This window comes from Hirundo rustica, chromosome 9 (genome assembly GCF_015227805.2).
Source record: "Hirundo rustica isolate bHirRus1 chromosome 9, bHirRus1.pri.v3, whole genome shotgun sequence".
Lineage (NCBI taxonomy): Eukaryota > Metazoa > Chordata > Aves > Passeriformes > Hirundinidae > Hirundo > Hirundo rustica.
In genome coordinates, this window is record NC_053458.1 from 8496100 (window position 1) to 8779744 (window position 283645).

Consider the following 283645-nt stretch of genomic DNA (forward strand, 5'->3'; position numbering starts at 1 on the left):
AGCTTCTGAATGTTTCCTGCTTTCTCTGAAGTGCCAGCAGCGCTGTCACACACATCCACAGTCCTCCATGCCCAGGTGGATGAAGCCAGAGAGGAGGGAGGAGGTGAGATGTAGGCAGGCTGGGGCTCTCTGTGCTGTCCTCAGAGAGTTCAGGTATAGAAGCCGTTCATCTGCCCACAGGAAGTGAGGAACACACAGGCCACCTCTTCTCCATGAGTGGGCTGCACGGATTCAGCCACCTCCATCTGGGAAAGCAGTGCTCTGTGTGGCTGCAGCACCACCCAGCTCTGCTGGGTCATGGCCTTGGAGAACATCCCTGGTAGGCACATCACTGAGTAGCATAACCTTCTCACACGCTTGGCCATCCTCTTGAAAATTAGTGTACCTTTCTATACTGAGCAAGCTGGGTCTGTGTGAAAGTTCAGGGGAGTGTTGAAGATTGATCTTTAGGAGGCAGAAGGCTGTAATCGAGAGAATGGGCACAACTCCAGCAGCACACAAGGGATGTGGCCCTGTTCCCCAAGGGCTCCTTCCACACACAAGCCAGGAGACAAAACTGCTGTCCAGAGGAATTACCATGGTCAGTAGATGAGACAAGGAGAGGAAAAGCTGCAGAGCAATGCACTGAGCTGCAGCAAGGTTGAGTGCACATGGTGGGGAGGTGGGATGGCATGGCCACGTTCCTTCTACAGGCCTGGTGAGCCCTCCTTCCTCTGTCCACGTGGCATCTCACCTTCTCCAAAAAGGCTCTGCATTTGCCTCTCTAATGCAGTGCTTGGTTGGAGCCCAGGTAGGACCCTGTGCAGATCCTGCTGCTTACCTGGGTTCACATCCCATAAGCCCAGAAACATGGCATGGCAGTGTGGAGCTGGTGGTGACCTGGGGCTGGAAGTCTGACATGTGTGAGTGACTCCCATGCACACTGGAAAAACAGGATCCCTAGACGGGCTGAAATAATGTCCCATTTGTGTCGTGGGATATTATGTGGATCAAATGGGTTATAAGCTGTGGGGGCTGATAGTCTGATAGGCTACAATACACGGGCTGCTGAACTTTGTGTGTGCTTCTTTTCAGTGTTAGACATCTCTGAGACAGAGGACTTCTGATGTTTGGGCACTTCCCTTTCGTTTTTCAGTCTAAAATATGCCATGTCCCACATTTTCTGCTTGTAGAGTCATTTTATTGAAAAAAAACCCGCTGTTTGTCTGATGTTCATCGCCATTGATTGTAAAACACCCCTGGCAGGCACGACACTGAGGAGCATTACCTTTTCACACACTTGGACATCCTCATGAAAATTAGTGTACATTGTTCCATTGAGCCAGCTGCGTGAAAGTTCAGAGGGGAGTTAAAGATTGATCTTTAGGAGGCTGTAATCAAGTTAGGCATTTCTTGGGGAGGGCTTTGGCTGCAGGCAGAACGTAAGGGACCCTGTTTGACATGACAAACTCTCATGTGAAGACCTGCAGAACATTCCTAAATATTATGATGCTGTGTAGTTGGGTCTCTCACAAGGTCTGCACAAGGAAAAGAGGGAGGTCTCATGGCTGAGCCTTTGTTCAGCGCCAATGGAGCTGTGTGGAATGCCCTGTGTTACCTACATCATTACCAGACTGACCAATCCAGACTGGGCTTTCAGCAATCCCCTACAAAATAACCCATAAGTACCCCAAACCCACAAGTGGAGGGGCCAGGCCAGGACAGAATTTCAGGTGCAGCCACAGAAGAAGCTTTTATAACAACACAGAAATTCTCGGTGGTGACAAAGTCCCTGGAGAGTGGGTTTGACCACGAACAGGGTCAATTTTTACCAAACTAGCTTCCTTATAGTTAGAAAATAACCAGTAACCACTGTTGAGCAGGAAGCCAAGGGATATGGGTTGCCTTGAAGGTCAAGTGAGATGTCAAGTGCTGAGCTGATATGGAGGGAACACAGAGGACAGAGTGGCTAAACCCACATTCATGGGGATTTGGAGCAAGAATCTGATCTTGGGTGATAGCAAAACAGGATGCTTAATCCAGCCTCCAACCTCTGTATTGTGTATTTCACTGGTGGAGGGGAAAAAAAACCCTTTCTCACGTATTTCGGAGGTTTCACAGCAAGAGAAGCCATGAGCACTCACAGTCTGGGGAAGAAAACTCAGAGGGGTTTGCAGAGGAAAGAAGAATGAAAAGTCCAAAAGGCAAAGTGAAGTTGCTGCAGAGCTGCAAATGGAGAAAAGTGAAAAGGAACAGTATTGGTTTGATCATGGTAAGGGCCTGGGACAAGGCCAGAACAATCTGTTAGCGCCAGGAGAATCTACAGCCCCGGTACTGGAGGACTCCAGAAGATCTCAGCATGAAAAAACAGGTGCAAGGATCTTCTGAGAGGCACAGCATAGTGGGGAGGCTGGCAGAGGGAACAGAGGCTTGGTTTGATTTTCTGGACGTTTGAGACCACCGAAACTGCAGCTGTGTGTTAATGGACTCTTGGACAGTTGTCAAACATTTGCAGAGAGCCTCTGGAGGGTTGGCTCAATGCTGTGGGTGTCCAGGTGATGGCAGTGGGGCCACAAGAGTTCAGGCCATCAACATAAAACAACCCACTTACACTGGAGAATTTCCATCCCATACCACAGCCATGGACACAGCAGGCTGTGGAATTTGCTTTCTGGGTCTTGGGAATTTCTCCACTCACTTTAGACATCTAAGCAGAAGAAAGAGAGGCTCTTCCTCACTGATTCAACTCATACTGCTGGAATTCTTTGCAGAAAAATGTGGTTTACTGAGCAGGTGAAATTTAGGTGGCAAATGGTTACTTTGCCCCAAGAGGGTGACCCTGCAGCAGCTGCTTTCCCTGGTTGTGCCTGTGTTTATTCAGAGAGGAAGAGAAGTCCAGGCCCATCTGTCCCTGTGTGTTCCTGCAGCACTTAGTGATGACAGATGAAATGTAGCACTAAAGCCAAAAGAAAAAAAAAAAAAACAACCAACATTTCAAGCTTCCAAACACATGATGGATGAGAAAATCATGGCAAGAACCCAGCAAGTGTTGCAGAGTAATGCAAGCTGCCTGGATCCCCTCTGACCACACGTGTCCTGAGGATGAATGTATATCTGGAAGCATTTAATACAGCTGTCTCACAAATCTGTTGCAATACTTATTTAATTTACAGGCTGCTTCCAGTGTAAAATCCCAGCGGAGTTCAGATGGAAGTTGCTGGTGCCATGTGACAGTGAATTTGCCTGGAGGGCGGGGTGGGTCCTGTGCAGGGACTGCATCCCCGCTGCTGCGAACCAGCTGCTCTCCCTGCTGGTCCTGCTGCTTCCAGCGCGCCTGGCAGCATCCAAAAAAGTGCCACCACCCAAGTGAGACAGACAGACATCCTTCACATGACCGGGATGTGGCTGTACAGCGCCGGGGACCATCCGCGGGGAAAGGAAAACCTGCAGGAGTAGGTGGCACCTTTGCCCTGCTTCTGTTGAAAAACCAATCAGCAATGAGGAAAATCCGAGGTGTTTTTAACTGAGAAAAAACTTCCCCTTGTTCCACCCCGTACAGCCACTCCCGTGAGCTGTCATTGAAAATGTTACCTGGAGGTCTGATTCACCCAGTTCAACGTCAGCCTACCCATCTTTGCAATCACCCTTTCTCCAGAAAGTCGGGAAAGGTTAAAGAAGAGGTAAACTCTCTGCAGCTGGTCCTTGACTGTCTTTATTGCAGCGAGAAATACACCCCACGTGACCAGGTCCTTTTATTAATACTGTATCTCTAATACCTAGTAGGGGAAAGGTAAATGCAGGGAATTGCTCTGGGGAATCACGTTCTGGAAAGATCTGCCTTTGCTCTCCAGTTCAGAAGCAGGGCAGCCCTGGGAGATCTGCAATGCAGGACATGAGATGATGCAGGATGCAGGATGTGAGATATGGGACGCAAGATGTGGGATGTGTGAGGATGCAGGATGCAGGATGTGGGATGCAGCCTGGCTGGCCTGGCATGGAGAGCTGGCCTGGCATGGAGAGCTGGCCTGGCATGGAGAGCTGGTCTGGCATGCAGTGCTGGCCCTTGTGGCTCAGGGAAATTGTGAGCTGAGCTGCCATGTGTGGTGTTATTTAGCAGAGTGTCTACCGTCCCTGGCTTTGTGGGGGTGCCAGCACCAAGGAGAGATTTGTAAGCAGATTTTATGCTGGTTTGGGTGGCTGCAGGGGAAACCAGGCTCTGCTCCCCTCCCGTGTCAAGAAGCTACAAGCACAACTCTGAGAGGACAGTGAGAACGCTGCAGTGTCTTCCCTTTTCCTCTTCAGATATGAAAAGGCAGCTTTTTTCGTGAATCCTAAAAGCCACAAGGGAGATAATGACTGGACAGGAGCGGTCAGGCTTTTCCATCCCAGGGCCAGGAACATTCCAGTGTTGGATGGTCCAGCTGGGACAGCAGCAATGCAGCTTTTCCTGTAGCCCCAATTCAGTCCACACACAAAAAACAAACAAAACCAAACCTCCCCCAGCTTTCTACCACACCCATTACCTCCTCTGGGCTTCTGGAGTATTCAGTAAAACCAGTTACCAACTTCTAAAACTTTTGCAAATTTCCCAAATAACCTGTGCCAGGGCTTGAGAAATCTTACAGAGCGCTTGATGTTGTGTAATCTGTATCTACCCAAACACAATTTAGCAGCTGTCATGTATTTACATGAGGACTGTTATGTCAAGTTCCTCTAGTGTGATCCCCTTTAACCTACTTTCTTTCAGCAGGTACACCGTGATTTCAGCTTTTGCTCTTGCTCATTAGATGCTTCTTCTTCAATCTTTCACACTGGAATGCCAAGGTTCATCCACTCCTCCTTGGATGGTATTTTTTTTTCAAATCTTGTCTTTGTGAGAAAATTGCATCCAATACGGAGATGTATGTAATTTACTTCTGGTAACTTCAGTTATTTTGATTAAAAATGTTTTCATTTTGCACTTTAGAGTTTGTAAGCCTGGAGTAGATGCAGTTGCTTTTATACTTAAGTCCCCAAAGAGGGTTGAAGGACACAGCCTCATTTCATCTGCTGAAAGAGACACAAGCGAAAAAAATTTTGAGAAATATTTGTGTTTATACATCCAAGTAAGATGTTTGCTGTGATTACAAACTGCAGGATATTATTGATTAATATTACCTTTTCAGTCTCTCTGTGTACAGAGCATCCACTGGAGATATTGCTGCCTGTCAGTTATTTTTTCTCTTGGTTTTGTGCAATGCCTGTGCCTGCTCTTGTGCTCATGGACTCGCATCCCATTCACTGCAGCAGTTTTTCAATTTATCAGGATAATTTTGCATCCTGCCATGGCCCTCCAAAGAGGTTGTGATGTCTCATAGTTTCATAACTTTTGACATTTTGATAAGCCCACTCTGTCTCTCTCCATTGCATAATTCCAATCTCAGCTCGAGAGCTGCACCTCGTGTCTGAAGAGGGGATGGGCAGCTGCAGCAAGAGGATTTTCTCCTGGGCTGTCCCAGCACATCCCTGTAAACCAGACTCTGCAGATGAAGGCTGTGTGAAGCCAGCTGCTGTCTAACTGCACAGCAGCCTCCTCACAATCCTGGAACTGCAGCTGACATCACTGCGATGATAACTGCAACAGCAGCTTTTGGGATTTCACAGCTGGATGTGTGATACTCTATCCCAATAATGATTCCTGCAGAGGCAGAGGACAGCTCACCAGTGTCCTCCAGTGTACCAACTCTCATAATTTTATCAGCTTAAGAATATGAAATAATACAATAAAAAAGAGGGACCCCTGCCCCCCCAGACACACTTTCTAACTATCAGAACTTTGATTGATGATTGATTATTGGACCCCTGTTAAAGAGTTGCCCATGGAAGGAGGTGCTGGGTTATCTGGAGACCCACAGGCAGTTTCCTGGCCTGTCCAGGGTGGTCTCTTGCTGCTCATGGGCTTCCTCTCCATCTTCCACTTCTAAAGGGGTTTTACACTGCATTTGGGATGAAGCAGGCAAGCACCAGCAATATAAACAACACAGCTTCTGTTGCAGGAAAAAAAATTATTGGTTTATTAAGACAAAAGTTACAGAATATTTTGCAGTTTGGGTACGATTTCAGAGCCCAAACTGGAATAATTGCTTTCAATAAAACAGAGACCCAGTGAGTGTGAGAAGTGAGACAGAGGTCTGCCACAGGCTGTCCCCACTGCAGGAGAGGAGGGCTGACCTCTAGGCACTGAGGAAGGTGCTGATGACGGAGCAGGGCCGGAAAGGGTCACGGATTTGGCCAGGGCACGAGTGTGAAGGCAGGATTTGGTAAGAAGGAAGCAGGCAGGACCTGCAGATGTTCCCAGACCAGGCCAGGCCAGCTCTTACGGCAGTGCAAGGGGACAGAGAGCGCGGCCATGCCTGGCTGCTCTCAGATCAGTGCCCTGGAGCAGAGGGCAGTGTGCAGTGTCATCCCAGCCGCCTGGGCCTAGCCTGAAAAGGGCTTTCAGCTGGTGGGCGAAGCACTGAAATCAGGAATCCTCATCCCCAAATCCTGCCCTGCACTTCTGCCCCGGAGAAACACTGTCCCGTCATCTGCTCGGTCCCTCCCTCTGGTGAAGGCAGGATGTTTTCCAGCATCAGCGGATTTTCTTCAAATACAGCTGGATCCCATTCTTGGAGCGAAGGATGATCCGAGTTATTTTGAGGGGAGGCGTGGCAGGGTCGGGCAGGAGCTGGAAGCGCAGCAGGGTCAGAGCCAGCGCCACCTTCATCTCGTTCATGGCAAACTGCTGCCCGATGCAATTCCTGCGGAGAAACGGAGCAGCTCAGCCAGCCCCATCCCAGGGCTGGGCACTGCAAACACGCACAGCCCCTGCCAGCCCTGCCACAGCAGCACACATCCTCCCCCTGTGCAGCTCAGGGGGCCCCGGGCAGGGCTTCGGGCAGCGAAACCAGGGCCGTGGGCTGAGCAGGGGGAATTGAGAGGAACACCGGGGTTCGGGATGTGTGCTCCGTGAGCCTGGAGAAGGAGGGAGATGGGGAAGCCAAAGGAAAGGCCAGCAGGGATGAGGTGGTGGGTCTCCAAGCAGACAAGGTCTGCAGGGTGTTTGCCTTGAAGGAGTCAGCAGAGGGCAAAGGGAAGGATTGGGAGGAGGAGGGAAAGAAAGAGGAGAAGGGGAGAGCGCAGTCTGGGCATCAAGGAGAGGAGAGCGCGTGAGCTCAGCATGCTGCAGGCTCCCTGCAGGATGCCAACGGGATGCTCCACAGCTTTGGGACCCAGCTCCCTGTCCCCAGAAGGGGCTTGGCAATGCTGCCTTCCCATTTTGCCTGCTGGTATCAGAACCCCTCTGTTGCACAAACGCTTCTATCCTCATTTAACTATTTAACAATGTAGTTCTGCAGGGCCAGGATTGCAGGTGGCAGTCTCTGCAATTCCCTTTACCTCGTTCCAGCAGAAAAAGGCAGAAAGGCGTGAGAGTGCCTGCCAGAGACGTTCTCCGGGGAAAAACGCAAAGGGTCAAACACCTGGAAATGAAGAATATGCAGCAAGAAAAAGCCATTCTTTAAAAAAACAGTACTGACTGGTATCTTGAGAAATGTGACGCTCCTTAATTTATGAAGAACCCCATAGCAGAGGGAGAATTCTTCTCTCCTGTTCATAGGGGAAGGGGACATGGGAAGAGCTACATCATAAAGGGAGAAAGTTATTAGGAGATCAAAAGAAAACTCACCAAAGGATCTTTCCATACTTCAGGGTTTCTGTGAATGAGGTAAATGCTTATTGCAGTGACGCTGCCTGGAAAACAATTGAGGAGGAGAAAAGGGCTCACCGACAAAGAAACAAGCCAACATCTGCACAGCCCTGCCTGGACATCTGTGCAGCGAGGATGCAGCTGGTGCCTGAGCGCAGGGTTTGGTGCAGCAGGAAGGGGATTCACAGACCTTCCGGCAAAGTGCGTCCATCGGGGAAGGTGATGGGTTTGCTGAGCTGCCGCGACACGCCGGGCACTGGGGGGTAAAGGCGCAGGCTCTCCTTGATGCACATGGTGCTGTAAGTCATCTTGCCCAGGTCCTCCCTGTCGGGACAGGCAGGCTGAGCCCCACACTCCCCCCCTGCCTGTGCTGCCAGGTCCCTTCACCCACAGCCATCCTGCCCCTGAGCAGATCCCCCTGCAACAGAGCAGAGGGACCCACCGTGCCCAGCCACAGGCTGCTGGAGGCTGGGGGTGCCAGGACACCTCTGAACAGCCACTGAACAAGCTCAAGTGCAAAGTGACAGTGAAAAGTGATAAGAACATCCATGATATCCTGTGGTGAGGAAACAGGAGAGAGCAAAGAGCAGTGCTGGTGGCCCAGATGGGGATGGCATCCATAATGTCCCTTCCAGGGTGGCAGACTTGGCTGAAGGATCTGCTCCATCTCGTGAAGTCACTGCGCATGCAGCAACCTTTAGCACCCCAGCTTTTGAACCGTGAAGACGTCACTCACTTAGAAACGGCAGTGATAGAAAAAGCTAGCAGCAGAGGAAATGGTGCAACCTTACCACTGGATTGTGTCCCGGTCCCCCAGGATGCCCTGGATCTCCTCCCTGCACCGCTGCTGGTGCTCAGGGTGCATTGCCAGGCAGTAGAAGAGCCAGGAGATGCCACTGGCTGTCGTGTCGTGGCCTTCAAACATGAACGTGTCCACCTCAGCACGCAGGTCCTCATCAGACAGTGCAGCTCCATTCTCATCCTAACAGTCCACAGAGACTCTCAGTGGGCCATATATAAAAAATTTATATATATGTATATTACAGTAACACACACACATATACATATAAATATGTAAATATCCAGGTAGGGGCCATTATATTCTTTCAGCTATTGCAAAAGGGGCATGGTGATGCCTGTGGGATACACGTAAACAAAATCAAGGTCTTTACACTGAATTCAGAGCCCCTTTCCCTTCATTTTTAAATCTCTTTATCCCCCCATATTAAACCACTAGGAGTACAAAATCCCTCTGTATGTCATATACCCAAAAAGATGTCTTCAGCTGGGAGAGACTGGGATAATTTTCTTTTTTAATGGCTTGTGCAGTCCTGAGGGTCTCTGGTGGTTTGTGGCACCCCTGCAAAGGCTTTTGCACTCTCTGCCCTGCTGTAAATACACTCCTTGCCACTCACTTTGGCACACAGCAGAATGTCCAAGAAGTCTAAATGTCTCTTCTTCTGGATCTTTTCAAACTCTCGTTCATCTTTAAGGGATTCCTTTCGCTCGTGGATCACCTTGTCTGGGGGAGAAAGGGTTAAAGGTTCAGCAGGGTCAGGAGATGCCAAGCTGCAAAACTGTCCTTCCTTTGGATGCAAACCTCACCCAAGGAGGGGAGCGCTGCTCAGTCCATGATGCATTTGACCTGTGCTTCTGCATCACAGGCACTCTGGCTTTTTTTAGCAGCATGGCAACAAATGCCATGGACATTGTCATCCTTTTCTGCAAGCTTCTTTGTTCACCACGGACTTCTCACCTATTTTACACACCCCTCATGCATTAAAAGCAAACCTGGCTTGGAAGGGAAAATCATTTCTTGCACTGGTGTTGCCTGCAGTGCCCATCCCTCGTCTCTCCAGCCTACAGGTGCATTTCCAGAGGGCAATCCCTCTGTTAGTCCAGCTTAATGACCCAGGAGCTGTGAGACCCCTTTGCTTCATGCCTAGATCAGATCACTACTGCAAGCTGATGCCCTGCTTGGAGCTCAGCTCTGAGCCTCTGGGCAGGATCACTGCACAGGCAGGGAGATGACCTGACTGCCTCTGTCCAAGGTTTTGGGAGGGAATACCCGTGTGGTCGTGAGCGATCCTGCAGGCCTTCCTGAACTGAAATCCATGGGGGCTGAGCCAGTAAATGATGTCATTGTGGTAGGGGAAGATGCGGAGGCGCTGGTGCACCATGTGGCAGAGGTCATAGACAGCCTGGATGTAGGTGTTTTTCCTGGAGAGAGGGGAATAGGAAGCTTGTAAATTTGGGAGCACGGTGACAAGCTATTTGCCCATTTCCCTTCTGAGCTCCAAACTTCCTGGCAGGGCTTGGGGCAGGCAGCACTGACCTGTTGGTCTGGCAATTGCTGTGACAGCTGAAGGCACATTTCATGATGCTATCAAGAGTCATCAAGCTGACATGCTCAAAGAGCTCCACTGGCTTCCCATCTGCTGTCAGCTCTTCCCACTTATCCTAGGGCACAAAGGAGACAGAAATGAGAAGACAAGGGTCAGCTCTACATGATCTGCAGTCACCCCCTGGTTAAATGAGTGCTCAGATAGAGATACATCCCAGAGAAACAGGGGAAAAAAAAAAAAAAAAAAAAAAGGGCAATCTCTTAGCTGCCAGCAAAATCCCAGAGAAGAGAAGCCAAGATGGTTAATACAGGATTTGCCTCAGGCAGATGCCACTCTTGGATCCTGATGGTGGTGAGCCCTGCTACAGCCTATCCTGAGGCAAGGACACCCTGGAGAAGCCCAGGACCGGTGCATTTCTGCAGCCTTTCTTAGGATGTAGTGCGTTTTTCTGTACAGAGAAGCATATGCTGGCATTGGGCTTCACTGGGTGTGTTCCTGAGCACTTCTGAGCTTGGTGCCCAAGATGCAAACTTTGGAGCAAGGTTTTTTTCTCTGTCACACGGTCTCTGTGCCAGTGTGCTCTGCCAGCAAGTAATACAGGAGCTCTTGCTCAACTCTGCATAGGGGATCCCTAGAGAAACTATAAATCCTGTCTGTATTACCCAGCAGACACGAAGCGATGATGAATCCTCCGTCCCCTCGCGGCTGTAAGGAACGAATGGACTTAAATGCTTCGAAAGGGAGGGGAGGGAGGAGCACGATCACACCCGAGCTCCAAAGCACCAAACCAGGCTTACGGGGACAGATTCGCGTTCGTAGCACATGCAACGATTGCCACCTCGTGGCACGGGCTCACACAACTGGCGTCGTGCACTAGGAATTTCAAACTCCCAGGCACTTCTGAGCCTTGCAAAAGCTCTCCCGGCTCTCCAGCTCCCGGCTCCTGGCTGCTCCCTGGGCCAGGAGGAGGAATCCAGCCAGGATCTGTCTGAAGCTGCTGGGGAGGTTGGGAGTGAGGGAGGTGATGGAGAAGGACTAGATCCAGCATCCAGACTCCTCCAGCTCACATGCACAAAGCCTGGTGCCCTTATCCTGTGATTCCTGCTGGTTTCCATCCTGCCCAGCACCAGTGGATTGAAGAACAATGCATTTTCACGGTTTATGAAGCATGGCAGGGATTGAAGTCCAGTCATGGGTATGCTGACAGGAAATAATACTTTTTAACCTTAGGTCACGGTATAGCTCTGCTCCAACCTTTTTGGGGGGGGGCAGGTTTATCATGAACATTTATTTACCTTAATTCTTTATTTAGACAAACACCTTATAAGAAGTGGCCGTTGGAACTGAGATCACGCACGGTTTGGGGATACCATTAATCCTGAAATCTCAGCCACAGGTCCCAAAGCAGTACTGGAACACTGTAATTGCAGTAAATGCTCATCCCTTCCAGCTCAAGGACAGGGATTTGGGGTGACTCAGAAAGACTGACCACCAGGACAGAGCACGTCCTTACAACTACCAGATAAAGAAAGCCCTGCTCCAGCATTTACCTCCTAACCAGACAGGATGGGAAAAAGAAAACAGGGCAGAGAGAGGAGCATCATGAGTCCTACCAGCATCACGTTTGTAGACTCTGCCATCAGGCCCACGTACGGCTTCAAGACGTCGTAATGAAACCCTGGAGTCAGGAGTTTTCGGTGTTGGTGCCATTTGGGGCCGTGTAAGATCAGCAGCCCGTTCCCTGGGGAAACACAGGCAAGGCATGTTTTACTGGGCACAAGCAGCCTGCTCTCAGCTGCCTGCAGACACAGCCTCAGCCTGCACAATTTAATCTGCTATCTGAGCTGCTGTTGGAGGGCATTTCCAAATGCTGCCATCAGCCCCAGGGTTCCCGGAGCTGAGCAAAGCCCTGCTCGTCAAAATGGCACGATGGCGTCTCTGAAAACAAACGCCAACACTGCTGGAAAAGAGAAGTTCAGAACAGCAGATATCTTTTTCACCAGTTCTCCAATGAATTTAAGCTTCTCTCATCACCAGCCTTTGCTATCGATGGACATGTGAGTATTTGTACATATGTTACGTCTGAACTTTCCTTACTTGAAAATAAATAGAACTACTTAGCACCTTTTTCAGTAAATGTAATAATTTCACGAAGCTTTTAGCTACAACTCCATTAAGGAACAGGTACAATGCTGTTTATTTATAGCGTGGTTTTGACTAACTTTAGAATCATTCCTCCCAGGCAAAGCCCTGGGAATACATACCAATCCATGGGACAAGGTGTTTATAGCTGATGTTATCCTTGGGATCTGTAAAAAAAAAAAAAAAAGAGAGAAAATAAAATGGTAAATGTTTTAATAGCCTGAATCCAGGTTTGCAGCTGAAAGCTCCCTCTGGGCTCTCACTTTTGGTTGGGTATGAAGCAAAATCAGTGGCATCCCCGCAGAAGTCCCAGTAATTCAACAGAAAATGAGCTAGTCTCTGCCAGCTGCAATAAACACATATAAAAGCACATGCTCACACTGGAAAAAACAAGAATATTGATAGTTCAAAGTCTGTACAGTGTGATAAATGATTAACCCTCTCAGACACCGCTGTTCAGCACCTTTTCTTCTCAATGCACTAAAGATACTTCTCTGCAGTAGGAGCCAGAACTCGGAACCTAGAAAAAAGCTCCCACGTGTCTTCTCCTTGCTGGGATCAGGCACTGAGCAGTTAAATTTTCAAGGAGCACCTGGGGAAGTCTGATTTTCCAGCGATGGATTTGGAGCCAGGTCAGTCCTGAAGCCCTGTGCCTGAAGCACCCAGGGCACAGCATGAAGGAGGGGTATATCTCCATGCCTTTACATGATTTGCGCAAGAAAACCTCTCTGTAAAACCCTGCCTTGCTGAAAATTTTGAGGCTGGCAGGGGAAGTCTGCAGGCTGGGGGTGATGCTCCCCAGCTGAAGCATAATCTCTCACCTGCTCTGCTCAACAGCACCTTGGCATAGTCGGGATCAGTGATAACCAGGAATGCTGAGAAATTCCCAAACCACATAGGGTGAGCATGTGGGTACTTCTGTGCCCAGACCTCTGCCTTGTCCAGCACCTCTTCCTCCTTGAGAAACTAGTTGAGGAGAAGAAAAAAGAGAAAGAATACACAGGTTTGGAGGGAAAAAAAAAAAAATCTCCTAATACGTTGTCTTAAAAGTTCAATGTCTTTCTGAGCACAAAACCAGGTAAGGACAAACAAGGTGTTTTTCCTCTGTTTGCAGAGCATGGGAAGTAGAGATGTTTGCTACTTTTAAAGCTCCTATAAAATAATCCTTCCTTATCACTTGACCTTAAGCTAGAGAACATCCTTAGGCACTGTGGTGGTGCCTATCAGCTCACGTGTTATCTGTTCTTTTTCCACAGCCACCCCACAGAAGACTCAGATTTGCCCCAGACAGCATCTGCATTTTGTGGCACACAGCTACATTCTCACTTGCACGTGGCTGAGCAATTGGCATCCTGCAGCTGGGAGAAGATACAGCAGCAACAGCATCACTGCTGGGTCTGCCCAGTACAGCTGTGGGAAACCACAGCCTCCTCCAGACATTTAGGTGGAGAAGGCCAGTGTCCAGGAAAAATTCAACAGAATTAGTCCAAATGGATTGCACAGAAAAGGGAACACTGGTTAATAACATTACATTAAGAATTCATTGATTTCTGGGAGTTGAATTTTACAGGCAATGAAGAGCTGGTGCTCCTAGAAAGATTTATCTCCTGTCCTTGGAAGCTGCAATCTGAGGAGCAGCATGAGCACCAGCTTTCATATCAGCAGCAGTGGCAGGTTCACTCCAAAGTAATCACTGCTTTACTGCTTTTACAGCCTGTGCTGTTATGTACAGGCAATAAACAAAGAACAAGTGGAAAGATCCACAAGCACATGCAGAGGGGAAAAAAACACAGAGACAAAACCATGTAAAATTCTTTTTTCTTTGAAGAGAAACTACTCTGGACTGTTATGCAGGGGGAAGGATTTTGGTAAGCTACATCTGACAGAGCTGCTGCTGCTTTGACTTGAAGCTTGAAAGTTAATTAAATCAGCAAACTGTTGCAGAAATCAACATCAAAGTCACCCTATTGACTGTATCAAGTGAATATTTGCCCAGTTGCTTTAGTGCTGAGTTATCTCAGCTTTCAGTCTGGCTGGTGTTTCTCAACCCATGACATGGTCTGTACTCAAATGATCACCCACATCAAATAGTCAGCCACGTGTGGCTTGTCTGGGACAGGATACTCATGAGCCATGGGGTGTCTGCCATGGGCATGTCCAAGTTCAGCTCCAAGACTCAGCTCCCCTTTCCTCACAAGCTGGGGCACATCCCACGTGACTCCCACATTCAGCAGAATTACCAACTACAACCAGTTATTAGTTATTATAGAAAGCTCAACTTCGTTTACTCAAGTTCAAGATTTTGAACTTAATAAATAGAACCACCAATTTCTCTGACTTCAGGGTTCAAGTTTTGGGGCAGCTCTTCAGCAAACACCAGCAGAAGCAGGGCCTGGCACAGTGCCTTTAGCTGAGTGACACCCCAACATGGTAAAGTCCCTTTGACACAGCTGCCTGCACTTCTCCTGTCCTGAATCCCAAAAAACATACTGGAAGTAACTGGGAGATGCTGAGCAGAAATCCCAATCCCAGAAGCCTTTGCATCCAGCCTTGTTTTGGAGCACCACCCTTGGCTTGTGCTATCAGCACATCCCTGTGCTGGCAGAGGGTTGAATGGGTTTATTTGAGAGGAGAGGTTACCCCCAAGGTTAGTAACCTGCTGCAACAAGCACTCCTGGAGCAGAGGATGCAAAATGTTCCTCCGTGAGCTGCAGAGGAATAGAAAGCTCTCATGCCTTAATCAGGGCTCCAGCTACCCAGCTCTGCATGAAAGACCATTACTTCTACTTCTTCCCTTGGGAGCTTGAAAAGCAAAGTATAAACCCCGCTTGGGTCTGAGAAAGAAAGGTAATTGCCTGATCTCCTGCTGAAATGCAAGTTTTGAAATGGATCCAACACTAAAAGCATCTGGGAAGAGGCTTAAGGGCACTTTTAATGACTACACACTGATAGCAAATGAAAGAGGAAACACAGGAGCTGAAATCTGAGCATGAGGGTGTGCTGCATGCAGCCAGAGCCGGGCTGGCCCCTCCCCACACAGGGCAGGAGTGGACACAGGGCTGCCGAGGGACAGACACCCTCCCTGGGCCAGCAGGGCAGTGACCCTGCCCTCCTCTGCTGCCCTCCAACCCCGGCCATGGGGAGTCAATTGGGTCAGCTCAGGGCGGGCACTCTGGGTTTTAACTAAGTCCTGCTGCCGCAGTGAGGCTGAACAGCTCTACACAACCTCCTCCTGATATTTTAATGTCATTTCTGCTGAGTGATTTGGATAAGCAGAGACTAATACCCAGAGAATGCTTTAAAACAAAGCGATGTATTCCCAGGAGATCTATCCAGAGCATGACAAATACGTTTGAGGTTCTAAACTGGCCTGGATCGAAGCTGGGAAACAATCAGTTAAATCAACAGAAATGTCAGTGCTCTCCCTCTGCTCAAAGGTCGTCCTCGAGGTGTGTGCAAACTTTGTGTTCAGTGTGTGCCCAGAGCATTGCCAGTTCCTCTGCTGGCTCAACGAACTGTTAGGCTTTGGGGAATTCAGCAGCATTAATCAGCAAATTATTCAATCTTCATAAAAGGAATTCTCAGGCAAACATTGTCCAAGGTAGAAGTTGAGGCACGAACAACCTAGGCATGATGACAGGAAGTATTTGGCATGAATGATCAAGCTTCCGCCACGGCAAATAGTCATAACTAACAAACAGGAACGTACTTTATTTAATTGCAGTTTTGAAGTCTAACTGGCAGTGTAACAAAGCCCTGAACTGGCCCATCTTCATGCTTACTTTGCCAAAAGACTCCTTGTCCCATCCATCACAGCAAAACTGGCGCTGCCACAGCACAGAGACAAACCCTGCGAGGTCTCCTGATTTCCCAGACCTTTTTCAGGGTGCCAGTTATTTAATGTGCCACAGAGGTGCCCACAGCAGGACATCAGCAGAGCCCAGCAGAAGGCAAGGAGATTTTAAGCAGCGTTTTTAGCACGTTTGGAAAAGCTGTTTGCATCAGGCAAGCTCAGTTACACCTCTCGAGGCTGCTGATGAGCTGTGAAAATCTGTTTGCCAAGGTAGCCCTGGTGATCTGTGTGGGCAAGTGTATGCACACAGGTATGCACACCAAGTGCAGTAGTCATCCCTGCCGCCAGTGACCAAAACAAGGCTCGCCTATGTACGTGGGTTTAGTTAGTCATGACCTTAATGCACCTGTAGAAGATTCACAGCCCCTGTGCCGGATGCAAAGCCTGCGATGCGTTTTGCGGCTGAAACGTGGCTCGGAACGATCAGTGGTCCGGCTCGCCTGGCCGTGAGGCCGATGTAAGCGGGCAGGGGAGACAAAGTGCCTTTGGATGCCGGGAGCAGCGAGCATCCGCTGAGCATCGCATCAGCTCAGCGTCGCAGGGAGAGCTACGGCGGGCCTGTCCTGGCTGTCGGAGGAGCAGAGGGGTGACACTGGAGCCTGCCCCGGGACAGAGCAGCGGCTGGGCTGCCTCCAGCGCCGATGCCGGCTCACACCCCGGGATGACCTTGCCTACGCCACACCGTGTTACCGCTCTCTTCGCTTGCGAGCCAGCCGCCACCCTTTTCCACCGCGCAGTCTGCAGCAGCCTGCCGGAGCTCTGCGTGAGCCGTGCTCTCGCTAAGCATCACAGGCAGGGAAAGCACATTGGTCTGGCTGGGAAAAAGGATGCCCCCCTCTCACCTACCCAGCAATTCTCCCGGGCCGCGGGGACAAGTCCCACCAGCACCATTCCCACACGGCCCTCGGGAAAGCTGCTCCCCGCACTCGCCCCCGCTCCCGGCCGCGCAGACCCGGCTCTCCCGCACCTCGTGGACGTGGCCGAAGAGCCAGTGGGTCGGGTACCCGGGGAAGTCGGCCAGCGCCCGGAGCAGCTCCCGCCGCCGGTGGAACAGCTGGATGGCTTTCAGCAGCACGCAGGTCAGGCAGAACACGGCGGCCAGGTGCACCACCCTGGAGACATCCACGCCCAGCCACAGGAGCTTCATCGTCCCCTTGAGAGCCGCCAGCCGCTGCCTCCGGCGTCCTCCGGCGCCCCGGCGGCACCGGCCGCGGTAGCCAATGCGGGGCGGAGAGGCAGGTCCAGAGCCCGAACGGCTGCCAAATCACGGCAGCGCTTGTTGGGAGGGAGGGGAAAGGAAGGGAAGGGGAGCATCCCGCGGGAACGCTTCGCTCGTCGCCGCACCGGCCGGGAGCTGCTTCCCGCCCCGAGTCCCCGCCGCCGGGACCTCAGGCTGAAGAGACAGGGAAAGACCGTACTCTGGGATTCCTCCTCCCGAGGTCTTCGTCACATATTCCTGCCTCACGAGATTTCACCCTCATCTCCACCCATTCCCATCTCGCATCCCGGCTGACAACTCCCGCTCTCCTTCCCTGTCTCCCTCCCGGCTGCCGGCACTGTGAGCCGCATCCCAGCGCCGACCGGGACAGCATCTCCCGGCAGCGAGCGCGGGGAATCCCGCACCGCGCCGCGCCGGGCCGGCCACGCCGTGCGTCAGCCGAGGGCCGGGCACCCCGGCGGCTATGGCGCGGCTTGGTGGCAGGTATAGTACGGGAAGCTGCCGGGCAACACCGCTTCCCTGCCACCACCACCTCAGCGAGCAGCAGCCCCCGCCGAGCCTGGTGGGCGAGGGCTCGGATCGCAGCCACCGCGGGCGGCACCAACCGCGCCGAGTCCCGCGGCGCTCCACCGCCCCCTTCCCCGCCCGTCCCACCCGCCGGGGGCGGGACTCGAACCCGCGGCCCTGCCCGCGCTGGGCGGCCCGCGCGGGGCGGTCCCGCGGCGGCCAGTGGCAGCGCGGCTTGCTGGCAGGCGGGCGCGGCGCGGCCCGAGCGGCCATGGCGCGGGCGGGGCGGGCGGCGGCCGCGGGGCCGGGCGAGCCGCCGCGGGGCCGGCGGGGGAGCAACAGCCGCGGCCCCGCGGAGCGCCTGTAGCCGCCGCCGGGCCGCAGGCTGGCGAGCCGGGGCGCGCTGGCGGCGGCGGCGGCCGAGGAGGAGGAGGAGGCAGGCGGGAGCCAGCCGCCGGCCGCGCCGCCGCCCCACAAGAGGATGAAGAAGCGGAAGGAGCTGAACGCCCTCATCGGCCTGGCCGCCGACGGCCGCAGGAAGAAGCCCGCCAAGAAGGGCTCGGGCCACCGGCTGCTGCGCACCGAGCCGCCCGCCTCCGACTCCGAGTCCAGCTCCGACGAGGACGAGTTCGCGGGGACGCGGGGCCGCTGCGGAAAGTGAGTCCCGGGCCCGGCTCGGACGGGTCCGGCTCGGACAGGTCCTGTCCCGGCTCCGCGGCGGGGCTGCGCTGCCTTCAGCGGGTCGGGTTCGTAGCTGGGCGTAAAAGGGGGTGCGCGAGGCTGGGCACTGCCAGGGGACACCCAGAGCCGCGCTGAGCGTGTCCGACCCCGCAGGTCGCCTGTCTGGGGATAGAGGTATCATCGAGTGGCAGAGTGGTTTGGGTTGGAAGGGACCTTAAAGATCATCTAATTCCAACCCCCTTCCATGTCCAGGGACAGCTCCCACTGGACCGTCCCCTGGCTTTTTTTTTTTTTTTTTTTTTTTTTTTTTTTCCCATTTTTTTTTTTTTTTTTTTTTTTTTTTCCTATTTTGTGCTCAACGCAGCACAAGTCCTTGTGGACTAAACTTGGGGGCAGCTCCTGGAGATGCTGGGCGCAGTTACATGCCGTGTGTGTGCTCAGCGTGGCACCGTCCTGCGAGCTGGCTTAGGGATGGTTTTCTCGGGGACGTGCTGTGCTTTCGCCAGTAAATGAGATTTTCAGTTAAGTAACAGCATTAATAATGGGCCTCTCTCCGTGCATACCTGAAAGTAGGCATGTCTCAGGGAAACTTGGGCTTTCACAATTTAGAATGCTCTAGAAGTACTTGTTGTAACATTATGCTAATACCTTGTCTTGAAGTGTGTTTTGCAAGCTGTCAGGCAGATGTACCTGACATAAGTTTATGTCAGCAGAGCAGGATATTTCAGTCAAGGAAACCTGACTGCTGCTTTTAAATATGCTAGATGTTGCCTACTGAGGATAAACTGAATAGGGAGTAGCAGCCCTGACCTGACTTTATAGCCTTATATATTCCTGAAAACACTCTTTGTTAGCCCTTGTCAGCCAAAATATGCGCTGTTACAACACTACCCCTTAGTTTGCTAGAACAGCATTTAAAATAACTCTTTTCTAGGCACCGCTGTATATTCACAAGCTGTTCCTTTGTTTTCTGCAGGGGAGATTACCTGCGATGCTGCAGGTTCTGTTACCCTTTGTGTGCGTTTGTCATTCTTGCTGCTTGTGTGGTCGCGTGTGTTGGCTTAGTGTGGATGCAGGTGGCCCTCAAGGAGGATTTGGATGCAATAAAGGAGAAGTTTCGAACTAGTAAGTATGAATGAAACTACTATTTGACGTTTCCCTTGGGCAGTATGAAGAGCTTTAATTGCTTGCCTGCTCAGTCAAAGTCTGAAAATACTGAGTAGACAAATAACATCTGAACTGAGGAGTGCTCTGAGCCAAGAATACAGAGACTAGGTAAATGTGAGGTAAATGTTATATATTCTTGCTTGCTCTGTATCTTCTGAGGAGCTGACACTAAGCTGGGTGGGCCTGTAGTTGCTTGTATATGCATTTCTAAAATTCCTGACTTTGGTCTTCAGAGTACTCTCTTCCAAAGAAAGACCGTATTTAAAAAGTTCTGATCAGACCTGTCAAAGCAGTCTAGGGAATTCTGAAAAAAAAAAAAAAAAAGAAAAAAAGAAAAATTATGCTCTTGTCTTGAACTCTTTTAAAACCTCTGATACTTGCTATGGAATTACTGCAATTTGAATGTTGCTTCAGTACAATATTTTCTCTCGGTATCCTCTGAATGTTTATCTTGCTTCACTGAGCTGCTCTTGTTCAACTTTTACGTCAGGTTACGTGTGGTGTGGAGTTAATATGTTTAACACTTTGAAGTGTGGAGTTAAGATGAAGTGTTTTGCTTGTAAAGCTCAGATTTTGTCCGTCCATGTCAAGATTCCCATGCCAAGATTTTCAATATAACTCTGTAGGCTGAGGTGTAACAAATGGTGATATGTGCATGTAAGGTATGGTCTTGGCTCTTTGAGCCTCACCTCTAGGCACAAGATGTGTTTTGGTGCCTTATGTTAGTAGTGTTTAAAATCCTGTGTAGGTTGAAAAAGGTAAGCAAAGGTGTTGTCTTGCTTGTGGTAAAAGAGGCATTGAGGAAGTGTGTGTAGAAATTCTTTGCCTTTGGTGTTTAGGTGTTCCTGTTCAGGTGTGTGAGCTGGGGAGTTGTCTGCCAAGGTGGAACAGGCTGGCTGGGTGTGAGAGAATTGCTGACAGATGTGCTTTTGTATTAACTGGTACTGAACTCTGAAAGGTAGCTGTAGCTGCTGTCCACTGGTTCTGGAGGATACCTTCAGTTCCAGGTGCTGCTTTGTGGCTGTGAGTGTTCCCAGCAGCTCTGCAGTGGCTGTTTCTGTGTTCTGGGTCATAAGTGCTGCCCTTTGTGGACTGCTCCCCTTTAAGGGTGTGCTGGTGGTAAAAGTTTTGCATGAGGACAGCATTTGTTGGCTTTGGTGTAGTTAAGTTTCATCATTCCTGTTCAACATAGACCTCTTTGTTAAAGCAGCTGTTCTCCCTGAGTGTTGTTCTCTCTGTCTGGCAATTACAGATGGGCTTGTTTTCTTCTTAACAGCTCTGATAGAAAAGCTGTGTATTTAATGCTTTGCCTGGTGATAAACGTGTCAGATTTCCTTGCCGTCATAATACCGTGCCTAGGAATTGGATGGGAGCTTTATAATGAGGCACAGCATTTAAATACAACAACAAAAAAGCAGGCAGCAAGAACAACCTGGTTCCCAGAAGTAACATTTTGCCTTGCTGTAATGCGTGGGTGAACAGAGAAACAAAGGCAGGTGACCCATCTGTCGTACAGCAAGTTTGGAAAAGGAACCATTCTCTGAATCTTTGCCCAGACTTTTTTTCCCAGTAAGAGCAGATGTTTGTGGCACTATTTGATACATTCTGCCATCCTTTGCACAAAGTGGGCGTGGGATGAGTGCTTTTTATAAACAAGGCATCTTTGCATCAAGTGTGTTTGGAATAGGAGGAAGTCAGGTAGTGTTTTCCCTTCAGTTGTCAGCAGTGATGCTAAGAACACATGTGGCATTTGACCTTTCTTGTGCTGCAACAAACTCTTCAAGTGGAGTCCCACTGTTCACAGTGAGAGTGGCAAAACAGAAAATAATTTGTTAACAAGAGCCTATGAAAACAGGAGATTTAGTGTGAGCTGCTTGTGTCAAATGCACAAATTAGTTCTCAGTCTGTTTTGGCTAAAATACACCTTTCAAGGTCTTACGTACCCAGCAGCGTTATTTGGACCTTGGGTGATCCGGTTCAGATTTTTTTGCGCCTAGAAAGTATTTTTAGGAGATGCTTAAAGTGAAGTGAGGTGGGTTTCTGAATATGCCCAGCTTTCCAGTTCTCTGTGTTTGGGCATCCACTCCACAGGCACCTCCTTTTGACTGGATGGGTCACACATGGAAATTTGTTCTGGGATCTGCCAGCTACACATCACACAGGTGCCACTGCTCTTGGCAGTCTGGTCTGAGCAGTGGCTGTTTGTTGTGGAGCTTTCCAGTGCTGCCTTACAGGCTGGACGTGCAGATTTTGAGGAACTCTGTCATCTTCATCTCAAAACCTTTGCTTATTTGTTTCTCAGTCCTAGGGATTTGGGATTGCCTCATAGCACAGCTAAACAGCTTAGTCACTGCAGATCTGGAAGAGCTGCATTTCTGAGACTCACTGGAATTGCTTTGAGATGCATGTTTCCCCCTTCCTGTAGTATTAATTGCAGTAATAACTGACTTAATTTCCAAAGACCTTGTTTACTGATTTGTTTACCAACAGGCATTAGTGTATAAGCGTATACATTATTTTTTCAGTTACCTGTCTATCACACAGAGCAGTTAATTACATTAATCTTGGAATTCACTTCATGGTCAGCAGCCCCTCTGCAGGCATGAAAAGGGCACTGAGGTTTATTTCACCTGCCTCCTTTGCCCTGGGACTGCTGGCAGCTCTTATTCACAGGCCCATTACTATTTCATGTTCCCCTGTGGAGGTAATGCAAAATAACTGCACTAAATAAAGGCCTGCTGAGGTTTGCCAGAATGACAGGACTGTGCAAAGTGTTAAATTTAGTACAGTCTCTCTGGGTTCTCTCTGCAGATATTGGTACTCTTAAAACAAAAAAGAGCTGTCATTCTGAGCAAGCATTGAATCCAGACTGGCAATAAACCTCTGTGTAGAAAGTGTTATTGCCTTCTTTCACTGTTGTAAATGTTGCTGTTTGTAATTTGTTTTATGCCTTTTAGTGTCGTTCACCTGCTTTTTTTTTTTGGCTTGCTTTTAATTTTTTTTTTTTTGTTCTTTTAGTGGAATCTAATCAAAAGACATCATTCCAAGAAATCCCTAAACTGAACGAAGATTTGGTGCAGAACCAAAAGCAACTGGAACAAATTGAGACTGGAGAACTGGGGCTGAGTAAAATTTGGATAAATATCACAGAGATCAATAAGCAGGTGAGAGGAGATCAGTCCTTGGTTTTGACAAATAATAAAGTATTCTATTCAATTTTTTTAAAATGGAAATTAATTTTATCTAAAGACTTCCATGACTAAATATGTAGCTTTTATTTTTAAAGTTCAGATAGGGTACAAGCCTCATTATAAACAAGCGAAAAACAGCTTGAGCATCCAGCTGGGCTGGAGACTGATCACAAGAGGAGAAATTGCATAACTGGTGGAGGGAGTTCAGGCAGAATTGAAAAGAACCCGAGAACTATGCAGTTCTTAATTTTCCTGCCAAATGGTTCTGATGTTTATGACGAGGGATTTGACATTTCAGATTTCTGAGAGCGTTTTGTAAGTGTGGGAAAGAGTTACTTGACTCAGAGCAAGCTCCTGTTGCTACAAACCTGGTGTCCTGGGAGTATAAAACCTGCTAACACACACTCAGCCTCTGAGCTGGTGTAAATCTTGACATTGTTGATGGGGCTAGGACTAAGCCACTTACCAGAGAGCTCTTTGCTCAGCTGCTCTATTAACTCACACTTCAGATGAAGCATCCAGCAAGGGTTTTACTGAAATTTCTGCCCTGGAGGGTAAAAGTTCAGAGCTGCTCACAGTGAATGGTATAGAGAGGTGTATGTGGAGGGCTCTTCTTGACCCAGATGCTCTGGTTTAATTTGTTAGAGTGCTGAGGTGCCTGCTTAGATTGATTTTTTTCTTCAGTCCCATGTGGTGGTGAAGTGCTTACTGGGGCACATCTGAAAATTTGATTTGCTTTCTTTAGCATTTGACTGTTTTAGCCACAGTTATTCAGGTTCTTCATGAGACTTTTAAAATGCTCTTATCTGCACCTGGCTGTTAAAGATACTTACACGTGGTTCTTGCAGGCCCTCAGGTTACTTCAGGGTCTGGTTACACTCTGAGCCAGATCTTCTGGGGAATCTAAATTTTCTTGCTGGTTTTTTTTATGTGTGAAGTGCTGGCATGTGCTGCTGGGAGTAATTTCAGCCAGTGTTCACAGCTGTGAGCTAGAGAGTCTGCATGCCAGCTGATTGACATTGACCTAATGTGAAATTAGGATCTTTTCCTCAACTTGCAAAGCAACTTTGTTTTTTAACCAGAAGAAAGTGAATTTTAGTCTCTGTTCCACTTGTGTAGCAGAGGGTTTGGATTAGATGCACAACATTTTTGCCCATCACTCAGCTGGAGAGGTTGCATGGCTTTGCTGGGTTTTGCCAGGCAGGTTTCATTGCTAAATACAAAAGTGGGTGATGGTTTCCTCCACGTGAAGACTTCCTGCACAATTTTTTAAGTGGTTCTTGGGCAACAGCCTCTCTCTAAGAGGATGAATGTAAAACTGGCAGAGGGTACCTTACTGAAAAGAAGGGTTCTCTGTGGCTTTCATTTGCTTTTAAAAAATAGTTAAATAAAAACTTGCTCTTTTGCAAGAGGCAGAATATTTTTAATGTAGCAGGACTTCTAACCTAGAGATAGGGGTGGTTTTGGTGTGTATATGTATAATTTTGTATTGCCTTACGTTTTATTATTACACATCAAGCCATCAGTATTGGGGGAGGTCAGAATCAGGATTATGTTGCCTAATTCTCAGTACTGCTTTTTGGTTTTAGATCTCACTCTTGACCTCAACAGTAAATCATCTCAAAAACAATATAAAATCTGCTGCTGACCTGATTTCTCTTCCCCTCACAGTAGAAAAACTTCAGAAGGTAAGAGTACTGTAAATGTGGCTATCACTAAATGTGTTCTGTGTGTTAAGCTGCAGCTGGGGTCTTGGGAACAGCACTGACAGCTGGAGCTACCTGAGTTGAAAGGAATATTTACTTCTTTTGTCTTTAGAAATTGACTTCATGAATTGTATGATCCTATGATCATGGGTGGCAGGTAGAAAATGTAGATGCCTTGTTTATCCCTTTTGGAGGTGTGTTTGTGTTATGCTGTCCCACGTGTACCTTGGACTTGATCTTTCTGGTTACTTTCCTTCAGGTTGCTAATCTTAATATCATGTGAGACACTTGGAAAAAGTCTGTCTGCAGTTTTATAACTGCAAATAGGTGGTTTGTGTAGCTTTTTTTAATTGGAAAAGGAAATGTATTGCTTTCTGTTAATATGATGTCTTACTGTGTGCCTTTACTGAGCATTCTTTACCAAAGAACTGTTCTGTTTGTTTTGGTTAAAAGAATGGCTTGTTGAGACTTGCCTGGCTCTTCCAGGGCAGTTCTGTTTATTTAGCAATCAACATTTATGTTGGGCTAACACCTAATGTTAGTCCAGTCTTTGTGGCATTATGAGTTTCCACATCTCATTTCCTATCCCTACAAAATTAATGTACAATCAACAAGCTAATGATATGCAAAGCAATGAGTGTGGTTTGGCTGGTGGGGCTGCCAGGATTTCTTTTTCTGGGAGGAGTACAAAGCTGTTTCCTAAGCTCCTTATTTGCTGCTGCAAGCAGGCTGGATTTTCTCTGTGTCCTGGTCAGAAGCAAGTCTGAAAGCATGTTGTTAGCAGGTGGACTGTGGCCAGCAGGACCTGGGCAGTGATTGTCCTCCTGTACTGGGCACTGGTGAGGCCACACCTCGAACCCTGTGTCAAGTTCTGGGCCCCTCAATTCAGGAAGGACATTGAGGGGCTGGAGAGTGTCCAGAGAAGGGCAGTGGAGCTGGGGAAGGCTCTGGAGCACAAGTCTGATGAGGAGCAGCTGGGGGTGTTTAGCCTGGAGAAAAGGAGGCTCAGGGGGGACCTTCTCACTTTCTACAACTCCCTGAAAGGTGGTTGCAGGCAGGCAGGGAGGTCAGGCTCTTCTCTCAAGTGACAAGTGATAGGAGAAGGGGAAATAATCTAAAGCCGTGTCAGTGGAGGTTTAGATTGGATAACAGGAAGAATTTCTTCGCTGCATGGGAAACATTGGAGCAGTGTCAAACAGTGGAGCAGGCTGCACAAGGAGCTGCTAGAGTTGCCATCTCTGGAGGTATTTAAAGGATGTAGATAGGAGCTTGGGGACATGGATTAATGGTGGACTTGGCATTGCTGAGTTAACAGCTGGACTCAGTCTTAGAGGTCCTTGCCAACCTAAGTGATCCTATGACAAGGCTGCATTTCTTACGTGGGATTTGGTTTTCTTGAGCCTTTTTCCTTATAGGTACTGTTCCTGGGAATAAGGATGCCTGCTGGTGTTAAAATCTTGAGGGATTACTGAGGGAATTCCTCTTGGGCAGTGGCTTTTGTTCATACTGGTGAAGGATGCTAGAGGTGTCCTGATGTCCTCCAGGGCAGAGGTTGCTTTGGGTATAATTTGCAGTTTTGAGTGGAAATAAAATTTCTAAATTCTTCAAACTTGAGTACGTGATTTTGTGGCTGTCTGCCTGCAGTTTCACTAACAAAACGTTGTGTTTAGCTGAGTATTACTTTGGGACAGTGCAGTTTGAGGAAGGCTGAGATTTGTCATCTCTTTTGTTGCAGACTGTAGCCAACATAGGTAGCACCCTTACCAGTGTGGCTCATGATGTTGAGAATATACAGACAGCTATTGAGGAATACAAGAAATCCATAGAGATTCTCCAGAATGATGTGGTAAGAAAAATGCACTGCTTTCACACTGCCTAATGTGCAGCAAGTTACAGAAATGCTTGGAGTTCTGCCTTCTACCTTTGAAATGCTTCTGAAGTTTCAGTAGATTGGTAAATTAATTAGTTAATCCTCTAATCCCTGTGTGACATCTGTATGGTACTTGTTTCTCTGGAGCCAGAATTGTTCCTTTCTACACTTCCTCTCCTGCATATTTTTGCTTCCTATTCCACGGATGTGGGGGCTTTGGAAATGCTCCTGTGTGATGCAGGATACTGCTTATGGTAACTGTGCACTTCTTTAGGTTTGGGCATGTCAGAAATTTGATACAGTTTTTGGTTGAATTACGAATCTGTATAAGGATGAAATTACTGACTGTCTTCAGCAGAAACTGCTCACTGTATTTATCCTGACCTCTCACTTGGGGTTAATAAACTGAGCCAATAATTATAGTTTTTCAGCTGAACTGCAATATGAGAATTCTTGCAGATAAAATCTAAATTAGACACATAATGAAGCTTGATTCAGTCAGTGGGTGCTCTAAAAACATTGCAGATAATGGCAGCATGTATGGTAGCAGTGAAATGTGTATCATAATACCTCATTAAATGGAGAAGAGTTAATTAGGAGAGTTTAATGAAAATAAATTTAGACCTGATGTGATTAAAAGAGGAAACTATTCGCCTAGTTAAAATACTGCATGCACAACAGACCTGAGTGACCGTAATTGTAGCAAAACATCCTTAGCTACAGTCTGCCAGTTGTTAGACACTTACTCACAGGGATTTTGTAACACAGTTTTCTATTTCTTTCCTTAGAAGGAATTAAAAGAGCTGCCTTCACTTCCCTCCACTGTTGTGCCGAGGACTGAGGGAAATCAGACAGAATACTGCAAAAAGGTATTTTTTTCTCCCTTGCATAAGGAATTTTGGTACAAGTGTCATGGATGTGTAATTTAGCTGCGTGTTTTGCAGTACTGTAGTGTGCAAAAAACATGGTTCTCATCGAGGCAATGCAGATAGCATGCTTTAAAGCAAATCATAAGGTAATTTTGCTGTAGTTTGTTCCTGTGCAAACAGGAAAGTGCCCTGGTCTGAAGGTGGGGTTTTTGTGTTCTGACTGGGTGAGGAGTAAAAAGAGTGAAACCAATATCTGACAAATTATAGGTGTGCTTTGCTAAAGTAAATGAAAATAAGTTAAAGGCTTTTAGTGGAGTGCATTTTATGGCAGGTACTTGCTAATCTGAGCAAACTTGGGAGTGGCATGTACTGAGTCACCCTCAGTGTAATGAGGTGTGGAAAGCAATAATTCAGCAACAACAACCAAAAAAAAGGTTAATGTGTAGGTGTTCAGCTGAATGGGTTGGAACAGAATGACTGCACTTAGTTATATTTAATATAGTCAATATCTTCCTCAAAAATGAATCCTGTATATGCCCAGTACATGCTTTCTTGGGAAAAATCATTGTGCTTACAAAGCTTGACCTGGAAAATGAGATGAATAGGCTTTCTGTGTTCACTGTGCAGCTGAAGTGATTATATTAACCACAAAGAGGTTAGCCCTGGGGAAGAGTCTCAGTTTCAAACTTCCAGGAAGTTGGACTAACTTTCTGGAAGCTTCCAGTTGGATGTTTTCAGTGGTGTCAGTGGGGAGCCAGCCTGAAGTCTGCCCGGTAAAACTGGGTCAGTCATGTTGTTAATAGCAGGACTTGCTGCAGAGGTTGGGCAAACTGACACATGCTCTGTTTATATTTCAGGAGAGCCAGGCACTGCATGCAGCTTTGGAACAGCTAAATAATACTGTAGTGGTGTACCAAAAGTTGAATGACATCAAGCTTCTAAATGTGGATTCAGCCATTGGCAACCTCAGCCAGAAAGTTACGCTGTTGGAAAACTCTGCTCTGGTCGTGAAAAATCTGGAGAAAAGAGAGAACTCCTCTGCCATCGAGGTAAGTGGTGGCTCAAGGTGTCTCCTCAGGCTACTACTTCCCTTTCACTGCAGATACAGCTTTTCAGACCTAACTGAAGAAAATGTCAGAGTGAAACTCGAGATGCTTAGGAGTTCATTTATAAAAGGCTGGAGAGTTTGATCCTGAAGAGATAACCAGCATTAAGAGTGTCTCAGAAGCAGTATTTCATTTTTTTCCTGCAGTATCTACAGGAAAGTGTCCAAACAACTGTGACATTTAAGAGCTGGGTGGGTGCTTTATGAGGCAGGATTCACAAACTGAGCTGTGTTTTAGGAATCACTCTGGCAGAGATCTGTTAAGACCCACTGAGGAGCTAAGTGGGACTCTGCATTTGTTCAACAGTGGTTAAACTCTAAAAAAACCCAATAATAAAAAACCCTCCTAAATAAGTTCATAAATTCTTCCAGGGTTTTCTGTTTGCCACACTGGGACCAGTCTGTGAGGACATGTTCTGTATGTTTAACAATAAAGGAACATGCTGACATTGCTGTGGTAAATTATATAACCCATTTATATGACTTCATGTTTATTTTGCAGTGTATCTGCCCTGGTTTATCTCTGCTTAATGTCTGCCAAATTTGAAGGAATGAAACTGTTGTAGAAAATAAAAAGCACATGAATAAACTGTTCTGGTTTTTTCTGTAGGGGAATGATGCAACTACCTCTCTACAAGTGGAAAATGAAGATCAACTAGATATCGAAACTCAGTCAAATAAAGAACTGAAGGTAAAGTAAGGAAATACAAATGACACTGGATTAGTAGAGCATGTAATTGTCTTTCTAAAGATGTTTTAAATAGGCCTTAATTGAGCAAAGGTCTGCAAAGAGGCACTAACAGAGTCAAGAACTTGCTGAAAGCCCCTCTCAGTAGTGGTGTATCACTGTCTGGGGATGAGTTTAACAGAATGGCCAAACTGTTGGCTGGGGATAGGAGGGGATGCTGCTGAATTTAGTTTCCATCTGCTGGAAAGAAAGTGGGTGAGTGAACAGACTGCACGGTCAGTTCTGGGCTTGTACTCACGTGAACTCATCTGGAATGTACCAAATAGAGTAAGGGAGCTGCAGATTCAAAAATATGGAGCTTTTACTTTAACAGTGATGCAGTGGCTCCTGCACAGAGGTTTTCACTACTGCACACAAACCTTTGAGACAATGAAGCAGTTTAATTAATGTATAAGGGTTCACTCCAAGGATGCTTGACTGTTTTATGTTACAGCTTTCCAGTCTCTTGCTCTTTTCTGTAGGAAATACAGAAAGTAAACATCAGGTTCTTTTGAAATGAGTGCATGCAAAATAATTGCCTGTTTTTCAAGTTGAGGTACTTATTCTGTTTTCCTGCAGACCATGTGAATTTATTCATTGTATCTTCCCAACGATTATTTGTTTATTTATTTATTTATTGGTTTTGACTCTTGTTTATAATTTTAAACTTGATCAGCCTGGATACCTCAAAGTCAGTCAAAAGTGCTGACATATTTTAAATTGCTACCTCTTCTGGTCTTCTACATCTACTGAAGGGGTGAATTTTAAGGTTTTTTTTTTTTTTTTTTCTGTACACATGCAGGAAGCAGGAACTAGAGATTCTCAGGTATCAAAACTAAAAGAGACTCTTCAGCTGATCAGTGCTATCACAGGCAAGTCAGAAAATGACAGACCCATTGAGGCATCAAAGAATGGTAAGAAAGCCTTGTGACAGCAATCCATAAACCTGGAGCTTCCCCTGGAGTAATTCAAAGAATAACTAATTAAAGTGGATAATTTAGACTCTTCCTTAAGATTTTGGTGAAGGTTTTTTAGTTAAAGTGGTAGGAAACTGATGTTGCTAAAACAAAAAACTCTGCATGACTCCAGAATTTGAAGGTGGCTTAAAATGTGTATGGCAGGATTCACGTGGATTGATGGCTGGTGTTTGAAGACATGCACTGATTAACTGTAGAACTTTACACCTGGTAACATCTTTTTCAAAATGTAAATGTAACCGAGGGGGAAAGGTGTCTGCTGACTTCAGTTCTGCACTTCTGCTGAACATCAGATTTTTAAATACTTCATTACAGTAGAACTCTGCTGCTTGTTCATTCCAAGCAGAAGCTGGGAAATTTAGACCTTGCTGTTGGGGAATATTGGTATTGATAAGGTGAAAGCAACCCAGGTTGGCAGATGTAATTTGCTTAACAAAGCTTCTTCAGCACCCTCAGAGTGGGGAGCAGAAAATATTCCCAAGTCATTCTTTGTATGGGAGTTTGTAAATACACACCTCCTAGTACAGATTGGAAGATTAAAGCTGTGTGACTCTCCCAAAACTGTTCTTTCAATTAGATGACACTGCTACATTCTGAAATATTGCAGCATTCTTATCCCATACAGCTACTGTGATTAAAAAAAAAAAAATCAGTTTATTGGATTTTAGTTTGGCTTTGCTAGCTGTAATTTTGTGGAATTAGTAAAACTAATAGAAACCGTTTTGTAACAGTTGAAAGTAGTCAGAGTACTACAGCAAAGCCCACAGACCTTTCCAGGGTGGCTTCAAGGTCAGCTGGTGACAACACAGAGAGAGAAACAGGCAGCTGAGCCATCTGTCCTTACCAGGAATTCCCAGCATTGAAGGTATGTCCTTTTTAGGCTGACCTTTTCTTCTGAGTATTTCATGTAAATATTTAGGAGAGGATAAGTATAAATATTCTGGGAGATGTGAGGTCAATTTTAAAAGCTTGAGGACTATGATTTTTTTTTTTAAAAAAAAAAGCATTTAAGAATAAAGCTGAAGGGAAAAAAATAGCATGTAAAAGAAAAGAAACTGAGATTTAAGCCGGAGTGTGCATTATTTAGTGAATTATAATTGTTTTGAGTACCCAGGTATTACATCGAGTGCCCCAGAGACTGAGAGCGAAGTCAAGGGCAGAATTAACATGCTAAAGGAAAAAGAAGTAGCTATGAGTGTGTATGTTCTTGGGCTTTTTTCTGTTCTGTATTTTTTTTTTTCCAAGAGAACACTGCCTGGTCAGATGAATGGTTTCTGGATCTTGCTGTTGAGTCTCTTCAGCTCCTGAAAGGGCAACTCTTTGCATCAGGAAGTGAATAGACACTTTTCCCTTTATATCATCTGTCCTGTTGGTATAGCAACAGTCATTCAGAGCTTGCTTTTGTGTGGGATAACTGCATCTGTATGCAGTTAGTGCTTGCAAAATGGGCTGTTAGTTGTGGCCAGAAATAGGGATTACTTTCTTCAGGTTTAGCTTGATTTAATCCAGAAATGTTCATGCTTCTTTCTATAAACTGTTACCAGCAGCTTGCGACAACATAGGAGGCAAACTCCTCACTCAGGGATGCTATATGTAATTACTGGCTACTAAAAGAGATTGCTGTAGGACTGGGAAAGCAGCTTATAGGATATTCCTGTGTATTTAAAGGAGCTCTTTCTCAATCCTTGTTCTCTTTGCAGATCTTCAAAAACTGTTTGAAAAAGCACCTGCGGATGCTGATGGAAAACTCTCATGCAAAGATCTTCAAAAGCTGCTTGGCTCCACAGCCCAAGAGTCACAGAGCTTTAAGGAGTTTGACACAGATGGAGATGAGAAATACACACTGAGAGAACTGAGATTAGCATTAGGTGTATAGGGTATATATTTAGAAATGTGATATTGGTGGGTGTTAACTGTAGCTAAAGGAAGCTACAGGACACAGAAAACTACAGCTGCACTTTCCCAGTGTTTTACTGATCTTTGGAGCTAAATTACTGTACACATTGCCACCTCTTTTTTCAGTTGCATTTATTGAAAAAAAAATTACAGATTTATATGTCGATAGGACATAATATTGGGACTTTGTTAAAATCCAGAAAATTCCCAAACTTGGAAACATTTTCCTCTCATTATTTCCTTTTCAAGGGAGTTATTGGTTATAAGTTAAAATGTGTACATACTAAAATAAAACTATGGTTTTGTATTTCACTGAAATTTGCCTTAAATTAGAGAGCTGCACTTTATGTAGAGCAGAAGGAAAATCTGTCTTGTGAAGATGGGCTGCTTCTGCTTGTAAATATTTGAGATAGAGTAAATTATGCATATTTAAGGAGAAGTTGTGTCAGGGGCTGTGTTGGTAGAAGCTGTTTATAATGAGAGACTGAGCCTAGAATGGGAGTTTTAAGAGCTTCAGCTAAATTTTTGATTTTTACTAAGTAGATCCATGAATAAATTTGGGCCCAGTTAGAGGAAAGTAGGAGGGGTAAGTCATGCCCATCTATAGCAGGAAGTATTTTTAAAGGGAAGAGTTGAAACTGTTTTTATATCATGAGCCTACAGGAGCAATTAACTTACCAAGTGCTTGGGTTTTCACTTCAGCATTCTTTAGGCTTTGCTGTGTTGCATTCAGATTATATTTTGTGAGATAAGCCTGTCTATTTATTTTTTTTTAAATGAACATATTAAATAGCTTTAATAGATGCTTAAGAGGTAAAAGCCTACAGTGCAGCCTGCTGAGCAGCACCTGAGCAGTTCATGCCTCAGTGGTGCTCTGACACGCCCCAGGAGTGTGAGCGGGTGGGAAGGCCCAGAGAAGACTTGGGAGCTCTTTCCTGGCTGTTGTGACAGTGATCCCTTCTTGGTATCTTTATTTTTTTTTGTCTTTCTGCCAGCAGAAGGATGTATAAAGCTGTGTAGGCATGTGCAATGGCATCATCATTCTGTACTGACACATGGTTTGTAAGTGAGGTTTCCTTGCTAGAGGAACTTAAAGATCTGCTAATACTAGTGGATCTAAACACAGAGTGTATTTATTACCTTCTGGAACATAGGAAAATGGCTTTAGCAGAGGGGATTCTCTCTTGCAGGCTGGATCAGGGCCAAGTCGGGTGCTTTTGCTCACAAATATCACTGAACTTGTTAAGAGTTTTTTGCATGATTAGTGAGTTGAAGCTGTCCACCTCACTGAAACTTCTGAGGAAGTCAGTTCGTAATTGTTGACTTTTATATAACTTTAGACTGGATGTTTTATCAATAGTTGTATTTTGGAAGTATGAATCAGCAAAGGAATGTTCAAAATGGAGCCCTGTTACCCATTTCCTAAGCTTCTTTCACTGTTGCTCTTCTATCCTGTTTGGGTAATGCAGATGCCGCCCGGTACCAAAATGCTTTTGATGTGACATTTGAAAATGCTGTATCTAAAAACCAACTAACCTTGGCTTTTAGAGAGGACAAGAAGCCAACACTTGCTTCTTGCCATTTCCCATTTTATACACTACTGTATAATTCCTTAACCAAATAAAGGAAAAAAAGCAATAAAATGTAACCATTCTGATATTTTATTTGTACATACTGTATCATAAACACATGCCAGAGTTTGCAAACTATTTTTGGAAGTTTATTTGTATGAAATTTAACTTTACCTAAAATTTAAAAGATGATGGTGTACCGCCTTGTGAATCTTTTAGTGTTTTGTTTTGTTGCAGTTTGCTTTACTTTTAGAAGGCTCCTCAGCAGCAGTAGTGAAAATGACAGCTTGACCTGCTGTGTGCTGTTCCACTGCCCGTGTCCTCTTGCCTGTGCCCAGGGAGCTCAGCTGGGACACGGCTGCCTAGAGCTGCTTTTTAACTTGCATGGCAAGGGCACAGTCGATGGCTAATTGATGTGGTCGCTTGTAGGATGGGCTTGTGCTGTCAAGGAGACAAAATCTGAGCATCCCTAAGTACAGTGGTCTCTTCTGTGCTGCAGGCTGGGAGCACTGGTCCCGTCCCTGTGCAATATCTGCTTCCCCACCGCTCTCCATCCCGCTTCCCAAAGCCCTGACGCCGGCTGTGGGCAGCGTTCCTCTCCCGCGTTTATTCACAGTGCAGATAAAAAGCCGTGAGGGTAATAAATACACTCGTCCGGATCACCTCCCTGCTCTCACTCTTGCAGCTGCTGGTGGGACCGGAGCGGGGAGCGGGATGCTCTGGGCAGCGAGTCCTGGCGAAAAAGGCGGTATCTGAGCGAAATCAAAAGCAATGAAGTTGTGAGAGCAAACTGTAACAGGAAAAGAGCTATGCTCTGCCCAGACTTGCTGTTGTGCCGTGATTCCCGGGTTCGCTTTCGGGCGGTCTCTGTGGGTTTGGGTGACCACCGTGTACCTCCCCCTGCGCTTACCGACCTGCGCCGGCAGCGGGGCCGTGCCCGCCGCGCTTGCTCGCTCCGCGGCGCTCCATCCTGTAACGCGACTTTTGTCTCAATAAATGCTCCTTTCCAGCGTGCGGCTCCCGCCGGTTCTTGGCAGGGGAGGTGGAACGAGGTTGGCCGGGCTGGGGGGAGCGGAGGGCGGATCGCGGGGCGGGCTGAGGGGAGCGGAGCCATGGCGGGGCGGGCTGAGGGGAGCGGAGCCATGGCGGGGCGGGCTGAGGGGAGCGGAGGGCGGATCGCGGATCGTGGGGCGGGCTGAGGGGAGCGGAGGGCGGATCGCGGATCGTGGGCTGAGGGGAGCGCAGCCATGGCGGGGCCGCTGTGCCAGGGCTGGGGCCTGGGGGCGGCCCTGCGGAGCCGCGCCGCGCTCCGGCCGCTCGGGCTGCTGGCACCGCCGGCACGGGGGGTGCTGGGGCCGGGAACGGGAACGGCAGCAGGATCGGGAGAGGCGGCGCTGGAGGAGAACCCTTTCTACGGGAAGTACCGGCACAAGATCCAGGAGCTGCGGAGGTGGGCCCTGAGGGAGGCGGCAGGGACGGGGGTGGGCGGGCTGTGTTTTGCGAAGAGGGCATGCCTGCGGAGCTCTTTCTTGAAGGAGAGATGTTCTATTTTAGCTTTTCGCTCTCAGGAGAAACTCGATTAGTTTAGGCCGATTGCCTTGAAAGTCACACGTCAGTGAGAGTCGTCTCCCAAAGCGGTCAGCCTGATAAGAGATTTCATTTTGCGAAAATGAAATTAAAATTTTAAGTTAAGAACATGAATCAGTATCATAGTACACATTTTCAAAGGCCAAATGATGGTAATCACCCAGCTCTGCTCTCCACCTTTGGAAACCACTGGAGCAGGTAAAGAGTATTCCAGCTTTGGAAATCATTGGAGCAAGCAAAGAGTATTCCAACTTACAGTCTTCCGTCATGTTAAAAAGGAGGATTTGAACAGAAAATGAGTATGCAAAAGTTGGTCTTATTTTAGGTGTAAGTCCATCTGCTGTCCAGGCCACAAATCAAAACAGCCCATGGAAGAATCATGGTTTTGAATTTTCCTGATGAAGATGGATTGCCTTACTTAGCAAAATAAATCAATGAAGGAAAAGACTTCACTGACTCACATGGAACGGCTTGGGTTGGAAAGCGCTTTAGAGATCAACCACTTCAACCCTCCTGCCATGGGCAGAAGCAACTTCCACTAGGACAGGTTGCTCTGACCCCCATCCAGCCTGGTCTTGTTGGAATCCAGAGCCAAAAACAAATCCAAAGTCTTGGGTCCTAGGAGATACTGTGCAGCAGCTTTCACTGTTTCTTAACTGTGCATTGGTTTTTCCTGATTATTGTCATGATTAAAAACTTAAGATTATTTAACAGCAAGCTGGAGTGTTTTAGTTACAAGAATTTATGTCCAGTTGGACAAGGAGCAGGGAGTTGGAAGTGGGTGATCTCTATGGGTCCTTTCCAACTGGAGCTGTTCTGTTGTTCTGTTGTATTGTTAACAATCCCTGTCCCAATTCAGGTCCAATCCAGATGTGTTTGAATCCCGGATGGAAAAAAGAAGTGAAGTGAAAAGGCAGCCTGTGGGACATTCCAAACAAGGAGAGTTTATCAGATGCATGGAGGAAAAGGCAAGGCAAACTTCCTTTGTAAATCACATACATCAAACCTATAATGTTATTTTTATGGGATCAGTGTAATGTTACAAACTTGAAGCATCCCTGTTATTAGGAGCCCAGGAATTTCACTGTGTGATGGCTAAAAGCATTGTTCTGTATTCCTGTGTATTGTTTTTTAGACTGCAAATTCCCTGCTTGAAAGCTTAAGTTTAATTCATTCCAGACTAGTTTGGCCAGAGGATTGACACAATCCTGCATTTATCATTTTTTAGCGAATGCAGGGAAACTGTTCAAGAATATTGGATCCAAAATGCATAATAGTTTCCTTTTGACTAATCCTTTCTGGCCTTGAAATTCATAATTCACATTAAGTTTCTAATCTTACTTACTTCACCTAATCAAGCACGTACTTTATTAAAAACACACTGCAGCAATCTCCGAGTATCTTGAGCTCCCAGGCAGGAGTTTTTGTCAGCAGGCAGGTTATGTTGGGCAGGGAGTGCAAATCAGTGGTAGTAAAGCATTAGCTGTGAAACTAAAGAAGAATGTTTTCTTGCAGGCAGAGGGCTTGGGCAGCAAGACATCAAAGGGAGGATTCACAAAGGATAAGGTAAGGGAAATGAGCCCAAGTGGTAGGAGGGGACACGGTGGCAAGGCAAGGGTGTGCATTAACTTGTATTGCTGCAGCCAGTGTTTCAGTGAAGAACACTAATACAGACCTGGTGTTGATTATGCTGCATTTGAGTGTAAGATCTTGGTTTACTGTTGGGATCCCGTTCAACCTTAAAACTCCTGGCACTCTGGGTTTTTATTACTCTGTCCTGTTTCTTTGACACCCTGGAAATTCCTGCCAGTTGGGGCATCTGTTCTGAACATTAAATGGAAAGGGTTAAGCTCCTTTTACAGCATGGAAATACATTTGGAGTGATCAGCCAGCCCAGGGACAAGAGAATTCTCTTTCACATTCTTTTATTTTGGTAAATATTCAGTGTAAATCTGCCAAAGAGCACATCTTCGAGATGGCTGAAGGCAAAAGGCTGCAGCTCCTCTTGCAGCTTCAACAGAGATCTGCACAACTGGAGCCAAGCATGTGCTGTGTCCTGAAAGAATCTATTCAGCCTCAGTGTGTGACTCCACTTCTCAGTGTGTTGCTGCTGTATTTTATTTGGCAATTAAGGGGACTAAGTAACACTATAAATTGAATCAAGTCCCTCTAGGTTGATTTTGTTCTCTGTAATTACATCCATTCATTCTTACAAGGTCAGAGAACTGCCATCATGCCAGATTCTTTATGCTTTCTCTTGCAGACACTTGATTCAATTCTTAATGTTGAGATGGTGAAAGAAAAATCAGCAGAGGAGATAACACAGGTGATGGATTTAAATGGAATAAACTTTGCTTCACATCTGTGCTTAATAGTAATCTAGGTATAAGGATGGAAATTTTACTTAGACTGAAAAATAAAACACAGCTGGGGACGTATATTTGCAAAAAGCATATTCACATGGGTATGCATAGGAGAAGATAGTTTTCTCCATCTAGGTAAGTCCTCCTAGGATGTTCTAGGAGGTACAGGTACACTGGGTATTGCCATCCTGCTGTGGTGAAAAAGACAACAGAGGAGCATCGTGCAAAGACTTGTCTCCTGTTGGAAATGTTTTGTGTGTTCTTTATTAAAAAAAAAAACACCACCACCAAAAAAGCCAACCAAAAGTCATTAGTGTGACTGTTGGGGAAAATGTGAGAAGCACTTCTGATGGTTAATACTGAGCCACCTCTGAGCCCACTGCTGATTTCTGTTACCTGCTTGGAATCTGTCCTTTGGTACATCTGGAACCTTTGGAGAAGTATGTTGCATTAGCAGGAAAGTCAGTCAGGCTTGATTGAAAAATGACTTCCCGAAGTGCTTGCAAAGGTTAGTTGACATTTTAAAGCATTTAACATTACTGCTAAATGCTGGACTTTAACTGCATCTCATCTTCGTTTCCTGCAGATTTGGAATCAGTATTTTTCTGCAAAAGACACCGTTTATGCTGTTATTCCTGTAAGTAGTTCCTCTACAGTTCTGCACTTGAAAAGCCAGCATGCAAAGCTTTCCCTTCCAGCTGAGATTCTGCTGCTTTTAAAAGCAGTCATTAAAGGAAAGTGAGGTTTAAAGAACAAACTTATTTTCTGGGCTGAGTGATTTTATTGCCCCTGACAAAGGCTTTTGTTTTCAGAAATGCCTACCCCTTTTTTTCCTCACTCAGAGGAGTCAATAAATCGAGGACCTTTTTCTGCACACCTGGCTGGAATTTCCAGGCTTATTTCTAATACAAGCATTCAGTACTCTTTCCAAGGCCCTAGTGTTTATTAAGTAGCATTTTTTCTCAGAGTTGCTTTGTTTCTTTGCCTTCTTCCCTGCAGCACACGCAGCTGCCTCAAGGTTAGTGTGGCAGTCCTAGAGCACTTGGCTGGTAACTTGCATGTGGCTAATCACTTAGGACTTACTTTCATACATTTACAATTATTGGCAGCACTGTCTTGAGATTGCGGGGTGTTTCCTGAGATAAGATCATACTTCTTACTCCTGATAACTTTTCCAGATGTTAATTGTTCTTAGTTTGCATTAGGCTGAAGGAGGCTTTTTTCATGTTGGGGATTTCTCTTTTTTCTTCGGGGTCATTCCATGATTGCGATCTCTTAAATCTGTCTTTTCACAAGTGTGTGTTCCTTGAGTTCTTGAAACCTCATTTAGATCTGGGGTCTGATTTGTCATTGTATTTGACCCTTTGAGCTGAATTCAGTGGGAGGCAGTGTTCTAAATGTGTGATGTGCTGTATGCTCTGAAAGGGGAAGTGTGGGATTTTGAAGTCAAGCAGCCTCGTGTTTTGGTTTTCCCAACATATGGATGTTGTGAAAATAGTTTTGACTTGCACTTTTACTGTAGCAGAGGGCCAAAGCCAGAGACTCCAGTTAAAATGATGTAAGTCTTTCATTAGTGGGGCTGGCACTGTGCTTTGTGCACTGTTTTAGGAGGAGTGTTGGAAGCTTTTTAAGACTTCAATGCAAGCCAGATCCCAGGCACATTAGGAAGCAGTTCTTGGTGTCATCGAGGGGAAAAATACCCTTTGTCTTTTGCCAGAAGCTTTTTGTTGGCTGGAAGAAAGGCCTTTTATAATGCTCCCATGCTCAAAAGTACACACAAAGGAATTTCTTGTTGATGAATGGCATATGTTTTCTTTCCTGAACACCTAAGAGTAGATATTAATATAGTGCTGGGAAGCAAAAAAAAAAAAAAAAAAAAAAAAAAAAAAATTAGGCAAAAGATTCAGGGAAACACAGAGAACATGTGGATGAGATTGCCAGGTTTCATCAGGGCTGACCAAGTAGGGTTGTGGTTTTAATTCAAACCTAAGCAGTAAGTATGTTAGTGAGTGTATCTATGGGCTGCATTTTTATACTGAAGAACAGATGACAATGATGTGAATCCACAATTTGGAGCCAGGGATGTGTTGTCTCGCTCAGCTGTTGACGCTACATGATGCAGTGGAGCAATTACTGAAAGAGGATGTAATGTAAGCCTCAGGCTCGGGGCCCCCACAGCCAAGGAATAAAGCTCTGAATCCAAAGATTTTGCTGCTGCATTTTAGAGACAGCCTCATTAAAACAGGTTGCTGATGACTTTAGGTAAATAAGAACTAAATGCAGCTTTCCACACACTCAGTGCCATCTGTCGCCACAGCGGGGCCTTCTCCAGATGGAGGCTGTACCCTCTAAAGGTTAATGAGGTGATTGTGAACAGCTCTGCATCCACCTTTGTGTTATTAAAAATGAACTTCTCTTTCTCCTTCCCCAAAGGCAGACAAGTTTGATTTGATGTGGAAGAGAGCCCAGAACTGTCCATCGGTATGTACAGCAGTACATGGTTGTAGAGCTGTAATGCTTCTCTTCAAAGCCTGATCCATTAACTTCTGACCCTCATGTGTTCATAGCCATTTTATCAGCCTGATTAGTAAAATCCAGGTGTTCAAACACTTGTCCTGGTGCTCAGATAAAGCAGTGCCTATTCATATGTATGAAACAGTTTGATCTAGATAGAAGAAATGGAGGGTTGAGAGAACAGCAGCACAGAATCTCCCAGGGAATGGAGACTTTACTGGGTTGATGGATTAGTCTTACCTACTTCACTTGCCCAGAGCAAGATCAAATGTATCTGTCTTCCCAAGCTACTTGGAGATTGAGAAGTTATTTATAGCCTGAAGTGCATTTCTGTATGGTGCACTGGCATTCAGCCAGGTATCCTGCAAGATTTTCTGCTCCCATGTTGTCCTTCCCTTGGTGTGGGAAATCAAGCAAGTCTGTACCCTGGAGCAGGATAGGCTGTAAATGTCTAGAGAGAAGATGCTTGCAGCCTGTCCTGGAGCAGCTGATAAAATGACAGGATTCTGCTCCTTACCTTGTATTTGACCATTTCTGCTGTTTTCTAGGTGAGAACAAAAAAGTCAGAGTCTGAATGTTCTCCATTCTCCTTTGCTTTTTATATCTCAAAATACTGATAAAAGTATTTGTCAATATATTTGTTAATGAATTAATACTGAGAGGTTCATTCTACTTTATTATGTGCTTTGAAGTCTGGTTCTTGCTGTCACTTGTGGTGGGGCAAAGAAACTTTTTTCTGTTGTGGTTCTGTCACTAAAGCACTACTGCTGGAGGCCAGTGTGACATAGACATCATTTTGTTCTGTGTAAGGGAAAATTGGTTGGTTTGTTTGTTTTTATCATTTCTCTGCAGTTTCTGTATGCTTTGCCAAGAAAAGAAGGCTATGAGTTCTTCGTGGGGCAGTGGTCTGGAACAGAATTACACTTCACTTCCCTGATAAATGTTCAGGTGACTGTTTGAGATAAAAAGTTAAAAATTGACTTAGGATCTCAAAATCGATAATAACAACATATTGCAATATATGATATTTACTAAATACATATTGCAATATATGGTATTTACTAAATAGTTTAGCCAACAGGTTGTCTAGCTTAACTTGAAAGGAATTATCATGACAAAAGCTGTTATTAATTAAGGTTTAATTGTACATTAGTTACAGGTAAATTAGTTGGGTATTGTGTCTCTCTAGTGTAGAGGAGAATGAGGTAGAAGTTCAGTAGTCTGAAAACATGAGCAAGAGCCAAGCTTTTTAGAACTATTTGTGCAAGCTACTTAAAATAGCACTAGATGCTGTAAGATGAACTATCTTCCTAAAAATTGTGAGTTTTTTAAGTGCAAAATGGTCTTTAGTCAAGGAAAAAAACCCAACCTAACTCTGCAAGCCCTTGTTTTCTGTAAATACCAAGAATAATGAACTTCTAATTAGAACTGACCCTTAAGCCCTGGGAAGTAACTGCCTCTGTGGCAGTTAATGCTCAAAGTTTTCTTATCAAGCACCCAAATCTGCAGAGGAGTGAAGGTTTTTGTGGGATACTGACAGGTTTCTTTCTCTCCTTCAGACCCAAGGTGAAACTGCTCCAAGCCAGTTGGTCTTGTACCATTATCCTGATCTGCAAAAGGAGAAAGGGATAGTACTAATGACAGCAGAAATGGACTCCAAGTTCTTGGTGAGAGAAGTCTGCTCATTGGCTTCCTTCATTTTATGCTGCAACTCCTCTTACAGTTTTGAAGTAAAATCAAATTACAGTGAAGCCTTTCAAAGACCCTTTGCCAAAGAATGGTCTCACTGTCTTTCTTTAACCTGATGTACTTAAGGCCAGGGAAAGCCGGAAGGGAATCATCAATCTTTGGTGATACAAGTTTATGCATTCTTTTTTTTTTTTTTTTTTTTTTTTTTTTTTTTTTTTTTTTTTTTAATTTGGGTATTACAGTTGATCGTTGAAAAAGGACAGATCTTCTGTTTTTCTTACTTACAGAAGCAAATGTAAATGAAATCTGTTACCACCTGCAAACAAGTTAAAACAATGTTTTGAAGCTTAATCCTGTTTGTCAAAGCAGGAGACTCCAGAATTGTGTGTTCAGTTTGTGCACACCTGGTCTCTTTCCCTCTCTGTGGGCACACCGTTATTGGCATAACTGTACCAGTGCCTGGACTGGTGGAACAGACGATTAAAATATCCCTCCTCTCGTCGACCTCCTGACACCCCTTCTGAAACAATGAGTGGAGTAATTGGTAATGCTTTTCTTTTTCCCTGTTGGATCTCAGAGCAAACAGTCAATCTTTGCAAGTAGGTCAGCTGTAAGAATGGAACAATGAGGATTTGGTGCCTCTTGGAGTGGGCAGGGATCACAAAAGACACCCTTGACCTCTGAGGCAGATGCACAGCAGGAGGGTTGCTAAAACACGCGGTGTTGAAGGGTTTAAGTAGGTCAGGAGCCACAGGGAGCTGGTTTGTTAAGAGATTTTCTGAACTCAGGTGACTTGGAGTTGAGCCACGTGGTGAGGAGGACCGTGGCACTTCTCCAGTGGGACGCTGGCACAGGCCGATGCTAACAGCTCTGTTCTCACTCCCAGGTGGTCCATGATGCCCAGTGCTTGGCCAACCAGGTGCAGCTGTTCTATGCCACAGAGCACTCCCAGACCTACGAATTAGTGGAGACCTTCAACCACAGATCCAGTGAATTTAAATACATGTCAGTTATAGCAGAGCTTGAGCAGAGTGGGCTTGGAAGAGAACTGAGACCCGGGCAGGCTTCTGACAAGTCATAGAGCCTGGCCTGTACTGAAAGGAGCCAGCAGCAGGCAGGGGAGCAGGCACGCACCCCTCACAGGAGGGGTGGTCCAGTGTTTTCCGTTTTACAACTTGGATTTGGCCACAGAAAGAGTCTGCAGACTTCCTGGGAGAGCGACTGTCAAGTCTGTCTGGCACTGATGCAAGATTAGGACTTGGGCCATTTGAACAACAGTAACTAATTGCCAAACAATGGAGCCCAGTACTTCAGTGTAACTTCATCAGAAAGAGCCATTTTCCCTGTCCTGTAACTTCCTGCTGCCTGCTGGATTGTGGAAACCTGAAATAAACTGACAGAAGGGGAACTATGTAATGGGCTGTACTGACATCAGGAAAGAGGTGACAACCAGTGTTTCTTCTCAGTAAATGCATTTTAAATGCCCTCCACCATTACAATTGCACGGTTCAGTGCTTTTTAATCTGTGTGGAATTCATACAGGCTTGTCCATCAAGAAGAAAGAATAGGAGCAGTGGTCTAAGACAGACAGACAGCTCTTTGTTTCTTTGTGAGGTTTCTTGCATAGATGCATATTGTGGTCTGAGCTTTTCTCAGGATTAAAAAAACAAGAGTCACTAGATTTGATCTGTGTGTTTTCTGCTTCTTTATTGATATATTAATTGTATTCTGTTGTGATATTTCTGTCTTTGAGATGTTTTTGAGCAGTATGAACATGCTGGGGTTTTTTTTTTAGTGTATTTTTAATAGTGTAGGGGAATTACTGCCTGTTTTACAGGATTATTCTTTTAGGCTGGCATCTAGTCAGCCAGCGCATAAATGGCATTTGAAGGAACAAAAAATAACTCTTGTTCCCACTTCAGGAAAGGCACTATCCATAATAAAGATGGACTGGCATAATGACAGAGAGAGTCACCAGCCAGCTTCTTGTTTGTCAGATGAAAAAAATGTCTTGGTATGAGCATGCAGAGCTGCTTCAACACAGCAGTGTTGGTAAGAGCCTGGCTTTACAGTCTGCAGCAGACTGGGGCTTTTAAACCTGCCCCCAGGAAAAGAATCCCAAAACTGGTGCTTTGAGCTTCTCTTGTGTTCCTTCCCAGCAGAGGCAGGCAGCACATCCATGGACAAGGACACTGCACAGTGTGATGTGCAGCCTGTGGGGGTTACCAGCACTGCCACCAGGGCACAGGGACACAGGACAGCCAGGAGCTTCCAGGAGCAACACGGAAATACTTGTCATACACCCCCAGCACTAACTCATCCTTAGCACTAATCATCCCTGTCAGCCTGCTGGAGCTGGCAAGCACTCATTCCCTCCTTTGCCAGAGAAGGGGGGACAGAAGGATCTGCAGTTTGTTCTCTGTTGGAGGGCAAGGCTGGTATCATTGTCTTCGTTAACCACACCCTGACAGGAAGCTGTGATGAGTTAGGAAGGTTTCTTGCAGCACCTTTTTGCCATGCAGTTGTAGGATCCCGTTGCTGTAATGCCCACGGTCACTCTGTACCTCCTCAGCCCATTCTTTGCACTCCATGGCCTTTGAAAGGTCCCTTCCAACCCAGCCCATTCTCTGGTTTTATGCTGAGCACTAAAGCTACGCAGGGCAGTTTTATGTTGAGGTCTATTTTATCACCAGCTCTTAGGTGTTACGTGTGAACTCTTGTCCCTTCAGGAAATTGCAGGATGTTTCTAGAAGAGGCAGAACTTCTCTTGGGGCCTTGCTGAAAGGAGATGGTCTCGCTCCCTGGCAATGTCTTTTGGTTTCTGTTCACTGAGTGTGTACAGAGCAGGGGAATAATCAATCAGAGGAGGCGTGGATAGGGCTGTGATAATCTGAACAGCAAATCACCTTTATTAAAAGGCCTTTCTACTTCTGGTTTATGGTGTTTGTGCTGCATTTATCATTTTTCCTTAGCTGATAGGAGGGCTGCTTTGAGTAATTATTCACTACCTGCTTTGAAGAAGTCGAAGTTCCTGCATTCATTTTTAATACAGCTATAATGTAACATCCTTGAGAGTGAAATCTAAGGTTTCCAAATCTACACCACAGCCTCTTTCTGAGCATAAAAGATCAAATTCTCAGGTATAACGCTGTAGCTATCACTACCTGTAATTTGGAGAAGTATTTTTTTCAACCCATCATACTGTACTAAGGTAGCAGAGACTCCACTTTCTTAATACAGGACAAGCCAATTCTTTATTCACATAGCTTTATACAGCTTTCACAGACTGTTGTTTCGTGTGCAACACCTGTTGGCTGCTAGTTTTCTTATTACTTCATTTTTTGGTCAGAGGATGATTTGTGTGTACGTGCTAAGATTCAGGTCGCTTACATCTTTCCTTTACGGGTTCTCAAGGAACAGATCTTACTGTTTACACAGATGCACTTATTTTTCAACCCAAGAACAGGTGGTTGTGTGGCTCGGCCCGGCACAGCCCTCCCGGGGCTGCTGCATCCCCGTCTCCCCCAAACACCCGCGGTAGAAAAGCAGAGGGGGAAAAGCATCACAAAAAACCCCCCACCTCTAAAGACCGCATGTAGCGAGAGGGGGAAAAACACCGAAAACATACAGAAAAGGTTCAAAAGGCCTTTTCGCTACTTTGTGTAGTCGCTGCTTGAATTTCCTTTCGCTGCGGGCTGCTCGTTCCCGGCTTTGTGCATTCCGTCTCTCCAGTCCCGGCTCGGCTTAGCCCGTCTCCTTTTTCGCCGCAGGCTCGGCCCTCGCCCCCCGCTATCGCCTCGGGTCATATCATCAGATATTTATTGGTAGAAGTCAGCCGAGACTCCATTTTCTTCACGCAGAAAAAGCCAATTCTTTATTCACATCACTTCTTTTATACGGTTTTCGCAGACCTCGTGTGCTACACCTCTTAGCTGGTAGTTTTCTTAGGATTTCATTTTTTTCGTCAGAAGGTGATTTGTGTGTATGATTCGGGTTGTTTACATTTTCCCTTTATGGGTTCTCAAGGAACAAATCTTATTTTTTACACAGATGCACTTATTTTTCAACCCAAGAATAGGTTGTTTTAACGAACCTTTCATACCAAGATTGTTTTTGCAGGGGAACTTGCAAATTGCTTAACTACACTTAGGAGATGACAGGCTAGCTATTCATTTAATAGACCAGGCCTGATTTTATGAGGCCTTTCTTTTATAATTCTTCTGTCACACCACCGTCATGTGATTTCTTTCCCTACAATAAGAACTTCTCTGGGCCTTTAAAAAAGGCAGAAATGGCCAGTGATGAGCCTGAAGCTGGGATGAAGACCCATAATAAAAAGGTCTAATAGAATCTCTAAGTCTAATCCTCTGCCCCACTGAATGACTGTGAGGAGGAGTAACTCATCTGAAGAACCGACCCTACAAACCGCCCTTACTGCAGAAACCAGCGGGGATTTGTGGCTGTGCGGCTTCTCCAGTGCCTGGGATGCGCTTGTGCGTGAGCTGTGCTGCCTGGCACAGCCATGGCACAGGCTGAGCGTGGGCACTGCGAGCTGCAGAGTGGACACAGACCCCCGGGGCTGGCTGGCTTTGTGCAAATGAGCAGCTGCGCTGGTTTTAAGCCACTAAAAACTCGCATAGAATTTGTAGGATTTGATGCCCTTAGGATCTGTGCTGAGCCTTAGGGCTGGTGAAAAATAACATGGGGGAGAGAGGTAACAGAGGGAGAAGGTGGCTGTGGGATTCATGTGCCATCCAGCCACTAGAGGGAAGGTTTGTCTCCTGATTCTGAGCTCTGGGCGCACACACAGCTTGCCTGAGCCTGTCTGCTCAGCTTTGTGAACTTTGTGAGTTGTGTGCTGAGAACCATAGAGATGCTCAGGCTGCTCCTGTATAGTCCATAACGAGCTGGGCTGCGCTGAGTTCAGCTCATGGTTCCACCAGCTTCGTGTCCCAGATCCCACCTGAGCTGCCTTGGGGAGAGACAAACACCCTGCAGTAGTTTCCCAGCATGTTTTACTGATTGCCAGTCCTCTTTGGGCCAGGATCTTCCCAAGATGGATGTGTCTGGTTTTAGTAGCTGTCAAATGGGCACACTCAGGGAGAATTCAGGCCACATTCGGTGGCTCCATGTAAACTTCAGCCCCTGCAGCATCCTGCAGCAAGGACTTGCTGGCTGAAGCAGGAGCTGTAGGAGCCCCCTCAGTGCTGGCTGTGGTCTGCCTCCAGCTGGAGGAGAGCCCAGGACCGGGATGTGGCAGGAATTGCCGCTAGGAGTGGTGGAGCAAGTTTTGCAGGCAGAAGCTCTTTGTTACCAACATCTCAAACCTCTGGCTTGCCCACCCACCCCTGTCACCCTGGGGAGATAAACCCAGAGCCCGTCCTGCTCCCAGGGAGGAAGGTGGCAGTCAAAGCAATCAAGGAAGTGCAGATTGATGGACAATGTTCTCACCCTCCCTTAAAATGATGACTCCGGTGCTTTTTCATCTGTGCCTGGCTTTTTTCCCTGTGCCTTAGAAAATGGCTTGGCTCCAGTGCCCTCTGATCCACGGCTGAAGTTCTCACTCCCTGTCTCTGAGTTTGCGCAGGACGTGGTGGAGCAGAGCAGGGGAACTGACTGTTCCCGATGCTGCATAGCTGAGGCAAACTTTTCTGGACACGTCCTACTCTCCTCTGGGAATAACCAGAGCAAACCCACTGCTCCCTTTGCTTTGTTTTCTGGTCTGCACGGGCACTCACAGCCTTCCAGCCCTGCCTGGGAACAAGCATCTCCCCGGCTGCTGAAGCGGCTGTGCCCGTGAGGTGCCGTGCAGGGCTTTGTGTGAGAGCCCAGCGCAGCGGTGGGGGCTGCCAGGGGGCTCCCCCCGGTGCAGCCACGTCCTGGCAAGCCTTGAGAAGCTGCTTCGCTGTCCTGGGCCTCTTCCCGTGGCTGCTCATGAGCTCCGATGGAGCCGCCCCGTGCTCCGGGCTCGCTTCCGTCCCTGCTTCCTTCCCCCGATAAATTCAGCCATGCACCTGCCTCCAGGAGCGAGGCCAGCATTCCCCTCTTCCTTCCTCCAGGGCAGACAGATGCCCTCTCCACAATAACATATCCCTCCTTCCCCAAACCCGTCCCTCGGACCTTTTCCTCTCTCCCAAGTGACTCCTGCTTCCCCTCCCCACAGGTGGGATACCGGGTGGCCCTGGGACCGCGGGCTCTCCGCTCTGTGAGGTTTCCAAAACCTCACAAGAGGGGGTCAGTCCCTGAGCAGGAGGTGCTGCTCACGCCTGTGGACTTGTGGGGCTGCAGATGATGTAACTCCAACTCTCCTGCTGTTCTCCTGGCCCCTCTCCTTTGGCTCCAGACTGCCGAGGGTGGGAGGACCCCATCTCGCCTCCAAGTATTTTGGCTTCATCTTGCCTGGATGTAAATCCTGGCTATGAGTTGCCTTTGGGATCTTTACTATTTGGCCAAGCCCCCTCACTTTTGGATTTCTGCCCATTTTCTGCAGGGATTTCAGTTGAAAGTTTCCTCCTGGCTTGGCATTTGCTGTTGGGAGTTACATCTGCTCCACAGACCTCCACCTCCTGCTCACAAGATCTTTTCTTGTTTCCTGCATCCCAGGTCCCCAGGATGGAGGACAGCAGCATTGCTCAGCCCTTGCTGGGACTTGGGGTGGCTGTAATGAGCATCCAGCATTGGGGATGAGAAAAGACTTTGCCTGAACCTGCTGCAGTCAGGAATGTGGCTGATTTGCCAGTGACCACGAAGAGTCTGCTGGATTACTTGAGCTTGATCCTGATTTTAGGGGTGTTCCTTTGACCTAAGACTACCTGCAATGACTGTGAGAGATTCACTCATGAGCAGGGCAAGGCTGACGGGGAAGAGGCTCAGCTTGCGGGTCTGGGGAGGATGCACACACAGAGGTGATGTTATGGCTGTTGTACTGGGTTGGGTGGTGATGGTGGTGGTGGAAGCAACTGGACAGATGAATTTGACAGCTTGTGCTTCCCTCCTGCCTCAAGAGCTATGGAGAGCACTACAGCTCAGGGTTTTACTTTTTCTGCAGATGTGAGACACCTCAGCCATCTCATGCTGTAGGGGATGCAGAGCACAGATGAATCCTGCATGTCCTTGGTGTGTCCTTCTCCTGTCACTTGGTTCAGGACCTGCCCTTTAGCCATGTCCCAAATGGGGACAGGCAGAAAAGCAAGGGGCTTCTGAGGTGTGCAGGCTCCGGTCAAAAGTGATCCAGCAGTGGCTGCCCTATGAAATGGGCCCTACAGTGTCTTCTTCACTTCTAATAACATGCTGCTGCAGGTGCCAAAAGATTTCCATAGCACCTGCACCAAACCAGCCTCACAGAGAGAGGGAGGAAAGGAGAGTAAATGCCTCGCAGGGCTGGGCTGAGCTCCTCATGGCTGGCTGGTCTGGGAGGCTGCTGGATGAATGTATTTTTAAAGACTCCCTCTGAACATTGTGCCTCAAGAGCAAACCCTGGCATCACCTGCAGCTGAGAAGCCTTGTTGTGGGGAAAGGAGTCTGGATCCTGCAGAGACGCATCCTGCTGGATGCACAAGCTGCGTGGGGTTGGGAGATAGATAAACCCACAGCTGCAGCACCAGGGGATGCCAGGCAGCCTTCAGGGAATCAAAGCCTCGTCCTAGACCCTCCAGCTTTATGCAAACGTGCCCATTAGCCACATCCCCCTCGCCCTGTGCCCCACTCCCCAGCCCGCCCCATCACTTGTAAACACATGTAAGAAAGGCTCGAAACGTTTCCCTCACTAGAACCGTCCCGGTGCCAGGCGATCTGCAGACGTTTCAGTAAGGCCAGAGCGTCACACATGTCATCCCCTGGGAGCGACACGTCACCCCTGGGCGCCAGGAAGGGAACCGTGAGTGTCAGGGCCGTGCAGCATCACCCGTGGGGTGCCCCACGCGGGGCTCTGACCCCAGAGCCATCCCGGCTCCTGCCAAGCCGTCCCACGCTGGCTGGCCGCTCCTGCCGGCGCCGAGCGTACTGGCTCAGGCTTGCCTTTGCTGAGCAGGATTTAAATACCGCAGCGCGCTTCACAACTCACCCCACCTCCGACAAGAGACGGAAAGTAAGTGCCCCGTGCGGAGAAAGTTTTTACTTTCTTTTCCCCTCTCCGGCATTTCTGTTTTGGATGGCATCCAGCTTGGCCTGGCATGGAAACCCCCGGCTGTTTTTTTGCGTGTGTGCGGAGCGGGGAAGGATAAAGGGAGAGGGACGGTGAAAAGATGGGGGGAGGCGGAGAGGAAAACACTCCGGGATTTCATCTCCTTTCCGCAGCTCCCCGCTGTCCTGGAAAGCCGGAGCCAGCCGGCGGCACGGCAGCGCACGCCAAGAGGGATCTCAGCACCCCGGAATGGTGCGTGGGGTGGGTGCGAGTGAGTGCCCACCCCTGAGCCTGCGAGCCCACGGCGGCCGACGGTGGCGGCTGGCAGACCCGCTCCCAGGCGGGTTTTCCAGGGACAGCTGGAGCTGCCGGCGGGGTCAGGATGTGACATCACTGACCGGAGAAAATCCCTCGGCCCCGGTTTCTCTAGCGAAACCCCCGTGAGCTCTGGAGCGAGGCAGTTCTCCCTGCCGCTGTTGCTGCTGCGATCCCCAAACTGCCAATCGTCCCGAAAGAGAGCCTGGACTTCGTATCTTTTTAATTTTTTTTTTTTTTTCCCCTTTTTTCCTGAATAAGAGCAGAAAGCGCAGCGGAGGGATTTGAGACTGGAAGCCGCCGTGCCGGGGGATGAGGTGAGTCCTGGGCGGCAGAAAGTCAGCGCCGCAGCCCCGGGGATGCTCCCGGGGTGCTTCTCAGCACGAGATGGCCGAGACGGGTTGGCATTAGCCTAGGAAAGAACAATTCTTCACCCAGCCGGGCCACGGACGCCTGCAGAAGGCTCTTCCCCTTCCTCGGGGGTGTCCCAGCTCAGCAGCCAGCGTGAGCCTGTTTCGGGGATGCTGGGCAGGGGTCCGTGCCCCTGAGAGGCGGTGCGCGGGGCAGGGGGGTCCCTGGGGGCAGGGGGGTCCCTGGGGGCAGGGGACAGGCAGGGGACAGGCAGCACACGCCTTTCCCGGACGGGACAGCCCCGGCAGCGGCTTTGCCGGTGTCGGAGCGAGGGCGGAAAGTTGTGGGCGGAGGAACCGGGTGAGAGCGAGCGGTGGGGATGGGTTTTCCGCAGCTGCCTTATCTCCTCTCGTCTTCCTCCCTGAGCTCGCAGGCCTGGAGCTCCCGGTGTTTGGAATTACGGCTCTGACAACAGAGTAACCACCCGTGGGACTGAACCAGAGCTGTTGGACGCCACTGAGGCCATTGGACGCTTCAGGGCTTGCAGCAAGTTACTGGTAGCAGCAGTGAGATCTCAGCTCCCAGGAATGAGGTACCCCCAAAAAAGCCCCCAGCCCCACTGGGTATCGCATAAAATGAGCGGGACATGTTCCCTCTAACCTGGAGAGACGCTGCTTTGCTTTTCTGCTTGGAGGTGTCTTGTGCGATCCGGGAAAAGCTTCATTGGTGCTTCTGGCCGAGAGCTGCTGCTCTGCTGGCGGTGTGGCAGGGAGGCAGGGCACGGGCAGGACAGCAGGGGGACAGCAGGGGACATCTGTAGGGCGGGTGTAAGCTGTCCCGTTCCTGGAAGCCATCCAGGTCCGTCTCTCACGAGCTGGGGATTTCCAAGCACCATGTGAGTTGGGGGAAGCACCAGCACAGCTTCCCGCTGGCAGCTGTCCCCAGCTGGAGCGTGGGGGTCTGAGTCCTGCTCTGCCTCTGCTCCAGGGATTTCTGCTCGTGGATGCTCTCATGGGTCTCTGCAGCACGAGGAAGGTTTGGCAGCAGGGAGATGCTGCTGAGAGCCCAGGGCTTCTCTGAAGCTCCCCCAGCCCATGTGCTGGGCCTTGATCCCCCGCCCGGCATTTTGCCTTGGCTCGTTTCCTGGAATTTTCTATCGTTTAGGTTATATTTGGGAGCAGCAGCCAATAACCCCGTTTCTCACGGACAGCCCAGCTGGGGCTTGGCTCCAGACGAAGCACAGAGGGAGTGGGGCCGGTGCCCCAGGACTCTGCTCCCCAGCACCCTCCTTCTGCAGCCCCCCTTCCTTAGACGATTACAAGGCTGGAAAGGCTTGTGAAAAGAGGGAATACGCTCCCTTCTCTGGAAGCATCATTTGCCCACCGTCCCTCCCTGGGTCAGGGCTGCAGTGTCTGCACTTCAGGGTTGCCTGGGAGAAGTCTTTGGGGTCCCAAGAAGCAGCCCTGGTTGCAGAGATGCTCTAGGGGAGTCTGATGCTCTGGACTTCTCTGGGGCTTGAAGGGAAGCTCAGGACAGGGCTGCTGACTCCTCAGCCAGGCAGTGAGGCTTCCTAGAGCAGTGAAAAGCCAGCTGGGGCCAGCAGGTTTCTGGGCAGACTGTCCATCTGGAGGCTGTCTGTCTGTCTGTCTGTCTGTCTGTCTCAGGGCTCTGGCACATGGTGGCTGAGCTGACGCTGTCCTCCTGTATCTGGGATGGGGCTGGGTGGGACTTTTACACTGCCTGTGGTGGGGAAAAGGGAATCCCCTAAAGCAGAGAAGCATTAGATATTTGGGTGCCCCAAAGGCAAGATCCCCTGGGGAAGCCCGAGGGGGATGTGCAGAGCTGGTGGTAATTAACCTGCACTTTGCTCTAAGGTGCCTGGAGCTGGACAGGTCTTGCTCTGCCTCCCTGGCCTTTTCCCAAAGCAGTGGCAGCTGGGGTCTCCCTGCAGGCTGCCCACAGTGCTGGACCCCTCGTTGTGGCAGTTTCCAGGCAGGTGCTTGTGCCAGTGTGTCACTGTCTCGGGATGGATCCAGGGAGGATGCACTTGGCACTGGAGCCGTGGGAGGTGCTGGTGTCAGGGCTTTCCTCTCTCCTTACCCTTCACGGTTGTTAGTGCTTCCCAGAGACACTTGCAAAGCACTTTTCCCCCTGAAGCCTTTGCTGTTGCAGCCCTTTAATATAGGGGGAGCCAGGGGAGGGAGATCAGTTTTGAAACTGGGGACACTGAGGCAGGGAGCCGGGAACAGCACCGTGACCATCATCCTGGAGTCTGGCAGTGCATCTGTCTGATCCTTCCTGCTGGGTTTCTGACTAAAGCTTATTTGGGGTCAAAGCCCAAAAAGGTTTTCTTTGGTTACCTTGCCCCCACGCCTGCAGGACTGTGAGGACGAAGCCACTCTCCCACAGCTCTGCCTGCTCTGCCCTTTTGTTTTGTCGTCTCTGAACAGATCTTTCAGAGTTGTTTTTAATTTACAACAAAGCCTTCGCCTTATTGTGTTCCTCTGTGGTTTTCAAACGATAAGAAGAAAAGAAAGTAAGAAAGAGAGCTAGTTTAGATAAAAACCAAAACCAACCCTCAAACCTGAAATTAGCAGCTAAGTCTGACCCTGAACTTGCATCTCTCCGATCCAGTTCATTTCCTTTTGTCTCTGGACTTGCCAGCAGTCTGGGACATCAGTTTTTCACATGTCTGTGCCTGCTACCTCCCCAGCAGCGGTTCTGTCTTGTCCTTGCACAGCTTAACCCTGTGTGCTTTTCTGGTTCTTGCTAAACCCCACTGAGTTTTGCTTCTGCTGCTGCTTTTCAAACCAGCAGCGGGACTGAAGCCAGCAGCAAAAACAAGGGCAGGACTGAAGCCCAGCAGCCTTCATGGACAGGGATGGGATTTGTGGCCACTCAGCTGGGTTTGTAGCCAAGCTCCTCAAAGCCAAGGCTATTTTGGGAGCGTGGATGGGGGGGTGAGCGCTAAGGATGCCATGGGTGGATGTCCCATGGGCAATGTCAGTCTCTTTCCTTGCAGAAATTTGCTCATCCTCTTCCAACCATCCTCTTCCAACCATCCTCTCTGGGGACACAGGATGACAGCTGGGCAAGTCTCCAGCTCCACCTGCTTCACTCCCTGTCCACTCCCAAGCATAGGATGAGGTTTGATTTGGGGGTTTGCAGATGCTTCAGAAAGGGATTTGTGACCCCCCGGAGTGCCAGCACCACCCTGTGATGGGAACTGCGGCGTGGGGAAGAGGGTTTGCAGCCTCTGCCAAGGTTCCTCTTGGAGAAGCTTTGATTTTGCATGTGGGAACTGAAGGCAGGGAGCTGCAGGCTGCTGCCACGGCGCTGCCCGCGCCGGCTGGGGCGGGACCTGCACGGTCATGTTGTAGGAAGTTGCTGTCTAAGCTTGCTGGATGGCCCTGCGCCCTTAGGATTTCCCAAGACAGGCAGTGTGAGCGGTGATTAGGACTTGGACGGCTCTCCTGCCCCACCCCAAGCCCCAGTGGACCACGGCAGGATTTCTAGGAACACGATAGCCCTGAACATCAGACTCAGCTGAACTTTGCACCACAGACCTTGGAAGATCTCCCATTTTCCGTTTCTTTACGTGGATCTGCCCCAAATACTTGGTCAATGATGGAAGAGCACCGGGCCGGACGCATAAAGGTGGAAACTGGGAAAATCTGATTCTGCATTGGCTGAGGCCCTTTTCTGCAAGTTAGACTCTGGATGTGCCTGGGTGCATTCACAAAGGGTTTTGCTTTTCTTCCCAGAAAATGGGTGGGTGCTGAGTCTCTGCCTGAGGGGAATCTGAGGCATTGGTGACTTTGCAAAGTGTGTTTGCTCCAAGCTCATGCATCCCATCTCAGTGCCCCACCTGCAAGGACCAGAGCTGGGATCTCATGTCCTGCTCCTGGGCACCACTGCTCCCGTATTTCCCTCTACATCCATCTCTCTGGGCAGTGAAAGCTCTGAAGCAAGGTGGGGAACAATTATGTGTTCTTTGGCTCCGTGCCTCTCTCTGCTTCTTCAGGTCGTAAATCCCAGGATGTATTTTTGGCTTCATGTTAAATGTAATTTCTGGAGAACGTTTTTCTCCGGCAAAGATGAGCAAGGTCTTTTAACGACTTGTTGATTTGGTAGTGTTGATGATGAGGATCCTGGGCAGAAAACCACTGCCTGGGGAGCAGAGAGGCTGCGGTGCCGCGCTGGCATCCTGCAGGATCAGGGGCAGATCGGCTCCTGGCACTTGGGCAGCAAAGGGTTTTACTCTCCATTCCCACTCAAACAGATGCGTGGTAGGAAGACACCTGGCAGATGTTCAGCAGTTTTGTTGCTCTTTTTTTTTTTTTTTTTTTAACTGGTGTTTTATTCAGCTGGTGCTGGACCACAAAGCACATTCCCACCTGCCTGATGAGTGAGAGCAGCTTGCAGGGTAACAGAGATCCAGCTGTGGATGATGCAGGGACGTTGATTCAGTTGCAGATGAGTTACAGGTCTGGCTTCAGCAGATGACACGTTTATTTCCCAGTCAGTGGAGGACTCGCAGTGTGAGGCACTAAAAGAGAACTGATTTCACTGCTGTCAGCCCCTGCAAGTGACACGTTTGATGGGATGTCATCTGCCAGGGTGGCTGCTCATCACCATGGAACAACCCAGTCTCTGCATGGAAGAATCTGCAAACAGCAACAGCTCCTGATGGAAGATGGAGCCAAGGCCAGCAGAAATGGTGACATAGAGAAATGTCTGTTGGCATGACTTCCCTTGCCGAAATTCCAGGGAAACCTGGCTGCAGGGCCAGGCACTGCTCAGCCCCATTATTCCTGCTGAGTGCCTCATCCTGAGGGTATCCCAGCACTTCCTACGTTACTAAATTAGGATCCCTGTTGCAGTGGTTATATATAAATAGATATGTATGTATGCATACATATTTTTGAAAGTGTTAAGTGTTTGCAAACTCCCCAGAAGGCTTTTTTTAGAGGTGTTATCAACAGGATGTGCTTGAATATGTGGAATCCAGGAAGCCCTCGACAAGAGCTTTCCTTTAGAGCCTCACTGTGCCCAGAGTCCCCTGGCCTCCCACGGGATCCAAAAGGACTGCTGTAGCACAGGCCATTCCACAGGGACAGAGAGGAGTCATGACATCATGCTGGCTTCATCAGCTGGCATTTTGGAGAGATCCTGCTCTTCTTTTGAAGTGGGAAACAAGCTCTTTGCCATGGTTGGAGCCAGTTGCTGGGAGCAGGGGAAGGAAAAGCAGCCAAGAAACATCCCTCAGTCATTGCCCTGAGGCAGTAAATGAGAGTGACAGGGATGTGGCCACTGAAATCCCACCCAGCCACAAGAGATGGGGAAGGCCTGCAGATCCCCTGGTGTTGAAGTCATACTGCAAATGTTGTGTGTTGGCCATGACCCCCTCTGTAGGGCAGAAGGCACCTAAAAACACACGGGTTTTTGTACCTGGCTACAGCAGAACGTGGTGGGGTTTGGTACCACTGTGAGCTGTGTGAGGGTGGCAAAGCTAAGCTCTGGCTCCAGCCTGTGGGAAAGGCAGTGGTTGTGCGCTGATGGCATTCATGCTGGGCTTGCCACCCACACCAGGGTGTGCATCCATGACAGGGTTTTACACGTGCTGGCTGCAGAAATCCCTGCCAGGCAGATCCTGCAGGCATTGGCATGATCACTAGGTCCTACTGCCTCCCAGTGATGACCCCGGGGTGAGCCTTAAGGGGAACAGAAGGTTTCACCTGGGAGATGTTTAGCTGATCACAAAATAGGACCTGCCTCGGGCTCAGGACTGAGTTTAGAAAACAGAATTTAAATAGCAAGCTTTTGGCTATAGTTGTCTTTTTAATGATGAATGTTCATCTAAGGTTCGCACTATTCCCTCCTGCTTGTAACTTCGGGTCAGTCACTTCCCTTTTCCATAAATATTTTCCTTCCTTTTTCTTAACTGCTTCTTCATCTCTCCCCATCAGGGGGAGGCTGTTGGAGGACTTTCTCTTCCTTAAGCCTCAGCAAGGCATTATGCACCAGCAGGCCTTGGTCTCACATTAACACCGCTGGTGATTAATGCAGGTAACAAAATGCACAATTTCAGCCTGTCCAGGATGACAGCCTTGGGCGGATGGGATTTCCACTGGATTTCAGGGAGGAAAAGGAAAATATAGCCCTCATCTGTGCTGCTAATCTTGGGCAGGAAGGGGTGAGCTCAGCACTTAGCTGAGCCCCGGAGTCACCCGGAGCATCAGCTCCAGCACACCGAGGGCTGGGTGTGCATTGTGTGCATGCCGGGAGAGCCGGCGGTATCCTGGCAATGTTGTTCTGCTGTGCTGGGCTGCGTTTCCCTTCTTCGGATGTGGGTTTTGTTTTCTTGGACAAACACAGCAGGCAGAACAACAAAAACAATCCCCCCTTTTCCCACTGATCCTGGCGCTGGGGCTGTGTGAACCAGCGGCCAGCTGCGGTCGCAGCGTGGTCCCTGGGGCCTCTCTTGCCAGCCGCTGCTGCAGGGTCAGGGGTTATTTGTACTGACAAGTCCCTGGGAAAGAGATGCTTCCCCTTTGCCAGGAGAGGAAAAGGCCACCAGAGCGGGGCTGCCCGAACTGGTGAGCTCTGCTGGTAGCACGGCTCGCACTTTATTGCGCACTTTATTGTTGGTAAAAGCCTGCAGGGAAGAGGTTGGCTGGAGCCTGGCGAGCTCCTGGGGTGCTCAGGAGGGAGGAAGGGCTCTGTCTGCCATCAAGCCTTGCATGGGGCACGTGTGGCAGGGCTTCCCCTCTCCGGTGCCAGGAGCTGCTGCGTGAGGTGGCAGCAGATGCCCCAGGTCACCGTGGTGGGTGTGAAGGGGCCAGAAGCTCGCTCCAAATCTGTGTCCCCATGTGCTGTCAGAGCAGCGGGGTCGGACAGCGTTCTGGTGCCAACCCCTGCAAGCGTGTCCACACGTGCAGCTGCCTTCACGTGTGACTGAAATGCGTCTCTCTCTCCTCCCAGAAACCTCCATCCCTGAAGACCCCAGCCCTGGGTTTCATGTCGCTCTGAGCCTCTGCCCTCACCCTGGCTGGCCCTGCCCGCAATGGCCCTGTGTCTCAAGCAAGTCTTCAACAAAGACAAAACGTTCCGCCCCCGAAAGAAGTTTGAGCCGGGCACGCAACGCTTTGAGCTGTACAAGAAGGCCCAGGCCTCGCTCAAGTCCGGGCTGGACCTGAAGGCAGTGGTGCAGCTGCCTCCCGGCGAGAGCATCAACGACTGGATCGCCGTGCACGTGGTGGACTTCTTCAACCGCATCAACCTCATCTACGGCACCATGTCGGAATACTGCACGGAGAGGAGCTGCCCCATCATGTCCGGGGGGCTCAAGTACGAGTACAGGTGGCAGGACGACAGCAAGTACAAGAAGCCGACCAAGCTGTCGGCCCCGCAGTACATGTGCATGCTGATGGACTGGATCGAGATGCTCATTAACAACGAGGACGTCTTCCCCACCAGGATAGGTGAGTGTGCTCTGGTTCCCTGCAGGAGAGCTGGGGCTGTGCCTGGTGCGGGTTCCCAAGCTGCTGGTGCACCTCAGGGTTGGTTTGGACGAACTTTGCGATTCGGAGTATCGTGGCGTTTCCTGTTCCGGGTGTTTCTCAGTGCCTGTCCCACACCCTATAGCTCCAAACTGAGTTTGGGATTTCTCATCCTACTGCTAGGGGATGCGGAACACAATGTTGTCCTTTCCTGTGCTTGCACTTATCCCGTGCTTGTGAGAAATGAAGGCTGGTAGGTCGTTAGCTTCCTTGCCTTTCCTCAAGAGGTTGAGCTGCAGGGCTGGTTAGAGATGATCACCACGTCCCTGCGTTTCTCTCACATCCTGCTATGTAGCTGAGGCACTGCTTGAGCAGAGATGCCCGTCCCCAGGAGGGGGCCTTGCCACTGCCAAGGCCCAGGGTGTATAATGCACATCTACAAAAAGTGTGGCCTTAGGAGCAGCAGCTGCCAAAGGCCACACAGCTTTCAAACTGACCCCTCTGCTGCTGCCCTGCAATGCTCAGCAGCTGCCAAGGCTGATTTTAGCTGCTACTTAGCTGATTTTTGGCCATTGGAGAGATGAGTTCAAGGGTTGGAGTTAATGGGGCTTCCAGAGTCTTAGGTCATGCCTTGGAGAGGTTGTTTTTCAGATGGAACATGAAGCTACTTGAATGTAAAAAAAGATTTAAGGAGTTTTTGGGGGAAGGACATAGCTTTGCAAGTTTGCTTGACCTTTTTTTGTTTGCCAAGCACACAGAGCCATATGAAATCAGTGCAGCTTATTATCAAGATTTTCATTAATGTGCTGGGAAGCACTGAAGAAAATGGTCTGTGTGGGATTACTGGCATTACTCACTGTTGTAGTCCCGTTTGGCTGTGCTGTGCATGTGGTTGTGTGTCTTTTTAAGGAAAGTCTCTGGCCCTTGGAGTCTGAGAGAGGTTGTGGGTCTCTGCAAGCAAGAGGGGAGGCAGTGCCTGCAGCCTGGTTGTGCCAAACTATTTTGGCTTTGGGATGGGGTGACTCCCCCAGACCCCTGATCTGATCTGATCTGATCTGAGCTGACCTGACTGCTCTGGCTTTGCCAGGAGTTAGGGTGGGAACCTAACTTGAAACCAAGACCAGCAGGCGCTCATTGCCTTCTTCCCCTCACTCTGGGGCAGGCAGGGTGGCACAGTGCCAGCTCCTCACGCTGGAGGACAGGCAGGATGCCTTTGGGCTGTGTGGGAGATTCCCAGGAGATTCCTGGGATACACTGGGGGCCCTCACTGTGCTATGGAGGGATCTTTCCCTCATGGGCACGGTGGTGTCCGTGCACTCCAGTGAAGGGAGGGGGCTGAAGTGTGGCTGGCTGACAGTGTCCGTGCAGGATGCTCTGGAGCCCAGCTGTGCTGGGGACAGCAGAGTCCTGTTCATTCTGGCTGCACAGACTTGCTGCTGCTGAGGGCTGAGACAGCAGCCACGGGAGCAGGGTAGGTGTTCTTCTTCCTGAGGTGGCTTGTCCTCAAGGAGAAGATCTGCATGCCATTAAAAGCAGAGGCACAGATGTGGATTTGCTCTGTTTTCCCTCCAGGCAGAAAGGAGTGTCTTGATCCCATTTCATGCCTTTCAGGTGGGACTTGGGACGTGATGCTGCTTGATCTGGGGAGTAAAGATGTACAGGGAGTATTGACACCTCAAAAAGCAGGCAGCCGTGGGAGGGAACTGCAGCACCCTCTGCTCTCCCACATCTCTCTCTCTGAGGTGCAAAAGCCTAACACAGTCACGGTCCTGGTGGCTTTTGTCTCATTTCTGGCACTTCTCCCTCGGAGCTGTAGCACATCCTGATGTAGGGAGGGATGGCTGGTACCTCTGGTTTCCGCTTCTCCTTTCGTTTCAGTTTGGGGGCAGTTCTCAGTGAGATCCAGGATGACTGTAGGTGAACATGGGTCAAATCCACTTTTTTCTCTTCAAAGGCTGTTCCTGGGGCCCCTTTTCCAAGCCCTTTTGTTGTGGGGACTCTTGTGTCCCCTGACTGACTTCAGGCTCTGTGTCAGCATGTCTTGATGGTTTCAGCCTCACACAAGTGAAAGGGAACTCGGGCTGAGGTTGCACTCTAAAACACAGGAAAGGCTGTAGGGGGAGGCAGGGGGAGGAGGGAGCTGGTGGCACTTTGTCATCAGCGTGTCCCCAATTATCTGCCTTTCACTGTCCTGCCTTGTTCACTGGGTAATTGCTTGGCAGCTCTGGCATTTCAGAAGATGGAGTGTTTGTCTGAAGGGAAATGCATTGGAGGACAGAGGAGGCTGGCCAGGATGTGGGGCTCAGGGACAGCGGCCAGGGTGACCAAACAGAGGGGCTTAATCTCTCTCCTAAAGAGCAAGCCCTTGGGAAAAGACCCAGGATGAGGGGAATAAGGCACTGAGAGGACACAGAGGAGAGGTGAGCTGTTTTAGGAGGGGAAAGGAGCTTGATGAGGTGATGAGGGGAAATTACAATTGTTATGCTTTGGAGTTGTGGTGAGACTCTTGGATGTTTGAAGCAGAGATGGGATTTAGCATGAAGATTTGTTTCACTCCTGTTTGTGCTGGAGAGGTCCCTGGGCACAGCTGCCCGCTGTCTCAGCTGGTGTTTCATGAGCTTTGTGCATCTCAGCTTTCCTTCCTGGCCCCTCTTGGTGGCAGTAAAGCTGCCCCAGCACAAAGATTTCCCTGGCTAAGGCCACCTGACTGCAGACAAAACAGACTTTTCTCTTTTTTGAATTTGTTTTTCTTAGAAACAGCAAGCGTTCCCCAAACTCACAGACATTGTGGGAGGCTATCAGCACCCTCCTCCATCCAAGAGCCACAGAACCTAAAGCAGCACATGATTCAGCAGGGCTTGCTGGTGGGCTCCTGACAGCTGAGAGGTGTCTCATGGGTCAGAGGGGAAAATCTTTCACCCTGGGGTGAGAGGCTCAGCTAGAAATGAGCAGAGATGGTTCACTGACTTGTAGGTATCACAGGGGAGACCTTGGCTGGGGTAAATGGACCCAGCTCCAGTGACCAGAGCAGAGCTGGGCTGGTTTGCACATCAAAGCATCTGCTCCTTCACACATGTCTGAGGTGGGAGGGGAGCAGAGTGGCAAACACTTTTGGTTTGGCCTAGCTGCGTGATGCAGAGCTCTTGCCAGCTCTGCGGTGAGGCCAGAGGGACAGCTGGCATCGGACACGGCAGGAAGGGAGCCCGACACCAGCAGACACTTTGTGACCTGGCAGAGTTAACCAGCAGCCCTTGGATGGCACCAGTACAAAATCCCTATGGTGGAGATTATTAGCAGGTCCTGGGGGAGCTGCCCAGCCTCCTGCATACCACAGCAAGGGTTTGGGAGATACTGTGTCTTCCCCATGCCCAGGGAAATCTACCTGCAGGGCTCTATCCCACTGTCTAATCCTTTCTCTGGAGTGGAAACCTGTTTGTCAGCCAGTTAAGATGAGACAAATCCTTGCATAGTGTGAGCTATGCCAGCCTGATGGCTACAAACCTACAGAAGCAGCAGCTTTCCCAGACAACCCGTATCGTCTGGTGTGCACTACTGCTTTGTTTCCATTCTTCCAGCCAATGCAGCTGTCCTGAAAAATACATTTAAATAGAGAGTAAGCATTTTTCCCATGCAGGGAGAAGAATAAATGATTCTGCAGGTGTACTTTCACCAGCTGGTAAAACGATATCAGTAGATTTATTCAGTGAGTGGCCACACGAACAAATTATCACCTGGAAAATACCCTCTCCTCCCAGTAATCGTTCTGCCCTGCGTGCCTGGTCTCGGGGAGCTGCTGGATGGTTGGATGGGGTTTCCAGGGTCCTTGCTGTGTCTGCACTGGCCAGCCCAGCATCAGGCTGCTGGTTGCACAAGGCCAGGTGTCCTCCATCAGCACCATCGTGGCTGCTGAATCCTCCCCGGCGCTAAGCGAGTGCAGAGGCAGCGTTTGGAGCAGCCCCGGGGCTGGAAACACCTCGCGCTCTCTGCCAGATCTGCCTGCGGCTCCACGGAGCACCAGCCGCAGGAGGTTTGGGAACAGTTCTTGGAAAGCTTTCCAAAGCTCAAGGCTGTCATTCAAGCATAGTCCCAAAACTATTATAAAACCAGAGGAAACCTGGTGCGAAATTACCCGATGCTTTCTTGCCGTAACAACAGGAGAAAAATGTTCAGAATTCAGCTGATTGTTGGTGTTCTCTCAGCTGGTTCTTTTTTACATAGTTTTGGGGGTTTTTTTTCCCTGCTTTTTTTCTTCCAAAATTAATACCACACCAGCTTGCAGCTGCCATCATGCCATTAGTTTTAAACAGGGCTTTAAAGACTTATTTTTAGAAAAAATGAATCACTGAATGCCACGGTGGCCAAAGTGAAATTGAGAAAAAACAACAACAATTCATCATGAAGTTCACTGAATTACTGCATTTGCAGAGGAAAAAAAAAAAAATACAATTGCCAAGAAGCAAAATAGCTTCCCAGTACTGATTCATCATGAAAAAATTAAATTGGCTGGTGCACAAGTGTTGGGGATAGGAGATGGCAGGAAAGATCCAGGACCCTTTGGCAGTCCCTTACCCTAAGCACAGGCACTTCGTTACCTCTTATTTTCATTTCCTTTTACACATGGTTTCCTTATGTTTTGAAACAATCAGCACAGAGTGGAGAAAACAGATTCCTTGGAGCTTTAAATCATATCTTGGGATTTTCAAGCAAAAACATCCAAGACAAACTAAAGGTGCCAATTCATTTCAGGGCTGTGAGTCACTCTGCTTGGAGTGAAATTGCACCCGCTGCACCTACAGCTTTTGCCTTGGCTTGGAGCAGAAATTCTTCCTAATATCTAAACTAAACATCATGCAAGAAGAATCAGAGGGTGGCTGCTGCCTGCCAGACTGTGGGCTTGCTGCTGCTTTCTCCAAGGTTGCTGGATGGTGAGCACCAGGGAATTAAATGTAAAGGTAATTTCAGCGCTCTTAAATCAGGCCAGGTGAGCTTTGTGATGTTCTGCTGTCCCCCTGGGGCAGTTAGACCACCGTCAGTGGGATGAACTTGGATGGTGGTTTTTGGTCCCTGCAGGTGTGCAGGGTGGAGCAAACCCAAGCGGCGTCACCTCGGTGGGGTGGTTTGTCAAACCTGGAGGTCCATCCTGACTTTCCCCTGGCCTGCTGCATTTCTGCTAAGAGCACATCTCAGCCACGCAGGGCCTGTCCCACCAGGCTCATCCCCCTGTCTCATCCGTCTGCTCCTGTCCCTGGTTTGTGCCACCATGTGCCACCTTCGAGATGGAGCGAATCCCCTAAGCAAGGGCCACCGCTGCCCCGCTCCCAAATGCCATTTTTGGGTGCACTGGCCACCGATGGGGTCTGTCTGTGCTGGCTGTGGGGCTGATGTGCTGGCCCAGCCTGGCAGGGAGGTGGGAGCCCTGCGGGAGCAGCAGCTGCGGGAGCAGCCGCAAGGGCAGGAGAGGCGCGTGTGGCCGGAGATCCCGTCCCGTGCCTTCCCCGGGCTGGGACGTGCTGGCCGCAGGGAGGAGGCACAGCCTGCCCTGGCCGTGTCCCCTCTCGTGCTGGAGAGGATGTCACACGTGTTGTCTGCTGGACATCCGCTGCGCCGGCGGCGCTGAGCGGGGCGAGCCGGATTGATGCCGGATCCTTGTGCCGCTCTCAGATGCAGCCTTCACTGCAGAGCCCTTTGCTTTCGGCTCTGGGGAAGGGGATGGGGTGTTTCTCCAGCTCCCCACCAGCACGGCCAGTGCCTGCTGCGGCTGCTGTGGTTTCTCTCCGGGGCACTGGAGATCAGCGAGGCGCTGCTGGCAGAGGCAATCTGCATATCAGATATCCGCCCCGCTTCCTTCCCGGGGGGAAGCGCTTTGATGAGCTGGCACAGAGCCCTGTGCCAGATGCAGGGTCCAGTCAAGCATCCCTAGCCTGTATCGAGGGTCCTGGCACAGGACACAGACGCGGCTGCAGCACGGGGAGAGGAAGGGCAGCAGGACCCTGCTGTGCCTCTCTGGGCAGCTGTGCAAGCCAGAGGGGTGTTGCAGGGAGAAAGCGTCAGAGCCGGACCCGAGTGATGCCAGAGGACCATAGTGAGGGTGTGTCCTGACATGGGACCTGTAGAAATCCATTAGTGAGGGGCAGCCACCGCTCCAGCCTGGAGGGGACAGCCACGCACTGACACCTGGTGATGGACACAAAGAAGGGCAGCTCAGCGTCAGCCTCCCATGCTCCTGGTTCGTGTGAAACACAGGGGTTGAGAAGTCCAGGAGTGAGCTTGGAGGTCCTGGCAGCCTGATGATATCTTTCCATACATCATTAGGTTTAGGAGTTCAACAACTCTCATAGTTGCTGATGACTGAGATTTTAATTAGCTAACCTTTAAAGATTCTTTGTAACTCAAAATATTTTTGATTCTGTGATTTAAGCTAAATCTTTGTCCCCTGATGCAAAAGCTGCTTTTGCAGAACCCAGAATGTAGCTGGAGGTGTCTCTTCTCTAAGTCTCTCAGCTCCCAGCGTGTCCATGAGGACTTGCTGGTGACAGATGTATAAGACAAGACAATTCCTGGCTAACCTCAGGACAAAAGCTGTGGAAAGCCACTTGTCACCATCTGCCATGTCTGGAGGTGGCCGATCTGACAGCGGCATCTGCACCATAGATGCTGCTGGCCCTGGGAGCCTGAGATCTGTTTGATCTGCTGTTCACTCTCCGAGCTTATTTCCTTCTCAGCTCAGGACTGGGCTGAGGGTTGCTGCTTCCCTTCACTATCACTCTTTGCAGTTTGGTAATAAATCCCCAGTGATGGTCAGGTCAGATTTCTCCCTCACTGCCTGCTTTGGCTGGGGAGGCAGTGGTGACTGGGACGGGTGACAAACTGAAGGCAGCCAAGTGCCCTCCTGCCTGCTCCTGGGCACTTGCTGAGCTCCCAGCTTCCTCTGGTCCCAGGGACATGACAGGTTGTCTAGAGTATCTAGAACAGTGTGCATTCCCCAGCCACTTCCCAGAAATGTGTATTTACCAGCTAATATTTGCTGTGATGAGCTTTATTTAAAAAAAAAAAAAAAGTTTCTTAACTAGTTCTTCAAAGCTGGTCTGCAGGGATGACCCTAATGGCATGTCTGAGTCTCCAGCTGTGTTATTCCAGCTTTTATTTGCTCAGCAAATCCTCACTCAGTGCAGAAAGCTCAAATGAAGCCATTGATGGAGTGCTGTGACCCTCCTTGACTGCAGGAGAACCCGGAGAGCTCTCTGGTCCCTGCCTGTGTCAGACTAGCAGGCAAGGAGAGCTCTGTAGCCAAGGGTGCTGGGCAGAAGCATGCCTCCAGTCACATCTCTAAGGTGTTGGCATAGGGACAGCCTGGTTGCACTTTGCCAGATGTGAACACCTTTCCTGCAAAGTCCTAATGGATCCGTCAGAGCTGGCAGTGAAACAGGTCATGCTGAGGTCCCTGCTGCAGGAGCGGCCCTGGGGCTGCAGTGTGCTCGTGGTGATGCAGAGTAGTGGCCACAAATCAGTCTCAAAGCCACCTCTCTGTGTGATGCTGGGCCAAGATGTGTGTCCTTCTCCAAGTGGTGGCTGGTACATCCAGATGTGGCACGAGTGCAGACGCTTCGGCCCTGCCCTCTGCTCCAACACTGTGCATGCCAGGGAGGGAGACTGGGCGCTGCTCAGGGTGGCTCTGCTTTAGACCAAAAATAATTTTCTTTCATGAGTTCCAAACCCAACACCTGCCCAACCCTGGTGACTGAAAACAGGGTCCACACGTGATGTTGGAATGACGGAACCTTTGCGTTTGCCACCCACGGAGGAGAGGGGCTCGGCACTGCTGCTGGGAAACAAAACTGCCAGGAGCCTTTGGGAAAAAAACACAGCTTTAATTGCCTAGCAAGGCTGGTGGGAAAGATTCAAAGATAAAATTATCATTTTTAATTTTTTAGCTAAGAGATTTGCTGATGCTTTCCTGTGCACAAAATGTGTGAGCGGGTCACGGTTGAGCAGAGTTTGTTTGGAGGGATTTTCAAGAGGTTATGTGCTGCATTAATAAGAAGCTGAGGGAGGAGGCTGGTACAACCGTGGGAAGAGAGGTTTTTATTTTGTTCTTTGTGTATTTGCATTGAATTGCTCTGGGGAGAGGAGGAAGCCTCAGGAAAACAAATACCAGTTGTTTCATTCTCCTCCTCACAAAAAAAAAAAAAAAATAACAACCCCAAAAGTTTAGTGTTTCAAAGCCGTGTTTCCTTTAGAGATTTACCCCAAGGTTGCTGGCACTGATGGTATCACACCCAGAGATTTTCACTGTGATAGCAGTGTATTTTGAAAAGGATGGAAATATCCCACACCGTGTCCTTGTGTGGGACAAAGCTGGAAATTTAGAGCCAGGTGTGGTGGGTCCCATCTTATGAGGATATTTCAGGATTATACAGGCACAATGAAATTACAACCCAAACATCATTAAGATGGGTGGTTTTCTTCCTGATTTAATGAGACATTTTACTGAAATAAGGATCAGGAAAAAGGTTGAAACCCTACCCATTGCTGCTGATGCATCAGAAGTAATGTTTGAGGGTGTGAGGAGGAAGGAAAACAGTATGAGCCATGCTTTTGGGTTCAGAGGAAGGTATCTTTTCTGGTGAGAGATGGTTTGGCTTTGTTCATGGACCTGGGTAAGTACAATTGGACTTACGTCATGCCTGCGCAGGCTTGCAGGGGAAGGGCAGGCAGAGGGCAGAAGGATCTTCTGCCAGATTGCTCTGGATTGAGCCAGATGTGGAGAGATGTGGCCTCCCTAAATGCATGAGGAATTTTCTCTCCTAAGGCAACTCTCCAAATCCTGAGCCCCTGCCTGTGTTAAATTGGTAGCTGGGCAATGAGGGAATACGTGAGTAGAGACCAGTGGCACACTGCCCCAGTGTCACTCTTGGCATTAACCAAGGGTCTCCTTCCTTGTCATCTGTGACTGCCTGGCAAGCATGACACAGACATTTAAATGCTAACTGGGTTTTTATTTTGAAACATTGAAATGGCTTCCAATTTGCTTCTGCTTTGCAGGTGTTCCCTTCCCCAAGCAGTTCCAGCAAGTCTGCACCAAGATCCTCACCCGCCTCTTCCGTGTCTTTGTCCATGTCTACATCCACCACTTTGACAGCATCATCAACATGGGTGCTGAGGCTCACGTCAACACCTGCTACAAACACTTTTATTATTTCATCAGGGAGTTCAGCCTCATTGACCACCGGGAGCTGGAGCCTTTGGTAAGGACAGCCCTGGGATGGGGAGGTGGAGGGTGAGTGGTGTGGGCTGCACACAGCGCTGGTAGGTTCGGGTTGGGACTGGACTCCGAGCTGTGCTGACCCTCTCTGGACTATTTTGGCCACTGCCTGAGACACACAGTCTTGTTTTCTGTCCTGGGACCATCAGCATTAGTGCTGTGAGAGAGAAGTTCCCAGCAGCACCAAGGAAACGATTGATCCTTTCTTAAACTTTGCCTCTGTTGTCACAACTTCAGTACCCTTAGGGCCACCACAGGGTGGTGCCCCCATAGCGACTTGGTAGCTCAAATGCAATTTGCACATCAAACTGTTTCCAGCCAGTTGTGTCCACATGGCTTTCAGGAGTCAGATTTGGGCCGAAGTCTCTTCTCCACAGTTTTTCTTTTAGCATTCTCTGCTTGAGATCCTAGCATGAATGACACTGAGGCTGCAGGGAAGGCAAGCCCCTAGGACACACAGCTTCAGACAACTGTCAAGGCCATGCTGGAGAGACCTCACTGGATTCCCCTAGAGCCTCCCTTGGGAAGCAATTAGCCAGGCAGAAGGTGATAGCCCTTGACAACAGCAGGACTTGTGGGAAGCAGAGGCCAGACAGACCAAGGCTCAAAAACTAGAAAATGCACATGGTGGGTTTTGTAAGAGAAGCAAGTTTGTCGCAGACAAGGTCGAGTGTAGTCTGACCTAGGGAGGACATACTGCAGTGGGGAAAGAATTAATAGGAAACCCAGTAAGTTTGCATGCTGTGATAAGGGCTGGGTTGCAGAAAAGGCCATACCCAGCAGCAGAGAGTCAGGAAAGACCAAGAGGAGATAATCTGAGAAAGAGCTGAGGAGAGTCCTGGCTGCTTGCTTAGGATCTGGAGGTGGGGGAGATGCCCCTGCCCCTAAGTCCTAAGCACTTTACTCCTCTGCTTTCATTTTACTCAGTCAGTTTTCTGCCTGTCTGCTCTAACCATGATTTAGGGGGATGGAGAGATGATGATCTAATCAGGGGAAGCTTGAATGACAACAGTATCGACTTTAATTATTTTGTAGAATTCAATTGTAATACATTTTATCACAATGGCCTTTAGCTCCAGAAAATGGCAGCTCAGCATCAGTCTGTCCTCTGTCAGTGTTCCTCATGACAAACCTCTTCAGCATTGCTGTACAGTCCATAATAGTGTCATCCCCTTGGAGTGCTGCTTGCTAATGTGAATAATTAACAACTGGGAGCCAAAGCAGAGGCTGACTTTGCTAAATGGGCTTTCAGTGCCAGTGACTCACATGCAGCATGAGATGATTGATGGGTCTGCATAAATCTCAGGTGAACAGATTCTTTCCCTGTGATGCAAACACTGTCAAACTACAAGGAAATGAGACACATTTGTCCCTGGTCTACCTGTGTCTCATTGCCTGCCATCCAAGCCTCAAGCAGACCCAACCACAGGGTTGAGAGCAGGGACCAGGGAGGAGGAAGGACCTCCTTCCCTCAGGCAGTGAATTGCTTTAGGTGTGTATGAGTGTCCTGCAACCAGGCTGCCTCATCAGCCCAGATAGCTGCCCTAGCCTTGCATTTAGTTAGTCTCCATAATCCCACGACAGATTTCTAAGCTTTCCTCTGGCTAAATCTCCCTTTGCTGCTTCAATTTCCCTTTCGGCGAGCTTCTGTGAGATGTTATTTCTTAGCAGCAAGTCTTGGGAACTGAGAAGGAGATCCTTTGTACAGCAGAACTAGCAGAAGGCAGTGATTCCCTCTCTCAGTAATAAGGAGCATGGGGCTGGAGAGAAGCTGTGCACTTGCTTCCTTGAGGAGGGCAGCTCGTGGTGCTGGGCTGCAGCGCTGGCAGGGCTCCAGCTGGTTACACACTCAGGCAGAGCTGTGGGGATTTTCTGCTTCTGTGCCTGGTGTTGTCCTACTGGGACGGGCACAATGCTGTTGCAAGAGCATGTGCAGTCTTCTTGCCCTCTTCTTTTCCTTCCAAGATGTTTGCAAACATTTCCTGTTAGCAATGTGGTTTGGTAGCAGAGCTTCAGCTTTTCATTTGACGTCCAGGTTCTGCACTCAAGAGATTTTGCATGTTACTCCTACAGGAAAACCTTCTCTTTGCCACTGTCCCTGATGGATTTGAAAAACACAGTTCTCAGCACTGAAGATCAGTTTGCTGCTTCTGTCTCCTTTAGTCATATAACTAAAGGGCCTTTTATAGGGTTACTCAAGGGTCATCCTCCTTTCCTAGTTCTTCTTTTCTCAAAATTGCATTCTTCCTTCTCCACAGACCACTCCTACTTCCAGTCTATTTTGAGAGTACCTTTTAATGTGCAAACCTTCCTCTGGGGTGCATGAGGGGACCTGTGGGCACACAGATTCACAAGTCAAGAACCCAAGGAGCCAGAATCACAGTTTTCTCACTGCAGGATTTACGAGAAACTAATTGAGCTTTTTAAAGCAAGGACAAATGCCATCTTCCACCAGCAGAAAGCTGGACACCTTCCTGATGTAGCTGACATGATGCCATTCTGCCTAAAGAAAACAGTCTGTAATCCTAAACATAGCTTGGTCTCGCTGGAGGTTTCCCGTGGCCCTGTTATTAGCTCTCATTTGCATTGCAGTGTGACTGTGGGATCCCTTGCTGTAAGCACAGGTCTTCTGGGTGAGCTGTAGTCAGCTCCTGGAGCTGGGAGCAGCTCCGTGTTCCATCTCCCAAGGCTGCAAAGAGATGCTCTGAGAGTGGCATCACCTTGTCTGGCTGCTCTGCAGCTGAGCCAGGAGCAGGACCTCCGTCTTTCAACATCTCAGCCAAAGCTCTTTCCTTGGACTGCTCTCAAGGCTAGGGCACAGCCAAAATAGCCTTGTGCCACAGAGGCTGGGGAGAGTGCCAGGATGGAGCTGCTGAGGCAGCTGATTTCCCAGGAGAGCTGTCATGGGAAATAGAAAAAGGCTCCCCAAGACTCCCACGCTTCCTTCCCTGGGTTGGTTTTGGACACCTCCCAAACTGCCTGACACGTCACGCTACTCAAAACTGTCTTTTGCACTTACTGTTTCTTTCTTTCCTCTCCCCCTCCATGCAGAAAGAAATGACAGAACGAATTTGCCACTGAAGTCTGGCAGATGAACTCAGCTGGCTCACTCAGAGCCCGGTGGGACAAGACGCCCTGTGGTGGGAGACCTCTTCCTTGGACTTGCTCTGGGCATTCCAGCTCAGTGACCTATGAACACTGCAGAGGAGCCTCTTCAGGTCAGGGCTGAATCCTAAGTTTTCCAAGAACCTCTGGACAGATTTTTGTTTTCATGGATCCCAATCTCCGTTGTATGGTTCCTGTTTTAGAAAGCCACTGACTTACTGGAGAATGAGGGAAGTCCAGTTTACTTTTGCACACTCTTGATTTCTAAGACTCAATCTGACATCAAATTTTCAGCAACCTTCCCTCTCGTTTGTCCTCAGCTACACTGATCTCCAAATTTTTCATTAGCAATTCCTGCCCTGTGAGCAGGTGTGACCTTGGCTTCCAGGCATTGATTGGGTTTCTGGTAACACCTGAGATCAGCCCCACAAAGCTGGTGGTATTTCATCCCACTGCCTTCACATGGTTAGTTGTTGATGTGTGTACAGCATAAACAGAACAGACAATTGGGGATACAAGCATCAAAAAGTCACCCCAGGACATTGTGCTGTTTTTAAGCATGAGCTATGAATGTCTCCTGCCCTAATTCATGCTTTACCAAAGGGACCATTTTTCCCTTCAAGGGACTTTTCGCATTTGGGAGAGGGGACTTGATGATGTTCTAAGATGCATCCAGTACTGCTTGGACTAATGGCAAATGGCCCCATGACTGAGGAGGTGAACTAGGTCACTATTCAGTGTGATCAGCATAGCCTACCTGAGAAAGACTCAGAAACTGGTGAGAAGAAGCTGTTGCCACTAAACAACACTTTCAACATGTCAGCATTTCCTGAAGTGTTGTCTTGGCTCGAGATGGGCAAATGCTGGTTGTAGAAACTGTTGGTTTTCCATTACCCAACCTTCCAGCAGGTGAAGAAGGACTCATAAGAGACATCTCCTCTACTCGGTCCCCTTCCAACCCAATATTATTTTGTGATTCTTAAACCTTTTGGACCATCTGCAAGCATACAATTGCTACCTGATCTGTGCCATTACTCCCCTGAGAGGTCTCATGTTTCGAAATTTCCTCCCCTTCCGCTTGAAGTGCCTGATAAGTAGTGTTGTGTTCCCTGTGCCATTTTTATTTTGACAAAAAATGTTTTTATTTTTTCCTTTTTTATTGCTTTGGGGGAGTGAAAATCAATTTGTCTGAGCCACAGAATTGTTATGTTTGTGTTTCCTGCTCTTTTTCTGGGAAAGTTTTCTATATCTGACACAGATAATCTTTATATTCTGGGGTTTGCCCAATTTTGGGGTAGGTAGGGGATGTGGCTAAAAAAATGTAAATGTTTAGGCCAACATTAAAGTGCACAAGTGAATTTTTAGCGCTCAAAGCACTTACTTTGTTGTGAAAATCTATTTTTCTTTAATCTTGTGTACCAGATGTATATTTTTACACGGAAATAAAACAAAGCAATATGGACACAAAACCACCTGATCCATCATTCCAGTATCCTCTGTGTAAAACAATCAGGCAAAATCCAAACATTTGTTCTGTTACTTATTAAAGAAATATTAATAATCCAGGTGTACTTCATTCTTCCCTGATTCATCTGTATTAAACAGGTCTAATGAACAAGGGTAACTTGAAGAGTGGTTTTCCCCTGAGAGCTGCAGCACTGATGGATCTCAATGCCACGCTGAGAGCATCTCAGAGAATGGCTTAGCAGAGGCCAGTGCTGCTGGCCAGCATCCTCCCCCTGCAGGCTTTGCACCAGGATTCCCCTGGAGGCATTATCCCAGCAATTCATGGTGGTGAGCTTTACTCACTGCTTTTTGCAAAGGCGTGTAGGTCCTGGAATCCGTGTTCCTGCCTCTTCACATAAATCAGAACCGCAGGCACAAATTGTGGAGCAGAGGCACGAGTCAACAACAGCTCTGACAAGAAGCTTCTGCTCTCCTGAGGAGTGAAGCCTGGCTGGACTCAGAGCACAGCATCCTCTGGGAGCTGGGAAGGTTGGGAATTACGGAGAAGCTGTTTCAACAGTGGGGTCCAAGACATGAACTGATAGCAGCCTACAGCTACTTCCAGCTGAGGTACAAGGATGACAAAATCAAGCTCTTCTCAGCAGTGGAAGATAGTGAGACAGTGACCAAGAGCAACAATTTTCAGCTTGGGAGGTTTAACTTAGACAGTGGAAAACAAAATCCAAGGGAATGGTGCAGTGAACAGGTACCCAGAGAGAAAGTGCCAACCTTCCTTGGTTAGACAAGACTTGGTGTAAATAATTTCCATAAATAAATGAAGCACTGTAGCCTGCTTTTATTTTTGTCCTCCCCATAGTCCTGAGGCAATGGGTTCCACCAAGTAATTTATTCACTATGAATAGCAACAGGGAAGTGTACTTCAAACCCATGCCTGAGGATTTCAACCCTGCTGCTTTGGGAGTGCTTCCTGTTTATCTCCTCTACACCATGGAGCTCCTATAGATTCCTATGGAACAGAAAACACTATTTTTGGAAGATCAACTCACAGGCTTATCCCAAGCACCAATTTACAAAGAATTTCAAAGGTCTTGTTTTTGTTTTGTTTTGTTTTTTTCATTTCTCTCCTTTTTAATTTGTTTTACCAAAGGAAATAAAGCTCATGATTGTGCTGTGACAACTGTCTTCAGTTACTCTAGAAGCAGTTTAGAAAGGAGACAGGGAGATCATTCACTGCCAGAAAGGTCTTTTTGTTTCTCTCCAATAAACTGAGCTATTCCCCAGGTCCTCATCCATCTGAGTGCTTCCCAGCCGGGAGACTTTAAGGCCTGAGATATTTATGAAGGAGAAAGTGCTGAGATAAGTATCTGAGTCAGACTGCTCCTTTCAGGAGTCTCAAGTGTGCCTGTGAAGCTCCAACATCCCCAGAGCCTCAACAAACATCCCTGGGCAATTTGAAGGCAGACAGGAATCCTGGGATACATTAAATTTGCACATATCACTTGTTAGCCCCAGCTCCTCAAATGACTCAGCCGCCTGCCAGGTGCTTTGGACTCATCTGTCCCTGTGCACAATTCCTTGGTTCTTGTGATGAAGGGCAGATGTGCTGCTGCCAGGATTTTGTTTTTGTCTCTGCAGCCAACATTTCCTTTGGAACTGAACGAAAGGCTGTGGTGCTGGTCACCAGGTCAGGTAGAGGCTGGCATGGGACAGACTGTGCTAGGCAATATCTGCAGACATGGAGGAATTTAGGAACAGCTTTGGATGGGAGAAAAAGGCCTTGTGGAACAAAAGGGCTGCTGTCCCTGTTGCCCAAGGGCTTGGGCTCAGCCAGTGAAGCAAACTGCCTTTGGCCCGGCATAGGCAGGGATCAAGGCTGACCTACCCTGGCAGGACATGGGGTGGTGGTGAAGGGTTTGCTGCTCTGAGTGGTGGCTCTTGAGTTTAAACCTGCCCAAGCTGAGGCTGGACAGTCCTGGATAAGTGCTCACTTATAGCCATGACACGATCTGGGCTGAAATATTCCCTCTCCTGGTAAAAGTTTGTCACATGTGAGAGAAGTCTGGGGAAGAGCAAAAAAGGAGACAATTAGAATCTGTTGTTTCCAAGGGTTCAAAATCTGCCCATGCTGGAAGATGACCATAAATCCACTCAGGATCAGGATCAGAAAGGGATGAGATGGGTTAATAACACTAGGTAAGGTTAATACTGCTTTATATACTGATAATTTTTTGTTCACTCTTTTGGAACTAAGCTAACATGACTCAAAAGATTTTCACAACTAGCAACAAGAGTGCTTCTCTTGAATGCGTACAACTTATACTTTCTGGGGAGTGATGGCTTTGCCACACAGCCTGGTCAGCCAGGTTCACTCATGCAGGTCAGGGAAGGACAAATGACTCATAAATGTCAGGAAAACCCCAAAGCAAGAGTGCAGCATTCAGGACCCCGTTGTAAAGAGACCCTGAAATGCCATGTCTGCATGGAGAACAGAGCACCACGAGGTCCTTCACACAAGAGAATTTCTTGCTGTACAGCTGGCTGTGAGGGAAACAAAAGCGTGGTCTGCCTGCAAATTTCTTGAAGGTTTCAGGGGAACACTGAAACCCATTCATCTCCGATGAGGCACCTTATGTTTATCCACCGGGGATTCCAGGTGATGTCATCTGCTACTCACACCCACAGGGCAGGACTCACTGCCTGTGTAGTCACTCAGTGCTGGCCACACTTTGCCCCGTCATCTTTGCTCACTCCCAATGCCTCAGCTCACCCAACCTTTCACCACCCAAGCTGGCTCACCAATGGGGTTCCTTGGCAGCTACGAGGAAAACTGGGATAGCACTGCTCAGGCAATACCCATTGGATACTAAGTGAGTACAGCAGCTCCACAGCTGCTGCTTTTAAATGTTTTTGGCACTTGTTCTCCCAAACCACGTGTTTTGCGGAAAACTTGAAGGAATTTGGGGAGTTTGTAGGAATCCTGGATTGTAGGGCTTTTCTTACAGAATAGCTGGGTCCAGGTGCTGTCTGCTGGACACAGGTTACTCCATATTTAGCAAATGGTGGTATATATTTAACAGTCTGCTGCCAGGAACAATAATCATGAGGAGAGAGGATCCATATTTTCAGGATTCTTCAATTTGCACAACTCTTCAGCCTGTGTTAGAAGGAGAAGCTTCACTGCCATTTGGGTAATCCTCCAGCAGCAATCTACTGGGTATTACTGCTCTTTGATGCAAAAATAAATACCTAAATAGATCAGGAACATGAGCCAAAACTGGGATTCTGCATTTGAAAATGTCACCACTCAGAGGGAAAATCATCTTCTCACTTCTGTTTCCAGCAGTGACAACAATCTTCTCCCCAAGACACCATTTTTGTGCTATGACTTACAAATTCTTTAAAACTCACAGACACTTTTATATTACACTATCTTGTAACAAGCTCATAGCAATAGGAGGATTAAAGAAGCTCCTTTGCCTGCACAAGCATGAAAAAGAAGACTCTGAGAGCCTCCTTCTTTTGTGCTCATCACCTGTACAGCAGCATCTCTCATGTCTGAGGAGCCCACTTGGGTAGGATGAAGTTATCAACCCTCACTTATTAAATGGACTTTCTGGACTATTGGTAATCCCTGGCCCCAAGCCTTTACTCTATGTACAAATACTGCCTGAACCTCTGGACAGCTCAGAGAAATGTGGCATGTGCAGTGTCATGGGATAAAACTGCAGAATCCAAAAAATTCGGCTAAAGAGGTTGTTACTCATCTGGGTAATATCCTAGGGAACCCAAGGACATGAGACAGCTTAGCCCTGCTCATTCTAATAGGAATATATCATCAAAACACCACATGTAACATCAGCAGATCTCCACCCTTTTGTCCAGCAAGGAACTGCTGAGGATGAAATGCAGTCTGGACTGATAGGAGTCACTGCTGCTGCTGAGAAGCTGCTGGGGGTAGATGGGGCAGTCCAGGCTGCGCAGGAACAGCTTCTAATGGCCACCATGTACAGTGGACACAAACATTTTGCTGCTTGTGTCCAGAAGGTTTGGTTACTCCCCAAAAGGCCACATGTTTTCCAGGTCCCATGTTACTCTCCATTAAACAGAGTCAGTTCAGGATCTCTGTCCCAGAAGTGTGGCACTGTGTGAAGTTGTGAGTATTCCTCATGGGTTTGGCTACAGGAAAAGCAGGTTTCAGCCTCGCATTCACATCCACATGGAAATTTTTAGTGCCCATCTTGAGAATTTTTCCTTGTCCCGTGATGTGAAGAGCTTTGCCAGATGCAACACTGCAACATGGTCTCTAGGGGTAGAGGAATCCCACGCTACTGACACACTACACAGGGATCATAAGGTTTCCTGCAAGAAAAACCTTGCTTTCTCTCCTTTTTTTTTTCTGGTGTTTTTTAGGGGGTGGAGGTGAAGGAGGGACATTCGCAACAAAGGAATGGCATGGAAGCTTGATCCTGGCAAATGTGATTGCATAAGCCTCTCTCTGGGTTTAACTGCCTAAATTTTCAGGGAAACTGAGCCTGTACAGGTTCCTTGAACAGCAGAGGGAACAGTACATGCTGTGTGTCCTGAAAATCAGAATAGATTGCAGGTGCTTAAATATAGATTCAGGTACTTGGCTGTGGGCAGATAAGAGCAGAATAATTCTAGTCAAGGCTTGAAATAATTTCAGCAGTAAAACATAGGCCCAGAGTGCTGTGATCCATTTGTAACACTGCTAAATCAAAACTAGCTTTGGTAATTACTCCCTATTTTGCCTAACAGCCAACACAGATGGATCCTTCTCTTCTCTGCTGCATGCCGCATGGGTAAAAAGCAGCAATGCACTTGAAAAGCTATTAAAAAATAAAAGGAAAAGTCATGTGGAAGAATGAATTATTGTAGTTAATAAGTTAATTATACCATTCGAGGAGGTGCTTTCTTCTTCACTTTACATGGGACTTACCCCTGAAATATTAGCATAAATATTTCCCAGAAATACCATGCCTATTCTATTAAAAACAACAAAATGAAAACCAAAATACTTTTTTTTTTTTTTTTTTTTTTTTTTTTCCCTCCTGCTTTATAACAGGTTAGATTGAAACAAGATTTGCCCTCTGGTTAAGTGTCTTGTGCAGCTCGGTTATCTTTCAAAGATCAAAAGGGACAGAAAAACAACAACTCAAGTATATACACCTTGCTTTGAGAACAGACATCTGCTCCCACAGTAAAGAAGATGCTGTTTTGTGTAAGAGCCCTTTAACCCAGCAGAAAAAGGTGCAACAAGAAGCAATGAATGAGAATTAAAAACCATAATGAATTCAATTTGAAAATAGTCTACAGAAGTTTGACATGACCTCCCCTGAATTGATACAGTTCTAGATGTTGAGAGTCTGGATGTGGTTGCTTGGATTTGGGCTACTCCCACAGTCTACCTTTTACTTCTGTTCAAGTGGAGATGAACATGAGAAGTTGTACAGACTTGAGTCCTGAACCATTCAAGGATAAAAGGTTTTGAGGTGTTGTGGAAATAGGTGGGCAGCTAGTGGAGAGCAAAGACTACTAATCCCTTCCCTGAGGGGAGACTGGGAAACAGGAGCATCCTCAGCCTGGATGGACTACCAGAGATTCCTGTGGGGAACAGCTGGCTTTGCTGTGGAGAAATATTCCTGGGCTTGTGCCTCCTTAGACATCAGACACTGCAGCAACTTGCACAAGTGCATCCCTCAGAAAACAGGCTTCAATGCTTCTGCTGTTTATACTGCCAGCTTGGTGGCAAGAACAAAGCATGCTTTCATCCTGGGAGAGTATACCACAGAGAACACACTGATGGTCACTAACCCCATCCTGCCCCGGGACCTGCAGGCTTTGGCTGTCTCAGGCACTGCTGTGCTTCTGAGCTGCGTCCTTTGAACCCAGGAGAGGGATTGGCAGCTCTCAAACTGTGGTGCATCTTCCTGGCCCCTTGGCAGAGCAGGCAGCAAGAGCGGGTAACACATGTCTGAACTCGCCTTGGATTTGCTGAGCTTGTGGACAGTTGAGGATATCAAGCTGCAGATCCAGATGGAAACTGTGCAGTGCTGGGATGCTCATGGGTTAAAGCTGTAATTCATTAACAAATCTGAATTTTGTGTTTCAACTTGAGCCATTTCAACAACAGCAAACACTACTGGAATTGAACAGCTTTGGGTGAAAAATACGGCTATCAACAAGTTACTAACCCTAATATGTGGCAGCAGAGTTGGAAGGTTTGGGTCAGTACAGCTAAAAGAAGTTGTTCTCACTTCGTGGCACCTTGAAGATGGTTTCTGCTGCTCTGCGGGTGGAAAGGGCTATTTACCTTTGCCATCCATTTTCTTACAGGCTTTTTGCTATTTGGCAGTTTCCATCTCCCAGGTGAAATGGGGTAACACGGTGTGAAAATTCCCACATCTCCACAAATGCAAACTAAAATGAGATAGAACATCCATACGTGAGTTCCAAAGACCTGATAACTTGATAACTTGCAATTTAGTTTGATTTTTTTCCAGTCATGTTCAGGTTCTGCTTCAAAGTTTCCCATTATTGCTCTAATATCTGCAGCCACACAGTGCAATGCTTGCAGTCTCTAGGTATCAACATCTCCCACTTCCCAGCAAAACTAGCATCTCTGTGGATGTTTGAAACCCTTATGGAAACTGTAGTGTACCACAAATGAGGCAGGGAGTAGTATCTCACAGGAGTTCATCTACTCTTTTTTTCTTCTTAACACAAACTCTAAATTTACCAAGCTTACATATTTTCACTTATTCTACTCAAATAAGATCTGAAATGTCACCCAAACTGAGAATAACCTTGTAAAATGCCAATCTGAGTTAATATGGAAATGAGCTATTTCTTGCCACCCTCTCCACAAATGAATCCACCTTCTTGCTCAGCCTTACAATGAGGAATAGCACTGACAGCTGTCTCTTCCTCAGCCTTTTTAACACCTGTGAAGTAAATCAGAACTTTTCTTTGTAAAACAGAAAGACTAGACTCATCTGCAAACTCCAAAGCAAGGTTTCTGCTACTATATTTTTTCTCTTGGAGCTGTTGTACAAAGCAGGTGCCTTGTGTCCCTTCTGAGAAGAAAACATGATTGTTTTTCCAATCAAATATATTTTCTGGCAATATAACCAACCTAAAAAGGGATAAGACAGAAAAATTAAAAGCCTAATTCAATTGTAGTTGTTTAAAAGTATTTTTAGAAATATTTGAGTGACACGTTTGTCTTTCCTCCACTGCTCTTGTGCTGCTGCCTCTCTTCTGTAGCCATATTGGACACAAAGGGAACATACGTTTCACTGCTAATGTAAAAAGAGAGATCAATTGTGGGGAGGTAAGGAATTAGCTGGAGGAAAATAGGCTGCATCTAAATTATTCAAGGAAGACTAGAAAAAAATGCAGAAGGACTTTGATTATCCCAAAGGGGATAGAAGCAAGTGAGGGTGGGATACAGAGCTGCTGCTGAGGAGGAGGTTTTCAGCACCACCTTCTCCGAGTCCTTCAGACACTTTGTCCAACAGCACCGTTTCCATGCTGTGCCTCCCTAACTTTATCCAAGCTCTTGGTTGTTGTTACTTTACTTTTCCTTTCCATTCTTAGTCTTCCTGCCTGAAGGCACACCTGGCTTACTGAGTGTGAGGCGTTTAAGGAAAGATGGGACATGGCACTCAGTTAACACAGAGGTGCTCAGTCGTAGATTGGACTCGATGATCTTCAGTTCTCCACCTGCAGTGATTCTGTGATCTTGCGCATGGGGAAAGGAGAAGACTGCTGGCAGCCAGCCCAGCCTGGGGAGCAGGGCCTGCTCTGCACTGCTCCCCCATGGACGTTCCCCCACGGATGCTCCCCTGTTGATGTTCCCCCATTGACTTTTTCCCCCACTGATGTTCTCCCATTGACATTCCTCCATTGATGTGTCATTGATGCTCCCCCACAGATGTTTCCCCATGAGCATTGACATTCCCCCATTGACGTTCCCCCGCTGATATTCCCCCACTGATGTCCCCCCATTGATTTTCCCCACTAACGCTCCCCCATTGATATTCCCCCATGGATGTTCCCTCACTGACGTTCCCCCATGGACATTCCCCCACTGACATTCCCTCATGGACATTCCCTCACTGACGTTCCCCCATGGACATTCCCCCACTGACATTCCCTCATGGACATTCCCCCATTGACGTTCCCTCATGGACGTTCCCTCATTGACGTTCCCTCATGGACGTTCCCCCACTGACATTCCCTCATGGACGTTCCCCCATTGACGTTCCCCCATGGACGTTCCCCAATTGACGTTGCCTCATGGATGTTCCCCCATTGACATTCCCCCATTGACATTCCCCCATGGACGTTGCCTCATTGACATTCCCCCATGGACATTCCCCCACTGACATTCCCTCATGGACATTCCCCCATTGATGTTCCCTCATGGACATTCCCCAATTTATGTTCCCTCATGGACATTCCCCAATTGACGTTCCCTCATGGATGTTCCCCCATTGACATTCCCCCACTGACATTCCCCCACGGACGTTCCCCCATGGATGTTCCCCCATGGATATTCCCTCATTGACATTCCCCCATGGACATTCCCCCACTGACGTTCTCTCATGGATGTTCCCCCGTTGACATTCCCCCACTGACGTTCCCCCACTGACATTCCCCCATGGACATTCTCCCACTGACGTTCCCCCATGGACGTTCCCCCACTGACATTCCCTCATGGACATTCCCCCACTGACGTTCCCCCATGGACGTTTCCCCACTGACATTCCCTCATGGACATTCCCCCATTGATGTTCCCTCATGGACATTCCCCCATTGATGTTCCCTCATGGACATTCTCCCACTGACGTTCCCCCATGGACGTTCCCCCACTGACATTCCCCCATGGACATTCTCCCACTGACGTTCCCGTCCCCGTCCCCTCAGAGGAGCCGCGGCCCCGCCTCGCGCGCTCGCGCTCCCGGCGGGGGGGTGCGCGGGGGCGGTGCCGCGCGCAGGCGCGCTCCCGCCGCTCCGCGCGCGCACGGTGCCGACCCGCCGAGCAGGGACCCGCGGCCGCCATGGAGGTGAGGGCAGCGGGGACGCGGCCGCGGCGCTTCCCGGCTCGGCCGGCTGAGGGGAGGCGAGGGAAGGGGGGCAGTGCCCGGGGGCTCGTTCCGTGGCCGCAGGAGCTCCTGCGGCTCGCCCGGGAGTGTGGCGGGCGGAGCGGTCGCTCGCCGGGAGCGGCGGCAGCCCCGGCTGCTCGGGGACGGCTGGAAGGCGCCTCAGCCCTCCGGCCGGCGGCTTTGGCTATGGGGGCCTTCCCCAAGGAATGCGGGAGTTTCCTCGTGTCTGGAGCTGGAAATTTATTCCCCCGAGGGTTTAAAGTGCTTTGTTTCATACACGGTGCGTTTTTCAATAAAGAGTGGTCAGTCTGTACACTCCTACGGCAAGCTGCTTGCTATTGAGGACATTGCTGGGGTGGGAGAAGAGCAGGCAAAGGCGAATGAACCATTTCCTTAGTGTGATCACGAGAAATCTTTTAGTTCTTGTGATTTTTCTCTGGCGTAAAACGAGAGCCGTGAACCCCGAGGAGCACTGAAAATCTGCGTAATGTGTACTTTGCGATATTAGTTTGAGCAGGGTGACCTTTTGAGGCAGGAGAAGCAGCGGGACAGCCCTGGGTGACAGCTCGGCTGCTGGCCTCAGTAGGACCTATGATAGCCAAAAATCATTTCATTCCCTGACAGCACTGGCACTTGGCTGTGAAGTGTCAGATTTGTTGAGAAATAAGCCACTGCCTTTTTTTTTTTTTTTTTTCCATTTACAAGCTGACCACTTCTAAAAGCCTCTATCATGCAATGTTATGACTCACAATTGGCTTGGGAAGATTGGTGTATGTTCTGATAACTTCAAAGAAGTATCATTTACCTTTTTTTTTTTTTTTTTTTTTTTTAACCTAAACAGAGCTCCTCTTCATGCCTCCCAGGTGCTGGATGAAAGCAAGGCAAAACACTCCTGCAGAGCTGAACCTCTTTCACTTCAGTTCTAAAAGTGTTTTGTATTGACAGCCTTCCAGGTAAAGTGGGGTGCCTTGTGCGTTTGAACTTTTCTTGGTTCTTTAAAGGTCTTTTTCAACCAAAATGCTTCTATGGCATTGTTTCATGGTACCAGTACTCTGTAATGCTTTCAAAAATATTTACTGCTGTGAGGAATTTCCTCTTTCCTTCTAGTACCTTCCTGGTAACCAGTGTTAGAACACTGGTACAAATCTTATGTGATGTCAAATGTAACAATGCAGTGGAGTTTAATGACTTAATTTTAGAGCTGAAAGCAGTCTTGCTTCAAAGTTTAGAAAAACATTTAGTTAGATTAGCTTCTCCAAACAAGGCGGCTTGCTGATGTGGGTGTATATTGTGTAGCTTTTTTTTTCCAGCCACAGATGTGATTATCTGATCGTTTGTGGAGTGTGAAGCAAGAGCAGGAAATGTTTATCTTGTATTTGTATAAACTGAAAAGTTGTCTTCTAGGAAGTTTTTCTCTTTGGTGTACACGAGCAAGGGAGCTGAGGGGGATTAGAAGAGCTACTTGGTGATGCAGAGACAGTCTTCTGAGAGTTGTTCATGTTCATCAGATGTAGAAGAGAGTAAACAGCTTGCTGTTTAGTAAGGGGCCCTCAAAACCTACTTACATTGGATATCTCCTTAATTTAAAAGTGCTCTAGAGGTTGGAGAACCTTTAAGTAGTTGAGTCAACGCACTGTTGCTAGGATTTTTCTCATTTAGAATGTGCGTGATGGAGTTTAAAATAACTTTGCTGCTCAGTTCGTACTGCCCTGTGATGGTAACTCTTAAATATGAGCTACCTCCCAGTGGTCAGTGTAGCATTAAATATTCTGTTTGGCTGTTCTGCTGGATGTGGAAGGACAGGGGATGTTCTGTAGTGCAATAACCAGTGTGTATGCCATGTTGCTCCTGACAGGGCTCACCATTCACAATTATTTTTAGCCCTTTGAAATACACTCTATTATATCCTGCCATCCACGTGGCTGCCTTGGAGATACATTGTCCTTGAACAAGAAATAAAAAAGATTACAGTGTTTTTAAGCCACGTTCAGTCTCATTTGTTCTCCTTGTTATGTCTTAGCTGGATCGGGACACTTCTCTTGTTTGCTTTTGTCTTTCCAGTGGGGATGATAACAGTTCTTTTGCTGTCATTCTGAATGATAATTAATGCTTTTAAAGAAATGCATGTGTGCCTGGGGAAACACAGGCTGATTTCAAGAGGTCTCGTGTCTGCAGCACGTGGGTCAAAATATGCTATTCCTGCAACATGAGAGGGAAAGGAGTGCTGTGTGCTCTCCTCACCGTTACAGTTCTCCCTACTTCCCCAGCCGTAATCCTGGTGAAGTAAGAAATTGGGGTGGGAGGAATCTGTCTGAAATAACTTGATGTGCATCTTGAAAAGTGAAATCCACCCATTGCTGGAGGGTTTGACTCAGAACCTCAGAAAACCCCCAATTAGTTTGCAAGGGAAGTGTTAGCTTAGAGTACCAAAAAGTTACTTTGCAAATTGCGCAAGCAGGAGATAATGACGCTGATCTTCCGAAAGTGTGACAGAGGGAATGGCAGGGGGAAGCATGGACATAAAGAGAAAGGTTGCTGTAACCTTTTCCCCAGCACGAAGGGTTTCAGGCAGGTGGTGTCAGCTGTGACGCTCTGTGAGCTGTTAGAGTAATGCCTGATAAGGCTGGATCAATAATTTTTGTCAGACTTGCTCTTTCATGAAATGGGATTGCTTGGGCTTCTTGTGAACTGTGGGGTGTTCATTTGAAAATGTTAATGCTCTCGTATATTATTAAGAAGATGTTGGAATTTTTCTAAGTTCCTCTCCCTTCAAGGATAACTCAGATTAAATGAAACTAAAAGCTGTATTGTGGGTGGAACGAGAAGGTAACTCTGACAGCTAAGAATGAATTGTGGCAAACTAGTGCAAAAATCATTTTGAAGAGTATTCACTTCTTGCATTTCGAAATTCATATACTTAATACAAAATGAGTATAAAATAATGTCTCTGATTTTACACAGGAATATCATACATCTTTGCACTTTATTCCTCTTCAAATTGCGTCTCTCTTGATGTGTAACATTACAAACACAGTTAATCACTATGTAGTTGCTTTATAAAGGCAGCTTGGGTTGTTCTGAGCTTCCTGCAACTAGATGGTTTTTGTAGAATCAGCACTTGCTGAGTGTGTCCAGTTTCATTATGAGCCACATCTGCAGGAATCAGTGTTGACGGAGAAGGGGGGGTCCAGGAACAATGTGAGACACTGAGCTGGGAGGAAAACTGGACTAAAGTCTGTTTTCATTTTGTTCCAGTGAAGTTGGTGGGGTGTGCTTTTGCTGTGTGTTCCCGTGAAGCCTGGCACAAGAAATCCTTGCAATGTCTTTAGGCTCTGGGCACTACCTAAATGTGTGGAAAAACATTTTCATGATTTCTGAACGGTAATATGACAGTGTCTCTTTTCAGCTCCAGAACAACTTGGCTCAAGAAAAACCCAGTTTTGGAGGTGGTGCTACCTGGACTCTGCTTTCTTCCACTAAGTTCAAAAGCACAAACAAGGTATTTCCTTAATAGAAAAAGGCATCTCTTCTGTGTTCTCCGAGTGCTTCCTGTTATACACACATGCTTCTTTTCCAAATATACTCTTCCTTCCTTTGGGAAGCAGATTAGAAAGAGAGGGGAGTTAGAGTCTGGGTAGTGGATTGTGGCATGTTCATATATGGAGTGTTAGGAAACAAGATGAAAGATGACTTAAGGTTTGAATGAGGTGAAACTCGTGGTAATTGTTCCCTTTCTTCTTCTCTTGGCTTTGTTTGCAAGTTTTCTTTACAACAAAAGAGAAAGGCTGTAACTACCTTCCCACACAGGCTCTGAATAATGTGTGTGTTAAATATTGCCTCAACGCTGAGTGACGATGATGGTAATAAAATTCAGGGGCTTCAGCAAAACTGCAGCTAAGACAGAAACCTGCTCTCATTTTACTTACAGTGTGGATTTTGCTGGTAACATTACCCTGTGAGTAATAACCCTAACCTGACAGGAGAAGGACAGATCAGAATTTGAAGACTCTCTCTTGGACCTAATGCGTCCATGGGCCATTTCCCTCCAGAGCAGTCCATCCAGTCCCTGAACTCTGTGTCTGGCAGCGTGAGCTGCCTCAGCATCCTCAGTGTCCCTGTCACCAGAAGCACTCCTGCAGTATGCAGAACTCCTCAGCATTGCTTGGATGGTTGAGGCACACACTGTCCTTCAGTGTCACCAGAAACTTTTGGTTGTACAGTTGCAGGAAAAAAAAAAATATTTATTTGAAAGCTTGAAAATCTCTTTGGCTGGACTGAAGGCATTTTCTTGTAGTACCAGCTGTTACTTAAGTACTGGTTCATTATAACAAAGTGAGTAATGAGAGTGAAGCTGTGATGCCTTTAAAGGATAAGCTGTGTTGACAGAAGTGAGCTACACAGTGATGTGAAATAGCAGACCAGAGCAGTAATAAGAATCTAATGCAGCAAACATCTGATGCTTTAGTGTGATGGCAAATTTACTTGAGACTATAGGTTAAAAATGTCAATTTTTCAGCAATTTGGTTTCTGTATACATGACTAGCTGAACTTCCTGTTTTCAGGGAAGCAATTATCCGTAATTTAGGAATTGAGTCAGACTAAAGGGAATTGAAATAATGTAGTGAGTTAATAAACAGCTGACTGTAAATATCAGAGCCAGCTGGTAAAGTGCAGGAGCTGGTTGTGAAGCTGGTTGTGTCAGCTGTGCTAAGAAACAGTATTCACATTCTGGAGGTTTTGCTGATTTTTAGTCTGTTTCAAGCTCTGAAACTGATATTTAAAATAGAATAGAATCTGTCTAGCTATGACTTGTAGAAGGTCAGGCCATTAAAGTTACTTAATTGACACCTTGTGGAAATCAAGCACCACCTTCAAGCAGAGCAGCTCTATCTCTGAGCAGCTAGTAATGTAAGAAAAAAATATCTAAATGCCATAAACACTTCCTGGTTTGGAGCATGAATTACCCACTGATCTGTGGTTTAGAAAGGTACATTTTGGTTCTGTGAGAAATGGTTTTCTTTGTGGCCTTTTGGCAGCATCAACTGGCCCAGACTGCTCCTGTGATACCTTAACTCCTGTGGTTGCTTTGTTTCACTGAGTGGTTTGAAACTTCCTCACACCTTCCTGCTGTTTTGGAAACTCATTTTCTTGGGCTGATTTGAAAAAATCTTTGTAAAACAGTAGAATAGCTCAGAGAAGAGTGCCCTTGTGAGGGCTGCAAGTGCTGTCTGGTATCAGGGCATGTGTTCTGTTGTGGGTTATTTCTGTGCTTTGCCTTACTGTGCTGTGAGGTAAGAATTCAGTATAGATGCATCATTGTTCCCTCCTGTTTTTACATTTATTTATCAACACCCACCTACCCCCAAACTATTAACTGGCACCTGAATTACCTTGTTAGGTTTCCTCTGATATTTGGAAAAGAGGTGGCAGCTTGTGATGAAGAAAAGCAGAGAAACTTTTGGATAGATAAGAACATAAACACACAAGAGCAAGTGCATTTTCTCCTAAAGTAATTGGTTGTTAAAGTCACCTCTTTGTTCTGCCACACAGAGATGGTCAGCAGTCAGCCTGTCCCCATAGCAGACAGTGGGAAAAGGAAAAAGAAAAAAAGAACCAGAGCCACAGATCAGGTCCCTGGGAAGTTCGAAGGTTGGTGACAATTTAAAAGCTTTTAATTGTTACGGTCTGCTTTGCTTCTGCTGTTTTTCTGCTCTCTTAGCTAAACGTTGCATTTTTGGGTAGGAACGGTGCTGATGTCAAAATGTTTTGATTGAATACATGTGTGCACAAATACTGTGAAGTTTCTTAAGTAAAATATAGTTCAGTGAGAAAACTGAGCAGTGTAAAACTTCTTAGTGGGCAAGTAGCAATGGAAGGCACATTTCAAATAAAGATGGCAGTAGCATTCTAGGTTTAAATGTTCAAGTTTGTTATACTTAAAACACTATCTCTGCAAGTAGGTTATGTATGGTAGGCATTTTCTGAGTAAATAGTTAATTGCTTGCCCCTTGAAAAAAATGTTTCAAAGTTTTACATGAAGACAGGGAAGGTTGGTGAAATCCTAGAGATTGCTGAGATATAAAACAATTCTAGTGTGAACAAGTGTATAATTTTGGTGCTGTAATAAAGCTTACTTCTAATTTTTCTGGAGCTTGAAAGAGGGATGTGAAGGAGGAAGTATAGTTAAGACTGACATGTCTGCTTTAATACTACATAAATTTGAGGGATGCTTATCAGATAAGAAGCTTGTCTTGATGTTATTCATTAAAATAACTTTCACTTTCAAAATTCACTTTGATGGATTTTCTTCTGGATTTCTTTGGCAGACTTGTACAAGCTGACTGCTGAGCTGCTTGGTGAGGGAGCATATGCTAAAGTTCAGGGTGCTGTCAGTCTCCAAACTGGGAAAGAATATGCAGTGAAAGTAAGTAGAGAGTAAAAGCAGCATCACTTCTGTCTGTGATGTGTCTTCTTCCTCTGAGTATCTCAGGGAAAACCTGCAATAGAGTGGATGATAGCAAATCCTTTTAGGAAACTTTTGATGCTTGAAATGAGCTTGTTTTATAACTCTTGAGAAAACCTGTCACCTTAAGTGTTGTGTCAGAGTGAACAACTGGTGTATCAGCTGCAGGTAGAAATCACAAACAGTCAATCACTGTGATGGTTGGATCTCAGCAAGCTTTCCTCTCGTGCCTTGCTTTGGTTGTAGTCTACCTTTGTCTCTTCATATTAAAGAAGAGGCTGAGTCATTGTACAGCATGGCCTCCCAAATAGTGCAAGCTTTTGGGTGCTGCTCCAAGATCAGAGAGCATCAGGTGCTGCCAATGTTCAGGTAAAACTGTCTTTATTTTTTGATAGAGGCCAATCTTCTTTCTGTAGCATCACTGAAAAACATTAGGGGTCATTTATTAATTCGTTATTATCCTGAGACCCCCATTTAATTACAAACACAAATAATAGCAACAGGGAAGGCTTATGTTTGATTCTGTTCAAATATAGGCACAAAATTTTAAGCTTTTTAAACATGTAGTTCTATAGATGCTGGAATTTTACCTGTACTTTGTAAAATTGCTGTAGTTGAAAGGCTGAAATAAACAAAGCTCTGCACTAGGAATTGGATGTGACCAGATACAGGGAGCTGTGTGGTACTGATAAATGGTTGCCTGTTGTGCACCAGAGAACTCAGGCTGCAGAAATAAGAAACGAGTTCTGGCTATAGATGGTGTTGATGCTCTGGTAATGTCATGAGCTTTCAGTTTATACAGCAATCAGGCTCAGCTTCTGTGGAAAGCTCTTGTTCTTGTCCTCTTTCAACCTGAGGATGGTGTGAAGGACAGTGACTTTTGATGGCTCTGAGATTGAATGTATGTATTCAGTCTCTGGCTTCTGAGATTGAATGTATGTTATCTTAGGTTCTATTATTGGGTCTCCATAAAGTTTACACGATGAATTTAACTCTCATTTTTGTGGTGAAATTGGTACTTGTTGCTTAAATGCCTTTAATGATAAATTCTTCTTTTTGACTGATCAGTGTCTGATATGACTCAAATGTATTTCTGGTAGAACTCAAGAGGATATCCTGTTCTTCACATTGCAGAGTTAAAATGATGCAAGAAAAAGCTTGTGGTAACTGGTCACCAGCTGTGTAACGTGTGGATTTAGTTCCTTTCTTTTCTTCCTGCCCCGATTTCTCTTGTCCTCTGAATGCCTTCCAGAGCTCTGCTGACACTGCTCCGCTCTTTAAACAAATGCCAGATGCGAAATTGAACAAACAAACAAAGGTGGGGTGTTTTTCTCCAGTGGGTATGCCCTAGATTCAAACCTTGGAACAGCTACCTAATTTCAGACCTACATGCACCATTCCTGCAGTAATTTTTCAAATATGAGTTCTTAAAACTCTTTTTCACAGATCATTGAAAAAAATGCTGGGCATAGTCGGAGTCGGGTTTTTCGTGAAATAGAAACTCTGTACCAGTGTCAGGGTAACAAGTAAGTACAATCTTGTCTTTGTTTATTTCAAGTGTTTGATTATTTGTTTTCAGATTTTTATGTGTGACAAGGTTAGAAGCTTTGCAGTAGTCTCATTAAAATCACTTGAAATTTAGACTTGACTTATTCAGGGTAAGAATTTCTCCTTCTTTACCTGTGAAATTTAGGGGAACTTTTTACAGATTAATAATTACATAACTCCATTAGCAGCCAGGTCAGTGTAGCTTGATTGTGCTTCAAAGATGCATGGCTTTTGTCCAGATGAGAAATTAACATTTTGACACTCTCCCTGTGATTTCACCATCAGCAGAAGCTGACATGATACCAGCTGCTGTGGAAAGGAAATCTTAACCACTCCTTTCCCTGCTGTGTGGTTTGTCCTCGTGTCAGCCTTCCTGCTTTGGCACTGGAACTCTTAGATCAGCAAACAGATAACGTAGGCCTCATTTGGATGTCTGCTGACTTCGGGTTACCACAGGATGAAGCAACTGTAAAGCTGCTACTCATGTCTGAAGAGGAAGAAAAGCTATGTAGGCCCTGACAGCAGGCTCTGGGAGCTCTGTGATGGGTTTCAGCTAGTTCTGAAGCTACTTTTAGATGTCTCTGTTAATCTAGAATGGACATACAACAGATAGTGTATATATATTAAAATTGTGCAGCTTACATTGAATTTTTCAAACAAATACTTAATATAACATAGAGAAATAAATTAAAAACCAACTTATTTACCAAACCCATGGGCTTATTTTGTGCTGCAGAGGAACAGACCGTGTCTGTCTTTTTTTGTGAGGTTAAGAGTAAATGGTCATCCAGTATACAACTGATGAAAAACTCAAGCTCACATGATTACATACAAGATTTCGTGGGTTGGGTGTACCATTAAATGAAAAAAATTCTTATTTACACGTTTAACATTCTCCAAGCAACCTGGGGTATTTGTGCTGCAAAGAATTTACATGAGCTGAACAGGAGTTAGTCTAAAAATAGCGACTAAGGAGCTGGATTTAATATCTTGTTGACAGATGCTTGTCTCCTTTGAGCCCTGTGTGTTTTGCTTTGTGATTTCCAGAGAGAAAGAACGCCCGTTTAATAATTTTTTCTTTATTTCTGCCTTCAGCACAAATGCAGTGTTTTAAATTATTAAATACAACCTACTACCAGTTATCATCCTGTCAATTGAGCAGTAGCAGAGCTCTCACAGTCCTGTCTGAGTGTGGTGTTTGGCCTGTTTCCAGTGCTGAAATTTCAGTGAGTTGGAAATGTGGTTTTAATGCCACAGGCCACCAAAGCAATTCTTGTTTAACTAGAATTTGTATTTTTGGTTACTTCTGTACTTTGGTTACTTTGGCACTTCCTAGTTATCCACACTGAAATTCTTAATTGCTGTGTGTACACTCCATGCTTGTTTCCTTTATTCCCTTCTTTTTTGCTTCTTTTTTTAAAGGAACATTTTGGAGTTAGTAGAATTCTTTGAAGATGACACAAGATACTACCTGGTCTTTGAGAAGCTGCGAGGAGGTACTGTGCAGGAACTCTGCCTTTGCTCACTGAATCATTTTTGCTCTTATTCGCTTCTGTTTTAAAGTAGTAATTGACCAACTTACTTTAAATGCTTGAGAATTTCAAGACAAGAAGAAGAGGAAGTATTATACACAGCTTGAAGTATGGTTATTGTTGAATATTGATGGGCTTGGTCACTCATTTGCAATCCTCTTCTGTGGCTGAGCGATGGAAATGTCAGCTCTAATAGAGTGGCAGGTTTGAAATGCAGTCAGTGGGTCCCAGTCCCTTCAGGCAAGGGGAGACCCCCAGGATGTCAGGTATTATCCATGATCCTAGTGCAGCATCTGTATACTCTGGCAGAGTTTTCCCTTGATGTAGGCTTGACTTAATTTTCTGGAACCCATGGAACTCTGTTATGAAAATCACCTTGCCTGTGCCTGGGGGTGCTGTTACTGAGACCCAGTTGTGCTTGTGGGTGTTTGAGAGCCCATCAGGTGAGCCTGAGTGGTCACTGGGCTCCAGCAATTCCCACTCACCTGGGGAAAGAGAAAGCTGCAGCAAGCACTTCCTGGACTTTCTCATGTTTGTCTGCATGGAGTATAATTACAGTACACACTAATTGCATGGCTGTGCAAAACCTGGAGTTAATGTGGCCAACCCTTCAAAGGAAAACTGAGCTTCAGGAGTATCCTGCTGCCCAGAGAACATCACCTGTTGTCTCTGGTCAAGGTTTCCAGGAGCAAACTGTATGTGCAAGAAATAAAAAATCTTTCTGCATAGATGCAGGACTATTTTTGAAAGAGATGGATGTGTATATTTCTTGAGTAAAAGCTTTTGTTTAACTTTTCTCAAAATTGCTGCATCTTTTTATTGTGTTTGCCCATAACACTTTGTCTTAATGCACAGATGTCTCTGACAAATTAGCTGTAATAGGGCTTGATTGAGATGAATCCGCATTTGTCTTTTTTTTTCATCTCTACATTCTTCCATTAGTTAACCCTCTTCTTTGTGAGTCTGTGGTTGTCTGTGAACCTGCATGGCTGCTGAGAGGATAGTAATGCTACTCCTTCCCTCTTAGCTGCTGTTTTTTACAGGCTCTGCAAGAGCTGAGGTTAGTTTTCTTTTAAAAAAAACCCAGTATTCGAAGTGTTAGGTAGGTGGTTTGAATACAAAGAATGGGAATTAGGGTCAGATCTGATGGACTGCAGATTCTGATGTAAGTGGCAAGGCTGGCAAGAATGAGAACATTAATCTTCAACGCAAGCCTTACTTCAGTAACTCCAGACTCAGAGGCTGTTGTTACTTACCCTGTTGGAGCATCATTTGGGCTTTCCATTTTCAACTGTGCTTTCCAGTAGCTGCGGTAACTGAAGGAGCTCCGCTCCTGTTTTGTCTATTTTCAGTTCACTGTGATGTCCAGAGTCCCTTTAGTATCCTTGTCTGACAGCATTTTATAATTGAATGAGTTAAAATCGAGCTGATTAGGTTGAACTTGCATGATTTGAGTGCTTTTTCTTCTTTTTGTTTTTTTTTTTTTTCCCCCTCTGGAATGCATTTTGAGAGGTGCTATATGATGCTTTCTCTCTGATGAGTACTGGAGAGGTAGGAACATCTGTGGCAGGAGTGCCCTGCTATTCTTTCTTCGTGACAATTCTCTACGTGGGCTGAATATAAAGTCAGTAAAGTATGTTTTTATTGATACAGTTTTTACCTGAGAGAGTTTGAACACCAGCTCTATTCAGAAAGGTAATTTCAGACAAACCTGCTGAGTGAAATGAGCACTTCAGGTTGCTCTGTATTGTTTCCTGCAAAGTGTGGGGTTTTTTCCACAGAGCTGGAAACATTGAAAAACTGTTAATGCTTTCTAAAGGTGCAAAGAACAACTACACCAGGAAACCCCTTTGAATTTTGTGCACTCAAGAAATCTGTAGCAGATTAGAAGGTGTGGGTTTTGGCAAGGGAAAATGTCTGAGTTTGAAATCTAGTAACCTGGTCCAAAGTGGCCTTCCTCCACCCGCCTTGACACAGTGTGGCTGTGTGTCTCTGAGCAGTCTTTTCTCCATCTCTCTTCTTTTTGAACATCTTTTCTCTTCCTCCTCTGAATGCTCACTGTGGAGCAGTGGCAGTAGCATGGGTGGTATTAGAATAGGAATTACCCAGTAGATGTCCTTCCACATCTAGAACGGAAGAATAAAAGGGAAATCACCTGAGATGGAAAATGTTGAGTGTACCTGGGCTAATAACAAATAGCAGTTACTCCTTGAATTTCTTTGCCTGATTGCTTTTACAAATACATCTCTCTGAATAAGAAAATAGAAGACAATAGTAAGGCTACTTAGGGAGCTGGGATCTCTGTCGACTACATGATTTTTTAAAACACATTTTTAATCTTTTGAGAGGTTTGATTAAATTCACTTTAAGAAAATGAGGAATCAAGCCTCCCTTTATTCTTTGTTAAAGGAATACCAGTGAGGCTCTGGCTGCAAGCTACCAGCCCTTCAGTATGTTTTAATTTATAGGTCTTTTGTCAGATTTTACATCTCTGGGCAAATTTTGCCTTAAGTCAGTGCAGAAGCCTTGCCTTGATGTCTGTGGGAAATTTGATGTGTATTTAAAGGTCCAATCTCTTTTTACTTTGATGGTGTTGAAGTACAAAACATGTATCCTTGACTTGCAGTGCAGGGTTTCATTGGTGGTGACATTACAGAAAATGCTGAGAGTTTGAGTATGACCACCCATGACCTGGGGCAGGTTGGGTTTTGATGAAGTGTTTATGCGTCTCCTTAGCTGATGTTTGAGTTCTGCTGGTACTATTGGCAAATCTCTAGTCCCTGTGTGTGGAAAACAGACCAGTCATGTCCTGGGGCAGTGATTGCCTCTCATGCTGTGCTTAAACTAGACAGCTGCACTGTTTGAAAATTATGTTCTAGCACACTTCAGTGGTGGAGCTGCTCAGTTGTGCCTTTTCTTCTTAGTCATTCCCGTCTTTGCTCTACAGAAGTTGCCTGCTGTGAAAGGCTGCTCTAAAGTGTGAAAATGAGGTTGTGGATTCATGATACTTGGAACTAGTTCAGCATTCTTACTGAGGTTTTCCCTTCCACCTGTTACCCTGACAGGTTCAATCCTGGCCCATATACAAAAGAGGAAGCACTTCAATGAACGAGAAGCAAGCAAAGTGGTGAGAGACATTGCCTCTGCTCTGGACTTTCTTCATACAAAAGGTGAGAGAAGGCTGCCTCCATCTTTACTAGTTAATACTGTACACTCAGGTTACAAAGCACATTTATCTCTAAGTAGCCATCTTTTGCTGGTGTTTCCTTTTACAGCAGTGCCAGATGACTTAAGCTGTTTTCCTTTATGATATTATTTTCATATTGTAGTATTTTAAGTAACTGGGAGTGTTAAGATGGTACAGGTTTTTCAAGAAGAAAACTTGAATCAGCATCCAGTGGGAGTTAACATTAGGGTTGAGTTTGTTCCTGTCACACAAGCCACCATATAAAGGTTACTCAAAAGGGATCCAATACAGCTTTAATTTCCTCATCTTTCAGGTCAACAGAGTTGACTTTTTTATAATTACTCAGAATTTCTGCTTGTCACAAGACCAGATGGTTTGTAGTAGCTCTTGGCCCCCACATTTGGACTCTCACTGTTAAATTGAGAGACCTAGGTGAACCATAGTTTTTATTTGAAGGTGTCCTCAATTCCTTTGGAATTTGCGTAGATTTTAAGCAGTTATGTTTGTAGAGATTTTTTGTTTTTACATTGGTGTTTTTGTGCTGCTTTTTTGACTTGGGAATACTTTGGTTTAAATTCAAAAATTTCTGTTCATTATGGTCATCCCAGTTATATTTTTGGGCTGGGTGATGGATACTTTGGAAGCCTTTCCCATGTTGTGATTTTCTGACCTTGCAGCTTCAGTTACTGTTACAGTGACTAGCTCTCGATAGAATGGTGTGTAATTGGACAATGTTTATGGGTTATTTATTTTGATACATTTTTTCTTCTCCTCTATGCCATTCTGATTAGCCTGCAGGATCTCAGCAGATTTGCATTTGCTGCTTAAATTGCGTAGTATTGGCTCTGGCTAAATAAATGTGTAGTTGTAGTCTGTACTTTTAAGTTACAGGGCTGTTTATATATGCTGAGTTGGAATCATAGCCCTGGTACCTCAACAAGTTGAACCCATTAAAAAGAAAATTGTAGCAAGGCATAGGGATAAAAGGGGTAAACCTGAGGAATGTGGATCTTGTCACACGTTGTGACTGTTACCAAAAGTTAATTTGAATGTGAAACCAAAGTTAGTTTGGATCAAGAGTTTTTGTAATCTTCATGGCCTGTCTATGTCATAATTCAACATTAAACCTTCAGAGATGGTGCTTCTTGAATATGTTTAGAAGATTTTTACTTTCAGATATGGGACATATAAGAAACAGGAAACTTAGGCTGAATATGTGGAAAAAAATCTTTTTGATGTGCAGGGTTATAGTGGGTTTCTTAGCAACTGAAAGTCCAGGCATCCCATTCAAGTGGTTTAACATCCACTGAGTTAATACCTTACTATAGTTCTCTCTCGGCTTTTAGTTTTAATTCCCCTTTTCCCAAACAAGAGGAGGGTGATTGATTAAAATAGCTGTAGAGCAGCAATCTGCTTTCTTGTTGTTTGCTGTGAACTGGGACAGCGGGGACATGGCTTGCAGAATCAGCAACATCCCCTTTTCATTTTATTGTTCTCTTTATGGTTCTTCTGTGTGACATTAAAATAATTAGTAAGTAGGATACAGAACACTAAAGTAAACAGGAAATTAAAGCAGTTTTATTGCACAGCTTAATGGTGAAGTCCTATAGCTAAATGCTTTTAAAAAAAATTTGAATGAGGACAACTAATTCTTTTGCCAGGAGTAGTTTAAAACTCAGCTGGATGATAATCCTGCCTTACACCCACTTGGGATGTGTGTGCTTTATTGCTAATAATCCACTGAGGGGGTGTTTAAAGGCAGTTGTTTTCTCAGTGCTCTGTGCAACTGCAAAATCAAGTGTTACACCATCAGACATTTGAATTCACACAATAATACAGAAAGACACTGTTTGCTTTCCCATTGTGAGCCAAGCCAAGTGTTGGGAGTTCGGTCAGCCTTGTTGTAATTGTCAGCACAGGCCACCTCGGTGGGTTCATTGTGCCACCTTTTGTGCCAAAGCCATGTGTGCTGTGTCAGCATGAACGCTGATTCCTTTAGGTTGGGGCTCTGCTGTTATATTTTAAGCCACACCTTGTGGAGTGTGCTGAAAAAACTACGTTAAAAAGCATTAAAAGCTCCCTTGCCTAGAGTTTGGTGGAGTTTTCCTTCCCGCACTCTGAAGTAATACCAGGTGTCCTTGGAGTGTAAGTTTCTAAATCAAGACTGGACTGCAGTTAAATTGAAGCATTACAAGTTGCTCATTTCATTTGATTTTTTTGCCTCTCATTTTCTACCTTTCAACTGAGTTTCACAATATTAAATGGACAACTTCCAGAAATTGTGAGTTTAGGCATTCGAAGAAGTTCTTTGACAATAGAGAACCACCTTGCACATGGATTACACAGATAACTTTGTGCTTCTCTGTTAGATTTGCCTATTCTGATAGGAGTCAAATGAAGAAGCTCTTTGGTTGTTTTCCTTTAGCTCTTCTTCTGCATCTCTAACTGAACCTTTAATTTTTCATTTGCTTCAGCACTGAGTATGTACCTCAAAGGGGTATTTTCATCTGGGAACTCAGGATTTTTTTGCAGGGGAGAGTGCCTCTAGTACTGTCTGTGCTGATAGGAGTTCAGCAAGCCAGTTGATCCATCTGGACAGAAGTTTACTGTAAAAGTCAGAAAAATAATTTCATCAAGCTGTATAAAAGTTTAAACTTTCCTACAGTTTAGTCATCTCAATAAGCTTGTTTTAAGGAACGTAATTAATTTGGACTAACAAAAAGTTCTGATGTTAGCAGGTTCTTATTTGCTTGACAGACTCTCCTGTGTAAAGGAGGATAAAAGTATACCAGGATGCAACAGTGACTTTTACCAGTTGCACTTTATAATTAAATTATTATGTTTAAGAGGGGCAGGTGTGTGTAGCTCAGACCTAGAATATTTCCCAGGCCACCTTCTAATAAAGAGAATTTATGAGAAATAAAACAGGGGAGTATCCTTTCTAATGAACATTTGTACTCTCTGTTTAGGTATTGCCCACAGGGACCTGAAGCCTGAAAACATCCTGTGTGAATCTCCAGAGAAGGTGCTGCTCTGGTCTCTTAACATTCCCAACTGCATTTTTTAAACTTGGTTCCCAAAAACAGTCCTTGTGTTTTTTCTCTTCTTGAAAACTTTTGAACCCATTAGTGAATTTCAACTAAATTTAACAGACCTGAAGCTTAAAAGATACTAAATTCTTTTTTGAGCTTTGAAAATATGAAGATGTGGCTAAGAGATAAAAAATCTAATTGGCGTTATAGAGGGATGGAAATGACACCCTAGTGCCTCATCTGTTCTGAGCCAGTACCCAGATGGACAAGCAGCATTTAGAGGCCAGCTTAGAGGCCACATTGACCAGTTTTCAAAGTGCCCTGATGTGTACTGGCACTTGCCTAACCAAATGAAAAGATAACGTAGCAGGATCAGGTGCTGGTGGGGTGGGTGCAGCTGGGGCAGGGTGGATGAATGCAAGGAGTGGAAGGTGGCTGTAAGAGACTGGCTTTCACTAGGGACTTGTGTCCTGGGGTTTTCTACTTCACACATACACTTGTTCATATCTTTTGAATTAATCACAGTCTTCCTGGCCTTTTTTTTTTTTTTTCTTTTAGATATCACCAGTAAAAATATGCGACTTTGATCTTGGCAGTGGGGTGAAGCTGAACAGTGCATGTACTCCAATAACTACTCCTGAATTAACAACACCGGTGAGAGACCTATTGTGGCTTTGTGCTTTTTTTTGTTCTACTGTAAACCAATTTTTCTTATCTCCAGAGGATACCTTTCCCAAGAGCTTACTGTGCCACTACACCCAGTGCTGGACAGTTCACTTCATGCAAGTGTCTGTGTGATAAATACTGTCTCTCTTTCCCAGTCACAGGACAAATACACGAAAGCACAGGAGCTCACCGTGTTAATTCTTCTGTTGGCCAGCACGTGATGCTTTGGTCCTGCTTATCTCTTAGACAATCAAATGGGGAAACTTTTTGTGCCCGTTTTTGTGTGCTTATGGAGAAACTTTGAACCTTAGTTTTGTTTTCATTTCCCCATGTTTCAGTTCTGTAGCCGAGCCAATGAGCTAAGGAGAATTCAAGCTCTCTAATCAGTGTGTGGCTTTATAATACACATTAGTTTAAAAAACTACAGTCCTGTGCTTTTACCATTTACTGTGAAAGAAAAATCTGACAGTGTTGAAGAAGTCTTACAGAGAACTATTCCCCTGATACACTTGTCTGGTAACTAATGGATAAGATCTAAAAACCTGAAAGATGTAAATTAATATTTTGACCTTGGATTAAGGGTTCACAGCCATGTGGAGCAGATTATGGTGCTGCTAAAGAACTGTAGGAACTTCAGTATTCACTGATGCCCGAGTTCTGCTTTTACACCAAGCCACTTGGTATTAAGAGTGGAAAATGATGAGCCTGAGTCGTGTTTTGATGTGTCCCTCCCTTTGAAAACTTGCATGGATTTGCTTTCTTAGTGTGGCTCAGCAGAGTACATGGCACCTGAAGTGGTGGAAGTCTTCATGGAGGAGGCCACGTTCTATGACAAGCGGTGTGATCTGTGGAGCCTGGGGGTGATTCTGTACATCATGCTCAGTGGTTACCCCCCTTTCGTGGGCAACTGCGGCACGGACTGTGGCTGGGACAGAGGAGAAGTCTGCAGAGTTTGCCAGGTGAGTGTGCATTTCCTGGGGGTGTGGGGAGTGCAGAGCTCTCCGCTGAGCTTTGGGTGTAGGACTTGCTGGGATGTCAGCAGTGGAGAGCTCACACATGTCTGCAGCAGTGGAGAGCTGTGCCTGATGCTGGCAGGTAGCTGGGAGGATGAGCTGTCACTGAGAAGTGAGGGTGGCAGTGTAGAAGTTGAGTGATACCAGTTTCTAAAGTAAGGTTGGACAGCTGCCTCTCCTTCCTCCTGTTGTGAATTGTCAGAGCTTCTCCTTGCCCTCTTCCCCACTCTGGAATCCTGCCTTGTTCTGTAATCCTTGATCTGGTTTATGGTAGTCGGTGCAATTCCTCAGATAAAAGCTGAGCCCTGGGAGGGTTGTCATGTAGGGTCTGAATTTATTTTCTAAACCCAGAGTATTTTAGCTGCCCTCTTAGGGGTGGGGGGAAGTGTTTTCAGCAGACAGTGTATTGTGTCTATCTTAGGCTGCACTGAGCCACTCTGTGGAGCTGGCTGTCACACTCCATTGACTGCATAAGGAGACTGGATGGGTTCAGTTATTGCTCTCCACATTAGGTGGATAAAAGTGAGTGGGAAGTCTCACCTGAGAAACCTTCTGGTTGCAGTGTATTTCAGTTGAATTTTTTTTTTTTTTTACCAGAACAAGCTTTTTGAGAGCATTCAGGAAGGCAAATATGAATTTCCTGACAAGGACTGGTCACATATTTCCTCTGAGGCCAAAGATCTCATCTCAAAGCTGCTGGTTTGTGATGCCAAAGAACGACTTAGTGCTGCTCAAGTTTTGCAACATTCATGGGTTCAAGGAGTATGTATCTCCCTTTATGTGAAAGAGTCATTCTTGTTCTAGAGTGACAAACAAGCTGTTCCCTGTCTCTGAACTTTTTATTAGAGTCCTTGTGTGTTTCAGTGCTTGTATCTTGATTAATTAAATGATACACAGTGGCTTTATTTTTTCTGCGTGGTAAATATTTGGATGAATATGTCAGCCTTTAAGTGTTTGTTTTGTTTAATTATTGCTTTGTGTATTTTAAATGGCTTTCTTGTGAACAGCAAGCACTGCAGTGCACAAATTATTATGCTAATACAGTAATGCAGAATGCTGGTAAATATGATTATAAAAGAACAGCAGTGTCCTCTTTCGTTTCAGTTCCCAGTTCAGGAAAGAAGGAATAGACCCTCTGGAGAGCTTCCAAAGCTGTAGTCTTATAACTGCAAGCTGTGAAATCTTCTTCTGAGGGGAGACAGATTATGAAATATGCTTTGCAAACAGAGATTTGTAAGCCCACAGTGAATTAGTTTATCTGCAATATCTCTTAGTTGTAAAGAATTGGGGGTGTCACTTGGTTTTTGTCTCTCCTGAGAAAGTTTGGTTCCCAGCTGTTAATATGTAATTAATTTCTCTTAACTGCTTCTTCTAGCAAGCTCCTGAAAGGGGATTGCCCACTCCTCAAGTTCTTCAAAGGTAAAGTTTATTTTCTAAACATCTGTAAACTTGGCCAGGAATAATTACTGAAAGAATGGGTGGGAGAGAGGAGTTGACAAATTAGGAGGTAACATCCCTGGCTGAGACTAGAGCTTCATAAATGTCCCGCACTAATTTTGTTAAGAGCATCAGAAATATTAAAGCTCTGAATTTTCTTTATGATCTAATCTTGCTTGTTTGTGGGAAAAGCATTAGAGGGAATTCCTGCAGTGCAGTGTTAATCTTAGGCAGGAAATAATGATGGTTTTGTCATCTCGCTGCCCAGGAGGGGGAGAAAAAGGCATAAAGGCATGTGTTACCCAAAGAGACTGCTTTCTGATGGGTGAATAATCACCAGAAACACAGACTTGGATCTGACTTTCCTTGTAGTTGGTGGCACTCACAATATCCATTTACTGCGAGCAGGGCAAGCCTAGTTGGAGGTGTTTTGAAGGGAGAGTCTCTATGCCAGAGAGCCTGAGTCACCTGTTTCTGTCTCTATGTCTGCTGCTGGTGATTTCAGGTGGCTCTCCCATCAGAAATGCATTTCCTTAAGCCACAGGTGCAGTTGGAGTGGGACTGCAGTTCTCTGGAGAAGGACAGCAGAATGGCCCCATATGCCCATCCTTTGAGAACAGGCAGAAATTAAGGGTGACATCTCAGGTGGCTTCCTGGGTTTATAATCAGAGGACATTGGCAGAAGGAGGAGTAGAACTGTGGCTGTTTCCAAGTTCACAGAGTGTTTTTGTCGTGTATCCTCTGAGGATAAATGCAGATATTAAGGTCATTTTGCCTGCTGTCTCAACGATTTGGTAGAAGAAATAAACACGCCTGGAAACAGATACGCTGCTTTGAGGGCAACTGGGTGAAGTGCCTGTGTTGAAACCGCTTCCTCCTTTTCTTCCCCTGGCCAGGAACAGCAGCACGAAGGACCTGACCCTGTTTGCTGCCGAGGCCATAGCCCTGAACCGGCAGCTGTCCCAGCACGAGAGCGAGCTGAGCGCCGAGCAGGACAGCAGCGCCCGCACTGTGTGCTCCATGAAGCTGTCCCCTCCCTCCAAATCCCGCCTGGCCCGGCGCAGGGCCATGGCACACGCCACCAAAACCAGCGACTTCCAGCCACTTCCCCATAAAGCCTTCTGAAGTTCTTCCCTGCTGTGTGGGGAGCAGGATCGGTCTGTGTTCTCTCTTGGATTTTCGGCGCTGACAAAAGCTGCTCTGCTCCTGACACTTTGATTAGGAGCTCGCGCTTGTGATGTGACTCGTAACTTTAAGGGGACAGCTTTTTATGGGAATGGTTTTCTGCCTGTCAGATTTAGTGCATTAAGATAATTCAAGAATTTTTTTTTTTTTTTAAACTGCAGAAGATGAGTTTGCTGCCGTATTATATATGAGGTGATAAATCACTAACTTTTCCTCATTTTCTTCTTAGAAGAGCACAGTTTAAAATGCAAACTTGAAAACATCAGGAAAAAAACCCACACTTTGCCTGGCAGAGCATCAAGCCTCTCCCTGCCAGTGGCTGCTCTCCTTGATGTCACATTTTGAAGGTGCTGCTGTTACTGCCAGCAGTAGGGACTGTTCTCAACCACCAGGGCCCTCCTCTCTTTCTATAGACTCAGGAATGAAGATGATGACTGTGTGGATCTCTATCTCCATTACATTCATTGGGCTTAAATAGAATGAGGGTGGTACTCTAAAGAAATACTTCTAGAGATGGGCAGAGCTTCTGGGTAGCTTTTTTATGTTGTTGATGATTTGTGTGCCAGCATGTGGGATGAAAACTGGGAGACGTGGGGTTTTTATCTGGCATATCTTTGCCCTTAACTATAATGTACTCCATATCATCTCTTTTTTAATTTTCTGCAGTTTGATGTCCATGATGTCCCCTTGGAACATTCTTAAATCTGATAACTGCAGTGTAACAGACTGTTTATGTAACAGTTTATATTTACTGTTAGGTAGGCTTTATAATACTAATGTGGGGTTTTATTATACTAATTCTATCCTCAGCCAAACCTTCCTTTCTGTAAAATCGTATTTCTCCATGACCTTTTGTGTGTCCCGCCTGGAGTTCCTAATGCGAACAGACAGACATTGGTGAATTTTGGTGTGTGAATAATTTAGAAATGCCACAAGCAGAGGTACAACTGTACAAAAATGGTGCTGCAGCTGTAGAATTCTGCCTCCTGCAGTAATCTCAGGCTGGCTGTCTAGATTTTTGCTTCCACTTTCAATACCGTGGTGCAACAGAGCCAAGAACAATTTGGAAGGGTTTTGGCTGAAAAGCTGAAGATTTTAAGTGACCAAAGGGAGATCCTTGGAGAAGGACACAGATGTTGAGCACTTTCAGAAACATAAGCTGTGAAAACTGGGCCACTGAGATGCCCATGATGCACCTTAACTTGCCCATTCTGAAATCTTTTTCCAGGGCTTTGTGTGCAGGGAGGGGAGAAGGAGGAGGCCCCCAGGTGCCAGCACAAATCCCTCCCAAGCAGAGTGAGAAGGAATAAAGTAGCAGATGCAACAAGCACTTGGAAGTTGAAAGGTCAAAGTTGAATGTCTTTGCATGGCCTGTTCAGAGTGGTTTTACATTATCAGTAATATCAGTGCATATGGCTATTTTTATAAAACATGCTGTATTTTGTGACTAATATTAAAGTTGTTATTTAAAAGTTTTGATACGTTGTGCCAGCCGATGATTGATGAAATGTATTTTGCTTTTTTTAATTAAAATGCCCTAAGTTATGTATTTAACACATTTGGCAGTTCTTTGTGGTTTTTTTCGTCTTTATTTTTTTGTGACACAAGAAAGAGAATTACTTCTTTGTGTGACATTGGATTTAAGACAGTTGGTATTCTCTGAGAACCAGGCATACCTCCTTCTTCTGTTGATTTATTTTATTTATCAGTCTGTGATCTCAGATTTCTTTTTGGGAGCTGAGAAAAGCGCCCCAAGCAGGGAAGAGGTGTTAACTTAAGCCAATTGTTCTGCTCTGGTGTGTAGTCTAGTTCTGAGTGCCTCTTGCAGAGTCATTTTTTGGTTTCTTTGGAGTCTGTGGCTCTTGGGTGGGGCAGGTTGTTTTCCCAGAGGCGTGGGATGCAGCACTCCACAGTGCTCTGTGCAGCTCATGCCTTGAGTGAAATCTGAACAGAGCAGGAATCCCAATCCAGGTGCCAGGCCCTTTATTTGTACTTGCCTTTTCTTTCAAAGGGAATGCTTTTAGTTGAACTGTGCTTTAAAATTATCTTCCCTTTTCCTTCCTGGACAAGAAGGGTAGCAGAGAGTACAGGAGCCCTTTTGGCAGGGGTACAGGAGTCAAGGCCGGTCTTGGATCTTTCTTTGCCTCAAAAGGAGAAGTCAGATTCAGCTGATGATCCAACAGTGCCTCTTTCCCTCTGTTCTTTACCTTTCACTGAGAGTTCAGCTTTCTTCAGGTGAGTTATCCCCAGAGGGCCTCATTTGGAAGGCCTTCACAGGGCTCTTTTCATGTCAGTGAGGAAGAGATTCTTGCTCCTAGGTGGAAGGTCACTAAATCAGGGACTCTGTGATCTGTGCTTTTGAGGTCGTGCTGGGTCTGCTTGTGTTGCCCGTGAATTTCTTGTTTGGCAGCCTGTGGAACATGAATACTTCATCACGGAGTCCCAGTGCCTCCCTTTTGGGAAGGGCTGAATCTGTGCCATGTATTTTCAGTTACATGTGATAAACTATACCAGGCAGCTTGTGTGGGCTCCCTGGCTTCTGAAAAATTATGGAAAAGTGCCATCTTGGTGAGGAAAGCAGGTTGGGATGGCACAAGGTGACTTTCAAGAATTCAAAAAGATATTCTGACCTGCAAGGAGAACATCAGAGCAGCTAAGCTGATCCTTAATATTGATCAGGCAACCCACAAGAAAATTTTGCTTTCCATGCCCGAGGTTTTTCTGGGAGGTGGGTGAGCAAACTGAGGGAGAGCCATCAGCATGATTTATGGGGAAATAATTTCGAACAAATGGCAACCAAGCAGCTCCAGTCTCAAAGCAGTCCCCTCGGGAACCAGTGACACAGGATGTTCTGTAGGATTTTGCTGACCTTTATGTGCAATATTTCACAAAGCGCACTCAGCCTTGTGCTTGTTTCTGTATTGTTGGTTGCATAAAAGGAAGCTCCTGTATTTCATTGTGTGGTATTTTTTCTGCTCTCCCTTCGCCACATGTTCGTTGAATCCTTTATCAGGGATGCAAAGATGCCTTTGTTATTTGGAGTGCTGTGGGTGGGCTGGCTTACAAGGTAGCTTTGTTAATTTTCAAAACTAGTAATTTTCTTCAGGCCACTCCAGTGGCAGCAACAGGCTTCGAATTTGGCTTCCATGGAAACATACTGCCATGGTAACTGGAAGTCCTTCCCTCCTTCCCTCCTTCCCTCCTTCCCTCCTTCCCTCCTTCCCTCCTTCCCTCCTTCCCTCCTTCCCTCCTTCCCTCCTTCCCTCCCTCCACCAGATTCCATAAGCACTTTTAAAATTCTCCAGCCACAGAAGTTCCCTTCTCTGGGAAGAACAAAAAAAGCTGTAAAACCAATGGTGCCATTTTGTGGCTGTTGTTTGGGGGGGGGCAATAAAACCACTCTTTCTATTCTGGACGGAGATGTCACTGAGACACAAATTCCCTTCCAATGTGGAAAAAACTAAAACAATTCTAAAAGAAATCTTTCATCGTTAGATTGTTTTGTGGGGGCTTGCTGTCATGGGCTGCTTTGGGAAATTGGACTCTGCACCCCACCCAACATCTGCAACCCTGAGGAGGATGGGAATTGACTCATCCAGTACCGGGGTTTTGCTGGGTCCCTTCCAGCTAATTAATTTGACACCAGATTTTCTGTTGCTGCCTGTCACAGCTGCCTTCACACTAAGATTGGTTAGCAAAGTTTGGCAGGCTGACAAGCAGCCCCAGTTCAGCAACTTTGCTCTGATTCAGCCTGGAGTGGCAGGGGAGGGGGAATTTGGCCTCCTGAAATGTTTTGCTAATCAAGAAGCAGGGCAAAGGCAAGAGCTCTGCAGAGCAGAGGGTACAGAGGAGCTTGGAGTCAGATGCTTCACGTTTTTGCTTTCTCTTTGATCCAGAACAAAGCTGACTGGCACCACATCTGATTCGAGTCCTGTGGCCAGTTCTGAGACAACACTGTGTGTGTATATGGGTGGGAATCTTTCTTCCCTCATTGTTCCCTTGCCCAAAATCATCACCCTCAGGACTTGAGAGCTTTTCTTGTCAGCTACCTTAAGAATTGTAATGCCTCTGCACCCAGCTCCAGACTACCTGTAGGGAAAGCAGAGCTGCCTCATCTATTTCCTGCTCCTTTTTTCATTCCTATTTTTCATCCTGATGTTCTTCTTGCAGCAGCTCTAGATCCACTTAGCCAGGGGATTCCACTGCAGCCTGCTGTGGAATGAAGTGGAGAAACAACCCTGGAGCTACATAAGCTGCCTGCTGGAGACCTGTGAGGCTGGTCCTGCTGTCACTAGACTTTGCCAAGGGGTTTTGTTGGTGACAGTAACAACTGTCTTCTGGTGGTGGTGGATGAAGCAGGTTGTCTTTGTTCACTAGCAGAGGGGTTGAGACCCCCTGAGGTAGTGCTGCAGAGGGGAGGGCAGAATGGGCTGCAGTCAGTGCTGCTGGGGTGATACAGGAGTGGACTCCATTTGGTAATTCACAAGCGAGCGTTGTGTTCTGAGTGACATTATCCATGGGGACGTGCTGCTTTCAGAGAAAAATGTATTTCTCTGCCATGGAAAACTTTTGTGGAGCAAATGCTTTCTGTGCTCAGCCCAAGCACCAAGCTCTGGCACAAAGCTTCCAGCTGATTTCAGCAAGTGTTGGTCCCACACTGGCTGACTTCCTCTTACGTTGAGCTGCGTCATATCCTTGCTGCTCTACAGAGTTAACCTAGTTTGGGTATTTTCAAGCTGAGTTTACAGCAATCTTTTCATTCTCTCCAGGCTAAGTGGAGTATGCCACCCAGAACTTCTTGCTGTGTTTTGTGAAAAGCTCATGTCACCCCGGTTTGGGAAGGTCCTGTTTTCCCCCTACATGTTCTTCCAGCAGCATCAGGATGCAGCTTTTCCTCGTGACTGGCCTTAAACTGCCTCAGTTTAAACTGCAGTGCTATGATGCCCTGCAAAGCCATTCTGGGAGTGCTCCATCAGCACAGGGTGTGTTCCCTCCCATCCCTATGCCTGCACCTGATCCATTGCACTGCAGGGAAGGGCAGCTGTAAAACTGCCCTGTTCTGAGCAGTTTACTTCAAAATTTACTTGAGACTGGAGCAGGTTCTCCCTCCTGCAGGAAACACCACAAAGTTCCTAAAGGTTTGACCATCCTAGTTCTTTTCATTTTAGGTCTAAACAGCTTGGGCAGCTTTGAAGGCCTTCATCCCACTATTTTCCACCAAATGTGCTACTGGAGCAGCTGATTTCCCCATGCAATTGCATTGCAGGAAGCCAGCAGTGATATCTGTGCTGGTGGCATGAACTCAGTCCTAAGGCTTGGGCTGGAAATGCCAGAGCAGTCTGTCTGATCCTAACTGGAAACCTTGCTGGCATATCAATGAGCTCTGCTGCAGTCACAGGCTGCGACTGTGGATTTATAGGGGAAGTGATCAGATTAATTGAGCAGCAGTGGGAGTGTTCAATTACACTGGCTCTGATTAATCACCCTTTGTTGAACCATGTCAGCACACTTCCGACTGCCACAAGCATTGCCCGAGCTGTGTGGAGCAGCGAGGCCTTCACTTTAATCGATGGCAAAGCCGTGCCCTCCTCAGCTCCAACAGTTCCTCTCCTGCCTTGTTGATTCTCTGGAGAAGTTTGCAAGTCTCAGCCAAGTACTTGAAGCCATTTTGCTTTTGATTCTAAAAAAGCTGGGGTGATGAGGGTGATCTTTAGGAAATCAGATGGCGACTTGAACTCGTCTCCTTGATGTGGAGACATCAGCCGTCATCGGTGTAACACTGCAAACACTGTCACCTGAAAGTGATCCTGCTAGTGTGGGTGTGCTTTCCTTCCCCACACATTGCCCCATAGCATGGTGATTTTAGGGGATCTCTGGGAAAGACACTAAGCTGGCACCAGAGCTCCATCCTTTCATCCTGTTTCTCATGGCATCCCTTCCCTTCTTTACAGGGCTGGAAGAGATAAAAGCTTGTGTGTTGGGAGTAAGGGCTACTTGCTTTTCCCACCTTCAAAGCCATGTCCAGAGGCCATGGAAGGTTTGGGCTGTTGAGAAGGTTCCATTAAAATTTTGGGCTGTTGAGAAGGTTCCATTAAAATTTTGGGCTGTTGAGAAGGTTCCATTAAAATTTTGGGCTGTTGAGAAGGTTCCATTAAAATTTTGGGCTGTGAAGGCTGGAGGAGAGCCTGAAGGGAACATCAGAACATAGTTGTAGCCTCTCTACCCCTTAGTCCGTGCAAGAACCTCATCTTCCAAAGTAAATATCCCTACTTTTCTAAATGTTACACCTTGTAATCACATTCCTTCTGAGCCCTCGCGTGTCCGAGTAAATACCCCGAGCCCTTTGGGTGGGATCCTGCCATTCTGCTTCCAGCTGCGTGCACCAAGGAGAGTCATTGCCTTACACACTGCCCTGATGCCTCCCTGCCCCACAGAAATCTCTCCTCCGACTCCGTAAGATTTCTCTGGTATTTTGGTATCTGCAGGCATTAGCTTGCTTCTGTTTATCCAGTCCCTTCCTCCCCTCTGGGAGCAATAGACCAGAGGTCAAGTTTTCACAGCAAAAATTCTAATTGCTCCCTAAGAGCAGGGCTGTCTGCTGTTGACTTTCAGCCCTGTTGCATGGCTGAGGTGCTCTTTAATATCATGCTTGTGATATTCGGGTCCTCCTCTAAATGAGGGCTCAGTGTCATCACCAGATCTCACTGCCTGGCTTCTCCTTCTGTCTGGGTCACCAGCTAAAGTGATTTAATTGCTTCTATTCCAATGGAATTTGATTCCATTTTTCCTGCTTTCTCCTAATTTGTTAGATCCTGTCCTGTCAACATGACCCTGGCATAAAATTCTGGCTTCTGTGCAGATTCCTCTCAGGGGTTCACATCACTGGAGTTACTTTTTACACAAAAATGTATGTACACCCAATCTCCTCACAGAAATATAGACCAATCTATTTGTACAGGGTTTCTGGGTGAAAGGAAGAACCTGCCTGGGAATGAGTGTGTGGGTGGCAGCCCGCTGCAGAAGCAGTGCTGCTCTTTCAGGCTCTGCAGTAGCTAAAGGATGTGCTTCCCTAGACTCAGGCTTTACCTTCCTAATATCACATGCCAATTAAAATAATGCCTACAACTTATGAAATTTTATAAGACTCAGGTTTTAACTTCCTAATATCATATGCCAATTAAAATAAGTAGATGCTTATGACTTATGAAATTTTATAAAACTCAATGCCTTTTGCTTTATCACAGGAAATTATATAAGCTGTAAGGAAAGTCAGAGATCTCATCTGTGTTTTTGCTATTTTCTTCCCAATATTTGAGTATTTTTGCTTTGGGAAGTCCAAATTCCTCCTCCTTTTGATTACCAATTGATACCTAAATCACACAGTCTCTATTTATGCTTCAACTCACTCCCTTCTCCCTGTCCATGTTGCTTCTGGAGTATGGACAGTTGTCCACGCTCCTCTGTGCCGTCCAGTCTGAATACTGGCTTCTGCAGGGGAGGGCTTGGTCCAAAATCTGGAGGCATCTCCAGGTTACCAGCTCTGTTTTACCTCTCGTCTCCCTCAAGAGTTAAGACTGAGACCCCAGCTTTTCCCACTTCCATGCAACGTCCCAGCTGGATCCTCAGGGTCTTCACCACCCTGCTTAATTCTGTGCCTGAATCAAGCACTTTCTAGGTTACACAAGAGCAGATGCTGGGCAATCTCCACTTTCCTGTCAGAGTTTTTGGTCCAGTCCACAGCTTTGTTGTGGCACAAAATGTCACATGTCATCTCCTCTTGCCACGGGCGCACATGAGGCAACCCTCTCCTCTGCCATGGGTGGTTAAGCTCCCCTGAATTACACAGTGTTTTTTGCACAGTAAGAACACACACAGACTATTACTGTGACTCCTCATGGTGAGTTGTTTCGGTGCTTAAAGCCTGTGGCTGGATATGGAAGATTTCCAACACCACCAGTTACTCTCAAACTGCACACAAACAGATCCCTTACATTATGGTTTTGGAAATATTTCCCCCTTGGGCTTCTTCATTATCAGTTCAAGACAGCAACAACAGAGTCTTGTATCTGAATTATGAATGCCTCTGTCTGCTGCTGTGCAGCCATTCAGCCTTGCCGGAGCTCCTTACATGGGTTTAATCCCAAAATGAGTTTTGAGGAATGCTGCCAAACTTTTACCACAGCACCGAAGTCAGTGGACTGCCCTTCCCTCCCTACTCTTGTAGCTTTTTATTATTTTTATTTGTCGTGTGTTTTTTCTTCTGTTGAATAATTCAGCTAATAGGCTGGCACTGGAGCGCTTGAGAGCTGCTCCCTAATGAGGGAAGCAGCTTGCCAGCTTTTTATCTTTCCAGTCGTTCGACTGCAAACCCAACATTATTAACAAATCACCATGGAAGAGCCGTGGCAATGCAAAACAAAATGTTGTTGTCTTAAGGGCAAGGAAGAAAAAAAAAAATAAACAAAGTTAAAGAAACCCAAGCCCTGCCTGGGAAAACAGAGTGCGAAAGTGAAGCGTGCAGAGAAGGAAGCGATGGTAATAGAAATCTCTTTGCAACCTCATTCTGTCTCAATATCTGCAAGCAGGAGAGCTGGATGGAGAAAGGATGTTAACTTGCCGAAGAGACCTAATTCAGAGGATGAGTGTAGGTGTAGCTGTTGGCAGCTCTGTTTCTTGCCATGTTTTAATGAATACAGGTTTGTATAGAAAACTTTTTTTTTTTCTTTGCCAATTTTTAATTTTTTTAAAAGCTGGGTGATTTATGGTCCATGTGTTAGATGTGGGACTAAAAGAAATAAGTGTGTGATGCCTTTATGCACATTGCTGAATCCCCTTTAAAAGGACACTGACATCACTTTGCCTTGGGTTCGTTCATAGAAAGATCCACCCTGACATGTTTCACACAAGCAGTTTAACCTGTGGTCCTCTCTGCATTTGTCCTTTCCTGGATGCCCAGGGTTCAGCAGCTCTGGGTGCCTGAGGAGTCCCACTATGGGGGACGTTCACAAGATCCCTCATCTCCTTTGCAGGACAGTAAGTGCCACAAGTGGGGAGCAGGCAGAAAGTCAAGCTGATGTGGCTCAGGTGATTCCTCTCCCGAGCCAGCAGCTTGTCTGACGCCAAAACTCTCATCTCAAATTCCTGCCCAGTGAAATCCTGCAGCTGAATTAAAATTACACAGAGTGCTGCATCCGAGTTTGTTAATGTCGTGCTGTTTTCTGCCACACAGGGGAGATTCTCACCCCAGGTCTTGGGGTCAAATTCTCACCCATAGATGTAGGATGAGATGCTGAATTTGATGAGAGGATTTTATCTCAAATACTCACTTAAAAATGTACATCTGAAAACCCCACACATGGCAAGGTCCCAGTTATGCTGTACAAACATGGGTCCAAGAGATTGTTCTGATCTCAGGAAGTGTGTTTTCTCATCTCTTTCCTGTTATGTTGCCAGCATTTGCACAAAATGAAGAACTCCGAGCTGAATGGCACAGCTGGGCAAAATTTGGCACTTCTGAATTGAGCTAACCTGGCTTGATTGGAAAACAAAATCCCACTCATCTGGCCTGTAATTGCTATTAAAGGGTCCTTTGAAGATACAAGGCTGAGTTAAATCAACCTTGCTATATGGACGTCCAGGGAATTGCATCAAATTAGACCGGTTAAAGATCTGACTTGTTGTGTTTGCACTCAAAGCCTGGAGAAGGGAAATTGAGATGAGCAAAAATGATGATGGTAAAGAAAAACAGGGGAAAGCAGACAAAAAGAATGATTGAGAGCTCACGGAGCATTGTTCAAAATGGGCCCTCTGGGAATGCAAACTCACAATTGTTGCTTCTGGAATTCAGATCCCCTTTTGTTCGCATGGATGTATTGCTGAGCACGCTCCCTCTGCTCCTTGCTCGGTTATAATCTGTCTCCTGTTTCACATCAGTCTTGCTCGTGTCTTAGTCCATCCTTCAGGCTCTGGTGGCAGGAGATGAAATAACCTTTGCTTTGCCTGGCAGGGATGTGTGTGATGTGAAGCCAGATGGCTGCCAAGATGAGCGTTTGAGAGTGTCTCCGCATTATTAAGTTGCAGCTGCTGTTTTTGCAATCAGAGGTGATGGGAGGGCTCCCAGCAGCAACCAGGAGCAGATGGATGAAGAGGGACATGTCTTGGTGGGGTGTGATTAAAACCCACGGGATGGGGTGTGCTCAGTCCCACTCCAGGTTTAGGCTTTCTGTCGGACAGTGGGATCATAGCAATGGGTTTATTCTCCCTGCCCATATAGGTGCTGACCAGGAGCTTGCTTTGATGCACCAGCGTGATCCCGCTGTAGCTGGTTGAAGCCAAACTAATTTCTGTTGTTTCTCACTCTTTTTTCTTTGTTTTCCTCTTACTGCTGCATTACCTTACTAAAAATACCTAAAATCATATAATTTTCTGAGCTGCTTCCTCTGCTTGTTCTTGTTCCAGGCACAAACATCCATCTCTCTCTAAACACCTCTCTCCTCTGCCCAAATTAAGTCACTGCTTCAAAGCAGAACTTCATCTTTAGGGAACCTATTATTCCATAGTCCTGACTTGCCTCCTCCTGAGCTAACAGGAGACTTGGCCCTCAAGATGGGGGTCTGGCTTGATAATAGCTGAAGGGAAGGCTGATAATGCCATCATCCTCTAAATTGGATGTTGGAACATCCTGGCTCCTTGCTGAGAATTAGAAGGGCTGTTTTGGGTCAAGATGAATCCTGTGTGACTCTGGATCCTTTTTCAGTCAGAGGCCAGGAGGACATGTTGAAAGAAGAATTGTAATTACTGTACTTTTCCCGCTGGTAACCCTCAGCCTTTGGAAATCAGCAGCTTAAGGACTTCATGTGTGCTGTGCAGTCAGGAAAAGGCAGAGATGTCGGTTGTTTTTATGAAATTTAAAGAAGAACTCCTATTCCATGTTCCCCTCCTGTCTGATTCACCCATGGCACGACCCTCCTGCAGCCTCATAGCTCAGAAGACAGGCTGAATTTTAGCTGATGATGTTCTTGAATCAGGATGTTTCAGGGTGGGTACTGTGGGTGATGAGTTTTGTTGTGTGCTGTCTCCTGAAGTTGTAAGTTGGCAAGATGCCCTCTAGATTTGGATTGATAGCAGAGGTGTCAGAACGTGGTGTTCTGGCCGGGAGCTTTGCATGCGAAATCCTGCTCTCCAGGTAAAAGGAAACAGCAACAAACCAAAAGCCAGCTCAAGAGTCAATGTAAAAGGACCTTTTGATGAAATTAAGTTAATGTAAAACAATGGAGCTTTGTTGATGATGTCGTGAAAACTACCTCAGTTCAGAGCGGGAGAGGATCTGGCTTGTCATTTTGGAAGCCTGTAGTGGTGAAAGTGGCCTAAGGTGGTGCCTGACTGGTACCACTGCCATGGTTTAACCCCAGTGGGAAGCTCAGCTCCATGCAGCTGCTCACTTCCCCTGCATGGGATGGAGACAGAATCGGAAGAGTAGATGTGAGGAAACTCATGGCTTGAGGTAAAAACAGTTTAATAGGCAGAGGAAAAAATCCATGCACGCGAGCAAAGCAAAACAGGTCACTCATTCACCACATCCCATGGGCAGGCAGGGGTTCAGCCATCCCAGGAGAGCAGCGCTCCATCATGCGCGACGGTAACTGGGAAAGGCAAAGGTCACCACCCCAAACACCTCCCCTTCCCTCCTCCTCCCCCAGCTTTGCATGCTGAGCATGACTCCCCGTGGTATGGAACGTCCCTCTGGTCACTTGTGGTCAGCTGTCCTGACTGTCCCCTCCCAGATTCTCCTGCACCCCCAGCCTGCTCGCTGGTGGGGTGGTAGGGAAAGCAGAAAAGGCCTTGCCTTAGTGTAAGCAGTGCTTGGTAACAATTAAAACATCAGTTAACAACATTATTCTGGTATTAATTCCAAAACCACAGCTCTATACCAGCTACTTGGCAGAAAATTAACTCTATCCCAGCTAGAGGACAGAGTGTCCTGAAGCCAGGACATTGCTGAGATACCTGGATCCCAGGGAACACACTTAAGGGATGAAATCAGAGCTTTTGCATTAGGACACCATTGAGCTTTCCCTGTGTTTCTTCTACAAAAGAAGCCTTGTTTCTGGAATGGGATGGAGAATGAGCTGACAGGCAGTTTAGGACGGTGTGAGGTCCTTCTTCAAAAGGAAGGTATGGAATTTGTTGCACATGGTCCTTTCCCTAGGATGTCAACAGGCTCAGTTACACTGCACATGACAGCTGTGCATGGAGCTGTGCTCCGTGTGTCTCTGAGATCGAGTCAAATTTGGTTGTATTTCCTCAAAAAGTGTATCCCCCATTTAAAAGGCCTTTTTTATTATTATTATTACATTTAGTTACAGCCACGTGTGCAATTGCATGTTTTCCGTGCATGTGTCTGCACACACAATCGCTCTAATTCTGAGCGTAGCTATTTCCTATCTGTTGTGATCTGACTACAGCAAAAATTAAAATAAAGATTAGATTAGTTACCGTGGTAACAGCTACCCCTACTTCATATGACGCACAGATCCTGTGAAGCAAAGGAGCACACATCAATTTGTGCTCTTAATTTTTGGGACACTCAGGGCTCAGCTCTCCCCAGGAGGTCCTCTGGTGACAGCAAGTGACATCTTCCCATTCCCAGCAGGCTCATCCTCTTTGACGTTCAGTGCATAAAGGCTTCGGAGGTGCTGACACCATCTCCTGGTAGAAACAATCTCATTTTGGTTTCAATTTATATCTTAAAACAACAACAACAAAAAGAGCGGGAGGATGAAGAAAAAAGTCTGGCCTAGGGGATAGTGAGGCTGTGAGAGGTGTGTTTGCTCCCTCGGGAAAGGGAGCAGCCAGGATCTCACAGGGCATCAGTGGGGAGCCTGAGTGAGTTCTGTGGGTAATCAGTAATTGCTAATGAGGGGGAGAATTGTCACATAAAATTAAGGGCATGAATTAGCAAAGTGTGCAAAAGAGGGGAACTGTCAGATGTGCTGGGCGCTCGGTTCACTTGTTCTCGTGGCTGCACATCAAGGTTTTAAACATTGCTGCTCTGTACCGAAGAAAAATAAACAGCCTTGGGTGGATGCAGTCAGACTGATGATGTCTCGTGGTGCGAGATGCCACTTGTTGCATCTCCCAGCGATGGGATGTTTGAAGGTGCAGGATGAGATGGATTGTCAGGTCTGCAGGAGAAGAGCACATGAAGAGATAATACACTTGGCTGCAGTTAATGATTGCTGCTGCGTGTCTGCGCGCTCCATGGGGATAATGGGTCTCTTTGGTTCCTGCCCATCGGGCACAGATTCATGTTGGCTTTCAATCTGCATCCTTGGTCCTTCCCCAGAATTTATTCCAGAGCTATCACCAGTCCCAAAGTTGCGTCTCGCAGCGCAAAGGGCACAGCTGTGAGCCTGCTGGTAATGAAGCGGTGAGAAAGAGGAGGGGGGTGCCTCTGCCTGCACTCTTCTCACGTTTCCTATCCATTGTTCCCTGCCATTTTTGTCGCCGTCACCCTAACAAACATATTTTGAGCTCCCACTTCCAGAAAAAAACCTGCTGCCCTTGGGGACATTGGGTATCCTGTGCAGTCACAGACTGAACAACCCACCAACATAAAAACCCACAGACCTTGGCAGGGTGTTTTGAAGAGGGGAAGAGGAAAATAAGTCTATTAACTCTTCAGCTCTGTGTATCTGGCTTGCTCATAACAATCAATCCCTGTTGATCTGTCTAGCAATGTGTGAACCCGCCTGATAGCACACCTCAGCCCTCGCAGCTGGAAGCCCAGCTCAAGGTTTCTCGCAGCCTTTTCCAGAGATGCAGACTGTGGCACCTGCTTGTCCACTTCAGGGAGTGGGAAACATCCTGGGGCTTCCCAGCAGCATGGGCAGGACTGGATCCATCAAGGCTGTTTCTAAAGCTGGGATGGGGAACCAGAGGCTCCTGTGAAATGTCAGATCTTCCATTGTCCCGACTTTCCCTTGAAAAACGTTTAGGGAGAACTTCCTTTGGGGCAGCGGCACAACATGCTGAAAAAGGATAAAACGTCCCAGCTCACACCAGAGAGGCAGCAGCACTGATCGAGGTGTCTGTGCTGTCACAGCTGTGAGAACAGAATAGATTACGAGTGCTAATTATATTAATTAAAGTTGTGCTACTGTTTGTGGGAACACTTCCAGAGAGGAATGCAGATTTCCCCGATTGTTTTATTTCCAGACAGAAGCTGGAGGCCTGACAGGGGCTGAGTCTGTACAGCACGAGAACATACGTGCTATGCTTTCTGAAATGTAATAAAATACCCAAAGTATTTTAAAAAATGCACTCACTGAAAGCAATATTCCTTTCTTTTGGATTGATTCCCTAGAGATTTTAAGACATGAAGCGCATTTGCTTTCTGTAGCACTCTTAACTTCAGCTGTGCACACAGATGGCTGTCCTGGGAACTGCTCTGTGCCTCAGTTTACCTCCAAGAGAGGAAATGTGACAATTACTCTTCCTCTGCCTCCTTGTTTAATTTGGGCCCCCCCCCCCCCCCTTCAGCACCTTAGCCCGTGTTTCTACACAGCCTAACACAACGGGACTGTCACATTTCGGCTCTAGCAAAGCAATGTCAGCACTAAAGGGGGGCTCCTCTCTTGATCTGGGGGCAGCCCCGGACTGAGCAGAGCCCCTCTGGCTCAGGGATGAGCTGTGCTCATTACTGACCTTGCAGCATCTCCTCCTTTCAGCCCCTCCAGCTCAGCTCAAACCCCAAGGGCGTTTCACGGGGAGCAGCGCTGCAGGTTTCACAAAGCTCTCACCACCGTTTATTCCTTTTTTTCCCTCCTTCCCGGTCAGCAGGGCCCCTCTGCTGAAGCTAAACCCAAGCACCATCCCCAAGGGGCAAGGTCCTTGGCTGCGCGGCGCCGTGGCCTTGGGGAGGGGCGGGAGGAGCGGGAGGAGCGGGCTGTGTCCGCACGGGCGCTCGGTGCGCGGGCGGGGAAGGGCTCCGGCAGCGATGCGCAGCCCCGGGTGTCTCCGTGCGGGGGCTGCACGAAGCTTTGTCTGCTCTGCTCTCGGCTTCCCACCAAGGTGGGGACTGCAGGGACGCCAGGGTTCCCGAGCCAGCTCCCGCCTGCCGCTGATGCCATCGCCTCGGCTCTCCCGGCACCGAGCGTTCGCTGAGCATCCTCAGTGTGACCCGGCCAAGACCCGTTTTCTGTCTGGATTCACTTACGCAGTAGCCAATTCTTCCCTTTTCTCCAGCGAGAGAATTTCTCCCTCTCTGCCTAGCAGGCTGTTTTCTTAAAAACTTATGAGAACACAGCCTCTTTCTGTCTTGGTTTGGGACAAATTTGGGAGAAAACCCCTGTATAGGATCCCTCTAAGGAAGCAAACTCACGTGGCCCCTCCCTCCAACCGGTCTGGAAAAAAAAACTAAAACCCTCTTTGGAGAAAAGTGGAAAAAACTATTTTACTAAACAAATGAAGTGCATACAAGTATAAAGAATGAATAGTATGAAACAATAAAACCTCTCCTTCTGAAGTGAGACGGCAAACTGAGAAAGTCCTTGCCGTGGGTGTAGCTTGGCTCTCTCTCTCAGCGTCTCCTCAGTCCCAGTCCCTCCGGCGCTGCTGGAAAATGCCGAGGTCCAGGCCCCGGTGGGCCGCAGGTGCAGCCCCCAGTGCTCCCCTGGGTTTTCAGTCCAGAGCAGGTTTAAACAGTTCCAAGAAAAAGGAAAAAAAACAGTCCAGGGAAATTCTCTGCCCTAGCTAGCTGAAACTAACTAAAAGCAAAGAAAAAAAAGATCTCTGTCCTGCCGTCTCTCCAAGCCTCCGCCGAACACGCTGTCCGCAGAAGAATGTGGAGGAGTCGGGCAGTTTTCTCAAAACAAACTCCGCGCTTCTCCTTGCTCTTAGAACCAGTCTTAAAGGCACAGGACTCAATATACAGCACAAACAGAACAGATGATTGGGGATACAGGCATCATAAAGTTACCCTAGGACACTTTCCCAGGCTGGCTGAGGGTCTTATGAGCAGTCAGAGCACCTCGTCCTTTTCTGCTCTGAGCAGCTGGATAGTTAATGCAGAAGGTGAAACAAGTGGAGGGGCCAGATCTAGTAAAACCTGGAAAAAAAAAATAAAGAAAGATCTCTCTTTAATTAAATGTCATTTGTGAAACTGGCACAGGCTGATGCAGGTCAGCAATGCTTGCGTTTGCCTGCTCGCTTCACCGCCTTGTATTGGCGTTCCCTCTTTGTCTCACCAGAATGAGAAAACCTCCTCAGCTCCCTCCCAGCTTAAGGAAAAAGAGTAGGAATAGATTTTGGGACTGGAAAAAGGGCTTTGTGAAGACTTTCCTGCTGCTCCAAGGTAAGTTTATTAGGATCAGCACATGTACTTTTCTACATTACCAGATGCAATAATTTCCAGCTGCTTATCTTTACAAGCAGCAGATTCAGATCGATCAGCTGGTATATGGTTTGCTACAGAGAGAGAAAATGAGGACAAAGACCCTATCAGGATGATTTGGCTGAGGGAGAATGGTCGGGAAAAGAGCAGTTTTAGTCCTCAGCCCTACTAAAACAAGGATCTAAAAAAAGCTATTTCATTTCAGCAAGTAAAACAGGGCCTGGGGGATTTCTTTTGTGGCACGTCAGAGCTGTCTGTCAGCACCTCTTGTAGGGACTGAATCCTGTCCTGAGGAGCAGATACAGCTGCACTGACCACACTGGTCCTGCTCACCCCAGTAATCTTTGCAAGGCCTGAACGTGGGACACAGACCTGGCCTTGCTCATCAGAAGCAAGGGAGCAGGTAGCAAGGTGTCCGTGATATCCTACGTGTTCTCCCTCACTGCTGCAGCCCCTTGCTTCCACTCCCCCAGCAGCTCTGGCTTAGCAGTGTCTAAAAGATATAGTGCAGCCGCACTCACTATTGCTCTCCCTAATCTTCCCCATTTCCAGGGACATCCAGCTCTCTCTGTTTTGTTGCTGGTTGGTGTACCAAAGATTTGAGCCTTTCCGTCTTTCAGCTTGATACCTTTCTGAGCAAATGTAATCCAATGCTTACAGCAGCTTTTCCAAGGCACAATGTGTTGTCCTCCCAGTACAAACTGTCTCTGTTGGCTCAAAACCTGCAATAACAATTATCTTTAATAATCTTTCTTGTTCAGCTTGCATAAGGGAGCTTAACTACAGAAGATGAACTTGAGAATTTTCCTAGCCCACTTCTGGTACAATCCCAGGCTGGCTTCAATTTCCTACCCCTTTGTAATAATTAGTTGGTGGTGAAACCTGAGTGGAAGCTGTTTGGGCTCAGAGAGCTGATGTTTGCTTCCTATGACATACAAAACAGGAGGAGAGTGGGTAAAAAACACCGGGTCACTCTGCTCTCACAAGGCTGACAGAGACAAACAGCGGCTCATCTTCATCCTGAAATCATCACCCGCAACGTTAGAGCTTCTCGGGTGGGATGTGCCAGCTGCAGTCCTGCCGAGAGCTCCTGCCTTCTGAATCAGTGACCACACAGCTCAGCTCAGCAGGGGATGAAAATCAGTTTCCATCTTCTGCTTTCTAGTCCCAGACCTTCACCAAAAGCAGTCACAAAGGGCTCCACCCCTCGTGGCCCCTTTCCCCGGGCAGCCCTGCTCTGCTCTCACAGCCCAGAGGCCAGGGATGGTGTCATCTGTGTATGAAGCAGAGGGAGGAGACCAGTGTGGGCTTCAAAGAGGCTCTGGGTGGGGAAGAGAGGAGGGAATCGTGCTGGTACCAAAGGGTGATGAGAGCTCAGCTCTGGCAGGATGGGCTGGGATGGAGTTCTGGGGTGGATGGTCTTGGTGATGCTGGAACTGTCGCCCCCATCCTCACACCTACAAAGGGATTGCTCTGGCTGGAGCTGGTGGGAACTGCTGGCCACAAAACTGTCTTGTGTCTTTGAAAATCAGGGAGAAAGAGGAGATAAACAGCATTTCTCACACATCTGCAGAGCACAGGCTCTGGGCATTGCCCCTGGGCTATGGGAACACCACAGGATCCTGATCCATAAAGGGCTTGCAGGCTGACCACAGGTTTCCTTTACTCCTCTGCTTTCTGTGGGTTCACCTGCGGGTGAGCTGAGCTGTGCTGTTTGACAGAAATTGCTTCTGACACTGTTTATGTCTCTGGACCTAGGAGACCGGAGTGAGTGCTCACACAGCAGGGCTGGGGACGTGAATGCGGCGGGGGTGGGAGCCTGCAGTGCTGGAGGCATGGGACTGCACTCCAAAAAGCATGAAAAATAGCTTGAAAGAATGTCTTTAGGAGGGCCTAAAATACAGCGCTGCTGCCCAGCCAAGGGAATTTTACAGAAAACTATAGGAAAAAAAAAAAAAGAAAAAAAAAGAAAGAAAAAAAGTCAAGTGTGAGCTCATTTTGCAAACTGGCCTGAAGTCAATCTGTGTCCTTAACATCCCGGTGAATCGTCCTCAGGCACTGAGTGTCTAACCTGTAACACTCACTGGGTGTCCAGGGGTGCTCAGCAGGTGTCAGAACTGATAGCTTATTGTGGATTCCTTTTCCAAACAAACTGATGGCTGTTCTGGTCTCAGCCTTGCTGAATTCCTCCCATCACAAAACATCCAAGCAGCCAAATAGATCTTCTTATTTGTGTTGCGGGATTGCAGCTCTCACTCCTTGAGAGTCTAAAGCAAGCTTAAAAATCCAATTTTTCTTCAGGACAGAAACCTTCAGTTTGGAGTCATGTTTTTGTGTGTGAGCTTGATGCTCTCAGGCTTGGTATCTGCTTGGGAAATCTGTGGAGTTTACACTGAGTGTGGTTTCCTTTAGCAGCTGCTGAAGCCTTCTAGGGTTTGATGCTTCTGTGGGATCTCTGCAGCCATCTCCAGGCTCCAAGGTCTCTGCTGGAAAGCTGGGATCTCTGCCCTGTTTAATCCACATTCCAGCAGGCTCGGGGACCTGGTGCCGGTCCTTGGGCAGTCTAGGAGGAAAGCAGGCATCCAGTCTCTGGAAAAAATATAAAAAAATCAGCTGAGATTCGTGAGATCTAACATGTTTTTGTACGGCGGTCTTGGTGCAACAAGGGTTGGAAAGGCTTCTGACCAGCTCTGCTCCTCACACCTCCACCCCAGGAGCCCTTGTATCCAGTGCTGCACGACAAAAGCAGAGCAGACAGCTTCCTGCCTTGAAAATCTGGGACTTTCTGCTGTGGGTTGGGCCTCGTGGGCTCCAGGTGGGTGCCCTGTGTGATCTGTGTCCCTGCACTGCTGCTGTCATGTTTTACCTTCTGTCTGTCCTGGCCACGCTGTGATTTTCAGTGCTGCCGTTAGCGGCAGGAAGCAGGACACGGGTTATGTTCCGTATTTTCTCGGTGAAATCAGCGGCTCTCCCGGCTGTGCCCCAGTCTGGGTGTTGATATGGATTCTGTCTGCTCCAGGCTGGAAGCAGCACCTGCAGAGCAGTCAGCTCTGAGATGATACTTACAGGGCAGCCTGCTTAACAAATTATAGGCTGAGCAAATTGAAAGCAAATGGAAAAGGAATGATAACAAGCAGAAAGGGGTGGTTGCTGGCACTTTCTCAGGGTATTTAATTCTTGGCTGATTCCTGCTATTTTTCTCCATCTTTTACACTGGCTTCCTCCTTTCATTTTGCTGCAGAGGGATCTCTGGGTGCCTGGTGGGGCTGGATGCTCTGGCGGTGCTGTGGCAGGCACCTGGGGGGCCCCTGCTCAGTGCCTCTTGCTGGGTCCAACTGGAAAGAGTATGAATAGGTCTCAATTATTTTTTTTGGCCAGGTTTCCCTCAGAACCGAGTGCTGTTCGTGTGTCTTTGTGTGTCTCCCTCTCTGTTCATCTCTGCTTCGTGCTGAGGGTGCCCTGCTCTCCCCCTTCCTTGCCCTGCCTCCTGCTCTCACAGGCACTGGGGGTAGGGTTGGGAGGGATCAGATGAAATACTCATTTGACTTCTGCTCTGCCAGATGAAAACAGATCAAAACCTGACTCAGTGTGTGGGGCAATTCTGTCTGCCTTGGAGGGACCTGCAATCGATCCAGATGCTCTGGGACCTTGCTGGCATGATGCTAAACCCCACAGGGTTGCTGCCACCCCAAAAAAGGCTTCTCTCCCCCTGTTTTTCTCCTCCTGCCTGGAGAGCAGAGAGAGCTTCCAGCCCACCCAAGAGTCTCTCTTCTGGAAAGGAGCCTCAGTACTGAGAATATAAAACTTTGCAGCAAACCCATAATTTCCCACGTAATGTTTCCTATGAATTCTCCTGGATTATACTGCAAGTTTTATGAATGCTGTCTACCAAACCCTCCGCTCGTGGTACAACGGGTCAGTCGTGCCCTGTCTGGGAAAGTGTGTCGCGTTAATTTTTAAAAATAAATTATTTCTCCTGCGGCCAATCCTTCTGCTCCTCCCTCCCCACACAGACACTCCTGCCACTAAAGGGTACCAGAATCAGATTTATGTTGTCATAAAACCAGGTCATTGTCAGCTCAGCCCCCTGCAGCTGTTTCTATTCCTCTGGTCATTGGGATTGCCGCAGACTTGGAACAAGGTGCAGAGCAGCAGGGTTTATGGCTGGACAGATGATCCAGGGAGGCTGAGAGACTCAAAATATTGTCAGCCATGTGTTGCAGAAAGGGTGAGCAAGGTGCAGAGAGATCGTGACATTCCAAAGGTGTCCTGTGGGATTCAGGGCAGAGGCGGGAAGCAAAGAGCACGTCCCCTCATTCCCAAAGTCACAACAACCTTTTCTCAGTCCCTGCCTGGCGCAGGAATCCCTGTTCCGTGCTGTGGGTGGTGTGGTAATCAACAGGAACTGAGTAAAATCTCCTGACCGGGAAAACCAGCCAAAACTCTGTTGCATGATGAGCACAGGGAGGGCTCAAGTTTACAAGTGCCTGTTGATCCCTGCGCTGCTCCAGAGCCCCTTGAGAGTTTGCCTGCTGGGAGCTGTGGTCACCAGGGGCCCTGGCCCTTGGCTCCCCGTCAGGAGTGGGCTGGGGCTGTGCAGGGGCAGATTTGGAGGCAGCACAGCGCTGAGTTAGGTGAGGAAAGCATCTCTGTGTGTGCTGCACTTGTGCACCCCCTGGATGACCTGCTGGGTGATCCCTGGAGGGAGCAAACAAGTGAACAGAACCCAAAATGCCAGCAAACAGCACTCGGGCTGAGCCGAGGGCTGAACTGTTTCCTTAGCAGCGAGGAGGTTGCTGTGTTATGGGGGATAAATAGTTACACCTGAAGTAATGCTCATAGATTTGCAGGCATTGATCCAGCTTGGCTTGCAGGTCTCAGGCCTGGAAAGTAGGCTTGAATGGTTATAAAAGGTATAAATTACTTTAAATTAATCATTGATTTAATCTGCCTCTCCAGAACCTGGGATCACCACGCTATTGAAGCAGGAATAAGCTGCAGTTGCATAAATAACTATTTGAAAAATGCACGTACTCAGAACTCTGGCTTTCTGCTCTTTCTATGAAGCACACAGCATTTCCCACTGAGATGAGTGGGTGTTGTACAAGCCCCAGCAGCGAGCAGAAAACCCTCACAGGGAAGTGCCAGTGCACTTTCAATCCACCCAGCACCAAATTGCACCCGTTTGAACACGTCAGGGAGCCAGCAGAAGATTCCTCACCGGTGGATTAGGGATGGGGAGAGCATTTGCCTCTGATTTTATAAAATGGGGTTAAATGTGACAAGCACCCAGGTGAGCCAGTGATCCTTCTGTGCCTGGGGATGCCCTGAACATCCTCGTGGGTGATACGGTGGTAAAAGCCTGGAGACAGAGAAGATGTGAGGCCCTGGGGAAGGTGAAGCTTGTCAGGAGGTTGGAGGCCTTGGAGAAGATGCTGGAGATCATCTGATGAGCTTCTTCCCTGCCAAAACAGGGCTGACTACTCTTGTGGGCAGCCTGGGAGCAGGGGGAGCAGGGTGGGAAGGCTGGGGACACACACAAGAAGTGCCCCCCAATAATTCCAGTGGAGGAAAGACGACAGCAAGGTGATGTCTAGGCTAGAAAACTTGCTGAGAAAGCAGAAGGAAGCAATAAGGGAAATGCTTAATAATTTACAGGCTTTTGTAAAGATGTGGCAAGTCCCTGAGCTACTGCACTTAATGAGGTAGCAGTCATGAGCAGGCTCCTTCCACATTCCCTGGGGATGCTCCAGGCTTCTGCCTTGGGTGCAAAGGGAAACACATCAGCTGAAAGCTCTCCCCAAGGTACCTGGTGAGGTGCCCCTTGTCAGCTGAACCTCCAGAGCTGCCTCTGTGTGTGCTCCCAGCCTGTGCCACGCACAGTGAAGCTGATGCATGGTGCTGCTGACACGGTTCAGCCCCTGACTGGGCAGGGACGGGAGTGTGCAGGGTCAGACCCTGAGAAGGGATGAGAGGAGCAAGTCTGCATGGAAACCAACAGCAGTCATTAAGAAGGGGGTTTCTTTGGTGGAGAAAAACTCTTTGCTGGCTGGGCAGGGGCCACAGGTCAGAACTGCAAATGAACACTGAGCAGAAGCTCAGATCCCCATCACTGTCTCTGAGGAGGCAGGGAACGTTCAGTCCTCATCTTACCACAAAGCCAGAGGAATGCTTCCGTACCCCCTGTCCTCTTTTAGAGCAATGAACGATCATTTACAGAGCACATGTGAAAGATGAAGGGGAACCTTGTGTTTAGAGGAGACTCACTCTTTCTATACAGTCACAGAAACAGTTGTCCAGTGTCTTTCCATCACCTGGGTTTATTATTTTTTCCTTCTCTTCCTTAATCATGTTTGCAGCATCTCAAGCTTTTCAGAAAATGGCTGGAGAGTTCATCCTGTGTCCAAACACGGTGCAGTATTTTTAGGGCAATCTCTCACTTGCTGGGCATGAGAAATGGTTGCAGTTCCACTCTGGCTTCATTAGGTCCTGCAGATCTTTCCCCAGCAGTTTCCTTTAGCAGCTCCCTCAGTCAAACCAGTGCCAGCCAGCCCCAGATTCCTACCCTCAGCCTGAGCTGCTGAGGTTTTTTTTATTGCACAGTTTGATCTTCAAGATGCTGGATACATGAACTACTTTTTTTCCAATTTGCCTAAAATGGTGGTGAATAACTCTAGGCACCACTTCCACTGCCCAAGGACTAGACAAACAGTGACTCCTCACACAGAGGGGTTAAGTGTCCTTACTCTCTTTTTACAAATGATTCAGTGTGAAAAAGTGTGAAACCCTTTATCTTCTGTGGAGAAAGTGCTCAGCTGGTGGCTGCCAGTCCCCTTGGCAGTGGCATGGGCTGGGATGCTCACAGTATCTTTGCAGTTGTGCTGTGTCTCTGGATGATGCACAAACTCTGGGCAGCCTCTGCGCCTCAGTTTCCTCCTGTGCCAAATGTGTGTATCAGCATTCCCCTGTGCTCTTTGGGGCAGAAATCCCTTAGATCCATGTTTATGTAGCACTTGGCACACGAGCACACATTTGGTCCCTGAGCTCTGTGGAAGGGCTGACATGTAAGTGTTACAAAAAGCAGACTGAAAGGTGATGAGGGAAGGGCAGTGTGGCTGTGACCACATCTGTGCTGCTGGAAAAGTGCTCCTGCTAAACCAACATCTGCTTTCAGTAGCACTTTATGATTTCTTGGCTCTACACATCTTGCTAAAGTAAAGTGTATGTCAGATTTCATCAGAATTTCACGTTATCCTGGAAGTGATGATAGCTGAGCACCCTGTGTTTAATTCTCAGTGGTTTGAATCAGTCTGCTGGGTGAGGAGTGAGCAGGGTCTCACTGATGCTCACGGCAGCTTTTCCCTGCCTGCGCTGTCTGCGTGCGGGATGGGAGAGGGAAACTGCAATTTCAGCGACTCACAAAACTGATCAGCACTAAACAGTGTCTCCAGAAAGGTGTCTCTGTCCGGCTCCTGTCCTGCCCCATCAGTTTTTCACTCAGCTGCAGCAGCTGAGCAGCACTTCCTTGTATCTGCTGGCAGAGTTACAGGCTGGTGGTGCTCATCCAGACCCGCTGACACACCTCCTGACGTGTCCCTGACATGGTGTCACGGGAGGGAGGTACAATTCCCAACTCACTGGTTTAGGGACCCCATCACTCTGTAAGTGGTGTGGTGAAACAGGAACCTCTGCTGTGTGCCTGCTGTCTAAAAGAAGAGGTGACTGCTCTTTCCAGGAGCAGGAGCTAGTTTGATTCGGGGTGCCTCACCTCTCTCTTCAGCTGCTGCAGATAAAACTCTGCAAGAGTTATCGGATCACAGTGCTGCTTTCTGACGAGGATCTGATGCCAAAGCCTGCTGAGTTAATCATGTATGAGATGCCATCATTTTCATAGTACGTAATTATGATGGGATTTCTTTTCCTTCTCTGGATCCTGCTGTTGGAGGCGTTATCTGCACGTCTAGCACACGCAGCAAATCTCAAACCTGTGGGAAGCAGTTGCTCCCTACGGTCCAGTGGGTGGTAATGGGGACTTGAGGGGGCTGGGCTTCTCTGTGTCTGCTGCACATGAAAACAGGACTTCTGGTCTGTGCTGTCTGAGGCCCGAATCCCTCCTGACATCAGGGCTCTTGGAGGGAGAGGAGGAGCTGCTCCCAGTGTCCGCTGATGGTGCTGGGTGGGCGACACAGGAACTGAGAGGCAGAAAGATTAAGTGTATTAGGGGAGAGGCTTTGTGGCAGAGCTAATGAGTTGGAGTCAAGTGCTCTAAACAGATGCTTCCCCGGGCTCTGTGTAAAATAAAACTTGTGCAGGCACAGTGGTGCTAGGGAGGGTTTGACGTGATGACCTTATAACCACTTCACTGAAGGATGTGATTAATGGCCTGTGCTTTGTCATGCTATAACCTGATATCCCATACTGAGGTGGCACACATCTGCTCTCTGCCAGAGGGCAAATGGTCACGGGACAGCATCCTACAGACCTTGTTCACAGCCTGCTGAAGTCACTGCAACCACTTCCATGAAGTTCTGGGGGATCTGGGTAAGCCCCAGAAGGATCCTGACAGTCTGGTTCTTTATGTACCCTGCAGCTGAGGGGATAAGATACTCACTGAAAAGCTTTTCAGACCTTCACATAAGGACTTCTAATTCTGATCTCTAATTTTCACTTAATTTTTGCCTATATTGCTGTGCTGAAGAGTGAAGGACTTGCCTTGAGAAGTGTTCTACTTTTACAGAGCAGATCAAGCCACAAAAACTTACAAGAGGTCACACCTGTGTCCAAGCTATTAGATATTTTGAAGGGACACGGACTCTGTCACCCTGACATTGCTTTTCTGCTTGTATTTCCAGGTCCTAATCACCCTTGTAGACTGTGGGCTGCCTCAGCCTTTGGGTGAAGACTGTTGGATGAGAAACAAAAATGTCAGCGCCCTAAGCAGCGACACACTGATCAAGGACATGTCTCCTCTTCAAGCAGAAACACCATCTGTTCATGATGTTGAGTCTGACATCCCTCAAAGCGAGATTTTCCAGGAATCCAAACTGGCAACAGCAATGTGGTTTGTGCTGCTGGTAATTAGGATCTCTTGTGGCCTGGCATGCTGCAAGTTGACCGTCAGATGGATGTAACAGGCTCCAATTCAGTTTCTTTTTGTTGGCTCACACAGCAGCAGCAGATCTGCTGCAATGGGGGTTTGGTCTCCACGTCCAGGGACAGGCTGGATGTAGAAAGCAATAATCCCTCATTTTACTCATGGTATCTTTGCCTGCTTCCACTGGGAAATCCATTCTGTTGGTCTAGATCACCACGTGGCTGCTTTTCCCCACGGGGATGAGAGAAATGAACACGTTGGCATGGAGGCACCTGAGAGCAGGTCTGCAGTCAGGCTCTGCTGCTGTCCATGGCTGGGCTGGGAGCAGCGCCTGGCTGGAGTGCCGGGATGGACAGGAGAACTCTGTGGGCAGGACAGTGGATCCCTGGGTGGATTTGGCTCCCAAGTGGATGATGGACTCCTGTGGTGCCACTCAGGAAGTGGCACAGCTGGCTGGCCTTTCCCTGTGTGCAGGGCTCAGCTCCTAGAATCGCTTTCTCTCAGATTCCGTCATCTTTGTTTTAGTTTGTCATCAAAATTCCAGTGCTGGTTTGTGATGCCACCCGAATCCCATCCTCAGGAATGTCTCCAAATTCACCTGAGGCATACTCCCAATAGCAGAGCATGAATCCTCTTGGAAGGACAGTTCCTTGCTCACGTGATGCCCCGTGTTTGGGGCCTGACTCTGTTCCCATGTGCATCAGTGGTTCTTGGGGTGATACCCAAATGCAGATCAGATGTATTGCTGTATTCTTGCTGGAGAAGCAGGGGAAAATAAGGAAAACTGTTCTAATATGCAATATGTAACATCCAGTGTATAATCTCTATGATGTGAAGCCCACTCTGATTTCAGCTCATGAGGAACAAACAGTCCTTCAACTAAAATCTCCACCAGCACTTCTTTTAAAGAAGAAGATGTAACACTGAAGTGTTTGATGAACAGCATTTGAAACGATGAAGCAGAGCTACTGATGGGCACAGGGTGTGGGTTTGTCTCTTCCAGATCAACTGCACTTTGGTGTGATCTGGCTGGCAGAGAGAGCCATGATGTGACAGGGGAGCATGAACTGGGTGTTTGCCTCCTGGGGGAATAAAACCACGTAACTTCAGGATTTCTCTTCCAGTGATGCTGTTGCTAATTAGACTGTCAGTGGGAACCTTTGAGAACTAAAGAGAATAGACCCAAATCCTCCCTGCAAGGTAACTAAAAATATTTGCCCCTGGCTGATAACTGACCCACTGATTTCCTCTGGTTTGAGAAGGCTTTATAAAAAATTACTGAGCTGTTTGTGTAACAGGGCAGCCACTTGCACAGATGTTTCCTGTTTCACTAACCCTACTGTGAAAAGATGTCATAGGAAGGAGAAACTTGTTTGAAATTCTGGAAGCCTGTTTAGTTCATTTGTTTGTTTGTTTGTTTGTGTGTGTGATGGGGAAAAAAAACCTATTTCCGGATTATTTAAAAGCCCGTAACAAACGACAGAAGTGTTCTGGTAGACCAGCAGATCAGAGGGTAGAGGCAAAGCTTTAGTGATGCTGAATGTCAGGCTGGTGTTACCTATTATTCTGCCTCAACAGCTGTCAGTATCACAGATTAGGAGGACAGTGGCAAACCTAGGGCGAGCTCTCCTCCCCAGGTCATCCCCAGTGACAACATCGTGTGCCCGGGGTGCAGCTGGTCTGTTGTGTTTGACGGGTCCAGCTGTGTCTGTGTTCTGGGTCTGAGCACATAAATACTGGTGCTGCCCACAGCAGAGTCCTGTGATTTTAATTACACAATGTACAAGGAGGTGTGTCCATGGGTTTAAGTCTTCTGCTTAGCAATTTCACAGCTGCCTCTAGGAATGACAAATACTAAATTTTTTGCCTCCTTTTTGATGCTATAGACATATAAACATTGCAGAAATGGGCCTTTGCCTCTTCCGAATTTCCAGAGGCAGCACAGAGCGCAGAACCATGAGCCAGTGAGGATCCTGACGTAGTGCAAGCTTTCACACAGATATGGTGGCATTTAGAGTTGGTGTGGAGCAACAGCAGGTTCAGCCTGCCATTTCCTTCCCTTAAGAGGCAATTAAACTGTAAACTCACAGAGAGGTGCCAGATCTGGAGACCTCATGGAAGTCTGCAGGGGGAGGTTTCTGCAGTGACCTTTGTCTAATGATCTTGTTAAGGGACATAAGCTCCCCGACACCGAGTCTGTGATGGGCATGGTTCATTCAGCTGGCAGCAGCAGGAGCTGTGCATTTTGCTCCTGTTGTGCTGCTGTTCTCTTGGATGCTGCTCCTGTGCTTTCCCTCGAGTATCAGACCCAACCAAAATCCTTTGAAACCTCTACAGAACGTCCTCTCCCTTCCCACCTTTTTTCAGTTGTTCTCAGGTGAAGAAAAACCCCTCAGAAGCAGTGTGATGTCTAAGGGCTTCATGTTGTGGCACTCACCATGCTATCCTGCTTCAGGGCAGGACGTGGTGCCACTAAAGCCCAGCCTTGGCGGGTGCAAGAGTGCCTGAGACACATTTCTTAGGGCTGAAACCAGAGTCAGGAACTGACAGTGGGAAAAGACAAGCAGGCAACGTATCCTCACATTCAGAAATTTCTGACTTCAGCTAATTTTTGAATTCAGCAGAAGCTGGGAACAAACAGTTTCTCCCAGAGGAATAGTATTTCTAGTCAGCACAGGATTGGGATTTTTTCCTCTAAAGAAGGCAGGGCTTCCCAATTTCTGGCAAGTTTGAAGCTAGAAACCATCAGTCTGGCAGAAACCCCTTGGCAAATCATGAATGCTCATGAGCTATCAGAGCTCTGCAAGGAAATGAATCTGCTCTGATTTATACCAGTGGGAAATCTAGCCTTTAATTTTAGTTCTTGAATTAGCAGTTGTTTTAATCACATGAACGCAGTCTGCCAGTTGTCAGGGCCGCATATGCGAAGCACAGAATTGCTGCTTCAGTGGAGCCCAAAATATGTAATGTTTCAGTAAAGCCTTTTTGGGGGTTTATGGACCATTAAGAAGAAAGTGTGATGGGGAGTCATGCAACAGCCAAAGGGAAGCAAGGAACAGCCTTCTTCATCACAGCTTTGTGCAATTAGGGAACAACTGACAGGTCATTGAGTATTAATTGGCCCCCTTGGAGCCGGAGCTTTATGAATGCTATTACAAAATGTGAGAGCAGTGGGCTCCAGTCAATGACTCTGATTTCCCCCTCTGACAGCCACTGTTCCTACATAAATGTGGCTTATTGGACTGTTCCTGCTGCACCCTGGGGTGTTAAACCAGGATGAGTTCAGCCACTCTGGTTTTCTACCCAGCCACAGTCAGCAAACGCTGAACACCAGCTCTGCCACATGTGGAACTGTCTCTCTCAGAGGGGAGATTTTCTCCACAAAATCTTTCACTGTACACTCTCACATCACTTTTCTGGTAGGGCTGAACACACTGAATGGTTTTGAACCTCATGTTACAGGTCCAGGGAATCCCTAGAGGAGACACAACATCTCTGGAAAGGCCTGAAATGCGATTTCCCTGTTATTTCTCTCTGTAAGCCCAGGCAATCAACACATCTGATCAGTGCTGCTTTTCTGATAACCTCCTGCCCTCTTGCTCAAGCCATGCAGTGTGCTGTTGGCATTAGTCAAGCTAAGGAGAAAACAGTTGTCTTCCTCAGCAGACTGAACTCCTTTCCATGAAATTTGTTTTTGCCTGAATTTCTAGGATGACCTGTAAAGTGAGATGCAATATGGTGCAGTAGAGGATGCTGCTGTATTAAGAATCCTCAGGCTGAAGTGGTGCCTGGAGAACAGAGAGAAGTGTTTGTTCCTCCTCAGTGATTTCTCTTTTTGACCTTTGTTTTTCACTGCCTCTGTTACCTTTCTCCTCTCTCTCTCTCTCTCTCATGAAAGCAACAATCTGAAAGAGCGGGGAGAGTGATTGATGTTCAGCGATCTCCAGCCTGGTTCATAGAGGATTCCTCACCAATAAATTGGAGAGGAGCCTGTGCTCAGCTGTCACTGGCAGCAGCCAGGCTGGTTACAGCCGTGTGGGCATGGAGAGCAGGCGAGGACAGCTGAGCATCAGCACGTCTTAAGCTCTGTAAGATTTATCTGTGCTCCATCCAAGTGCACAGCTCGCAGTTTGCCATGTTCCCTGTGCTCACCAGCTCTGCAAACAGGGATTGGCCTCTAAATACGGGAGTTAAGATCTGGCTGTGCTTGCAACAGGGTCTGGCACGAGGCGTGGTTCCAGACCAACCACCTCCAAGCGTACCGTAGATCTGATTGCTCATTTCAAGCATTCGTTTGACATCTGGGGACGGTTTTGGTTTTAATTTTTAGCACCTCCCCACACTTTAGCACCTCTGGAGGTCCTGTCTCAGCACCTCTCACTGCCCAGCAAAGACTCCCAGCACGCATCCCTCCGGCATCCCCCCACCATCCACCGTCCAAAGGCACCGCACACCGGTCGTATTTGTTTTTATTATTGTTCATTCCGTGCGTTCCAAACCTTTGAGAGCTCCGTGCCTCGCTGCAGCATCGGCGAGCCTGCATCCTTATTCCTTGGCACTTGGCCGTGCCTCCCTCTCCCCCGCGGCCGCCGGAGCGCGGCTGGGGCTGACCCTCGGCGGAGATGCGCTCCGGGGTTTTTCCTCTCCCTGGGGGGAAAAAAGGGGCTGTTCTGCTCCGGGCACCTCTGTCAGCTGAAAGGGGCGGGAGCTGCAGCCTTGAAGTAGAAAAGGAAGAAGGAAAAGCAGCGGGGAGAGAGTGAGCGGTGCCGGACAGCGGTGGGCGGTGGGCTGAGCCTCCCGGGCACCGCGGGCTCGGCGGGAGGAGGAGGAGGAGGCGGCAGAGGATGCGGCGGGGCAGGGATGCTGCGGCTGAACACCCATCTGCCTGAGGAGAGCAGCATCGTCCTCCGAGGGGAAGGAAGAAAGTGCGGGGAAAGCGGCGGAGCTCTCCCGGAGCCCTCCGAGCCCTGCCGGGGACTGCCCGCCTCACACCCCAGCAAAGTTTCCTGAGCTCGGTGACAAGAGGGGAGGAGGGATGCGAGATCCTTGTCCCCGCGGCGCTCATCTGGGCTTCCAGCCCCGCTTCTGCTGGGACTAGCCGCGGCTTTGTCGTCCCCGACTGAAGGGTGAGACCCGGGGCAGTCGCTCTCTCCATCGCCCTCCCCGGCTCCTCTCTCCAGCCCAGGTAAGTTATCCTCCCCTTCCAGAGCCCGAGGCTCTCTTTGGCCCTGCCGGAGAGTTTCCCAGCAGTTTGCCCAGGAAATAAAAAGTCTTGCGCTTCTCCTGGCAGCTGAATGTTGCGTGCCTGTCTGTTTGTGAGCCTGCCTGTGTGTGGGGTGGTTGTAGCTGTCTGACTGCAATTTCAGTTTGCTGATCACTGTCATTATTTTTCTGTGCCGTCACACCTCTGGAGAGGAGACTCATCTGTGGTCTGTCAAGTGTTTTCGTTGTGCTGCTGCACTGAGGCGGTGTGGAAGGATGACAGCTCAAATTCTCTCCACTACAACTAAGAGGGAAGCGTGCCTAGCTGTACATTCTGCTGGTGCTGCTGCTATGGCTTTAAACGATGCTCCTAAAATGCTGGCTGAATATGTCAGTACACCCTTGGAGCTCTAGGAACTCTCAGGGATATGCATGAAAGTCTGTCTTTGTCCCCCTGAGAGTATAGGGAGGGGTGGCTATTCCCCTGGAAGGAATTAGTGTAGCCTCTGGATTTCCATCACGCCAGCTTGAGTGTGCAGCTTTTATTTTTGCACAGCAGTGCTTGCAGTAGTGCATTTCAAGCTGAAATATTGCTCGGAGAAGAAACCTACACTCAAACTGATAAGAAAAGAACCTGTTTCAAACAAAGAGCCCAAAGAGAACTTTTCCCACTCCTGATGGAACAGAAGTTGGTCAATTTGAAGAGAATAATTTGGTTGAAAACTTGGTAATTTTTTAAGCCATTGATTTCACTGTAGTGAAATGTGCCAGATATCCTCAAGCAGGTCAGCAGTGGGAGCTGACCCACATCAGCCCATCCCTGTGGCTAAGAAGGGGATGGAGAGCCATCAGCCTGTGCTTTAGGAGATGACAGAAGAGCAAAGATGCTCCTGTTGTACACGACAATCAGAATAAACATTGATTTTATGTTGTCATGGGGCCTTGTTAGGTAGAAGATAGCACAAGGCATTCTGTGGCTTTGGTTTGTTTTTTGCTTTACCCTCCACTGCTCTGTCGGCTTTCTCATCCCTATGTCATCTGGCTGTCTAACAGGAATCCCTTGTGTATAATCACCGATGTTTCATATGGAGATCAAGACAAAAGCAAACACTGATCTCCTTTCTAAGTTTTCCAATGCAAACATTTCTCTCGTTGCTCGCTACCCTGTGGTGTGTGTGCCCATCACGTTCTAGCCCTGCAATCATGCTTGACTTCCAAGATCTTGTGCCCCCAAGCTGATGGGAGAGGTTCCAGGCAGGAATCTCCAGTGAGTCCATTGCTTTCTGCTGGGAAAGGGCCACTACACCATGGAGGTGCTGCAAGCAAAGACAAGGGGAGAGAAGTTTTGCCTCGGGCATAGCATGGCCAGAACACTTCTGGTGCAGCTGTAGAGAGGCTGTGACAAGCTTAAGCCCCTGTGCTCAGGGATCCATAATGATGAACAAAAAATTGCCAGGCAGAGAAAATGAGCTATGAGAGACCGTGCTGGGTGATATCACTGCAGCCTTGAAAGAGCCAGAAACCAGCAGGGTCTCTTTGGAGTGGCTACAGGTGCCCACTGACAGATGGGATGGGCAACAGGTTGAAGTTCCTCTGGAAAATCCCTGTGGCAACCAGACCTCCGGTGATGCCTTGCCTAAGAGCAGAAGCAGCCGGAATGTTTAGTGTCCTGCTGGAGCCCAGCTGCCTGGCTTTTCCAGGAGGGAAAATTCCTTCAGACTGGGAAGCCAGGAGGAAGAAAGCTGATGGACCGAATCTGTGATGGTTTTTAACCATGAGAAACCACGCGGTTTCCTGCTGGGCACTTTGCAGTGGGAGAATGTGGGGCAAACCAAGGAGAAGAGCCACACTAGGGTATCTGCAGCCTCTGTGTGTTAAAGGTTTGGACTGTGGTGCATGTGTGTCTTTAACCAGAAGCTGTCTTGCTGCTGGTCCAGGTCTGGGGAAGGAGGCAGAGTCAGGGCTCCAGCTCCCATCAGCATGCCAGGGTTCTCAGACAGAACAAAAGGACACTGCTAGGGAAACATGCATATGTGTTAGCCTAGCTAATGGAGAAAATGCCCTTTCTCTCACATGCTCTCAGTATCCTGAGAAATCTTTGCCTGCTGAGAGACCCCTCCCCAGTCAGGCACCCCCAGATGAGGAAGGATTTAATCCTCTGATGCACCTGTCCCTGTCGGCTCCAGCTGATGTCTCACTGGATAGGAACTCTGCTGCAAGTTGACTGCTGCACACATTCAGGTCTAAACAAAAGCCCAAGCCAAGGAAATGAGATATGACACCCGATAGAGCAGCAGAGAGCTTTGCCTCAGCTGGAGGTGCCAGAAAATGTTATAAGCTAGGAAACATGTTGAAAATGCCCGGCTGATCCCACTGGTGTGTTTCAGTGTGATGGGTGATGGCTTATTATTTGTTGGTTTGTTTGTTTTTTGAGGGGTTTTTGGTTTGGGGTTTTTTTTTTTTTTTTTGGTGTGGGTTTTGGGTTTTTTTTAATTTTTTTTATTTAGTGGCTACTGAGTGTTGATAGCACAACAGAGATTCTTGGCTTTTGCCATAGAAACCAAGTGGTATCAGTTTTTGCTGACAACACTTTTGAAATGGATTTGACAGGAGAGGAGGGAAGAAGCTAGGGAGCTCGGCAAGGGAGGAAGGAAGAGCAGATTGCTATTGTTTGCAATCAGGCTGGGAAGAGAAATGCTCTCCTGCCTGTAAAATCAAAGACATCACCAGCAAACTGCTGACAAATTGGCTTCTGGCAATTTGACTTCCCAGCAAGTATGGCAAACACAAAGCCAGCTCTCATCACATCCAATAATCTCCTCCACGGAGAAGCTGCTACTGTCAGTCAGGGCTAAGTCTTATTGCCTTGGGTCCTAGACAGATCCCCTCACAGGCTCTTTTTCAACTTCAGCATCTCAGTTTCCATGAGCCTCCACCCTGGAGCTGATATTGATCATGCTCAAACCTTGTAGAAATCTGGGTTTATGAGTTTGGCATGCTGAGGCAATCCAGATTCCCAGTCCCCTTCTGCGGGGTGTCCTGTGATCACACCAAAGATGGTGAGATGGATGGTGGAAAGCATGGTCCAGCTGATAAAACACCCACACTTGCTCCATTTTATTATAACTTGTGCAACTGACAGGGTGTCACTCAGTGTCTGTGGATGGCGTTCATATCCCTGAGCATCCAAGGGTTACCTGCTCCAGTGATCTCCAGGGTTGCCTCTGTAGTCAGCTCCAATTATAGACATCTTTTGGGGATGTTCTGGGTCATCTTCTGGGACCTTCTATTCCCCACTGGCTGGAAAGGCAACCGGGATGATTAATTGTCTTGGTTTTGAAAGACAGCTGTCTGCCAGGGAAAGCTAGAGCCTCCCTTGGAATGGAGAATGTAAACCCCCTTCCCTCCAATTATTATAATTTTGCAATTAGGGGTTTTCAGGCAAAGATATGGGAATAGGAATAATAGTTCTTTACTAGGAATAAAAAAAATAAAAAGCAAGAAAGCAAACAAAAATCCTGGAAAAACCCTGACAGAGTCAGGGATATGACCTGGTACCCTGGTGGTCAGGGTGTTGGAAGCAGTCCAAATAAATCCTCCTGGAGTAACAGATGTGGTTCTGTGGAGTAGAGATGGTCCTGTAGAAAGTCCAGTGGTGATGAGATGTGTTGTCCAGTCTTCCTCCAGGAATCCAGTGGAAAACCAGGATCCCTTGTGTCCTTCATTCCCAGTTTTTATCTAGCTGGGAGCAGCTGGCTCCTCCCCACTGTGTGGAGCGTCTCACAATGGGATGATGGAATGTGTCATGTCATTGGAGGGCCCTAATGGTCCATTATCAGAAGATGTCCCCCTGGAGGATGGAGGGGCAGTAAGGAGATAATAAACACTGCCCAACCCGATTTTAACAGCTGGGCCATTATCAGAAGGCATCTGCCCCCCTCTCCCCTGGAGCCACAAGAGATAAGGAAAAAACATCTCCCAAAAACAGCTTTCAGCAGATGAAATTGAATATACATTTTTTTTTTGTTACATAACCCAAGACACTCATTTCAATCATTGGGAAACTGAGACATGGAGCAAAGGGTCCTCCTTTCTGTCACAGTTGTGGGCCGTTACTCATTCAAATATATTTCACCCTCGTATTGCAGTGAGGGATGCTCAGGGCAGAACTGGTTTCTGCTGTTTTGGGCAGGTGTTGTGTGGGTGGTGACAAACACCGTGAGAGCAGCTACAGCACAGGCTCTGGCCGTGGCACACTCGGATTCACTTGGGCATCATCCACATGGATAGCAAAGGACATGGAGCACACTGGGCTCAGTGCTCCAGCCTGAGGGTGACCACATGTGACCACCACAGTCAGGGAGAGTTCAGCCTTGAGGGCAGGCTTCAGTTTGTGCTTGTTTTTATTATTATTTATTTTATCTGCTGGCACCAGCAAACCCGGAGAAGGTGCTGGTCACCAGGACTGTTGGGGGAAAGGTGCTTTGGTTCATTGCTCTAACGGCTGCTTCTTCATCCCCTTTCAGGATTTCAAGGCAACAGGAGGCTGGAAACAGCCCTCTCAACACAGCATTCACCCTGTGAGGACTGAGGTGACCTCCAAGGCTCTTCCCAGCATGTTCAGTGAAAAGAGCAGCGCCTCTTTGTCCCAAAAACCCACCCAGAAAAAGACCCGGCCCCAGGGCCTCCCCTCCCCTGCTCTCTGCTGCGCCTGTGGACTCTGCATCATGCTGGCAGGGATCAACATCACCTTAGTGGGAGCATTTGCCTTTGGGACCTTCCTCCCTGTGAACAACCCTCCCATCATCATCGGACCCATTTTGTTGGTGGTGGCCTTCACGTTCTTCGGTGCCTGCTGCATCTGCAGCCGGAGGCCCCCGGCGCACGGGGCCCGGAAATCCAAACCGGGTTCCAACATCGGGCTCATCAAACCCGGCAACACAGCCTTTGAAATTGAAACCAGCGAGCACACGGTGCAGGACACCACCGCCGTCCAGCTGAGCCCCACCAATTCCCCCGTCTCCTCCAAAAAGTCCACGCCGGTTCACGAGAACGCCAAGGCCTGCAAACTCTTCACCATGGAAGGCAACGGGCCAGCGGCCAAATACACCCCGGGAGGAGAGGCCATACAGCTCAACCTGCCCAGGGACCTGGCCACGTCCTAAACACGGGCAAAGATTTTGTCAGCGGCCAGCCAAACGCTGCAATGGGTGGGCTGGAAACGTGGCGTCAGTCAGAGGTGTGGGGAAGGTGCTCGTGAAAAGCCAGCGGACAGTCAGGTCTCTCTGAACCACTTTAAGGGAGATGGATGCGACAGCAGAAAAAAAGAGTAATCCAGATTTTTGCTGAAACACGCCCATTATACAGTTTTAAAAAGAAAACTGATAATGATGCTGCTGTGAAAAGATGATCTCGGTTCCTGGAAATACGCTGCAATTTTTTTGGGAGCAGATAGGAAGAGGGGAATGAATTAATTTGTCTGATATAATGTGGAAATGTGGCAGTTGGAAGGAGAGGCTACATGGGACTGACAAATGACAGCTCTTTCTTCTCAGAAGTGAAGCAATTCTCGGACATAAAAGAAGCACGAATGCAGTAAATTACAGCTTGCTGCCACTCAGTCACAAGAAGATTTCAGCATTTTTAGTGCCAGACTTTTTGGCAGTAGGGGCGAAGCTATGTCTTCGCCACTGAAAAAGCAGTGTGAAACCTTCTCCCTCTGCTGAAAATTCTTGTCCCATCTTTCCCTCATTTGGGTGATTTTACTGCCCATTCTAAGAGAAAGAACCACAAGGATCACAATTAGCACTGGTATTTTCCTCTCATGTTAATGAGTTTGAGCTGCAGCTGTGCTACTCCTCACAGTATGTTTCTTGGAAGATCAGTGGGGCTGAATCCGTGGGGATGAGCTCCTGGAGTTACCAGAGACTAACAGGGAGCCCACAAATTAAGTTTTTTGGGCCATGATTATGTATTGAGTACTAGGCAGCATTCTTCCCACATTTTTGTGGAAGGCTGGCCTGGGACACGCCTCAGGGCAGGGGGTAAGTAACTGTATGGGATTTGGAATAGCTGTGCTGGAAGATGGTGACTGCATCACCGATCTCACCTGTTTCACTGTGAGATCCGTTGCCCAGGAGTGGATCCTTGCTGCAGGAAATGGGCTGCTCAGTGAGCTCATGTGCTTGCAAAGCAGTGGGATGACTTTGCAGAAGAGAATTTATCAAGAGCTGTCCCAAGCAGAGACGCCCCCTCTGCCTCAGAAAGACCTGATGGAATAATGCTGCAAAGGATTTGTGTTCTCTGGGTGACTCTGGCTGGGAGCACGGTGCTGTGCTGATGGGCTTTGCTCTGACTCCTGTTCACGTGTGGGATCTGGAGCAATGTGGGAAAGGACAGCACTGCTAGGCAGGACTTGTGTGTGGGGAGGCAGCAGCAAGAGAGTGGATTTTGAGTAGGAATGGCTGCACAGGTCCTCTGTTTATGGTAACTCTACATTTGAAATGAGGTTTTGGGGACTTTGAATGACAAGGAAATCATCTGGACCATACCACATCATTACAGTGGCACAGCTAGCCTAGAATACAAATTCTGACAAGGCTGGAGAGGAATATAAAGACAGGGAAAACCAGGATGCTGCTTGCCTGAAGTGCTTTCCCAGCCTCCAATGTGCTATTGCTTAGGAGCTTCCTGAGCTGGAAGTGGTGCCTGTGTGTAGTAGTCCTGAATGGATTTCTCCTTCATGAAATAATCCATCTTCACCTTGGCTTGTCTGTCAGTTCTCATCATTTGTGATCCTGCAGCAGGGAGCTGCACACTTTGGCTTATTTTCATCCTGCATCCTACTACCTCCCCTTGATGGCCCAAATTTCCCAGGTTAGGAGGGTCAGAAAAGAGCCCATGCCATCACCACCACTCTGGTTTTCTGAGATGCTTTTTCCATGTCACTTCCCCTCCAGTCATCTCTTTCTTACAGTCCTTTACATCTCTAGTAACCAGAGGAAGCAACACTTCCCATTTAGCCCAGCATCAGCTGCTTGCCTGGCTGAGGACAGCAGAGCCCTGAGGCTTTAGCCATCAGAAACCCACACAGAGAGAGGTGGGAGGGCTGAAGGGGAAGTGCTGGAGGACAGAGAGGGGTTGTGGCATGGCCAAGGCTCCCCTGGGGCACCAGGTTCCCCCTGTGTGGCCAGGCTGTGAGATGCTGTGCCGTGGACCACATGTGGCCACGTGGGAGCTGGAGAGAAAAGCTATGGTGCTGCACATGCAGGAGGTGTCCTGGTTCCCCTGGGGAGCCACTGGGCAGCTGATGGCCCCTGCATGAGCCCAGGTGGGATGAGGTTGAATTGAAATAATTCCTTGACAAAAGCTTAACCAAAGAGTCATAAGGTGAGTCCTTGAGTCCTCCAGCAGTTTGCTGTCCTCAACAGCTCCTTCTCCACCAAGGAATTACATCTTGATTTCAGCAGGGCTGGTCTATACTGGTTAGGAGGGGAAGAGGCAGGTCTGGGAGGAGGGTGTTTGTGTAGGGCTGGGTAGATGCAGGTTCAGGCCTTTGGTGCAGCCTCCAGGTCCTGGCCCAGTCACTGGCTTGTGCTGTGGGAGGGCAAACACCTGCTCCCGCTCCATGGAAAGCTGCTTTAGGGACGGGCATTGCCAAGGAGCAGGGATGGTATTGGCACACCCGAGAGATTGCTCTGGGTGGATGGGTCTGTACAGCCTGATCCCTGTGTGATTTCCCCTAGAGCTCGTTTTCTCGGGGAGCTCTGCCCCCAGCACTGCCTGCCCTCTGGAATGCAGAAACTGCTGTGCTGAGAAAAAGGCTCCCGTGATTTTTGCCTGCCCATGAGTGCTGTAGCAATTAGGCAGAACAGCTTGCTGATGTAGGTTTGATTCCCAGCTTGCTGGCCTCACTAGCATACAACAGCTTGGAAATCTTTTAGAGGCATTTCCCACGTGAATATGGTTACTGCAAGAATTTTCTTTGAGCACTTGGAGCCAAAAAATTAGCAAAATCAAGTGATAACCATACAGTTCCTTTCTTTGTTCACTGAATTCTTGAAAGCCAAGTCTGGAGAGAATGCTGGAGTCACTCCTTATCACGGCTGCCCTGTGAAATGCTACCAGAGACAGATAATACAATGCCTGACCAAGAGGTGACAACCAGCAGGGATGGTATCAGGGCAGGCAGAGGGGTAGGACCAGTGAATTGCTGATCCCCTGGTGTGGTGGGTGTGCCCACCGAGCTGTGAGCACAGCTGCCTGCCCAGCAAGGCGGCCGTGAGAGCATCCACCGCCTTCCTGCTCTTGCCTTCTTGTGTCTTTTGTAATTTCCTTGTCTGTCTGTTTGCCCCCACGATCAGCTGTGCCTGGTGTTGCTGTGAATCTCGTGCCTCCTTGTGTAGTGGGAGATAAGGAGTTCCTAGTTCTCCAAATCAGCATTTCTGGTGTGAGTCTTTTTTAAAAAATCGCTATTTCCGTGTGTGCAATGTGGAATTTGGAAAAGACCGACACATTAAAATAAGTGCACTCAGAAAGCATTTGGCCTGCCTGTTTTTTCCTTCTAACAACCACCTTCTCCTTTATCCCCAGACTCTCTGTGTGCCCCAATCCTGTCTGTGTTCATTTTGCCTCGTGCTCCTCACTCTCCTGTTTGTTTTCCCAGACAGTGCAAGCAGCTGCAAGGAAAAAGTGTCCCCAAGAATTCACGTTGCCTCTCGAATGCCACTTGTCCTTGAAGTCCTGCTTGCATAAACACCAGTCCTACTGCAGACTCCCAGCATCACTGCCTTGACTAACATGGGAATAACCAAATTCAGCCTTTTTTGTCTGCAGGTGTGTGTGTTTAACCCCTGGCTGTGTACCTAACAGGCCAGATGTGAACTGTGGGCCTCTGGGCTCCCAGGGACACAGGAGGATCAGGGCTGTGGACTGCTCTGATCCACTGTCTCTGGTGATGGAGGACTGGACTGGATTATTTCAGCTGATCCTCCCTGGTCCTGGGTAGAAATGATATTTAATTTATGGTGCAGGGGAGGTCTGGGAGCTGGATCTGTGTGTGTCTAGGATTGGTGCCGTCACCTTCCCCTGCTCGTTTTGGGCTTAGCCCAACAAGATCTCTTGGAGATGAGTCAAGGAGGGAGAGCACAGCGAGAATAAAGAGGATTTGAGAGCCTTGCAAATTCACCTCCTCAAAGGGCTTCTCTCCCATGTGCAGCCAAGTGATTTGAGATGAGAGGAAATCTCTCCATTCCAGGCAGCCTGGCTGGTTAAAGACCTGAGAAATGAGCTGGCTAAGAAGGCTCCATTGACAATGTGTGTAAAATGAAAACCTTTTCCCTTCAGAAAGGATCTTTTTTGGCCATTAGGAAAAACTCCCTGGAAAGGTTTTTCTTTTTTTTTTTAAAGTAGGACCAAAGAGAAAAGCACGGAGGGGGGTTTGCTGAGCATCCACTGCCACCCTCCTGGACTTGCAGCCCGTAGCATTCCTGCCACAGCAGCTGCTCTGCACTAACCTGAGCTTTCCTTCCATCTGGAAGAATAAACCAGAAACATTATACGAAATGTAATTAGCTTTTTCTAATTTCCAGCCCAAATTTATCCGTGGCTGGTTTATTTCCTTTTATCCTTGTACCAACAATGGCTTTTAACTGAGATACCTTTAAACCTCCAGGAAATTTTTATCCCTGAAACATTTTTGGTTCGCTGCAGATCTCCTAGAGCTTTTCCTTCATTAGGCTGAGCTGGCTGACTCCTTCTGTCCTTCCCTCCTGTGAAATGCTCACCTTTGCCCAGGAGCCCTTCTCTCTGCCTTATTCCTCTGATTTTGGCTCAGGAGCTCCATGAATGCTCCTGAACAACCATTCTTTTGCAGGACTCCCAAGCCCACAGCAAAGTACAAACCTTCCAGGTCTGTCTTGCGCAAGAAATTGGGCATTTTCCTTGGATAAAGAAAGGAAGAGGGGGAAAAAAATCCCTGAAAGGGCAAAAATACCCACGAAAATGTGGCCTTTCCATCTGCAGAGTCCTTCTGTTAAAAAAGAATAAAAAATGAGCTTTTATGTCATTAGTCTCCATTGAGTCCATGGCAAATGTGCTCCATTTAAAGGCTGAAAGGCTGTTTTTCTCCAACTGTCAGATGCTGTCAGCTGAGCTTTCAGCAGCCATGGGAGAGACCCTCAGACACCACCAGCAGCCCCACTGCAACATGTTCTGGGAGAGGTTTGAATGTTTGCTTAAAACTCCTGGATTTCAGGCTGATGACCCCAAGGAGCTCCTCATTTGGGGTGGCCTCAGAGGGATGTCACATGTCCCCAGAGCAGTGTGAAGCCACAGCAGATGTCCATCCTCCCCAGCAGCACAGCCCTGAGTGCATCAGGGACATGGAGCTTCTCCCTGCTGTTGTCTTACACAGTTTGCTCTCACACACTTCCTAAGGAAGCCAGGAGCTGGACTTCTTTAATTTTAAAATGAATTTGCAGGTCTTGGGGATTGACCCCGTGCAGTGCTGGCCAGTCTAGAGGTTCCTGCTGTCCCAGCTGCCCCCAGAGCTGACCCGGAGAGCTCCAGCAAGGAGGTGACCACAGCTCACCCAGTGAAGCAGGGCTGGTCAGCAAGGATTGCTCCGCACAGGCTCCTTCCCACGGCTCTGTTCCATCTCTTTTACAAAGCCTGGGCAGAGGAGATTTCGCTGTTTCCACCAGCAGATCTCCTGCTACTCATCACCACCCTCAGCCTGTCTCTGCAGGACCTGCACACTCTGCCACAGCTTTGAATTCTCAGAGCACAGAGAGTGTCAGGCCTGGGAGGACAGATGATGTTTTTCAAGGCATCCATGCACACAGAGTCTCCAGGAGTTTTTCCAGGGAGCCCAAAGTCATCTGGAAATTTCGATTCCTTGAAATTGGCCTGTCCTGAGAATACACTGGTTCTCATGCTGCTTTTGCCAGGAAATAAACTTCCCAGGTTCCAGATGAAATTTCCGATCCAAACACTTGAGCATTGCTCTTATTACTCAATCCTCCAGGCACCCCTAAAAAAAGATCCTGCTGAACTCTGTCTCCACATAAGGACCAAACTTCTAAGGCAGCTTTGGCACTACAGCTCCTTATCAGACCCCCTGTTTTCAGTCAAATCCAAAAAGCCAGATTTCTCTGCAACAGTGCTTTTAATGAGCTGTGCCTCTGAAGATCTGTGCACCCTCCCCAAACCATCACAGCAGGCCTCTCCTGCTGAAATCTTTGCGGGAGTTTCTCACATCCATCTGCTGTGACGGCGAATAGAGCTTCATACACAGTGCTCTGGCCTGGTGCCAGATGGATATTTGATGAACTTATAAAGTCAGACAGAAAAATGATTTCTTTTGCAGGCACGTAGGCAGAAAAGATGCCTCTTTTGGAGACAAATCCCTCTCTGTTGCTACCTCGGCATGAGAAATCACTAAGATCTATAGTTCATCTTTTTATCCCCAGCTGAGCCAGGCAAACATGATGCTATCATTAGGAGCTGATCCTCCTTCTCCCGTGGCAAGCAGCTGGTGCTTTATCCCAATTTCTGTCTCCAGGTCTCTGCACTCTCCATTTGGAGGCAGATTTTACACGTGGGAAGGGCGTGCTGCTGGCAAGCCCAGGGGGTCCGGCTTCTGCAGCTCACCTAGGGGTGGGCACACCACTGCTGCCTGCACCCCAAGGCTGCTTGTGCCAATCACTAGCCAGATTTGTTTTCTGAGAACCTTTCACGGGGCCATGGAGTTCACTGGAGAAAAATAACCTTTATCTGTCAGCTGCAGCTGCACCTGGGAGTGGCAGAGCTGTTTGCTCCAGAGAGGTAAACCCAGGCAGCAGAGCACAGAAAGCTCCCTGAGGCTTCCCTTCCAGCTTCATCCCACGTGGGGGTCTACAAATGGCTTTTCCTTCTTGTCCTTTGTCCGAAAATCCCAACCTGCCCCAAAACTCTTGCTGTGTCCTTGCTGGATAAACGGATTTTTGTGGCCATAGATCGCTGGAAATGTCTCTGAATGTGGTCTGACACCATGTAGGTGACCAGCAGCCCCCTCCATGGCCCTGATGTTTTGTTGTGTGGGTGCAGGTAAGATAGGTGGGTATACTGCTCTGGGTAAAGTGAAAGACAACAGGCAAGAAAGAAAATTGAGGCTCAGAGCTGAAAAGGGGGAGCTCAGCTTTCCCCAGGGAAAGAATAAAACCACGACTCTCAACATCTGTAACATCCCAGGACGCCCACACCTAAATCCTGTGTTGAGTGGAGATCCTCCTGCTCATGTGTGCTGTATTCCTTTGAAGGAGAGGGAGGAAACACCATCACTTTTCCTGATTAACCCTCAAAATATCTCTTTTGGGTGGGCCAGATTCAGACACTCATTAAATGCACGTAAATTCCCTTGTCCAGGGCAGCAATCTCTGAGAAACACAGAGATGGGTTTTCTCTGCAGGCAACTGAGGGATGAACTGACTGAACAATCCTGCTGGATGTTGTTTTCCTGACTCGATGCATTTCTTTGGCACAAGGCTGAATTTCCCAGCAGCTCTGGGCTACACATGTTTTCACAGAGCCTCATTAAATACATAGCTTCAGTTCTGAAAATCACATTTGTTCTAAATAAGAGCTGGCTGCTGGGAGAATTAATTCCTCTGACTTAAGTCACCTCCCTGGAAGTGATGCTGTTGTCTTCGATTTCATGGCTCGGATGATTACACTTTTCCAACACGCAAAAATAACGAGATTAGGGAATTTGTGGCAATGAAGGCAGAGAGGAGGAACTGGCTAAGAAAAAGGGAAGAGAAATTGAATTTTCCTGTAGAAAGAAAAGGAAATGCCTAGTTCACAGAAGCAGCGTTGCTTTGGGGAGTAACAGTGGGGGAAACTCCTTTTGAACCAAAGTCTCTTATTGAACCTCTCAGGTTTGTTGCCACATTCAAAAAGCTTTGTGATAATGGCAGTTACCGCCTACCCATCAGCAGGGCTGTGGGTAACCCTCTGTCCCCGTGAAACAGGGAGCAAAATCCAGGAGTGTGCTTTCCCTGAGGGTTTAGGCAAGCTAACAGTGGGCCTGTGGGCTTCTGCCAGGGCATGGTTGGTGCAGGGGCATCCCAGGATGTAGGGCAGCTGCCAGACCACGCTTAAACTGAACTTGTCAGAGTTTGCTGGTGGGCAACAAAGATGTTTGACAGAGCAGCTTTTTACACAGGCAGATAGTGATAGAACAGGGTGGAGATGGTTTTAAAAGTTCTTTGAAAAAAGAAGGAAGATTTAGATATTAAGAAGTAATTCCTTACTCAGAGGGTGATCAGGAACAGGTTGCCTAGAGAAGCTGTGGATGCCCCATCCCTGGAAGCGCTCGAGGCCAGGTTGGATGGAACCGTGAGCAACCTGGTCTAGCAGGTGGCATCCTTGCCCATGGCAGCAGGGTTGGAACTGGATGATGTTTAGTGTCCCTTCCAGCCCAGTAGATCCTGTGACTCTGTTCTGAAATGGGGACGACCTCTGCCTGGGCACACATGGCACACGTGGGCACCCCACGCTCCCAAAACTCAAAGGAACAGCTGACGTTCCTCTGTGACGTCAGGGACGGGAAGAAAACACCCCCCTGGGAGGGACAACTGCCAAAGGGAAAGGCTCTTCTTTGGTGACACTGGGAACACTTTAACACTGGCAAAATCATTAGGTTTAATGTTTCTGTTATTTTGCTGTCAATTCTCCTAATGGCGCTCCAGCAGCATGGAGTTGAGTGAGTCACAGGAGTAATTATTAACTAGGCTATGGCACTGAAAAGGCATTCAAAGTTCAATTCAGCACCAGCCCCAGTCGATGTGCAGGGTGTACATTCATTAATGAGCAGGTGCTAAGTGCATTTGCTGAGGAGAGAAAAGGAGAGAGCCCATTCTGTATGAAATATTTTGCCTCATTATTCCCCACAGGGAAAAAGGTAGCAGCAGGTGGAGGGAGTGAATAGGGCATACATCTCCATCCTCACGTTTTTAAGGGCATTTGAAAGACAGGCACTCTGGGTTTCACTGCACCAGTGCTCAGGCTGATGTGGGGACCCAGAGGTGTTGGGAAGAACGGCAGGAAGCTGTTCCAACAAAGCTGGGGAGTCTGAGTGGAGATAAACAGGCAAAAGGGATGTGTTGGAGGTAGGGAACTGGATGTGCCAGGAGATGAAGTGATGTGACTAAGGTCACATAAGGATTTGGTGGAAGAGGAGAAAACACTGCTTGGAGTTAGTGCATCTTGTGACTCACTCACCAGACCTCCCCTGTTCCTAGATGTGCTTTCTGCTGCAGGCACACAGACTTGTAGCTGGGGTGGCAGAATTGCACCAGTTCTCTCCCAGTTATCTGTCCTTCCTCTGCCCAAGGCTCAGTACCTGCAGGAAAATGGCAGAGCAAAAGTTCACATCAGCTGTGCCACAGGCAGGCCTGGGAGGTGGGGTTTGTGTAAGACTTATTTATTCTGGGGTTTTTCCCGAGTTCTGGGGAAAAAGTTTTGTTCCAGTTTGTAGAGTAGGAGTGATAAAACACATTTCTAAAGGTAGGAAGAGGACATCTGCTGAGATGAGCAGCAGCTGCCTGGAGCAGCAATTACAGACCCTACAGATGTGTCGTGGGTCTGGGCAGGGGAGGACCCAAGGCACTTGGTTTGCATTTCCTGAGCATGGATCTGTGTGAATGCAAGTGAAGAGTTACCTTGAGGAGGTGATGGGCTGTCCAGAGTGAGAACAGCAGGGTTCTGCCTTCTCTCGTGGTGTGTGAAGCAGGGTGATGGTGATGGGGTAGGAACTTGCCTGTTTCCAGCCACAAGCAGTTGCCCCACAGCCCATCCCCATGACCACAGGGTGAGGTGACCCTCGTGTGTCCCATGGGAGCACAGCTGGGGCAGACAGCACATGGTAAGGGCTGGGCAGCCTCCTTCAGAGCCTTGGGGATGCTGCACTTTCTGCCACAGGGCTCTGGCACATCCCCTGGTCCCCAGGGAGGAGCTAAGAGCCTTCTTGCTCCTTGCAGCCCAGGACTGGAGTCTGTCTGCCCCTGCACTGCCCCAGCCTGTGGCTTTGCACTGGAGGTGTCATCAACACAGGCAGGTTCACGGTGATTCCAGCTCACATTCACAAACCTCTGGTGCTGTCTCTGGTGCTGTCATGGGACAAGGGAGCCTTGAGGGAAGGGGATTCACCAAAAGGATGCATTGAAGGGTTGAACTGGCTTTTTTGTTCTTCATACGAGTGAGCCACAAAATATCTCAAGCTCATTTGACTCTCACAGTTTCTTCATCATCTTCTAACCCTGCCTTTCCCCTCTGTGCCCAATACCCCAGACCAATGATGCTCCTGCAGAAAAAAATGTAACGGAAACCAAGGACTCTCACCAGATATGTAAGTCTCAGGGAGTCAACATATTCTAATGAAACCTGCTTGGGTGATGAGTCCTAGACAGGCTCTGAGCAAGGTTTCACATTTCAGCTTCTGGGGTTATTGGGACTGCTGAGAAAGCTCTGCTTCTAAATGCAAGCAAGGCTGTGTGGGCTCCTCAGATTGTTTCCATTCAGACTGACACCCCCAGCCGCCCACAAAAGCAGAGTTCCACAGCAGCAAAAAGAGCTTTATAGCCTTGGCCTTAATTTACTCCCTACAGCAAGAGGCACTTCGGCTGTAACGTGCCAGTGGCTTTCAGATGCGCCATCTATCAGCTCCCTAAATGCAATCAGAGCCAGTTTGATCCAATTAGGCAGTAGCAGTACAGGAGTGCACCATGCAAGCTGTGTGCAGCAGCACTCGGGACAAGGAAATGCAATGCTGGAAGACCGCAACCTCCCCATCTGGCGTACAGTGCCATCATCCTTCCATGTGATCCTGTCAATCTCTTCCTGTGATCAAGGTGAACGTCCTCAAAAAGCACTTCAGTGTCTGCCAAGGGCTGAGCCTGTAACTCCTGCACGTCATATAGACAAGCCTGTTTGTCTCTTCCAACCTGCAACGGGGTTTATGGTGCCAAGAAATTTCAAGGATCATCCAGATTTGACCCTCTGTCATGGGCAGGGACACTTTCCACTATAGCAGGTTGCTCGGAGCCCAGTCCAACCTGGTCTTGAGCATTTTCAGGGATGGGGCAGCCACAACTTCTCTGGGAAAGCAGTGTTAGTGCAAGCACCCTTTTCCCATCACTATCTGCCATGTCAGAAGTCCCTCCTGATCTGTTTTACAAGCTCTCTTCAAATACTGGAAGGCTGCAATGAGGTCTCCCCAGAGCCTTCCCTTCTCCAGGCTGAACCACCCCAGCTCCCAGTCTGTCATCCTAAGAGAGGGGCTCCAGCCCTCCCAGCATCTTCATGGCCTCCTCTGCATTCACTCCAGCAGGTCCCCATACCTGCCCCTTCTGACCTTGAGGACTTACCTGGGGCACAGTTTGTGACCAGGGGAGGGCTTTCTCCTCATCAGCTGAGGCTGCAGTGGGCACACAGGAGGTGTTGGAAAGCTCTCCTTGGTGCATGGATTCTCCCTGTTGTGCTTTTTGATGCTCTGCTAATGGTGCTCACGGAGGGATGAGTGAAGCTGCTGTTTCCCCCGTTTTCTGCATGCTTTTGTCTGCACAGCTCTTTGCTGGTCTCAGTCTGGATTCTGCCCTTTTGCCAGAGTCCAATCCCAACCACCTCAGGCCAAACTTAAAGGGCCAAATTGCGCCCAGAAACACCCAGCGTCGCCTCGAATGATGGTATCAACCCTGAGCATCTCTGCTCACCAAAACTGTCAACCCAAAATTTCCTGCAGCTATTACAACACAGGAAGCCTTGCACTAACTTAGCTAAAGCTTTGCAATTTCCCCCCTTCTCATAAAAAAGAAATCAGCCACCACAGATCACAGATCTTGCTTCTCTGTTTGGTTTTGGCCCTGGGGAGCTGACTCCATCCCACATCATTCTGTCGGGCCACTTGCAAGCCCATCCTTCCCCAGAGCCACCTGTTTAACGCTGAATTAATTTACATTCCTTTTAAGTGCTTGTGTTTGCTTCAGCAGACAGGCTATGAGTTATTGCCTGATCTGCTTTTCTGTTCAGGAGGCTACAAAGACCTCGTTAAACAGAACAGAATATGCAGAATGAAAGGTGAGCAATACAGAAGTTTAGAAGCACCGGACAGCAAGACGAGAGCTCTTACATCACTGCCTGCAAAGCTTTTTGCCCCGAGTTCAGTGTTTACATAAAATTATCATCAAGGCATGAATTTAGCTGAAAACTGACAGTCTGAATGTCTGACTCCCCAGCAGTCAGCACACGAAATAGATCCCATTCAGGTGAGCTCCAGCTGTATAGAAAGTGAGTGTTATCCAGACTGATTGATGAGGAGGTACCCATATCAGGAGCTGTCTGCTTGAGGGATGAGGCACCTTAAAGCAGTGGCTTGGTTTTGATGGATGCCAGAGATCAGATCCTGAGGAGCAGAGCAGATCAGGTGGGAGCTGAGCAAGGAGACAATTGGTGCTGCTGGAGATGCACTGGAAGAAGAGCTGAGAGCCAGCAGGCACAGCCAAGGGCCTGGAATTGGGGTTGGGGCTGAGGCTGGGATCACACCAGAAGTGTTCTCTGCTGCCTTTGATCCGTCAGGTGGGGAGCGTACCCAAGAGGACCATTTAGGCGGGGTGCTCCCAAGGTCTGCTCTAGGTAGCTTCACCAGAGGTTAAAATCAGATGCACAGAGCATCTGGAGTCATTTTGGCACTGGATGCAGTGGTTCTTGCAGCAGCAAGGGCAGCTACCAGTGCCTGGGGCAGTGAAGGCAATCCAGCACAGTGCTGCCATTTGGCAGGAAGAGACAACATTAATTATGAGTCTCTTTTCCCACTGATAAAAACAGATTTAGCATCCTTGGAACTCCTGGGCTGTTGGGCTGCCATCCTGTCAGCCTGGCCAAGCCTGTGCCAGGTCTGCTCCTTCTCTGATGCCCACAACAAGTCCCCAGGTGTCACCTCCTTCTCCTCTGTTCGTGCTTTGTTCCCCTCTGCCCGCAGCCCTGCAATGAGCTTGCGAGCCAGGGAGCCGCTCTCCCCCTCTTTTTCTTTTCTTTCTCTTTTATATTCCCCTTTTAGCTTTATCAGGCAGTCTGATAAAATATATTGTCTCCCCCTATAAACCTTGCCTCCAGAGACTTAACCGCACTGAGGTTGCTATAACAACAACCGAGCTCTTCGCCAGCAAGAAACGAAGGAAAAAGGTACTGGGAAAACCGAGGGAGAGTTCAGGGGAGAGAACCCCCCTGCATGTGTCACTTCACCCCTGCCAGCGTGAAGGAGAAGCAGCAGCTCTAGGGGAAGGAGGGATTAGAGCCCCGAATCTGCTCGGGGTGTGCCGCAGGACCCTCCCCACCGGGCACACAGGGCAGATCTCCCCAGGGAATGTTCACTCTGCTCAGGTGAAACACCCTGACAGGGGCAAGGCTGGCCCCCAGCTCCCGGGCTGCTCCCGGCGCTCCTCCACGGAGCAGCATTCCCGTTCCAGCCGGGAAGGAGGTAGGTGCCGAGGACTCTGATGGGCAGAGCAGGCACTTTCAGAAATAAATGGATGCCACATGGCCAGGAAAAGCTTCCCCTGTCCCTGAGCAGAGATGCTTAAGCAGCAGGAGAGGGACTGCAGTGGTTCCTTGGGCTGACAAAAGCCAGGGAGGGCTCAGGCTGGGGAGAGGAGGTAGAAATTGCTGGCAAGGGCCTGCAAAGGTTTGTAGAGGATGCTTGTCCTAGGAAGTAGTAACTTAAAAGCATGAAAAAAAGTGGTAGGAGTGCTGATATGGAGTAGCTACAGATACCTACAGGGACACTCTTCTTCATCCTTTTCTGTTCTTTCTAGCTGATTACAAATGCCACAGTGAAGCTCCTCTAACTCCATCAGCCAGGGATTTATTCTAACCAAATCTTAATTCTTCCCTCCCAAGTTAGGGATCAGGGGCTCTGAATTGTTGAACATCTGAGGATTGCCAAGAATAGAGAGTTTGTTAAGCACCATGAGAGCTGGGCATTAAAGAAAGTTGAGTTATTGTTCTCGGATCCGGTGCAGAGATGAATATTTATGGCTCAATCTAGTTTTCCAGAGTCTCATCATTTCTTATGTCAACTGTATTTTATAGAAATGCCCACAGGGAAGGAATTGACTTTTGTCCTGGACCCAAACCAAACAAGCTCAAGCAGTGATTATTTGGGTTTTGAAACAGTGGGATAATTTAATCTCAACATCTATTGATCTCCTTCTGCACTGGAATCCTATGGTTAAACATCTGCAAGGCAACTAATTGCCTGGAGTACAAATTCATTACAGAGTTATCAATAGATACTGAGTTTTAGACTGAGAAAAAAAGAGAAAAGTTTTATAATCTGCTTACTTTGGAGTAAAAAAAGATGCAACTTCTCCCAGCTAAAGATAAATCTAAGGCCATGAGGAAACTGCTCCCTGTTGTTGGAAGGGTTTAAAAAACAGATCCATTTCAAGCCACGTGGTTCCCAGTTTGGGACAGACGTGGGTAAATCTTTCAGGAAAATGGCTGGCATTTCCCCCCAAAACCAGATTTTGAAATCATAAATTTAAAAAATTTACTGGGGGAGAGCCCACTGGGGAAAACAATGGCAAAGTCTGGTGTTGCTGACTCTGATCCCTACCCTGGCCTTTGGCTGGGGATGAGTTTTGTGAGTTCTCTCCTGGCTGTGCTCCCTCCTGGAGGCAGCTGCCTTGGGTGGTGAGCAAAGTGATTCCCATATCAGTTAATTAATTGGTGCAATCTGTTAACGAGGTTTATAATGTACTTTGTGGGCCATCTGGACAAAAGATGATTTCAAGGATGGCTGCAACATGTCCTTGCCTTTTATTAACTGTAATGGTTAAATATGGACTAATTAGAGGGGGGGACACACAAACCTGTTAGAAAGAGCTGGGGCTCTCACTGGTGGATTTATCATCGATGAGTAGGAACTGCAGCAAACAGGGAACTCTGTGCCTTTCTGAGCAGGATGGGGGAATTAATCCGTGCTGAGCAGCGTGGCAGAGCAGTGGGCCAAGGGCAAAGCTCAGGGTGCAGGAGGGGCAGGGTGGCAGCAGGACTGCCCCACCTGGCTTCAGGTGCAGCAGATGCTGAACAATCCTCCCCCCCAGCGGCTTCTCGGGATCCTCCTGCCAAAATCTGGCCCATGCTTCACTGTTGTGGTTGGAAGTCTAAAGGCAGAGGGTTGTCACTTGCTTTGAGCATTGCAGTGCAGTAATACAATAATCACCGGGTGCCTGGGATATTATTAAAACGCACAAAACAAATATTACAGAGTGAGGGTGTAAAAAAAAAAAAAAAGAGAGAGAGAGAAGAGATAGATCCGGCCAAACCCAGAGAAATTTCTTCTCTCTGGCCCCTGCCCTTGTCTCAGCCCCCAAACAAAGTGATGTTCATCTCATCCCCGTTTGTCAGAGCTCATTTCCCTTGAAGGAAATAAAAAGTGTTCAGCTCTAACACATGCAGCAGGGAGATATGTGAGCATCTGGAAGGGAAGCTTCCCAGTTAATCATGTGCAATGTAAATCCTTTGTGAAAACACCCAGGATCCACTGTGCAAAGTGACTCTAATAAATGACAAAACAATATGCATGCACTCTTAAAGGAAGTAAGAGATTAAACAAGGACCTAGAGCTAATAATCATTGCTGCTTTGGAGCAGCAATAATTCACAATAAAAGACACCTGCCTGATGTGTTGTTTAGCAGTTTTGCAAGTTTTCCCATTTCCCCTCTCCTACACAATGCTTCAAATTTGTTTGTAACCAGAATAATTTGAAAAAAACTGGGTCCCTTCTATGTACATCCTCTTCCAGTGCGTAGATCTGCACCCACAGCCCATTTGAGCAGAAATGGCTGCAGAATGATGACCACCCAAATTAACAACTATTTATTGCAGCTATTATCCAAACCCCTCTGAGCTGAGGAACCTGGCATCCCCCAGAAGACACCCCCCTTTTAGAACTTGGATATAAAAGCTGTTTGTTTTGGATTTTTGGTGTCAATATGCTCCCCTGCAGAGGGAAAGACTCAGTAGCCTGTTGTCAGATTGGGTCTGGGAACTGGCATTTGTCAGAGATGAGAATGTTGATCGACCTGAGCCATGGTCCTGAAGCCTTTGCTCCTGGTGAGATTCCTGCTTCTGGGAGCTCCTTCCCTGCAGGAGCACCAGCTTTATGATAAACCAGCACCTGCAAGGGCTCCAGCAAGTACAAGAGTTTCTGCAGCCCTCCGGCTCTGCCCTTGCCTGTCCTCATTCACCAGTCTCCACCACGCAGACTTTTGTTCAGCCTGTGAGCGATGAGCTGCAAATACAAATTGCCTTACAGTAACCACAACCCTAATGCCTGTTTTTACACCTCTAATCCTCACCAGGCTTCTCCTTAAAGCAATAAGGATGCTTAATAGAGGGCCTGATAATTCTTCAAGGGGTCGAGTGACTCAAAATGAGCACCCCTCCCCATGAAAGGAGCACTTCCAGCTCGTCCCTGCCTCTTCCCACTGCCCTGAGGATGAATGGTGCTTTATTTATAGGCAGGGCACAAAGCTGAAGGCCCAGGATGAGAGCTGCCAGCTCCAGAGACAGAAATAATATCTGCGATTGACCTAAGTGTCCAAGGCAACCGCTGACAGCCTAAGCACAGCACAGGAGCAGAGCTTTTAATGAATGAATGGAAGGGAATTTATACCCAAGGCTGCAAGAGAAGTCCTTGGGAAATAAATCCCCTCAGCCTTTCAGCAGCAGTTGCTGGAGGTAGAGGAGAAGATCTCATCCTGCTGTTACACCGACCTCCCTGAGCATGGCACAGCGTCTGGACCAAAGCCTCTGACCTGGCAATTTGCAAACACCAGAAGGGATCCTAAACTGGCATTTCAGTTCTCAAGTTTTGCACGGGCCAGGTCAGAAATACCCCGGGACACAGCAGTGGGAGGCTGTGACCCTGCAGGCTGGCCCAAGCAGCTGGGCACAGCACAGCCAGGGGAGCCCAAAGCTCAGCAAACAGCCTCCGGTGAGTGAAGGGCGATGCCCGAGCAAGCTGATGCCTCAAAAACCTCATGCATGAAGGTGAGGGCCAAACACTGCTGGGAGAATTTCCCTGGAGGCAATTTAGCCCACAGCAATGCAGATCTGGGGATGTCAGGGCCCCACAGAACAGCCCTGGAGGTCATTTATTTCCCATATCCCACCCTCATCCCTAGAATCCTTCCCCACACTTGACAAAAAGCAGCACACCCCCTGACACCCCCAAGCAGAGCAGCCAGAGAGCTTTGCTGTAGCTGTGAGGAAAAGACCCTGGGGCTGAACAGGAGGCCTCAGACTAAAATATAACCTCGGCTAAGACCTGATGCTGCACCCTGGGCACGGAGAGCAGTAGGAAACATAAATCCTCCTCGGAGCACAAGGAAAGGCGGCAGCTCTCACTGCCTGTGCTACCGGGTGGAGCTGGTAGGTGTCACTAGCAGAAAGTACAACTGGAAAAAGAAGAGCAGGAATGTTCACGTCAGATTTCCCTCTCAAGCCTTCGCTGCCGGGTCGGGGTGTGCGTTCTTGGCACAAGGAAACACAGACACTGCACCAGCCAGTTTGGGCTCATGAGTCAGAGATGGCCACAGAGCTCTGGTGCCCTTTGTCTCCTCCTAAAGTCAGTGTCCCCAAATGGCATTTGCTGGTTGTTGAGAGCGCTGCTAAAAGTAAAGGACAGTGGGAATGGGTTCTGGCCACTAGCGTGAGCCCAGGATAAGCAGATGTAACAGCTGTCTTTCAAACTTCGCAGCAAAATGTGTGTGGTGCTGACGGAGCAGCAGAGACAGGCTCACTGTAACCCAGCCCAGCTGAGCTCACAGGAGCTGGCCCACGGCCTGACAGTCACTTCCTTGCCATGGAGAGGGTCCTGCCTCCACTGTCATAGCTGATCCCTGCTTCCTATCAGTACCAGAAACCTGATCTGGCTGAAAGGTCTCACCTGATCTCCTTTCCTCCTCCAAAAATATTAATTTCCTGCTGGCTCTGTTACTAGTATCCCAGAATCACAGATTACTTTGAGTTGGAAGTGACTCAGAAGGATAATGGAGTTCAACCCCTAAATGAAGGCAGCTCCCTGCTCTGTCCCTGCCATGAACACCCACTGGGGAAAACCCCAGCCCTGGGCACCACAGCTCAGGGTCTTTTTTTTTTTTTTTTTTTTTTTTCCTCTGTGCCATCTCACAGGCTTGGACTTCTGGAGCCTGTGCTCTGAGCCGTGGTTATTGCACACAACTTCCCCCTCAACCACTCTGCCAAGTAATAGAATTATCCTCCTTCCCCAGCTCGTCGTCCGGGAGCTCTCCAGCTTTAATGCAGCGCTAAATTTTTGCTCCCTGGAAGGAGAAGGGCAAGAAAGGGGGAGACTGGGCAGTGCAGCCACAAACAGGGAGCTGATAAATGCTAATGGATTTATAGGGATTATAGCAATCCTTCAGCCAAACCAGGGACCCACATAGCTGCACAGACCCGTGTGATCCACCTGCAAGAAACCACTCAAAAGGCAGGCAATTCACCCTTCTGCTCTAATTAATGATGGCTGGCAGAAACAACGAGGAGACAGGGCAAATATTTCACTTGGCTGAAGGTGGACAGACATGCTGAGACCCCAGTGTGCTGTGACCCCAGTGTGCTGTGACCCCAGTGTGCTGTGACCCCAATATGCTGTGACCCCAATATGCTGTGACCCCAATGTGCTGTGACCCCAATGTGCTGTGACCCCCGTGTGCTGTGATCCCCCCACCACCCTGAAACCCGGGGAGGGTTTTTCCCAGGCCATGCTGAGCCCTGTACCCCCAGCTGCCCAGGGATGATGCTGGGGGCAGCAGGAGCTGGGACAGGGCAAGCTGCTGGCAGTAGGATCCCAGTGAAGATGGTCAAGCCTAGGAATTAAGCTTATGGGATGCAGCGGGTTCTGCTCCACAGACAACAGGATTTTGCTTTCGAGAGGATGCACGGATTTGGGCAGCAGATGGAGCTCGCCCCGCTGGTCTGAGCAATTCCTCGCATTTCCTCACCTGGAGCTGGGATTTGCCTGCTCTGAGGTTGTGGATGCTCTGCACCCTGACGCGCTGAGCGCTGCCAGCTCACCCGCAGCTGGGGCAGCTGTGCCACACTTGCTGCATCTCCTCAATTTGGATGAATCCCGACCATCTCCGGTTTTACCACGTTTCTTGCGGCGTGGTTGTGCTGCCCGCTAAGGTCAGAGGATCCCTGCCCCACCAGGCAAGACAGACCTCGAGGAGATCTGGCTGCCAAAACACCTGGCCCAAACGGCAAGCTGGAGGTCAGCAGCTTAAAAGCTGAGCTCCAAATGGTCCCACTGAGGTGTGCCACCTGACAGAGGTGCTCTGGCCACCTCTCGAGGACAGGAACGCTGTGGCCATCAGTGATGGATGTGGCAGTGCTGGAGGAGCCCTGGCCTTCTCCTTTGGCCATGATCTCACTTCATCAGCACTGGGATTTTGAATCTGTGAACTCCTCTGTGTGTCAGGTCATCATAAAATGCCTTGAGTTTAAAGGGCAAGTTAATCTATTATTTCCTCTTTTAGTCCATCGAAATGCTTATTTTATTTTATTTTATTTTATTTTATTTTATTTTTATTTTCACACGTTTGCATTAACTTCAAGGTGCAAGAAGCACAAACTTTTTTTCTTGTTTTTTTTCCCTGCTTCTCCCACCTCCTTGTGAGAAGGCAGGGGGTGCACAAGGGGTTGGGAGAGGACACAGCCAGGACAGTTTGGAATGATGGTGTTTGCCTTCCCACGTCACTTTTAGGCATGATGGAGCCCAGCTGCCCTGGGTATGTCTCAGCACCTGCCTGCCCGTGAGAAGCAGCAGATTAATTCCTTCTTTTGCTTTACCTGCACGCACAACTTTCGCTGTTAAACTGTCTTTACCTCAGCCCATGAATTTCTTCACTTTTACCCTTCCAATTCCCTCTTCCCCACGCCGCTGGGAGGCAGTGAGCAAGTGGCTGTGTGGTGCTGAGCTTCCCACCGGGGTTAACCCACATTACCTCACCTTCTTTGGAAAAAAACACAAAAAACCCCCTCCGCTCACGCTATTTTCAGCGTTTCTGAGCAGACAGTTGAGTTTCTCCCATCACTACCTGCCCACAAACACCTGCCCCCGGAATTCCAGGCGAGCTGCTCCCGAGAGCTGCGCTCCTCCGGGCTCAGGCACGGTTTGGTGGCAGTCCCTGGAAGACGCGGCAGATGGCACTCCGGATATGACATTCCGGGCTTAAAACTTCACTCCTGAAGTTAAACTAAAATTAAAGACCTGGCAAAGTTCAGGAGAGCTTTAAGCCTCTTAATTTAAATACAGACGCTGAACGTCTGGAAGAAATTCCTGACACTGGAAGCTGCTTTTCCCACCTTGTTCAATAAGAAAGGTGCCATCCCCGAGTTATCAGTGCAGGTTGAGTGTGGGATCCCTGAAGCAGCAGGTAACCAAACAGAGATTTGGGGGGAGGCAGGTGGAGAAAAGGGCATGGCTGATTTCATTATCACTAATAATAATGAATCCTTCTCTCTCTCTCAAAAAAAAAAAAAAAAAAAAAAAAAAAAATCTCATTGCAGAAAAGACTTGATATAAAGCTGGGTGGAGAAATGGCGTTGGATGTGGGAGATTTTCTGGTGGGTTTCGGTGTTGGCTTGGCTGCAGAGAGGTGCCACATCCCTGGCCCATTTTCTCGGCTGGGTGAAGGAACACCTCAGCCCCACGCAGCCACTGAGGCTCTGCTCTGTCCCCCTGTGGAAATGCAGTAGGAGGCACTGCTGGTCATAGAGGCCTGACAAAAAGTAGGCAAACGATGTCCAATTGATCCTTAAATCCTGCTGGGCAGGACCGTGAGTGCACACAGTCATCTCAGGTGTTGAAAGAGCAGGACAGACACTCACCTGAGTCAGGGTGTAGCTGTAGACTCCAGCAAGAAACTGTTCCCACTGCAAGTGCTTCTCCAGGTATCCTGAGTTTAACTTAATTTCCGCTTTTTTCTCGCAGGAAATGCAGTGATCTTTGCTTGTTTCCTACAATGTAGGTCAACAGACTCTGTTCCGTATTTTTGGGATACAAGAGTTAAAACTACTTATAGATACTCCTTAAAATGTGACACTTGAGGATTTTTAAAAGCAAATAATCTGTTTTTAAATGGAACAAAAGGCAACTGTATTTTTTTAGTCTGTTACTAGACTCTTTCATCTCAGGGGAAAAAAACTGAGAAAAATACTACTATCCTTGTAGCATATTGACTTTTTTCTTTACATTTATTTAGCCTTTCTCTTGCTTGGTGTAACTATAAAACGATAAATACATCAGGAAAAAGGCATAAAATCATCAGATACTAAGCTGAGCTCCCCTGAAGCTGAATTTTTCCCAGGTAAAGTCCTCCAGGAAGCAAGACAGGGAAAAGTCTCTTTGACTTTGAGGGGTCTCACTTGTTCCTCACTCAGGCTGTACTTGGGGAACATTTTCAGCAATGTCTGGTCTGCGACAGCTTTGAGGTTAGAGGCACCCAAATCCCACTGAAAGGCCATGAGAAAAAAAACAACAAACATGGGAATAGTTTCTTGGTGGATAAGCAATATCCTGGTTTGGACAGCTTTCCTTGGATTCCAGCAGAGGACGAAAGATGCTGAAAAACCATAGGACTTGCATGCTCACACCTTTCCTAGCATTGCTGTCTTCCAGGCTTCAGCCACCTGAGACCTTTGTGCATGTGGTTTTCACAGAGCTGTCCAGCAGAACATTCATTGGTGCCTTTTTGTGGGATCCACCAAAGAAAAAAGCCTCACATTTCTGCATCTCCATCCAAAACACGAGCGGCTAAGTCACAGGGAGAGCAGAGCAGCGACCTTGCTGCAAAGGTTATGTACAACCTTCAGGTCTGTGCGTGCCTTGGCAGGTCTGAGGGAGGCTGGGTTATAAATGTCTGCTCCTCACAACCTCTCTGTGCACGGCAGTGGCAAAGGCAAGAACAGGACATTCGATATTCTGCAGGTTACCTCCTACTTCAGCGAGCCAGGTGTGAGAAACCTGAGATTAAGCGAGCTGGGGAACTCGTGTTTCTTTCCTAATGGGATCCCGGCTGTGGTTAATCCTTTGCCGAGGCGTGTGTCTCCAGAAGAAGGTGTGTGCCATCAGCAAGGCTGATGTGCTGGGTTTTGGATGGACTATGTTCAGCTGCCGTGGTGTGGAAGGTCCTGCTGGGCTGATTCTCTCTGCAGAGGCAAATCAAGGAGCTCAGAGGTTGTGTGGGGAAGGCAGCATTCCCTCAGCCTTTGTCTGGGGGATGGAGGCACAGGCAGAGAAGGTGAATGGCCAAAAGTGCTGTGCTGAAGCGGGCTCTTCAGCGGCCCTGCGTGGAGATGTCCCACTGTCTGATTCATTCCTGGTACGCAGGTTTTAGAAAATTAAGATCCCCAGAATGAAGAAATGAGCATTACTGGGTATTTTCCCCCTACAGGGCAAAACCCACAGTGAAATTCTTCCTGTGCTGCAGGTCAGGGCAAGAAGAGCCAGTCAGTGTGTGAATGGGGATGGGGCTATGGCTCATTGCTGACCTCAGGCTGTATCCCATTGTTCCAGGAGGACCCAAGCAGGATTTGGCACCTGTGCACAGCCTGGCACAAGCCCACCAGGTTCCTTTGTGTGCCCTGCACCTTTGTCCCTCCCCTGCCATGTGACTCAGCCTCATCTCTGTACAGCAGTTCAGCTCTTCGGGGGGAGGGAAGGCTGCTGGTGGAAACCCAGAGGTAAAAGCGGTGTCCTGCCTCTCCCAGCAGTCACTCAGGTGGTCCCCTCCAGGCTGCATCCGTGTAGGATCCCAAATCTCACATTTGGCCAGGGCGGTGAGCCCGCTGCCACAGGCAAGGTCAGAGGGGAGGCTGGTAGCTTTTCGTGTTCCTTCCTATTTTCTTTCTGAACCTTGATTTATTGACAAAATGCTTTGTGGGGTTGTTTTGCTGAAGACAAAACTGTCCACGGGGATGCAAGCTCTCCAAGGCCAGCCTAGCTGGAGAAGAGGGCTCCTACCTTGGGTGGGAGGAGGGGAATTACTGGACTGGGATCGGCCTGGGAGCACGGGGCACCGTGTCAGGTGGCAGCAAGAGCTGGAGATGTTCCTGGGCGCTGCTCAGTGGGTGTCTCTGCTTTTTCCCCCCCTGTATAAAACTGCAGAGTCTTGGGGAACGCAGGTATCTTTCAAAGAGCAGAAAGATTTGCAGTGGCAGAAATCTGCTTCACATCCCTTTTATACACATCAGCCTTCTCACAGGGGTTGTTAAGACCTCCCAAAAGCTTCTGTACAGCAGAGTAGCTGCTGAAAAAGCACTGATATCCAGGAGGGTGACATTTGCACTGAGATGTGCTTACCTATTCATTGTGTACCAGAGCAGAGAATAACTAAATCAAACCCACAGCAAAATTCCCAGTCCCAGGCACACCAAGATCAAGGGGAATTTAGGGGCTTGCTTCACTTCAAATAAGACAACAAATCTGCATATCCTACGTAAAGATCCTCAATACAAGCACAGTAATTTGCTGAAATTCTCCTCTAGCACTCTCGTGTTTCAGCCACCACATCAGCAAATATTTAACAAGTCTGGGGAAAAAAAAAAAAAAAGACAAGAAAAATTAATAGGATTTTAAAAACATCTTTAAGTACTTAAAGAGCAGCTTACAATCAATTAAAGACCTCATAAACACGAGAACATAAACAATATCAAAAATTTTCTGCACATTATAAAATGATTTTCCATAGAGTGGCTTGCGTGAAGAGATTAGATATGCTTTGCAGCATAAAACATTATTCTGTAAAGGCATTATGTTTCAGCAAATACACCACGCTAATTGTATTAGAGGAAGTTCAGGTGAAGCATAATTCCTGGATTAGAAAACTGAAGACACTGGTTAAATAATATGTGTTGGTCAGGCTGCTTGAAATTTGCTGGCAGGTCTGAAACGGGATTTTTTTTTTTTTTTTAACATTGATCAAATTACTGATTTTTTTTTTTTTTTCTTGGTCGTCTCTAAGGTTTGTTTTTTAAGGGTACTAAAATTTTGAGCCAATATAATGGCAATATAATGAGCCAATACAATTTCATATATTGTGTATATGAAAACAGAAGAAAGATTTTGTTCTTATTTCAGCTATTTAAAAAATCCTGCTGATTACAGAGTTGGAAACAATTCCTGTTACCCTAAAACCATTTTCCCATTGGCAAACTCTTTTAATCTACTTAATTATTTCTCAGACCTGAAAATAATTAACACTTTCTACAGCGGACTTACGTCAAACACAAACACCACAGCCGTTCAGATGACATTTTTGGCCAACAATGGGTATGATCCACATCTCAGCACCAGGGCTGGGTGATGCATCGCAGTGTCAGTGAATTTTTCAAGCAGTGGCGCGTGGTATTTCACTCATGGGTGCAGAGCAGGTGTTTGCATGTGCTGGCACTCACCCTTGGTGCGTTTAGATGAGCCAGCCTTAGAAAACTACTTCTTAAATCAAGTCTCTACTTCGTCTATCCACCTATACTGTAACTTCATCCAAACTTTCTCAGGTGGAAAAGAAATAAAAATCTACAGGGTGAAATAGTTTCTTTTTGTTAAGCTAGGAACACTGACTGTAGGAGCTATGGGATGCAAAGAAGAAATTCATTAGGGCTCCCTCACCCCTATTTTTCGATAGGGATCACAAGCACAATGAAAACTCCTCACTGCAAAAAATTCTCAGACTTTGTCTTGTCAAAACAATCCTGAGCTGGTTTTATATGACAGGAACCCACAATAAATAAAAAAAAGATCAAACACAAGAAAGAGAAGAAAAATGGCAGTCACCCTGCAAGGAAGCTTCCTAGCGTATGATAAATTGGAAAATGGACATACAGAACATGCTGACATACATTTTTAATGGCTCAATTGCTCAATTAATTCTTTCCCTTTTCCCTTTTTAATGTGAAAATCGTCATAATTCCTCCCAGATTAGTATAGATATAGGCCGACAGTCTCTCCTGCTCAAGGTATTTGCAGGACATAATTCATTCATAAAGCCGTAATGCACTCATCTATCATCTGAAATATTTCTTTTTTTTTTCTTTCTTCTTTTTTTTTTTTTTTTTCCCTTTTCCTTCCCCTCTCTCCCATTTGTGCTTGGGGCTCTCGCTGAGTCTCTGGGCACTGATGTATTAGCTGGCATATGCAAGCTATGAATTATCAACTGAAAGGAGTCAATTATCCACTCTAAAAATGAGTGTCTGGGCACCAATAGCCTGAGGGGCCTTTTTTGTATTTACGAAATGATTTCATGGCAAGTAGAGGTGTGTGTGGAAGGGGGATTGGCGGGGGGGGGGCAGAAAGGAAAAGCTTTTTTTTTTTTTCCCCTGCCTTTTTTCCTTGTGTCCACCCCACGAAAAAAAATTTAAATGAAATAAAAAGAACATTTTGAACTTTTAACGCAGTAATCCATTTTTATAAGCAGCGACTTTGAGGAGCAGTTTCAGCTGGCGGGAAAGGAGCCTCGCCTGGTGGCCATGTTGCCTGGGCTTCTCCTCCTCTATCTGGTCTCAGCCAAGCCTTCAATCAAACCCGGAGCCCTGGCTGACTCCAGCTGCTAATAGACTGGATAGGAAATGGGATATTGGATAGTTTCGTGGTCCCCAGTCTCCGGCCGTGTGCCTTGTCATCTCTGCAGACATTGATTTCTCCCTCCCTCCCCTCCCGCCCCCTGCTCTGCTCAGGGGCTGCGGCCCACCGAGAGGTAACTCCACATCAGCAAACCCCGCGCTGAGTTATGCTTAGGGAAATGAGGTCATTAGATGGAATTACGGCGGGTTTTGATAGCTCGGTAATAGGTTTTAATGATGGAATTTAACATAGGACCCCCACTAGGGACAAGGCTGATATACGTCCAGACAGGTCACTTAATAAACCTCCACTCAGCACTTGAGTTGAGGAATTTAGGAGGCTCTGAAAACACAGCCCTTCTTAACCAAGCCAATACATCACTGGCAAGTAGTCTCTTTGGAAGGCTTTTTATTATTATTTTTGAGGGGTTTGATTGACTCAAAACATGATGTTCCTTTAAATATGCACATTCATTTCGCCAGACGCATTTTCGAGGAGGGTTCTTTTAGGCAGCAGATGTTTTCCTTAGATGTGAACAGACTGTTGTGCTCTTGGATGCTAAAGAGCCCATCTGATGGCGTGGTGAATTGTTTGGAAGTTTGAAGAGCTTAGCCGGCCTTTTATGCATTTGTTACTGACAGGTAAATTGCAGGTTAAGTGCAAAAGCAGCATTAGCTGAGGAGTCCTGGCTTCCACAAATCTACCTTGGCCTCTAATCTGAATACAAAAGGAAGGAAGGAATTAAATTTGACCCCTCGAATATGCTGTTTGCTCAATCCTAGACTTACTGAGTAAGCTCCTTTAAGGTGCTTTCTGTTTGTTCTGCCCTCATCTCATGCAGGTACAAGAATGCCCACAAAAGAGGACACTTCACAGGTAGCAGAGGGGATCAAAGGCACAGCCACTGCTTTGTGTGTCCCAACAATGCCAAAGGGGCAGGCTTGAGGCTCTCCTGAGGGACAGTTCAACCAATTTGTTCTCCAAAGGCTGTAACACCACGGTGGCTGCTGCAAGTCTGAGCACAGGAATCCCGTGAGAGCCACCAAAGCTCATGGAATCACAGGACGGTTTGTGTTGGAAGGGACAGTAAACATCCCCTTGGTCCAACCCCCACCATGAGCAGGGACACCTTCCACTAGTCCAGGTTGTTCAGGGCCCCATCCAACAATTCCAGGGTTGGGGCATCCACAACTTCTCTGGGCAACCTGTGCCAGCCCCTCACCACCCTCACAGCCAAGATTTTCTTCCTAAGCAGGGGGAGCAGAGGGTGCAGCTGTTGAGCTGTGGCGATGGCAGACCTATGGATCAGTCTTTCCTTGTTTGTTTTTGAACTCAAGCTACAAACCAATGGTCAGCAGCAAAGTCCTCCGTACACTGCAAAGGGAGGTCTCTGAACAGGAGAGCTGAGAAGAAAGGGTCTGGTAACTGCAGGCAGTCTGCTGGGACAATGAGGATGGAGGTGTTACTCACTGCTCCACGGGCACCTCTGTGTGTTATGGATTGCTCTCCTGAGAAATTCCTTTGGAAAGCAACAGGGTGATCTCTCTATACGGTCTTCATATTTTATGGAAAATGAGAGAGGCTATTCCAGAAGGTACTCTAGAGCCAAAGTAAATATCTATGCATCAATGTCAATGAGGAATGCATCCTTCATGGTGTTTGATGTCCAAATTAAACTCATTCCATGACAGCCTAGGAGGATGGTTTGATGAAAACTGTGGTGAAATGATTCAAACTCACCTTGAAAAGTGTCCACACTTCACTAGGGGAAAACTGCTTTATGGTTAGCTGCCAAAGGGTCCCACCACCCAGAACCAGACTCTTTTTGATTACTTGCCTAGTGGTGCTACCACCTCCCAAAGGCAGCTCAAGAGTCTTATTTAATGTCTGTGTTACAAGCAGGTCAAAGACTCAAATATTTTCTGGGGGCACCAGCCTGGAGAGCCCAGGCCAAGAAGCTGTGGTGCTTCCCCTCAACATGTCGGGAGTTGGTGTAGTGGAGGTGTAGATCCCAAAACAGTTCCTCAGAAGAGAGGCTGACAAGCTCTGCTCATGGGCAGTCAGTGGATCCAGGAGCAGAAGACCAGGGCTGTCCTCACTGCTCCTCTTCAGCCTTCAGTAATCCCAACCACATGAGGATGATAAGTGTTTTCAGGGGTGTTTTGAATTGGCCAAATTTGGCTTTGTCTCTCTTGCTACCTCCCCCCCAACCACAGGGACTCTGATCTTCTCTGTAGTCTAACCTTTTTCTTCTTGTTTTCTTTTTTTTCCCCCCCGTTTTTCTCGAACAAAGGTGTCGTAAGTGATTTGCCAGCTCAGATGATATTTGCTCCAAGTGTGAAGTACGTGGGCTGTGGAAAGCTGTCTGTTTAATTTTGAAATCCCTGATGAAGCTAAGAAACAAGGCCTGGAACAAAGAAGAAACTGCCACTTTTTGGCAAGAGTGTGCTGATTTACAAAGGGCATCCTTCAATTATTTAAGGAGCAGTCAGCAGTGCCATAACTTTAAGTATGAATCAAGTGGCATGACTGAAAAATTTGTCACACTGTGTTAGATCAATGGTAATTACCTTACTGACATGAGTACTGTTATTATTTTACAGGGCTGCAAACAGGATCATGGACGTGAGGAAACACAAACTGCACTGTGATCAATACTCTCTGAAATATGACTCTCCGCGGCCCAAAATGGAGTTTTCGAGCCAGGCAAACCATTATAGCCTGATTCTCTCTCCCTGCCTTTAGATGGATACCCTGAAGTAAAACACAGCAGCAATTGGTCAACTGGTTTCTGGCTTTGAACAGGCAAATAGTCACTTATTATTTTTAAGGATAACTGTGTGCAAATAAAAAGTCTGTGCGACCAAACTCTGGGTGAGAAGAGAGCTATGGAGGGGACGTGTGGAAGGAGGGCTCTGGCTCATGCTGTGCCTGTGGTTTAAAACCTAGGACCAATCTGCTGCAGCACGCATTTGGCATCAGAGGTTTTCATGTTCTCCCCCAGCTATGATTCCAAAGGGTCGTGGGACTCCTGATCACTTGGCATCACAGCTGGGACTTGTGCATGTACATGGCACAGCCACCTCCCACACAAAGTGTGTACAGGACCATCCTGTACAACCCCTGGAACATGCTTGGACTCTGGAGCTTATTGGGGATTCTCTCTCCAGGCAAATTCAAGCCTGTGTGAGAAGTTGTCCAGCAGATGTGAAGGAGATGAAGAGGGATCGGCTAGAGACAAAAGGGGATGCATCAAGGCAAGGGGATGGCTGGGCAAACACAGCTCCAGGGAGGAGAAGGGGTTACATGAAAGGAAGGAAGAGGCTTGCTTGACGTCTGAAGAATGAGTTGTCTCTAACTGAGAAAGGAGTTCACTGAGAGAGAGCTCAGCTCTGGAGGTGAGATGGGGAATACAGCTTTGGCCATAGCTTGAAAATGTCCCAAATGCTGTGATGAGGAACTCCCAGAGAGAGGAGAGAACAACCAAGACCAGTGGCAGATCAGATCTGAATAGGTGATGTGAAAGTCAAACACCTGGAGATAGCCAAGTGTCCATGAAACACTCTTTGTGAAGAGCTGGAGGAAGGGAAGGCCAGTGGTGAAGGTCACCAACACAGCTGGGGAATGCTGCATCTGATCCAGGGCTTTGAAGAGCAACCCTCACGCTAAAGCATGAGCACATGGGAGTCTGATAACAAATAAAGGTGCAATACCCCCAGTTTCAGCGCTTTTTACAAATCAAAGAGTAAACTGATGAAGGACGCAAGGAGAGACTTGGTCTCATGCTGCCCATCATCCTAAACATCACTTACAGGACAACAACAAAAAAAAGAGAAAATAGAGATGGTCACTTGGGAGTATCTGAATTTCTGGCATTCCTATTGTTCTTTGGATGCTGTTAGGAAATCTTGGTCATTACAGCAGGAAGACTAGAGCGTGTCTTTGGGTTATTTAGGATCGCTTTGTCATCTTATTTTCTCGTTAAATTCCAGAGTTCCATAAGGAATGAACGGGGTACAGGAAGGTTTCATGTCATTAATGGTTTATCCATTTCTGTGTGTGTGTGTTGAGAGGATGAAACAGTTGAATGGCACATGATGCTAGGACACTGCCTGATGAGAAACAAATATTGAGGGCAGTAGGAAGCAGCAAAAACGAGCAGTGCCTCTTGTGAGGTGAATAGTTCAGAAGTGGCTATGTGTTATTTTGGAAAGGGTCACAAATTAAGGTGTAAATTCATGTACACCTTAAGTTGTGACCTCATAAAAATGATCAATGGTTAACGGTGCAGATAACGGGATTCATAAGGGAAATTTATTGGCCACTTTTGTGAAATAAATATATTTATACCATACCAATGGGAAATAAAAACACATCAATAAATCATATGATATCTACAACTATACTAATAGCATGAGTAGCTGTTATAACCAACATTTTTAGACCTGCAGACACCCCCTCTGGCATGGTACAAATATAATACATGTTAGCAGCAAAATGTGGTTCAGTAAGAGACAGACATGTATATCCCACTTGTGAGTTATCTAGGCAGGCACCCCTCATGAATTATGGTCCCTCCTCAAAATATGAGCCATAGAACAGCAAAATAGATACTCCACAACCATATAAAATGGGTCAAAAAGCACAGTGGCAGAACAGGCTTGTAATCAGGAAATCACTGAGTATCTCGAGTTGGAAGGCACCCGTAAGGATCATTGAGTCCAACTCCCATCGAGTCCAACAGCTGCACTTATCTGTTCAAAGCAAGGAGCACTCTTCCCCTGCTTGCTCTAAGCAGGAGCAGATCTGGGCAACAATGCCCATTTCACTGCTGGATTTGTATTCTTTTGTTTTTCTTCAGCTGACTGCCAACTAGGATAAAATTCAAGGTAAGATCTTGCCTGCTGTCCTACAAAACCACGCCCTGGCTGTATAGGACTCTCCTGTGGTGTCAGGGAGTAGAAGTTCCTGTTCCCTGGGAGCCCTCAAACAATTTTCCCGTGTTCCAAGGAGCTGCAAGGTTTGCCTGACCTTGCCTTTAGCTTTGACAGGGTCTCCCAAAAGAGATGTTCCCGTTACAGGAGCAAACCTGAGCTTGCCCTGCTGGCTGCACCCACAAACACCATTCGTGCTGAAGTCCAGCAAGGGCAAGCTGCACAGTCGAGCCTCCTGCATAAACCCCGTTCTCTGGTTTCAGGATGCAACTTCAGTTTCTTCATGGCTTGTCTACAGGGCCTCCGGGAGGTTCCCACCCTGCCTTAAAGCTCCTGAACCTCAACTCAGCCTTGTCTCATGGTAGCTTTCTGACTTGGACCTCTCAGCCGAGAGGTAAAAATGTGCAAGGCACCTCCTAAGCAGAACTCTGCTGAAATCCATGCCAAAAAAATTTAAAAATCCCTTGGCTTCAGCAGACTCTGGAACAGACACGTTTGGAGAGCTCAGGTGTCCGATGCCACATTGTTGTATCTCTCCCCAGCACCAATTTGCTTGGAATCCGATCAAATCAAATACTTTAGGGCTATCTGCATTTTCCAGCAAGCATCAGGTTCTGCCATGGTGGCAATAAAATCATGCTGTAATGTGATGTGCAGCAATATGCTGCATTGGCAGGGTGGAGACAGGCAGAATAATTTAAAAAAAATAAAAAAAAAAAACCAAACAAGCCCAAATATAGCCAAAATTGTTGGTTTGCATGAATTTGGGAGGCCATTATTCAAACACCAGCATGGCTGAGCTTATGAAGGGGAAAAAAAAAGTCTCTTTTCCACTAGCAGAGAATAATAAATTGTCCTTGTGGCTTTTTCTGTATTTTCAGCTAAGCTGCCTCCTTTTAAAAAAGTAGTTATGAATTTGCTTTCCAAATGTATTTTTCATTGTGTATTTTATCATTTCTAGTCCAATAAAATTTTCTTTAGAAACAACACATTATAGTGTCAGAAGGGGCGGAGGATAAGAATACACCAGGGAACCTTTCAAAAATGTTTAAGTATTAATTTATTTCATGATGAATTTTCCACTGTCATTTTCTTAATAGCATGCACATGAAATAATCATGTCTTAAAATGCTCCATAATTGAAGGACATTTTCATTTCCTGATTACTGAGGGAATCCTTCTTTGAACCTTTACGACTATGTGATGTAAGCACCCGGCTTTCTTTTTTTCTTTTTTTTTTTTTTTTTCCCCATCTTTTAATTTATGTATTTCTTCCCTCTGCCAGTCTGTCGAGACAGTTTCATTGAGCGATGATTTTCACACACATGGACCTCTCCTTTCAGGTGAGAACAGATCCCGGTATGTCCCTCACTGGTACAGAGCGAGGGCACAGTGGGAGCTGCCTCTCTTACTGATTGTATTTTGGTTTAAAGGCGATTTTGATGTCACTTACAGGTAGGTTGGTTACAGGGGCAGCTTCAACTGCTGGATTTTGGCTGATGTAGGCAAAAAGTCTGCCTTGTCCTGACGGGATCTTCATGGTCGTTGTGGGAACCTCCATGGAGTTGTGCATATCTGGGTCTGGTTCAGGAGTTAGAGCCGGCTCAGAGCCACTTTTCCCAGACTATTTCATTTCTGTTTCCCCAAACACTGGCCCAGGTGGCTCTCAGCTAGCCCCAGCACACTCGTGGAACCAAAGACAGGGGCCACTGTGAGCTGAAAATGCTGAACACAACCCCCTGTACCACATCCCCTCTCCCTCCCCAGAGGTTACAGGCGGAACCCAAACCCCTGGAAGCCCCTTTGTACCCACAGCTCTCCCAGGCTTTGGGAAGTGGATGACCATCATGACTTCAGAGAGCTGGAACTGAATCCCCACTCAGGCAGCAGCAGACCTGGCGGTGGCAGGGCTGGTGGGAGGCTTTGCAAGCCCCCAGCTCAGAGGTTTTCCCCAGGCAGACCCCTGCCCATCTCAAGGCTTGGCTCCCATCCCCATCAGGCTCCCCGCACCCTGAATTCACCTCTCCTCCCTCTCCCCTTGCACCAGCGTGAGAGGAGGAAAGACGGGGGGCTGGGGCGGCAGAGGAAGCGCCGCTTGCCACGAAGAAAAGGAAGATTTATTAGTGTTTATCCAGAAATACCAGCTAGCCTGCTGCTGATCCAACTGAGCCCAGCAGGCTGCAGATTGGGGATTTGCACCGAGCCCGTTCCGTGCCAGCCCATCCATCACGGCCGGGCGGAGCGGAGCCGGGCGGGGCGCGGGCTGGGAGCCCCGGGGGCCGGCAGGGGCCGGGGCTGGGCGAAGCTGAGCCGCCCCCGGCCCCGGTCCCCACGGCTTGTGCCCCCCGAGCATCCTCAGCCGCCGCCCCTCGCCCCCCTCCCCTGGCTCCGCATCCCCAGCTGGCTCCGGCCCGCACCGCACAAATCATTTTTCTCTCCCGGACTCGCTGAAGCAAGCGAGACGTGTCAGCGCCTGATGAAACCCCATTTTCACTGATTAGCTCCCTTAAAAATATTTCATTTGTCAGTGCCAAGATTTAAGTACTTCCCACTTGCAGGCAGCCAAGTGTGTCTTGTTGACTATGTAGCGCGGCCATTTACATAGGCAGTGACAGCGCTGCAGCAGCGCTAATGTCCCCGCTCCCCCCGCTCCCCCTCCGCCTCCCCCCGCAGCATCTCCGGGCCGGCACAGCTTAGACCTGTTTTATTGCAGACCTGTCCTCCTCATCTGTGGGAAGAAGAGAAAACGAGGCGGCAGCGAAGGAGGAGGGGATCAAAAGGCATCTCCGATGTGTGCCTCTCTTTGCTACTGGAGTCATTTGCAAAGTCATAAATTTCAATTTCCTCCCCTGTTCTATTATTACCTGGGTCTCAAACAAGTTTTACATTCATTAATTCCCAAATAGAAATGCAATTTCCCCTGAAAATGATACCTAGCTAGAACTCCATTTGTGTTCCACCGAGGAGACTTATTTTCTTCTTCTTTATATTCTTCCCTTTCTTTTTTTTTTTTTCTTTTTTTTTTCTTTTTTTTTCTTTTTTTTTCTTTTAACACCTTTATTCGCATGTCACCTTTTGGGATGGGTCCTTCCCAATCCCATCCCCTCCCTTGAGGGCACATAAAGGAGATAAGGCATTTTACTTTCTGCCCCAAGCATCTCACCTAAGGTTTCGGGTGTTCAGGAGCTGAAAGATGGGATTTGGGATGTACATTTTGGTTCGTGAATGACAAAAAATGGTGGTGTTTGGGAGAAATAAATAGAACTAAGGACAGCTACGTGTCTCAGGGTTGCTGGCAGAGCATGTCAAATATTTTTTGAAGCCTCATCTCAAGTGGGAGGCAGAATTTACATCAGGGCATCACCTAAACATTTGTGCCTAGCCCCCAAATCCAGGGAGTTCACACTGTGGAAATGACAAAATCCAGTGTGTTGGGAAAATTTAGCAAGAAGGGAAGAAGGTGGGTAATTGTACAAAATTTCCATGGTTTCTGGAAACTGATCCTCCCACTGGAATAGAATGAGTTTCACATTGGTTTTTGATTCAGTCACAGTTGTTTAAGTACAGGTCAACAGAAATGCAAATGCAAAATGAAATTATAAAAGAAAAAAAGCAATACCATGGTTGCAAAGGGACAAAAGGTCTGAGAGATGAGGCTCCTTCTTCTGTTTTCTTTGGGCCATGTTCTCATAGCAACAGTCACAGCCCAGAGCAGGAGTTACTGAGCATTGGGAACTGGTGGTTGCAATGTCTGAGGGAATTGGGTGATCCTAGAGGTAAAAGCGGGAGATGAGGGTCCCAAGGGGAGCAGATGACAGCTGCTGCACGTATTTGGTGCGTGCAGGCACTTAGCCAGCTCCTGTGGGTTAAAGTCAGCTCTGGAAGGAAGAGTTACGTGTTGTAACTTCAGGAGAACAAACTCAGAACTGTGAAATAGGGTGGGTTTAAAGAAAGTATTCCCTGTGGGACTGATTAACTGGACATGAATGGTAGGAACCAGAGAGGTGGAGAACCTGCTGGGAGCACTGTAAGTGGGTCTCTGCTGTGAAAGTCAAGTTTCTGGACAGAAACTTACACTGAACAGTCTCTGCCTGTCTTGTTGGAAGAAGGAAGATTGCTGTCTCCACAATATAACCCCCACAACTCCTTTGGGACCTTGGGAGGTGGTGTCTGGAGGGATTATTCAAGATGCTGTTAGAGTCCACATCCCAGTCTTGAGCTCTCTTTTGCTCCCCTTGAGCAGACCAGGAAGCTCAGCTGTGCACCCTGGACAGCCACACCAGCCGTGTGAGAGCTCTTACAGGGTGCATCATCCAGCTCAGGGGATGCTCCAGACCTTCATGCAACAAGTCCCAGTGTGGCAGTTCCTAACTTCACCATGAGGCAATTGGTTCCTGGGCTTGATTGAGATGCCACTTACCTGACTTTGAAGTTACTCCACTGATGTCAGCACATTACCCTGGAGTTATTTCAGCACAAACAAAGGCCACATCTGGCTTATTCAGAATATTCCTTGTGGATGAGTGACTTACTGAGGAAGTCTGGCTTTCCTGCTAGTGTCAAGGTAGTGGTTTGGCCGTGAATTTGCCTTTGGCTCTGGCTCTGGCTCTGCTTTCTGCTAACCAGCAGCTCAGCAAACTTGCACAAGAGCAAAATTTGTTTACGGAAGACTTTCTGCAGCAAGACTTATTCAGCTTTTATTTTTTTTCCCTATTCATCCTGCATTTCACACACTGCTGAAAGTAAGCACAAGAAATAGCCAAGCTGAGATCCCATCACATTGACATTTTGACGGATTGTGCAAGACCCAAGTCGCACTCAGTGCCACTGCCCATACAAACACCACATACGCATTCTCAGGAAGAGAATAAAGAAAATCAGCCATCCTTTTATCTTCCATCTTCCAGCCCAAGATTTCCCATCCCAAGATTAAGAGCCTAGAAATGCTAAAGGATAAAGGCCAAGGAGATTCCTTTCATTGGCTCATTGGCGTCCTGACATCTCTGCCGAAAACAGAGTGCTCTGATAGAAGAGAACAGAAAAATGCTCAAGCCAACACAGCAGGGGGCTGAAAACCAATATTGTCTTATGGCTTTTGGCATGTTGCAAGTGACATAGTCAGGCACTTCCCTAATACAGGATAATATTACTCTATCTGCGAGAACATATGGGGGAAGCATTGCATTTAGCGCTGAATTGGCTTCATGCTGGCTCAGCATGGAGAGGAAAATCTGTATGGGGGGATCTCCTCCTCAGGTGCTGTAAAAGGGCTCAGGTTATGTGAGGATTTGACTGTGGAGAAGATCTTTGGTCTTTTGAGAGATGAAGCTGCCCTTGCTGCATTCGTGTGGAACATTGGTGAAGAAGGCAGAAAGAGGAGGTGAGCCTTGCAAATGGCAATAACACCTTTTATTACACTAATTTTAACTTCATCTGCCTGCTAAGGTGTGATTTTCTCCAGCAATATCAACTCAGCACACAAACAGGCTACCCTCATCCTGCAAGCCAGTCTCATTTGACATTTCTGTGATTTGTTTGAATTTTCTGAGCACAGTTGTGTGTGAAGGATTAACCAGCCTCAAAACAAGGCTGGAAAAGGGAATAAACAGGAGTGATGTATAATGTATTTGTTCTCTGCCTCTGCCTGCAGGACGCCAGTCCAAAACAGTCCTTCTGGAAAGTTCTGGAGCTAATCTTCAGGAGTGAGATTTCCACATGTAGGGCATGTGGACTGACCTCATTCCTGTCACCCCAGAAAGGGAGCAGGAGAATGAGGCCAGACTTCATCATCTCCCCAGGTACCAGGGACTAGCCACAGACAAAGTGCTTCAGGCAGCATAAAGAATATTTGTTCTGTGCAACCGCCCGTGCTTCTTTTCTGGTGTAACTGCTTCCATCTTTTCTTAGAAGACATGTAGGAGAAGTTCATTAATAAAACCCTTCAGCAAAGCCTTGAGCATCCTGAGCTCCTGCTCTGACTCCTTTACTCCTCGGTGACCCTATTGCATGCAGCACAAAGAGCCTGGCAGACACTGTACAAACAAATACAACGGGTGTAGATACTGCACTAGACCAAGCTGGCCGTGCACTGCATGGGCCATGAGATATCCCTGCCATGAGATTGATTCGTTCATCTGGCAAAAAAATACCAAAAAATCAACAGCAAACCCCCAACCGATCAGCCCCACCTTCAACACTGGCCCTACCTTGGATCTGAAATATTTCAGAAGGTCCCAAGCAGTGACTCTTTTTCCACTTGTCTCCTAACCTTGCCCCAGCCTCTACTGGATGAGCACAGTGTTGGTCGACCCTTCACCTCCCCTCTTCAATGCCCCTGGCCATTTTGATGGTGCAACCATCACACCACCGTGCAGAGATCATGGATAGAGCCAAAGGCTGCAGTGTTGCTGAGAGAAAGTCAAAAAAAAGTTCAGCTCTCCGCTGCTCTGCTCAGCATCCTCTTCAGCAGCCAGGATGCCAAATCCTGCAGGCAAAGCCACACACACCTCCTAAAAAACCTGCTAGCAACACACAGCTGTGTGCTGGGCCAGCACACAGAGGATTTGGGGCTTCCCTCAGAGACACGGGGACTAAACTCAAGGTAGGGGGGACCCCAGCATTCGTTTAGGAAGAGGCTCCAACCTTGTGTCACCCAGAGAACAGGGAGGTTTGCAGTCTGTGTGGGAGGAGGGTGGTGGTTTAATGTAGTTTTGTACCTATTTGCTTGTCCGTTTGTTTTCAAACTCCCTCAGAAGTCATGATGTTTAGTGTGACACATTTTTTTACTAAGCTAGTAACCACAAAAATGAGCTGTGTGGCAGCTCCATTGAGCACAATGCTAATAATTGACAGGGCAGTCCAGATGGTGAAATAGAGGTGAAGAGAATGGATTTTACCAGATATTAAACTTGACCACAGATGGAGGAGGCTATTTTTATTAGTAAGCTCTGAAGGGGAAGTGCCATGCACCCACATTTACACTGCTATAACACTTGTGGGTTTAGCTTCTATGAATCTTATTTTCCTTCCATAGATCTGAAAGGGCTTTATAAAGTAATTGCACTGAGGAGTAAGAACCATGTTGCTTAACTCCTAGATCGATGTGCAATCTGTTGAACAACATTTCTCAAACACTTCAGCCTTGTTATCTTTCTTGGATCTTGTTGACTTTCTTTTAGTGATGCCTTGGATGGGCCACCTGGAACAGGGGCTAGACAAGATTAAGAGAATAAAAGCAGGTATTTATTAAAGGCCTCAAGAGGTGCACCTTGGGCAGTCAGAAGCTTCCAGGAGGCTACACCTGAGATGGACAATGATCACGAGTTTTTCAGACAGATTTAATTTTGGTCCATTTGCATATCCAGGGTTAATCCTCCAATTACAGCTTCAGGTAAATGAAGTCATCTACCCCCAGTTTGCTCCCCACACAAATCACTTTCGTTTATACTTTTTGGGGCCGGAAACAGTAAGGTGTCTTTGTGTTTCGGGCCTAGAGAGGAATTGTTTTGCCTGAATAAAGTGGGAGAACAGTAGCTGACAGGCTATGGGGTTTTAGAGTTACACGCTACAGCAGTACAGGATCTGAAAAATGTAAAAGCTAAATCCTAGGGCATCAACAGGACAGTCTGAATCACAGGTAAATGCTAAGATTTTGCACTGAGAGATGTTCCAGGTCCTGAAGACTTTGGTGAAACACTTAGGCAGATGAAGGGAAAGTTTGGAAAAACTATGTGTAGGCTGCATTTGTTATACTCAGGGTCTCCATAGGTTCATACACTAGGCCTGTATCACTTTAATTTCATGTCTCTAAGAATTCTGAATTTGACCTTGGCATAGTCACAAACAAAACCAGCAATCAGCCTAGAGGTGAGCATCCATCCACTTGACAAGGAGGAAAACTGACCCTGCAGGCAGTGCCACCCTCAAGGGGGCAGAGAGGATTTCCTGGGGAAAACGCAGAGCTGCTCTCCCTGCCAGCCACTGCATCATCCCAGAGACTCTCTGTCTGAGCCAGCTCCATGCTTGGTTGGTGCTGGTTTGGCCACCCTCAAAGCCACCACCATGCTCCATGGGTGGGAAAGTGGAAATTCTTGCGAGCTTTTCCTGTTAGCGCAGCCTTGGCTACGGCTTCATGCTCTTCCTTCTCACAAATGTCTTTGAACGTGATGTTGCTGGGATGTTCAGGGAACAGCAGAGAACCATCTTCTGATGTCCCCACAAGGCTAGAGGGCCATACTCCCTCCTTTTCCTCCTCCATTCCATGTTCTCCATTCCTAACCCCTCCTGAAATACCATTTTTTATTCCAATGCCTAAATTGACCTACTCCCCATGAGTGCTCCAACCTCAGCAGGGCACGATGCAACCACCAAAGGAGAGAGCCCCTCTGCCATCCACAGACATGGCTTCACCAGCACCACTTTTGGCACAGAAGTCGTTAGTCTGGCCAGTGGCACCACTGAGAGATCTCAAGGCATCCCATGTGAAAATTACAAAGTAGCTGCCCATGGCAAGGAAGTGAAAATACAGTTGGATGGAGCCCTTGAAAATGATAACAACTGAGATTTAGCTTGATCTCCACTAAATCCTCATTGGATCTGGGGAGATGTTATTTCCATATTTTCCATCTTCTTTTCTTTTTTTTTTTTTGGCCTTTAAGCTTTAAAGAAAAAATAAATGCTTTCTCTATTTTTGCTCCCCCTCCTCCTGAAATCCATAATGTTATAATTAAAATGTCATAGTGAGACCACTCAATATTTATCAAGAGTTGGATGCTGACAGGTACAGTTTGGGATCCAGATCCAAAGCCAGCATAAACTGGTAGAGCTAATGGGGGCTGCCTGATTTACACTAGAAAACAATCTGGCCTGAGGTTTCACATTTTCTTGTGCATCCCCGAATATAGAAATACTGGATCAAAACTGTGTTTTCAAGAAGTTTCCTGTGAGTATTAATTTGAGCAATCAAAAATCCCTGGTACTTCATGGAGGCTGCACAGCTGCAGTTTCCCACTGTAGGAGGGCAGTACGGTTTCATTTGCAACATCTGTCCTTTTATGGGAGAAAAATACTTATCTTCATCTGTTTTTATTTATCTTACTGCTGTTGTCAGCCAATACTTGCAGATTGTGGCTCACCATTTATTGTTCACTCAACCATTCCACTTAGGCAAAACGCCTCTTAATATGCTCCATAAAGAAACTTTACCCATTTGGCTCATGGTGCTGTTAATTTGCATATCATTACAATCTCATTAGATTTATGGCTCTGATCGAATACTTCCACCACCCTGACACTCTGTGCTGAAATCTACAGGCTTTGTTAATGCTCTGTATCTCTGAAATGCCTCTTTTCTTTCTGTTCTGTTTTCTTATTTTTGTTTGGTTTGGTTTGGTTTGGCTTGGTTTGGTGTTTTTTCGGTTTTATTTTTGCTGTTGTTGTTCTTTTATTATCAGAAGGATTTGTGCAGAAATGCATATTCAAGGCTGGGGAAGTCAGCACTGTATGCTTATGGGGACAGGAAAAAGAGAAAAGAATCAGAAAAGACAGACAAAAATATGTGTCCAATGATGGTGTGTGGCCCCTTTGAGTTGCAATTTAGGAAACCACCGGCCACATCTAAATTTCATCTCCATGCCCTCATTTGTCTTTAGGCTTGATCCTTCTTCCAGAGATGAGCAACACCAAAGGCGATATTTTTGGCTCAAGTATCCTTGGAAAAAAAAGACTACAAAAGGGCAGTGTCTGCCGCCTCAATGCAAACATGTTCATGCCAGCCAAGCTTGGCAGCCAATATTCCCACTAGTGAACATGTGCTCTTATTTAAAATATTTGCACTCATTTAATTCTTCATGTCTCTGGTGATCACATACAAGTGATTCACGCTGCACACTCAGTCCCTGAAGAGCCTGTGATGATCATAATTCAAGCAGATCTATTACCTTTTAGCTTTCCAAATGTAATTATAATCCAATTAATTAGGTATTCTCAGTTGATTCTGGGTTTCTTCCTCCAATCTCAGTCTATTGCTATATGAAACTGATGGCTGTGAGTGCTTAAGATCATTCTCCATTAGTGCTCAATCTGCAGGAGAGTTAATGACAAAGTCAGGCAGGTGCTTGGCAGTCAGTGGCAGGAAGCATTTCCTTAACCTGATACTCAAACAAATTTTGCCTCCCATTCCAACTCTCTGTTATTTGATTCAGTTCCCTTTTCAGTGTGAAATGCTTTCTCCAGGAGTTGCAATGGGTTAAGAAGAGGGGAACAAAAGGGAAACAAGGTTGTCCCATTATGCAGCATCGGCTGCTTAACAAAACTCTGTCCCCATTAATCTTAACTGCGCCTCAAAGACAGAAAGCTCCAAGCTCCACGGGAAGAGCAGCATGTGGAATATCAGGTGAGGGCACAGCAAAGCAGGAGATGGTTTCCACTGTAGCTAGAAGGAAGGAATAAGCCCTCATCCCACCTGGGAAGGTGATCGAATTAAAGTAACCAGAAGGTTAAAAAAAAAAAAAATTAAAGGAAAAAGTATAGGAAAAAGGTGTTAAAAACTTTCTTTCCTTCCTTTGCCTTCTATATCAAAGGTTCAAGGCGACCTTGCCAAAACCCAGGATAAACCCAAAATGAAGGTCCAGGACTGGTGTGGCCATAGCCATGGGGACCTTTGTCCTCAAAACCAGGCTGGTCACAAGCACCCACCCTCAGCCACAGAGGGTGAATTGTCCCTGAATAAGCTCCCTCCAGGCCTCCCCATCTCATCAAGTCTTGGACAAGTATCGGGAACACCTCACTCAACAACTCCAGGTGTTACAGCAGGGCCTTGCAGCTCACAGAACCAGCATCAGCTAGAGACCAGGACAGGGAATGTCTGCATGGAGCCATCCCTCCATGGGCTGACAGGGTCTAACCCTGCAGCTACAATAATGCACATCTGTGACCTTCTCCAGCCTCAGCAAAGTGTCTGCAGTCTTTGGGCCCCTGGGAATGGGTCACCCAGCAGCATTTATGCATAAATAGTGTGTGAATATGAAAGGAGGAGCCATGCACCAGCTCAGCTCTGTCTGTGACGTTGGACAGGTCACTTCATCCCTTATGCTGTACCCATCTTCTCAGTTCTCTTCTTGTTAGATGTGGGAAATTACCAGCACTCTGGGACTCTGATTTTCACCTGAAACTTCTGAAGGCTGCAAAACAGAAATTATGAGCATTAGAATGCTCTGGATTTCATTGAGAATGCTCAGTAAGATCACTTGCTAATTATAACAGATCACGCATAGACCTCAATCCAGCCACAACCTTCTGGCTACATCAAGTTTTTAAAGGATGTTCCTGAGCTAAAATCAAGGACACATTCCAAGCTGTATCTCCATGTGAGAGAACACCTGAATATGGGAAATCTTACTTATAAATCAAACCATGCGGAACAGGGGAAGGAGTTTCCAAGTAGAACACTATAAAAAGTCTCTTCTCTTCTCTTCTCTTCTCTTCTCTTCTCTTCTCTTCTCTTCTCTTCTCTTCTCTTCTCTTCTCTTCTCTTCTCTTCTCTTCTCTTCTCTTCTCTTCTCTTCTCTTCTCTTCTCTTCTCTTTTTTCATGTCTCTTTTCTTTCCAACTCTTGTCTACTTTTCTCTTCTTTTTTAATTTTTTTTCCTTTTCCTTTTCATCTTCAAAATGCTGCACAAAAGACCTTTAAAAAGTGGGTGGAGGAGGAGGGCAGCAAGAGATAGCTCTGAGGTACATTTCAATCTGCATGGTTCAGGAAGGAAGGAATTTTCAATCTCCTCTCTATCATTTTCGATATCATTAATCCTGAACACTCCATTTTCCATGCTCGCCCGCCCAGGCCCGGAGAGTGAGCGACACATAAAGTGACACATATTCATCACTTGGCATTCAGTGCCGTGAAGGCTGTAATATAATATTAGTGTTGTGTTATCACTGTGTCTCTCTCGCCAGCCTTGGCTGCGGCGACGGTAGATGACATGAATCGATCACCTGTGACATTTTTGATTTGGTGTCACTTTCCCCATTTCTGCCATTTGTTTTGGCAGTTAAGAAGTAATTGTGTGACATTAGCATGGAAAGGCTCACTTTCCCAACCCCTCTTCCCAAGCAGGAAGAGGGGGATGAATCTCTTTTGTCTTGTTCCATGGGTTCAGAGAGGCTTGCAGGAGACATGGTATTTGCTGCAATCTCACTCCCAGCTGGCCCCTTAAAGCCAGCAGGGGATGCAGAGTCTGAGCCAGGGATGTCTCCTGCAGAATGCAGGCCAGCTGCTCTCCTGAAGTGGGGAGCACAGGGGGAGAAGGAGGCTTGATAAGACACAAACAAGCCATGGGTCCCTGCTCTGCCAGAGGTTTCCCCAGAGTGATTTTGGGTATGTCACTCAGTCCTCACTGAGACACCAGCTCCCCAGGGCTCTGCTGCTCAGTGAAGGGCACTAAGAGGATCCCCACTCAGGTCAGGCCTGGGGGTTCTGCTCCACTGCAGTCAGAGCACCTCATTCCTCCAGCTGCAGATGTGCTCCCTACAAGTGAATAACATTTGTAGTCAGGGGAGGTAAATCAACCGATTTGCGCTGCAGTCCTGTGATCTCCAACACCATCACACCTTGGTCATTCCAGCATCAGCCTCCCCTTCAATGTACTCAGCCATGGGAAGTCACTGGTCACTCAAATGTCCCTCCCTGCTCTCTCAAATGTCATAAAGGTGTCATGCAAAGGCAAAAGAGGAAGGCGTAAACCATCAAAGTGCTGGAAATGGGCTCCTGAAAACAGGAGTACGCTGTGTTTGTCTCTCCAGATTTTAACCAGCGAGTTATTTGCACTGATATGAGATGAAGTGGAGCGGCAGTAGGAGGCTTTGCTTCGACATCTGGAAATTCCCAGTGTAGGAAAGAACCATACTTTGTGGTTCTGGGCTCACAGCAGCACCTTTACAATGATGGTTTTTAGAAGTTAATCTTTTGCACCAAATCCTTAATTTTTTGTCAGGCAAAACCACATGCAGAGAAGCCACACTGTCAGCCGGTAAAACATTAGGAATCTCGGCATTTTAATGCATTTTGTCACAGCAGGCAGGGTGGATGTTAATACCCGCACACCAGGGACCGGAGGCATTTGGTTAATTTAGGAAATGCTCTCCCTGAAGGGAGAATTTTTTTAATAATTGTCTGCTGGGAGCTTTCTTATACCTTCTGCTAAAGCAGCTTGCACTGGCCATGGTCAGAGACAAAAACCTGCTCGGAGACCGCTGATCTGGTCCCAGGTGAGAGCTTCACGCCGGTGCGCTCCCTGTGCCGTGGGTCCTTCCCTGCTCCCAGCGGGGGACTGCACTGTGGCAATTTCACACACGGCTGCTTTTCAGCTGCTGGGGCAGAAGCTGTGGAGGCCAGAGGACATCGAGTGTTGGGGAAACCCCCGGCTGGTGCCCTCACCCCAGGGCTGTGGTGATAACCCCCTCCCCACAGGAGCCTCCTGCCAGCTGGACCCGTTAACCCAGTCAGGAGACAAATTGTTCCACGTGTCAATTTTCCATTTAAAATGCAAACTAGATTTGACAGAGTAAACTGAATAAAGATTTGGATCGGATAATCCAGTAAAAGCTAATTACTAAAACAAAATGAGACACTGAGACGCAATCTCCCTCCTCCCTTCTCTAACGAGGTTCATTTGATGAGTTCTCTGCCTCGAGTATTAGCACTTTCTACCAAGAAACACAAGCTATTAACTCCTTTTAACAATTTATGATGTTCAATAAACTGATTAGGAGCCCATGGTACATAATTTAAAACCATTTGGATGTCCTATGGCCATTAAAGAGAAAGCAATGAGTCTGAACAACCCTGCTAATTATAGGTCTTGATGACTCCTGATTAGAAATCCTAATTAGGTGTCCTAACTAAATCTTTTCTTGTTTTCAAATTTATTGTCTTCATCGCCTCACCTTGTTTACCAGATGATTTAGGAAAGTTAAGAACAGATCTTCTCTAAGCTAAAAATTCATTAGCCGAGCAGAGAAAGGTTGACAGAATCACCAATAAAAATGCCTTAACACAAGCTCCTAAACATTCTGAGTTTGGTTTTATTCTGAAGAGTAAAGCTAGTTACAGAGTTTGGTGGGCTGGCTTTCTTTCTGTCTTTTATTATCCAATTTACTGCATATTACTGAAAAGCCGCAATAAGCGAAATGTCAAAAATTGCTTTTCATTCCCCCTCTTTTTCATCTAATGTGAAGCTTCCCTAGAAGACAAAGGAAAAAAAAAAATACTACTGGTTCAAACTACAAACATTTTTCCCTTGGATTTTTGATTTTCTTTTAGAGGTTATGTTTATTGCTGACTCTACCATTTTTTTCATATTAATTTTCAGAATCAGTTCCACTGTGATAAAATTATTTGAAAACCTATAATCAGAAGTGTATTTCTGATGCAAAGTTTAGGAATAACCATAATCTGAAATTGGCAACCCGGTTTTTGTGTCCAGCCTCTCCAAGCCTAATTTCATGCACTGGGATGATCTGCAGGGAAGGAAGCACCAGTGGTACAGAGGTACAACATAGAAAGAATCCAAAAAATGCTTCATCCCTCCACAAAGTCCTGTTTTTCCAGGATTCTGGGCAAACAGAAAGTCAGTGCCATCAAGAAGGGAAAAACAGAGAACCCAATACTTTTGGCAATGTTCATTAATGGATAATCCCCCTCCTTCCCAAAAATCTGTCCTTCATTTCTGCTCTAAATTTATCTGCTTTATCTTCTAACCATTGGGCTTTGTTCAGCTTTTGTCTGCTGGATTAAAAAGCTGTCTGCTACCAGAATTCTGCTTCCTGGGAAAGTATTTATAGATGAAAATCAAGTCACCATTTAACCTTCTCTTTGTTAACTCAAACAGATGAACTTAATCTAGCTGGAACATTTCTATGCAATAACAGAATGATGAGTGTGGGTGATGATATCCTCCTTGACATTCAGGAACAGATCTGTGTGGAGGTTTTTTCCTATAATTTCAACCCATGGAGTACCAAAATTAAAACAACAGGAATGGTTTCCCTGTGATGATATTTCCAATGACCAGAAAATAGCAAGGGTACATCAACATTTCCAGCAAACCAGGGAGCTGGATCCCAGTCCTACCTTCATCCACACTGTGCAAACACAGTGTGGGACCAGGGATGGGTTCAACCCATCCTTCTGGGGTGGAGAAGCCCAAATTTAGCACAGATGAAGTGCTCTCGCTTAGGTAACCTGGAGGGACTACGACAAGACAGCATTTGGCATCAGGTACCTCAGAGCCCTAGGAGATATCCTGGGCTTAGGTCCTAAAAAAACCCAAAAACACTGAAGCTTTAAATGATGTGCAAAACACTGGACAATAGGACAGCAAACACAAGATAGCAACTTTGCTGGACTGGTCATTTTCTTTAATTCCTGGCAAGGAATCTGTTGATTGTAGGTACAGACAGATACAAGTGTTCGTGGAAACGCCATACAGAACCCTCGTCAGTATAAAGTTGAAGGCCTGATGGAAAAGCATAGATCTACCCTCTGGGAAAACTGCTGATCAATCAAAAATTTTTGCAGTTACTGAAAATTTTGTGCTTACGCTTGCATTTTTTTAAAGCAACTGACAGCTGACAAAGAAGCGAAGTTTTTACGGCAAGAATAAAAAGTTTAAAAGTGGGAGGAAGTATTTCAAGTTTGAAAAGACAAAAAGAAGGCAAGTAAAGGGTATCAAGAAGAGCTATTTTGGGAGAGAAATAGCTGTGAGATAGGTTATTTGACATTTACAGAAATTTCACATCAAATGTGCACTGCCCGCACACTAGGCGTGTTGTGAGCCACCCCACATCTCCTTTCCAAATGGAAACAGTCCTCCTCATGGATCCATATCTCATGGCAAGAAACGGTGGCCTGTACCTGGTGACAGCCAGCAGAATGACCACCCCAAATGCAGCCCAGGAGAAGACTGGTCAGAGCCAAAGGCCTGATAGTGTTGGTTTGACGTGTCAGCCAACAGCGTCTTCATCCCTTCCTTGTAAATACCACCACAGCACGACTGAGAAGGCAAAATCTTCTTTTAGGATATGGTGTTCCATCCTGTACAAAGCCATCACGTGAGTTTTAATCTGAAATGTTGCCCTTTAGTTGTTTGACATGAATTTCACTTTCAATAATACTTAGTGCACAAAAGCCATAGGTGTTATCGGCATGATCTCTTTTTTGGGTGATCCACATGGGGAATATGTGACCTTTAACTCTTTTTAATACCCAGCAGAAAGAGGCTGCCTTTCTCCCAGTGAGCTGAGCTCTTCATTTGTTATCTCAATCTGGGATTTAGCAGGATTCAAAGCTGATTAGTTCAGAAAGCATATGGACGATGAAAGACATTTTATGTAATGGGTTTACACGTCCCATTTGGTAAACAAGCAACCACACTGTTCACTCTGAAGAGTTAATATTCTCATGTTTTTTATTTTTAGAGTAGAGTTTTTCCACTGTGGGATATTTTCTCACTCAAGGTGCTACGGGACTCCAACCAATCCATCTCTCCAGGCAAAGCAGCATCAAAGAGATTTTCCTTTCTTTGGTAGCAAGAAACAAAAGGGTTTCATTTGGAACAATGGCCAGTTATGAATCACTGAAATGAAAAGTTCCTGTCTTGCCGTTTTTATCAATTTATTAAGCAGTTTGACAAAACTGATATGATTTCCTACTCTCATGTTCCTCCAAGTCTATACTTTCTAAGGAAAAAAAAATCCCTCTTGATTTAGATTCTAGACTTGATGATTGCAATAGAAATAATTCAGTGTTGATGGCAAATTGACAATTCAGTCCTCTTAATCATCTACAAGATGAAGTCCCTTACAACCAGTAAGGCTTGGGGCTTATTGCAAAAACAATCCTATTCCTTAATTCCTAGCCTTGTCCCTTAAGAGGTGTGTGTATGATTTTCCTTCTCTGTAAAACACCAGGGTCAAGGTGACGAGTGCAGAATCACTGAGATGGGTGTGGAACAATTGCTCTTTCAGACACATGATTTATGAAGTATCTGACTAATGTGGTCATGGGAGCCTGAGAGGAAGGCAAGGAAGCTGGTTAAGAAGCACTTAGCTCCCCTCTCCAGGCCCACATTTGCATCCCATACCCACAGTAGCATTCACCTCACTCGATGGTGGCTGTTTAAAATGTAGGGATTTCATTTAAGCCAGTAGTCAAAGATCCTTCTCAATCCATGGGGAGATCAGGAGCTACAGATGATGATTCATTCCTCCTCTATCAGGCACTATCACCTACAGATACCCTATCCCACAGTCCTAGCAAATGCCTAGACACCTGGTTTCTAAAGAGATGAGACAAAACCCCAAGTACCCATTTAACCTTGGGCCCACACACATCTGACAATCACACTTCCACGCAGCTCAGCTCACCATGGTTTATCTGAGATGGGACAGGAGAAGGAGGGCTGGCCTCACACCAGGATTTTTTTTGCCTCTCACCCTGCCTTCTAGCACATCCCTGAGACCATCCCCTTCTGAGACATCGCTAAGGACAATGGCTCCATGTCCGGGTGGAGGCTGGTGACCAGTGACATCCCTCAGAGCTGTGTCATGGGACTGGCACTCTTTAATATGACACAGGCACAGCGACATCGAGTGCACCCTAGCAAGGTGGCACCAAGCTGAGCAGGTGTGTTGATGCTCCTGAAGGATGGGATGTCACCCAGAGGGCCTTGGACAAACTTGAGAAGTGGGCCCAGGGGAAACTGATGAAGTTCAACAAGCCCAGGTACCAGGGGCTGCACCTGAGTCCGGGCAATCCCAGACATGGGAGAAGATGTCACTGAGAGGAGCCCTGTGGAAAAGGACTTGGCAGTTCTCATGGATGAAAAGCTAAACATGATCCAGTGATGCATTCTTGCAGCCCAAAATGACAGGACTGTCCCAGCTTTTCTACCTGTCACTGGGATGGTGCTGGCATGGAGATATTGATTGTCACTGCCAGGTACTGAGATCACCAGGCTACACCCTTTACCACTGATTAAGGGGGAAATTGCCCTTGCTATAGCTACTACAAAATAGGAATAATGGCCCTTAATTAGTAATCAGAGCTGAACTCTTCCTGCCTGAAAAATGGCCATTGTTTTTAATTAGACTCCCAGGGCACCATCCTGCCATCCTGGTCCCCAATTCTTCTGCTGCCACAAACACAATACAGTGAAAGATCTAAGCAGGTCCCATTCTCTGCATGCAGCTCAACAGCTCTCCCTGTCATAGTCTTCATCTCCAACGAGTTCTGATTTTTTTTTTTTTTTTTTTGACATACCTAAGATGAATATTCAAGGTTTTAGCCCAATTTACACATCTGTAATCCGGCAGTGAGAATAAAAGGTTGTCAGACAAAATAAATGTGTGTCTCAAGGTCAGACCACGTTGAAACCAATAATGGTGCTTAACAGCCTCTGCCATGCTTCTGCAATGATCAGCATTGCTCTAATTGACAAATTAGCTGTCCATATGGGCTCAGAGGCAATCATACATCCATAAATCCCAATAAATACAAACATAATCTGATCTAAGTTGGATCAGCCAAATAAGTTAAAGCAAGATTTAACACCTTAAAGGATTGCATTTAAGGAAAATCACTGTTAGACAAGATTTGTGTGGCCATATGGGCAGAACAGAGGCCACCAGGGCTCATCCCCACTCTGGCTCCCCGTGTCTCCTGCCAGACTCTGTGGCAGCAGACATGGACCAACAAGCCTGTGCTAGCCAGGGGCCAATGGGATGGGAGTCCCACCCCCAGAAATTTGCTTGGGAGGTTGCTTTTGGGCAGGAGAAGAGCCAGCTCTGGATTGGCTGCTGCTTTCCCCAGTGGGCTGGCGGTGTCCAGGGGTGGCTGGAGCCTCGTGGTTCCATGGGCAGCACTGTTGGCAGGGGATTAACTGAGGGGAGCAGCAAAGCTGGATGAACCTTGAGATTATCCCTGTTTGTTTCCTCTCATCTGCAAGCAGATGGGGCTGTTCTGCCCACTGCAGTGAGCTCTGGGGGATACCCGTGGAAGCTCTGGTGCTGCTGTCGTCACAACTTCCCATGATTTCCTGAAAACGAGATCAATGCCATCTGCCAATGTGTGTGTGTGTGTGTGTGTGTGTGTGTGTTTATGTCTCCCCGTCTGTGTTCTCAGATCCTTCCCCACTTTCCCTCCCAAAAATCTCCTCTGAATTCCTTGGTAATGTCAGCCACTGAGGTCTCCAAGAGGTTCTTTTCCTGGACATCTGGGAAGTTCCTGCACATTTCTGGAAAACAGCCTGGTAGAGCAAATGAACTTTGGAAGTTCTTGCAGGAGAAAAAGGCTGGGACTGTATTCAACATCCCACACCCCGCACAGGTGAGTAGCACAGCAGCAATCTCACCTCTGAAACAGGATTCAGAGTTGAAGGTGTAGCAGGGGTTGCCAGCACTAATAGGTCCAGGGAGATTCCTGAAGCCCTATCCAGGTCTCTGTCCCAGAAGAAGTGTGGCTGCTGGCTGTCCTTTGGTAGGACCAAAATGTGTGGTTCCCCTGAAAGCTGAGGATGTTGCTGAAGGCGTTGAGAAGAACATCAAACCTTTTATGGTAACAAAACCTTTCTGCATACTTATCCTGGCTGTTCTTTGAAAAACAGCTTGGCTTTTCCCAAGGACAACATCAGAGCCTCCCAGTTTTTTTCTGCTTTGTCTCTCCCACTCAGGATAACCTCCTGGTGCTGTCAGGGGCCCTGAAATGCTGGGGGCATATTCACAGTTCAGAGGCTTGGAGGGTCTGGCCTCAGGGACAAGATGGAAAAATGGGCCTTGAATTCTCCCAGCACCTGGGGAATGGTGTAGTAGACTGAGACTGAGTGACATAACCTTCATCTCCTCTCACTGGGGAGAGGGGTGGATATTAAAGTCAGCAGCTGCAATGAGTTCCCCCACTTGGGTAGGAAATGTAGCTGTCCAGAGTACACTACACAAGTTGAAACCTTGGGTCTTCCTCAGGCCAGATTCAGCTCAAGCCAGCTTCAGCAGAAGGAGAACATTCCCTATCCACCTCACCTCTTCCCATGGGAACTTCCTGCCAGTCTGTCCCTTCTCTCATGGGATAACAAAAACCTTGACGTTGACTGCTTTGCAGACTTTGGAGTCACGGTGGGCATCAGAAATCCAGGAGGTGGGATGGGAGAGAGAAATACAGAGACATAGATCAAAACAAAAAATAGTGGGAAAAGGGCGACAGAAGGTTTGTGGCTATAAGTCTGTCCTTCAATAAGTCCTGCCTAAACCGCCTTAGGGGCTGAACTTCTTGGTGTCAACCTGCTGACTTCAATTGACTTTGGGCTGAGTTCTGAATTGAGCAGTAAATCACAATGCTCATCCTAGGCACTGGATGGGTGATGCAAGGGTTAGACAGTGATTTATGAGAGATTTGACCCAGGGCCAGTATGCTCACCTTGAAATAGAGCCTTCACCTTTCTGGACTGTCTTGTGAAAAGAAACTGAAGTCTCCAGCTTTGCTGCCAGAATGGTTCTTCAGAGGAATTTATCAGCAAAAAAGAGGTTATCAGAAACATTTGTGGACTGCAGACGGTTTTGGAAGTTCTTTTTGGCTATGTTGTGCCTGCTTGAAAAAGACTGACAACAGTCCAATGGGTTAAGTGGAAATTCACTACTGCACTCTGCCACCTTTCCTTTGACATGCACACAAACACCACTGTGTGTTATCCACTCATCAAAATTCATCAAGGTTTACACTATTTCAAATGTGAACTCAAATGATTACACCATTTTTACACCATTTTAAACGTAGATGTCTTAATTGCAAGCTCAGTATTTAAGCCTTTCAAAGAGATGGAAACAAAATTACGTAAGATTCAGGGAATTCTTTGTATTCCTTGTACTCATATGTTCCTGGGAAGGCATCTGAAATTGCACTTGTATATCTACAAAGTGGCAGGAAGCTCAGAGACAGCAAGGATGTTTGTTCACTGTCTCTTCCAGTACGAGAAGTAGATATAATCTAATGACACTAACAAAAAGGGATCCAAACTAAACACAGTCAGAGCTTGTAAACACATTAAGGAACTCCACAATAAGTGATGGTTTGGATGCTAAGATTTTATTTTACTTTGAAATGCAACTGAACAAATTTATGAAGAAAAAAGAGATGTTCCATTCCAAGACACCATTGCTGGCTGTCTAAACAACAAAGTGACAGAGAGTATTCTAGAAAAGTGTTCCCCATTCTTCCACTTACCCTCCCTTTTGGGCAGCTTCAGAAATAGGGTCAATACTGTTTCCAGCAGGTGTTTGGCCTGATGCTGCACATCCATTCTGGATGCATTCAGATCCTCTTGTTCCTGGGGAAATCCCACAACAGGGTTGGTTGTTCTGCTGAGGTCCATTCAGTGACACAAAGTCTCTTTGTACTCCTCCGAGGTCCCTGCACACATGGGCTTCTCCTGGATACAGCCACAACTCTACAGCTGCTATTGGGTAACCCCGTAGCTCTCTTCTGTTGCTTACTGCTTGCGTCCAATAGGGTCATTCCAGTGCAGCAGCTTCCTATATTTTGCTATTAGATTAAGGGATTATTGATGATGATTCCCTAAGCAAACACAGACCGCAGCTCTCCTAGCAACAGGCTGATAAACCCTGGTTCCATGTTTTAATTCCTCAAATTCCATTAGAAGACATTCTTACAGGTTAAGGCATAATATGTTTGTTTCTCCAGCTCTAATGAGGATTATGAAGTCCAGGGGATGCAGTAAATATGCTTGTCATTAGCAGCTTTTATATATACTTTCCTAGGCTCACTGTCAGAAATTTCCCACCCTTTTGATCTTTCAGTCTAAAAGAGAAACATCAAGATAAGAAATGAAAAAATAAAACTGTGTGTGTATGTCCTGGCACATATAAAGTTCTTTTCCCTAGACCTTTCTTTTTTCTCTGTTTCCGTGAGAGGCAGATTCGTTGTCAGATGGAGTTTGAGGGCCTAGTCTATGACTCTCATTGACAAAAATGGGCTTTAGCTGAGACTGCCCGAGAATACAAAGAAAGAGAGCTCTGCAACTGGTGGGGTGCAAGATGAGAACAGAAAAAGTAACAAAGAGACATATGGCAAAGGCATGAAGAGAGACACACAGAGACAAGGCAAAGCTATGGGGTTTAAGCAAGGCTTCAAGCTTGCCTACCATACACATCTCTTATGAAATGACCCATTTAAATTGCCCATTAGCTAATCCTCCCAGCCACTTTCAGGCTTTCACTGAGCATTAGGGCAGAGCATTGTATGGAGAGATGAGAAGCCTGGACCTCAGCCCAGGTAGAAATCCCCCTTAAATCAGATCAATCTCAGGTTGAACTGAGCGCCTTTGGAATATGGTGGATATTTTTGTTGTTGCAAGGAGGCTCATGGAAATAACACTGGAACCACCCTCCTGGCAGAAGGGCTTCAAGCCCTTTAATACCATGGGGAAATCCACTCAAATCAGTAGGCAAAATCAGGTTAAAAGCCAGAGCCAGGAATATCGGCCCTCTGTTGGTCTGGATGCTGTGAAGACCTTCCAACTACAGCAAAAGAAGGTGGCAGATGCCATGGTGGCAGAGCTGTGATTGGGGAAACACCCTCCAAAAACAGCTGGAGGCACCTCTCCACAAAGAATGGCCTCGCTATGAGAGCAGATTTCATTTGGTAGCTGTCACACACATTCACTTCTATCACTCAGTCCCACCTCTGAGCTCACCTGAGATACAAATCCAGGTGCCCATGTGAAGGTAAGGGAGGGCAGAAGCCAGATCTACACTGAGCCCAGCTGCAGGCACGGCAAATACTGAGGGATCTCCTGGAAAAAAGGGGGAATGGGACTCTTCCTCATCTTCTTGGTCAGGGTCAGTCGTCTGCACACTGATGGGAGCATGGACAGCAGCCTGGGGTGCTCACTGCAACCACACCTTCTGAGACAAAGGTCTCATTTGTAGGCCATCTACATTTTCATGTCATGGCTTCTGTATCTCTCTTCCAACCACAGAGAAATGGGGAAGGGGCAAGGGACAAGAAAAAAATATAAAGCCCATAGGGACTGTAAGTAATAAAAGGCTGTAGCAGATTTGTCACACTATTTCACTTCTTATTAAATTGAATGGTCTCAGTAGAGAGAGACATAAAAGAAAACACAGATTCAAATACCTCTGAACCTGGAAATACTTGGAGATACTATAATTCTTCATTTATCATTATTATATCTACTAAGGGAAGAGGTGTATTTTTTAATTCACATCCCAAATTATTTTTAAATGCTTATGTTAAACAAACAGAGCTGCTCCAAAACAGTTTTGATTTTTGGCAACAATCTTTTCATGCTGCCCCTATTAATCATATTTAAAAAATTAAATGTTCCAGAATAAATATTTTATTGCAATTTTTTTTGACCTGTGAGCATTGAAACCTATAGGTGCTGGAGCTTCCCATACAGAGGAGCTGTACTGATTCTCAAGGTTATTTTTTGTGATAGAAGGCCAGAGTTTAACTGAGCAAGAATTAGAAGTAGAGGCAATTCATAGGCTTTTTTTTATATTAAACTCAAAGCCTTTCCCAGAGCTGAGTGTTTCACTTCAGCTGGAATTTGCCTGAACTCATTTCTGGATTTGAAAGTGATTTTAGAAACCAAAGCCTAAGTGAGGAGTGATTTACCAAAGAAATACTCACTTCTGGGCAATATTCTTAGCAATAAAAAGAGCTATTTTCTTTTCTTTTTAAAATGCCATTAGAAGTCAGATTCCTTATTACTCATAGTTCCTCCCTGCCCCAAGATTAACCCCATGCAACCAGCTGTACTTACAGCCAGCAGGATATTGCTGCATGAGAACCCACAGAAGGTGATGTTCCCCCAAACCAAAACTGATAGTCCTGTGTGAGGTAGCTGAGCTTGGGCAAGTAAAATGCAAAAAAAAAAAAAAAAAAAAAAAAACCAAACAAAAAACAAAAAGCCCACTAAACCTGAAAAGCAAAAGCGGTGGAGAAAGATCTACAAAATAAACATGAAAAACTAGATGGGAGTCTCAAAAATGGCCTCTTCCAACAATCATCACGTTGGTGTTAGGCGAAGTTTGCCAAAACCTTTTCCACCTGAGCTTTGTGCATGCAGAGAGGTGTTGTCACTTCACAAGGTGCTGGGCAAGCAAATAAGCCTGATCCTGACTCCAGGGGAGTCGCTGGGGCTGGGAGTGGGTGGATGAGCAGGGAGAACCTGGGCGGATGTGACCGATCGCCCTTCCCTTGAGATGCAAATAAACAGAGTTTCCTTTATTTACCAAAGGTCTTAAATAAAAGCTTGGTTTTCACGGCACCAGGGCTGAAAAGAAAATCTTCTGAAATATTTTATTTTTCTACAGGAAGGCACAAGGAATGTGCTTATTTAGCTGAGATAAAATGATAATTCCTAAGAAATCATTGTGGATTAGGGAGCGAAGCGATTAGAGGGAGATGGTATATTTATGAATGTGTGCATAGCCCCGCTGGTTAAAGGGGTATTAATCCCTCTTAGTCTGCAAAAGGACCTTCAGACTGCTCAAGCAAGCAGGGCTTAGGCACTGCAAGCTTCCTAGAAAGTCCTAAATCTTCACATTAGCTCCCTGCGTTTCCTCATCTTAAAGTCTAAGCCGTTTTCTAAAGGATACTTCCATAAACAAGCCCCCTCAGAATCTGCAAGGATTTGGAAATCCGGATTGGTGAAATTTTTTAAATCCAAGGTCCAAGTGGATAGAAGAAGATTAGGTTGCAGTTAAAAAGGCCACCTTTAAAGAGACAGTGCTGTCCTAGATCATTATTTAGGCTGAACTGAAAAAGAAAAAGAAAAAGAGGGGAAAGAAAAGAAGACAAAAAAGGAAAGAAAGGAAAAAGTGTTGTGTCTGTGATCCACTTGACTCGGTGTCCTGCATGGTCCCAGAGCCTGTCGGGGGGAGAAAATACGTGTATCTGCCAAAAACAACGCCGTATTTGTCACACAGTGTTCAAATTACTTGTGACTGCTCTGCCAGACCTTCCCCAGGGGCTTCAGTGGGACTCTGTCCTCCTTTTTGTGAGGTGTCCCCGGCTGCCACCAAATGGCATCTGGATTTCTTTGCCAGAGGTGTACAGCTCACGTGGCAGTTCATACCTGCAAATTCCTAGGGCATTCCTCAGGGGAACTGGGGGCATCCTAAGGGGACGTGATGGGTCATTCTGAATAAGCTTCACTTGTTCACAAGGTGGGTGCTTCATGAGAGACTCATGAGGTTGTCCTGTCTCTTCCTCCCACAAGTGTTTGCAGCCACAGGCTCTGCTGCAAGGGAGGAGGGACAGTGAATCCACAGGGGAGCCAAGTTCAGGAGGAGACAATGAACTCTGGCTGCTTCTTCTCACTCTCCAGGACTGATGTCCACCACATTTCCAGTGGATTTTACTTACAGTCCTGTTTAATCCACCAGAAGAGCCAAAGTCCAGCCAAAGAGCATAGAAACCCTTCCATACCTGCCGACTTTGCCTTAACCAGGGAAAAAAACCAAGTAGAAATTGAAGTGAAAAGGAAACAGATTACATCTGACGATGACTACAGAAGTAGGAATGACACTGGACACTGATTTGTGGTCCTGACTGACTATATTTGTCCTGACTATATTTGTGGTATAGCTATGGTTATACATAGGAATATATAGATAGTCTCATTTTATCTAAAAAGAAGTGTCCTGACACCAAAACAGCGCTCTCCATCATGCCTGCAGTGTTCAGAGGTGCTCAGAGTGCTGACAGAAAACACAGGTCTGGGCATTGTTTCCTTTCCTCTTAGCAGCTGGGTAAGGTAAATTGTCCAGGCCACTTCAGAAGAGGCTCTGCAGCTGAAAATTTGGCAGAAGTTCTCTACAGTGCTGCCAATGCCTCTAAAATTAGCAACAGCTCAGCATGATGGGATGTGTCTTTAGTATGTGATAGACCTCAAAGTGGAGGCTTGGCAGTAAATCCAGCAGAAAAAGTCTGGTGGATGCCTCTGCAAGAAGTGAAGAAGATCTTGGAGGTTTTGGGCCTCTGCTTCGTAACATAACTGTCTCCAAATCAAAGATGCCAGGGGTGAGATGAGGGAAAAGATCAATCCATCTGCTCCTGCACAGGACAGTGGAGTCGCCACGGAGCAAAGCCTGAGGGTGGTGAAACAGCACAGTACATTACACTGTACATGTGACACCTCCTGGCTGCTCTCACGCTCAAGGGATGAGGGGTGAGAGTCCACTGGAGAGCAGTCATGGCATGGGTGATTCCCACATTTTTTTTTTTTTTCCCAGTCTTGCTTCAGACCTCCTGGGTAATGTGCTCCTCTTTCAACCCAAGGTAGAAAGTCCTGGTTTTGGTCCACAGCTTTCATCTTTGTGAATTTATACTGGGACATTCCAGGCTGTTGTTAAGGGTTAAACAGTCTCCTCCTTCCACAACCTTCTTCAGCTGACATTTCTGCTGTCTCTTCCTGTTGGTTTCTAGCCTGGGTTTACATTTAATCCGCTCTCCTCTCTTAAACTACATTGATAACATTTATAAATCATATACTTGCAGTGTTTTTGAGGCACAGCCCTTCCCCTTCTGAGATGTATTCATCTTGTTACGAGCTTTGTGCGGAGTCTGCGTGCGACATATCTGAAGACAAAAAGACAGGTGTAAAGTCTGTCAGGACAATGCAACCCCTCCTCTATCAAATCAGAATATCACAACATATGAAATGAGATTGTTTAGCATATTTGTGACTCTTGCTATTAGGAAGATGAATGGATTTGTTATGAAGACTAGAGTAAAGGACTCAAGAGGCTTCAGTTCGTGTTCTAGGGTTTCTGTGTGATCCCAGGCATATCCCTGAAAAGTTCTGTGCCCAAAATTCAGAATGAACATGGCAGTATTCCTTTGTCACATTTTCAGGAACAACTCTGAAGGCTGAACTTTCCAGGGCAGCAGTCTACTTGCAAGCTTGCCTCCATCCTTTCCCCAAAAAGCAGACTTTGAGTGTTCTCCTCCTGCAAGAGGAGCCCCTGCCTTAAAAAGGATTGTGGTGGGATTTTGTGAGTTTTGACACCTCCTTCTCCCTCAGACAAAGTTGCAGAGCCATGAAATCTTTAAAGTATTCCACCATGTCTAGTATCACTTTACAGACAAATGCTAATGAGATCATAAGCAATTGACCAGAAACAAATAAATAATTCAAAATCTACTGCAAGTGTGAAAAGTATTTAAATGCTATTGATAAACTAATCTACAGACTCCATTAGCAATTCAGTCACACAGCACCTGTATCGATCAGGGAATTTAAGCATACGCACAAAAACAAACCCCAAAAATACAGCAAGCAAAAGCTAGTTTGTTTGGCAGTTCTTTAGCAAGCAACTCCATTAACACTTCGGAGTTTACTGTGTCATTTGCTCTGGGAGTTTTCTTGCCTTGCCATTTTACAGACTGCAGCAGTAGCCTGAATGCTGGATCTATGGAGTAACCTTTAAAAAGTTTATGTATTATTCTGTAACGTGGATTAAAAATCGCATGCTCGTGTCTCCTTTTGCAGCACCTACGCATTGCTGGACTAGCCAATGCCACAGGCCTCCCATCCAAAATCTGCTTTTGGGTTACAGACGGCGTTGCTTCCTCATGTGCTGGGTTGTTCAGCCTTTTCCCCCACTGCTGGGAGTGTAACACTGAATTTCTTGCCGAAATATCGTTTGGTGGGCCTACAGCATCAGCATGGGCCGGCTGCAGGCCTATGCGTGGATCGCTGCACACACAGCTGTGGTGGGAGTGAAGTCCTTGGGCAGGGCTCAGCACATCAGACACATCCACGTGGAGCTCCTCAGGGAACCACATTTCTTCCACCTGTCTCAGGCAGCGGGAAACGTCCCACATGGCACGTCACACCTCCCAGGCCTTCACCCGGCCCTGTGTCCCTTGTTGTCATCCCTTCCCAGGCACGAGGCAGAGTGAGACTGTCGCTTGCCCAGCACAGGGGAGGTGAGGGCTGGAGACCCACCAGCGCTGGAAAGGTCGGGGCAGGACAAGGAGCAGACCTTCCAAGGGAGGGGTCTCTATTTTTCCCCCCTTTCCTAATTGCCTGACACACCAACGCCTTCAACTCAAGGAGCATTTTGCAGTGTCGGCTTCATTCCTGAAGACATAGTTGAAGGCTGGAAAAAAGCACCGGGCTCAGCAGTGCTCCTGACAGATGATATTTGCAGCTAGGTCTCCGTCTCCTCAATCCACCCTTAGGCTCAGCCAGACCCGCCAGAGCTCCCTTCTTTGCTCTTTCCCGCTGTCACCCAGCAGCCTGCATCAGGGCAATTACCAAAACAAATCAATCTTCTCTTGACAGTTCATTTACACTGAATTAATTTGGAATTAGAAACTGTTATTGCAATTGGCAGCTCCTGATATTCCCAATACAACGCGGCATCTGCAGGGAAAACAACTCTAGACCCCGGCGTTTGAATTAAAAAGGACAGTTCTTCTTGATTGAGATATAAAACCAGAAAGGATTTTTTTTTTTTCCCCCCCGCTCCAAGTTCTTGTTAGTTTTAGGCTGCTGGCAGCAAATCCAGATCTGCAGTGTCCTAAATAAAACTCTCCTTATGGTGGCACAATTTTTCTCACTCTGAGCAGTATTTTTGATATTGCTGCATAGGGATGAGACACCTGAGTTTTAATTTGCACCTTCTGTGTCACATTGGAGCCTACAGTTGGAAGAGGCAGTCTAAGCAATCTGGTGCCCATTTCACAGGTGAAGAAACGGAGACACAGGGAGGTTGAGAGGTGAATTTGCCGGGTCTGGTTTTCCCCTCTGAGGCTTGCAATCTGAGATGCTCCCGTTAACAAATTGTCCTGCTTTCCTTCTTGGAAAGCTAACAAACCAAACCAAACCAAACCAAACCAAACCAAACCAAACCAACAAAAAAAAAAAAAAAAAAAAAAAAAAAAAAAAAAAAAAAAAAAAAAAAAAAAAAAAAGCCCAGCCAAACCAAAAACAGCTTCACACAAACAAAAAACCCCAAAGCCTCATATTTTGTAAGAAAAATATTAAGCTTTCAATTAAATATTTCAGAATCCTAAGGCTGATCCCACAACATCACATTACACTCCCACATGTTACACTCCCTCAAGGTATTTATTTACACCCGTGTCTGAGGGGATTTGACCCAATATCTCCCACCTACAGGCACTCGTGTATTCAGCTCTAGGATAACCTTAACCCTGGGATTTGTTTTTCATTTTAGTCAGCCTTGAAGTGGTCAGACAGATGGACTAAATGCTCATTGTAGGTCCCTTCCAAATGAAATATTCTCTTCTGTACTCTAACCTACAGCACTTCCTAAAATTGTTTGCCAATTTGCTGGCCCAGAGCAAAGACACACAAATAAAGAGGGTAAAAATGGCAGCCCCAAGGTTTTCTAGCCTCGTCTCTGATCCCTACCACCACCATCACTGTTTGCACTTTCTTTGGGTCTCTGGGAGTTCTCGCTAGCTGGGCTTCATGGGTGAGGAAGGCTGGGAACACCTGAAGGACCAGATAAGGGGCACTGAGCTGCTCAGCCAAGGGGTGAGCAGGACAGGGATGCTCCCAGGAGCGACCCATCTCTCAGCATCTGGGAGTTTTAGCATTGCAAACCAGCACACCAAAAAGATTTAAGGGGGCACCCAAGGTCAAGCAGGAGCTGGGTAGTGGTTCGGAGGCTTTTCAGCTGGACTGAAGGGCTTAACATGGTAATTGTGAACCTATGTCCCTTCGTGGCTCTAATCCCTGATCTGTTTCCTGCTCCACCTTTGCTAGGGCCGGGCATGCACCAGATTTCTTGGTTTCAGTGGGTTATTCTGTAATTCCAGTATGTCCCTCTGCTCTGAAGTAGAGCTGGAAAGTGTCCCACGAAGGGAGAGGGGGGGAAAAATAACTGTGGGGTTTCATGTGTTGGTTCCTGCTGCCTTATGTTGCCTTTTCCCACAGCATGTGGGGTGAATGGGATACATCCTTAACAAATATCCTGGACCTACATCCATCCATCTTGCACAAAAATCTGTGCTGTACCCCAGTAGCTCCTCCACTCTGTCAGTCATGGGCTTGTGGACCAGGATACACAGATCATCCTCCCTGTGCAAATTAAACCTGTATCCCTGTATAGTTTATTATATATATTATACATTATATTATTTATATATATAAAATTCCATTTTATCTTTATCTCTTCCTGCTACACAAATCACCAGGGTGAATGCTCATGCCTTGTCTGGATTCCTCTGGATCTTTCTAGAACATGAAATCGAAATGGAAGTAAACAAAATGTTAAATGGGAATATCCAGTGCTGAAACCTACTCATTTTTATGGGAATGAAGTACATGAGCAGGCAAGCAGGAGGGCATCAGAAATTCAGACAGCTAAATTTCTGTATTTCTGTCCCTGTTGGAGATGTACAAATTGTGGGGAAAAAAGAAAAAAGAAAAAAAAAAAAAAAAAAAAAAAAAATACCTGACCAAAAAATCCTCTCCAAATTTTCTGGTAATCCTGCCCTCAGTGGGACTTTTTCCATGAAACTCAGTTGAAGGAACAGCCTCAAGGATGTTGGTGTGGATGCTGTCAGCACAGGCTGCAGGACCTGCACACACAGGTGCTGACAGCTCTCTTTGAGGGCTCCTCTGCCACGCTCAGCCCAACTGCTCCTGCTGCAGCTCTGCTGAGCAGGGATGACACAGGGATCACTGTCACCCCTGGAGGCTTCAGCACCCCAGCCCAGCCCCCTGTGCACACACAGCCCTAATAGCACCCTACAAACTGGAGACCCACAAACCATCCTGCCGCACGCTGCAGATCCATGTGCTTACTCCAGGAAGGGGAAGGAGGGCAGGATCAAGCCCCAGAAGCCTGCAGAGACATCCAGCAGCATCTCTCTGTGCTCTGGGAGCTCACAGGCAGCCCGGCCTTTTGTGCCAGCATCCAAGAGCCCCGAAACACATGGCCAATTTGGGCGAGGGGCTCATGCCCCAGCTGCAGGATGCACGGATTTAAACATCTGCATGTGCCAGAGGAGCTTCCCGGGTGCTGAACTCCCAGTGTCTTTGTTGGCATCCAAGCACTCGCATTTCAGCGGACGCCTAAACGCCGTGTTTAACAGGGATGCTTTGCTGAGTAGGTGGCAAAGCCTCGGCTTTACACCAGCGGAGGATCCGGCCCACAGGCTATCAGGCATATGGCTATCACAACAATGCCGAATTAAGCTATTTAAATTGCCGATGGAATGCCACAGGGTCCACATGCTTTTTTATTTTTTTTTTTTCCCTTGGTAAAAGTCCTCTTTGTTATTATTCTGATGACCAACTTGGGCTGCTTTGCTTTGTCATTTTTAGTCAGTCCACAAATTCCCTGAGCTATACAATTTATGGTTTTATCACCAGTTCCTAAGCTTTTCTACCCCGTCTCTCCTGCATCTCAAATACTTCTCCCCTTTAAATAAACCTGCTTCATTTTTTTTTCATAACTTTCCAAAGCAGATAAAAAATTCTTGAATTTCTGAAACATGCAAACTGATCACTGTGGCATTAAGAAATCTTAAGAAGACTTATTTTAAGGGGTTTTATTAGGGAAATTCCTGCTCTTTAAGATATCTGTACGGTTGTCAAAAGCAGTCACTTTTGCAGATGTTGGGGCTTTTCTTACACTAATCTCCGAGGAAAGCCTGAGCCTCAGAGATCACTTAGCAATTTTTAGATTTAAGGAGATGAGAAGAAAAAGCCAGAGAGCTGGTCCCTCTTAGGGTCAAGTCTTATTTGAATTCAGAGATCTCTCCGTCTAATGTGCAACAGTGTCGTTAAGATGACGGCTAATTAATGCAAGATGACTTTGAGATTGCATTAAAGAAAAGGAAAAAAAAAAAAAACGGACAAAGAAAAAGTGTAACCTAAAGAAAACCAAGCCTGGCCCCTCCCCGAGGAGAAGCAATGCCACAAAAACTCTGTTTCCCCTGGGTCACCAGTATCAAACCTACAATAAAGCTAAGAGCAGCAAAAACTCGTCCTTCCTTACCCAGATCAAGACTGGGCTGGGTGTAAAAAGTTTTTTGGTGTGCCTCAGCTCTCAGCTATTTCTCCCTGGCCTTGCTGCTATCTGTCCATCAATCACCACCCTTCATTTTTGTCCCTCAATGTCAAGGTATTAGGTAACCGTACTTATTTAGGATCTCTGTTGGTTCTGTATTTGTAATTTGTCAAGTCTTTAACACCTTTTTAAGCTTGAAGAGCACTAAGCCAGATCTGTTCTTCTCTAATCACATCAGCTTATTTCTGATTTCCAGAAATTACAAGGAACACAGGCAGGGGAGAGGCCAGGGTCTGGCGTATACACACAATGCAGAGCTGTCCCTGTCCGTCTCACTGCCACCAAGCTCTCCCTCCTTGCTCCGTCAGGAGGTTCCTGCCCCCAGTGGGAACCACCCCAGGAAAGAGAAGGCAGCACCTTGCCCCCCTGATCACAACCCCTATCCAATGTACTTGATACTCAAGGCACTTGGGAATATCTGCTCCCAACCCAATCCCTGCAAGCAGATGAGCTGCTCAGACTGTCAGATAACTTACTAACCCCAGCCGCCGCCTCCTCCTCCTATTTTTTTTTCCTTTTTAAGGCAACATAGATTAGAGGAAGCGTGTTTCCATTTGCAAATTATACACAGTTCTCTAACGTTAGTGTTATTAGGTATTTAACTCCTGCCTCTTCCCCTTTACTTCTTATCCAACCCAATCCAGTTGTTTAAAACAGAACAATAATGCGTATGTACACGCAGTAATTGCATATGTGGATACATAACATTCAAAACCAACCCCAAACTATGCCCAAATGTATATTTCTCCCTGTCTCACAAGTCCTTTAATATCTGATTAATGTCTATTTTACTCCTCCTCCCCCGGAGTATTTAGTGTGTGCCTGTATAAATCTGCATATATTTTGCAGATCCAGTGGAAGAACTGGGAGAAGCTCCATTGGTTTAACTGAGGAGCCTCACTCGGAGGAGCCAGGTCAGAGGAAGGGAGGAGTTCCAAAGGCAGTGAAGTGGCCGTGTCTGGGGCACGACGCGAGAATGAATTAATTATTTGTAATTAATGAGCGCATTAATTTTATGCTGTGACATTAACACGTGTATTTTTTCTTTCATTTGGAGCAGTGCACGATTCCTAGGGTGGCTGCAGCTGTGGCAGTGATTTCCTAGGTCAACCCTGCTACGGCCTGGTGCGAGTTGTGCGGAGGGTGACACCCTTCTACATGACCCAGTGATTTCATGGGGAGGTCAAGAGCACTCCGATGGGTGTGCTGCCGTGAAGTAACACACATTTGTGAGCCTGCAGTGCACTATTGATGGCAAGGATTTGAATTTTCTGGGCAGGTTGCTGCTCCCAGCACAGATCGCAAAAAAGATCTTTGCGCTACTGATATTTCAGCCTTCCCTAAATATTTGTTCCCTTTGATATTGCTGGTTGGATTCTCTTCTATCTCAGTTTGGAAAGGCCTGATCCAGTGCTACTGGATCAGAGGAGAGGGAAAGGCTTCTCAGGACCACCCTGGGCATTCACATCTCCAGATGTTCTGCTCAGCCACTCTGTCAGTTTCTGCTATTGAGAAGTGAGTGACCACACCAAAAACTTCCTGCTTAGTTTGAGCAGAATTGCCTTTGGCCCAGACTGTGAGAAAGCTCAACTCAATGGCCTGTGGGGTATTTACAGCCAGAAATTTGCAGAAATTTGGTGTAAAAAAGCAGATCAGGTGTGAATCCATGCTTGGGATGGGAGTGTGAAAATAAGCTGAGTCTCTGTTAGCATGACTGGTAATAATTACCAGTCATCCAATGACAAGCCAGTGTTTAGCGTGAACTCCTCACATAACAAAAAATTCTTATGTCACAGTGATAAGCATAGCTTTAAAAGCTTGCCGAAATGGGGGACTTTGGCCTCACCAGTGCTGGGAATTTGGATGCTCCCACAATAAGCACTTAGTGATCACACCACACCATCTCTGTTGCTGCTGCTGGATCTGACCTCACTGCAACTACAGTGTAGTTTCACAATCCCTTTGTTTTATGATTGCAGACACTGCTGAACTTCCTGCCCTTCCCGTAGAAAACTGGTGATTAACAGAGGATTGAGGGTTTTTTAAATCAGAGGTAAACAGATCTTCAAAACTGATTGGATATGAAAGAAGGAAAAATCCTGGGAGCTGTTGATGAAAGAGTTCAGCTTTTGGAATAAAACTGTCATCAGTCTTAATTACCCCTGGTGTTGTCTGTGGGAAAATCTTCATAACACTTCCATGTTCTTCAATCTCTTTCTCCTTTGCCACTGAAATGAGAGATGAATACAATAAGATAAAATTATGTAATCTGTAGCTTCCTTAGAGGAAAAATAGCACCTTGGAGGAGATGTGAGGTCAGTCTTATCATATAGGAGAAGGTTTGGAAGACTAAAATGAGTTCAGCTCTGGATAGAGTACAACAGATGAAGAAAAAGCTGGTCCTAGAAAGATGGTGTGTTTGCATGTAAAACCATTCTGCTCACAAGCTGGCGCTCCACCTGTAGAATGCAATTTCACACATTGCTAGATCTAATCCTACAGCAATAAATTAGAGGAAATATCTCCAAAATTTCATTACCAGCAAACCCTTACCTATGATCTCCACTGAGGTTATTCACTGCATCAATAAAGTTTGAGGTGAAATAAGTTACTTTGGGTATTTATCCTCTTGTGGGTGGCTTCAGGGATATTTCCAACTCCCACATCATCCTCATGCCTGTATAAGGGTGGATTATTGATACTGTGGAGGTCACAGCTGCCAGCTGCAAACATTCCCATTTTATTTTCAGTCACGTTCTTCATAGCAAGTGCAGGATTACTTTAGCCATTACAGATTTTTTAAGCTAGTTTAGATACCTCCTTACTTGTTTTCCTGGCACACACAAGATAGATAAACTCATTTTTACACAAATGCAAACCAGGATCTCTGTATTCATCTGACTCCCAGGCAGGAGGCTTTAAGATAAGTACAGATGCTCAACCAGTGTTGGTAGGCTTTAATTCCATACAGAGAAACTTCACTTTTGCCCTGTTCCACTTGCTTGTGTTACACCACAGAGAGAGAAAATCTGATTGTTTTCCATGACAAATTACGGCTGGCTGTTGTTATTCAGCAGGCATCTCTTCCAAGGGCAACACAAACCCTCCACTGACCTGTATGGTCAGGCTGCAGAGCACTGACCATCAGTAGAAGAAAACTCCACCAGTTCATGGGTCCTTTTCTTCCAGGACTGAAATCCTGGCGGGGAGGGGTGGAAATCTGCCTCTGTGTCCCCACAACCCTTCTGCCAAAAGTCTGCAATCAGCTTTTTCACACAGGGCAAGGACTAGTCTGAGAATTACCCTCGGAACTCCCAAATACCTTGACCACTTATAACTGCTTCTAGACTTACTTGAAATCCTTGGACTTTTAATGAGATAGTAAAATCAGAGAAAACAAACCACCGGAGGTGAGAGAGGTGGAGAGTGATGGAAGGTGATTTTACCTGTCACTGCACCAAGCTGGGTGTTGATGAAGCTAAAACCATCCAGAACACCTGATAGATGTACAGAGATAAAACGAGAGAGGAGAGAACACAATGCTGTCAGTTCACCTCTGAGCCAGGATAAATATTAACATTATCAGACTAGTGTGAAAAATCCCAGAGAGGGATTACAACCAGAGATTCCTTAGAAGAAGAACGGGTGAAAAAAGAAAAGAGAGAGATAAATGGACGCCTTTCTGAATGCTCTGAAGGCAGTGAGTATCACTTTCTCTCAACACATTGTCAAACTCTTTCACAGAGCAAACAGGTCTTTCATTTCACAGCCTCTTCTCCCTGCTCAAGGGCCGTGGGGAGATCGTGGAAAGAAAGAGGATTTTGGAAACTTGTCAAGTGGCGGGAGGGGTTTTCAATTGGTGTTTGAAAAAGGACTCGGTGAAACCTGATCTGGTGTTATCACAAGCGCCACTTTCCTTTCCACCCCCTGCACTCGCCGCTGCCGCTTGCTTTCCCCCAAGACCTCTCATCAAAGGGAAGCTCGGGGGAAGCGTGTGGGGTGACAGCTTCAGGAGGTGGCACAGCATCTGTAAGGGAGTGAAGGAGATGCTGAGGACGCAGATGATGCACCCCATCAGCTCCAAAAGGCTTCAGCAGGTGCAGGTCTTTGCCCAAGGACTGCTGTGTCCTGATCCAGGAGCGCCTCAGCTGGAAACCCATGCTCCAACCCAAACTGCTCCCAGACTCTAGCCCTGGCTTTAGAGCCGTGCTCTCATCATTTCCGCAGTGAAAGCTGCTTCCCCCTCTTTGCCTTGCTGCACTTCTCCCCCGTGTATGGCCTGAGAACCAAGAAATCAAATGGCTACAGGCTAAAATTAATCCTTCTCCATAACCACGAGTTATTATTAACCTAGATCATGTCATGATGGGGAAGAAAAATACAGGTGAGCAGGACAGGGGTTTTTTATTGCTCTCACACTGCAGGATAACTCCACAGTTACACAACCAAAAATACAGGATTTTTCATCAAAGCAGCAAACAGAGATCAGCTGAACATCCAGGAGGTTTATTAGTACTTGAGCCAGCTACCAAGAGAGCACAGAACAGTGTCTGTATAAGAAATGGTTTTAGTGACAGGGTTTTCTTATCTCTGGAAAAGAAATTATTGATGAGGAAAGTGATGAAGATAAAATGGACTTGAGAAAAAAACCCCAAAAACCTAGAAAATATCTGTTCACCATTTCTCCTAGAAGAACTGGAAGGCAGCATCTGAAACTTGCAGACCAGCTGGAAAAGGAAAAAATAATTTTTCACACAAAGCTTGTTTAGTCTGTAGAGCTTCCCACCACTGGATGTTGCGAGTGATCAAAGGCAAATGGAGAAATTAATCAAGGAGAGAAATTAACTTTGGTTACATTGGAAAGTCCCTCAGCCACACATCTGGGGCTTGGGAGGCTGTTCTGGTGAAGGATCGCTGTGAGTTGTTGGTGTGACATTCCTCCATCAGTGTTCCACAGCTGGAGCTCCACAGCTGGAGACAGGATGCTGAGAGAGATCAGCCCTTGCATAGAGATTGGGTGCATTTATTGACCTTTGAAATGACCAGTGGAAATGTCACTGTCATTTACCCCAGCACTAACAGATAGCACATTCCTGTCCCCCGCCTTGCCAGAATCCAGATTCCTCAGCAATTATTTGGGGTGATACTAAAACGACCCAGTTTTCAGCTCAGTAGTGAAGCTAGGGATGGCCAGCCAGACCCCAACTCCCACATCCTCCAAATCCAGAATGGGCAATGCACTCCACACTGATAAATGAAGATCTGGGCTTCCCACAGCCGCTGTGCTCACGCCAATCGTTAATCTGAGCAAAGACCCAGGGCTGATTTTCATAAGTGCTGAGTACAGACAGCCCCGACTTAAGCCAAAAGGAGCTGTGAGCCTTCGGCATCCAAGGCAACGAGGCTGAACCGTCAAAATCTCCTCTGCTCAGAAACTCTGTGGTACTACAGAGTCAGCTTCCAGCGACCTGCTGCCTGGCTGTGAATGGGAAGCTGGGTTGGGCACGGGGCAGGTGTTGGGGACGGGGTGGGGATGCCCCAGGGACTGGCAGGGCTGTGCCACCTTGCTCTGAAAGTGGTGGCAATGCAAAGCTGGTAAATCCTATTCCAGCAAGCTGCTTAGCACAGGAGGGCTTGTGGGGCTGTGGGAGCTTGCTGTGGGAGCCTCACATCTAGGGAGGGCTGTTGTCAGGGTAACATGATGGAAGTGTTCCCCATGGGTAAGAAAGGAAATATCCCCCTTCCAGTTTGTTTAGCCCTGGCCTCTGTACAGCGTTAACCCCACAACACAGGTTTTTCTCCCTTGCCTCCAAGCCCCCCTCACACTCCTCCCAGCAAGGAGGGCTGATGGGTGTTTTGTAAAAATCCCCTCCTTCTGTATTTACTTCCTAACCCAAATGCCAGGAGACAGTCGACAGCTGGCTTAAATCTCTTCAGCTCAGGAGATCAGTCCCGAACCCCCCCCACCCCCCGCCGCCTTTTCTAATAAAAATTAATTTATTATGATCCAGAGAGTTGAAATTAATCTGCCTCCGGAGAGGCTGTGTCTGGCGAGGCCCAGTGAGGAGGAGGCAGAGGGCTCGGGAGGGCACATTAACAGTATTGTTGTGCTTAATGTTGTGTAGCAGCAACATCTGCTAATTTAATGCACGAGCAGCCAGCTGCCTCCGACAGCTCCTAACAAGGAGTGGGCAGTGGGGAGAGGGGAGGCAAGGGGAGCTTAGCAGGAGGGTGAAGGTATGAGGGGCTGGGCTGCTCTCCAACCCCCCATCTCCAGATGCTGAGGAAGGGCAGCGTTAGCTGGTTAAATCCTTGGGGACCACCCCAGCAAGGTTCGTCAGCTGGGATCGAGGTGACATCCAAGCTCTGGGAAGGCAGTAGTGAAGGGGTCACTGGTGGCTTAAAAGCCCAGTTTCACCCTTCATTTGTTGGGACAAACAGAGCAAGGAGTGAAACAAGTTCTCTGCTTAATCCAGAGCAAATGGAGCGAGGGATGGACATCAAGCCAAAACAACAAGGAGATGGTGTAAGGAAAATCACACCCGTTCCAAGCCTGGTGTTCATCCGAGCAGTAGGTTCTTGAGAGCCACTTTTGCAAAAGTTCTTCTTCTTCTTCTGCCAAATAGAAGAAGCTTAAAAAGGCAAAAAAATAATCCCGACCCTCACACAACAGGAGCGGATTCCCATTTATGGGATTGTAATCAATGTAAAGCTGTTCAATGGCACCACGGAAGCGACGTCGGCATGCGGGGTTCGTGTGGCTGGCAGGTCTCCGAGCTGGGCACAGTGCACCTGCGTAAATAAATAGATATGGAAATTCCCTGGGTGCTCAAGGACCCTGCTCAGTACAGGCAAGAACCTCAGAGGCTCACACTGGTCTCAGGGTCTGGGCAAGACCCAGGACTGAAGCAAGGAGAGCCCCAAGCTGCAAATTTCAACCTGCTGGCCCTGAAATGAGCAGAGAGGAGTTTTTCACCCATTATGGCAGTGGAAGAAGGCTGCAAATTTCAATTTCAGATCTTGCTGGGTGTGGAAGAAAAGGCAGAGGGGAGGTTTTGAATTCTCCTGTAGAAAGAGCTGCTCTAAGAATGAGTCCGTGTTCCTTCCCCAATCTTGCCCAATGTTACCTGTGTCCATTTCGCATCTCCATCATCAGGGAAAGGTGCAAGGCCTGGCTGCATCCCTTCCCTCCCATCACCTGAGAATCCAGCGCACACAGGAAAGTATTGGTCATTGGTGAAGAAGCCAAACGTGGACAGCAACTCTGACTTCCACTGGGAAAACGAGAAATCCAGAGGGGTTTGGAAACGAGGAGTGAACAAGCCATGGCATGTTCTCTGATACACGGTGTAGTCACAGCAGAGACCTGGACAGGCTCTGACCCTCAGAAGAGGAGGTGATAATTCACAGCTGCTTGCGATGTTGTGGAAGAAGAATCAGATTTCATGTCCAGTAGCTGGTATAGGAAATAGCCAGTGGTAGCTCCATGAGAAGAGTGGCTGCGAGACCCCAAACACTCAGACTGCTCATACCCATATGGTGAACCCCTGTAGGAATATGAGGTTCTTAGTCCTAAACTTCTGGGACACCCCCATGTCCCTTGGGCTGAACAAATTCAGGGCCATGACAGATCCTGCCTCCAGGCAAGCCAAGAGCAACACAAACAGAATGGGAAGAGATACTGCATTGGGATAAAAGAATATGGTAAACCTCTTAGGGAAGGGAATGAAATGATTTTTTCTCAAATAACCAACATAAGGATTTGAAAATGAACATCTCTTAGTATTAATTTAATTAAAGCAGCATGCTGCCGTTACTTATAAAGCTAGAAGAATCAGTCTGTTTAATGGGTTCTCAGCTAATCAAAAATTAATTAAGCGTTTAGTGGGGATTCCAAATCCCTGAATTGGATTTAAAGAAGCCTGTTTCCATGTCTTTTTCAAGTGTTGCTTGTTTTACTATAACAGGAGACGTGTTTGATTGTGCAGACCTCCCATTATCCCTGGCTTGCAGGTGATCAGCCTTGAAATTCATTCTTGTTAGTTGATAGCTGCTCGGTTCCCCGAAATGACTGTGACAGAGCATCACTAAGTCTCTGCCAGCCCTAGAAGAGGGCTCAGAGCTTTCCTTTGAGCATTGTGCCGTGCGTCTCCTCACTAGTTCACAGGTGATAAAGAACGAAGAGCAGAGCAGGGCTGAGAATAGGGAAATCTCCCCCTTATTTCTGAGGTCTCTTGGTTATGTGGTGGGGAGTGGCAGCGCGTTAAATGGGCTCCCTCCCTCCAGAGCTCTGCTTGCAGATGTCCTGCTGCCTTTGCCCTCAGTAAATATTACCTATTGCACTCTTCTCCCCTCCCTCAAACCCTTTCTCAGCACTCTGCAAGGCAGCACCCAGCACCGAGTGATGGAGGCCATTCCCCCACAGGCAGCAGCTACCATGGCCCAGCCCTGAGCTGGATGAAGACAACTCCCAGCAGCAAAGTGGTTCAGGAATTCCCTCTACCCACACCCATTTCTGCTGCCCCTTTCTTCACCACCGTGTTTTGTGCATTCTGTCTCGATGCACGAAACAACCCCGGGGAGAAGATACAGCTGGAAAACACTGTCCATTGAGAGGCAAAAAATAGAAATAAAACCTATTTGCACTGCTAACAGCTCTCCAATCCCTTTGGCAGTGAGAACTGCGAGGTGGGCAGCCAGGCCCTGGGAGGGAAGGATGATGCACAGGGAGATGTGGTGCTGCTGGAGCTGGCTGCCTGCAATCGCTGCTCATCAAACTCCTCCCTGCAGCAGAAACCACGGCCTGAGCCTGCAGCTGGAGACAGCTTGATTTGCCTTTCATCTCTGGAGATCCCTTTTTTTAGCTATTCAGCATGCTGACAATGTAAATAATACCAATAATATTTTTTAAAAATAGGGGGGAAAAAAAGCATCAAGTGTCAGGCAGGATGCAAAATTTTTCTGCCTCTTTTTTTTTTGGATGGGGGTAAGGGGTGGAAACTTAGTAATGCTCTACCTGAACCCCTTAAAGCACAACATCTTTGAAGTAGCAAACTGGCAAATACACTCAATCAATTATAAATGAAATAATCTTCTTAAAATATTAGAGATTTGGGTGCTAAGCAATACTGGAAGATTACGGAGAGAAAATCAGTTTTAGAGCTTCCTAAAGTGACAGAAAGAGAATAATCGGAAGAAATGGTGAGAAGTTTAAAACGATTATGTAGATTTGTGTCAGTGAAAATGTCCCAGCAATCCTTAGCCGATCTCTCGTACGCTGGAAATAGATTACGTTCAATCCTTTCTTAAAGGGGTAGGTTTCTTTCAAGTGTGGGGGTGGTTTAATGTCTATTTTTTAAATTTTTTTTTTTTTTTTTACTTTTCTAAGCACCTGTGTGTTATTTTTAACCTTCAAATGAGGCTGGACCCAAGGGCATGTCTGTGATTCTTTGCAGTACCGGTGGTGTATGCCCTGGAGCAGGAGTTGGGGTGCACTGGTGGGTATGGGGGGCCCTGTCCTCACCTTCCAGCTTTACACCCCACATGGAGCAGCCACCAGCTGGAAAGAGACATCAAGCCTCAGATATCCACAGGAGCAGGGCACTCAGTCCTCACTCTGCTTCAATCATGCAGATACAGAGAGTTTTCATCAGAGCAAATTGGGTTTTTTCCCACCGGAACACCATCCTTGCAGGGAAAACATGTGCCTTGGAAGGGCTGAGGAATTCAAGTCTTTGAGCGAAATTCACTCCCAACCTTTCTGTGGTACAAGCAGATCCAAAAGGAGAGAGAGACCACCTAGAAAGGGAACAGGAGCTCACAAGGGGCGGTTTGATTCTGGTTTTGGTATGAACAGGTTATGGAGGATCTGCACTACATTTCTTTTTGTTGCTGTTGTGATTAAGATCCCACCTGATCCTTGGCTGGCTCTGCATTTGACATTTACAGCCCCAGTGCAGATTGTTGGGGCAAGTCAGAGCCTGTGCTTCACACAGACCTACACTTTTTACACAACCTCCCGATATATCCCCAGTAGAAAGGACTGCACGACCTGGAAAACAGCTTTTCCACACAATCACCTGCTTTGGTTTCCCGAGACTGCTCGAGTTTGAGATACAAACCATGGGGACCTCGTGCCCTCAGGTGAGGCGCTGGCACATGCATGGGGAGGAGGCTCCCAGAGCCAAGAGAGGAGGGCAGGCGTCCATTAATCCCCCAGGATTTCAGTGCTGGCGTTTGCAGTCAGGAGCAACGGAATAATTCAGAGGGAGAAACCAAAACAGGAGAAAAAGGCACGTCAACGTCAGGGCTGCTTTTAAAGATGGTGCAATTAAACCGAGGGGTTGGTGAGAGCTGTTGTTAATTGATAGCAAAGGAGAGGAAGCTGTCTCCAGGGAGAAGCAGATAATGAAGGTAATCTTCAGAGAGGATTTGCCTAAAGAGGTTTGGGAATGGAAATTCCTGGAGTCAAGTCGGGGTGGAAGAGGAAGATGAAATCTGGTTTGTCAACAGCCGCCGAGGAGATGTGGACACACCAAAAATCAGCCAGGCTCCCTAAGGTAACACTTCTGCCTTCACTTAGAAACCACAAATCAGTTCATCTTCTGAGTCATAGGTGTTTTCAGTAGAGAAAAAAACCTTTTTATAGTTTCTAAATCAGATAGTTTCAACAGCAAAAAAAAAAAAACAAAAACCAAACATCTTTTTGACAACGGGCATTTTTTCCACAAAAACAAGAAAAATCTTTTTTCTCTTGTTTGAGTCTCCCCCCCCAATCATTTCCTTATTTGTTTCCCTACCATTTTTGCTCTTGCTTCTTCTTTTCCTGAGGGCCAAAGTGAAAAAAGAAAACAAAAATGGGCAGAAAAGGATTTCCAGAAAAAAACCTTTCTTACAGATTCTTGCAAAATGTCAAAAGGAAAAGCTTTCCTAAAAATGCTTTAAAAAAATAAAATAAAATCGAGTACAAAACATGGGATTTCTTAAAGATCCTATTTTTCAGCACCTCTGAGTACTGGAAATGTTTTTCTTTGTGTTTGGAGGACTTTGGGGGTTATTCCAAGTTAGGGCCACTCTCTGTGCTGCTCAGCCCCTGTATGCCCATGGCTGCTTTGGCCTCATCACCTACAGCAGTTTTCCCAGAACACCTTCATCCAATCCCAGCCCTCCCTGGGGATTCACAGTCAGAAGCAGCAGCCCTCACCTGTCGCTGATGGAGAGGGTAGGCAGAATTAGCTAACGTTTGTAAAGCTCTTAGCAGATGACAGTGCTGTTGTGCGGTTCTACACCCATATTATAGCTGGATGCAGCTTGATAGTCAGGCATGGAATCAATTTTTGAATAATGGATAGTAAAAACGTCAACTATGACACCCAGCCATAATGCCTGCCGCGCGCTGAGTGCCTGGATATTGTTTCACACACTTAATATACAGTGGAGGCACTGTAATTACTCCCTGCTAATCCCCACACTTCCTAATCTGCCCGTCCGCGTGAAACCTGGCTGCCTCTTCCCACCTCTGCGCAAAGATTTCAGAGCACAAGCTGCACCTAGCTGTCACTGCGCTAAGACACCTCTCTCCCTCTCTCTTTCACACCCCCCCCCCCCCCCAAAATATTGTGAGTTGCCAAGCAAAGATTTGCTAATTGCACTTATCCGCATCCCTGGACCCGTTCTCGCAGGCTGCATTCGTTACCAGCAGTCACTGAGCACCAGTGGCACGGAAGGAGTTGTTTCCCCAGGAAAGGCAAAGGGCCTCAAGGAAATACTGTCAGGAATTATGCACAAGGGAAATACATTTGTTTGCAGCATAAACGGTGGGAGATGTGGGCACAGAGGGCTTGGCCTCGCTTAGAATTAAACACCTGAAAACTGAACGCAAGGTCTAAACAAATCTAGGCAAGTTGTCTTTGTTCAGAGTTCCTTGGGCTTTGAGCCAGCTTGAGTTGCCAGTCTTTTCTGCCAGATTAGGGGAATCCACACTCGTTCTGCCAAACCCATCCACCAATACACATGAGGGGTAGGTGGGGCTGAGACAGGGACGCTGAGTAGATGGGAAGTGATCATGAATACCCACAGACTGGGAAAGAGGAACATTTCTACAAACAGAAATACCTTGAACCAGTCTTTCCAGTTGGAACAGAAGGGCCTGAAACAATCAAACCAAGTTTCATGTACAGCTTGATAGGATAACAATGATTTAGATGGGTATGGACTTGTCCAGCCTCCTGTTCAGCCTCCTGCTGCAAGGAGGGACCACTGTGAGGTTAGATCCAACTTCACCCTTAAAGCAGGTTGCTCAGAGCCTTGTCCAGCTGAGTTTTGAGTGTCTCCAAGGATGGAGAACCCTCAGCCACTCTGGACCCTTTTACAGGGTTAACAACAAACTACACGACATGGATGACAGGGGTGGAGGTGAGGAGGGATGGGGTGGGAAGGGGAGAAAGCCCAAAGTATCAGTATTCACCTGCTTCTGTCCAGCTCACCTGACACACTCCACACACTCTCTCTGCTGCAGGAAAGCAGCTGTGCACATAGCATCCTTTTGGAAAAGTCCCAGTCTGTCTTCCCAGTCCTTCTCAGTGCCTGCAGGCAGCAGTACAGGCTGCAGAGGCACTGCTATTAGGGAATATAGCTTTAATTATTACATCCAGGCCCAGTTTCCTCACAGGAGAAGGAAATTACCTGCACTTGAGCTGAGCAGGAAAAGCCTCTTTTCTGCTCCTACTGCACATTTCACTTCCCTGTCCACCCATGAGTTTTGTGCTGTGCCAGAACCCCTGTATGGGAAAATCCTGGCTCGTGGCTGGAACTGGGACACCTCAACACCCCCAAAAATGAGTCAGAAGAGGAAGAACTTTGCTGGGATGATGACTGGATTTTACCACTCCAGCTCCAACTCTGACAACTCCCCACTCCGTGAAACCTTTAGGACTTGAATGAGGTCAGACACGCCACCACAGATCAGGCAGAGCCACACTGCTGGTGACCTCAGGGCTCAGAAATAAAAGAAAGGCTCCTTGAGGTAATTTGCTCACTGTTACCTTAGATACAAACCTGCTTTGCTTTAGAAAATGAACCTGTGTGTGTGTCATATATGGAAGCACTATAGAGGTGCCACCTGCACCTCAAAGCAGGTCTTTACTTACACATCACAGAGGTAAACTGAGGCATGCAGCAGCAGAGAGGGAAATGTAAGTTGGACCTGTCTCCTTTTCTTTTTAGTGGAATTGCTGGGATTTTTGTGTTATATTGTTTGGGGGTAACTCAAACATAGACCTGGGCCCCAGAATGCTGCATGTTAGCACACAGCAGAAAGTCAATCCCTGCCCAAGTGTCTCTCATTCCCCATCCATACTGATGGAGCAGAGGTTAGAAAATGGAAAATCTTTCTGTTTGCAAGAAAATCACAGTTTAAAAATAGAAAAAAACACATTTACAAGGCTGTATAAGGTGTTCCTCATTCGGGTGCTCTTCTCTCTGTGTTCAGCCCCTGCCTCTTTAGAGTCGCTTATGGGTTTAGCCCAGAGCTGCAACACTCTAACACCACCAGGTCCTGCTGCACAGCATCTGAGGATCCATTTTGGCTTATTTTAAGCATAGGAAGTGTTGGGAAAGGAAAAAATTAACAGTACCAGCTCCATGACTCCCTCCACAGACACAGCAGTGCGGGTGCCAACCCTGCACGCACAGCCCGGCGCGCAGCCCCTGAGCCCTGCACACAGCCTGAGACAGGCAGCACGCCAGCCTGAGACGGCTCTGAGCCCAGAACTCGATTATTGCTTAACTTTCCTGCCAAGCCTCCAGCTCCCTCTGTGCTAAATCATTCCCCATCGATCCGTTCCCATTATAAAGCTCCTGTCTCCCCCACGAGCATGCGACTCCATATGACTCGACTTCCAGCACAATTGAGCTCGGACCCTAAAAATCAATACTGCAGCAACCCAAGGATCAGAGGCCAATGAGGTCTTTAACAAACGTGTCTGGTGCTCTTGACTTGAGTAGGCTTCAGCCTACTTTGAGGTCCTTTCTGATCCATCATGGGTTTGTTCAAGTTGTCATAAAGCAAATTTGCAGTCATTGATCCAGGCAGAATGAAGTTGTGAATATCAGATGGGGGATGGAGGGGGGAGAATAACCCTAGAGAAAGAGTTTTAATAGCTTATAGGCAACACATGTCTGAGCCAGAGAAAACAAATTAGGAAAATGCAAACAAAATAAGCTTTTTGTATTTGGTTTGGGTTTTTTTTTTATTTATTTTTTTTTTTTTTTTTTTTTTTTTTTCCTCAGCCTTTCTTCCCTCTGGAGAGGGAAGCTGCCCTGGCTCTTAAGAAAAACAAAAGGAAACAATAAATATTATTAACTATAATACAGGGCAGGGCTTTTTCTAATGGATGAGGGCTATGGATACATATACTTGGGATATTAACTGTAGACCACGCTATATAACAATAACTTATAAATATATAGAAAATAACAGGCCAGATTCTTCTTTTCCATGAGACCCTGTGGCTCTTCTGAAGCCAATTCAGCTCCTGCCAGCAGACAGGACCCAGGGAAACTCATTTCAAAGCAAAATAACCGAAGAGGGAGGAAAGTGGCTTTCCATAAAGTGCGATTCTGATGACAAATGACCCAAGCACCTGCAAAATGTATTAACGAGGCTTCTCTATGCAACAAATTGCACAAAAGCCAATTGAATTTAGTATAAGGGTCATTCATCTCCCTGGCTTTTTGTTACTTTTAATTCAGCTCCAAATCTTTTCAAAACTCATTAAATGAAACATAATCAAAATTCACATTTCTGTACCTTTTCCTTTATTTCCAAATCAGAACACTGCATCCAAACACTCCCAGCCTGGCTCAGCTCTGCTTTCAGAGCTGCCACCCATCCTCTGCAAGGATAAAACCACTTCAGGTTTTGAAGATCACTGAGAAATGGGGATCCATTCCAGGTTGGAATTCTTGTGCAGGAAATGTCCACTTCACCCTCACATTACTTAAAACATTGGTGTGTTCAGAGCAAATGTGAGACATTTGCTGAGCTTTTAATGGCAGCTGTGGAAAAGGAGAAGTAGCTGGCAAATAAGCTGCCCAAGTTTTTCTCCCAAAGGCCCTGGGAAGAGGAGCAGTCCCTGCCATCTCCCCAAAGTCTTCCCCTGACACTTTCAGCTGGCAGGCCCCAGTTATAATCCCACAGAGCTGTAATGTTTGCTCCTGCACTGCCAAACCTGGCACTCATCATGCCCACAGTGATGATGCAGCAGCAGAGCTTGAGCAGGCAGTGCCCTGGGTCCCCTGTCCTCTCACTGTCAGTAGTTCTCCCTCCACTCCCTCTCCATCCCTCTGAACAGCTCAGGGGTTGGGCAGCCTCCTCCAGACAGGGCAGAGGCAGGACCAGGTGAGAAGCTTCCATCCATCCATCCATCCATCCATCCATCCATCCATCCATCCATCCATCCATCCATCTATCCCCCAATCCATCCATCCATCCATCCATCCATCCATCCATCCATCCATCCATCCGTCCGTCCATCCATCTGTCAGTCCATCCATCAATCCCCCAATCCATCCATCCCATCCATCCATCCCATCCATCCATCCATCCATCCATCCATCCATCCATCCATCCATCCATCCATCCATCCCCCAATCCATCCATCCATCCATCCATCCATCCATCCATCCATCCATCCATCCATCCATCCATCCATCCATCCATCCATCCATCCTTCCATCCTCCTACTGGGAGCCACTGGGAGCCCCTGAGTACTGAGGAAAGACAGCTGGGTCCTGTGAAGTGGAGAGGGTGTTGGGAAGGGAACCCAGCCAGCATGCCAGAGAGTAGGGGCTCCCCAAAAAATTCAACAGTGGAGTCACCCTGGGTTGCACCATCAATAATTCAATTCCCCAGACCTATATCTACAGCAGCATGGGGATATTGTCTCTGTGCAAATCACTGGTGTTCATCAACGCCCCAGCCCCTGCTCCTTTCCAGGTGAGATTTGAACCCATTTGGTATCACAGTGTCATGAGCTTGCTCCATCTTCCGTCCTGATCTCTGAGTAGCAGCCTCTGACTGCTCACAGCTTTCCCTGTCACTCAACATTTATCCCTTAAGTCCCACTGAAACTACCCTTGGGTTCAGTCATCACTGGTTAGGCCCAGAAATCCCAGTCCAAAAAAGATTTTCAACTTTTCTCCCGTCACTCACGTTGGCTGAGGTGACAGGAGTGTCCCTTTTACAGGAATACCGATGATTTCATTTTCCCTGCCAGTCCAAACTGTAATGAAAAGAAAAAGTGCTGCAATTTTTCATGCTGCTCTTCCCTGCTGAGAAAAAGTGACACGAGATGGATGAAATTAAGTCTCCTTTTCAATTTTGTTTATGTTTTTCACCAAAGAGTTTTGTGTTTATGTTTATTTTTAACCAACACCTGTCCTCTCACAGTCTGTCCTGTCACTCGTGTTAATAAGACTAAAACAGTTTCTCCTTCTGACCGGTTCTTCTCCTCTAAAACCTTTTTGCACTTCTCATATCAACATTATCTGTTGAAAACAGGCTCAGAAAGAAATTTCCAGCTGGGTGCATTTGCATCTTTGCACACTTGGCCGTTTCCAGGCAAGTCAATAAGGCAATGCAGCAATTTCAGCACTTGTGTGGAGAGGAGCAGCAGTACCTACACCATCTCCATCTCTGTTTTATACTGCGGTGATGAAGGAGCAAACCAGACTTCCACTCCTGATGAACAGAGAGAATCAAGGATTGCTCTCACTGCCTTTGATCCATTTGGCTGAGAACATCCCTCCCTCGAATTCATTCCCTTTTAGAGCCATCTTTCTTCAATGGAAATTACTCCTTAATTCCTCCTTTTTCGCTCGCACCTGCCGACTTGCTTTCCTTCATATCCATCAGCCCTTGCGCTCACCATAAATAGTCTGCGTGAATGTTTGCTCACATTACTGCTGCTTCCAGGAGATGCAGCCTCCACCTTGCTCTCTCTGCTCCATCTCCATCTATCGCTTTACCCCGCTGCCTGGCTGAGAGCGGCTGCACGCACTCCTGCAAAGCGTTATCTCATTATTTCAATTCTATCTGCTAAAGCGTTTGGAGAGACAGTGTATTAAAGACACTATATAAAAATAAATTGAATCGAGAGGAAATCTATATACCTAAAGTTGTAAAAAGGAATAGTCTCCAGTGATGACTCTATTTCCAGCAACGGCATTGTAACAAGCCGGAGCCCATCTCCCAGCTGAATTTTAAATAGGTCTGGTCAAATTGAGCAGAGCTGCCAGGGTCACAGGGCTGGGGCTATGTCCTGGGGAGCAGGGGCTCGGGGAGGCTTGGGAGAGGGGTGCACAGAGCAGGGGATTGGAGCTGCAGCCCAACCTGCCCCCTCCCTGGGCTCCTCCAGGCCAACAACCCACCAGCACCACTCGCCCAGCTCAGCTGGGAGCTGCAAAGAGAAACAGACTGCCTTTCCCTCAACTGCTCCCTTGGGCATCGTTCCCCCCATTCAGCATTCCCCCATCACCAAGGGAGCAAACCCTGGCAGCTGGCCCTGGGGTGGTGTAGTGAGCTGACAATGCCCAGATGTCAGACACCCGCCCAAGCCTCTCTCTCACTGCCCTCTGCAGCTGGACAGGGGAGGGAAAACATAACAGAGGGTAAATGAGCTGAGATAAGGACCAGGAGAGCAATCCAGCTCATCCAGCAAATATCATCATGGGGAACACAGGCTTGAATTAGAGATATCAACTGAATTTATTGCTAACAAAATCAGATCGTGAGAAGTAAAAGAAAACCTTGAAAACACCTCCACTGGTCCCTCCTTCCCAGCCCCACCTCCTTCCTCAGCATTTCGGGGGGACAGAGTGGGGGTGATGGCCACTTCATCGCCTGTGGTTTCTCCTGCTGCTCAGGGAGAAGAGTTATTCCCCTGCTGCACTGTGAGGTCCCTCCAACAGGAGGCAGTTCTCCAGTTTTCCAACATCTCACAAGCAACAGTTCTCCATAAACTTCTCCAACATGAGCCCATCCCCCTCAGACTGCTGCAGGATGGGCCATTCTTCCATCAGGAACAGGCTGCTCCAGGATGGGCTTCTCTCTCCACGGGCTCACAGCCTCCTGACAGGCATCCACCTCTTCCCATGTGGGTCTCCTCCACAGGCTGCAGGGGCACAGAGACATGGTCTTCCGACCCATGGGCTGCAGAGGAATCGCAGCTCCGGTGCCTGGAGCACCTCCTCCCCCTCTTTCTCCACTGACCTTGGTCTCTGCAGAGCTGTTCACCTCACACATTCTCACTCTGCTCTTCTCTGGCCACAATTACAACTGCACAATAACTTCTTTCTTCTCAAGTCTGTTGTCACAGAGGCGTTGCCACCACTCCAACTGGCCCAGCTTTGGCCAGCAGCACGTCCATCTTCTGCAGCCACCAGGGATTGGCTCTGCTGGACATGGAGGGAGCTTCTGGCAGCTTCTGTCAGAAGCCACCCCTGCAGCCCCCCTGCTACCAAAGCTTGGCACAGCCAGCACAGATGGTCAGGGAAACGCAGCCCAGCCTTCCTCCCTCTGCAGTCTGCCTCAGCAAAGGAGTCAGGCACAGTGTTTACACATGGAAAAGCAAAACAGTGCTGCTTTTGGATCCCACAAAAACCAAAACTAAATGGGGTTGCTGCTTGGCTCAGTGACTGTGAGTCAAGAACTTGTGTGGGACACGGGGTCCAGCAGGAACCACATGCAGGTTTCTGGGCCACGCTGGCAACCCAGAGCCAAAATAGGCTGATCCATGCCTAAAAATAAATATTCCCAGCTGGAAGAAACATTCCCTCAGCCTTGCACAGTGGCCACCAGCACCCACACAAGGCTGTTGCAAAGGAGAAGGGGCCTGTAGCAACCACAGGATGCTTTCTGTGCCTCGTGCTCCCTGCTGCCCTGAGGAGCAATAACCTGACAAGGTGTCCCCAGCAAAATTTTTTTCTCTCTGTTTTACCAGGACTTGAACCATGGTGCCAAAAATATGTTTGCCATTCTTCGACTCTTTCAGGGAACAACGAGCACCCCAGTATTTAATGAGTCAATTTTAGTGGCTTCGTTCAGGTGGTGAAATTCAGACCATTCAATTGCTCAAGACTCCTATATTTTAATAGAAATGAAATCTTCCAAAGGGCAGAAAGGGAACCAGTGGAGTAGGCTATATAGTGGCAAAATCTCCCCCAAAACAGCAACCTTTGCAAATCTTGATCACAGCTATAGGAAAAAAACAAAGCAAAACAAACAAACAAACAAACCAACAAACAAAAAACCAAACAAAAAAGAATAATAAAACACCCAAATGTCTGGAGGAACTTCTCCTCCATTTCCCCCTCTCTTTCCAGTTCATTATGTCCTCATGAGGCTCATTACTAGCAGGTCTGAGGCTCGGGCAGTGACCCAGGAAGGCTGGGAGGGAGGAAAGCTCTCCAACACTGTCAGACCCAGTTGGGCTGATTGAAGAGAGACACGGAGAGGCAAGTGAGATGACAACCAGAGGGCTGGATTTCCTGGGGCCCTGAGCTGGAAGTGGCAGGAGCAGGCTTCACTAGCACCTGCTCAGCTCTGCACAGCTCCAGCATTTCAGCTCCACTGGGAATAACGATGTTCCAGTATACTAGACCCTGAATCCAAGTGACTTTTACTGAAATCCCAGGGGAAAAACTTTAAGTGAACGATGTCCAGCAAACAATTTTGTCTTTTCTATGACCATTCACCAGTTCAGGAATGGGTTCTGCCCCAGCTGAAGCTTCCTTTTATCAGGATTGCTGTGCTCTGCTCACTTCCCATACTACAGCTCCGTGTATTCCTGTTGCCTTCCTTGTGCCTCCTTGAGAAGTTGTGTCAGTTTAAGGAATTGGTCAGGCTGAAAACTAAAAGAGCTGGAGGGGCTGAGAAGGCAGGAAGAGAGAGAGAGAAAAACTAAGCATTTTCTTTAAGCAAAACACACTTTCTCTGGGAAATATCACCACGTTAAACCATTTTGTTTGTTGTTTGGGTTCCTCCTGAGCAGGCAAACCCGGGGATGGGGCTCAAGCCCTTGCTTTGGTATAGTACTGACACAGAGGCTGAATGGCTCTGCAGGGGCCCCTGCAGGACCACTTCTCTACCCTGACTTGGGATGCCGGGATTTTTAGTCCTTTTGGGGAGACTTGAAGCCTACCAGAGAGCCTGTGATGGCAGCCTACTTGCAATTGTATTCCTGTGAGAGCTGGAAAGGTTATTTTCCTCATTTTTACTGTATAGCCCAAAATTTTCTGCTGGAGCTGGTACTTCTTTCCCCAGCTTCTCTCTAGGCACACTCCCCTATTTCCTTGGCTGAATTTTGTCTTTGCAGCACATCCCTACCAGCTCGTTTCAACCTGTGTTGTTGATTCTCCCTGCAGGGGAGGCTGCATCTGCTTTTTTGCATTCAGTAACCATCCCACAGCCCTTCTTGCATCTGAATTTTGGGTTTGCTAGCAAGTGAGGGGCAGCACTTAACTTACAGCTGAATAAGCCTTTCTGCTGCAAACTCTGGGGAGAGAACGTTGTCTCTAGTGGTGTGCGAGGTGCCTCTGAGAAGGGCCTAGTGGAAAAACACTGTAATAAATAACATTCCTGACAGTCATACCAGGCAAGTGAGGACACCTGACATAATTGGGGGATAATAAAGAGCCTCACCAGGCTTTCAGGAGCTTGGGGCTCAGAGCGAGAGACACAGAGCAACAAGCCAGTGCCACTGCCGGGCTCATTCCTTGCTGCCAGGACTGAAACAACTTCATTCCAGCCACTGAAAAGTGTTTTCTGGGAGTCTCAGATATATTCACCTGGGAGAAAATTACCTGTCAAAAGAATGATAAAGCCACGGTGTGCTTTGCTACTGGGATCCATTTGTTCTCACTGGTGATGGGGAAGAGCTCAGGCTGCATCATGTGCCCCTGCTCGGTCTTTTGCTGCTGAATGGATGGATGCAGGGGAAAGTACTGAAGAGCAGTGTCCACATTTATATCAAGGTGAGATGTACTATTGGACAGTACAAATATCCTTTCTAATGCCATACCTAAGGTCAAAGCCATGCATGTGTTTGCAAGCCTGAACCTGCAAGCAGTGCGCACTTTGCAAGGACTGACGTGGTTCTCGGTGTGGCTGTGACAGGGAAAATGTGTCACGTACACAAACCAAAACACCAGCACGCATCCCTTGTGCCAGAAGAAATCAGGGTAAATCACACCCATTTACACCATGGAGCAGCTCTGTAGATGCCCCTATCCAAGTGCCCGTGGGCCAGGATGGTTTCACAGAGTGGGGCTCCTACTCACAGAAGATGAGGTGGAAGGCACTTCAAGAGGTCACTTGTTTCTGTGCTTCTGAGCAGGGGTATAATGCTTCTTACAGCTAACTGGGGGTGTTTAGAAAGATAATAAGACCAGAACACTTCTCATCAGTGCCAAACAATGTAAAATGGAGAAATATTCACAAATTCTGGCTTGGGATGTTCATGTTGGAGAGCAGGAAACAATTGCATACCATGCAGGTGGTGCAGCACTCGGACAGGACACCAGAGGTGAAGAGGTCTCCATCCTTGGAGGTATTCAAGCCCTGCCACAACCACAACCAACCTGATTCTACAGGGGAAAATAAACGATGGGAAAAGAAAAGCCAAGGCAAAACTCTTCAGAGCAGACAGCAGGAGAGAAAGGAAAATGGTATTGTCATTTTTCCACATGAGAAGAGTGACAAAGGGAGACCTCCATGCCCACCCTTTTGGGTGCTGCCTAGATTTGCCAGCAAGGTCACAGTAATAAGCAATCAGCTGATTGAAATGCCACGTTTCAGCCAACCAGGAGAATAAGAGGACTTTCTATCAGGATTCTCCACAACAGCGCACTCATCATGATAAATGAACTGGAGAAGAAGACAAATTAATATAACCTACTGCTGCACATGGATTCATCAGCACAGGGAAAGCTTCTGACAGAGACAGAGGGAAGCAAAATGCACTGCACGGGGAGATTTGGGAGGAGCAGGGACACAGAAAGGTTGCAATGGGCTCCTAAGAAACACATGGGTGGAAAGGAGAGACCTCTGCTGTGTGCAGAGGTGACCAGAAGGTTATGGGGGCAAAGGAGGAGTCTGCTGATCTCAGAAATGGTGTTAGGCAGGGGGAAACTGCACCTCTTACACAACAGCTCCTGGGTTTCTAATCTTAACTCCCTGATGTGTGCACACGGATCAGACCTTGAGCAGGTATAAATATATGAAAAACCCCAGCAAATTTCCTGCATGATCCTGTTGTTCTCCGAGGCAGCCTGTGGGATGACAGGACTTCCACCGTGGCTATACCCTTCCTGCTTCCCATGAGCCACAGACAGGATCACAGTCTGTGGTTCCTTTACTTTTTAATCCAGAAGACAAAGACACAATGACAGCCACTGCTGGCAGCTGAAGCCAACAAGGTTCAAACCAGACAAAGCTTGCAAATCACTGGCAGTCAAGGTAATTAGCCATTGGAATGGATTGCTGGGTGTTGGAAGGAGCCCTCCATCACTTAGCTTTTTCATTACTGACAGCCAGGAAACTGGGAGCAGAGGCTTTCTAAAAGTGTGGCCACACTGGGTGCTGTGAGAGATTCAGGAAGGATGGGGAAACATTTTTTATGGGGTGACCCATAGATTGCAGCAGGCCTTGCTGCTCTGCCATTCTGCAGTGTCCAGTCACCAAATGGAGCTAGCAAGGAGCTGGGTTCAACAGAAAAGTATGAGAAGCCATTGAAGTTGCCTCTCCTTCCGGAATTAAACTTTTGTCAGATGTCTGGTCTTTCAAAGAAATTTAAATTCATATCATTGCAGATCTTAGGGTGATTCCCCACCTCCCCCATCCTAATGATGCAAAAAATAGCCTGCAATGAGACTTTGTTTAAAGCCATGGAGTTAATTTTCTATAATAATTGTTAACAGTTGGAGTTTTTCTTTCTTCAAGCTCAAGGGAGAATCATGGACAGATTTATTAATGGTGTCCCCTGTGTGATTGATGGGCTGTCGAACAGGGAAACTTCACACCTGAAAAAACTTGAAACAAGAGCACTTATACCAAAAATAACAAGGTCTGTGCCTGGTAGCTCTGCGAGCCTCTCTGTAGTGACTTTGGCTGAGCCTTCTGCCATGGCTTAGCCCCAGCTGGGAACTCAGCCCCACGCCACCACTCACTCATTCCCCGCGTGGGATGGGAGGGAGGACTGGAGGGTAAAAGTGAGGAAAACTCCTGGGCTGAGATGAAGACAGGTGAAAGCCACACGTGCAAGCAAAGCAAAGCAAACCAAATCAAATCAAGGAATTCATTCACCACTTCCCATGGACAGCCATCTCCTTGAAAGCTGGGTTCCATCACACATAACACTTCAGAAATGGCAAAGTCAGCACCACCTCTCCCAGCTTCATCCCCTTCTTCCTTCTTCCTGCCAGCTTTATATGCTGAGTATGATGTTGTAGGGTCTGAAATGCCCCTCTGGTTAGTTGGGGTCAGCTGTCCCAGCTTATGGCATCACAGATATAGTGATGGATGATGGGAAAGAAGGGAGATGATCTCTCCAAAAGGGTGAGCAAGCAAAGCATAGATTCCCTCTCTTTTTCCAAAACTGTTTCTTGCAACACAAGTTCCTATCAGAGCAAAAAGGACTCACACATGCAATTTCCACACATGCACACAGTGATGTATGGGCAAGTGTGAGGTCTTGAGAACATCCCTTTCCCCATCTTTGATAACAGGCAACACCTGGAGACTTCCCAGCAGAACAGATTACACATCTCTGCTCAAGAAACCACCAGCAGCTCTGAGATTAGTCTGGGCAACTGAAAGTATGAAAGCTCTTGCCTTAATTGCCTGGCTCAAGTCTTTCCCACTGATCACAACTTCTACTCCTAAGGCAAAAATAATCTGTTTTAATAATCTTAATAATCTTTCTCTAGTATCCTTTGTCCATATGGCTGGTAATCTGGCTGCTTAGGAATGAATTATGAAAAAATCCTCAAATAGGGATCTGACGGCTTAGCTCAGAGAATCAAAGAAATTAGAGGCAGAGGAGCCCTAGCTGGCCACTTAGTGTTCCTCACCCCCCAGACCTCCTTCCCACAGGATTCTGCCAGCTGGAGTGACAGTATTAGATCAGACTCGTGGGTGGAAATCACATCCTCTTCCAAGATCTTCCCCAGCCTCCCATCACTGCAGCCACTTCTGTCCCACTCATCAAGCCCACGTGTTCTTCAGGTCAGTGATTGTCCCTTACAGTGACTTCACACAAATCCCACGATCAGGGCAGACCCTTCCCATGCTGTGCCAACAGTGACAACAAAGCACAAAATCCTTCTGCAGGAAGATTTTTGTCCTCTTCCAGGGATTGCCAAGGTCTTAGATGGGATCCCACAGATGTTTCTTCCCATTTTGTCTTTAGCATAGGATGTGTGCAAGGAGGGAGCTGGTCCAGCTGCCCTATAGTGCACAGCCAGTGACTTCACTGCTGTGACCCTGCTCTGACCAGAGGATCTGGCTCAGACACTTGGTGTTGGAAGGAGGAAGCTCCTATCTCACCTATTTTTACCTGTGAAGGTTCATCCTGACCAAACCAGAACCACCCCAGCAATGCTGACACGCAGAGAGTGATACCAGCGTGCAAAGCTGACCCTGGGCAGAAAGCAGGGCCTGCTGGTGGTCTGAAATGGGCTTTTAATTTACTTAACCATTGGTAAACAGATGTAATCAACACAACCTTCCCCATCTCCTTTGGCACCACATCAGAGCCAGAGCCAAGCTCCGCTGGGGACCAGCCGTCACGTTGGGATGAGACTGTGAAGCCTTGAGGTTATGAGACCACTGCTGTGAGTTTTGCCCAAATCTTTACATGCCCAGTTGGTCTCAGCAAGACACCATTAACTTACAGAGGAAGAAGAAAGGAGCCCCATCTGGAGCTTAGAAAGCACAAATCTGCCATTCTCTCCTCACAGGCTGGGGCCGTCTGAACAGAAGGTAAAGGTTGCAGGGAGATGCTTTCATAGGGAACAATGCATGGGAAACACAGAGACAATGCACTTTGCTCTTTCCAACCCCCCCAACTACTTCTCTTGGGGAGCAGGTAAAAAAACCAAGAGCAAGGAAAACTTCAAGTTAGGAACCTCAATCCTGCTTTCAACAATTCTTCCCTTGCTCTTCTCTGAGATAGTAAATATTTTGCAGTTTTGTAGCGGTGCAGCATTATCCAGTCCTCTGACTGAAGAAAATACAAATCTAGCCACACTCTGATTTTATATTGTGGCAGATAAACCCATAAAACAGACCCTGGCCACAGTCACTGCAGGTTGTGAATTACATCAGCTTGCTCTTAGGGGAGCTCTGGGCTCAGGACTTTAAAGGATTTTAAAGAAGTAGACTGTCAGAAATGCTGAAATCTGAGTGTTTTCTTTCCCTAACAGAAGCTGTCCAAACTGACAATAGTGTTGTTTGTCTGCTCTGCTCTGAATAATTCAGTAAATGAAGTTATTTGTTTTCCCCTTTTTATTTTGATCTATTTGCATAGGCAATCTCTGCTTCTGTACTTATTTTTGAAGTATGCAAATTTGTCAGTCACTTCGGAAAACAATTCGGATGCTACAAGTCCTTTTTCTTCCTTTCAGCATTTCCAAGGGATGATTGTCCAAGATGCTTAACAGCTGCTTTGATTCCAAATGGCAGAGAAAAATTCTCTGTCCAGAAGATGCCCTGGTTTCCTCAGTTGCTCTAAATATGGGAGGCCCAGCTACTCCTTAGGGTTGGCTTAAGAAATTTCTGCCCCTCCATCCCCTCCACGCTGATCAGCCAATTGATCCGGGATTAAATCTGTCAAAAAAAAAAAAAAAAAAAAAAAGCATTTTTAAGCTTCATTGTTTTGGTCACTGAGATAACAGCAGTGCCCCAGCACTGACAGGGCAGAAAAAGACAGCAGAGCAGACAGGGAGGAAGGTGACTGCTTCCCAAGCTGTCATGGGGCTGGAGGACAGATTTGGTTAAACAATGACATAACTGATGTAAGTAGGAAACTAATTATTTCCTCCAAATATTCCCCCTGTGGTTGCAGTTTTAGGCAGCCAGGAGTTAGCGTGTTCTGGCTCACATATCCCATCCCAACCAGGAACCAGCAGCAGTGACTTTAGCAGGAGGTGCTGTAACACTCTTTGGTGGCAGACAGACCATGACTACACCGAAATATCCTAACAACTGGAGATCAGTTCAAACCCTGAAGCAGGAGGCTTCATGTCCCTTGCAAATCATTGGCTGTCATTGAGGTTAACCATGAAAATGTCCAGATATCAGCACCAGAGACATACGAAGCTCTTCCTTTAAATAACACATTGCAAGGAGGGGAAAAAACCCCGCAGCTTCTTATTCTTAAATTTTCCGTACTTTTTACACCTCATTCGTTGTAATTACAGTTAAAATCACCCAGTTAAAACCTCACCCAGCGTTTCCCAGACAGGTATTGGTGTTCAAACTTCACAGCATGGCCAAACAAACTGAGGTGAGAGACAGCCATTAACTTGCCCTGGGCTAGCAAGAACATCAACAGAATAACACACTGTACAGTGGGCTGTGCTGCTTCTCTCTGCCATAAATAAACCTCAGGAAGCCAAATCTAGCAGTAAATAAAAGCTGGACTGCTGTGTGCTCTGATTCACCAGAAGAACAGAGGAATTCACCAGTAATGCATTAAAAAAACCTACAGGAAATTCAGTCGCACATCCAGAAGGTAATAGAGACCAAAGGGAAAGGGATAATCAGATGGAAGAAAAATCTGAAAGCAAATGCTTTTTAATTATCATCATTTCAAGGGAGAACAGAATGACTCCACATGGTCCCTCATGGTTGTAGAGAAAGACCCAGGTCAGGGCAGAGGGCAAACCCAGGGTCAGTTTCTTATTGAAAGCGAAAATTGTACTTATTGTGCTTAACACCAGCTTTAGGAATATTAAAGAACAATTTGGGTTTTGTCAGTTAATACACTGTGGCCAGTGGTTAATGTGGCACTAAAATAGATTTATTTTTTTAAAAAAGGCTGTTAATCTAGTAAGATTTTTAAGAGCTCAGCAAATATAATGTGACTCTAACGTACTCCACCTAGAAATTACCACCGGCCTCGTTCAGTGGTGCAAACAATAATGGTTCTGATCGACAGGTCATGTTCACCAACTACAGAGAGCTTGAAAAGACTGGAGGCAGGTCAGCACCAGTCTCCCATTTATTTAAAGGCACTCTGTGTTTTTTCACTTTTACAGCACTGGAAGATGACCGAGGGATCTTTGAGAGCCTCTGACACTCAACTTTGCTCAGGTCTAGGCTCATCATCCTGTCATTTCTCTGACAGTGGCAGATGGTCTTGTCAAAGGGGTTATACCCATGTCCAGGACACTCATTTCCCTACTAAATACAGTCCTGTCACATGCTGCTAATAAACACCATTAAAAGGGGGTGTGTGGTCATGAAGAAACAAACGAAGTTCTGGTCCAAGATTCCTGGACATGAACCACATTGGCTAGTCTCCAGCAGAAGAACACACAGCTTTGTTTCCATGTGGAAAAAAAAAGACCAGAAAACCAACAACCCAACGACCCAGCGTTAACAGTGAAGGAAAAACCTCTAAAACAGAGCCAGATTGACAAAAAGGGTGCATTAACAGAGATTTTTGGCTTCAAATTTTACCAACTTGTAAGTTCTCGGGAGAGAGGCACCGTCAGAAGCTGATCTCAACCAGAGAGTCCTCCTGGGATGTCTGTGCAGCCCAGCACAATTCTGCTTGTAAAAACGTGAAATGCATGTTTTTCCAAACTGAACAGGGAACCATGAAGGGCTGCAGAGATTCTTGCTGGTGCCTGATGTGCTGGAGACTCATGTCCTGTGGTGAGAAAGGTGCCCATCCCTCTCTGCCCCTGCAGTGCAAATCCCCACCTCTTCCCATAAAGGAAAGGAGAGAAGGTAGCTACTAGGGGGCTGAGGGGAAAAGGGATTTGTCTGCAGAGATTTAATTAGGAGATTTCATCCAGTGGCACATTCCTGGCTTCTCCCTGACCCTGTGCAGGCGCCTCACGCTCCCAAGATGAGAAGGTTCCCCAGGGTGTTTGAAAGCCCCTGAAAAAGACTTGCAAAATGACGACCATTTTATGATATGAAGTGAGAAATAGAAAAGCCTGGAGGGATCAGTTCCAGCCCCTCTCCTCACTCACGTGGTGTTCGTACTCCATTGTTTTTCCCCCCTCTTAACGTTTCGATTCTCTTCTCTTTCTGGCAGCGCCCAAACCCCATTATAAACCCCCCCTGCCCTCATCTTTAACTGGGGGAACACACCAAAATTACATGGTTGGTGTTACTGGGATCATTGATCCTTTTCTCCTTCCCATCTGGCTTTACTGCCAGATTTTTATTGACGCTGCTTTTTACTGGGTACACGGCATCCTTATGGCACATCCGGATGGCCTAAGAAATAAAGGAATGAGACCTTTCAGCCAGCAAAAACCTGTAAATAAACAGTTTGGGCTGGCAATCAATGGGCAATCTCTCTAAGCCCTGGGATTGTTCAGTTAGATTAAGCCTTTCTAATGAATTCCTCATTGAGCCACTGAACAGAAATGAAGCCTTGTTAGCTCATTATCTTTCTAATTAACCCATTCTAAACCTGCTCCTTCCTCACCAGGAGGTAGCTGCGCTGTTTGGGTTTCACACTGAGGTTTATCAATGACCCCCTGAGAGCCTTTTGTATCAGTAGCCGAGATTTATTTGAAATGACTGGGGAAGGCAGCTTCCAGTTTATTCCCTGTGCCAGATGAAGGTCCGAATACTGGGTTATCCTCGGGCTACAATTTCCCAAGGACAAGCCATGTGTTGCGAGCATCCCCAGCCCCGTTCTGCGGTGATGAGCGCTTGTTTGCATGCAGATCGCCGGGCTCGTTAGGCTGATGAAGGGGGCTGCCCTCCCTAATGGGGGCAGGGGGCTGCACTGGCTCTGCCTGCAGGAGCAGAAGCATTTCAGAGCTGCCATGGACTGCTCTTGGCTGGGTTTGTTTTTGTTTGTTTATAGGCAGGATCCAAACGCAGCAATGTGTCCAATAGGTGGAGAGCACTCTTCCCGAAGGATGACTCCAGCAAACCACTTTTTGAAGGAGGTAGGCCATCAATAACATCCAGCAGAGATCAGTCAGAAGGATGGAGGGATCAGCCTGATGGGGTCAAGCCTGGTGTCCCCACCGCCCATGTGAGAGCAATCTCTGCCTCTTGTCCTCTCTGTGGAAGGCCCCAGCCTGTAGCAGCTTCTGGGATCGCGTTCTCAGACATCTTCACACTGTCCTTACACTCAGACATGGACTCAATCCCACTGCTCATGATGCTGTTTAGGGCTCTGCCACCTCCTGTGACCTCTCCCTAAGCAGCGGGTGGGACTTTCTCCCCTTCCTCCCCTCCGTTCCGCAGCCCCTCTCCGCTTGGGCTCTCCCTTGGCCTTGTTCCCACTGGGTTCTGGACCTGCCTGACAACATTTCCAGGTGGGTACCCGAGCTGAGAGCACACTTTCCCCCCCCAGAACACCCAAGGCAGCTCACATCCACCATCAGTGTCCCTCGGGGGAGCAAGAGGCAGAAGGATTCCTACTCTCTCTCAACCCCTTTCGGTATCTCCTCAACACACGCACAGGACCAGGATCCCACATCCAGGCACATCCCACTGCATTCAGCTTTCAACCCAGCTTGGGATGGACAGCCCAAGCCATGAGGTTCCCTGGGCATCTCCGTTTTGCAGCTCAGGGACCAGCACTGCCATCCCTTCCTCCAACACCACCTCTTTTTCCACCCTTGCCTGCATCATGCGCCAAGCAGCTCTGGCAGACCAGCCAGAAGCACTGAAATAGGAATTTCAGTCCCAGGTCCACGCACGGCACAGATTGAAGTGCCCAATGCAGGTTTTCTCAGTAGAACAACACCAGCCTACAAACTGCCCTTAAGGCAGCTTTAAGAAGCCTTTTTGAAGAAAAGGAAAAATTAAATTCTCTGGTTTTCCACACATTTTGTTATTTTCAGTTTCTGTTTCTCCCCTTACCTCACTCCCTCCACCCCTAAGCAGCTCGGCGGGAGCCACAACCCCAACCCAGCCTGGGAGATTCAGACTGAGCAACATTTTAATAACCTGACCAGCCAGGGATCTCTAAATCTCTCCTAGGAAAGGAGGCAGCGAGGATATAAACAAAATTATGCTTTGCCTAATTGTTTCTTACGTTGTCACGAGCAATTGAAAACGGCTCCTAGGGCAATATCCATTACATTTTGTAACAAAGGACTCTAAATGAAGGAAGCCCAGGCGGAACAGCAGAGTCAGAGCTAGAGACAAGCCTGGCGTATAAATCTGTGCCAATCTGCCCCCACTGCCACCCCAAATGCTCCCACAAGTCCTAGAAACTGGCACAGCAAGAAAGAAATTCCAGCACATGCCGTGCTGGGATCTCTGTCCCAGCAGCCGGAGGAACCCCCTCCTCTCAAGGAAGGCAGCACAGCCACCCCTCTGCCCATTCATCTGCCACACTTCAGCATCCACAGCTTCCCAACGGGATTTGGGCTGGCTCTTGGGGCAGGAGCCCGTGTTTTGGCGGGGATACAACCCAAGAGGTGAATGCTAAGCTGAGATAAGCACCTCTCCGGCTATTTAAAAAAAAAAGGTAACTTAGACGGCACGGTGTGCCAGACCACTGCCTGGGTCTCTGAAATTGTTTTGACCTGTACTTAGTGCATAATTCACTTTTCATATTTTAGTCCATCCTGCCACCAACATCTCCCCAGAGAGCGATGAAATGAGACTCTATTTACTGTCCTGTCGTGTTCTTTGATATATATTGTGTAGGGCATCAGCTGTACTTTAAGGAATCTAATAAGACAGGCACTTTGAAAAAAATACTGGAACAGTAAAAACTGCAGCTATGAGTTCTTCTGCTGAACAGCTTTGTGGAGTTACTGGGAGAAGAAAGCACAGGAGTGTTAAGTGGAAAGTCAGAGAGCATCAATCAAGTTTTCTATCCAAGATAATTATGTTTTTTTTCAAGAAATTTCTGAGGTTTAAACTGATTTTTTTTTTTTTTTTTTTTTAATCTCCTACTCCAAGTAGTCCAACTTTATGTTTTGAGGACAATATCACACACTCCTGGTTGGTGGATTGGTTCCTGCATGCAGCAGTCTTTACTTTTCAGAGGCTGCTTCAGGAGGCAGCTTCCCAATTCCAGACACAGGCAGGCTGTTGCAAAGCAAAGTGATTTTCATGCTTTTGTGTGCTCTGTCCGTCATGGGAACTCAAGAGGTTTTTTTCCTTGAAAGGACTCTGCTGTGACTAAAAATCTCTGCTATGAGCTCTTATGATTTGAGTCCTTGGCTCTGATCTCTTCAAACCTCAGCTCCTGTGAGACAGACAATTCAGCTTGCTTGGGATCTACACCTTTCTTGTCCTTTCCCCTTCCCCTTCCCCTTCCCCTTCCCTTTCCTCTTTGTTTTACCCGTGGTTGCCAAAAAGCCTTGCAAACATGATGTGCACACAAGACAGAGCCTCAAAGTCGTAGTGACAAGGCAAAAAAGACCTTAGTACACATTATTTTTATAATCTCAATATTCATTTTGTGATGACTTCCTGTCACCAGCAGCAGCTCTTTCACCAGAAGTTATTATTACAAGTGGACACAGGTGTTATATAAAGCTGCTCTTTGTGCATGGAAAAAAACATCAAAACCTCTTAGATCTGTCTTAGTATTTTCACTCCCCAACATGTAAAGTCCCATTAATGTCATGAGAGGGATTTCACAAGATTATTTCATTCTTTAAATGTGGGTTTAGGAGAACAAGATGATCCTGAACCTCCAAAACCAGAGCTTAGTCCTCTGTGAGCTCCTCCAGCTGCCTTTCCACCATCCCCTGCGGGTGCTCCAGGGTGCATGGAAACAGCATTAAGTCACTTTTTTTATTTTTACCTCTATCTAATTTTTGGAGACGTGTTGCTTCACCCTCTTGCAAAGGAAAACACCCAGGCCCAGCAAGGCTTCACATGGAACAGCATTGATGCATGTGTGCCATTGCTTGTGTGCAAGGAAAGAGGCAAAACTAGCATAATGCAGCACCACATCCAAACGCTGAGACAGCGCGAGGAAATCAGCACTGTGCTCACTCTTACCGCTCTTCCCTCCCTTCTCCTCCTCCCCTGCTCCCTCCTCCTGAAGGTGCCCCCATCCAGCCCCTGCAGACACGTCCAGAGGGATCTTTAAAACTCTATAAAAAACATAAGAAGCTGTTTTCGACTATTAAGAGAGACTGTTGATAACACAGTCCCAATAAAAAAAAGTCTATATATGTGCTTTCTACAGCTTCCCTTGGAAAATAATTCATTTCTCCCTGCATTATATTTCATGGCAACCTAGAGACTCAATATGTTCTGGATTACTGCATCCATTTCTGTTTCTGCTCTAATGGCCCACCAGAGTATGAACCTTCCAACCAGAGTCCCCTAAATCTGGTGACTGGGGAGCGAGTTGTACTTTCTTGTTTTCCACTTGATAACTAGCCCCTTCCAGCATTGCTTTTATGGCAGTAATCTTCCTAGGCTGGTTGCAGATTGCTTGTCCTGGCTTTTTTTTTTTCTTTTCTTTTCTTACTTTTTTTTTGCTTGCTTGCTTTTTCTCTTTTTCTTGTCCTCCAGCCACTAGAGCCAGTGGTCACTGTGGACTATCCATCATGTTGTTTTTTATGTCAAACTGGAGTTCCCCAGGTCTGTTTATTCCTTTTTTTTTTCCTCCCCATCCAAATACCACTGCAGTCTGGCAACTGCTTGTGTCAGTGAACTGCTCCTTCCATTTAGGGAAAGGGATCTGAGATTGCCAATGTTTATCAATAGGCTCAGGATATCCTGGGTTTAATTTTATGGCTCCATATTACAAATGATGGGGCAAACAGAGGAGGCTAAGCAAACACTACTTTCCCCTTACTGCTTCAGAAAGTGACAGATATTAGAAAAAACATGAAAGGTATGGAGGAAGTAAATTAAATCAAGGCCTGGCTGTCCATGGGTAGAGCCTTGCTCAGTGCCATGCCCCATGAACAAGTCCTGGCTGTGTGGTGCAGTCCAGGTGTTGTCCTACATCCTGCCCCATTTGCACCTGACATCCAGGCACAGACAAAACTCACATATGGTCCTTTTCCTTCATTGCTCTGAAAAAGAGATAAGATGAAAAGCTTCAGTGTTGCAGAGAGGAGTAAATTAGAGTTCAAGAAACCAGCCCTGGTGAAAAGTAAGGGCTAAGCCCTTATTTCTCCCTTCAAGCTCAAATATGAATCCACAACTTACATTTACAATTTATAGGTATAATATTTTGTCCCAAAATATGGATTAAAAGGATATAAAAACTTTTCAGAAAATTAACTCAGAAGCATGTAGCTCAGCATTTTTTCTCAAAGATGTTTCTAGGAGAATGAGAACTGTTTCTTCTACAGCTCTTTTTAGGCCACAGATGTCACAACCCTTTGTCAATCACCTATCTCACACACACACACACACACACGCACACAATTTTTTCACTTTTCTGATCCAGCAGTGATTCAGATCTGCATCAGTTTTACTCAGTTGTAAAGTCACTTCTTGGGCTTGCCTTCTCCAGTCCCCTAATCCTGGTGCTTTTCCTCCTCAGGAGACTTGCACTGGAAGTGTTTTCTCTGCCTAGCTGCCATTTAATTGTGCCTGTGAGAGAGCAGCAGAGAATCAGCTGAACTCCTCATAGCCTTGCTCATCTGTCCACAGATTTGCCTCCAGGTCCTGCTTAGTTAAAAGTGTGAAAAAGGCCTTTGTGCAGCCTTTCCCAAGGCCAATTCCTAAGGTTAGACTGATCTTAGAATCCATACCATGTTTACAACTTCCATTTTCTAGAACAGGTTGGGTTCATTGGCATTAAAAACTCTCTATAGTGCATCAGTCTTAATCCAATTTTAAAAGGCAAGGCCAGCAACTGTGTTAAAGGGATTAACTCTTATTAAATATAGTGTATTTGAGTAAGCCCTAAGGGAAGCACTCCAGTTGCTCCTGTTTGCATGGATGGAGGCAGTCATACCAAGTTACATCCCAGGGACCTGGCAGTGAGCTCAGGCTACAGATTACATCATATTACAGGAAAGCAATTTGTAAAGTATGGAGGTAATTGGAAAGCTGTGTCCTCACCAGGCTGTATAAACATTAAGAACCAAAACCTTCCTCTGCTGTAAATCCACATGGGAGGAAAAAGGCAGGTGAGAAGTTGAAGTGTCATGGCAGAGAAGCTGCTGCCCAGGTCTCACAGCAGACTGTGAGCAGATGCAGTAACATTAGACTGTTGGAGGCCATAGAGAGGGATAGACCTACATCCTCCAAGCTTTGGACATAGACAATTAACAATCTAAAAACAGCATTATCCAAAGAAAATGGATTCTAAATGCCTAGATTTCCCTGCTGCCTCCCCACAAGGGATTGACTTTAACCCCGAGGAAAGTAAGGCAGGCAGCAGTTACATCATCCCACATACAACCCACCAGCGAGTGGACCACGGAGGCAGAGCCTAAGCCATCCACAGGTCTCAGTGGCTCCTTCCAATCCATTTTGCAATTCCTGCAAGGTTACAAACCTCTTGTTCAGGAGGTGCCCTGAGCTGTCCCCCTTGGCCCCACAAGCTGCCCCATCTACCTTCAGGTGTCTGTAAGGACTCAGACAGGGACCATCCTGCACAGAGGCCGTTCTCTCTTCACAGTGAAGAAGAATTTACAGACCACACTGGCATTATTTTGGTATGTCCAAGTCCAGGGATGGGAAACAAATTATGTTGATTTAAAGACAACTTAACATTGCCTAAGAAAAATTGACTTGGCAAGCTTGAATGTGTGAAAGTCCCTCTTATCCACCCCACATGGTGTAAGCAGCACATGGGAACAATACTTAGTACCTCCTAAAACAATGGTGAATGTCAGCCCCGCTAACAAATCCCTGCTTATTCATTCCTAACGGGAGCAACAGAAGATATACGGATTTGTAAATATTTTAACCCAGCTAACAACTGCTGCCAGGGAGTTTCCAAAATCAGGGTCTTGGAGAATGACCTTAATTCTGATCCAAAAAAAGATAGCAGATTAAAGAGCAACTTGTCATCAGCTATTCCCTGTAATTAGTTTAATATGATCAGCTTTCCATGATAATGAAAGGCAGCATCAGAGCTGTTCAAAGAGAAATTTCCATTGGATAATAAATACTGACAGATTTCAACCAGGTGGCTTTACCAGACTGCAACTTTGCAAGTGATTTTGAGACTCAAACATTAGTGCTTATTACTTAGGATCAGCCAATAGCCGAGAGAGATCTGCAAATGGTTCCAGCCCTAGGGTGGGAAGGGCAGATAAGGGCAACTATAATATATGGATAAAGACTTTGATTAAGGGGTAAAAGATCATTTTTGAAAATTACTTTCAGTGAGCACTCAAAGCCTTGCAAGTACAACACTCTCCTCCTTGGCCCAGGGTTTCCCCTATGTGGTTGTGCTCTTAAATGAGCGCCCCAGTCCACTGCCAAACCCAGGATGGGTGAGACAAAGCCCAGCAGCATCAGGGCTGGCATCAGGGAGCTCCAAGGTGCCACTTCTAAACACCTTTGCACAGCGATGCCCTTTGCCTTTGTCCCCACAAAAGACAATACTGTATTACCTTGGGGTTGCTCCAAGGACAGAATCACAGAATTATTAGGTTGGAAGAGACCTTCAAGATCATCGACTCCAACCTATGTCCTAACACCTCAACTAAACCATGGCACCAAGTGCCACATCCAGTCTTTTTTAAACACATCCAGGGATGGTGACTCCACCACCTCCCCGGGCAGACCATCCCAGTACTTTATCATTCTTTCCGTAAAAATCTTTTTCCTAATATCTAACCTATTTTTCCTAATATCAGGCTCACCATGAGAAGTAGCCTGCAGGTTTGGTGTCAGCAGCAGAAAAAAAGTAGTATAGGTCCAAAATCCAGGGTATGAGGTCAGTCTCCTTTGCCAGACACAACCACTGAGGGCTCAGTAGAGTTGGTCAGAGCTCTGGGGCAGGAGATCACAGAGTCACAGAATATGCTGGGTGGGAAGGGACCCACAAGGATCAAGAGCAACTCCTGGCCCTGTGCAGGACCATCCTCAAGAGTCACACCATGTAGCCAAGAGCATTGTCCAAACCCTTCTTGAGCTCTGTCAGGCCCGATGCTGTGACCACTTCTCTATTGCCCAACCACCCTCTGGATGAAGAACCTTTTTCTAATATCCAACATATGTCCGCATGGACCAGCACGGAGCTGGAGGCCCTGGAAGACCCACACTGAAGAGGAGAGCAGTCACTTCTCCCTTAGCTCAATTCAGCACAGACCTATGCTCAAAGCCACAAGGGGCCACTGAGACAGGCACTGGTGACCGCTTTCTGGACAGGGGCAGTCCTGCTGCTTTCCTTCCATGGGAACCTTTGGAAATACATGTTGCTGGGGTGACCCAGGGTGAGATTTGCAGCCGTGGGACACCTGCACCACCCACACAATTAAAAAGGCCAAAGGCAACACCCACTGTGTCCTAGAGGCCGGATGAAGGAGATACCTCAGACAGAGGAACAGCTGGTGGCACCAAGCCCTCCATCCCCGACCGCGCTGTGGGGACAGCCAGAGCCACTGGCGCACGTGCCACCAGCACCCGCCGTGCCAGCGCACGGGCAGGGGTGTGGGCAGGAGGAGGGACACCACAACAAACCAGTTTTGCCTGCCTGAGTTCAAAGATACATTTCAGCTGTCTACTTACTGCTCCACTCGGGTGAAAGCTCCCGGTGTCTGAAGGGGCTTTCTTGCTTCTCTCGGCATTATGGCCAAAATATCATTAAGACTTCTGTAGCTGGAACTGAGCTGTCAGTAAGAGAGAGAACTTGACTGAAGGCATTTTTGCAACCAAGGGATTTTAATTTTTCCCCCTTCTTTTGCCTTATCCAAGAGAAAGAAATATAACAAAAAACCAAGACAGGGATTTTTCAGCTAAATTTATTTCTTCCAGCATTTGCTGCAATGGGGACATGTTTGGGTTTGCTGCTTGCTTGCTGTTTGCAGGGGGTTTTATGAGCTATTCACATCCAATGTTAAGAAAAGCAGTAGAAAGTAGAAAAGGCTGAAGGAGAGAGCTGAATGCTCCAGGCTTCAGATTCAAAACCTGGAGCTGAAAGTCAGCTCACAGTCGATTTTTTAGGGTGAAAAGTAGAAGTGATATCACAGTAGCAGCAGTACAGTGAACTCCACAGATTTCAGGTGGGTTCATCTAGATAACAAAGAAGAGGATTTTACAATCTTACAAAATATCCCGTCATGATGAATAATTGCATTAAAAAGTTCTCACAGGTTGTTCAGTGCCCTTCTCCATCGCTTGGACTTTAAATTCAAGAGATAAAAAAGAAAAATAAAGCATAATGTCGCACATTTCCTTTCTGGTTTCCAGGCTTTTGAAATGATACATAGGTCCCTTCCTGCAGCTTGATTAAAAGTCAGAGGGAAGAGTCTAGCACTCTCACATGACTCCTGGACCTGGAGATTTAGGGATGGAGAACAAATGGGGTTGCTCACCAGGCTGCAGGCTTTAGCAACTTTCTTTTCAGTGAATAGATTGATTACCAGCATTGAGATCAAACTGGGTATTCCCACATCCCATCACTTCCCCCTTGAACAAAGGAAAAATAAGATTCAAATCTAAACCTAGGGAAAAAATATTCCCCACTCCTAGTCACTACCCAAATTTTGAAAACAAAGGAAATGCCCGCAGCCTGCCAGACACTTTTTGGGATAAGCTTTACCCAATGAACCAGGGTTTTTTGATTTGTTGTTGTTGTTGTTGTTATCGTTGTTGTTGTTTTGGGGTTTTTTTTGTTTCTGGTTTGTTTTGTTTTGTTTTGTTTTTTTTAATACAGATCAAATCCCTAATATAGATCCCAGTGCAAATTCCCTGATGCTTGTTTGACTTCATTAGCACAAAAGCAAATGAAGGTGCTTTCCCCTTTGTCCTGCTCCAGTGGAAGAGCACTGAAAAGGCAAAGTGCCAGTGACCTGTGGAAACTCTCCCAGGCTGCCCCATCAGAGGGACAGAAAACATCCCATTGCCTCCACAACTCCCAGTAGAGCTCTTCAGAGCCCCTTTACCTGTCAGCTTCCTGTGACTGTTTGGGGAAATGCAGAGTCCCCAGCCACGGGGTGCATCCTCCAGGGCCTGTGAAAATCACAGTTTTTCCAAAGGCCACTGAGGAGGAGAAACATATTGGGGGAAAAAAAAAGTCAAATTAATGCCTTTCAAAAGCTTTGTCCCACCTGACATTTGATCTCCTGGGTCTGACTATGGGCTATGAGACCCAACCCACTGGCTCATTCCTGCTCTGCAGTGTGGGACGTGGGACTGGGACAGGAGTGGAGACAGTGGATTTTTACTCTGTTCTGAGGTTCAAAGTGTTAAAATTTCCTGCTGACCGTCCTTCTCCTCCACTGGGGTTTCCCTATTAAATGCCTGAATATACAACAAATCAGCTGTTACTATAAAATCAGACACAAGGTGCTATAAAATCAGTCTGTCGCCCAGCAGTCCAGACCCGTGCTGGCCAAACCAAAGGCTACTTCCAAAAAATCCCAGCTGTGTGCCACAACACTTCTGCAGGGTGGTGATTACCTGGTGGAAAACCACCGCTGCCTGGGCCTGCAGAGGGGAAAACAGGTCCATCAAAGGCTCTGCACGAGCAGGATGGGGACTCCACTCAGCACCCACCAACTCTGCTGCTTCCCCTTTCCCTTGCCTGCTCTAAAGAGGGAAGCAAAAGGCTCCCACCTTGCTTTGGGAGGAAGAAAAGAAAACAGCTTAGCTGTGGAGGGAAAGACAGCTACTATTTGCTATTCAAATCAGGAGCCTCTTCTGAGCACAGGTCAATGAGAAAGGGAAACTTTAGGGCTGAAAGGGTATGGACTTTGGAGATTTCTGCCCAGAAATGGTGTTTACTGGTTTCATGTGCCGTCCGAGGGCAAACACACCCCACAACACCGGGCGGACTTCAAAAGGGCGCTTTCAGTGTGGCTGAGCAGAGAGGGGCTGGGGGTCCTGGGGGAGCTTAGCCAAAGATTATACACGTCTCTCTGGCCGAGGACAAAGCTCCCAGGCAGCCAAGGGCCTCGGGAAATGCTCCTGTCACAGCTGCACTGGGAGTCAAGTGCAGCCAGTGGGTGCAGCGCCAGCCCAGGGGCCTGGTGGAACATCTGGGAGACCATCCCAGATGTTTCATCCCTCAAAGGTGAAATGAGATCCACGGCCAGTGGTGCAGGCTGGGCTGATCTGCAGCAAGAAGGGGTTTGGGGCTCCCCCCACGAGCTGGATTTATGGGGAAGTTTCCCAATGGGTCAGGCAGAACCATTCCCCATCTGACTGCAATCAGACAACACGGGGCAAAAAGATGTCATGCTCGACAGCCTCTCATAATGGGAGAACATCCAAAGAATCTGCCCAGAGCTCCTCTGCACACTGAGCACCAAAACTGCTTCATTGCAGCATGTTTCCACACGAGGGGGAGTTTCCTCGCTTTGCTTAGCTTCTATGTTTATGCTACGTCAAAATATTCCTACAACTTCTGTTTTATTGAATACCATGTTTGTGCTGCATTCAGCATTTGCTCACATCCTTTGATGTCAGAACGCCAAAATTAACCACAGATAATTTTGACTTCCCAGTGGTATTTGGTACACCAAAGCATATTCCAGAGTGCTGGAATTCCCCAGGGGACAGAAACGCTATTTTGGGGGTTTTTTTGCTGCTCCATCCCTTCACACCCAGGTGTGCTGAGGGAACAGAGACCTGCTAACGTCCCCCTCCTCACATCAGCAAGGTGGTCAGGCTGTGTCAGACGTGTTGGAAAAATGTGGGTACAGATTTTTCTTTGCTCCCTGGGAGCCAAGCAGGAGTAAGGATGAAACCACGACGCTGCAACTCCGAGGAGGCAACCTGCCTCCTCACCCAGCAGGCTGGTTGCTGAATATCGGGTTAGATGCCGATGGATAAGGAAAATTCCTCACACCGAGTGCTGAGATATAAACCAGGGGAAGAAACCAGTGGGTTTAACTGATTTCCTGCAACACCCAGGGAACAGGATGGGAGTGAGACAGGCACCTGCTCGCTGCAGAGGCTCAAACCAGCAGGGTCCCCAGGGAACCGCAGTGGCTCCCCCTGATTCCTCCAAGCCCAGGGTTTTCCCACATCTGAAGCCAAGCAGCGCTAAGCTGCACACACACGCTGAGCCCCCAAGTCAAACTGTAACACTTCTACATCCCACGAGGAAAAAAAATGAAAAGGAAGGGAAATTCAACACTTGGTCCATGTTTGGAGTGAAAGCTTGGCCTGACTGTTTAAGAGCTTGATTTCTCCTCACTACCATACTCACACACACCCATCCTGCAATTAATAAAGAATTATCTTTACTGCAGTCAAAGTGGCTTCAGATGGGAGCCACTTCCATGGCCCATTATCAGCATCATGTTTGTTTTTCCATTTTGACCGTGTGTGTAATATAATCCTTGTTTATGATAATTGATTTTCCTTGGACTGCCTTCCTGGGAATAGTATGCACACTTTTTAACTCTCTCTTTAAAGATCAAATGGCATTTGGGTCTGGTGATTTGAATCTGAGTTGGTCAGAGCATTTAATACAATAAAAGTGAGCTTAAAGGAAAGCAGTTAATGCCTGGATATTTTTCTTATTGCATAGCCTGAAAACCCTTGAATTGAGAGGAAAGTTTGCATCTATTTTCTTGTCGTCTATTTTAAAAGCTGTCAGAGTTGGTTAGTCTCTCTTAAAATTAGTCCTTTGGATCATCTTCTTACTAAAAACAAAATCTGAGCTTTTTTTTTTTTTTTTTAAGCGATAGCGGATTAGGGCAAGAAGCTTTGTTTAGCTAAAGCGAGGGATTAGAGGAGATTTGCCCCCATAAAGTTGTGGTTTGATGGTGCTTTTATCCCTGGATGTTGCTAAAGCTGTGTTGCTTCAGGATTAGGAGCATACAAAGAGTCTCCTTGTGCTGTTTCACAGCCAAGAGAAAGACGGGGGGAAAGGGAGAGACAGAGGAACACATGCAACAGAACTGGGAATTCCTTGGTCACACAAATCTAAAGTTTAAACCCCCTGACACAAACTTTGCTGGACACGTTGTGAATGCGAGATGGCCAGACCTGCAGTGGGAACGGTGGATGCTGGAGCAGAGGGGGTGAGGCCGCCTGAGACACCACCTCCCAGGCTCCCGACACCGACTCTGCTCCAAAATGAGCAAAATTCAGCTGGGGCTGCCAAGAGAAGAGAGAGGGGAAGGCGAGGCCTCACCGGGGCTTGGGCAGCATCTCTCCTGAGTGAAACCTGGGCCATCATCAGCAAACCCCCGTGAAAAGAAGCCACAGCACTGCTCCAGACACGTCGGAGCCCAGCACTGGGAGATGAGGGAATCTCGTTTATTCAAACACCAGCCAGCTGTGTAAGAGAATGGTGATCCTCAGCCTGCCCCCATTTGGGAGATGCTGAAATCTTAGTGTGTGCTGGTGAGATGTCTCCATCAGCCAGACCCAGGTCCTCTGCCGTCACTCTGGTAGGAAGCAGAATAAAATGGGAAAGCCTCATGTGGTAAGATCCTTGCAAAAAAACCTGTAAGTGAAACAGAAATAAATCAAGAGCAAGTACCTAGTGATGATGGCACTTCATTTTCTCTGCCAAAAGGATTTCCAAGCATTAGAATACAGACCGTGGAGGTTTTTGGCAGGAGACAGAGAACCTCCAAAACCTTGAGGTGTTACACATATGGGACACTTACCCCTACCCAAATCAAAAAACAAAGGGATGTTGCGCTTGCCAACCCCTCCTGCATGACAAGATCATTTCAAAAGCAGGGACGAGGAGCAAGAAAAAATAAACCCCAACGCAAATCCAGCAAAACTCCTGAATGACGACTCATTTCCATCCTGTGGTGATTTATATATGTCCCCAGCTCTTTCTTTATTTTGGGGGACATGGGGTACCTTGCTACCCACAGCACTCGTAGCAGCGCTGTGAGACTACGGATGTAACACCATATTGGGCTGCAGGGTCTAAAGGATCCTCATCCTCCAAACCCCAGTGTGTGTGACCCTATACAGCTGTTCCAGGATGAAAAAAAAAGAAGTATGCTTGCTTAAACGAGTGAGGTAATCAAGCTCTTCCCTCCAAAACAGGAAATTACATTTTACTAAAGAGAATATACCTGTTAAAAAGAAACCCTTAAAATCCCTCTTGCCAAAAGTAGACTATTAGATCTGATTTTCCTGGAAAATTAAGTGACTCAGAAGGTCTTTGACTTTATCAAAGGACATTCCAGATGATAAATGTTATAGTCTAATACCTGTAGGTCGTACACTTGTGCAGGTGTTTGAACGAGAGTACACCAGTATGTGCACGTGTACTTTTTCAAGAAAACACCTTTGCTGATTTGATACCAAATAGCTGGTTGAGAAGTTTTGTTAAAATCAAAGAGAGCAAAAACCTCTTCTGTGTTGCTTTTCCCTTTGTTTTGCCATAAGAAAAGTCCTGGTCCTGTGGGTGGAAGGGAGAATGGGTTTGGAGAAGGACCCTGGGTGGTCTGGCTGACACCAAAGTGACCCAAAGTGACCCAAAGTGACCTAAAGTGACCACAAGGTCTTGCTGGACCAGCAGTCTGCAGAGTGGGCAGAGGTGGTGGGCTGGGTGGGAAGTGCATCCCAGGGTGGGTGAATGGTGTTTGGAGAGATTGTTCTCTGGAGGAAAGGTTGTCCTCATCATTCTTGCTGGTGCCTGGCTGCTCCTCCCCACCTCTACATGGGGGAATGCCCTTCTCTGTGGCTCACAGGAGGGTAAATAAAAGCCCAGGCTGGCGTAGAGTCTGGATGTCCAACTGTTTCTTGCACATGTAAAGTCTGAGTTTTCATCCAAGCAGGATAAAACCTCACCTCCATGGATAGAGCAATGTCACTTGTTCCCTCCCAGTCCCAGGTATCGGAGCACACAGACATTGCAGCCGGAGATTATTTCTTTATTGATTAAAAAATCTATCAGCTGCAAGAGGAGCCATGAACCTGAAGGAGAACAAAGCCTTTGTGGCTGGGGAGAAGAGGCAAAAGCCTCTCTCTCCTCTGCACCAGCCCAGTAGAATTTTCCTTTCCTTGTGGGGCGCTTGCCAGCAGCAGAGCGCTGTGACTCAGGGACAAACCTCCCTAAACAACGAGCATTTCCTCTCCATCATCTTTGCATCATATGACCTTCAAAGCAAATCAGAAGGTAAAATAAACACATAAAAGCAGCTGGGGTATTTGGCCTGACTGAACTCCATCAGGGCTGTGGAGCTGGAGGAATGCATTATCAGTTCTGAGCAATTTTTGATTTTTCCCCAGTGTGGGACTGCAGAAGTGGCCTCACTGAAAGGCCAGAATCTGCCTCTATTTCAACCAGTGACAGGTATGTTTATATTAAGTTGATTCCCCCTTGAAATTATCCAAGTTTAAAGAATTATCTGTCTGCAAGGAAAAAAAAAAAAAAATAAATAAAACCCAAACAAAAAAAAAAACGCGGACCAGAGCAGTGGCTGTTCAGGATGATGTTCTGGGTTTGGAAATTACCTGCTTAAGTCAATGAATGGGTTAGAAGGCAGGGAAGGAAAGGAAGGTAGAGTTTGGGGTTCTTAATCATAGCTTTTCAGGCTTTAGCTGCTCTCCCACTGTTGAAAAATGTTTCAAAAAGCAAAATAAATGATCTTCTAGTTACTAAAGTATTGATTTTGCCTACATCCAGTAATAAAGAGCAAGTCACCTGTAGGTAAAACTCTTGTAAAATATATTTGATACTATAATAGTCTGGAGATAGAGTTACATGCAGCTGAGAGAGGCAGAGGGATGACAAATCATTTCTAATAAGGAGTTTTACCCAGCACCTTTTATGCCTTGTGTAACACAAAACTGAGCAGGGCTCATTTTCCTTTCCCCTCCTCTGTCACCCCCTCAGAGAAACCCACTGAGGTGGGGTGGCACAGGAGCTGGCATGGCCTCAGCTGGTGCCAACACATCCCCAAAGCCAGCACCAGTGCAGGGAAATTGGGTTAAACCTTTCCTCCAGCTGCTCAAACAGCCCAGCACAAGGGCTGCAGCCACCAGTGCACAAGGGCTGGTGGAGGTGGCCACTGGACCGTGCTCCTGATCTGGGAGGAAAAGTTCCTTTTCCCCAGTCCTCTCATGTCCTTGAAATTTCTGCTGCAGAAAACACGGCCAGCCTGGCTGTGTGCCTGGGAGATGGATTTTATCCCCCAGGAAACGTATCTGTCATTTTGCTCAGAGGTAGGTACAAAATAAATGCAGTCATGCATTTGAGCATCCGTTACCGAAGGAGTGAACTTAGTGCTAAATGATGTAAATCTAGATAAATATCACCGCTTTTGAATAAATTACTTGGGGTTTTCACCAGCAAAACAGCGCTGAGCTGCATCCAGCCTCACTGCCAGCACTGGCAGAGCCTGCACCGATGTCCAAGAGATCAACATCTAGGCTTCTTTCTGAAAAGATGGTTAGGGAGATCCAGCTCTGGGTCTGATCTGCTGGTGAGGGACAAATCTGCTGGTGCCAGTGGCAAAGCCCTCCTGTGGTTTCAGTGACAGAAAGCTGGGATAACCCAGCTCTCGGTGTAAATCGAGCCTGGGTGCGCGCTCGGACGCAGCCAAGCTGCAAGAGTAATGTCTTTCCTGAGGACAAGGAGCAGCAGCTCCCTGGGGGATAAACCACAGCAGACAGTGATGTTGGATTCAAAGCATCCCACGGTGCAGAGCTGGACCTCAGCTGATGGAACAGGGGGCTGACACAGCAGTGCCTTAAGGGTCCAGGACAATCAGGGTCAGAAACACCTTCATTGCCCCAAACTCGTTACGTGACTTGTGCCCACACAGGCATCGTGGTGTTCCCAGGGGATGCAGGTCCTCTTGTGGATTTACCTGGTGCTCTTAAAACAACAACAAAAAAAATCCCCCCAGCTGTTGACAGCTGCACAAATTATGGGGTGCTGAAAGGGAAGCCAAGCAGAGACTGGCTTGCTACTTAAGCACCTCTGCTACTCATGTAGGAAGGGTCTCAAGCTAGAAAATGCAGTCTCTCCAAGCCAAGCCCATGGGGAGGGCCTGAATTTAAACAACCTCCTGGAGTTTCTTTTCCTCTTGGATAACGTTTCCAGCCCTCCATGAGCTGGAGAACCGGCTCCAGGAGCTGTAACATCCCTATCACAGCCTTCCTCCACATTCACATTTCTTTCCACGAGCCCCACCAGGGCCTGAATAACAAACCACAGCACAGTGGCCACGTGGAGAGCTCTTCATCCCTCAAACGAGCAAGGAAAGGCTTTTCTGGCCAGGAAACGCCTGTCAGGGGAGAGGCAGCATCCCACCATGTGTCCCATGAGTGTGGAGAAGGTTAAAATTCCAGGCACACTCCAGCCATAAGGGATGTCCGTGAAGCTGTGTGGGTGGATGTGTTTGGACCAGATTTCAGTACAAACGTTGTAAAACCCCAAGAGATTATTTTCCCCTAAATTAATCCATGGGTGAGACAGACACACACAAAAAAAAACAACCCAAAAGACAACAAACCAACATAATAAGCCAAACCTCACCATGTTACTCACCCTTCACAACAGAGCTGGGCAGATCAGGCTTCCCCAGTTCCTCCTCCAGCAGCAGCAGGTGGGCTGAACCTTCAGCCTGTGCTCAAGCCCTCCTGAGCTGTGGGCCTGACTGAAAAGTGGCTTGTTTTCAGATGTTTCACTGCCCTTTGCCTGTAAAATACCGGAAAAAATGTAAAAAAGAAAAAAAAAAAATCAGCAAGATGCAAAGGCGAAGGGTCTACAGTGACGTTAAATTGTCATTTCTGCAGCCTCACTGGGGAGGAAGAACATTTTTTCTCAGGAGATCTAAAAACCAAGGAGCCACCAGGTCTTTTTGGCCATGTGGTGGCAGATGGACCGACCTCCCACCCATGCCGTGTCCCCCACAGGACCTGGGTGATGTCAGCTGCCCCCACCACTCCATCCTCGAAGAACGAGAGATGTTCCATACCCAAACTACAACTGCAGCACACCACAGCAGCAGGGCCAGCTCTGAGCCACCCACATTTCTCCCCTGGTTGGAGTTTTTTACCAGGCTGCTTAGTTACTTGGAGGGTGTCTCCAAATTCCTGATAAAAACCCAAATCTTCTGTAAGTGGGATGTTTTTAAAACCACTTCCACTCATTTACATAGCCTTTTTAAAGCGAATAACGGCATTTCATTGGCTGTAGACTGATGAACAAAAACTGCAGGAGGATAAGGAGTAGCTTGGGCACTGGATGGCCCCGGACCGGAATCAAGCCACCGATAAAGGGCTCTGAATCCAACCCAGGTGTTAAAAAAAAAATGGCAATTCTCGATTCACCAGGACTGAAAATAAATCAGCAACATTTAAAATTAAACAGGAACCCTTCTGACATCCTATTGCAAAATTTCGATTTCGCTGGTTCTTTCCTGGCAGCCTGTGAAAAGACAGGAGGAGAGAGACCTGTGCCTTTGTGACAGAGCAGAGCAGAAGTGCAGGGCCCCCAAGGGAAGACTGACCCTGAAATCCATTTCTCCCAGGAGGGCAGGGACTGGGCTGAGAGAGGCCTCTCCTCCGCTGGGCACATCGCTCCTCTATTTATTTGCCTTTTCTCATCACCTTTCCTGCTTATCTCTTTTGCCCTGGATGCCCTCCTTCGTCTGCAGCTCCTGGGCTGAAAAGGGCTCCCTGTTTGGCAGGAGCCTCTGAACACAGCTGGGATTCACTGAATAAATAAATAACTAGATCTGCCTGTCATAACTATACTTTAAATTCCCTGCACGGGAGAGACTTCCCCTTTGCATTCTCGCAGCTAACACTTTCACCAGGAACCACAGGCTGAAAAAATTGATCTTTTTGGCTGTTTTCACCTAATGCTCTTGGTAGATTTGGTTCCTTACAGGGTTTTTTTGTTGTTGTTGTTGGTTTCTTTTTTTTTTGAAAAATAGGCTAAACTAAGGAGTGGCTTATTACAGTTACAAACTGCAGTTATTAGAAAAAAATAAAATTTAAAAAAAAAAAAATCCTTGGCTGCATTTGAGAGACTGTTGAGACCAATGAGGGAACATGAAGCATTTTTTACTCAGAAACGTAAAACTAGTTATTATCACAATTAAGAGAAAGTGGAAATGGGAGGAGGAGCTGAGCTTGCTCTGTATTTTGTAATATCCAGCTCACATTCGCCTTGAGGGGTAAAATTATAAACTCACATGCCTCTGCAGTCAAGGTTTAAAGTTTAGGTCTAGATGGAAGTGTTCTCTAACTCTCGACAGAGGAATGAAGAGCTGGATGAAGAACTGGAGGAAGTGTAAGAAAGCGAGCCGGAGAGAGAAGGTGTTGGGTTCCCTTTAAAGCAGGTACCTAAATCTGAGGATTTTTTTTTTAAACCCTCTTTAAGATGAAGGCTCTGCTAATAACATGTCCAGAAGATGGCTCCTGGCAAATTGCTTTGTTATTCTTGTCAAAAAAAAAAAGTCCCTTGGAAGCAGTCAATTTTAAACCATATATCAAAATGATTAATTGCCCTTAAATGAGCAGATGTTGAAGTACCCTTGAATGGGGCTAACGCTTTTTGGATTGCAAACATAATGTATTCATGGACTTGGAAAAATATCATTAGGGCTATTAATTAGCTATAAGCACCAAAAGCACTCCAAGGTGTTCACTTTTTTTTTTTTTTTTTTTCTTCCCCCTCTTCTTTTTTAAGACTTAAAGGGGAACAACTGGTTTTTCTGGAATAAGGTTAGCAGGTTTGGGGGTTTTTTGTTGTTGTTGTTGTTGTTTTTTAATGCAGTGCAGAAAACCTTGTCGAGTAGCTGAAATTGGAAAAAAATGTAAGAAATACCGGCTGACCTCTAAATATGGGCAGGACCCAGCCCCAACAGCCAGGACTTAAGGAGGGAGCACGAGTGGGGCAAAGAAAGAGAAAGGAGGGAATAAAAGAAAGAAACCTGACATTGCAGCAGGCTGCTTAGAATATAATTCTACCCTTAGCCAAAGGAAAATGTGCTAAACCGCAAATATTGCATGAAGGTTTGAGTCGATTTCAGGGGGAAAAGGTGCTTTGTGTCCTCTTAATTTGGGGAGAAAGAAACTTTTATTGCATACTTGACCCCAGAGGAAAAAAAAATAAATTCCTCTTCACACTAATCTCACTTTCCTCCAAACCTCCAAGAGCAAAAGGAGAAATGTAGCAAGCTGTGGCTTGAGACTTTTTAGTAACAGAAAATCCTTAACTGTGAGCCAACTGTGAGCCTGTTTCGGTCTCTTTTCAAATACAGCATCAAATATATTTTCAATGAATTCATGAAAAAAAAAAAAAAAAAGGAGGCAGAGAAGAGAAAAAAAACTTTTTAAATCTGTTTAAGTTTATAAACAAGATTAAAGAAACAATGTCAAGGGTCTTATGGAAATGGTGATAGTGCCCCTTTAAATAAGAGCAAGTGGAGATTTTCTATATCACTGTGCAGTTTAAATCTTTCTTGATGGACCGGACACTAGTCCTCCTTAAATCCTTCAGAAAGCTGCTTTAAGGAAAAAGGCTGCGAGGAATTTCTTCTCGCTTTAATTGCTTAAGAAACGGTTCCCACAATGAGCTGTGGCCTAGATTTGCCTCTCATTTAAGTTCTGATTTTTAAAAGTTCACAAGTTAATCCCCTTTCGGTCTCACACGAATGCGGTTGGCGTCGGGGACAAAGTACTGGACAATGTCTGGAACATTTCAAACCCCCAAAAGATGCCCCATACCAAAAAAAAAAAAAAAAAAAAAAAAAAAAAAAAAAAAAAAAAAAAAAAAAAAAAAGAGAGAGAGAGAGAGAGGGGAAAAACCCCAAAACAATCCAAAACAAAACCAAGCAGCAAAGTGGCCTTCTTAATTTAGTTAAGTAGCTATTTTAAGACCTTGTTGCCATTATAATTTGAGGTAAGTCAAAATGTCTTGCGCTGTATTTGTCATAGGTCCAGGGGTAAGGAGGTTTGTCAGAGTTCTCTTCCTTGTCCATCTTCCAAAGATGGAGCTTTATTTCTCGTTATTCAGCCTAAAAATCAAATTTTGACTTCTCTAACACAGTTTACTCTCCTGGCAAGAGGTGTTATTCAAAATTCACAAAATTCACAAGATTAAAAAAAAAAAAAAAAAAAAAAAGTGCCAAACAAACAAACAAAAGAACCCCCAAAAAGCAAAGAGAGAGAGGGAGGGAGTTAATGCATTAGCTGTTTAAAACATAACCAGCTTGGCTTTGATTTTAGTTGTTCTGTAGGAAACAACCACGATTTCGGTGCAAATGCAAACACATTATTCTGTATGCATGGGGATGGGGATGGAGTGGTGTGTGTTCAATGCCCCAGACAGGGAAATTATATGTATTTCTAAATAAAATGAGACAACCACCATTTTCTTCCAATATTATACCCTGATCGTTCCACTGTTTGTTTTGTTGTTTGGTTAGGTTTTTGTTTGGGTTTGTTTTTTCTTTTCCCCCACAAAATAACCAGTTTTTCAAATTAAAAGTAGCAGCTGTCCTTCCCGTCATGCAGGTGAGGGGGCTTAGAGTCTACATGGAAGCCTGAAATTCACAGTTTACTTAGGAAAAACATTTAAAAATGGTATTTGAAGGGGATTTTTTTTTTTTTTGGTAAATGAATAGACCCAGTTTGCCAAAAATATTACCGCTAATATCATGGAAACCAAAAATGTCCTTACTGCGTAGCGAACTAATAAATTCCTCCCACCCCGTCTCGAGGTGCAGGATCAAGTCTGGGTGGCAGATTTATTAATTTCCATAATTCATTTTGTTCTGTGAGGCAAAACTCGCAGAGAGAAAAAAAAATCGCCCGATATCTACCCTCGTCGTGTCTTCCGATTATTATTACTATTATTAATAATAATAGTAATAATAATAGTAATAATAATAATAATAATAATAATAATAATAATAATTTTGGCAGGGGTGAAAAGCACCATTTCTCGCCCAGCCGAGCCGAGGTTTTGTGTCGGAGCCGGTGGCAGACACAAGTTTGAGGAGCCCCGGGATGGACGGGGAGGCTCCTGCGGGATCCCCCCGCTGCCAACAGCCCCTTCCCGGGGCTGCCTTCCCTCCTCCTGCGCTTTGCGCGTCCCTCCCTCGCTGCCCCGCGTTTTGCAGAAGAAACCCCCGTGATCTGGTGCCGATTCCCTGATGCTTTGCCCCATCGATACCTCGGGGCGGGGGGAAGATGCGATAAATCAGTTCCGCGGACGAGCTGGGGTCACTTTTCCGAGCTGCGCTAAATGCGCTGTTTACTCGTTTCTGAGAAGAAGAGGCGAATTAAACGCAATAATTTATTTATCGGGGGCTGGTTTAAACGGCGGAAATCCCGTCGCTGGAGAGCTCGGGAAGATATTCTGAAGAAAGAGGGAAACTCATTTTATTTCTTCGAGGGGAAGGGGGGAATTAAAACAGGGCTTTTTCGTCGAAGTCATTACAAAATCTCCCGTGCTCCCAGCGAGGAGAGAGTCGAGACAATGGTGACATCGCGGTCGGAGGGGCTGGGAATTCGTGCCTGGCTGCAAACGAGAATTCAGAAACAACTGAGAAGAGGCGCTTCCCCCACCTCGGACGGGCACAGCCCCCCCGGCACACGGGAAACCCCTTCCCCCCGCAGCAGCCCCGCGAAGTTCGCCGGCTTTGGAGCAGATCTTTGCCCCATGGGGTTGGTGTTTGTGCCCCAGATCCCGCCAGCTACAGGTCCGCGGGGCTGCTCCCAACCCGGCTTTGAGGGGCGACGAGGCGCTTCCAGGGGGGCCGCTGAATTTTGGGGAGGGTCTGCAGGCGGCTCCCCGCCGTGCCCCGCTCCGAGTCGTTGTGATCAGCGCAGAAGGGAAGGTGCCCGTGGCAAACTCGGGGGGCGGTGGCAGTGCTGCTGTCCTCTGCAGAGTCACCTCAAAAAAAGGCAAGAAGGGCCGCTCCGCGCTGTTTTTGCGGGGTGCCGCCCAGGCCAGCCCGGCTTCGGGTCCCCGAAAAACGTCCCCGAGAAGCGATCGCGGCGATCAAGGCGCCGAGTTTCGCCCAATCGGTTTCCCGGCCAAAGAAGGATGGTTGGGTTCGAGGGTGCGGGGGGAAGCGCGGGGCGCTCCTCGCTCCCGGGGCGAGGGCAGGAATAGGTTGGAATAGATTTCAATAGGTTCACCCCCTCCTTCTCTTTTCCGAGAGGATCACTAGGTATCCCATAACCTCAGGTTAAAAAAAAAAAAAATAAAATTATATATATATATATACAGAATAAAAATAAACACAAGAAAGTGGCCCTTGGAGCCTTCTGGTGTCCCGAGCCAGACCGATCCCTTCTTTTTTCTTTTGGTCAAAATTTGTACAAAATATCAAGCTCAAATTAAAAGGTCCTCTCCCCCCCTCTTATTCTTTCTTGTTCCCTTAATTCCTGTCTAAACGGTTTTGCTCTGGGAGAAGAAATCTTTTCTATAGGAGGGAGAGAGGGGAAAAAAAAAAAAAAAACCTTCAAGAAGAGAAGGGTATTATTGTTTTAATCCTCTTACCCGCAGTCATTTTAAAACAGGGTGTTTTGGAGCCTGAAATGGCGTCTCGTCTCCCAATCCCATCCTAAATCCTCCTGGGCTGGGAGAGAATCTAAAGGCAAGGAACTGGCATCTATTAGCAATCTCTCTAAAGGCTTTAAACTGCTCTTTCTGCTGCGAAGGCATGGCAAAGCTGAAAAGCAAACACAACCACCGCTCCCGTTAGTGAGTTCTGCCAGATAACCAGCCCGGCCGCTGGACGGGGAGGTACCTGCGAAAATCCCGCAGAGAGAGTAAAGAGGGAAAGAAAAGGAAATACAAGAAAAGGAAAAGCCGGTTTTCCACTTTTTATATACCGAAGGGGAAAAAAAAAATATTTCGGGGGAAAAAGTGTATTTAAAAAAAAAAAAAAAAATGAGCGGGGAGATGCGTTAAGTGTTCGCTCTTTCCCCGTCGAAGCCCCGCGGGGTCCCGCTCGCCCGCTGTCCCTCCCTCTGCCTTCCCCGGCTCCCCAGTCCCGGCTGCCGCAGCGGAGCTTCCCCGACGGGGCGGGCGGAGAATCCGTCGCCCATCGCTCCTCTGAGCTCCTTCTACCGCTCCTGTTTTATCTCTCCGCGTTCTGACCGTGCCCGTTCCCCCAACCCCCGATTTTAAAGAGGAGTAGAGGGGTGCAGCAGGCTAAGCTGGGACAGCGAAGCGGCCAGGAGGAAGCTGGGGGGCCGCGGTCGCTCTGTAATTAAAGTTGGGAGATTATCCCCCACCAGCATCACCACCCAGGGGCCGTCGTGGGAGAGGGAAACTTCGGGGTCCGATCCAGCGTGGTGCTAAGCTGGGGGAGCGGGGAGAGGCACGGCTTCCCTTCCCTGCGCCTTACGGTCCCCATCACCCCCCCGGTCCTGGCTCCAGCCCTCCTCCCTCCACCGGCATCCCGTCCGCTCCCAGGGATTTAATTAGGCGTTTACACCTCGGCTCCGAGTAAATGACTAGTAAGGAGCGTCGGGGGGTGGGGGGTGTACCAGCAGCCCCGTTTTGATTGACAGGGTGGAGGACCATTGAAAATCTTGCTGGGTAGCTCCCGGGTCGCTATGAAGCTCCTTTTAAAAATCCTTCTCCAATGCTGCCTCCCGGTAGATGGCAGCTCCGCCGGGCGCGCAGGCAGCGCGCAGGCAGCGCGGGCGGATGGAGTAGGGCGGGCCGGGGCGCAGCGCCGCGCTCCCACGCGTGTCCGCGCTCCCACGGCGGGCGGAGAGGCTGCCCCACCGCCCCAGGTAAGAGCCAAGAGCCCTCCGGGTGCGCTGGGGATGCCGGCGGGGAAAGAAGAGGACTTTGGGGATTGCTCGCGAGGAGGGGGAATGTGGCCGTGGGGAATGCTCGGCTGGCGGGGATGCGCGCACGGCCGAGGAGAAACCCAGCCCGGGCTCCAGCGCGAATTCTCTGTCCCCCTGTGCCTCTTTGTTTCCTTTTTTTTTTCTTTTTTTCTTTTTCTTTTCCTTTTTTGTTTTTTCTTGTTTATTTGGAGTATACCACGCTTTAAAAAAAAAAAAAAAAAAAAAAAAAAAAAAAAACGAACAACCGCGAAAAAAAAATAATGTAAACCCCCGCTACCAGCTCGGGGCCTCGTTCCCTATCGGCTCCGACTGCCAGCCCGCTCCGGTGCGGGTTTAGGCAGCTGGCGGGGATGCGAGGGCTGTAAGCCGGCTCGGGAATGGTCGCATCCCTCCCTCCGTCAACCGGGCTCCGCGGGAGGAGAGCGCAACTTTCCCCCTATTTACATAATGATGTTTCAGTAAGCTGCGCAGCCTGGGGAGAGCTGCCGAGGGCAGGAACACCCCCGAGCGGGGCCGGGAGCCGGGGACGATGGCCCCGGGATTGGGTTTTTCTTTCTGGTGCGGCTGGAAGTTGAGAGCGGAAGGGAGGGCAAGATGCCGGCAGCGCTAGGAAGAATTTCTAGGACAAATCACACCCTCAGATCACCCCGTTGCGAGGTTAGACGGCAAAACGGACGGGGAGCCCCCTGTAAGGAGCCGGCAGGCCGGTCTTTGCGCCCCCCCCTCCACGCCGTCCCTCTTCAAGGGGTGTATAAATCCCGGACCTGCGCTGTCAGCCCTTCTTGACAAATTAAGGGCTTCGCAGTCGAAACCTATTTACACCTCCATTATAGCGCTAACCAAATGGGGATCCGCATGCATATTTTTACCGCAAGAGATCTCATACATCTCCGCCAGAGCCGCCCCTCGGGCCATGGGATAACAGATAGGGAATGGGGGTGGGTTGTGCTCCGCAGCGGCCAGCACTTGAGCGGAAAAAAAGTCCGTGTCCCCACTGGGTGCTGGCTGCCCGGGGCACCCGGGACCCCCTTCCCTTGTAGGGGGCAAGGGGAGGGCGAGGGTGACCTCCCGGCTGCCTTGAGGGGATCGGACACACGGGCTCCTCTAGTCCAAAGCAAAGTCCTCGGGCAAGTTTCTCCTCCGATGGAGAAGGGGTTTGACCGCGACACTTGGCGTGCCTGTCCCTTTATCTGGGGAGAGAAGGGACGAGAAGAGCCCCATCCGGAGCCATCCTGTCCCCGCGGTCGGCGGCTTTTCCCGGCTGCGCTTTCCGTTTATTTCCAGGCGGCGACCTCGGGTGCCTCGGGGGGAAAAAGGGGTCAGCGCATCCCGGGACAGGTCCTCGGTGTCCTCGAGGGTCGCCTCGGCGAGGCCGTCAGCAGAAGGGAGGGAGGGAGCAGCATCCCCCGTTTCCCGGTGGGATTCCCGCACCGAGCGCTGCCCGCTCCCTTTGCAAACGAAACGCGGCCTGAGCGAGGTGGTACCGCAGGGCCAGAGCAGGACAGGGTTCGGCCCAGCACCCTTGTCCCTGGCTGGGAGCTTTGCGGGCTTGTCCCCGCACCCTGCGCTCCAGCCGGCCGCGCTCCGGCTGTGTCCCGCATCCCGGCTTCGCGGAGGAAAAAGAAATGTCCCCGCTCCGCCTCATCCCGTCCCCTCCGGCGGCCCCCTCCAGTTCCACTTGGTTAGCTCAAGTTTTCCATGTAAATGACAGTAATAAATATCTAATCATGTCCCGCAGCTATCGGCGGCTCGCCGAGCAGCCGGCATTAATGAGACATCCAGGGGAAGTGGGGGGGGAAAGGAGAGGGAAAAAAAATTTTAAAAAGGAAAGTTTTCCGCTCTCCCTGAAATGGTTTCTAGAGGCGAGGCCCGGCCGAGGTGCGGGGGGATCTGGAACGATCCTAACTGTGGGGTCGCGCTCAGGGTCAAACCCGTCCCCTCCAATTAACCCCCTCCCCAAAATCCCAGCAATTCCCCTCGAGGGAGGGGCGAGTCCGGTCGCATCCCCGGGCTGGGGGCCGCTGTCCCGAAAGCCCCGCGGAGATGCGTGTGCCCATCCCCGCCGTGATTCCCAAACAATTAATGGAGCTGCAATGAGCTTTGAATGCTGATGGTGGGGCCGAGGGGCGGGGTGGGGGGGAAAGGCTGCGGCTGAAATTAAACCATGAGAGTTGGATTTGTTCGCCTAACGCTAAACAAATGGACTGATTACCTTCTTTCCAAACGCATCAGTCATACTACATTAAGTAGCAGAGAGCTAATTATCCCAATTAGGAGGCTGATTTATAATTAATGGCTTGGACCAAGTGATAATTGGATGTTAATGGATAACAGTTTTGTCTGAAGTAGCCTCCCACTTCCCCGAAGGCAGGGCTGGAGGGTTTGGGGTTTATTTACCCTACTCTGTCCCTCACCTCCGCACGGAACACAAAGCAAAAGAGAAGCGAAATCTGTTCTTAGCGGGGTCGGGTGAGAACCTCCTCAGCCTGGGGGAGCCGCTGGCCCCTTCCCCGCCTGCCCGGGGCTCAGCGAGAAGGGCTGCGGGGGTAACCTTCAGCATCCACCTTCCCCAGATTTCAAGCAATACCTGCGGCTTTTTTCCTCTCCTCCCTGAGTTTCCGAGCCGCGGACCGCTGACCCTGCTGTGTACCTCATCCACCTGCAGGACGTGGGTCGTGTTCTCGATGAAGGGCAAAGGCTGAGCCCCACGGGGTGCCCTAGTGAGGCTGTTCCTCTCCCCTGCCCGTCCTAGGGAGAGCAGGACGGGACTCACCCTGAGGATGAGAGCTTTCGCACCCTGCCTGGCCCACGCTTCCCCCCGTGCAGTGGCGGGCAGGGAGTAAATCTGCAGTTTCTCACTGCCCTGTGTTTCTCCTGAGCACATCTCAGAACTGGCTTGCTGTCTGTCTATCTTCTCTCTTCCATGTTCACTTTTCACCCTTGGGTAAGACGATGGAAGTCAGTCCCGCTTCCTTGTTCGCCCCAGCCGGAGAGACTTAGACCTACAAGTCCTTGGCTTTGGGATTGTGTTTCTAAGTTCAGTTTTTCCATTCCAACTAAGAACTGCAATGGGCATGAAATTCCTGAAAGGGTAAGAGTGACTTCAACCCTGGGTTATCCCATGACTGATGAGAAGTTGTATTAAATTACACCAACATAGTCAATGCAAAAAATACACCCAAAACTGTGCCATCAGTGCACAGAAAGACGGTTTAGATCTGCTTTCCAGGTTTTCCCGCTAGTTTAAAGAGATCTTGATGTCTAAATGGGAGATTCTCCTCACGCTCACACACAGGAGCAGGATCTTTCTGCCGTATCAGGAGGCACAGCTCCGTCTCACGGTGCTGGTGCAGATGCTGCTTTTCCTTGGTGCCGGTGTCGCTGCCTGCACCAAAAAAACGGAGTCAAAGGAGCTTCCCGCAAATCAGGGAAAAGGACAGGCTTGCCAGGCAAAGTTTTGCACAATATAGTTGTGGAGGGAGTGACTGCAGAGGGTTTTGTTCCCTGTGTCTTCATCTTGTAAAATAATGTTTTACTGAGAAAGGAGGAAATCGGATGAAAAGAAGCCGGAGTGAGCAGTTTCTTTTTCCTCTGTCATTTTCACAGCCAGCCCTGACAAAACAAAGGTGCTGCAGGGCCCCGGACCAGCTCTTCTGATACAGCTACCTGCTGGTTTTACTGGTGACACTATGGGTGAACTGTTTAGCAGAAGTAGTCCACGTTTTCTAAGATTCCAGTGGTTTTTCAGGGGCCTCTCAAAACTCAGCTTGTCAAGTTGAAAATGGTTCTACTGAGGTACTGACGAATGTCAGCTGGGCTTAAACCATTTCAAAAGGTTGAGTGCTGCTTTCCACAACTCGTGTCTGAACAGAACGTTTATAGTTACCTTGCTTCATCTGGAAAAATGTAGGAGTAGGGAAAATCCTGAAGAATGGGGATTCAATAAATCCCAAAATTTCCAATCCTATACAGCTACTGACAAACTAATCTACTTCGGGGGAATTTCCATCAAAATGTGCTGGTGGAGAATTTGAAAATGTAGCCAAATAGTCAAAAATTAATTCATGGTGCACGGGGGTTAACCAAACCCTGTGTCTTTTCCCACCAGTTTATTTCACTCTAAGAGTTACTGAAAATTATTTTTTTTTCCCCTTTGAACTTCATTAGGTTTTGGATTAGACTTCTTCTCTTTCCTAAAGCAGTGGAATTACAGCTCCTGGGAAGGAGAGAGTCTCTGAGGGAGGGCTGGGAGCGGGATGGACCAGCAGTTCTCCGAAGGCAGGGAAAGAAATATTTCCACCAGGAGTTGTGGGTAGCTGGCACAGCTCTCTCAGGACCAACAGCAGCCCCTGTATGGCCAGAGCAAATACCAACTTGAGAAACGGTGCCGTAAAACTGAAAGTGTGGGTGTGATGCTTGGGAACTCCGCTAGGATCTTCCAAAGCAAGAGTGACAATTGCACCGGGGAAGACGAGCTGGTGGATCTCGCCAGGGAGAAAATGCTCTTCCCAAGGGAGCTGTGGAAAGCTGACGTCCCCAGCCGTGCCGAGCAGCGGGCGCAGCGGGCAGGGAGCAGCTCTGCGAGCTCCGGGCGTGTGTTAGCCCCAGGTGGGCAAACCTCTGCTGAGGGACTCCGCGTCTCCCCACAAAAACCCCGCAGACATTCGGCGGCTCTGCCTGCTTTACAGCGCGCAGCTCTTTAGAGCACACATCACCTGCTGGTGGCCAAAATACATTGCTTACCTTGGCAGCCGCGCTTAACTCGGCGTAGGGATCCAGACGCTTACGGGAAGGGAAGCCTTGCATGCACCCGTGGTGCTCCCTGGCACTGCTGCCACCAGCTCCAGCTCGTGGCCCTGTTTTAAGGTGGCACAAGCCTTTCCCCCACCCCAGCCCCTCTTTGTGAAAGCCACGGAGCTCAAGCATTTTTTTTTTTAGTGGTAGGACGAAAATTGGTGTTACCACTTGCAAAGAAGAAAAATTTCAAACTTCTGGTTTATTCTTTTAAGGTATTAGAAGTCCCCCACAATTCCAATGCTCGTGGAGCTGCCCTTCAGGTTGGTGGGGGTTTTTTGGTTTTGTGGTTTGGTTTTTTTTTTTTCTCTTTTTCTTTTAGACCAAGGTAGGACTGTCTGGCATTTTGTCTCATAGTGGATTTAAGTTCTGCGTAGGAGCAGTTGCCATCCTGTGTTTTGTGACTGTTGTTTGGAGTGCTGCAAAAACCATCTGCAGACGCAGGGTCCAGCTGAACTTGCAGAAATGTCCTGAGTTCAGGCACTCAGCTTCTGTTACTTTCAAATTTTGCTTGTTCTTTCTGTCTCTCAAAATCACCTTCGAGCAGAATTGCACTTGGCATCATAACCTGACAACCCTCCATCTAATCAGCTAAAAGATCACCTAGGAAAGTCCTTTTGTGCCAGCGGGGTTAAACTCCAGCAGCGTGCCAGAAACCACTGCATTTCACAAAGACACGCTGCTCCCCTCCTCGTGAGCATACCAAACTCTCTCAGCTTAACACCCAGAGCTTACAGCTTCGACTTTTTACTTTCTACTTGATGAGTAGTGGTGATGGGAGGAGGAATCACCCTCCCTGTGTGCCTCATCCCAGTGCCTGCCCATGGCTGCCAGCATCTGGGCCGAGGCACTGCACTGGGAGTGCCTGGGGCAAGCTTGCATTCCCTCCTGCCAGCCTGGCTGCCGGGCTTGCAGCACCTGGGAGCAGCTGGAGAGGAGCTGGGAATGTCTTAAACCACCTCAAAATATCTTTACAAAGCTTATCTGTGCACAGATCTTGTTTGATCTCCCTTGTTAGGGCTCAGGGTCAGATTGTCAGATCAGCGTGGCTGTGGTACCCAGGACAGACACAGGTCCTTGCCACTAAAGGTCACAGGCTTAAAAACATATTTTGACATAGAACTGTAGATCCTTGTCTTCTTAGTGAGACTGTCATGGGTAAAATCCTCCAGGATATTGCTCCCTCTTCCAGGGATGGGAGATGCCCGAACCAGAAATCCCAAGAGGCTGCCTTCCAAGACGGTCAGTTTGCTCATGGGAACAATCTGCAATCAAATATGCTGCAGGCAAAAGCTGTTTTGAGGGCAGAGAACGAGCAGCAAGCCACCCTCCTGCTTCCAGCAGCCCTTTGGGAAGGGCAGGGTTTCGTTTGGAAAATTCCCTTTGCCAGCATTAGGGAAAAACCAAACGATGCTTCTCAAGAAAGCCTTTTTCACAGAAGTGAGGCCATGGACTGAGCAGGTACTTTGTTGTTTTTCTTTCACCAGAGATAAACTCTTTAGGCAGCTCGTGAATTCAGCAACGTGATTGCAGGGTACTTTAAGGTTACTCCAAGTCCTGAATTCAGGGCAGCCCAGAGCTGCTCTCAGCTCTGGGGGCAGGAGAGCAGCTGGGCAGCACAGGAGGGCGTGAGCTGGCTGCAGCGGGATGCGGCCGCATTCCATAGCCACGGATGTGGAGCGTGCAGCAGCAACGCTGGCAGAGCTGTGCTCTCGGCTTCAGTCTCCATTCTGGTGTGCATGATAAGAAATCTTAAATGCGTGATTTTTTTGTTGTTGTTGTTGCTGACTGATCTCGAAGCAGGATGAGATGAGACACTAGAGTCAAAGTGATCTTCACATCAAGAGCTTTTCTTGTTTGCCCGGGAAAATGCTCCACTTCGATCTAATTTCCAAGAGCTTGAAGAAGGAAGGTTTGTCTTGATTTGATCTATAATCACTGCTTGTCTCGTGTAAATTACGACAGGCAAGGGATTTCTCACCACAGTGATGTTTAGTGATGCCACTCCTGGCGCTACACTGCAAGCTGCTGGGCTCCAAGCCCTAAAACTTTTCCCCCACTGAAAAGCAGAGCCTTTAAGGACATCTTTAATTAATTTTCTTTATTTTGGACCTAGCAAGCCTGCCCTCTGAAGAGTGCCTCTGCAAACAGAGGCATTGGAAAGCCTTTTGCCAGGAAGTGTCTGATGGATCACGCAGTTCTGTTATCTTTTGGGTGAAAAATGATGATTTCACAAAAGCCTTAAATAAAAACTACAGCAACTGATGTGAGTTCCCTCTGTCAGCCAGGGCCTGTTACCTCAGCTTCTCACAACCTGGCGTTGAGAATTCCTAGGGTCCTGCAACAAAACTTCCTTGTTCCAGGAAGATGCTCTGAGGTTTGGTTTATAAAAATTACGAGCCCTCTCACATCCAATTATGTTTCCACTACAAATAGATGAGCATTACAAACACAGTTGCTGTGCTCATCATCAGCACAGCCTCAAAGAGTTAATTACTTGACAAGGTCTACCCAAAAATGGCGACGCTGTCCCTCACTGGAAGCATTTCCAGATTTCTGCTGCTAGCAATCCTCCTGGTTTTAAGAAAATTGTCTCTTTATTTGTACCAAAGTCGCTAGGAATAGCTGAGTGTGAGCTGCAAGAATTGGTGTAACTGCTCAGGTGTTGCTTTCGGTGCGTTGTCACTTATTTAACTAGGTCCTGCTTAATTAAGATCTCTCTCTGCACTTAGAAATTACCTTTATTTAAATTTAAACCAGGGATTTTCACAGGTGTAAAAATATTTCCGGAAGATCAGAAATGCAGAGCCCTGGGGGGTGTTTTGGGAGCTGTTCTCAGTTCCTTATTTCAGTTATAAGGAAAGTCTTTTGGAAGCCTGTTTTTGTAGTGCATGCTGCTCTTGGACTTTGGTGTTTGACCGAGAAACTGTGATGTGTTTCAGTATTTCAAATCATCTATATTTCACCCACTACAAAGGTGAAGTTGTTTCCTTAGATTTTCTGTAGTCTCAAATGGGGAACAAAACTGATTTATAACGTGTTGGTTATTATCTTATGCGATTTGGGGCCTTTATATACCTAAAAGATTTAGGGATATATTAAAAAAAAAAAAAAAAATTTGAAGAAAACCTCTTTCTAGGATCATTTTATTCAGAACCTCACAGGTATGTAATTCATTTAGTACCAAATACATATAAACCCAATCTCTGTCTATAGAGTGGGCCTGTTTTCCCAGAATTAGAGTTACGCAGATTCAAAGATTTGTTATTTATCTTTCTGATTTGAAGTGTTTCTGAATAAGGAATTAAAGCATAAAATCATAATGCAGAACAGCTCCAGGGGAGGTGAGGGTGGATATTCTGCCGTGATTCTGTTTTCAATCATGTTTTTTGCCAGTGGTAATAAGGGGGAAAGGATGTTCCAGCACAAACCATTTGCTGTTTTTCCCTGTTAGTAATGAACAGTGGGTTCCTGTGCTTTGCATAAACACCAGCACTGATTTGTAGCACTTTTGCAGGTCCTCAGGCTGAGGACCACAACTTTTTTTTTACCTGACAAGGCTACTCCTATTTTTTTCTGTCACCTGCAGAACCCTGAACACCAATCAAATGCAGCAGGCTTCTGTTTCATGCTTGATTTTTTTTTTTTAACTGATTTTTTTCTCGTGCTCAAGCTGTGCCTTGCATCAGGGCATAGACCCGAGGCTGTGCCGTGCTCTTCCAAAGTTTAAATGCATCTGTGGTGAATCTCTTCATAAACAATGAGCTATAGTTTTGAAATTCCCTTCTGAAAGCGACTTTCTAAAGTCCAGATTTGACTTTTTGTTTGGTTGGTTGTTGTTTTGTTTTGGTTTATTGTGTACAGCTTATTTCCCACGCAATGAAGGCCTCATACACCCTCTCAACCATCACCAGCCTTCCCATTTTGAGGACAGATTTGATGAAGTGATAAAGAAAGTGGCGCCCATCAGTCAAAACCTGACTGGCATCCTCTTCTTGACACCTCTAGGAATAATTCAGTATTTCTGACTCATAGGTTTCATTACCCCATTCTTTATGATGGCATGTGAGGGTCTCATGTAGATCAATGAATTTATTCTCAGTGTTCAATGAATTTAATATCAGTGTTTCTTTGAGTTTGGGATGACTCTCTTTGAAAGGAAAAGAGATAATGATCCAAAGCCCCTGTAAAGCTGCATGTCCGACATGCAGCCTCAGCCTCATCTCACCTGACAGTGTTTGCTTGAGAAGGGAAAATGTCTTGTTTATGATCTTGTTTTGGTGATTTGTTGGGGTTGTTTTGGCTTTGTTTGGTTTTTTGTGTTTTTATTTTTCCTGATTGGATGGAAAATATGGATGTATTCTTGCCAGGGACTTTTCAGAAAATTTCAATACCTCATTTTTTAACTTGTTCTCAGATCTATCTCAATTCCACATATACACAAGCCACTAGGAACAGGAGTTTTCACCTGATGAGGAAATGCATGGGTCTGCCCTCACATCTTCTCTCAGGACAGAATTACATACAAAATTATACCAATATAAGTTGCCAGTTAAATAGGGAAACTTCAAGCCTTGCACAAAGCTGAGAATATCAAACCCCAGGGTCAGATCTCCCCTGCGTGCCTCTCTGTTACGTGGTGCACAAAAAACTGCATCACTCTCGTGGTGTGTGACTCCGTGGGACCCTGGGGTTTTCAAGGCCAGTGCTGGGCAGGGATGGATGGGATCCACGCTGGTTGGAGCAGTGCAGCTCTGCTCTGGGATTAGAGGGTTCCTGTTTCGGGCTGCTAAATGTGCAAATTGTTTTGCATCAGACTGAGCGGCAGCAGCTGAATACAGAGTGCTGGGGTCCCTGGATCAGTCTGGCATGGGCAGGATCCTTCACTGCCTGGCCTCAAAGCAGTGCAGGAATGGAGAAAGCTGGATTTCTCATAGACAGCAGCAGTTCAAGCTAAGGAGAATCCCATGTCCTCTCTGTGAGGCTGGCAGAGCACAGCCCCTGCAGTCTGAGAAGTCTGCAGGCTTGGGAAGAAATACAGGCACAGCTCCCATGAATCCTTCCTAATGAAAACAAGAGCGAGAGGCAAGGGCCGTAGGAGGGGTTTTGGCACTGAGGTAGCAAAGCCAGGACTGTGGAGACAGAAGGAGTGGGAACCCCGGCAGGGTCTGGTGCGGGACAGGGCGAGGAGACCTCACAGCCCGGTGTTGTGAAACGTGGGGAGCTGGGAGAGGGCGAGACTTGTGATGCTGGGGGTGGGAGAGTGTTTGGTGCTGCCCGAGGGGCCGTGAAGGAGGAGAGCTCCAGCCCCAGGAGGTGCCAGCCCAGGCAGCATCTGCCCTTGGGCTGAGCAAACGCGGCCGGGTCAGCGCACAGGCTCCCGGCAGGGGCATTTTCCTCTCACTTATTGTTTTCCTGCACCTTTTCTCAGCTTCCATCTCCTTTCTTCACTGCTCCTAACTCTTCAGTGATCTCTGGTGCACAGAATCAGGATGAGGAATCAGCTTTTTTTCACCCTGTTGTCCTCCCAGCTTATCCATAGCTGCTCAAGCCCATACTCTTCCATAAAGCAATTCAAACTTTGCTCTCATCCTCCTCCTGGCTGCGCCTGTTCCTGAGGCCCTCCAGCCACGCAGAGACATAAAAGATGCATTTGCAGATTTTGAAAATTAAAACCATCTATACAGCCAGTGGGAAGGGATCAGCTTATTTGGTTGCTTAATGAAATATAAAGATTATTTTAACCAGTGTAAGCACTATTCGACAGCTTGTGAAACACAGCGGTGGCTTGATGAATGGCTTTCTCCATTAAAAAAAATTGCTGCATGATGTCTTTTAAATATTTAATTTATCGGGGTTGGAGCGAGCTCGGAGCTGACAGTTAAACAGGAGCTATTTGTGGTCTCAGTTAACTTTGCTTACCCGGCTGAACCGTCTCGCTCAGTAAATTCCCTCATTTTTTATACGGAATCTGGGATGATGCATTTGCTGCACAAGTGAGTAGGAAGTTCTGCCTGTTGTCTGCACTGCAGCGTAGCTGGCAGTTATCACCAAAGCTGTGATGGGCATTGACTCCCACCCTGAGTCCACCCCTATGAAGTCCTTCTCTTTTTTCTTTTGTTTTTAATGCACTTTCTTCTAGGCCACCCAAAAATGTACACAGAAAATAATCTTTTAACAATCAAAACCACTAAAATATTCCTGGAGCAAGTGTTTCAGTGGAAACATCGGGCTCCAGACACAACCCCACTGGCAGTGTCCTTGGAAGACTGTATAGTATGGGAAAATTCCCCTCCTCTCCCTCTTCATTTTGCCTTTAATGTGCCAGCTTGCTACACAGCCGACGACATGCAAGGGGGATTAGAAAAGAAAAAACAGGCGTTTCTGTGAGTTGGGAGTCAAAGACACTTGGCCTCCCACATATCTTCTGGCAAGGCTGAGCCCCGGTGTGGATTCTCCAGCCTATTAAGGACAGAGGTCTGGCAGCAGCCCAGGGCAGTTAATAGGTTCCGTGCCCTCAAATGGTTTTCACGAAACACGCAGGAACTTAATAAGCTTTGAGACCTCCATCCCGCTGGCCAAAGCTGGTGCAAGCAGCCAGCTGGTCCTCCAGTGAGGAGGCAGAATGAAGTTGCAGATCTCTGTTTTGCTGCCTGTGTTGGCCAGAAAAGCCAGTCCTGCCCTTGTCTGTGACAGCGAGCCAGTGGACGGCTTTTTTGGGTGGTACGATGCCCCTGGGAAATGAACAACACCAAGGATGGGGTGAGGCTGCACCACAGGTCAGTCTTTCCCAGGTGATGGGAGATGTCCTCTGTGGCCATGTCAATGGTACATGTCACTGGAACATGTCCCTTAACACGCCCCACCAGCAGCAAAGCTTTGCAGTCCAAGAGAGCAACATCACAGCTGTAATTTCGCTGTGAACCCCATTGTGAGGAAAATAGATAAGAATGCCAAAAATCTGTTGTTGTGTGAGTCCATCACCTTGGTCAGAGAACCAGCAAACAATTTTGTCATTGCTTAGATCTTCCCTAAGCTCCATTAGAGCAGAGCTGTGGTATCCTTGTGTTTCGGTTGGCATCTGAAATGAAAATGTCCATTTTCACATTTATCTTAGAATAATGGGGAGTCAATCCAGAGTGGGTGAACAGGCAGACACGAAGCAGATGAAGCTGGCATCAGGGTGTGTGTCAGATCTTTGGGGTGTAACCACACCCAGACCTGTCACCCTCCATCGATACTCCGTGCTGTAACAGTGCAGTGGCAGAGCACGAGGGACTTGGGCAAACAGGAATGAAGCAGAGTGCTAAATTCCAAAATTTTGGGTCTATAGTGACTGCGGCCTCTTTGAGAAGACAATCCCTAAACCAGAACTCACATTCACAAGGGTCATCCTTGAGCTGGCGGAGTATTTGACCAAACTCCAGATGCATGTTTCTCTCCCCTGTTCCTTGGCACCACAGTGCAGAGAAACTTGCAAAGGTGATGCCATGAGATGCCCCAGACCCTATTGTCCTAAATTCAGCTGCTCTTTAAGGAAGTCCTGCTTGGTCTTTGGCTGTTACACAAAGTCACTTCATGTTTGTACTTCTTACATCAAGGTGGAAAGAACAGGAGCTCAGAGCAGGAGGTGCAGTGGGACCAACTCATTTCCATGTCTCCCTCTTCACCATGAGTCTGTCCCTCCATGGTATAAATCATTTATGGAAAAATATGAAGGTCTTTTAACAGCACAGAAAATACAGCAGATAATTGTTCTTCCAAATTTTCACCGTTCAACGCATCACGTTCCTCCTAAAAACACGGGCATTTCTCCTAAAATCATCGCCTCCCTCCAGCATTTAAATTGTTTTCTGAGGCTGCCTGAAAAGATGTCTGCTTTCCTTAAGTTAGTCCAGCTGACCCTCTTTCCCTGAGCGTTTGTTCATTGCACTGACTTTCCAGATGGCAACTTGCTGATGTAAACGGTGGTTTAAAAAATTTATTTTGTGGCTAATGTTTCACAACTTCCTTTCTGATGTCTTACAAACTGCAGAAACGACGTCCTGGCGGCCCTCAGTCATTTACAACAGGGATGAATGAAGCATTGCTCGGCTTTTGAGATCAATATTAGCTCAGTTTTACAGATGGCCTGTAAGGAAAAAGAGCTTGAAGTTTCATGCAGAGGCCAGACTAGAAAAAAAAAGCCATTAGTTTTCTGAAATAATTTCCTTGCTATTGAGCTATGAAATGTCAGTATTTATTACAAACCTTATTCCCTCTTTAGCCATAACATTTTTGGTGCTGTTATGCTGCAGATTTATTTTCTTTTACATCACATGCTCTTTTCCCACCACTTCCCCCCACCCGTATCATTTGTGTTTTATTAAGAAGACCTGTTAGAAAAATGAATAATGAATGGAAAAAAAATATAATGAGTGAGTTCAGATGAGAAACGTTATTTGACACTCCAGCACTGGGATTACAAATAGTCCACTGTAGGCAGTGATAGGGGAAAAATCTCAACTAGCCCTGGGACAGAGCTAGGACAGTGCATTAAAAGTCACTGTAATATGATAAACTGTATTGTGGTATGCAAAAAAAAAAATAATTTCCCATATTTTGATCAGCACGAGCGAGATACAGTCATATTCTGAGGTTTAAGTTTGTTAGCCGGACTGGTGTTGATGGTACATCAGGTGCACAGAAGATTTTTCCATTCCTGTCCCAGAACCTGTTGGAGACGAGAGGCCAGGCAAGAAAGAGCCTTGCATGCAGCACTTTAATTCTGAGCTCAGCACTCCCAAAACTCTGCTGAGACGCCAGGGTGCCGGGACAGCGCGTCCCTAAGCCCCTCTCTCCTGTGGCTGATGTTTTGCAGGTTTATGTCACCATGCAGCACTATGGAGTGAACGGATACTCCCTGCACGCCATGAACTCGCTGAGCGCCATGTACAACCTCCACCAGCAGGCAGCTCAGCAGGCCCAGCACGCCCCCGACTACCGGCCCTCCGTGCACGCCCTCACCCTGGCTGAGAGACTGGCTGGTAAGAACAACTCATGGCTTTTGCCCTTGCCTGGCACTAAAAACCCCACACAACCATCCGCCACCATCACAAAAAAAGCAGACAAAACCCACCCCCCCAAAAAAACAACACTTCCTATGTTGGGTTGTTAGAACCCCCTTGTTGCTTGCCTTGAGTTGAGTTGAGTTGAGTTGAGTTGGGTTGAGTTGAGTTGCATTGAAACTCTTCTGGGGTGTGAGAGAGCCAAGGAGGATGGTGTGCTCCTCAGCACTGCCCCCGTGGCCAAGCTCTCAGGGGACACCTGTCCTCCAGTGTTTGCTGGCAGCTTGCTTCAGGCTGGCCTCCAACAGCTGGGAAGCTCAGGGGAGAGATGGGATATGGCTCTGATATATGGGATTGAAAAGAGAGAATTAAAAAGACACTGAAATGTTCTTTAACAAGTAAACAGAAAACAGCAAAGAATTTTCCTTTCTTGATGGTAAATAAGGGCAGAATGAGCGTGATCACAAAGTAAGCTGGATTCCCCAGCTCTTGCATTCCCTAACAGCCACCTCCTGCCATCCCTGGCCATAGCTTGTTTCTCCATGTTGTCTCTTCATGCAACTATTTTCCACTTCTTTCCTAAAAAACACTTTTTCTCTCTGGGAAATGATCTTCATTTGGATTTTACTTGGGTTTCACCTTGACCCATTGCTTTCTCGGGATCCTAGACCTTGCCTTGGGTGACACTTTCCTATGGATGCTGCTGCCTTCCATCAAACAGCACATTTTAGCTCATGAAGTCACATGTGACTTTACCCAGGCAGTGTCATTTACACAGCACCGTTGATGGTGGGGCAGCAGGACAGGAGCTGCTGGTCCAGAGCATCTGAGCTGGTTTTCTGTGTTCAGCCATGGTGGTAACTGCACTGCACTGTTGCTCTCATTAATAGGAAGTGCAAAGCCCAGACAATATTTTATGATTTAGCAGAGGTAATTGTTCAAAAACAGTGGATGGAGACCTGAGAATATTTGGTGCAGTAGGGCACATATATCTGCTCTAAATTTCAACCTGCCGCGAAACATCCAGACCTGGCTGAGATCATCAAGGGCTCCTGCAGTGCAAGTGATCAACAGCTGCAACATCACTGTTTTGGTCTGGACTTGGCTGCAGTGATGTAAAGCAGACCTGACAACAAGGACATGGAAGCTAAAGTGAAAAGTTATCATACTTGTGATTCTAGAATCTTTCCTAGAATGGAATTATCTTCCCTGAATGTCTGAAAACGTGTGTCTGTTCTAAGATAGCTTTCTAGTTGTCTGATACTAAAGTTTTAAAAAAAAAAACTGTAGAGGGATTCCTTCCAGTCTAGAGTAGGTGAGAAAAATTACCTGTCCAGACAGCTTTGCTGGGCTAAATTTAATAAATAACGGCTTAAGCCAAAGTAAGGATGCAGAAGTTTCAGGAAGGTTCTCCCAGGTGGGCAGTCCACAAAGGCGTGATGATAAAGGTCTTGGACTCTTTGGATCAGTGAGCCACAGCTGGCTGTCAAATCTTGGTGCCAGCAGTGTTCTCTTATCCAGCTGCTAATTGTCACCTTCTTGACATGGTTCTAAGTGGCCTGGGTGCTTCTCCTGGCTCTGCTGCTGGGCTATAGGGTGATGAGGAGAGCACTGTCCTTGTCCTGGTCATCCACCCCCTTGTTCCCTGCCCCTTTTAGTGTGCAGGTGGTCAGATGGGAGCAGATGGCCCTGAACCTTGCAGACCCTGGGTCTCAAGGTTCCCCTTTTCTAGCTGCAAGGATCTCTTGAAAGAGGTTTGTGATCTCTGTCTTCTAGAGTAGAGCACAGAGGACTTAATGTCTTTGGCCCTAACTAGGCTAAAGCAAAGATTAAAAAAAAAAAAAGCTATTCTCATATTCTTGACTAGAAGATTCAATTGGTTTCCTGACCTCTTATCTTTAAAATTAATAACCCACCTGGAAGACTTTCCAAATTAAATCCCACAGTCCCCTTTTCTGCATATCATTGGCAGTGTAGGCATTATGTACCTACGAGCTGTTTCCTTTCCAGTTGCCTCACATTCTGTTACTTCTGAATATCTTTCAGAGCAGGTTATAGATCTCCTTTGCCTTCCAGGGACAGTCAGAATAAAGCTGCACAAAAGCAAATGACCTTAAGTCAGAAAACAGAGGTTTCTGGAGGTAACTGCAAAGCCTCACCTGCAATTTATATCCTCCTTCTTCCACAAAGCCTGAAAACATAGTTAAAACATCAAAATAATTGCTGGTTGCCTCTCGCTGGAGTGGCCAAACTTAATGCATGAGCTGCCGCCTCTGGGGAACTGGTAGGTCTACCCTCTACTCTAGAAATTTGGGAATATTCCAGCCTGCAGGTAGGGTGTTTAACCAGTGCCCTTTCTCCTGTTTTCGTGTACTCGAAACACAAAAGCCTCTTAAAGCGTTTGGGGGCAGCTTCAATTTCATTTCATGTGTTGGAATGTCCCTTCTCCTCGCCTGGCTGCACTGTGAGCTGTGCCTGGATGCACAAGGATGGTCCCTCTGCCTCCGAAGGGGCAGCTTCATCACCTGAGTTTGAACTCCCCGAGAAGCTCCGATAGCTCTAACACAAAATTCTCTTGTAGGCAGCCAGCACGATATTGTTGAAGACCTTTAGCCTGATCCCATCTTTGCCGGGTTGCCAAAACCACGCAGCTTTGGCAATCCCCCAGAAGGGCGCTGCGAGTGCTGACCTAGAATGGAACAGCTGGAAGTTTTGGAAGAGGAATGTTTGAGCGGTGCAAAGCTGATTTGCTACGCTCCTTAGCCAGTGGATCTGAGACCGGGCTGCGTGGTGCTGGGGCTGGCCCGACAGCAGGTTTTGGTTTATTGTTTAGATTCATGTCACGATGCTCGTGACAAAAGCGCAAATAAACAGCAGCCGGAGCCTTCATCAGGCTCCGTGCGCGGATAGTGCCAGCTTTCCTCCCTGTTGTGTTGTTTTCTCGTGTGTTCATTCCTCCCTTCTACTGGAAGTCACATTCTTAACCGAATTAAAAATGATACCAGACACTGCTCTTTCTGCATTTCCTCTAGCAGAGCAAACCTCTTGCCAGACTCTTTCATTCCAGGGCTGTAGCACAGCATGTCCCAACTTGCATAATAAAGGGTGGGTTTTTTTCATTTTCAAGTAACTTATTTTCATTGATTTAAGATCTTTCTACTCCCACTAACTGTTGTGCAATAATCACGCCTCTGGTAAAATAATAAGCCCTTTACTGTTGGCCTCAGATTTTCCCCAGTCTGAATTTCTTCTCTGCCCTCAGTTTTCCAAGCTTGGTTTGCGAAGTCAGGCCTTGCTCTGCTGAGAAGAGCTCAGCACATGAGCTCTGGGCTTGCAACCAGCGGGGCTGGACGTGGCCTGGCTGGTGTTTCCACCCCAGATGCTGGAGAGCGTCAGTGCTCAGTAAAGGATGTGCTTTGGAGCAAAATGCACAAAAGCACACGAGATTAAACGCTCTCTGAACTGGAGCCCAGAACATCTCTCCAATATCATGCCTTGAAGACTACAGAGAGCTATGCACAAGACATTAAAGAAGTACAATAGTGAACGTCCCCACATCATTTTCAGTCGTGTTTCTTAGTGGAACGTGCTTATGCCGTGGTGGGTTCTGGGCATCTGCTTGTGCTGCCCCACATTGAGTTACCTCAGCCAAATTCAGCACTGGAGTCTGTCGCAGAAAGAGGTTCTCTCCCCAGAACAGGCTTCTAGAATCATAGGATGGTTTGGGCTGGAAGTGATCTCAAAGGTCATCTAGTTCTAACCCCTCTGCTATCATTTTTATCTCTTCAGACACCTCAATTTACCAGTAAAATCCATATGTATATGTTTTATTAGCTCTAAAGCAGTGGAAAAAATGTTCCGTGGTTTTTTCTGATGATAGCAGGTGCTTTATTCGATTGTCAGCGTGCAAATTCCAATAATTAAATTGGCCACTTTTCTTGTCTTCCAACGGCTGTACATTTCAAGACATCATTTTGGAGGCACGTTATGGATCCCAGCACCGCAAACAAAGGCGAAGTCGCACGGCCTTCACCGCCCAGCAGCTGGAGGCCCTGGAGAAGACTTTCCAGAAGACTCACTACCCAGACGTGGTGATGAGAGAGCGGCTGGCCATGTGCACAAACCTGCCTGAAGCCAGGGTCCAGGTACTGATATTTTGTGGGTTTGAGGGTGGGGATGTTTAGAAGAACATAACCAGGTTCTTAGAGGGCTGACAGCTCCCTTGACCTTCCAGGATTCTTCCAGTGGAACCAAAGACTTTGGGGCAGAAAGTTGTCAAAGGCTTTGGGGAGGATAAAATTACCCGAAGTCACACATCTGTTTAAGAAACTTCTAATCCATGCGCACATTTTTTAAATTTAGGATTGTCTGAAGTGTACACTGGTTCTCATTTGTTCTTTCACGTTTCTTTGGGGGAAATTTTAGAAACATCAACAGAAGTTTACTTATTTATTTATTTGTGAGGCTTTTCTGGCTTTCTCAAAAAAGTGGAGAACTGAGTAATTCCATCTGCTCTTTTCCACCAGTGCCAATATTTGTAACATCTCAGGCCGAGGTTTGGGTTTGCTTTTTGTTTTTGTTTGCCTTTTTTTTTCAGTTTCAACTGAGGAAATGTGCTAGTTCATAACCTGCTGGTGAAGAGGTTCTTGTCTTTTAAAATATTCTTCACTGTGAAGAGAAAAAGAAGTGGAAAAAAATTAGTACTTATATATAAGTATCAAGGCATTTTAATCTAAAAAACGCACTGTTTCCTTATCTAACCAACCAAATAAGCCAAGCAAGATTTGCAAATATATTTCTTCTAATCCATGTCTACTGATTTAGGTTGAAAAAATAATGGATTCTCTCCTCCTTTCCTAAATGCAGTTCCCAGACAACAGCCTATGCCTGTAATGACTTACTTTGAGTACTGCCATCATAGTTTTGATATGCCTATAACCAAACAGGTTTAGAAACTTAACAGACTGTAAGCCAATGTTCATTACAGCTGCAAGACATTCTTTGTGGATGCAGCTGCCTAACCAGTTTAGGGGAGAAAAACTAACAGACCCCAAAAAACACCAGCAGCAGAGCCCATCAAAGAGGCAATATAGAGGCTGGATTATTTTTCGGTCTGTTTGAAATGTTATTTTGTAGATTCACGGAAAACAGTTGAGCTTTAAGATCCAGCAAAGTGGAATGGCCTTTGGGCACAGTGGGCTTGTAGCACCTCATTACTTGGGGTTCCCCTGAAGCTCCAAGGCTGAATTTGGCACTAAGCAGGATTCTCACTGGTTTTTCTCCCTTGCTGTTTGTGGCCCTGAAGGTCTGGTTCAAGAACCGGAGAGCCAAATTCCGGAAGAAGCAGCGCAGCCTGCAGAAAGAGCAGCTGCAGAAGCAGAAGGACTGTGAGGGGAGCCACAGCGAGGGAAAGATGGAGCCGCCTGTGCTGGAGACCCAGGCTCCCACCCCGGACACTGAGAAGGTCCAGAGCCTCCCCAGCGAGGCTGGCACAGACCTCAACCTGACGCTGTCGGAGCAGTCTGCCAGTGAGTCGGCACCCGAGGACCAGACCGACAGAGAGGAGGAGTTCAAGAGCACCTTGGATGAGGCCAAAGTGGACAAGAGCCCTGGTGTGGACAGCAAGACTTTGAACTGCAAGAGGGCGAGCCCAAAAGCAGGTGAGGGGCAGCATCTTGATGGGGGTTGGTGTCAGGACCTGGCAGGTTGCTGGTCAGGATCCCTCTCCAAGGGGGATGCTGGTGGTTGGGAATAGATAGTCTCATATTCCCTGGGGATTGGGTGCTCATGGATAGGCTGTCCAGGCTTGCCCTCTTACCCTCAGCACTGAACAGGCCCCGCAGAGGACAGGATGACCATTGCAGCTGGAGCACTGAAAGAGCAAAGACCTGCTCCAGTTAGATCGTGGGGAGAACAGTGCCCATCAGCAGCAGGGAGCTCAGCCCCATTTTACACTCTGAGGTGCCAAGTATGGGGAAGGCACAGGCTTAGCTCTTGTGAGGTGTCACACCCTCTCTCATTCACCCTCCAGTGCAAGAGACAAGCCCATGCTGCTGCCCGAACCCTTCTGGGGTGTGAATAAGCACCTGCATCCAGCCTGTAGGAATAACAGGCTTGTGACCCATGCCCTCTGTCTCCCGCTACAGAGTCCCCTATCAGCGCGACCGTGACGCCTTCGTCCAGCAGTGGCCTGGCTCAGACTCACTCCTACTCCTCCTCGCCCCTGAGCCTCTTCCGCCTGCAGGAGCAGTTCCGCCAGCACATGGCAGCCACCAACAACTTGGTCCATTACTCCTCCTTTGAAATGGGGACACCGTCCGCCATGCCCTACTTGGGCATGAACGTCAACATGGCCCCGCTGAGCTCCCTGCACTGTCAGTCCTATTACCAGTCGCTGTCCCACGCTCAGCAGGTCTGGTCCTCGCCCATCCTGCAGGCCTCCAGCTCCCTGCCGAGCCTGAACAGTAAAACCACGAGCATTGAGAACCTGAGGCTCCGGGCAAAGCAGCACGCGGCGTCCCTGGGGCTGGACACCCTCCCCAACTGACTGCCCAGGAGAAGACGCACCAGAGGTTGGCACCACACACGGCACCCCTTGAATCCCCACCTCTTCCTGGAGCGAGGTGCTCCCTTGCAGGGAAAACTTTGCATTTAGAAACGTCTTATTAGCAACGCGGTTGCATCAGACGTTGCTACTGGCCTGGTCTTCACGAAATATTTAATGAGGAAGGGGGAAAGGATCCGTGTTTAGACAGAGGAACTGTCCTCTGGACTGCCATGAGTTCAGCCTGTAACGTTCAGGAGGAGCCCCTTGTCCTCATCCCCTCGATAAGGTGCCAACTGTGTTATATTCACTTTTTATTTTGTTGTTGTTGTTGCATTCTTTGGGGGAAGAAAGAGTCCTGCTTTGTCTTGTATATAGTTTATAATGTTGACAGCACCCATCATTTGTGTGTTACTGTCAGTGTTACAGAACTGTGACCTCTTTTGTTTTTATTCCCCTTTCCTTTTCAATTTTAATAGCTAGTATCAGAGTTACAAATCAGCCATCATCCTGACCTCAGCTGGTAGCTAGTTGCTCTTCTTGGGTCAGCATTCTAAAGGTATTCACGAGGAAGAGAAATGATTGTGCACTTCACCACCCCACTTCTCCCTTCTCTGCTAAAGCTAAATTTTTAACAACCGGGAAATGACCTGAAGGTGAATTTCCTGTTTAAGCACTTCCTATAAGGCAAGCATTTTTCATTTTATTTTTAATAGCACTTGCTCAAAGAGGACAAAATATTGGCCAAATGCTGCTGGCTGGGAGAAAATGAAGGCCAAATTTGCAGATTATTTTTTGATCGATATTGTTTCCTCTTTGATCTTCAGTGAAATGTAAACTTTATTTACAAATTACAGGATTTTCTTTTTGGAGAGCATTTTGGTCTTACTTTGGCAATAGATAGTAATAAAAATTTTGTATGGACTCCGGGTATGTTCATACACTATGAATTTTATGGTTCTTTGACAAAAAAAACCCCAACTTGATTAATACAAGCTGTATCTAGAAAAAAATCTCCGATCATCAAATTCTATTCTCAAGCCCTCAGTCCAGAAAGCAGTTACCAAGTGAAAAAGTAACAAGTGAAAAATGATGAACTGCTGGAGGCAAAGCAGGTGTAAGCAGGGGCTTTATATTCTCTTGGGAACTGAGGGGGGTTAGATGAACTTGCCAAAAATGCAGGGTTTGAAAGTAACCAAAATTCACCAGCTTCAGAATTACTGCATTGAACAGTTTCAGTCTCATTTCATTGGAATGACCCATCATTCACCCTTGGGTGGTTTTCCTTGTTGAGAAGGAATGTTCCTGCCAATATAAATCACTTTTTTCTTTTTTTTTTTTCTTTTTTTTTTCTTTTGCCTAACACAATAAATATTTTGGACTCACTGCTATTACTCTGAGCATTAAGGAGGGGATGATATCCATCTCTAATATTGCCTAGAACAAGGAAGTCCAGAGTGACTCTGGGGGGGGGGTGGTATGTGTGTATCCCGAGAGTGCTGACTGGGTGTGTCACTATCAGACTGGGCAGAGCTGTGCTGTCTCTCTGCAAATAATCATAATTAATTTAATGTGAAGTGTAGACCCATAGCCACCCAAGTGTGGCCCCTCTCACTCCCACCTTGCCTCATACTGGGGGTCAAATCACCGATTTAAACGTGGAGGGAAAGAATGTTTTCAGCTACATTATTTCTTCTTGAAAAAGCATCTAACTCCCCCAAATAGAGATGTAAGAACAGCTGTTTGATGGGGAAATCATGGTTTATCCCTCATATAATTGTAGCAGGAGCAGACCTCCGGAGGGGGCAACTCATCAAGTGCGCCAGCTTCCAAGGAAAACGGAGTGTCTTCCATAAATATTTCTGTTGTGCCAAACACTTCAGTTTGGGGCTTTTTTCTCATGCTTTAGTTTTCCTGACTGTGTCAAATCAGCCCCCGTGACCGGCAGAATTCTCCACTTTGCCAAAACCAAATGTATTTGTAGGAAGCAGATTTTTGGCTGCCACTTTCAAAGGAGTCTGAGTAAATTAAAACCACCAAAGCAACCTTTACTCTGTCCAAAAAGAAAGTCCCAGCTTTCATTTTTCACTGTCTGTCACCCAAACCAGGGACACCCAAACAAAGCTTTAATTTTCCTCCTCCTTCCTCAAAAGGCTCTATTCACCTATATTTTTTCTGTGCCCTCCTAACCTCTGCTGCACCCTTCTAGGCTGTGGAGTTGCTTTACCTGAGCAGAGCAAACACAAATTTAATTAACACCCCTTCTGATGTAATCCCCTGGTGCCAGTGAGCAAGTGAGGTGATCGGGTGTGAGATCAGATCTGCACTTGAGCTCTATTTTAATTAATAAAAGATGCCCATGAAGCTGCAGCTCACGTCAGCAGGTGTTTGAGACAGAGAGCAGAGGGCTGCAGTCACTCTTGCACCATCCCAGGTAAGACAGGCATCTCTTTGTGCCCGTGGGGCTGGAAAGGGAGGCATCAGCTCACTCCAGGGCAGATACAGATGGATACCACAGCATCTGCCACGGGAAGGTCAGAACTTGTGGATTTCTGGCGTGGATTTCTGCAAGGAGAGGACAGGCAGCACAGGAGATAAGCTCGCTTGATCCAGCGCTAGATTTGCCATGATCCTCTGGAGGGAGACAAGACCTTCCCCACTGAGCCAAAGAGGAGAACTCTTCCCTGTGCCTCAGTGCAAATATTCATTTTAACCTTGCCAGCCTTCACACGTCTCGACCGACCCTGGAGCCTGACCCCCTTCATCCCGTGTTACTGCTGATCTCCCTCCTCACAGGGGCCTGGAGCTGCTTCCAGGAGCTTTCCCAGAGGAGCATCTCTCACACCACTAAAAACCAGCATTGGGCTGGGGCCAGCGCGGCTCAGGAAGCAAACTGGGAGCAGAGACACTCAGATCTCCATCAGTCCATGGGGATGTTTGTTCAGCACCATCCTCATCTGCCGCTGCGAGGAGCAGCAGCTGACTGAGGTGCAGCTGGTCCTGGACCAAGGCATCTGAAAAATTCCCACCGGGAGACTATTTCTCCCATTCTGAATCAGGATGAAAATATCTAAAATATAAAAATAAACAGGAGGGGAAAAAAAAAAAAAAAGAGAGAGATTGCTTTAAATACAGATGAGCTCTTGAAGTATTTTATGCAAAGTTTGGGGTTTACCTTCTTACAGTCAACCTTAAACATCCATGAGGGGAGCGAGCTCACCTGAAAAGCCAAAATTGATTTGGAAATGCAAAAATGCAAGAATTTAGGCTCACAGCTTGCAAAAATACAAGAATTAATTTTCTGTCAAAACCGTCTCTTTCCTGCATATTGTTGTAAGTTCGCTGAGCTCTTGGGCTATTTCTGACCAAAAGAAAATTATGAGAAAACATAGGGAGAAACTCCCCCTTCAATATAATCCTGTGTATGTACTGGGAAGGCTGAAAGGACTGATTCTGCACCATTCCTCACTGAGCTTCACAAAGCTGGATGTTTCTCTGGGTGGGAAGAACCTCTGCAAATGTCCCAGTTTGGGACGTGAGGTCTGCTTATCCCCTTTCCTTCCACCAGCCCCTGCTATTTAGGAAAAATTAAGTCACTAATGAATCTCAGAATGAAAGCAGATTGAGGTTCCCATCCTCACTTCCAGACAGAGATCTGACACTTCTTAATAAACATTTTAGTTGGCTATAACGGGGCTTCTTCCATCACAGGCATAAAACGCTTGGAGTGTGACACAGAGATCCTACCTCACCAGACAACTGAACTACTACAGGGGAGAAAAAGAGTTACCCATCCCCTCCGGGTGCTGTGCCAACCTGGGGCGAGGGCAGGGCGTTCCCGGGACAGCTTCACCCCCAGGGAGGTTGAATGTGAAAAGAGAAGCAACATTTGGTGTTCTGTGAGGCAGATGATCGAGCTGATTTTTTAATGTATGAGAGGAATGCCAAACAAATGCACAGCATGGCACGTAGGCCAGGAAAAGAATTTTCTCAGTGCTTTAAAAACAGAGGTGGAAAATCTGGAAAAAGTCTCCCCAGTTCCTATTTGGAGGCAGGTTATAGATCTGGAGATTTCCTCTGCCTGTCTTTCGCCCTTCCTATGGCTTTGTTTGCTTTGCCTCTCCTTGGTGAACCAGCTACAGCTCCAAACCCTCCTTAGCGAATCTGTAAAGGTTTTATACATGGTGCTTGCAGGATCCAGGAGAAAATCAGTCACAATACTGAGGGCAAAAATTTGCAGTTAAATGTCTTCTACCCTGCAAGGGAAGTCTAATAAATATTAATTTAAAAAAAAAAAAAAAAAAGGAAATATTTAAATATTGTAGGAAAAATGCTAAATGAGAAAGTATCTAGTAATGATGCTGGGAGGATGAAAAAAAATATTTTTTTCCTTTTTTTTATGTCTTTTTAATTTTTTTTTGGCAAAGAAGGGGAAATGTCCTTGATGGTGAACATAGGAATAAAGAGAGGTTTTTGGGTTTTTTTTCCCCCCTACACTTCTTCCAAGAAAAATCATCATTTGCTGGGTAGGAAACACAAAAAAAAAAAAAAAAAAAAAAAAAAAAAAAAAAAAAAAGCTGCCAAATATGAAAATAACCCTCAGCAAGAAGATCCCTCCACATCTCCTTTCTCATTTAGATGTTTCACCATGTGAAGAATTTTAATAAGCTCTAGGTATCTCTTGCCACTGCAGCCAACCAAAGAGATGCTGGTTTTTGCTGAAGAAACACCAGAGTGGGTGGACTCAGTGGTGGGAATTGTAATTATTCCTGTCCCTGTGTTCCACATGTGGTACTTCCATTGACATGACAATTTTGAGCAACATCAGGACGTTTCTGAAGAGTTCATACGTAAAGGATTAAATAAACCTCTCTCGAAAAGGAATGCAAATTAAAATCCACCATATTCTATTAGTTTAATTACAGTAGCTATGGAACATAATTCAATTAAGCTTGAAAAAAAGTCAATTACAGAACTTTCCTGCTGTTTTTTACAAGCTGTGTTGATTTTTCTTTTCCTCCCTTCCTAGCCCTTGCTGGTTTTTTATGATCTGTTCTAGAGCAGCATAATACATCTCCCGATTTTTTTTTTCCCCTTTTGATTGAAAAAAAAAAAAAAAAAAAAATCTATTTCTCTGCGTAGGTCTGCTCTCAGCCCAAACCCACAGTGGAAGGATAAGAAGAGGTTGGTGCGATAAACAACAAAAAGAAATACCCCAAAACATTTCAGCAATGCAAGATCAAACAAACAAACAAAAAATCCCCTGCTCTGCCATGCGGCTGCGACTCTCCCGCCGCGTTACACAACAGCCCAGCAATGATTTAGGTTCCCTGTTTTCCACAGACGTTGAGGATGCTGTTTGCTTCCCAGCCGCTCGGGCAGCAGCATCCACACCGTCCCTGTCTTTCCCAGGCTCCTGGGGAAGAGATGCAAAAGCTGAGGTGCACAAATGCAGACCCCCATCACTGCCGTGATGCCAGAGCGGAGTTGTTGCACCAGTTTTCTCCGGAGCAATGCCCCACCTGGGAGCAACCCTTAACCCCCACACTCATTTATACAATTTTTCATGCACTAACAACAACAACAACAACATGCTATTATATTTTTAACAGTCTGGGTTCCAGGCTGGAAGCCCTCTTCAGAATCTCTGTAAGACACACGTTAAACCCACAGCAAGTTAAAATTGTGCAGCTGGTGCCCTTTGAATGGCCAAAGCCTTTTCTAACTGCTCTGGCAATTGAGTGGGGCCATCTCCAAAGGCAGAACTTTAGATGTGTCGGTGCGGTGGAAAATAACTTCTTAGTTTATTTTGTCATGCCAGGAGGCAATCAGTTGGTTCTTTTTTTCCCAGGTTCTGACCCAAGGTGTACAGTTAGCTCCAAAGTGTACCCATGTTTGTACGTCAAACCCATCTTGCAAAGGAACAAAGGCTTTTAAATTGCAAAAAGGAAATCAAAGTAATACACTGTACAGATCGCTGTAAAATTGAGCTGTAGTGTAAGACCTAGTGCTTTAGAATTCACTACTGAGGAACTCAAACGTGTATCATATTTATTTATTCTGGTAGGTAAAAAAAAAAAATAAAAATAAGAAGAGCAGAAAAAAAAGGGTTTATATTCATTTCTGAAAAGCTGCAGCATGATGCTATGTACCAGTTGTGCCAGTCCTGCTTTCTGTAAAATTATTGCCTGTTTTCATACTCCGCTAATAAAAAGGAAAGAAAACCAAGAAAAATGCATTTTGCGAATCATTCATTAACCTGAGGTTGGGATCACACAAAAAAAGCTGCACAAAAAGGTGCTGAATAGCAGCTTCTTCCTGCTGAGGTCAACATCTCCAGCTGGGGTGGCAGGTGAAAAGTCCCCCTTGGCCACAAGACACCCAAGCAGTGGCTGCAGCACCTCTTGTCACCTTCCTGCGCAATCCAGGAAAAAAATTCCTGCCTGGTGAGGCGATGATAGGAACGAGCTGAGCGGACAGCTCATCCCTAAAGACAGTGCTGCACGATGAGTGTGATCCCAGCCAAACCACTGGGGATTCTGTGGGATTGTGAGGATGTTTCTGTTCCTTTGGTGGAAGAGCTGTCCCCTTTTCTACGCCTAGCCATGGGGGCTGTGCCCCAGGAGATGGCAGAAAAGCTTCTGCAAACTTGCTCCTCTGCCTCCTGTTCCTTCAGGGTTTGTTTGAACAGAAAAGGTGAAACTGCTTCTTGGGCAAGAAGTTGGTAATAATTTCATAGTCTTCTCACCTTGAGTATAGACCCAATTTGTGCCTGGTGAAGCAGATGGGAAAAAAAAATCTGAGTTTATCGATGTTTTCCTGAAGTCATCTGATAATGAAGCTCTTTTTAAAAAAATCAAATTACTCCATCTCAGAATGTCATCCCCCCATTAACATGATTTCCCAATTTCTTTTCTCAGCTGTAGGAATGATGTAAAGGAAAACACATAGAAGGGGAAAAGGAATCTGGAAGGAAACGCAACTAACAATTCATTTGCAGCAACAATTAATAACTTTTCAGACATTCGCAAGAAATGTGACTTCTTCTTAAACCAGGCAGAGAACCAGAACAGTGGGAATGTGGGCAGAGGCGGGGAACACCCCCACCTGCAAAAATCTGAGGGCTAATAATTTTGACTCCGTTCCATCAGCGCCTTTGAAGACTGTTTGATCACATGCACCCAAAATATCGGCCAGCCACAACTGCCCCACACTGCAGCCATTGCTATTTTTGTTTGTTTCTTTTTTAATCCACAATAAGGGAAATGTTAATCATTAGATCTCCTTTTCCACAGCAGTTACGGGTCTGCTTTGAATATTAAAAACCGTGTGGGTAAGGAGCGTCTGTGACCATCAAGGACGCCAAATTGCTCAGTAAATTCCTGCCTCCACAAAGAGGGAAATAAATGGATGAACTACGGTCACGTCCTTGTATGTGGTTATTTTCAATTAATAGCTCCATTTTTCCCTCACGCAAGGTTGATGAGACAAAGTCAGCCACCAGCTAAAACTGAAACCCAAACTTGCAGGAAGTTTAAGGTGGTGTTTTGGCCTTGAAGACCATGTCCTAAAGTTATCAGGAGGTTTGTTCCAGAAAAATACAATGTGAGGGGAAAAATAAGATTTGAGAGAGCTCCAGAGCTCAGTATTAACTGCACATGTGGCATTTTGATCCATTTCCATAAGGCATAACATAATATTTGCTAAAGAAGGAGGAGGAGGAAGGGGAAAAAAAAGACCAGAGTTAATATTCTCCTTTGGATTCCCCATTTGCTGATTACTCTGCAAGCTGTGTAATTGGGTGTCTCTGGCAATATGATGAAATGTGCCACAAACATCAAAAACCGGTGCTATATTAAATCTGCTTTTCATAATCTCTTCTCATTTCCCAGACCTGAGACGTTTTATTCAATTTTTCCTGACTAAGTTGATATGTAAAGCCATATAAACATATCAATGCAAATAAATACATATATATTTTTCAAATGCTCATCGGCATGTACTCATTACAAAGATTTGCATCGAGGCTCTCTCACGACTGGTAGGCAAAGAAACCTTTTTTTTTTTTTTTTTAACATTGCATTATTATTAAGAATAGTTTACAAACGTACAGGCTACTTCTTCGTATTTCATTAACAAACAGAACTCCAGCTATTGTGTTTCAGCCTAATCTTACCTGATTAGAAAATCATTTCCCTATTTGCATTAAGGTCAACAATCTATGCAAAGTCACCATAATGTGATTCAAGCCCCAGAAGAGCAGTGAAGATCCTGTTATACACTGGAGCTGCCTCTGTTTTCAGGAGCTGCAAGTCCAGCAGGGACCGTGCTGGTGTTTTACTTTAACCTGCTGCAAGGCACACGGCACAGAAACCCATCTATTAACAATCCCTGAGTGCCTTAAATACCTGCAGCTTTTGTCTGCATATCACTTGGGGCTTTTGCTTACATTTTACCTGGTGTCTCCACGCTTTGTAGCCTCTTTTTGGATCAAAGCTGGCTTTTAGCTCAGCCCTGGCAAATTCTCCAGCACCGACCCTGCAGTCACTGCTGCCAGCACCCCCAGGTGAGGATGGGGGATGATGGGGATGATGGGGATGGGGATGATGAACCCCAGCCTCTCCACCCTCAGACTGCAGCCTGCTCTTTGCCTTTTGCAGCTGGTGGAGGAAAATATTTCCACTCCTGTAGTGGCATGAGAGCATCCAGCTGCAGAAATGGTAGGATTGCATGTCGCCAGCACCAGGCTCTCCAGATTAGACACAGAGCCTGGAAGGTGTTTAACTCTCTGACTTCCATGAAAACCAGCAGATGTCAGTTTTCTCCAAGCCCTGATTTACCGAAAACCCATCCAGGTGGCTCAGCCAAGCGCAGTTAGTCCCAGACTCACATCCATGTTGCAGGAGTAGGAGCAGGGTGACCCTATTGCCCCCTTGCAGCCCTAATCCTGCTCCTCTTTCACAAACCCGCACCCCAAGTTGTTTTCCTGCTGGAAGCAGAGCACTGCTGGGACAAGCCAAGTCCATTCCTCAACTGTGCTTTTCCTGGAAGCCACCAGAGCAGAGATCATGTTTAGAGACCTTTGAGCTTCCAGCAGCATCCACTCTGCACGGTTTTCCAGATCACCTTCCCAACAAGTGCTGAGCAGGGAATGCCGTGGCCTGAAGCAAAGTTAGTTCACACACACACATGCAAAAAGCAAGGTACAGATTTCCTTCAGCTTGGCTTTCTTTCCAGCACATTCTCTCTGCATTTTTAAAGTGAAATACCAGTGCGGGACTGCACAGTGTCCACCAGGAAACGCAGGGCAAACTGGCACGTGGGAGCAGGAGGTTCTTCCAGCAGAACACACCACCACCAGGTGAGCCCAGGTGAGGCACCTGCAATTCCCAGGCTGACTTTTTATCTGTTGTTTTTGTGCAGTAAACTTCACACCACCCCTTATTTCAAAGGCAGCTGTAAGCCGTTTATTCTGACGTGCAATACTCCTGTTAATTTTCCAAGTGGTTCTTTCTTATGGAGTCAGTGAAGAGGTCACGAGTGTCACAGAAGCTCTGTGAGTTAAGCCAAGTGTCCATCTCGGTGGTTTGGTGGCTCTGGCCAGTGTGGCAGTCGTGGACAGGAGACCATCTCTCCAATGTCACCGTGAAAAAAAGCAGAGAAACACAAAGCAGTTGCAAAGCCACCTTAAAATCTCCATGCAGGACTCCACAGCTGCCCTGGGAAACATGAGGAAAACTGAAATACGCTGTGTTAACCTGGAAAAACCTTTGCTGATGGATCCTCATGTGTACAGTCTCATTCTTTAGTTAAAAAACGAACTTTCCTATAACAAGATAAATCACTCGCCTGGTGGAAGCAGCTCAGCTCCCTCCAGCTCAGCCTTGTTGAAGGCAAAAAAAAAAAAAAAAACCCTCAGAAATTGTTAGCTTCACTTTTGCTTCATGTCACCAAAACAACCCACCAAAACCTCTTGTCTGATACCTCATGTAGCCCAGTCCTCTCTTCCCCAAGGAGAACTGGGAGCTGTTCAGTAAAAACTTGGGATTGCCCTGTGGAGACCACCTGAGGTGAAACTCTTCCTCCAAGGGATCATCTGTGGCGTTGAGGACATATTTATTGCTGTGTCGAGAGAAGAGAGAAGCGTCACAGCTTCCTGAAGACCAGCCCTGCTTCACCCCAGCCCAGCAAACCTTACAACACATTTGCCTCACCTCCCCATAACTGGCACCTTAAAGGAGAAAAAAAAAAACAACAACAACAACAACAAAAAAACCCCAAAAAACCAGCCTCTGATCCACTCTGAAACATGAGATATCTCTCAAACCCTCAATAACATCTTAATTTCCTCTCCTTGCTCTCTGTGCTGGAGATGATTGCGCAGGCAGGAATGTTTCTGAAGACAAAAAAAAAAAAAATTACATTAGTGGGAAACAATAGAGGGGAGACCTGGTGGAGCAGAAGTGAATTAGTTTTGCCTTCAGAGACACCCACAGAGAAAAGAAAGGCGTCTGAGTTACCTCAAAGTAATTCCTCTGCACACAGAGATCCTCTAAACAGCTTAAGCAAAGAGAGACGAGAGATGTGCTTTTGATTTCAGCTCCATTTCCCGAATTTTATTTGTTTGCTTTGCTTCCACCTGGGTTTTTAAGTCCCTGCACCTCCCAGGAGGTTTTCAGGGCTGTTACCTGCAGGAATGTGTCGTGTCTGCATCAGGTC

General features: G+C 47.0%; 7 protein-coding genes across 13 annotated transcripts; 6 read left to right on the forward strand and 1 right to left on the reverse strand.

The window, feature by feature from the left end:
• Nucleotides 1-6005: 6005 nt before the first annotated feature.
• Nucleotides 6006-17562, reverse strand: LOC120756719 (cytochrome P450 4B1-like). The gene is made up of 12 exons (XM_040073319.2): nt 17013-17562; nt 13014-13158; nt 12315-12359; nt 11664-11791; nt 10041-10165; nt 9774-9925; nt 9121-9227; nt 8497-8687; nt 7896-8029; nt 7685-7749; nt 7396-7478; nt 6006-6758 (listed from the first exon to the last, which is right to left on the reverse strand). Exons 1-12 carry the CDS (start codon nt 17190-17192, stop codon nt 6590-6592), a joined length of 1524 nt encoding a protein of 507 aa, XP_039929253.1. The 5' UTR covers nt 17193-17562; the 3' UTR covers nt 6006-6589.
• A 626-nt stretch (nt 17563-18188) lies between these two features.
• Nucleotides 18189-34540, forward strand: EFCAB14 (EF-hand calcium binding domain 14). Its single transcript, XM_040073232.2, is given in 12 exon segments — nt 18189-18428; nt 19429-19577; nt 22638-22783; nt 24400-24498; nt 26252-26362; nt 27175-27255; nt 28113-28304; nt 28971-29051; nt 29890-30001; nt 30796-30872; nt 30875-30929; nt 31765-34540. Coding segments are annotated over 12 exon segments (1455 nt in total). The 5' UTR covers nt 18189-18252; the 3' UTR covers nt 31941-34540.
• Nucleotides 34541-34778: 238 nt separating this feature from the next.
• ATPAF1 (ATP synthase mitochondrial F1 complex assembly factor 1) lies at nt 34779-43648 on the forward strand. 2 transcript variants are annotated; one of them, XR_005702236.1, is made up of 10 exons: nt 34779-34981; nt 35978-36086; nt 36634-36684; nt 37382-37444; nt 38068-38118; nt 39915-39962; nt 40848-40943; nt 41555-41662; nt 42054-42228; nt 42571-42708. XR_005702236.1 is itself a non-coding variant. In XM_040073403.1 (9 exons), exons 1-9 carry the CDS (start codon nt 34779-34781, stop codon nt 42763-42765), a joined length of 924 nt encoding a protein of 307 aa, XP_039929337.1. In that variant the 3' UTR covers nt 42766-43648. The 2 variants fall into 2 exon arrangements, 1 of the variants encoding a protein (XP_039929337.1); XM_040073403.1 differs by lacking the exon at nt 42054-42228 and having other exon boundaries at nt 42571-43648.
• Nucleotides 43649-49565: 5917 nt separating this feature from the next.
• MOB3C (MOB kinase activator 3C) lies at nt 49566-71979 on the forward strand. Of its 5 annotated transcripts, none has more exons than XM_040073587.2 (6): nt 49566-49770; nt 50383-50438; nt 50899-51064; nt 57457-57956; nt 67017-67219; nt 70288-71849. In XM_040073587.2, exons 4-6 carry the CDS (start codon nt 57539-57541, stop codon nt 70315-70317), a joined length of 651 nt encoding a protein of 216 aa, XP_039929521.1. In that variant the 5' UTR covers nt 49566-49770; nt 50383-50438; nt 50899-51064; nt 57457-57538; the 3' UTR covers nt 70318-71849. The 5 variants fall into 5 exon arrangements, with proteins under 5 accessions (XP_039929521.1, XP_039929523.1, XP_039929524.1 ...); XM_040073589.2 differs by having other exon boundaries at nt 50388-50438; XM_040073590.1 differs by having other exon boundaries at nt 49761-49770; nt 50388-50438; nt 50906-51064.
• An 8853-nt stretch (nt 71980-80832) lies between these two features.
• On the forward strand, nt 80833-102557 carry MKNK1 (MAPK interacting serine/threonine kinase 1). Of its 2 annotated transcripts, XM_040072643.1 has the most exons (14): nt 80833-80897; nt 81778-81889; nt 84343-84435; nt 86487-86585; nt 87263-87360; nt 88846-88925; nt 90370-90443; nt 93545-93649; nt 96636-96691; nt 97257-97352; nt 98129-98323; nt 98975-99139; nt 99753-99796; nt 100711-102557. In XM_040072643.1, the coding sequence occupies exons 4-14, from the start codon at nt 86489-86491 to the stop codon at nt 100937-100939; spliced, it is 1239 nt and encodes a 412-aa protein (XP_039928577.1). In that variant the 5' UTR covers nt 80833-80897; nt 81778-81889; nt 84343-84435; nt 86487-86488; the 3' UTR covers nt 100940-102557. The 2 variants fall into 2 exon arrangements, with proteins under 2 accessions (XP_039928577.1, XP_039928580.1); XM_040072646.2 differs by lacking the exons at nt 80833-80897; nt 81778-81889; nt 84343-84435 and adding an exon at nt 88534-88717 and having other exon boundaries at nt 86567-86585.
• A 28524-nt stretch (nt 102558-131081) lies between these two features.
• On the forward strand, nt 131082-140225 carry TMEM275 (transmembrane protein 275). Its single transcript, XM_040072992.2, has 2 exons — nt 131082-131671; nt 136215-140225. The coding sequence occupies exon 2, from the start codon at nt 136305-136307 to the stop codon at nt 136851-136853; it is 549 nt and encodes a 182-aa protein (XP_039928926.1). The 5' UTR covers nt 131082-131671; nt 136215-136304; the 3' UTR covers nt 136854-140225.
• A 112102-nt stretch (nt 140226-252327) lies between these two features.
• On the forward strand, nt 252328-272929 carry DMBX1 (diencephalon/mesencephalon homeobox 1). Its single transcript, XM_040073156.2, is given in 6 exon segments — nt 252328-252425; nt 252427-252481; nt 266196-266361; nt 270349-270527; nt 271688-272042; nt 272529-272929. Coding segments are annotated over 6 exon segments (1254 nt in total).
• The last annotated feature ends 10716 nt before the right edge of the window (nt 272930-283645 follow it).

What these genes read in the sequence shown, in the direction of transcription:
- LOC120756719 (XM_040073319.2), bottom strand. Translation starts at nt 17,192, where the DNA reads ATGAAGCTCCTGTGGCTGGGCGTGGATGTCTCCAGGGTGGTGCACCTG. An exon ending in ACACCTTGTCCCATGGATTG is followed by an intron (nt 11,792 to 12,314) that starts GTATGTATTCCC and finishes GTGTTTCCCCAG; the next exon opens with GGAACGGGCTGCTGATCTTA. An exon ending in AGCAATTGCCAGACCAACAG is followed by an intron (nt 9,926 to 10,040) that starts GTCAGTGCTGCC and finishes CCCTCTCTCCAG; the next exon opens with GAAAAACACCTACATCCAGG.
- ATPAF1 (XM_040073403.1), top strand. Translation starts at nt 34,779, where the DNA reads ATGGCGGGGCCGCTGTGCCAGGGCTGGGGCCTGGGGGCGGCCCTGCGG. An exon ending in GAGCCCAGAACTGTCCATCG is followed by an intron (nt 39,963 to 40,847) that starts GTATGTACAGCA and finishes ATTTCTCTGCAG; the next exon opens with TTTCTGTATGCTTTGCCAAG. An exon ending in CTTCCCTGATAAATGTTCAG is followed by an intron (nt 40,944 to 41,554) that starts GTGACTGTTTGA and finishes TCTCTCCTTCAG; the next exon opens with ACCCAAGGTGAAACTGCTCC.
- MOB3C (XM_040073587.2), top strand. Translation starts at nt 57,539, where the DNA reads ATGGCCCTGTGTCTCAAGCAAGTCTTCAACAAAGACAAAACGTTCCGC. An exon ending in CGTCTTCCCCACCAGGATAG is followed by an intron (nt 57,957 to 67,016) that starts GTGAGTGTGCTC and finishes TCTGCTTTGCAG; the next exon opens with GTGTTCCCTTCCCCAAGCAG. An exon ending in ACCGGGAGCTGGAGCCTTTG is followed by an intron (nt 67,220 to 70,287) that starts GTAAGGACAGCC and finishes CCCTCCATGCAG; the next exon opens with AAAGAAATGACAGAACGAAT.
- MKNK1 (XM_040072643.1), top strand. Translation starts at nt 86,489, where the DNA reads ATGGTCAGCAGTCAGCCTGTCCCCATAGCAGACAGTGGGAAAAGGAAA. An exon ending in TACCAGTGTCAGGGTAACAA is followed by an intron (nt 88,926 to 90,369) that starts GTAAGTACAATC and finishes CTTTTTTTAAAG; the next exon opens with GAACATTTTGGAGTTAGTAG. An exon ending in GGACTTTCTTCATACAAAAG is followed by an intron (nt 93,650 to 96,635) that starts GTGAGAGAAGGC and finishes CTCTCTGTTTAG; the next exon opens with GTATTGCCCACAGGGACCTG.
- TMEM275 (XM_040072992.2), top strand. Translation starts at nt 136,305, where the DNA reads ATGTTCAGTGAAAAGAGCAGCGCCTCTTTGTCCCAAAAACCCACCCAG.